The 287,170-nt window shown below is 45.3% G+C and overlaps 15 protein-coding genes across 17 annotated transcripts in view; 6 read left to right on the forward strand and 9 right to left on the reverse strand.

Annotated features, from left to right (window-relative positions):
• The first annotated feature begins 11,155 nt into the window (after nt 1-11,155).
• LOC131290774 (ubiquitin-conjugating enzyme E2 H) lies at nt 11,156-11,829 on the forward strand. Its single transcript, XM_058319949.1, has one exon. The coding sequence runs from the start codon at nt 11,170-11,172 to the stop codon at nt 11,716-11,718; it is 549 nt and encodes a 182-aa protein (XP_058175932.1). The 5' UTR covers nt 11,156-11,169; the 3' UTR covers nt 11,719-11,829.
• A 1,772-nt stretch (nt 11,830-13,601) lies between these two features.
• LOC131291108 (trypsin alpha-3-like) lies at nt 13,602-15,595 on the reverse strand. The gene is made up of 4 exons (XM_058320299.1): nt 15,476-15,595; nt 14,272-14,544; nt 14,072-14,185; nt 13,602-13,985 (listed from the first exon to the last, which is right to left on the reverse strand). Exons 1-4 carry the CDS (start codon nt 15,593-15,595, stop codon nt 13,602-13,604), a joined length of 891 nt encoding a protein of 296 aa, XP_058176282.1.
• Nucleotides 15,596-15,990: 395 nt separating this feature from the next.
• Nucleotides 15,991-17,716, reverse strand: LOC131291109 (trypsin eta-like). Its single transcript, XM_058320300.1, has 4 exons — nt 17,573-17,716; nt 16,683-16,958; nt 16,479-16,592; nt 15,991-16,398 (listed from the first exon to the last, which is right to left on the reverse strand). The coding sequence occupies exons 1-4, from the start codon at nt 17,714-17,716 to the stop codon at nt 15,991-15,993; spliced, it is 942 nt and encodes a 313-aa protein (XP_058176283.1).
• Nucleotides 17,717-23,436: 5,720 nt separating this feature from the next.
• Nucleotides 23,437-33,992, reverse strand: LOC131291110 (mucin-2-like). The gene is made up of 6 exons (XM_058320301.1): nt 33,896-33,992; nt 32,324-32,709; nt 32,085-32,232; nt 31,309-32,006; nt 23,672-31,254; nt 23,437-23,536 (listed from the first exon to the last, which is right to left on the reverse strand). The coding sequence occupies exons 1-6, from the start codon at nt 33,990-33,992 to the stop codon at nt 23,437-23,439; spliced, it is 9,012 nt and encodes a 3,003-aa protein (XP_058176284.1).
• A 71,845-nt stretch (nt 33,993-105,837) lies between these two features.
• Nucleotides 105,838-156,851, reverse strand: LOC131291111 (telomerase-binding protein EST1A). Its single transcript, XM_058320302.1, has 16 exons — nt 155,774-156,851; nt 155,550-155,704; nt 152,903-154,223; nt 152,723-152,833; nt 151,304-151,578; nt 151,089-151,234; nt 127,553-127,773; nt 127,386-127,459; nt 127,221-127,324; nt 126,385-126,500; nt 126,149-126,301; nt 125,777-126,082; nt 108,601-108,751; nt 106,285-106,570; nt 106,061-106,200; nt 105,838-105,973 (listed from the first exon to the last, which is right to left on the reverse strand). Exons 1-16 carry the CDS (start codon nt 156,797-156,799, stop codon nt 105,840-105,842), a joined length of 4,719 nt encoding a protein of 1,572 aa, XP_058176285.1. The 5' UTR covers nt 156,800-156,851; the 3' UTR covers nt 105,838-105,839.
• A 954-nt stretch (nt 156,852-157,805) lies between these two features.
• LOC131290919 (uncharacterized) lies at nt 157,806-158,661 on the reverse strand. The gene is made up of 2 exons (XM_058320107.1): nt 158,190-158,661; nt 157,806-158,110 (listed from the first exon to the last, which is right to left on the reverse strand). The coding sequence occupies exons 1-2, from the start codon at nt 158,607-158,609 to the stop codon at nt 157,868-157,870; spliced, it is 663 nt and encodes a 220-aa protein (XP_058176090.1). The 5' UTR covers nt 158,610-158,661; the 3' UTR covers nt 157,806-157,867.
• A 676-nt stretch (nt 158,662-159,337) lies between these two features.
• On the forward strand, nt 159,338-162,849 carry LOC131291112 (protein FAN-like). Its single transcript, XM_058320303.1, has 7 exons — nt 159,338-159,351; nt 159,412-159,850; nt 159,932-160,117; nt 160,180-161,507; nt 161,597-161,725; nt 161,806-162,272; nt 162,579-162,849. Exons 1-7 carry the CDS (start codon nt 159,338-159,340, stop codon nt 162,674-162,676), a joined length of 2,661 nt encoding a protein of 886 aa, XP_058176286.1. The 3' UTR covers nt 162,677-162,849.
• Nucleotides 162,850-163,268: 419 nt separating this feature from the next.
• LOC131290925 (uncharacterized) lies at nt 163,269-165,890 on the reverse strand. The gene is made up of 7 exons (XM_058320112.1): nt 165,815-165,890; nt 165,361-165,525; nt 164,581-165,284; nt 164,007-164,510; nt 163,789-163,929; nt 163,546-163,710; nt 163,269-163,472 (listed from the first exon to the last, which is right to left on the reverse strand). The coding sequence occupies exons 1-7, from the start codon at nt 165,888-165,890 to the stop codon at nt 163,269-163,271; spliced, it is 1,959 nt and encodes a 652-aa protein (XP_058176095.1).
• A 7,066-nt stretch (nt 165,891-172,956) lies between these two features.
• Nucleotides 172,957-184,146, forward strand: LOC131291113 (doublesex- and mab-3-related transcription factor A2). Its single transcript, XM_058320304.1, has 7 exons — nt 172,957-173,103; nt 173,818-173,919; nt 173,993-174,203; nt 176,262-176,339; nt 183,103-183,535; nt 183,613-183,732; nt 183,834-184,146. The coding sequence occupies exons 1-7, from the start codon at nt 172,957-172,959 to the stop codon at nt 184,144-184,146; spliced, it is 1,404 nt and encodes a 467-aa protein (XP_058176287.1).
• A 15,322-nt stretch (nt 184,147-199,468) lies between these two features.
• LOC131291466 (succinate dehydrogenase [ubiquinone] cytochrome b small subunit, mitochondrial-like) lies at nt 199,469-200,524 on the forward strand. Its single transcript, XM_058320683.1, has 3 exons — nt 199,469-199,633; nt 199,706-199,994; nt 200,059-200,524. Exons 1-3 carry the CDS (start codon nt 199,594-199,596, stop codon nt 200,246-200,248), a joined length of 519 nt encoding a protein of 172 aa, XP_058176666.1. The 5' UTR covers nt 199,469-199,593; the 3' UTR covers nt 200,249-200,524.
• LOC131291465 (phosphatidylglycerophosphatase and protein-tyrosine phosphatase 1) lies at nt 200,387-201,753 on the reverse strand. 2 transcript variants are annotated; one of them, XM_058320680.1, is made up of 3 exons: nt 201,611-201,753; nt 200,820-201,281; nt 200,387-200,746 (listed from the first exon to the last, which is right to left on the reverse strand). In XM_058320680.1, the coding sequence occupies exons 1-3, from the start codon at nt 201,614-201,616 to the stop codon at nt 200,621-200,623; spliced, it is 594 nt and encodes a 197-aa protein (XP_058176663.1). In that variant the 5' UTR covers nt 201,617-201,753; the 3' UTR covers nt 200,387-200,620. The 2 variants fall into 2 exon arrangements, with proteins under 2 accessions (XP_058176663.1, XP_058176665.1); XM_058320682.1 differs by lacking the exon at nt 201,611-201,753 and adding an exon at nt 201,366-201,485.
• Nucleotides 201,754-202,180: 427 nt separating this feature from the next.
• On the forward strand, nt 202,181-203,792 carry LOC131291287 (26S proteasome regulatory subunit 6A-B). Its single transcript, XM_058320480.1, has one exon. The coding sequence runs from the start codon at nt 202,330-202,332 to the stop codon at nt 203,614-203,616; it is 1,287 nt and encodes a 428-aa protein (XP_058176463.1). The 5' UTR covers nt 202,181-202,329; the 3' UTR covers nt 203,617-203,792.
• A 319-nt stretch (nt 203,793-204,111) lies between these two features.
• On the reverse strand, nt 204,112-207,126 carry LOC131291285 (protein sel-1 homolog 1). The gene is made up of 4 exons (XM_058320476.1): nt 205,467-207,126; nt 204,772-205,255; nt 204,497-204,701; nt 204,112-204,428 (listed from the first exon to the last, which is right to left on the reverse strand). Exons 1-4 carry the CDS (start codon nt 206,869-206,871, stop codon nt 204,129-204,131), a joined length of 2,394 nt encoding a protein of 797 aa, XP_058176459.1. The 5' UTR covers nt 206,872-207,126; the 3' UTR covers nt 204,112-204,128.
• Nucleotides 207,127-209,597: 2,471 nt separating this feature from the next.
• On the forward strand, nt 209,598-214,184 carry LOC131291286 (ras-GEF domain-containing family member 1B-like). 2 transcript variants are annotated; one of them, XM_058320477.1, is made up of 4 exons: nt 209,598-210,391; nt 210,546-211,436; nt 213,003-213,406; nt 213,495-214,184. In XM_058320477.1, the coding sequence occupies exons 1-4, from the start codon at nt 209,738-209,740 to the stop codon at nt 213,871-213,873; spliced, it is 2,328 nt and encodes a 775-aa protein (XP_058176460.1). In that variant the 5' UTR covers nt 209,598-209,737; the 3' UTR covers nt 213,874-214,184. The 2 variants fall into 2 exon arrangements, with proteins under 2 accessions (XP_058176460.1, XP_058176461.1); XM_058320478.1 differs by having other exon boundaries at nt 209,598-210,388.
• A 67,930-nt stretch (nt 214,185-282,114) lies between these two features.
• The window catches only part of LOC131291114 (tyramine/octopamine receptor-like), a 10,229-nt gene continuing 5,173 nt past the window's right edge, over nt 282,115-287,170 (reverse strand). The window contains exons 2-5 of the mRNA XM_058320305.1: nt 286,051-286,062; nt 285,822-285,980; nt 282,524-283,202; nt 282,115-282,481 (exon numbers count right to left, since the gene is read on the reverse strand). Of these exons, the coding sequence (XP_058176288.1) occupies nt 282,117-282,481; nt 282,524-283,202; nt 285,822-285,980; nt 286,051-286,062 (1,215 nt within the window). The 3' untranslated portion in view covers nt 282,115-282,116. The remainder of the gene's footprint in view (nt 282,482-282,523; nt 283,203-285,821; nt 285,981-286,050; nt 286,063-287,170) is intronic.

The raw sequence follows: 287,170 nt of genomic DNA on the forward strand, positions 1-287,170 counted from the left end.
ACTGCAGTGCGAGCGAGACCGAGTGTTACAAACAAAAATAAAACCCGCGAGTTGGAGTAAAAAAAACCGTCCGGTCTGCATAAACGCACGGTCATAGCGACCACACACTAGAGCACGACCTCTGCTGCTCACGCCTTAGTTCGCCCTAGTTGACAGTTGTCAAGTGCAATTGCTGTTCTTCGAGCCGGTTACGTTGGCATGGTCCAGCGCAAAGGAGATAAATGTTCTGAGCCGCCGAGCAACAGGTCTAGGGTTATAGAATTTAGGGCAAGGTCTTTCATGTCCGGTGATCGAGCGCGCTCCTCAAAAATTCTGATGAAAGCTTGCGAATTGTGTTTATTTCTCGGAGACATGAAATGACCACTTGAGATGTAACCGAACCCGGGTGTTACACACCGCAGCACAGATGTTTCTAAGCAAGCTCCCTACTGGTAAGGGTTTTCAAGAGATATCTCTTATCGGGTAGCTCCCGACACTTAGGTTCATAAGCGGTGGACAGGCGGGGTGATGATTTCGTGGCAGAGTCCAGATCGCGCTACATCCCCTTCACAACCGCTCCCCTGGTCAGGTGTTTTTCCCCAGCTTCTAAGCGTCTTCCGAGGCCTACGCAGGCGAAAGCTTGCCGGCAGTGTGGACTCCTGCCCGCAAGGGGAACAAATAGTCCTAAAACAAACGGTGCGCTCGGTGCGACGTAACGGCAAAAACCGGCTTCCAAAAACCACGCCAGGGAAGGCGATGCGAAGATGCGTTCGCGAACGCTGTACACACTTTCGCACTGGCGTTCGCTGCCGCCCGTGACCTGGCGAGCGACGTTTATGCGCACGGAAAACGATGATGAATTGAAGTCAATTGGAGCTCATCTACGTGGCCACCGGTTACAGCTCTCCGAAGGGACGCCGGCACAAGATACTGCTCTGGGGACGCAACCTGAGATTTACCGGGGAGAGAGAGAGAGAGCGAGAAAGAGATGGTGGCCGGCGGCTTCGGGACCGGTTTTCAGCGCGCGGTTCCCTACCCTGCTTGGAATGCGAACGTCAACCCGCATTCCCGTTTGTCTCCTTGTGCTGCACTCGAAGCCCTTCGCCTAAAAGCTTGCCCAAAAGTGCAGTCACATTTTCGTATGTACCTGGCAACACACGTGTGTGTGTGTGTGTCCGGAAGAAATACAGCAACGCTTAAGAAAGCACCCGCAGGAAGCAGCGAATCTGGAGGATCTGGAGACCGCTTTTGGACAGCAAAAAAAAAGGCACAGGCAAAACTGTTGACGTTCACCTTTTGGACTGGCGTTGGGGAGCAGCAAAACGGTTGCAAACTTCTTTTCACTTTATCGCCCAGCCAACGTCCAACATACCATGTGCAGGGGGACCAACCTGCAACGACATTTCACATCAGTAGGTTTCATGCTTCGCCTTATCGCCTTAACGTGGCTTCCAGAAATAGAGAGAAGGCAGAGAAAGTTGACCCGCATTTTAACGGATGCTAATTCAATTGATGCAAAAATGGGATGGCTCTCGGATCTCAGCGCGGGGATTGATTTATCTTTCACACCATCACAAATCAATTAAGAAATAAGGCAAGCGCTAGAGTTAAAGAGGAACTATACACGGTGTCCAATATAATCTCATATTAATTCAAACATAAATAATTCATAACACGATATCAGGTTTTCTTCGGCTTTTTTTTTTAAATGAAAGCTACATTTTTGTAGATTATTTACAGGATATGATTTACTTCAAACAATTCTTTTTACTATGGATAAACTTTTTTTCATAACCGACACGCACTTCCATCACTATTTAATCGCAATTTCGAAGCGTTGTGGCATTGAACTGAGCCAAAGCGGTCATGTGTTGCATGCTTCTGTTTCATAAAATATGTGACTACTCAAAATAAATGATTGGCTCGAGATCTGGTGAACTGGGAGGCCAGTCAAATTTGTTTCTTTTCAGATATGGATCAAACTAGTTGATGTTTGTCTTCTCGACGTGCTACAAAAAAAACCATTATAGAACATAGAGTATTTGACCTTACCGTTTTTGGTACAACAAGCGGTAGTTTTAGCAATTTTAGGAACCATGGAATTTTTCTGTTAATATACGGAAGCTCCTTGGACCTATGAGATCACAAACTGTCTTGTTGAACTATCAACCTGGGACTGCTACAGGACTAATAGCGTTTTTCCCCCCATCATCCATGGGCTTTCCCATCCTTTATTAAATATGCACAATAAATGACAGTTACTAAACAACCATATTTATGTCTCGTGTAAACACAGAAGTATTTTTTTTTTAAATATGTAAAAATGTATGAAAGGTGAGGTCAGCTCCACGGCTCCAAGAAAAGAGTGTATGAGAACATATTGGACGTCGTGTAAGTGTTGCTTGATTCGAAACTGTTTTCAAATTTAACATTTCATCACGCACCATTTTGGAATTACGCTAAGTTGAATAATATTGTAAAACGTAGTCTTTAAGATTACAAGAAACCCTAATAGCTACAGGGTGAGAACTAATCCCCGCTGGATGTCGTGGGTTCGAATCTCGAGGCTGGAAACCCCGGGTGGTAGGAAAGACTGACGACCGGTTTAGGATACACCATCCATCGGTTGGTCACAGTCACTCTTCTCGAATTAGAGGTCATGGTCCAATAAGGGGATGTAGTGCGATTTAAGAGAAGAATCATCTTTCCATCCAGTTATTTACAGCAAGATAACTAATCAGTTGGAATATTGAAAACAATATCCATCTGGTGTATTCGATCGTAAACATGAAAGATGACGAACAGATTTTTACATCAAATGCGCAGTTTTTTAATGCATCTGGTGCACCGGCGTTTTTCCTGGGAACGCTTCGATTGTTCTTGCTCATCGAAGCGGGATGCCCTTCCGTGGTGCATTGGTTTCGCGGGCGTTTTAGGGTGAGGCGTCGATCGTTTCGCAGAACCAGGTGTTCTTTTTTTTCTGCCTTTAAAGAGCAAGGCCACGGTAGAGCCGGTGTTACCGATGTTGCGACGCGGAAATGCTGTTGTCGCCTGATCTTGGTCGTGTAACTCGAAGGGTCGGTTCCAGTTGAGCAGAGACAGCGTCAAATAGTGTCGCATATGGTTTATTACTCCCCCTCCCGGAATGATGGCAAAGATGAAGCTGAATTGGAAATACGATGACGAGCTGGTACGCATCGCAGGTAATCCTAGATGTCGCTGCCTTCAACAGTGTCCGAATGCCATCGTCATTAGGATCGTTGGCGTACGAGTTCATTGAAGAACGGAGTGTTCAGTTTCCCACCGCCGGGTCTCTTGCCGCGCGCGAGAATCACATCACACCCCGTCACAACAGCATCCTCCTCCCTCTCTTGAGCCACCCTTTGGCCGATAATTTTAATAAGTCCCCACCCGCCTGTGACAACCGCGTGGGAAATGGCGATGCCGATGTGAATTCAATATCTGTTACGAGCGATGCATGTACGATGCAACTGGTACAACTAGCCACTGTTGATCGTAGCGCTTTCTCGACCTTCTGTGATGCATTTGCCTATACAACTATAGACGGTAGGAGATAGAATTGGCACGATTGGACGCGGTGCAGCTGTGCACAGTAGATAAATAAATTCTTCAGACTCATTTTCAAGAATTCCACCTGACTCAAGTCTTGCCTATGTGCTGAATGTGTCTAATCGGCGTCAATTGCGGATTGATTTTTTTGTGGCAAGACTATTCTGGGAAATATGCAGCCCGTCTGCATACCAGAGAGGTACTGATAGTGAATAGTGTACGACTGTGACTCACCTGTCTACAGCCTTGGGGCCTACGTTCCTACGAACGACGACAACCGGGTAGCGGCAGGACTTTCTACGGACGCACAATCACACGTTTCCGGCCGCCTGTTTCCCTCATTCTGGCTGATCGTGGTGGATGATGCCGGTTGATAGCAGAACTTCTCTGATAGGAGTCAGGGTCGCGGACTTGACTGATTGCTGGTCACGAAACTACACACCCACGATCACCGACCCACGCACACACACTATGCTTGTGTCTGTTTTTCACTTACTTTCGGTACCTAGAAGGCGCACGCAACATAAAACGCAACTGGAAAATACCGCTATTTCTTAAAGATTCAAATAATTAGTTCCGGCGAAATTAGGAAACTATCGGGCAGAAACGCAGTGTTCCCGTAACCGTATCTCGCAGTGTACCTGTGCCGACGATCGGCGTTGCGTAGGCTCCAGGATTTAATAGTGTACGTTATCGGCGACCCGGTCTTACTCGGTTGTATTATTTTTACGCCGATAACGGACAATCCAACATAATCGATTGACGTGAATTGAAGCTGTGTACATTTAGAGAAAAGACTGGCTGGTTGGAGATCATTTTGAGGTACGTTTTGCTGCGTTTTCATACGGCGCATAACATAAATGTTCCCGATGCCATAAAGGGTAATTACTGCTAGAATGTATGGGCCCAAAGAATGTTGAGCCTTAAAAAGATAATGGAGACTAGGATGAAAGTTTAAGGACAAAGTATGCAAATCCAGCGTAAGGTAAACCAGCGTTTTTATCGTTGCGTTTGTTGCACCAACACCGATTGCTTTTTTTCCGACAGTTTCCAAACATCGCTATCCTTAGGTTTATCAGTAAACGATCGCGTCTTCAGTTTTGCACCGTTTCGAATATGTCCTTTTGAAAGCACACATACACATATACCCACACACACACAGGCATGGTAGAAAAGCGCGCTTTCAAATGTAGCGTCCACCCACACACACACACCCTGGTACCGATCAACGCCGTCAGCAGAATCCTTGCGCGAGGATCACAACACTCGATCGCGTCGTTTCGCTGTAAAAATAAAAGAACGCAGCACACAAGTCACGGGTCTTGTGCAAGGATCAGACACTTTCCCCGTCCATTCGTTTTTCGCTTGCCTCGGAGGAAAACTGCGCAGTGAAAGTACCGAAATTACGCACCGGTAAGACTGGCAAGGAAGCTGGCGAACACACACGATGAAACTTATGACAGCGTACCAAGCGTGAAAAAGGCGTGCACACAGCGCGAGCGTCGAAATGCAACTAAAGACCGTCCTGCCAAACGCAGCTGCTTCCAGCAAGCACCGCACCGAGATGCACCGAACTGACAGCACCCGTGCTTGCTTAGGCATGGTTAGGCAGCGGTGTCAGCGTTCATTGAAATTATTAATTGGCTATTTAAATTGGGGAACAAACTGCAGTTTCCATGGAAGCAAAATGGTTCACAAAAGTACATTTTAACCAGTCAACCAGAATTTATTTAGACCCTAGTGTAGCGCATTTTGACAAATAGTCGACTGAAAAAACAAAGCATTGTTTATAGTCCGGGTACTGTGGTTTACTTTTTAAACAATCGTCATATTGTAATCTCGTGAATAATACAAAAGGTCAGTTCCAAAGTAAATAAAACAAAGCCATAAAACAGTAGCTAATAAATTCAAATACACCAGATTGTAGCTTTAAAATTGTTTCGAAGACACCTAACTCTGACGCCTATGTTAAAATTGAATAAACATTGAATAGAATAGTCAATAAATGCGGTTGACAGCAAATCTTCTTTTAGTCAACCGTATATAATTAAATGTGCAGTCATCCTTCGTAGGGACTAGGTGGTTGTAACCACAGCCTAAGCGGTTTGCTTCAAGCTTTGAGAAAGCTATGAACGTTAGCTTTCACTCGTGCTGTCAATTTGGGTGTGCTTTCAGCGCGAACATTGGTGCCGTAAACTGATTCTTTTAAACGATTTAGTAATTCAGTTATTTATTTTATCTTCCTTTTAGCTATGATGCTACACAGATTTCTGCACAGATTTCTTTTTTAATACCTTAAAAACTATCATCCACTTTCAAGCAACGAAGCTTTTCGGTGCCAAGTTCGTAACTTGACATTTGAAAAAGCTTTCCGATTGGTTCGATGTACGTTATTACGTTGTCTCAAAATGTTTGCTTCTATAAATGTGAATGGCGCCCCACTCAACAAGGGTATGAGGCGTACAAAATTTGTTCATTTTTACAACGCAAATTTATCAAACAAGCGAAATTCACCAAGGAAGCGAATTCGGTTAGCAGAGTTACATGACGTTTGGCTTTCAAGGGACTGAACCGGCGATGTAAACGCGCGCGTCGTAACGCAAATCGACCGATCCGTAACGCCAGTCGTAGTATGCGTGAGCTGTGTGCAGCTGCGATGAATTGTAATCTATTTTCATTTCGTACGTTCAATAGGTCGGCTGCGTCGCGATACGGTTGCACGAAAGAAAGGTGGTTTCTCTGGCCCCCTTCGAGAAACCATCTGTGTGTGTCCAGCAACGCAAGGTCGAGTGTTTTTCGAACTATATTCTAGGAAGTGCTAGATTTTCCTAGTGAGTGCACTGATTCGGGCAGCGAGATACGTTCATCTATCAAAGCCTTGCGACAGGAGCAACCATCAGCCTGTGCTGCAGCCAGCGGTCGGAGGAAGTTATAAAATAGACTCCAAGGAACAAAGCATCAAACAAAACTAAAAAAAGAGCAGGAGCACTGCAACGTAGGAGTAGCCTGGCCTGTGCGAAAGGTAAGCCCGAACCTTTGTTATCCCTCCTGAACCCCACGGACTGGAAGGCAATTGTAATGTGCTTTACCACGAATGAAACATGCATGAGAAATGGCAGCGAGGACTCGGACATTGCAACGCCACTAACGATGTTTTCCGTCAGCTCAAAACCGCACCATCCTCTGGTCGAAGGGAAGAAGGTTCTTTGCTACAATTCGATTGGCAATGGCCAAAAGCAAACGATAAACCAAAATCATCCCCCACATCTCCTTACTAGATAGTTCAGATAGTTCAGGCGAGAAAAAACCATTGCTGCCATTATGCGTGTGTGTGTATCTGTGAGCGAGTGTGTGCATGCGTGTGTGCAACAGCTATCTAGGGGGGTAAAATGTTTTCCCATTTTCGACGTGTTTTCTGCCGTATAAACATCGCGAATCACCCGTACCGTATTTTGCGTGCAGCACCCTCGGGAAAAGGGTGCGATACTGCGTCTTGGGTTTTAAGCGATTTGTGTCCGAGAGTACCCCTCCCGGGGTGGCTGCTCTCTGGCAACACCATCGCCCGTTGCGGATTCCTTTGTGCGTGTGTTCCTATTACGTTGCACGTTCAAAGCTCGTCCAGTAAGACGAGCGCTCCAGCCCACCAGTTGGGTTAAATTTGGCTCTAAGCACGAACCACGAACGCAAGCCATTACATTTCCGAGCGAAGAATGTCGAAAATGAAGGATTTTTCCTCGCCATCATAAACAACCCACCAGCCAGATAGCGAAACGGTTCCGGAAGTGTATTATGGAACAATGCAAGGCCTTGAATGTAATGTCTCTTCTTTTTTTCTTTTTGTAGTGTTTCTCGATTCGAAACAAGAAAATTTCATACACCGTTTCCCGCTGGCTCATACAAAAGCATTCCGGAGTTGCTTCAGCGGAAAACAGACAAATTCACTAGGGTTGGCAGTGTAGCCGTCAAAACCAGGCACAACAACGGTGGTGGTGTGGTATGTTTTGGGACGAAACTGTTTAGAAAATCAATCCCATCGTTATCATAGATCGAACGCTTTGTTGTGCCTCAAAGGTTAAACAATATGATTCGCCAAAAACCTTGAGAAAAAAAGGCTGCAACGGGAAGAATGTGATGCGTCAGATGCGAAGCCGATGCTTAGCAATCAGCTGGCGCACAAGGAACCAGCAGTTGCTTCCCGACGAATGCACAGGCACGAATTGAAACCGCTTGTTTCAACAAGCCCTCGAAACGGTGTCCCGGTGAGGTATGTCGAAGATGCGGTCACGATCGATGCTTGCTCTCTGCGCTCGGGGAGGTGTAATCGGCAGCCACCCTCGAAACACCCTTGAAACCACCTTGCAGGATAGAGATGCATCACCGTTTCGAGCCGAAGCGTTGATTTCGTTGCGTGATTCGCGAAGGACCGCTGAGGCTGGGGAAAGAGGGCGATGCCAGAAGGGAAGCAGGAAGGTTGTAAAGCGATCACTCTGTACAGCCTTTGCTGGACCAATGTTCCTTATCCACGAGGTGACACTTTCCTTCGTCTGTCGTGTGGGGGAAATTTTATAAAACCATCATAGTAATTAACCCCTTCGCAAACTTTCTTCCAGCATTCTCCATTACATCGTTTATGATGGATGTGCATGTGCTAAGTCACACTCCCCGCTACATTAAAAAAAAACTAAACTACCCCCAGTCGAAGGCATTGCGATTAGCGAAGACGATATGCCCGTTCCAACCGATTGCAATTGATTGCAAGGTATACATTTGTTTAAATTAAATTAAAGTCACCGTCGGATGCGAAAGTGACTGCACCGATGCGTCCCGTGCAAACAAACAAACAAACACCAAGAACGGTCAACCTGCTTCTTCAGCCCGGAACAGCGACACCCACAAAACACCCACAGGGAGACGTGGGTGATTGGGTTTCACTTCCCTGGCGGTTAGCCAGCGGCGAGCGGCGATCAGCTCTACGGGTTTTACTTCGTACTTGCTTTTTTTTTGTACGTCGGATTCGTCCGCCTTGTTTTGCAACAACATTCTGCGATTCTAGGGCAGCACGCGAGATCGAGCACGGGCCTAGGGGGGTGGGAGAATAAAATAAAACAGCAAAAGCGGACCATCCCACAGTCCGGCATGGCGCTTGTCCACCGTTTTGTTTGTTTACGACAAAGAAAGCAACGCAACCAACGTCGCGCCCGTTCGCGGAAAACGACTGCAGCTTTGCGGAGTGAAGCTGTAGGTGAAGATTTCCATCCAGCGACCACTACGTTTGACCGAGCCGCCACGTTACGCTGGAGATTAGCTTCAGGCACCAGTCGCCGTACCGTTCGACGAAACGAAACACCGTTTAAAGTCGATGATTGTCGTGTGATGCTTGTTCTTAAATTAAGGTTGGCTAAGGAAACGTTCTCTCGTCACTTGAGCGGTTGAAAATAGGTACGCGTTTTTAATTAAAGCTGTGTCAAGCAAGTGCTTGTAATAAATTCGACCGAATCACGTTAAGCTCAAGGATTGTTAGGTAGATAAATGTTGTTGACTTCTACGGTAAAGGAAAGCTCGAAAGAATGTGTCAAGCGTTAATTTGAAAACATGGATTCTCCAAGGTTAAATTCCTAGGTGTTAGGTATGGCAGCATGACAATATCATCTAACAATTTGTGCACCATGCAACACATTTTGTTCCTCTTTTTTGGAGCATTTGCTGTAACTGTAGTCGACTGCAATCATGTTCATGTTGATTTTAGTAATTTACTGGCATATTTATGTAGTTTTTCTTGGGTCTTTTGGACCCTGCCGAGAAGTAGGTCCAGCATCGTCGGTTCGTGATGTAGCAAACGGACATTTTGACATCTTTTACCTCCGCCCTTCTTCCGTATCTCGCGAAACTCCATTGTGGCCCGTTGTTCGACGGTCTGGTTCAAACGTGGCTGTATGTGTGTGTGTGTTGTGTTGGGCTCATCTTGGCAACCTTCTCAGTCCGTTGGGCGTGCAAACAAACTCTCGAGGGCGGATGTCGTCAAAGCTCGCCCTTCTTCGCCCCGGGTTTGGTTATCAAAGGACAGGCAATAGGGCGTGCGGTGGTTGGGGAGGGGGTGTCTGCTTTTTTCGTTTAGCTTTCCTTCTCGGGGAGCATATCGGAGCCGATGTTGTGGCCCAACGGTCTGCTCGGTTTCATAACGCTCTTTGTTGCACTTCCTTTGTTGGCTGTTTTTTGGTCGATCAAATTCGAAAACATCAGCTTCGCATGTGCAAACACCAACAACTGTAGTATAAAATGACGTCGCTCGGAAAAGTGTATGTAAACGAGAAAGGTAGGGATAGCGGGAGTGGGCGGAAACCAACAAAAACCATTCGAAAGCAACCAGCTAGAAGAAGGAGAAAAGCTCCAAAATAGTTTTCCTCTCGGGAAATGCTTCTGGCGTACGCGCACTCGCGCAACCAGCTGGAGCTGCCCGTCTCTTTTGACCACCACGATATGTGTCCACTCACACACCATCAGTGGTTCCGCGTTGTGTATGTGTATCGCGTGCGAGGTCACTATCGGATGGAGCTGATATGTTAGTTTTTCCAACCCCCCAACCCCCATCCCGTGGTGTGGGGTGCTGTTTCCGCTGCTACGTTCGCTGCCTGCACGACAATTTTCTCGTTTCCATCGACGATGGCGACGCTTCGCAACAGCTGATTGCGCAGGCGAAGGTCTACACACGAGCGGGATCGCACAACACACTGTCCCTGTTCAACGACGGACAGCTTATGCCACCAGAAGCATAGCCCCATATGCGGATATGTGGTTGTGTGCTTTGTTTATGTTTGGTTCCCCCCAACCCTCCCCACCCACAATGCTGCACGAGTCCGCGCGTTGCATCACCAACAAACGATTCACCTTCAAAGGCGTTTTGCTTTGGTGCGATTATTTAGGTTTCGAATAATGTGTTTTACATATCATTTCATCAACGATCGTTCATTTTAGTTTCCTTTTACCATCACCACGAATATATTAATGTTTCGTAGGCCTCATCCCTTGTGAATCGTCCGTTTCTTACAAACAGGTTTTGAACCTCACGGTACCACTTATTTTATCATGAATTATTGGTTCAATCGATACCTTCGATTTCTTCAAAGCTAAGCAACAAGCGATAAAAGTCATTGTATAAAAAATCACCCATATCTAAAACAATTGAAACTATTTGTTTTGTATGCTTGACGATTGGAGCAGCGAGTTAAATTCAAGAGCGACTGTTATAAAATCAAGTTAATTGGAAAAGAAGCACACGCAAAAGATGCAGACCACGTTACTTAGCATAGAAAGCTGTTCTTTTTTCTCAAAATGGCTCCTGGTTTGTGGCAAAATACGTTGGCAAAATATCAGACGAAATGTTTGAAACATAGTCTACTAAGTGGCGTAAGGATTTACTGATTTTTTTAAATGTTATTTGATAAAAAAAAGCCTACGGCAAGGTATATAAAAATAAGCATATTGCATAGTCCCGCTAACCATAATTTCGATTGTCTTTTTTGCAGGTCACTGCCAAGCCACACACGGCAGTCGAAGGGAAGCCGTTTATTTACATTTGAACAATCCGTTGGGTGGTGGGGAAGCGCGCGTCATCCTGCAGCAATGTCGTCGCCCAGCGCAGGCAAGCGCCGTATGGACACGGACGTGATCAAGCTGATCGAAAGCAAGCACGAGGTGACCATCCTCGGCGGGTTGAACGAGTTCTGCGTGAAGTTCTTCGGCCCTAACGCGACCCCGTACGAGGGCGGCGTGTGGAAGGTGCGGGTCCATCTGCCCGAGCACTACCCGTTCAAGTCGCCCAGCATCGGGTTCATCAACAAAATCTACCACCCGAACATCGACGAGGTGTCCGGGACGGTGTGCCTGGACGTGATCAACCAGGCGTGGACGGCGCTGTACGATCTGTCCAACATCTTCGAGTCCTTCCTGCCACAGCTGCTCACCTACCCGAATCCGGTCGATCCGCTGAACGGGGACGCGGCCGCCATGTACCTCCACAAGCCGGAGGAGTACCGGAAGAAGGTGGCCGACTACGTGCGCCGGTACGCGACAGAGGAGGCGCTCCGGGAGCAGGAGCCGGTCGAGAGCTCCGACAGCGAGAGCAGCATGTCGGACTTTAGCGAGGACGAGGCGCAGGACATGGAGTTATAACAACGGCTACCTTTACTACGCGTTTTCGACAGCATTAACCAATCGAACTCGGTCCAACTGCATGCACCGCCGCTACCGCCGCCGCCGCCGCTGCAGCCATCATCGCGGGCGTCGCACTATCACCACCATCACCACCACCACCACCATCGTAATCACCGTCACCAGCAGCAGCGGCGACGGCGGCAGCAGCTGCAGCAGCACGTGGTACCGCCAGGCAAGCAGCGACGGTGCTACCGCCTTCGCACTGCGCTGTGAGCCAACCAACCAACAGCCAGCCAGCGCCAGCAGTCTTCGACCAAGGCCAGCACCAATCTCCTCCAAATTAACCGTGTCTTCTTTCGCTACCCACTAATTTCCATAGCAACATCCGGCCGACGTACGAAATGTTTACCCCATGCTCCACGTGAGAGCTTCAAATTGTTCTTGCGTGCTACAAAATTTTCAGTAAGCAATGTTTTTTTTGGCAACAGGCAGACCGAGGCAAGCTGCTGGCGTAGGCTATATTTCGCACTCACACACACACGCTGTTTGGGCCGAGTTCACCTTCTCCCTATCCTCCCCGGGTTGATATACGAATGCAATACGTCGTTCAAAACTAATAACGTTTTATATTATTATTTTTTGTTTAGCGTTTATAAGAGTCTTTTACTTCTAGCTGCTGGGTTTGTCCTAGCAGACGTAGAATAGGTAGTATAAGGAGAAGCAATAATGCACTGTTACAGCGAGAGTTTATGAGGAACAATAGGGAAATGAGATACGGAGGCAAAACCTTAGAACACAAACGAACGCCAAATGAGGAAATTCATGCACGCGCAATATCAACGAAAGCCATAGCCGCCAACAGACACCTAGCGTCGGCGTTAGTCGTCCTTTCTGCGACAGGCAGGATCACCCCCACCCAGGGGATTTCACCCCGGGGAAAAACCGGGGTGTTTTGCTAGAGCAAAGCAGTAGTAAGCGAGTGACAAAAGAACGTCTCAGAGCGGAGTAAAGAGAAGCGCGGACATTGCTACTCATGCCAAGGGGGTTTTTTGTTTTGTTTCGCAGTCTGTCAACTTTCTCACTCTCCCTTCCCCGTCGCTGTCCTCGATCGATCGAGCGAAATATATGTACAGGTTTAATCATCGTGATCCGCAAAACCGTTTACGAATGGATAGGCGTGTTTTTTCTCTTAATATCTTGTTTGCTTTTTAATTTACAATTAGTCTTTTTTTTTGTTCGTTTGCATCGTGTGTGTTATAATTAAGTCGTTAGGTCGTCGTCGCCGTTGAACGCAATTCATAGTTGCCACACGCGGAAAAGTTTCACTCTCCTGGCGCGTTCGAATCGGTTCATCCGCGCGGGAACGAATCTTTCGGGAATAGTTGAACATGAGCGTGAGCAGAAACGAAACAAGATTTTGCGATGCACTTCTACTGGAAGAAACCTAATCTTGAAACACAAAAACACAGAATTTTCATTATTATATCAGATAGAGCTATTATGAGTATGGAATAATATCGCTACAATTAGTAGGGAAGGAGGAAGATTATATACACGGTAGCAATCGACAGGATACAAAAGTTAAACGAGTCATAATAACGAGAATTCCCCGATATGGTGATGATGCATTAAAAAAATTATGAATTTAGTGATCGTGTGAAGGGTTGAAGAAGCGAAAGATGTACTCACATAAAGAAGGGATGAGAACAATATATATATATAAATAAATTAATAAATATATATATATACATTATATAGCAGGAAGATAGCTCCTCAGCAGTGTTTGTAATTTCCAGATAAAATTCAATAAATAATTGAAAATTAATTACCCTATTTTGCTCAGACTTTGAGGTGACGAAACTATTTGGGGAGTGGATATAATTAATTTTATTGCTTGTAAATCATTTTAGGTATGCTGGCAGCAGTAGCAGTAAGGCAGCCAGAATCGAAACGCTAGATATTTGCGGTAGAGAAGTTCGGCCCGCCACCGTAGGCGCAGCGTTCACGGTGATCCACTCGTTGTAGAAGGCAACGTCGGCGTACACGCCGGGAAAGTCTTGCAGACCGCACTCGAAGCCGAACGAAACCGTACCTACTAGCAGGCCGTCGCACACCAGCGGTCCGCCCGAGTCACCCTGGCAGCTGTCCTTGCCCCCCTCAAGCTGGCCAGCGCACAGCATACCGGGCATGATTTCACCATTGTAGCTATTCGTCGCGTTGCAAACGGTCGTGTCGATGATGGTAATGTTGACCGCCATCAGATTCGCCGTTGAGCCCGGCACACCCTGAACAAACGAGAAGAGCGCAAGCATGTGGAAATGGTTGTGGATGGGGATTTTGTGGCCCTTTGGTGCGCATGTTTGAAACCTACCGAAACGGTGGTGCCCCAGCCTGTCACCTGGCACGCGGTACCGACCTCCGGCGTCTGCGTAACCCTGGTGATCGGCTGCAGCGTGGGATGGGCCGACGGAACCGCGGTGGTAAGCTAGAGGGCGGATTAAACACACCGTACACACATCAATCATCCACTTTGTTTAATGAAAACCCATAACCCGTTGCAGGTTGACTTACGTGCAGCAGCGCGATATCGTTCGTGAACAGCTCCTCATCGTACTTCTCGTGGACGATCAGCTTCGCGATGTCGCTGATGAACGTATTGTCCGTTTGCACCAAACGCTCGGTGTGCCCACCGACGACGACGAATAGGCTCGCCGGGAATGTAAACCCGTCGTCCACCAGGCAGTGTGCAGCGGTCAGCACGAGAGACTGCTTGATCAAACTGCCGCCGCAAATATGACCCCGGCCGAAACCCCTGTCTTCGTATGCCTTTAGCCGTAGGGAAACCTTTTACCGGGGAAAGGGCGAACAACGTTTTGTAAAATAGTAAACGAAAGCCGTGATGATTTTAGACAAGGCAGAACAGAATGATTTTAGACAAGGTTAAAAATAAGCGCCACCATCCATTGCCTATTATGGTTCATGTAATTTAACACCTACTTGACAATTCTGCTCTCAATTTCTGCAGATAAAAGAACACAGTATTGACCTATACGGATATTCCACGTTATAAGTTAAAAATCAGTTTTGTTATACTTGATATTATATGTAATTATAAATTGTCTAAACCAGCCGATTACGGGCAATTCAGGGCCTTTTTGTAACAAGTGGTGAACTACAACTTCAGACATACTTTAACAAGTAGAAACAGATGGAATAATTTCTCTTAGCGCTAATTGTATGCAATTTGAATGTATCTACTTAAACATACTAATAACATTTAAAACCATAGGTTAGACTATCCAAGGCACCGAAAATGGAACGCTGCCATAATTGAGCTGCATGTTTAAACATTGATTTGAGATACGTTGAATCATACGAATGTCGAATGTAAAAACGAATGAATCATACAAAGAATCCGGTCACCATTTGATCGCGTTTGTTTTCAACACTTAAGATTTAATAGATAACCGGAGCACGTGTGTTTTTTAAAAAGAATTTGGCACGTAGCAACGATTTAGATTGGAAAACTTGAAACTAGAACTATGCGGGCCGATTGTGAAATGTTTATTGAATAGTGTCTTTCGGGCGTATGATTTTAAGGATATAGATGCACACATATTTACGCGTGTCACACAATTGTTGCACAGATAAGCTCTAGTAGAGCATCTCAGGAGTTAAAATCGTTGCACAATTTAAAACACTGCGCAGGTGCAATCGCAATCGAAACACAAACACTTGATGAAACTCCGGCTCGTCACCGTTGGCACCTTCCTACCTGATGGCGGGTGCTGTCGGCCGGTGCCACAAATCCCCCGATAATACGCGAACCACTGTTGGTGTCAGCTGCCGCCCGGATTGCGGGCAGCACTAGAATGGCGACGATGGCCAGCGCCATTGCTTGGCAGGCTTTTGGGACGTACATGTTTATTTTCCTTCTACGGGTGGATCGCGACTGGATCGTGCAGTGAACCGGGGCGCTGTAGTTATACTCCCGGCTAAACCAAGGCTTCGATTATGCGCCGACACTTGAAAGCTATCTCGTGCAGCGTAAGGATGGGATTGGGGACACGTGCCCGATTGATTGGTTGTTTGTTTTGCGGTTGGACGATTGAGTGTGGTCATCATGTGGATGCAACCGGAAGCGTAGGACACACATCGACGGTTGGTTTGCTCTTGTCATCAGTGTGTGGGAAACCCCCTGATCCACTCGGCAGCGGAGAGCGGAGTGAGTAGAGAGCACGAAAAAATACATGAACTCGACTGGTTATGGCAGTGCATTCACGGCTTCGTTTATTGCTGTGAAAACTGCTGGTGCAACGTAAATCCGACGACGGTGAGCAGGAGAGACAGGCTGCCCGTCAGCAGCGGCGGACCACGGCCGTTCCCTCCCGGGGGACGCGGCGTGACGGCGCTGTGATTCAGCCCGACCCAGGTGCGGTAGTAGGCCACATCCGCGTACACACCCGGGTACCGGGCCCGTGCACACTCGACTCCATGCGACACCACGCCGACCAGCAGCCCGTTGCAGACGAGCGGGCCACCCGAGTCGCCCTGGCATGCGTCCAAGCCGCCGTTCATGTCACCGGCACACAGCATGCCATTTCCGATCGAACCGGCGTAGCTGCTCAACGCGTTGCAGGTCGCCTTCGCTATGATGGATATGTTGACCGCCAGCAGCACATCACTCGAGGGTCCATTCTGCGAATGTGCAATGAACAAATTGTGGTCTAATATAGTACACTGCGATCCCATTGAAGCCTCCCTGCCAAGCTACTTACGTAGTAGGTGCTCCCCCAGCCGCTCGTTTGGCAGCGCGTATTATTAGCTGGGACCTGCGTGGTCATCGCAATCGGCTGCAGTGTCGGATGCCCGCTCGGGACATTCGAAGCTAGCTGTGGACCGGAAAAAAATAAGAAAAAAGAAGCGTTACTCCCTCGGAACGTCGGGACCACGTTTGCAACTGCGTATCATATCTGACGCACCATCAGCAGGCCTACGTCATTGAGGAATCCGCGCGAGACGTAGTTAGCGTGCACCACGACCTGCCTCACGTCCCGCACGACCGTGTTCGCCGTCTGGACGGTTCGGTTGATTCCACCACCGACGACGCGGAAGTAGGTGGCGGCACGCGCCCGATCAAAGTCATCCACCAGACAATGCGCAGCAGTGAGCACCGTGCCCAAGTTTATCAGGCTTCCACCGCAGATGTGTCCCCGGCCGAACTGGATCTGGTCGGCCGATCGCGCCCGTACCGAAACCTGCGTGTAAACGATAAAAGAAAAGGGTTATTATAGCTTTAACGATCATTAACCGAAGCGGTTGCATGCTCAGACTGTTTTTCATTTATGCCGAAGCCACTCAAAGCAGACGCTGGTTCGAGTGTTGGTGACACTTTAATCCTATCCCATCGAATCCTCATCGCAGGTGATTGCTCCTGTTTGTTCAAGCTTATCACTCGCAAATCGTTTATCGATTGTTCACGTGGCTTAGAGAGTGCTCGATTATTGTTCGACCCCATTGAGACTTTTGCTATTTCAAATCCGAAGCTTCGCATGTGTTTGCTCTTTCCATGTTCAAATGAAGATCATTCTTCGCAAGTTTAATAAAACATTGTACTTCACTTCTAATGGTTTTGGCAAGGTTTAGCGAATTGAAACAGCACTGTACAAAAGGCACGGTGGAGCGTGCAGGCGATGAGGAGCAAGCAATTACAACGCGCCGTGAGTGAACACTTGTAATGCCCACTTGTATCCCATCATACGGTGTCACAGGGTACAAGCGCCACTGCACAAGCAATTAACTGGTTCCTTTTTTTGGTTTTTACTTCGGGTTGCACAGAAGCCGTTGCGCCACGCCTCTCAACCCGCATTACCTGGTGTTTGGTGGATGATCCGTCGACCGCTACTCCACCCACGATGCGAGATTCGGACGCCAAGCAGGGTGTCTGCAGTGTCACGGCAAGGGCGAGCACGATGAGGATCGGAAAAACTTGACCGCACCGTCTGTGTGATGCCATTTTCGCGATGGTTGATGGTTGGCACGCTGCAATGTACGTCTTTGTCCAAAGCTGATGGAACCGAAATGTTGGCGAACGCGAACGGGATCAGGGCCAATTGCCCTCGGTGACGGCTTGCAATGGCAGTTTGGGGCTACGATATCGATGTGCTGCTCAATCCTTATCGCTTTGTATCGCGCGAAGCCGTTATCAACCCATGATTGCCTGCTTTAGGTGATGGACGAGACCTTCCACTCTGTCACCTGCGTATGGGAGAGGCGTGAGTCACCGATTGTAGACAATTGGGGCCCGTTGGGTTTGGTTATCGAATTTGTCTTAGTCATTCTAAAACAAGGGGAAAAAACGAGGTAAATTGAATAGCCCTTAATAGTCAATTCTTACCGATATCTATCCATCATCTAATAATCGCAACAGCAGTGGATAAACGTTAACCGATAGCAACTGATAAGTTGCATGACTATAGACTCTATAGAGACAGCAATGGACAGCACTATCTTAAGCTTTGTAAAACCGCACATCCGCTAAACCCCTATGACATCCATTAACGGTCACTTGTGTGAGGCAGAACTGTAGATTAAATTTTGTTTCATATATTTTCACAACAGATCGCAACTAGCAACGTTACTTCGGTAACGCTTGAACAGCATCACATTTGAATAAATCTGATCTTCCTCACGGAATTGCAGCACTTCAATTCGTTACCAAAATAACATTTATTCGCAGTCGTTTGCAGTGGCACTAGGGATAATTCTTAATTTAATTTGCGTACATTCTAATTTCACCTCTGTTTGTTATTTTCTTCGGTTCATTTGTTTGATTGCATGTTAAAAACTCCAGCGGCGTGTGTGGTATGGTGAGCTTTGCGGAAGTGTAGTCTAGTTGCCAAATTCAGTCACATCATTTTCATAGGAAGCGTGACCAGAGTCATCTTGTTGGTTGACTTTGCTCGCGGATTTGGCAGTTTTGTTTCCACGCTTCAGCACCTGCGGTGTCTCCGGAATGGTGAACTTCGGTAGCTGCGCCTTCCTCTTGAGCTCCCGTTTAGCGCCCGGTTGGGTTGCATTTTGCTCTGCTTTACCAACCGGATGCTTAAGCACCTGCGGCGTGACAGGGATGGTGAATTTTGGTGTTTGTGGCTTTTTCTTTGGTGACGCAAAACTGGGCAAAGGTTGTGCCTTGAAAGCGAACTGTTCGTTTTGCTTCAATATTCTTTCCTTGCGCTTGATTGCATAAACTTGAGCAAACGCATAATTGCGTTCCCAAACATCTTTGCTGCCGCAGGGATGATGGTTATCCTCCGGAGACGGTTTGTTTTCGTCATTGGTTCCAGATGCTGCAGAGCTCGAGCCTGTGATTGCGAGATTCAATGAGCACGAGATTAATTGCACAGCGCAATGCGATGCTTTCTTCACAATACATTCAATAAAATCTCGCTTACCCTTCGGATTTGTGCGGGAATTGTTTTTGTTCATGGCCGAAATCGCGTTAGTAAAATCAAACGACAATGAACGACGCTAAACAACGTCAAGCTACAAGATTCTGTTTGAGCGGTTCGAATCAAATTTGAAACGTCAACAAATGACAGATGACAGCTGCGTGTGCCTAGTGAGTGAGTTAACGTAGGGTAAAAGCGAGGGTAATGGCCGTTAAATTAAATTAACCGCTATTGTTTTTTTTACCATTAGAGCTGTTCAGTTGTGGAAGACACAATTCCCACAAAGGAAGAGAAACCAAAACCACTGTCCAGCCTCGAAGTGGTCTAACCGATGGAGTTTTACGCCAATGCCAGCCTGAGCGAGTGGACACCGAATTTTAAAAAGTTGGACTTCTACCGGTGGATATTGCGGGCGATGCAAAGATTAAATGAAAAAAACAGGGGAAAATGGGATGAATACAACAATCGATAGCGATGTGAACGCTTAACTTGCTGTACACCGAATGGCATCAGGGAGAAGAAATCTCAAAAATATTTCTTTTTAAATTAAATTGGTAAAAGAGTAAATGAGGCCCCGGGCTAGATTCTCCTCTTCCTACTGGTTCACATTAAGCACCTGAAGCTATGCAAAACACGATGCATGCATTCTTTTCGAATATTTGATCGCGAATGGTTCGCTTAAAAGAACATAACGGTGTAAACTAATCACGCAGTGGAGGTTGAATGCGGGTTAATATACTTTTACATGTTAAGTTATATTGTAAATTATACCACACATGATGGACTGCATGAAACAATGAGTTTAGCCGAAGAAATGATTTGGAAACGGCCGAGCGCATTGCATACCTTACGGCGTCGATGAAACATGCTTTAGCTATTTGTTCCATCAATTTCTTGCAGTACAAATTTCAAAACGTAACGGCTGTGAGATGCTGTCTCCACATAGTTCGCTACCCCTTCTAGGGAGCTGTGATTTCGGATAATGGGAACATTGTTGCGGTACAGTACGGGTTAGCTTTTACATAAAAATTGTATTTCAGTATAAAAGGACACTTAAAAATATCCTGAATTATTTGTTCATTTTTTCCATGTGGTTCACCTTGTCCGCTTTAATTTGCTTTCGTTCGATACTAACTGCAACTTTCCCTACACGTCTTCACTGTGTGTATGTGTTTGTGTTTTTTGTTTTCTTTTGCTTTCTGCTGCGCTTCTCATTTTTGTTTAATGTTTTTTTTCATCGTTTATTTTACGGTAATTGAGCAGTTGCGTTTTCGTTTTCATTTTCCTTTTATTTATGCACTTTCTCCGCGATTACCTAAGGTGTGGCCAGATGTTGGTGCACTTCTACGTCCAAAAATTCACTTCGGTTCGCTACCAATAATAATAATTCTTATTATTATCATAATTATAGTAATAATAAAAATAATAAAAATAATGTTAATAAACTACGATTTATTTTCGCCCTCAGTAAGGGTTGAACCTGAGCAAGACGACATCGGTCGCCAGGCGCGTCACCTCGTGCGCGCCTGAACGAGCTGTTTTCCTCCAAAGCGCTGCCGCTGCTTTGTTCGTGATGTTCGACCCACCGGTTCGACTTTTCTCTGCAATCGTTTGGCATTCCACCATGCGTTTCCATCATTTCCTTGATGTTCCAGCGGACGCCGAAGCAGTGTGAGAATGTAAATGCAAACTGTTTTCTTGTCGTGACGGTCGGGACCGGGGGATTGTGACCCGATCTGGCCAAAAAACGTTCAGGACCAAATCGGGTTTCGCAGTGGCAGTGGAAAACAGCTCGGGCGAGCGTACTCGTAGTCGCTTCGGTTCAACTACAACTAATGTCTTGATAATAATTGCATGCTTGTTCTACTGTCTTGAGGTACTTTCCTTTCCTTTCGTTTCCTTTCGTTTTCCTCCATTCCTTGCTTCCTACACTTTTTGTTTTCTACACCTCCGGTTGTTGGTTTACTCTCCAAAACAAAACAAAAATCTAAGGTGCGCTGTATCTAGCATTTATACAGCAAGCTGCACGGTACTTTTGTAGTATTTTGTCGCGAAATTTGAACAAAAAGATATAGCTAACCAAACCCACCGACGATACAGTAGAACTCCTACTTCGTATGCAATTCCATCCCGAATCGTACGCTCCATCGAATTTTCCAATGATCATCTCCGTTACTTATCTTCCCTTTTCGCTTTCGCGTGTACTCACGCTTCCACACTCTTTCTCTCTCTTTCTCTCTCGGGCGCTCTTTCATTCTCTTTATCTCTTTCTTCAAATTAGGATCTTATCTAGTATATTTACTCCGTTTGCCAACGTTACCTACTCGAATTTGAGGTTGGTTTTACTCCAAACAAATGTTTTTGCATATTGAATATCTTTTTTCGGCCACTTTGCTTCCTAACTACACCTTCATCGTCGTTTACAAATGAAGGTGTAATCGAGTTCCAACGGGAGAAATCGAGAAACAAACAACCGCGTCATATTGCAAGCTTTCACTTTTTTTCTTTTAAATTATGGCAAAATATACAGTGTAAGAAGAAAAAGGATATCCGTGTAATCATAGTAGCTATAATTATGACAATTTCAATAGTATTTATATAGTATAAGCCTAGGCGTTGCCCTCTAGCGGCACACTGGTAGAGCTAGAAAAGCAGCTAAAAAAAAGCAGGGAATCGGATCGCGTTGTTGTGCGAGAGGGCAGGGGTGCCGCCTTCCCGCCTACCTATGAGAGGTATCCAACAACCACCAGCCGGTATACAGGCATCCCCCTTTTGTGCACCATCGTGACACTGGGCCCGGAACCAGCCTGTGCAGGCAGGCCGTAGGAGACCAAACAAAAGAGAAACACATCAGTAAGCACAAAATAAAAAATAAAAAAAGATCCTAGTCCTAGTTGCCCTCAGCAGCGCCGCCAAATGCTCAAGCAATCGAGCGCCCTTTCGGGGCGGTACGACTGCCGGCTACCGCCTCCGTTTGGCATAGGTGAAGGTGGACGCGGTAGTCGGCAGGCGCCCTGAAAGGTTGGCCAACATCCGAATAACGTTCGCTTGCGTCGGACGGTCGGCGCAGCTCCGATCGGTCAATCATCGGGCGGCTCTGCAGAAGGAGCTCCTAGGGTATCGATCTCGAAAACGGCCTGAACGGGTGGCCAGTTTCGCAAAACCAAAAAAAAAAAAACAAAGAAGAGGGTGACGGCCGAAGCGTGGTCTCCGAAGCTCTCTGCGGTGGAAACTTTACTGATCGCTTGCGCTTGGTAACATGCGAGCTTCGTGGAACCAACCAGACGGAAGCGACTTGCCGGCCGGAGCACAGCACAGGAATAGATTACGGCATTGCATTGGAGAGATAGAACGAGCTACACAGTGAGAGAGCAAGAGAGAGAGAGAGAAGAAAAGTAGTGCGTGGCTATTTAATTCCAATCATTTTGTGCACATCTAGTTTCGTACGCTGTTGTGGATAGGTATTTTCGATAGTACTAAATTTCCTCCAAAAATGTCAAGAAATAAACATCTCCGCTAGACAGCTGTTATCTCCGCACTACTGTCGGCATTCTCAGCCCCAGTGTTCACGCGGTCAAAACTAGGTGGAATGAAAATTAATAAAAAAAAAACCTGTATAATGTTCTTGGCAACCTGTTTCGATCACGTCACTTCACGCACTAAAAACAACCCGGTACCGTTCGCTATCGATGTTGACGACGTTGGTCGCACAACACATGACACACCGGCCCATACCCGTGTACTACGCTCGCGGCACTCGCCAGTCCGTTGCCCAGCCAAACACAGGTTATTTAAACGTAACATAGAGCAAAAACCTAAGATGTAAAACACGCATCAGGGAAACGGATTGGTCACGGAACAGGGGGTCTGAGAGGGTTATTGTGTGGGAAAGGGGGCGGGGCGAGGGAAGGGGGGAGGGGGACAGGTGGTAAGGGAGAGGGGGGGAGGAACAAGGATGGATGGACGGACGGTGCTTCCAGGGCGTTTGCGCTGTTCCTCCGCTTGCGTTGATGATCCGCTATCCAATCTCTCCGACATTGCTGCAGCGATCGGTCCACATCGCTCCCAGTGACAATTGCCGGATCCTTGCCGTCCCCGAGCCTTACCGAGTAGTACAGTACAGTTAAAATCTTCTTCCGCTCAGGCCCCGCCGATGGTTTCCGTCTCCTGCTGTTCCGCTCCACGTCCCCTTCTTCTTTTTTTAAAAAACAGTCAACTTCCAGCGGTCCGTTCCGACGTTCGCGATGCTTCGGTCCTGTCGATGTGCTACTGGCCCTTCATCCGCTCATCGTCGTCGGGACGCGGCTACCGCAATCATCTGTTGTAGCATCGGCTCTGGACTGCACGCCTTCGGCTCGCACTGCATCTGGCCGTCACCCCCGCATCTGTAGGAGGAGATCGAACCATAGCAAGAGGAACAAAAGTGAGAGAGAGAGAGAGAGAGAGAGAGAGTGTGTGTAAGTTGCCAATTGTTCGCTATCAGCCCGGGTGGGCTCCATATCACCGCGGTAGCTACTTACGTGCAACGCATGCAGGGTCCGGAGGCGGACGCGACCATCTCGCCGACGTTGTACGGCTTGCCCTGGATCTGACAGCCACGCTTCTGCACCTGGCCCTTGTACGCGTGAGCGGGGAAGTGCGGCGGCAGTGTCGTCGTCGTGGTGGTCGTGCTCGTGGTTACGTTGAGTACGGTCGCCATCGACACCGGACACTCGTACCGCGGGCAGCAGAAGCCGGAGATCGGCTCCTCGTTACAGCCGCTGATCGGTGGCGGACACGACTGCTGCAGGCAGATGATGTCGCTGCGGAAGCAGAAGCAGAAGTCGCACGGATCGTCCCGCGGGATCTGCTGGGCCGACACGTACAGCTTGCCGCCGTACCGGCAGGTGCCGGGTCCGAAGGCGGCCGGATCCTCCTCCTCGCCGTAGTCATCTTCGTACGACGAGGGCGGATAGTGGGGCGGCATGTGGCCGTAGCCGGTGTCGTAATGCTGACCAGGGGCACCGTACGAGGGTCCGACCGTTTCCGGCTGCGATGGCTGCTGTTCGTCCGGTTTGCTGTCACTGGCTAGCGACGGCTCCTGTACCTTCTGCTGCTCGTCATCCTCGTCCACGCTGTCGTCGGGGGTGGTTTCCTGCGGTTTGGCCGACACCTTATCGTCGGCTGGAGGTCCAACCGGTTTCTGCGTGACCTGGGCCGGGGCATCGTCGTCAAATCGTTCGTCCAACATGTCCGCCGAAGCAGCAGGTGCTGCCGTACTCGGTGCTGCAGGCTTCTCCGTTGCTACCGAAGGCGAGGGCTTCTGCGTAGGTGCCAGCGTTGTCTGCTCGGTCGTCGTTGGCGCAGCTGTTGTCGAAGTGCTGGTGCTAGTGACGGCAGGCTCTTCCTCCTTGTCGGCTGCCGGCGTCGACTGCTTCTCATCCTGAGGTGCGTCTGTCGCTGTGCTGGTGACCGCACTGAGTGGCGCTTCCGTCACTTCCGTGTCATCACTAACAGCGTCGCCAGCCGGAGCATCGGTCGTTGGTGCTGCGGTAGAAGACGATGCCTGTTCGGTGACCGAAGGTTCCTCCTGACGCAATGTTGTTGGCTGCTCGGTAACTTGCGAATCCGAATCCGGAGCACGCGTGGAGTGGGTCACTGCTTCGAGTGGGGCCACCGTCGTACTCTGCTCAGCGGGCACATCCTTCACCGTATCGCTTTCAGTCGTTGCCGACGTGCTCGATGGAGCCTTTGTTGGCACCATGATCGGTGCGACCGGTTCGTTGTCCTCCTCCGACGAATCATCGTCCGCGTTCAGATCGTCCGTCTGCGGAACCTCGGGTTCATCCTCCTCCGACGACTGGTCCGACGTTCCCTTGTCATCTTGCGCGACCGATGCGGCGACAGTGGTTACTTCGGGTACCTTATCCTGCTCCTTATCCACCTTCACTGGAGTGTACGAAGGCTCCTCCGGTTCTTGCTCGCCCGAATGGTCCTGCTCCGGTTCCGAGGCGCTTGCCACCGTTGTCGGTGCCTGCGTATCTTCCCTGTCACCCGATCCTTGCTCCAACGCTGGTTTCGGTTGTTCGGATGAGGTATCGGCGTCATCATCGTCGCTTGAGTCAGATGCTACCGGTCCCAGTGTACTTGTCGGTTTCGGTGCAGCGGTGCTACTATCTGTTGCCTGTGGCTGTTTGTCTTGCACATTGGACTCCGTCACGTCATCGCGAACCACGGACGGCGGCGAAGCAGTAGTGGCCTCGCTATCAATCTGTTCCTGCGATTCTTCATCGGTTTCATCATCCGCTACCTTCACCGGAGTACGCAATGTCGTGGCAGAAGTAGGCTCATCATCGCCAGTCTCCTCATCCGATACCTTTACCGGTGTTCGCAGGGTCGTGACAGCAGAGGGATCTTCTTCGCCGGTTTCATCGTCCGATTGCTTAACAGGTGTTCGCACAGTCGTGACAGGCGCAGGTTCGGCATCGCCAGTTTCATCATCTGCAGGCTCCTCATCAGTTTCATCATCGGATTGCTTCACCGGAGCACGCAGAGTCGTGGCAGAAGAGGTCTCTTCATCACCAATTTCATCATACGATACCTTCTCCGGAGCGCGCTGTGTGGTGGTAGCTGAAGGCTCTTCCTCATCACTTTCTTCATCCGATACCTTGACTGGAGTTCGCAGAGTCGTGCCAGCGGCAGGCTCTTCATCACCAGTTTCATCATCCGACACCCTTACTGGAGTTTGGATAGTCGTCGCAGAAGCAGGCTCTTCTTCATCGCCAGGCTCTTCATCGTGAGCTACCGGCTTGTTTGACGCTTCCTCGTCCTCCTCTTCTGGTTTGTCGAATGCGGCTTCTGTCGTTTGGGCATCTAGGCTCGGTTTTGCCGAAGACGGTGCCACCGTTGTGCCTTGCTCCTGGGGATACGTTTCCTTTTCGTCGGCCTCGGGCTTAGCAACTTCGTCCGATTCGGTTTGCGCTTCAGCTGCTTCCACCGGTGCTGCAACCGTGGTCGGCTGCTTACTTTGATCGTCCGAAGCCGTGCTGAATGTCGGCTCCTGCTCCGCATCGTCGGCCTTTCCTGGCAATGTCGTTGTGCCCTCCACCTTTTCGTCACTCGATTCGGTCGACTGTGGCTCGCGTTGTTTCTCATCCTGCTCCGGAACGGCCGCAGTTGGGGCGCGCGTTGGTGCAACATCATCCTCAACTTCGTCGTAAGATGGTGAGTCACGCTCAGGCTCTTTGTGATCCGGCTTTACACTATCTTCCGTGGCATCAAACGCGGTCGTGGTTGGAGTAACATTGTCGGCACTGTCCTGGCTCTTGGCGTCAGTCGTCGTTTCCTCGGAATCGCCGGAGCCGGCATGGGCAAATGGTACCTTGGTGGTTCCAATTTGTTCCTCATCCTTCTCGAGCCCAACCATATCCTGTTCTTGCTGGTCGTCGGCAATACGTTCGGTTACATCGTTTACAGCATCCGTTAGAGGTTTCTTCGCATCGTCCTCGTCTTGGTCATCTTGCGCTGGTGCAATCGTAGTCTGTCGGTCAACTGCTGGAACAACGGTTTGCTTGCTCACAGCGGGTTCGGTAAATTGTTCGCTTCCTGAACCGTCCTCAGCACTGCGCCGTGTGGTCGTATCCTGCTCCAAGTCATCGCTGACCGGGAGTGCCGGTTTTTGCGTGTCTTGCTCTTCGGCACTTCCCTCGTCCTGTTCCGCCAGCGACGGCGATACGGTGGTACCAGCCTCTTCCTGAGCCTTCTTGTCGTCGTAAGCTGATGGTTCCTCGTCACGTTCAGTAGACGATGGCACCGATGTGCTTGGCTTTTCTTCGTATTGCACACTGCTGCTCTCTGGAGGTTGTACTGTCGTTCTGGAAACGATATCATCCTCCGGCTTCAATGGAGTCTGCACTTCGCTTTGCTCTTGTTCGTCCGACTCTGCCTGTTCGGTAGTGGTCACGGCAGGAACAGCGGAAGCTGGCGAAGACGTCGCTAGTTTCGAATGCTCAGTAACCTTGTCTTCATCCATGGCATCCTCATCCGAAACACCTTGCGTCACATCTTGTTGCTTGTGCACAGACGACTCAGTTCGTTCCGTTTGTTCGTCAACAGACGGTGTCGTTACTGGTACAGAGGCGCTTGATCCTTCGAATTGCGGCTGTTGAGTTGCGCTTGGCACTTCCTTCGGTGTTGTTGAGCTGGGGACATTTCCTTGCTGGTCTGACTCTTCAATCTCATCATACACCAGCGTGTTTTCTGGTTTATCCGATCCCCTAACCGGCGTTACCGGTTTCGCCGGCTCCACCGATGGCTTCTCCTGTATGTCAGCGTCAATTTCATTGCTTTCGTCGGCGACCTTCTCTGGTTGTCCCTTGGTAACCGGCGATTCGGGCTGCGGTGTCGTTCGAACCTCCTCGTCACTCTTGGTTGGTGCAATGGGTCCGGAAGTGGTACCTTCCTGCTCCTGCTCCTTTACCTGATCGTCCGCTTCGGGCTGTACCGTGTTCTGTACGACATCGTCGAGAGTTGGCTTGAAGATCGGCGTCTCCTTCTCCTGCGGGAAACGGATGCCACCATCTTGCTCAGCACCACCGATCGGGCTGATCAGGTTGTCGTCATCCTTTTCATCCGCAATTTGCGGCGGCGTTTTGTCTTCGGCCATATCTGCAACCTTCGTTGGCTTCGGGATAGCATCTTCACCAACCTTTGCAGGCAGCTGCACTTGCTGCTCATCCGCTGCCTTGGTTGGCTCCTCGTCATCCAGCGTTGGCTTTACGATCGGCGGAGTGTCTTCATCCTCATCCCCACGGAACACAATGGAACCATCATGTTCCTTCTGTGGTGCCACGGTAGTACTCTTATCCACCTGCTGCGTCGAGTCGTCGCTCTTAGATGGTCCAGCAGTTGTTGGTGCCACTTCGTCCGACCCTTCCGTCTGATCATCGCTCACAACCTTCTCGTCCTGGGCTGGAACGACCTGTTCTGGTCCCTTTGTCGTGCCAGCTTCCATGTCATCCTGCTGAACCTTGCTGGTAGTTGCGTCCATTGCACTAGAGCTCGGGGTCGTTTCCGATACTCCGAAAGTTGTTTTCATTTCCTCTTGGGTCTGTGCCTTCTGCGTCTGTTCCTCATCCAATGCAACCGAAGGTACCGGCGTGCTCGATTGTTCAATCTCGTTCTCCAAATCATCCAGCGTGGTAGGCGCCACCGTTGTTACAACCTGTTTCCGCGTATGATCGTCCACTGTAACCGGCACCGGTTTTTCTTGTTCGGTGACTGTCTCGACCGGTGCGTCGCTCAATTTGGCCGTGGTTGATTCGGGTTCACTGTCACCCGAAGCCTGGTCCTCATCGACAGTTGCCAGTTTTTCCTCCGTACGAATAGTACTGCTTGGAATTTCATCTTGCGCTTCCTGTCCCTTAAGACTGAGATCATCTGAGCTGGATTCTTGTGCTGTAGCAGCGTCAGCTGGCTGTTCGAATGGACGAACTGTAGTCGCTCTGTCATGCTCCTCATCCTTTTCGATGTCCGCTATTGGCTTGAGGGTAGTCGCAAGTGCCTCAGGCACGAATGCTGGTGCTTCCGTCTCCGCATCTTCAGCCACGAATGTACGTTGCGTGGTGGCGCGTTCTTTCTCTTCCTGCTGGTCAACGGAAGCATCCGTGCTCGCTTCCGGTTTGGCAGCTTCCTTAACGGTGCTCTGCTCCGTATCCTTAGCCACCACAGTGGTGCTTTCGACGTCTTCGAATACACTGTCGGTTACTTGAGGCAGTCCGGTATCCTGCTGCTTCTTGTCATCGACTTCCTTCTCAATTACGCCTGCCGGTTTGCGATCGACTGGAATGCGCGCAGTAGTCGTCAACTCTTCCTCATTCTGCTTTTCAAATGTGGCTCCTGTGGTTGTCGATTCATGGCTATCGGCATCCTCCGTAGACTTTTGTGCAACCGTGCTTGAGGTGGTCACCGGTTTGACAGTCGTTGGTGCAGCTGTACTGAGCACAATGACGTCATCGTACTCCGCGGTGGTCGGACGGTTACCATTGAAGTACTTGGTATGGTTCTTTTCCTCGTCGTGTTCCACTCCCGGCTGTTGCAGCAGCGGCTTCAAAACATCGCTGGATAGATCCCAGTCATCATTTTCGGCCTCCGATGGCTTCGCCGACTCATCGTCTTCCTCGTCGTTGTCGCTGTCGGTAGACGACTGCGAATCTACCGCCGAAGCGGTCGATGGAGCTTCCGGCGAGGTGTCCGAACTTTCGGTGGAGCTGCTGCTGACGGTGGCTTCACTTTCCGTGGCAAACGAGTCGCTTTCAGCTGCGGAATCGCTGTCCTTGCTATCGTCACTGTCGTCCGAATCGACCGTGGTCGCTGTTGTCGTGCTCGAGACTTCAGGGCAGTTGTAGCTTGGGCAGCATTCACCCGGAAGGATGGTCTTTGCCGTGCAGTCAGCATTCGGTGGAGGATCGCAGCGTACTGCCTCACAGTGGATGATGCTGTTGGAGCAGCGACATGCCACCTGACACTTGCCATTGGCCGGTACGTTGTCCCCATTGCTGTAGGTGACCCCGTCGATCAGACAGTCTCCCTCGCCAGGGATGGATTCGGGGAACAGCTTATCGGGCGTTTCATCGACTTCGGCTTCGTTCTCATCCACATTCTCGGAATCCACCGGTTGCACTGCAGATTGCACTGGCTTCGCTGTCGTCGGTGAAAGATCCTGCTGATGCTCGTCACCAGAATGCGAGTCTTCATCACTATCGTCCTCGTCACTTTCGTGCGCTTCCTGCTCGACATGGTCTTGCTCGACCTCCTCCTGTTCCTTGGTACCTTGATCGTCTTCGACCGATTCGTGCGGCGCCTGCTCGTCCTTCTCGGGCGTTATGACCGTATTCATTTCCACCGGTTCATCAAAATCGTTCGCCACCTTAACCGGGTGCTGTGCTTGCTGTTCGTCATCCTCACTCTTGTGATCGTCGGCAGCAGCCGCATACTCGGTGGTGGTCGAATCATCCAGCACGTGCGAGTCAGCCTCGAGCGGCAGGTTCGGCAGAATCTCATCCTTCGGCGGGGCCAGCGTCTGCTCCGTGGTGGATACCTTCTCCTCCGATATCGGTGCCGGTGGCAGCTCGGTCACAATAACTGCCGGTGGCAGTTCGACGAAGTCCTCAGGCGTCTGCGGCACATCGTCAGCCTTGTGCGCGGGTTCCTTCTTCTCCGTGGTTGCATCGAGCTTGGTCACCTGTTCGCGAGGCGCTGTGGTAGTTGGTTCGGCTTCCTTCTCGGCCGATACGGTGCTGGCAGGCTCGTCGTCGCTTGGCACTGGTGCTCCTGTGACGTCACTAGATTGATCGGGCCGTTCACCGCCAGCTTGAGCTGGAGTCGTAGCAACCTGCTGATCGTCGTTCTCTTCCTGCTCCTGCTCGTCCTGGCTTGGGCTGGGCTTATCCGATTCTTCCTCGTCGTGGCTAGCACCGATTTCGTTTTCCTTCTCGTCACTGGTCGGAACCAGCGCCGGTAGGCTCGTTGTGAGCTCAGGCTCTTTAGGTGCCGCACCCTGTGTAGACGATTCCGACGACGAACTCTGATCGTCGAAATGAATGTTTGTCGGCGTTGTCGGCTCCTCGTCGTCGCTGATCTTTACGTCCAGGTCCAGCTTGGTGTCTTGCTCATTGTCCTCGTCGCTGGCAACCGGATCGACGTGTTGCTGCTCCGAAGAACCTTCATCCTGCTCGAAAGGTTCGGTTTTATCAGTCGTGTCGGCCTGAACCGTCGACGACGAGACAGCAACAGACGGTGCCACTGTGGTGCCCTCATCAGCCAGTTCGGTTTTGACGGTCGTCTCAGCGCGCACAGTGAACGCAGCGTCCCCAACAGAGGGAGCCACCGTGGTGCTATCGTTCGCCGTTTCCGCCCTATCAGTCGTCTCCGGTCGCTCGGTGGCAGCCGAAGTGGCACCAGCAGGTGTCACCGTTGTGCCTTCCTCTGCCGTTTCTTGCTTATCAGCCGTCTCGGGTTGGACAGTAGCGGATGCGGTGCTTACGGTGGTTCCGACTTCCGGTTTGTCTTCGTCATGGTCATGCGGGCCGACGTGGCCAGGAATGTGGTCCTGTTCAACGTCGTCCTTAGCCGGCTGTTCAGTAGTCGCTGGAAGTTCGTCATCGGTCTTCTTGGGTACCTCAGCGTCGTCCTTAGCCGGCTGTCCAGTAGTTGCTGGGAGTTCGTCGTCGATCTTGTTGGGCACCTGCACATCTTCTTCCTCACTGTCATCCTCCTGGGTGTCCTCGAACTGTGGCACAACGTGCTGCTGCTCCTGCTGATCGTTGTCGTCATCCTCCTTCTCTTCTGAGGCATCGTCCACGGGCTTGTGCGTCGTAGCCTTGCTTGCATCCGCTGGCGATGTGGTCGTCGGTGCTGGCGCCGATGCTTCCTGATCGTCCGATGGTTCGTGATCATCGCCCAACTTTTGCTGCTCCTCTTGCACGTCATCGGCGATTGTTGTCGCGACTGTCGGCCCCGACGTCGTCGGTACCGGTGTCGATGCTGTCGTTGGTGCGGCAGCACCACCGTCGCACATATATTTGTCCGGACAGCACTGGCCGGCTGCCGGTGGAAGTGCCACACAGTTTTTACCCTCATTCTCTAGCGGTGTGCCACACTCCTGCACGGCGCATACGATGTCCCCGCGCATGCAGTAACAGTGTTCGCACGGCTTATCCGTCATGATGAGCGCTCCATCGGCGTAAGTCTCTCCGTTATGCACGCAATCCGTCGACACCGAGGGCGACACCGTCGTGGTGAGGATGAAGCCGGGCGTCGGGCGCACAGTCGTGGTGAACTCGTCGTCCAACATCGGAGTAGTGTCCTTGTCGTGATCTGTGTGGGATATGCAAGGGTATCACGCAGAATGAATATATGGCGGGTTCAAAACAACACCGTGCCCTGTCCACCTACCGCAATCGTATCTCACTGGACAGCAAACTCCCTTGTTGTAGATCGGCTGGCAGCCATCGATGTGCAGTGTGCACTCCTGCATCACGCAGGTCGTCATGTTACGAATGCAATAGCACAGCTCGCATGGTTTCTGAGGATTTGATGGCACCTGCACGGCAAAGAAACACGATCAGACACGATTCCTACAACATATACCCAGGAATCGTCCTAGCTCCTGGAATGCCCCTGAAGGTACTTACTTGAGCTCCCTCCGGATAGAAGCGTCCACTGATCGAGCAACCGTACTGGTCGAGGGCACCAACTTCGCTCGTTGCCGCTCCACCGAGCGCCGTCGATGGGCTGGCCGTCGTTTGATGATCCAGCAGCTGAACCTCTACCGCCGGGCAGGTGATCACCGGGCAGCACTGGTCCTCCCGCTTCTCGATGGTGCAGTCCTGGCCGATCGCCTTCGTGAACGGACAGACTCGCAGATAGCACATCAGCATGCGGTCGTGACAGGTGCAGTTCAGGCACGGTTCGTTCGTCATGATGCGGTCGCCCTCGCCGTAATGGTTGTAGTTGTAGTAGCACCCGGTCGATTCGCCATAGGTCTCCATCTCGGTCTGATCACTCTCGTATACCGGGGCTGCAAAAGGAATGAGCAACGTGCCGAGAGGCATATTTTAGAACCCTCGAAGCAATTGCAAACCACACCAACCGTCATTGCTAATCCATGAATGGTTGAAAGCAATCCTACACTGGTACGACTCTGGTCGGCTGTAAAGCTAGCGAGTAGAGCCGTAGAAGCGGAGGGGAATGGCAAAGCGGAGGCGCTGCTTCTCTTCAAAAACACTTCCATCAGTCTACGCCATTACCGTATTAGCCGAACGTTGTCTAGCGTAGTAGGAAAACAGTGCATCCATGAAGCGATAATGATCGAGCGTAGGAGGAGGGAAATAGCATACGGACGCACAGGCTAACAAAACCTCAAACCACCAGAACGTACGAAGGTAGCGCACGGTTATGATGCCCGGCGATGATGGCGTATAGCCAGCGAACTGATTGAAGTGGAGTAAACAGATTCATGTTGACGGCGCGGATAGCGGATGTCCGATGAAACAATCGACCCAACGCTCGGCTCGATGGCAGCCTGCCGGGGTGCGTTTCTTGGCCAGGGTTAGGCTGGCACAGTGCGCTGCACGCGTGGCAACAATGGATGCTGGCAATTGTCTTCAATCAACTCACCGCTCATATCGGAGCACGAGCGGCTCAGGCGGCGGCCCCCGGGGGAGGGAAGCTCACCTGATCTGGTTCCTGCTGCCGTGCACTACTCCGCCCGAGAAACGATGACAGTTTGCAGCGAAACGGCCACCATAAACAAAACAACAAAGCAAGGCCCTGAGAGCTAAAGACACCCAGACCCAGTTCGGCCCGGAAGTCGCGCGAGGCTGATCTTCGTGAAGTGCACCGAGGTTCCACGCGAAGCAGTATCTCATGGGCGCATCTCAAATTGGCAAATTATGTAGTACATGCCGCACATCTACTAGCCAACGGTAGTCTTACATTTAACCACCAGTTGACGACGGAAGAAGTCAAAACCTACTGATAACAATTTGCCTGAAGGGTATCGGACACCTTCGACAATAAACTTGACCTTGGTGCACGAGACCACCAGGCTTTATGTGGCTTTCACCGCGGGAATGTGGTTAAAGAATGGCGAACGAGAGTGAGCACCGTGTCGTGCGACTGTTGTAACCTCTTTCCTCCAACACTTATTCTTACATATATCATGATGTGTTTAGGGTAATTGAAAAAAGGAAGACCAGACTTACCGCCATTGATCGCAGGTAGTACTAAAGCTAACGCTACAAGTAAAAATGCCATCGTAAGTCGGTCGAGCCGGAAATGGCTCGGACTCCTGATAATCATACTGAACGCTGGTGACTACTCTCTGCTGTCGTTCGGTCGCGTTGCTGCGTTCTGGAAGAAAGATGGAAAGGAAAGAAGTTTGGTGGGTTAGATCACTTGAGGTGAGGTGACGGGGGGAGACTAAAGTAATGGGAGAAACAAAATACACTGGAAGACTGGACGTGGTATGTTTATTTATAGTCGCGAAACGGCCTGTGGGATGCCTGTGTCCCATAGGCGATCACTGGAGCCGCTCGTTATTTATGTCACACGATCGAACAGCCTCGCTGAAAGCGTACGGTACAAACTGGTTTGAGATATAGCGCCCGAGTGCGACGGACACGCCGCTAACTCATCCTGGGCAGTTTGGTGTGAAAATCCCGCAAGCTGTACCTCGTTCCGGTGCGTCTAGATTCCAGCATTCCTTTTTACGTCACGCTTGAGCTCTCGCCAACAGGAGGGGGAGGGCGACCGGGGTAATGGGTGAGGATGTACCGTGGCAATTGGTGCGTTCGGGCGTTGATTTGTTCGTGCTACCCTGCGTGGTGTCATTGCCGATGGATGGAACAGCCCGCGAGTGTAGTAATTATCGCCCTCCTATTACCAGTCTTCTCCATTATTTTTTTTATTCTTCGGTTACCACCCGGCCACCTTCTTGCACACCATGCAGATACCAAACGAGTCATCTTCGACGCTGTTCGGCACTGGTCCGCCAAGAGTCATTGCGCTCGAAGGCTAGGCCTCGGCATCGGCTTCCGGTGGAATTAAGCCGTTGCGGTGAAGAAGAACCTCCGCAAGATCAAGTATCGCGCTCATACCAGTTGATAGCGTCGTTTACAGCGAACACTGTCTTCTGGCAAATGTGGGCAAATGTGGCTCCGGGCAAGCAGAATCGCTAGTGGAGAGATATTTATACCCATCGTAAACGATACTGCATTATTGCAAGGAGGAGGAGAAGCCGTTAGGTGCAGTGGTACTAACTCGGGACTAGTTCCTGTACTCCTGAGGCTCGTGTGTTTCTGCGTGCACTAGTGGACTTGCACCGCAGGATAAGCAGATTTATGACGACCGAAGGGTCACACTATCTTCAGGTACCGTTGCGTCCATTCACCACCCTCCCCCCTTCTAGTCCCTGCCTCAGATCCTCATGTTTTCTAACTTCCACACTCGAGTTGTTGACATTTCTGCCCCATTCCAACGGGTTTGCCTCCGCCCAATCCTTCGCCTCGGGCCAGCTGCGATGCGTGCACAGGAAAACTTCCCTTTATTTCTCTCTCACTCCCCTTTTCCTCCTTTGTGCACACACACATACGCACACAACACCGACACGGGGCTGTGTCCGGCCTGCACCGGTAACTAAATGCTCTGCATTAACGGCACTTTGGTGCGGCCCGTTTGCCGGCCACTGATCTCGTCGGTATGTACTGATCCGACCCCCGAGGCGGGACGGAGATTTCGGAGCACGACGGCGGGTGTGTGTGTGTGTGTGTGTTTGGCTTGTGTGCTTCCAAGCACTTAAGCAGCCTCCGGTGGCCTACTTCGAACGGGAAACCAGCGATGAGCTCGCAAATGGCGCAGAGCTCGGTGTTCAAGTGGACCGATTCGATCGATCATTTCAGCTATAGCTTTCCAGTTGGCGTCCCTAACTGCCCTAACATCGGTGGGACAAGACGCTTGTGTAGGAGAAGGCAGGAGCCGTGACCCCCGGTGACCGGAAGGCGTGCTGCAGGGCATTGGATACAGGTTTGACAATTATCGCGATTACTCCATCGCCTTACCCAAAAGTTGCTGGAGAGCTCAGGCCAAAGGCAAAAGGCACCGCTCGACCTGGAGAGGCGTCGGTCCATCCCCAAAAAGTCGAAAGAACTGGGGAACTGGGCACCACCACAAAGGTAATTAAATCCGAAGCGTAACAACATCGCCAGCCATCGAGTGTTCGCCAAAAAAAACATGGGAGACAAGGCAACGACGCGAATCTTCCTGGAGTTGGGTTTGCGTCACCGTGCGCTTGTGCGGCAGATATAAAAATGTGAAGCCCAACTGCGAAACCCTTCCGCTTCCATCGGACGAAGCTAAATAACGATCATTGATCGTACGTCGGGGTATTCCGTCATCCAGATCCTCGTTCGGCCACTTTTGAGGTTTTTGGAGGAATGTTTACTATGTGAACACGTCTAGGTGTGATGTTTTTTTTTGTTGTTTTTGATTACTGTTGTTGTTCCCAACATTCATTTGGTTGGACGAAACAGTCAGAGGGAGGTGTTTTTTCTTTCTTCTGCTCAATAACTCGCCGTTCGTTCTTCTTCCTCCATTCATCGTTTTCGGTGTAATTTGAATGAAGCTAGGAAAACGGATGATGAGGATCGGTGCTGTTTGTGGTGTATTTAATCTCGTCTGCTAATTGGTTTCTACAAATTGGCGCCGGATGGATGAAACATGGAGAGAGAAAAAAAGGTACGGCTTTCGGCATGGCGGGTGTGTGTGTGTGTGTGTGTATGAGTGTGTGGTTATTACCGGATCTGGTTGCGTCTAGCTTAGCCTCATCTGGCCGTCTGGCGTGACGGTAACGAGAATCAATCATCGCTTGGGTACCCAACGCCAACGGTGGGAACCAACAAGGATCATTACGGAATCGGCAGAATTTGAGAACTTACTGATACTTGGAATAAATTTTCAATAAAGGTCATCGTTCGCGCACTTTAACAGAAGACTTATTACACGAGGTGCCGTGCGTAGGAAACAATTATAGTTCCACGCAGCCAGAAGGTGATGGAGAGAGAGCTTAGGGCCAAGGCCGCCATTTCTGAAGATCTTCCGGCTAATCTTTGCGAGGCTCCAACGCAAGAGGAAAAGAGGGGGGAGGAAAAGAAAACCTAACCAAACAAAACGGGAACAAAATCCACCATCATCCGATTGTAGAAGTACTTCTTCGGTGGTCGGGCTAAATATAAACGCGCCCGGCCTATGATTGCACACAAACCGGGATATTCGCGGGTAACAACGCACCAACAAATGGAGATTAGACGTGGCGCGGATGGGAAAGAAGGTCGCGAAACGTCCGTGCCTCATCATGCATCATCAGAATCGGGTTTGTGCGAGGTTTGCATATCACAAGAACCCTACACCGAGAATGACGCAAGGCTCAAGGTTACCGGTGCTAGCAACTGCCCGGATAGTGCCGCATAGTGCTTGCGGCGGTGGTTCAAGAGCCTAGAGTTCGAGTGGCCCCCTGGACGTGGCAAGCCTGGCGTTCTCGTGCAAGCCTGGACGTGGAGCCTGAATCGAGCTGAACTTATCAGCAGCAAATCTATCGTTGCACGTCCAGTGCCCATTGTAACGCCAAAGGCCCAAGCCACCTACGCGCTAGATCCTGAGAGCAGCAGGCGGCCAATTAAGAGGTAGACGCGTGCGATTTACTGGAAGCCTGTCGACGGGCGAGGGCTATTTTCGTCGTCGTTAATTTTTCGAGGCAAAATAGATGCAGCATTATTCGCGGCTCCGGGGCACGTACCACCCGGGAGGAGGGGTGGAAGGTGGAGCAAACATATAGGTGATAATCGTATCGCTGCCCCGCTGCCTAACGCGAGCAGCAGCAGCGCGCACAGACGGACCGTGGTCTCCAGGTCCAAAGATTCAGCCGAAAATTAGCCCATCTCGGGAGGAAGCGGTACTGCTCCACGATGATACCCACTGGGGGGGTCTGATGGGGAAAAGGGGAATGGCTGAGGTGGGGGCAGACGGTCGTGTAATCCGGTAATCATCTAATCACCTTTATTGCTTCCGTTCTTTCAGCTCTGCCCCGGGAGGTTAGGTCTCTTCGCCTTTTCTTCGTGGCTTCGATATATGCTACGCTATGAATATATGATGCGATGCGGAGACCAATAAAACTGGCGCGTCCGTGCATGCGTTGTACGTATGCACACCGCGAGTCGGTGCGTGTCGCTCTATGCCTCTCTTGTTCTTTTCTCCGGTTTTTGCACCCCGATAGTGCAAACCGATGCTTATGGAACTAATACCGGGAGTTTGAAGAGGCAGACGCAGCTCGGGTTTGAAGAGGCGGCGTGGTGGATGTTGTTGTCTATCTCCCCTACCTACAACTCTTCCCGATTTCCCAAACCACCGACTCCATCCATATATTTACCGTCCTCTATATAGCTGGGGGTCGCGTAGGCCGTGGGCGGATGTGCACACGTATCTGTGCGCCCGCTTCCGAGTTGTGTCAGCGAAACGAAAGTGATGCTGCTGCTGCATGTATGCGGTGTCCGATATTTACACCGCCAAGGCGACCAACAACCTCATTCCGATCAACGAGCGCAAGATATCGATTCGTTGCCCCGCAGCCTATACAGCTGCCGGACGTTAGAGCGGACCCTGCCGGAAGCGGACCGTACGAATTCCGCTCCGTTCCGCAAAATTGAGACCGGTCGCCAAATGAGATTCGGCTATTAAAATTAGGTCGACCACCACCTCCACCCACCCGCACTCCAGCGCTAGCGGCCTCCCCTCCATAGTGGGATTCCGTTTAATTTAAAATGCCATCCCGAAAATTGCGTCCCGTCGCCTCTCCCAGGCCTTACCGGATTACGGCTCGCTTCGGTCCGGAGAACACATCGGTCCCCCCCCCTCCCCCGATGAAAGCACTCCAATTAATCCGGACTTCAAGATAAGGGTAGGCATTTTGCCTACTTTCTGCTTGCCAATTCCACGTCCACGGCCTGCCGCGTCGTGCAAATGAACGATAACGATCAGGCAAGCGTCAGCAGGGTTCCGGCTCTCGTAAACCCCCCCTCCCCCCCCCCCCCCCCTCGTGTCCACCGCGGAGGGATTTCGCTCCTTCCTGCGCGGGAAAGTAGGACAACGGGACGAATCTTTACCGAACGGGAAAAACAAAACAACCGATAGTGCAAAACCCGACTCGAGAACGCAAGCGTCGATCAAGATAGGAGTGATAAAGTGGCCCATCGCTTCTGGTGACTCCAGGGTAATAAAACGTAAGGCGAAGTAAAGGTCCTGTCAATTCTTGTGCGGTTGTTTTGTAATATTTCTCCTTCCTAGCCCATTTGATCGACATACTTGTTCTTCTGATCTATAGAAGCGTATAACAAAGTCGGTGTTATTTAATAGCCTAAGCTTATCAGTCCTGCTGTAGTCTGTTACCAAAACCTCACTACTCTCCCAACAAGCGTATTAGCCAATTTTGCGTTATTCAATAACTTGCGTCTTGTAAGTCCTGATGTAGTGTGTCACTTAAGTCTCGGTACTCAGTACCAATTTTATGCTATTTAATTCCCTGAGCTTGTAAAACATTGTTGTTGACTGTTGCCTAAGTTCCAGTACTTCCATAACAAGTGTATTAACAAATTCTGTGTTGTTCACTGAACCACGCTTGTGAGTCCTGTTGAAGTCTGTTACCTAAGTCTCAGTACTTCTTGAACAGGCGTATTGTCCATTTTATGTCATTCAATGACCTTCGCTCGTAAGTCCTCAGTACTCCTCTTGCTAGTGTATGACAAATTCTGTGTTATTCAATAGCTAACGCCTTGTGACTGATTGCAGTAAGATTAGCTTGGTCGCAGTGAAAACTTCACGTTGCTGTACGTGTATAATAATTATACACACACTTCCCGATGGCCAAAATTAATTTGAACGTGGGGACCAAACGAATCCTTTCCCAGGGAATATATTCCCGATCGGTTCCCTTCTGCGGGTTGATGGATAGATGCTAGAGACCCACGCTGGCGGCAGTTCTAGTTGGCTGTTGGGAGGTTCACAAGTTCTGCCGGCGTAGTTGCGGAATAGTACCTCCATCGCAAAAAGATTAATGCGAAAAGGTTAATGGCACCCGAGAATCGATGAAGCTAAGGTTCTCCGAAACCGAAATGACGCCGAGATGGGATTCTAATGATGATGATGACCCACGTAACCTATAGGGCGCTCATAAATGACACCGCGTAAACCTAGGGAAAAGCAGCCGAAGTTGATCAAAAAGGCTAAGAAGTTGCCGTGTGTGTATGTTCGAGGTCTGCACAGGTTGCTCCGGCCAACATATACTCGCGAAGCGGATGTATAGAATTGTGTTACCGGGAAGGGGGGTAGCAACTTCTCGGAGGTTTCTGCTTACCAGGGGTCCCACGGTCGACTCCCCCGTACCGAAAAGGCCCGCTGGAGCTGTAAGTAGCGTTTGTCGCGCGCAAAAGCGTGCGGAATGCGAAAGTCCAGTAACGAGGAGCTCGAAAGCCACTCTTCCTGATGGTCGTTGTTCGATTCTTTCGGCATTCCACGACCACTCCAGAGACTTCGCCCAATGGCGAACGCCGATGGCGGGGCGAGAGAGGCATGAGAAAAATCATGCCAAATCGTTTTCGGACCGCTCGCCGGCGAGTGGTGGTGATTTCGCCAAACACCACCAAGATGGCGATGGGTCGGTAAAAGGGTTCAGGTTGGTTTTGCTGTTCTTTGTTGCGGTACGTCTTCGATTGGTACGAGAGGATACATTTAAATGAAATTACTCCAACAGTTAGACCCGGGAGTTGAGTAGGGAAATGTTGAGGTCGCCGCTGCCATATTAGCTGCCATCGCCCTCAGCTCAGCTTAGTTTCCCACTGACCTGCTGTTCGCACGTCATCGCTTGCCATCGCTCTCCGGGTTTCCTGGGAGCTGGGAATGACCCCCAGGGGGCGCGCGCTTGTGCGTTTGACCGAGGTCTGCCCGGTCCCGGGAAGGAGGTCACCTGGCTGGCTTTCTCCTCGCGCGGCGTCGGCGGCCAGCAGACCACTTAGGGCAGATGACGGCCTTTGTGCCGTGTGCTGGCTCACCACCAACACCACCTTCCGGTGTGCGCTTCCTTGGCCCGCTTTCCCACGCGGGTGGCGCTGGTGCCTTGCTGTGCCCGTTTATGGCGATGGCTCCGCTACTGCCGACGGGTTCCCGGAGGCTGGTCCCCATTCCGCCTGATCGTGACTTCCCGTCCAGCTCCGGCACACTATTTACTTTCCTTACCTTGCCAATCGAGCAAGGAGGTACAGGCGGAGAGGTGGTGGAGGCGGGACGAACTGCCATTAATGGCAAAATTGACCGAAGCCTACGGAGCGCGCATCGATATCTGTCGTCCCCCGTGTGTATCCAACTGCGACAGAACAGAAAACCGTACGTCAAAGCCAAACGCGAATAGCACACACGGCCGACATATATAAAGCCTATCCGACGCTGTTTGCTCTTGCAAGCCTTTTTCTTCAGCAGCAGCAGCAGCAGATGAGGATGAGTGGATAACGTATGGCCGGGCCGCGCTAGAAAATGGTACGGGATGGTGGCCGAAGAACGAACGCAGAAGTAAGGCAATAATACAACACAGAAAGCTACTTACGCCTAGCGAGCGTGAAAGAGCCAAAAAGAGAGTGGGATTGAGGGGGGAGGGAGGGCGAGGAGGGAGAAGATCAACATGAATATTTTTCACAGTTCTTTTGCTCCGGCCCGGTCCCTGTCCCGCGTGTGGTTTTTCCCTTTGTTGAGGCTGCCCAGTACACGTCCACCAGTATTCTTCCAGAGGCCTACATATATGCGCACACACAGCGGTGCGCGCGGAGGTCCGCTCCGTGGCGATCTGGCACATAACCTAATTTTCACTGTACCCCCCCCTTTTAGCCGTGCTTTTCTCCCCGAGCCCTGGGCAGCGGGGCCTGATGGCAGGTGATGCGGGGAGGTTCGGTGTGTCCGCAGGAGGAGAAAAACGTGTGGAATGTGACGCGCGCTACGCTACGCGGGTAGGATCAGCGGAGGTGGTTCCCCGACACCGGACGGCCCTCTAGTAAGTGGCCGAGTGCAACTGAGCGCTGAACCTCTGTTGGGACCTCTGCGCTATTGGAGGGAATTGGTTTGGCCTACCGAGAATGCCCAAAGCAGATAATGTCAGATAGCCAGCCAGAAGACCCAGCGTAGGATTGGTTCGCTCGATCGATTGGATCGGAGCGGAGAGCACAGGATACCAGCGCCGCATATGGCAGCGCGCGTCGCCGGTATAACGGTACCCGCGGCGAATGTCGGCGTTGAAGTAGGCCGAGCTCCGGAGCTCCGGAGAGTGCCGTCCAGTCCGGTACGGCACCGGCGAGAAGGTGAAATTCCGTACGAGACCTTCTCTTCTTGTTCTTCCGCCGTCGCACTGAAGCTGGGAGTTGGACGTTGACCACAATGCTGGGACACACACACGTACCGCGGTTCCCATCGCCATCTAGCCCATACGCTAGGCGGGCTCCATCGTTGACTAATAACCTGACTGACATTCGGAAACCTCTCGAAGTGAACCAGGGCCAATGGCAGCGTAGGAAGGCTGAGCGCGGGGGGACCTGACATTATCGTCGTTCCGATATTCGTTTTCAGACTCCTTTTCCCTGCACGCTTCTCATTAGAAAACTTTCATCTCGCGAATGGGCCGAGCTACGAGCGAGCCTTAGGCACAGCTAACGACCTGAACGTTGTTAAGCTAGATGGCAAAACAAACATATATGATACACACACACACACAAATCGTTCTACAGGTAGAGCACTGGTTCCAATCGAAGTATTGACTGTAAAAGAACATGCAGGAGGAAGTGAGGGGAGTTTACTTTCTTCTCAGTCGTCAGTCGAGGGGGCAGGTGACACATCTTCACGTTGCCGTAGGTGAATGGTTCCTTTATGACGTTGTTCTACATTTTCATTCCCCGTACGGACAGGTCGTTGGGATGTGTCACGAGCGGCACGCAAAGTGTCTGCGTAGGTTCGTCACCCGGTCACCGGTGGAGGTGTCAACCAAAACACGCGTAACCTGTTTGATAAAATCTTCGTATCGTTTCCATGTCCGACGCCGGTTTGTAGGCGATGACGATCTACTGCTGTATTCTGGTTTGGTGAACTGAAACTTGTAGATTTTGTTTACAAGCATGGACAGACCTGATGCAGCAGCGATGGTTATCTCATATCAACCTACGTTACACTTGTTGAACAACTGCTTGTTAGCAGCATAGAAAATACCTGATCTTACACCGTTTAAAGCGTATCGTCAAACCTATGCACCGCTTCCCTTAACATCGGTAACGGTTTCTTAAACCATTTCAATGGAGTCTACGGCTCATGCGATATCATTAGCGCTTGGTTAAACCTGCTAATTAGCCTTATCTTGACGACGCCACCCTTTCGACCGTATCCGAAGGAGAACCTCCCTTTGGCCACGACAAACGACTTAACGAACGTGGCGCGAAATTGCAACGACCTTAACATACTATACGGCTCCCTCGCCTGTCCCGGTCTCTCATCCACGTTGCGCTTTCCATCTCCGAACATCCAGTTGGGGGTGGGTGTGCTTGATCGTTAGATATCACATCATGAGCCGGGAGAGATGTGATCATCTAATCTTCCCCTATGAAGCCGAACCACGCCGGCAGGGAAGGGTTGAGCGGCAGCACAATTCAGCACCTCTTAGCCGACCTCTTTGAAACCACATCCGAGGTCTCCGGGCTGGCGACGACCTGGTCCAGAAGGGGTGTGAGAAGATCACTTTTCCGACGTGGACCTTGCCGTTTTGCGTTCGTTTCCGTTTCTCTAGGAGACGATGTGTGTGTGTGTGTCCCCGTCCATGCGGGGATGATTTTTAATAAATAAATTGCTTCGCTGGTCGCGCCGTCGGCTCACACACCACGCACGCAGGAATTTGTCGACTTAGGTGTTGTGCCTCGGGTTCGGGAGCTGAGGTTGAGTGCCTGCCGGTGTTTTTTTTCTGGTGTCTTTTTGTCTACTTCGTACTCATCAACGGACGACACCGTTCGGGAATGACGCAGATCCAGTATATTTTGTCCCCACAGACTCACACCGTGACTCGGATGTCGCAGTATGGTACCGGGTGTCGGTTCTACGCTTGACCTAGAAACCTAATGTCCCGTTCCCAGCTTCCGGCGATGGAATCCAAACGACCAATCGCGGGGCGGCAGGACCGATAAAATAGCCGTGCAGCCTACGCATCGGTTGGTGCCTTTCACCTGAAGGTTCCTGAGGGGGAAGAACACGCTGCGGCTATTGCTCCCTAACGCCGACATTCTTCGACATCGAGATTATATCATAGAAAGTGAAGCGTTGCGCGAAGCAGAGAGAGAGAGAGAAGAAAAAGGGAAGGTGGGCAACCTAACGGTGATTGCAGTGTTGCTTGGCCGAGCGCATCCTCGATACAGCAGAGGTTTCTGAGGGCTTCGCTGAGGCCTTGGGATCTTCTGGTACCTGCCCTTTTTATAGGGGTCTCTAGTGAGATCAAGATACTGGGGTTCATTATCGTATCGCCACACGCGACGGGTTGGACAGCTGGAACAGGTGGATTTTAGCTTCTCGGTTAAAGCCCCCCCTCCCCCCTCTCTCTCTTCAAGCCTGTATGTACCTCGTATCTCTGTTCCAAGAATCACTCATCAGCAACGACACCTGTTTGCGCCCATCTGAGCTAATGATGGGAATCCAACGCTGGGCAACTCCATGTCAACCGATTAAGACCATCTGATTGGACACCTTCCCAGGCTTCCCCTCTTCCTATTCTCCCCCCCTGTGATTTGCTACAGAATTGCGCCTCAGCACCTCAAGGGTGATCAAGGGCTGATCGATTTAATTCGATCGATTCGGGACCGGGCATGGCGCCTAACGGTTGCTAACGGATCGGTTTTCAATTTCCGGTTATCATCCGCATCCCCAGCCCCTCCTCTTTCTCCCCCTCCGTTCGGTCTCTCACGAGCTCTCTGCAATGGACCACAAAAAAATAACAGCCACAACAGGGACGGAGAACAAGGCAGCCCCTTGCTGGAATGCGCCCGGAACGGGAGATCCGGATCCCGCTGGCCACCACCACCACCAAAACCACCACCGTTTTCATGTTGGGATGCTAATTTTCCATTTTTATTGCGAGTGCCGTTGTCCGCTTCATTCCTCCAAAAGCAAACATGTAGAACCTCTCGGTGGTTGTCACGTTTTGTGGTGTGGTTGTTTTCGGAAAAAAAACGGTGTCGCGTTTCCTTTCGTTCCCTTCTTGGTCTTCCCCCTCCTCTGGGGGAAAATTCACCAAAACCAAACGGAAAAACGGCTCCATTAAATCGCCGTTCGATTGAGGTTCGGAGCGAATTTCGGTGTCGCGTTTTCGATTCCATGATCTCTTCCGGCAGTTGCATCGGATCGTGGGGCTTCCGGTTCGTTTGGAGGCGTCAAAAAAAAAAAAAAAATCAGAAAAAATAAACGTCACGGTCCGAGTGAAGCGACGAGAAACCGAACCCTGTGGTGAAGAAGTCTCGCCCCGCATTCGTTCAGCTTTGTTTGTAAATATCGCTATATATAAATGAGAAGCAGCGCACGGTCAAGGCACCTTGAGTCGTGTTCCTTTTCTGCTTGGCGATGATCGTCGGCGACAAAGCCAGCACCGTCGTACCGCGGTTTTCCCTAGCAGCATACAATGACGGAGGCGGTGGGAAAAATTGCTTCAGTGAGCCCGAAATGTTCAAGGTTCATCCGTTCGTGTTGGAAATAGTTTGTCTAAAAAACTTCTTCGATGAGTGATGGTGCTTGTCGGCTGTGGGGAGAGGTGTGTATCATTGTTCGTCATCCTAATCTCCACTCAGAACGCTCCGCCGAGGGTGTGTGGGGTGGCGACCGGTGCAGATTTCGCTGCTGACCTTTGGTTTATGGCTTTTGCGCTTCATACTTTTCCGGGGCTCAACCTTGCCAAACCTTCTCACGGGCTTACCATTCCCCTAGAAGGACCAACCTGCCCGGAGGTTGGTCCGGACCACAAACGCACCAGTGCTCGAGTTCATTGTCGCTGGGCACACACACACACACACAAACACGACCCGTTAGGCGTAAGTCGAGCGTTCCGAAATGGAAAATGTTTATTCTATTTTCGCGGGAGCTCCACACAAGGAGCAGGTCTCGGGAAAAGTAAAAACAAAACAAGAAGTAAATAAATAAAAAAGGGAACAAGGGAGCAGCGCCCGGAACCCTTTCCCGCCCCCCTCCCCCTCTCCCCCGAAACTGTAAAGCAGCTCGACGGAAAAGCGAGGCACAAAACCGGACCAAATTGGTCAAAGATCGTAGAAGACTCGCGCCTCGCTGCGCACAGATCTACAGGGGGTTGAAGGGAGAGGGGGGGGGAGGGGGCACCGTATTTCAATGACCCCCGGAGCGAGCCCCACTTTTGGGGCGGGTGGGAAAATGTGTGCTGAAAAACGCCGGAACCGGTTCGTAGCCAGCGGTAGCGATGAAATCTTTCGTTCCGAGGCCCCCCGAAAAAAAAGGCGCAGGGGGGGGGGGGGGGGGGGGGGCGAGTGTACGCGCCTGCAGATGCCCGCCACTGGCTTCCAGCGTCGCAACTGACCCTCCCCTCTCCCCTCCATTCGCCATCTTTCCCATTTTCCTGCCTAAGAGAGAGAGGGAGAGTAAGAGGGATAGAAAGTCGCAAGCGACGGCGAAAATACAAAATTCAAAAAAACAAAAAAAAAAAAAACAGGAACACGCACACACTGCCGAAATTTCCCATCTTCATCCCCCCTCGCCTCACCCCTTTCCCAACCATGAGCACAAGAAAACAGGAAAAAATCCAGGTGAATGATCCGTTAAAACCACTTCACACATTTGATTAGCAAGTTTCCGCCTTTTGCCCACACGCCCTACCGTTCCCTCCCCCCCTATTCCTTCCCATTTGGGGACCAGAAATAGGAAGAAAGAAAAGAAAGAAAGAAAAACAACTGGGAGTCGCGCGCTGGACCCGGGGAGAATTCGTTCGACCCCCAACATGAAATCTCCGAAACGAAAGAACGAACGAAACGCTGGGATTTGTGTAAAAGAGCGTGTGTGTGTGTGTGTGTGCCTTTTTTCCTTTTTCCTTCATTTCTCCTCTTTCGCTTTTCGGTTCGTCGTTCGGCGCTCTCCGTTTCCTTTTCGGCCTCGCTGCGAGAGATGATGATGACTTCTTCCTTTCGCGGGAAAGGAAAAAGGGAAAATGCGAAGAAACGGGGCAACAACAAAAAAAAAAGGAAAAAAAGGCACGGAAACAAAAAGCGGAGATAAAGAGAGTCCGCACCAAAAAAAAAAAAAAAAAATAAACGGGGCAAGGGTGGTGAAAGGGGAGCCCGATGCTGTACATGTTTTGTGGTATGTGCACTCGCATGTGTACGTATATATGTATCTATATATATATATATAAAATCGTTCTTCTATGTATATTTATAGCGCAAACGGGGAGGGACGGGGGAGAATGGGGGGACCAAAAAGGCAGGGTAAAAGCCAGGAGAAACAAAGGGCGAACCCGAACCCGGATCGCGATCGCAATCGGAATCGATCCGCGGACTTTTCCGGGCGACATCGTACGGCGAGGGAAGGATCTTCTTCTGTTTGTCGCCAGAATTGGCCCAGTATCGGCCTCTCCAATGTGTGTGTGCTTGTGTGCACGATGTGGAGTCTAAAGCAGTTCACCATTAGGCTCGGAACAGCTTTTTTCCCCCCAAGCGACGAACGATAAAGCAGCAGTTGCCGGCGAAAAAACAGGGTTGGAAAGAAAATGTGGTTCAAAGAGAGAGGGAGAAGGGGGCAGCCACCGGGCGACGCAATCGGTTTTTCCTTCCCTATTCGCTCGCAGGGCTCGGAAAGGACGGAGCGAAGTAAAAGCGATGTGGCATTCCGTAAAGGCGATGGTAATTAGCATATTTGCGTCCCTCAGGAGAGGAGTCGGAGCCATCGCCATGAGTGACCGCGACATGAGAGGCCCCCAGACGGCCGGCCCCATTTCGTACCCACTTCTAATTTAATGTTTGTGTGTGTGTATGCATGTGTGTGCTGGGTGAGCATCTTCTTATGTACCTTTTCGAATTGTTTTTTTTTCTGTTTGTTCGGGGTTCGGTGGAGACCGTTCCCGCAAGTTCAACGGTCTATGATCTATAATCTCGGCTCCGACCCCCAAGACATACACATATACACACACACTCCAGGTTAACCAGAATGTGGCCATCATCAATGAAGAAGTCCGGGAGAAGTGCACCTACCTTTGGCGATCCGGTTGTTTTGGCGTTCCTCCTTCTTTATGTCGTTGTTTTCTTTTTTCTATCCCAGCTGCCGCTTTCTTTCAGGTACCGCTTCCCTCTTCCTCTTCTCCTACTGGGGCGTCCTGAGCGAGGGGGGGGGGTCCCGGTTGCGACTCCTCAGACCTTCCCGTCGAAATTGATCGCTGACGCTTCGCCGCTCGCTCGCAGCCTCTCGATGGTAGGGGAGGTGTGCGTACAACACCTCGTTACCTTCTCGGGTACCTTTGCTGGTACCTCCTGGAGGGCCTTCACGCGACACCGCGCGCCACCCGGCTCGATCTCGTCCTTTCTCGCGGCGCGGTTGATTGGAGGGCTGGTGGTGGTGGTGGTGATGTTGGTAGCTCACGTCGTTTCGGGGTGGAGGGGTTGGAGGGGGCCTAGGTTTCACTACCTGTTGGCCAGGTACTGCTGCCGCCTTCTCCCAAAAAAAAACCGCTTGGGAGCTCCGAGCTGCGGATTATCCTGCTCATTCGCCGATCGAATGTGATTGATGTGTATGTGAGAGGGGACGAGGGAGGGGGGTGGGTGGGGGAAAATACGGCACGCGTTTCCACGCATGGTTAGGCGGAGGGAGAAAAGAAAGAAAAAAAAGAAAACAAAATTAACAACCAAATATATTGACCTTTTCCCTCCAAGAACCCCGCACATGGAACGCATTTCACAACGCAGCGAACAACAACCGTTTCCGTTCCTCAAGAAACGAGATCATGAGGTCTGATATTTTTGCGCGTGAAAGTGGACCACTTCACACCACACACTCTACCGGGCAGAGAACCGCGCGTGCACGTGCCGTTTTTTGCATTTTTTTTTTGCGTTTTTGCTTCCGCTGCTCACTCGCATGCAGTCCAGGGTTTTTAGTTTCTCGACCGTTTGTGCTACATTTTGTCGGGTTGATTTGCTTGATTTTGGAATACCGAGAGCTATTCGCGATGCTTCCGCTCCGATTCGGTCGGTTTTCGGGATCCGGCGTTACGCTTTGCCCATACTTCTGGGTACTTCACCACTTCCAAAAAGATGACACTCAGTGAGGCCGCGAGAAAAAAAAACAAAACAACAAAAATAAACCCACCCCGAATGCCTTCCGATGGCAAGGCAGCACGTTTAGGAGCTGAACAAACTTTATTGCAAACGTGCCACGGGTGCGTGAGTACCGCGTAGTCCTTCGGGGGGGAAGTACATCACAGTAAATATACACCTCGTAACACATTCTGGGGTTCGATCGATTGCGATTTTTGCAAAATAAAAATTCGTGTCAGGTTGTGGTTTGGCAGAAAAACAACAAAAAAAAAACAACCCAAAGGGAACAGAACCCCCACTCCAAAAAAACTCCTTTTTGAGGTGCTTTGGGACTGCGTTTTGCTGTACGCAAAACGGGCCATGGCTCGGACGGCCCTACCCCCCGCGGTTGGGAATTTGCGTGCGGGAATCAACGGGAATCGCGTGAATTCCGTCCGCAGGCAGGGGTGATGGAGGGGGGGGGGGGGGGGGGAGAGGTCGTGCAGATTTTGCAGATTTCGAGCTCAGAGTTCCACCGCTCAGTCCACACCGCCTGGCTTCTTCCATTCGTGTGCTGCTTCATGCGCTGGATCACGTTGGGGAGCTCGAGGTTTGATTGAAGAAGTGCTTTTGCGTGTTGGCGAACTGTTTGACTGATCCCACCAGGCACACAACTACTGAACAGGGGTTGCGTACGTGCCCACTTCCGCACGCTCGCTTTAGAGCTACCTGGAGGGAGGGAGGGTGGAGGATGAGCCGTCTCCGGAGGGACTTGAGGAGACCCTTAAATACCGACAAGAACAATCCGCCACGAGCCCGCTTTCGGGTTTTCGGGAAAAACTGAACACACTTGGACTGATGGGGGGAAGGGAAAAAAAAAGATGGAGAAGTCGTCGCCAGTCTACTACCTCTACCGGGTACTGGCGGAGAATTGCACCCCGAACGCGCTAGGGCGACCGCTCCGATGCACAATTTTGGATAGCACTGTTTTGGAATTGGAAAACCAATTGATTCTGGATTTGATCGCACGGAAACAACGGATGCACAATGTCTGGTGAGTTGAGGTGAGGTGTCGCTGACACTGAGAACTTGGGCACGAGCGTACGGGAAGGATCACTGGCCTGCGACGGCACTGGTAGCTAGATATCGCGGTTCTGGAGCTCAACCACCCGAGCCAGAAGTGTTGCGAGTCGGAAAAACGGAATCGCGAAAAACTGGCGGAAAATTTTGCCTTAAAGACACGTGGCACTATAGGCTGCTGGATCTGCAGTGGCATAAAGCCAGGATAAAAAAAATAAAGCAACCAGGAAGGTGCTTGAGGATGGCTTGCCTTGGGCTGAACCTGGAGTTGAAGACCAACCTGGCTGACTAACTTGACCTGTCTTGACTAACTGGACCTGACTGACTGAATGAGGCGCGTTGCGTTGTTGCGTTGACTCGCTGGCCCGTCTGGCCAGATCGGACGCACAGAACAGACTGCACACGCTGGTTCCTGCCGAGGGACTCCGCGGCAAACACCGACCCGACTGCGCTCGGGGGCCACCATCCCGCAACATCCCACCCTTCCCCTACTTCAGCTTCCCCCTCCCCCCTTTGCTGTTACCCCCCCCCCCCCCCCCCCCACCGTTTCCTCTCAGGAAGAGTGACGGCACTAACCTCACTCTATTGCTTCCCCTCGCTTCGCCCCGGAAACTACGCGCGCACACACACACACACGGTCACACACACAAACAGTCACACACACACACACGGTCGCACGACAGAGGTGGTCGTCGACGGTTTTTGCCAACCGCTCGTTTTGGCGTTCACATCAAAACTAATCCGTGCCTCATCTCGGGCGAAGGAAAAACAACGGACCGCCCGGAAGAGACGGTTCTTGCCTTGCCACTAGCGCCTTCTCGCTGCCTCTCGCTTGCTCCCAGCTTTTTGCTTCTTCTTCCCCCCCCCCCCCCCCATTCCGGGTTGACCAGCCTTCTCCTTCTCTGGCCGAAGCTCCAAAGATACCTCGATTCTATATCTCATCCATCTTGCTTCTCCTTCGTTTCGAGCGCCTCGTTCTCGCTCGCACCATCTTCCACCATCTCTTCACCCCCACCACCCCCCTGATACTCGCTTTTCCACCCCCCCCAATCGGGTCGGTGGTTTTTCGGAAACTCGCGGTTTCAGTCGTCGGGCAGCGTCTCTCGGAGCTGGTCTCTTATAAGCTGCATGCAGCAGCATCACACGGCCGTGTGCTTGTCCGGTTCGTCTTCGGACGTCCCCCCTTCCCCCCCCTCCCCCCCCTCCCCGCCTCTCAAATGCACGTGATGCGGCCCCCAAATTGCCCTCGATTATACCGGAGCTCTTCTTCATCATCTGCAGCGACGACATCATCATAATTTCGCTGCCTAGTCCGTTCGCCACTTGCTGGACCATTGCCTCGGTCTCTTTCTCTCACTCTCCCCGTCCCGCTCGCACGCTCTCCCTCCTTCCATCTCTGTTTGGCGTGGTGTGATTTCCGCTCGTCTTCTTCTATTCCCGTTTGCATGCTCGCTCTCTCATTCTCTCTCCCTCTCTCTCTCTGATGCTGCTGTGTCTCTATGGCTACCTGATGATGCCGGGATGCCATCGGTACACACATCCACACACACTCACCTTCTCACTCGCGCGCTCACGACAAACCCATCGCGATTCTCACCCTCCATCTCAAGCTGTCCGCCACTCAGATTTATTACTCTCTCACTCACTCTCTCTCTCACTCTTACTCTTTCTATCTCTCCTATTTGTCTCTCTTTCTCGTTCGCCCTCTGTTTCATCTCACCCGCAATTTGAAGCTCACCTTCAATTTGACCTCATCTCATCTCATATCGTCCAACATCCGAGAGGGTGTCCTTTGGCATCCTTTCCCTTTCCCTCACCCCTCCACCATCACTACCCGCAAAAATGAAGTTGCGGAAAACTCGCGACACCCATGACAAACGAGGGTAAACAAAAAAGAAACCAACAAACAAAGGGGCCGGTCGTTTGCGGTTTTTCCCAACCTTCGCCAGGTTTCGGGGGTTTGTCGCCGGTCTCACACACATATGAGTCACAGGCACAGCATCCCCGGTTTTCTGTTTGCTGTTTGAGAGACGCGTTTTTGTTTACGCTCATTTTCCCCCACCCCCTCTCGTTTCCACCCTCTCAGCGCCAGCGTGTTGTTGAGACGCGTGCCAACGCACGTACCCATTTCTGCGGGGGAAAAACACAAAACGTGAGCCGGAAAATTTCGCCGGCTTCGGTACCGGGAAACCAAAAAAAAAAAAAAACCGGGGCTCTCCAACCCAGGACCAGGTTTTTCCCAAAACGCTCGGGATTTTTCAAGAACGCGAGAAAAGCGTTCGCGTTCTCCTCTCCAGCCACAAATTGGCTTTCCACCCTCCCCGAGTGGAGGGAGTGGGGATGTGGAGGGGTTTGGAAAAATGATACTCTTGCCAAAGCGAGCGCAAAGAAAGCAAGATTGTGGGCCGGTGTTGGGAAATGGAAAATCGCAACGCATCAAAGGATGAGTGGAAAGAGATATAAAGTGATCATTAGAAGCAGAGCGTGAGAGAAGGAGAGAGAGAGAGAGAGAGAGAGGGTGGCTGTGCATGAAATGGAAAGAAGGATTAGGAACGAGGGGAAGGATATTAGCAGCACGATTTTTCCGGGATGCTTTGGGGGAAAACACACAACGTTTTGCGAATGTTGTGACCAAGCGTGCAAAACGCGTGCTCGCCGGGTTTTTACCGCAGTAGGTTAAACGTTGCTCTCTCAATTTTGCACCCCCCCACACACCTTCCCGCTTCTCACACCACCATTGCAAGAACACTTGCTCTCGCACACACCTACACACAGGAAACGAGAACTCGCGAGAAGCGAGCGATGGAAAACCCCGGCGTATCCTTTTTGGATCGGAAAAGTGCCAAAAACCCTTGGCGGCAGCCGGTGCGCGCTACGAAGCCGGCATTTTTCCCAACCAACACTCACCCCCTAACCCCCGCACCCCTATCCCGCACGAGGGTTGCTTTCTAATTCTTTGGCGGGTTGTGTTGTTTTCTTCCTTCCGGAGGCTGGCAATGTTCGAGGCTTTTGGTAAGGTGTCGGAAGTAAATTTCGGATATTCTTTTTCGTGTGTGTAGGCGCGTGCCACTTTTTCTTTTTTTTCTACCCAGGTTAGGTTTTCGTCCGTGTGTGTGTGTGTGTGTTGATCGGCGGTTCTGCTGGCGGTAGTAGAGATGGTTATCCTTTGGTCAGCCAGCTGCCCCAAAGTTTTGGTTTGAGGGAAGCGGTGTCAGGCGGCTTGTTTATGATTGGGTTTTTTTCCTTTCGGCCACCTTCCACGGGAGGGTCTTAAGCACACATACACGCACAATGGTTCGTTTTGCAAACAAAAAAAAAAAACAATAAGGAACTAACCTAGTTGGAACTCGATTCCCTGCGAGTGTGAGTCTTTTAAGAGCAACGGATAAAGGTAAAAACTAGTTTAAAAAAATCGGCACAAGTTCACAGACAGAGTGGGTGGGAAAATCCACCCCCCTTTTTGGTGGAAAGCTACCCCCTTAGATTAATAACACCAGGACATACCTTAAGGGTGACAACAAAACAATTTCTAAGAGAACGACACCACACCGGAAACAAACAACACGTGTCACGGGGGGGTGGGGGTGGGCCAGGACACACACGCACGACAAGACACACGCCGGAACTTCCGGGTGAACCGGGCGAAAAACTGGCCTAGTTCAATTTTTTTTTTTGGTTTGCAAGCCTGGAAGCCGGAAGTGGAGGTTTGGCACGACGACGACGTTTCCCGACACACTTGGTCAACTTCTAGGCAGGATCACACAACTCCCGCAATGTTCCCGCAGGAAAAAAAAAATCCCGCAAACCGGAAGGCCGGAAGGAAGGACGAAGGCAACCTTAATTCGCACACACTCTTCGCTCGGACAAACACCGATCGCACCGTCGTTCACCGTACGCACTTTGCACGCACTTCGCACCGGCATACACGCACACGCTACCCCCTCTCTCTCTCTCTCTCTCTCTCTCCCTCCCTCTATCTGTCACTATCTCTCCCTCTCACACTCACTCTCTCTCTCCCGCACGCTCTCGTCTCGGAAACAGGTGCGTGTTTCGGGACGCTGGCTGTCGCTTCTGGGAGCTCCTGCTCGATCGAGATGTTTCGTTGCACTAATGCCGTTTGCGCTGGCTGCGTCTGCTTAAAAGAGCAGAAACTAACAAACGGCCAGCCACGGTAGCCACCTCCTGAAGGGGGCGGTGGTGGGTGACTGGGAGGGTGGGCGTAGGGCTGTTAAAAGATGCTACACTGCTCCCACCAACTCGGTTTTCCGTTTTGCGGATGGACCGTGTTCGACGACGGCACGAGCGACACGAAAACCGCGACAAACGACCGACCGACGATGGTGCCTCCCCCACTTCACCCAGCACCCCCTCCCCCCACCGCGCCACCCGGTCTCATCTAGCAGCGCATCCTTCCAGGCCGAAGCGAGATCTACCTGTCCGCGAAAAACATACAGCAGAATCGCGGCCCCCCCACCCCCCTCCTCCCCCTCTCACAAGCTAAAACCGAGCGACTCACTACCTCCCTCCCCCCCCCCCCCCCCCTCCCCCTCCCACCACCCTAAGAACCCCCTTTTCTCATTCTCATTCGTGACTCGCGTACGTGTTTCGGGTTCCTCTTCCATTCTATCGCGTTCTGCTTATCAACTCTCGTTCACTCATTCGCTCTCCCTCTTTCCTTCTCTTTCTTTCCCTCTCTCTCTCCCTCTCTCTCTCTCACACACACACCACTTGCTGTCTCTTTCGCGACCGTGCCTGCCCCTTTTGCCGGTGGTGCGATTTTCAACCTTTGTGTGTTCCAGCGGGATCCTGCTGGCTCTCTCTCTCTCACTCTTTCTCTCCCTCTCCCTCTGATGCTGGTAAGGATCACCCATACATCTGTAGACGCGAAAAAGTACCCCATCATCCTCCCTCGAGTGTGGCATCTCGCTCACACACCTGGGGGATAAGTTTACAGTTTTGCGCAAAAACCTGAAGGCTTCGATGGCCTGTGTGTGTGTGTGTGTGTGTTGGTGTGCGGGATGCCGGGAAATGTACGGGAAATATAGGGCCCCCCCCCCTCGGTGACCCTCTCCTGACTGCTGGCCTGGCCGAAAGATGTGTGTGGATTATTATGCTACACGGTATAAACCATGTATATGGCTCGCTTCTATGTGTAGATGTACGTATGTATATTATGTATAGGGCCAGGGGGGGAATGGAATGGCCCGGTTTGTCACCCAGGGAAAACTAAGCGAGACAAAGTGGGTGTGTGAGTGTGTGTGTACGTGAGAGAGAGATGGATAGAGGGTGAGAGATGGCACACGACTCAAGGAAAATCCTTAATCCTTGCCCTTCCCTGCAGCTGCCGGTGACGATGCGATTTTGCAGCACAGCCTCCCCCCACCTTCTCCACCCCACCCCACCCCGGGGCCTTTGCGTGTCCTTGCGCATGCTTGTGTGCCAGTGTCATCGCATCTTTCACGCGGAGCGAATGGAAAAACTCATCCATCACCGGGAGTCAGCGCCGCGCTGCGGTTGATTTGGTCGAAGCTGAAGCGAGATGCACCTGGAGTGGAACCGGTCAGGGTTCGGTCCTCCTTACAGAGACACACACACACACACACACACACACACACACACCCTGCCCAAGGGATGTTGTGTCCCCTTGGGCCCGGAATCGATGGGTGGTGATGCGGCGCAATCCTGCTCAACGACATTCGTAGTGGCGCGTGCTGGCCCTGTTCCGCTGGCCGAAGGGTACACGATGGGAAGGTGCGAGATATGATACGACGGCCCTGAACCATGTACGTGTTATCTGCTATTTTTAGTCGCGCGACTTGGATCTATTTTAAGACTGACATGCCTTAGACGAGCGAAGAGCGGAGGAACAGGGAAGCGCATACCGAACCGATGCCTTTGCCTATCGCCACCGTTTCGGGTAGTCCGGACGTTGGTATGCCTTAACATACGCTATACGGCAACCAAAAAGCACTCACCTTCCTGATCTTTATACTATGCGTTACTCAAAAGTCCTCACAGTTTTCTTCGTCTGCTTTTGCTAAAATGATTTACTCTGGACTGGAATAGAAACACTCACTGAACTCTAACTGCTACTCCGTTGACACTTCTAACTCAAATGAGACTCGCTTGGCGATCGTCAGTTTATATACCCTGGTTTCGACTGATATCGCGATCGATGTTATGTCTACGCTTCGAGAATGTGACCAGGACAGGATGTTAGACATCAGGATCGCTGACATCTGAGAATCAACAACAAGTATTCAAGTGGAGATGTTTCACTTTCCCCCTTTGCCGAATTGTTATGTCTGCAAAGCGACACCAACATCCGCGAGTTTGCATTCTGATGCTCGGTGCTTTGTCGTCTATCTACGACGATGCAACCAAGGGGGGTTCTGCGATATCGGAAATGTCGATGCTCAAGAGGTTGGGGTATCGCTTGAGCTTCTGTCTTTTAGCGGATGGCAAATGCAAGAGCTTATCAAATTCAAGAGATATTGGATGCATTCCTACGAGGTGTCATATTCATGATACTTCCTCCGGGAAGGCATTACTTAGAACGATGTTATACTTTCCCTATCTGCCATGTTGTTGTGTTTTGTCTCAGATTTTCGATCATACGTCTAAGCTTAGTTTGCAAGAGGACAGGAACTACTTCAAGAGTTTCTCGCATGCGCTACATTCTCAGGTTACTAAGATTAATCATAACTAAGATGCCGGGTGCGTAAATCTCGGGTAGTTGTGTTTACATTCGTGTCTATCAAACCGATTACCGATGTAAGGTGATAGAGATTATATGATGTTTGATCGGATGTATTAGAAATGTCACAAAAACGAAGCATACACATTCTACGGTAATGAAGTATAAAGCAATATTATTAAGAAGCAAGAAACATTTCAATCAGAGTCGACTTTCTCCAGACTCGAGTGCATTACTGATTCTCGATGCACTGAAGAGCAAAGAAAACGAAACAAAACTGAAGCCTACATCAAATCTTAAACCAACAAAATGCAATTGTTCACAAGAGCCTCGATGGGCTCTAATCACAGTAGAAATTATGTATTTCCCTATCGCCATAATTTCTAAACTAACCCACCAGCTATTACCTTTTAGATATTACACAATGCGTTGCTCGTAAGTCCTCACTCCTTTCTTCTTCTGCTTCTGCTAAACTAGGTTCTTGGTTCCACTGGACTGGAATAGAAACACTAACTGAACTCTAACTGCTACTCCGTTGACACTTCTAACTCAAATGAGGCTCGCTTGGCGATCGTCAGTTTATATACCCTGGTTTCGACTGATATCGCGATCGATGTTATGTCTACGCTTCGAGAATGAGACCATGGCAGGATGTTAGATATCAGGATAGCTGACATCTGCGTATCAACAACAAGTATTCAAGTGAAGATGTTTCACTTTCCCCCTTTGCCGAATTGTTATGTCTGCAAAGCGACACCAACATCCGCGAGTTTGCATTCTGATGCTCGGTGCTTTGTCGTCCATCTACGACGATCCAACCAAGGGGGGGCTCTGCGATATCGGAAATGTCGATGCTCAAGATCTTGGGGTATCGCTTGAGCTTCTGTCTTTCAGCGGATGGCACAAGCAAGAGCTTATCAAATTCAAGAGATATTGGATGCATTCCTACGAGGTGTCATATTCAAGATACTTCCTCCGGGAAGTCATAACTTAGAACGATGTTATACTTTTCCTATCTGCCATATTGTTGTGTTTTGTCTCAGATTTTCGATCATACGTTGGGGTATCGCTTGAACTTCTGTCTTTCAACGGATGATTCAACGGATAGCAAAAGCAAGAGCTTATCAAATTCAAGAGATATTGGATGCATTCTTAAGAGGTGTCTTATTCAAGATACTTCCTCCGGGAAGTCATAACTAAGAACGTTGTTATACTTTCTCTATCAGCCATGTTGTAGTGTTTTGTCTCAGATTTTCGATCATACGTTGGGATATCGCTTGAACTTCTGTCTTTCAACGGATGAATCAACGGATAGCAAAAGAGCTTATCAAATTCAAGAGATATTGGATTCATTCCTAAAAGGTGTCTTATTCAAGATTCTTCCTCCGGGAAGTCATAACTAAGAACGATGTTATACTTTCCCTATCTGCCATGTAGTAGTGTTTTGTCTCAGATTTTCGATCATGCGTCTAAGCTTAGTTTGCAAGAGAACAGGAACTACTTCAAGAGTTTCTCGCATGCGCAACTTCCTCACGTTACTCGAGTTAGTCATAACTAAGATGCTCCATTTTTCTCAACAATCGCCGATAATTTATAATTACCGGGTGCGTAAATCACCTGTACTTGTGTTTACATTCGTATCTATCATACCGATCACCGATCTAAGTTGATAGAGATTATATGATGTTTGCTCGGATGTACTAGAAATGTCACAAAAACGAAGCATACACATTCTACGGTAAAGAAGTATAAAGCAATATTATTGAGAAGCAAGAAACATTTTAATCAGAGTCGACTTTCTCCAGACTCGAGTGCATTACTGATTCTCGATGCACTGAAGAGCAAAGAAAACGAAACAAAACTGAAGCCTACATCAAATCTTAAACCAACAAAATGCAATTGTTCACAAGAGCCTCGATGGGCTCTAATCACAGTAGAAATTATGTATTTCCCTATCGCCATAATTTCTAAAGTAACACACCTGCTATTACCTTTTAGATATTACACAATGCGTTGCTCGTAAGTCCTCACTCCTTTCTTCTTCTGCTTCTGCTAAACTGGGTTCTTGGTTCCACTGGACTGGAATAGAAACACTCACTGAACTCTAACTGCTACTCCGTTGACACTTCTAACTCAAATGAGGCTCGCTTGGCGATCGTCAGTTTATATACCCTGGTTTCGACTGATATCGCGATCGATGTTATGTCTACGCTTCGAGAATGAGACCATGGCAGGATGTTAGATATCAGGATAGCTGACATCTGCGTATCAACAACAAGTATTCAAGTGAAGATGTTTCACTTTCCCCCTTTGCCGAATTGTTATGTCTGCAAAGCGACACCAACATCCGCGAGTTTGCATTCTGATGCTCGGTGCTTTGTCGTCCATCTACGACGATCCAACCAAGGGGGGGGTTCTGCGATATCGGAAATGTCGATGCTCAAGATCTTGGGGTATCGCTTGAGCTTCTGTCTTTCAGCGGATGGCAAAAGCAAGAGCTTATCAAATTCAAGAGATATTGGATGCATTCCTAAGAGGTGTCTCATTCAAGATACTTCCTCCGGGAAGTCATAACTAAGAACGATGTTATACTTTCCCTATCTGCCATGTTGTTGTGTTTTGTCTCAGATTTTCAATCATGCGTCTCAGGTTAGTTCGCTGGAGGACAGGAACTACTTCAAGAGTTTTTCGCTTGCGCAACTTCCTCACGTTACTCGAGTTAGTCATAACTAACATGCTCCCTTTTTTTCAACAATCGCCGATAATTTATAATTACCGGGTGCGTAAATCACCTGTACTTGTGTTTAAATTCGTGTCTATCATACCGATCACCGATCCAAGTTGATAGAGATTATATGATGTTTGATCGAATTTACTAGAAATGTCGCAAAAACGAAGCATACACATTCTACGGTAAAGAAGTATAAAGCAATATTATTGAGAAGCAAGAAACATTTTAATCAGAGTCGACTTTCTCCAGACTCGAGTGCATTACTGATTCTCGATGCACTGAAGAGCAAAGAAAACGAAACAAAACTGAAGCCTACATCAAATCTTAAACCAACAAAATGCAATTGTTCACAAGAGCCTCGATGGGCTCTAATCACAGTAGAAATTATGTATTTCCCTATCGCCATAATTTCTAAAGTAACACACCTGCTATTACCTTTTAGATATTACACAATGCGTTGCTCGTAAGTCCTCACTCCTTTCTTCTTCTGCTTCTGCTAAACTGGGTTCTTGGTTCCACTGGACTGGAATAGAAACACTCACTGAACTCTAACTGCTACTCCGTTGACACTTCTAACTCAAATGAGACTCGCTTGGCGATCGTCAGTTTATATACCCTGGTTTCGACTGATATCGCGATCGATGTTATGTCTACGTTTCGAGAATGAGACCATGGCAGGATGTTAGATATCAGGATAGCTGACATCTGCGTATCAACAACAAGTATTCAAGTGGAGATGTTTCACTTTCCCCCTTTGCCGAATTGTTATGTCTGCAAAGCGACACCAACATCCGCGAGTTTGCATTCTGATGCTCGGTGCTTTGTCGTCCATCTACGACGATCCAACCAAGGGGGGGGTTCTGCGATATCGGAAATGTCGATGCTCAAGATCTTGGGGTATCGCTTGAGCTTCTGTCTTTCAGCGGATGGCACAAGCAAGAGCTTATCAAATTCAAGAGATATTGGATGCATTCCTACGAGGTGTCATATTCAAGATACTTCCTCCGGGAAGTCATAACTTAGAACGATGGTATACTTTTCCTATCTGCCATATTGTTGTGTTTTGTCTCAGATTTTCGATCATACGTTGGGATATCGCTTGAACTTCTGTCTTTCAACGGATGAATCAACGGATAGCAAAAGAGCTTATCAAATTCAAGAGATATTGGATTCATTCCTAAAAGGTGTCTTATTCAAGATTCTTCCTCCGGGAAGTCATAACTAAGAACGATGTTATACTTTCCCTATCTGCCATGTAGTAGTGTTTTGTCTCAGATTTTCGATCATGCGTCTAAGCTTAGTTTGCAAGAGAACAGGAACTACTTCAAGAGTTTCTCGCATGCGCAACTTCCTCACGTTACTCGAGTTAGTCATAACTAAGATGCTCCATTTTTCTCAACAATCGCCGATAATTTATAATTCCCGGGTGCGTAAATCACCTGTACTTGTGTTTACATTCGTATCTATCATACCGATCACCGATCTAAGTTGATAGAGATTATATGATGTTTGATCGGATGTACTAGAAATGTCACAAAAACGAAGCATACACATTCTACGGTAAAGAAGTATAAAGCAATATTATTGAGAAGCAAGAAACATTTTAATCAGAGTCGACTTTCTCCAGACTCGAGTGCATTACTGATTCTCGATGCACTGAAGAGCAAAGAAAACGAAACAAAACTGAAGCCTACATCAAATCTTAAACCAACAAAATGCAATTGTTCACAAGAGCCTCGATGGGCTCTAATCACAGTAGAAATTATGTATTTCCCTATCGCCATAATTTCTAAAGTAACACACCTGCTATTACCTTTTAGATATTACACAATGCGTTGCTCGTAAGTCCTCACTCCTTTCTTCTTCTGCTTCTGCTAAACTGGGTTCTTGGTTCCACTGGACTGGAATAGAAACACTCACTGAACTCTAACTGCTACTCCGTTGACACTTCTAACTCAAATGAGGCTCGCTTGGCGATCGTCAGTTTATATACCCTGGTTTCGACTGATATCGCGATCGATGTTATGTCTACGCTTCGAGAATGAGACCATGGCAGGATGTTAGATATCAGGATAGCTGACATCTGCGTATCAACAACAAGTATTCAAGTGAAGATGTTTCACTTTCCCCCTTTGCCGAATTGTTATGTCTGCAAAGCGACACCAACATCCGCGAGTTTGCATTCTGATGCTCGGTGCTTTGTCGTCCATCTACGACGATCCAACCAAGGGGGGGGTTCTGCGATATCGGAAATGTCGATGCTCAAGATCTTGGGGTATCGCTTGAGCTTCTGTCTTTCAGCGGATGGCAAAAGCAAGAGCTTATCAAATTCAAGAGATATTGGATGCATTCCTAAGAGGTGTCTCATTCAAGATACTTCCTCCGGGAAGTCATAACTAAGAACGATGTTATACTTTCCCTATCTGCCATGTTGTTGTGTTTTGTCTCAGATTTTCAATCATGCGTCTCAGGTTAGTTCGCTGGAGGACAGGAACTACTTCAAGAGTTTTTCGCTTGCGCAACTTCCTCACGTTACTCGAGTTAGTCATAACTAACATGCTCCCTTTTTTTCAACAATCGCCGATAATTTATAATTACCGGGTGCGTAAATCACCTGTACTTGTGTTTAAATTCGTGTCTATCATACCGATCACCGATCCAAGTTGATAGAGATTATATGATGTTTGATCGAATTTACTAGAAATGTCGCAAAAACGAAGCATACACATTCTACGGTAAAGAAGTATAAAGCAATATTATTGAGAAGCAAGAAACATTTTAATCAGAGTCGACTTTCTCCAGACTCGAGTGCATTACTGATTCTCGACGCACTGAAGGGAAAAGAAAACGAAACAAAACTGAAGCCTACATCAAATCTTAAACCAACAAAATGTAATTGTTCACAAGAGCCTCGATGGGCTCTAATCACAGTAGAAATTATGTATTTCCCTATCGCCATAATTTCTAAAGTAACACACCTGCTATTACCTTTTAGATATTACACAATGCGTTGCTCGTAAGTCCTCACTCCTTTCTTCTTCTGCTTCTGCTAAACTAGGTTCTTGGTTCCACTGGACTGGAATAGAAACACTCACTGAACTCTAACTGCTACTCCGTTGACACTTCTAACTCAAATGAGACTCGCTTGGCGATCGTCAGTTTATATACCCTGGTTTCGACTGATATCGCGATCGATGTTATGTCTACGCTTCGAGAATGAGACCATGGCAGGATGTTAGATATCAGGATAGCTGACATCTGCGTATCAACAACAAGTATTCAAGTGAAGATGTTTCACTTTCCCCCTTTGCCGAATTGTTATGTCTGCAAAGCGACACCAACATCCGCGAGTTTGCATTCTGATGCTCGGTGCTTTGTCGTCCATCTACGACGATGCAACCAAGGGGGGGTTCTGCGATATCGGAAATGTCGACGCTCAAGAGGTTGGGGTATCGCTTGAGCTTCTGTCTTTCAGCGGATGGCAAAAGCAAGAGCTTATCAAATTCAAGAGATATTGGATGCATTCCTAAGAGGTGTCTCATTCAAGATACTTCCTCCGGGAAGTCATAACTAAGAACGATGTTATACTTTCCCTATCTGCCATGTTGTTGTGTTTTGTCTCAGATTTTCAATCATGCGTCTCAGGTTAGTTCGCTGGAGGACAGGAACTACTTCAAGAGTTTTTCGCTTGCGCAACTTCCTCACGTTACTCGAGTTAGTCATAACTAACATGCTCCCTTTTTTTCAACAATCGCCGATAATTTATAATTACCGGGTGCGTAAATCACCTGTACTTGTGTTTAAATTCGTGTCTATCATACCGATCACCGATCCAAGTTGATAGAGATTATATGATGTTTGATCGAATTTACTAGAAATGTCGCAAAAACGAAGCATACACATTCTACGGTAAAGAAGTATAAAGCAATATTATTAAGAAGCAAGAACCATTTTAATCAGAGTCGACTTTCTCCAGACTCGAGTGCATTACTGATTCTCGACGCACTGAAGGGAAAAGAAAACGAAACAAAACTGAAGCCTACATCAAATCTTAAACCAACAAAATGTAATTGTTCACAAGAGCCTCGATGGGCTCTAATCACAGTAGAAATTATGTATTTCCCTATCGCCATAATTTCTAAAGTAACACACCTGCTATTACCTTTTAGATATTACACAATGCGTTGCTCGTAAGTCCTCACTCCTTTCTTCTTCTGCTTCTGCTAAACTAGGTTCTTGGTTCCACTGGACTGGAATAGAAACACTCACTGAACTCTAACTGCTACTCCGTTGACACTTCTAACTCAAATGAGACTCGCTTGGCGATCGTCAGTTTATATACCCTGGTTTCGACTGATATCGCGATCGATGTTATGTCTACGCTTCGAGAATGAGACCATGGCAGGATGTTAGATATCAGGATAGCTGACATCTGCGTATCAACAACAAGTATTCAAGTGGAGATGTTTCACTTTCCCCCTTTGCCGAATTGTTATGTCTGCAAAGCGACACCAACATCCGCGAGTTTGCATTCTGATGCTCGGTGCTTTGTCGTCCATCTACGACGATCCAACCAAGGGGGGGTTCTGCGATATCGGAAATGTCGATGCTCAAGAGCTTGGGGTATCGCTTGAGCTTCTGTCTTTCAGCGGATGGCAAAAGCAAGAGCTTATCAAATTCAAGAGATATTGGATGCATTCCTACGAGGTGTCATATTCAAGATACTTCCTCCGGGAAGTCATAACTTAGAACGATGTTATACTTTTCCTATCTGCCATATTGTTGTGTTTTGTCTCAGATTTTCGATCATACGTTGGGGTATCGCTTGAACTTCTGTCTTTCAACGGATGATTCAACGGATAGCAAAAGCAAGAGCTTATCAAATTCAAGAGATATTGGATGCATTCTTAAGAGGTGTCTTATTCAAGATACTTCCTCCGGGAAGTCATAACTAAGAACGTTGTTATACTTTCTCTATCAGCCATGTTGTAGTGTTTTGTCTCAGATTTTCGATCATACGTTGGGATATCGCTTGAACTTCTGTCTTTCAACGGATGAATCAACGGATAGCAAAAGAGCTTATCAAATTCAAGAGATATTGGATTCATTCCTAAAAGGTGTCTTATTCAAGATTCTTCCTCCGGGAAGTCATAACTAAGAACGATGTTATACTTTCCCTATCTGCCATGTAGTAGTGTTTTGTCTCAGATTTTCGATCATGCGTCTAAGCTTAGTTTGCAAGAGAACAGGAACTACTTCAAGAGTTTCTCGCATGCGCAACTTCCTCACGTTACTCGAGTTAGTCATAACTAAGATGCTCCATTTTTCTCAACAATCGCCGATAATTTTTAATTACCGGGTGCGTAAATCACCTGTACTTGTGTTTACATTCGTATCTATCATACCGATCACCGATCTAAGTTGATAGAGATTATATGATGTTTGCTCGGATGTACTAGAAATGTCACAAAAACGAAGCATACACATTCTACGGTAAAGAAGTATAAAGCAATGTTATTGAGAAGCAAGAAACATTTTAATCAGAGTCGACTTTCTCCAGACTCGAGTGCATTACTGATTCTCGACGCACTGAAGGGAAAAGAAAACGAAACAAAACTGAAGCCTACATCAAATCTTAAACCAACAAAATGTAATTGTTCACAAGAGCCTCGATGGGCTCTAATCACAGTAGAAATTATGTATTTCCCTATCGCCATAATTTCTAAAGTAACACACCTGCTATTACCTTTTAGATATTACACAATGCGTTGCTCGTAAGTCCTCACTCCTTTCTTCTTCTGCTTCTGCTAAACTGGGTTCTTGGTTTCACTGGACTGGAATAGAAACACTCACTGAACTCTAACTGCTACTCCGTTGACACTTCTAACTCAAATGAGGCTCGCTTGGCGATCGTCAGTTTATATACCCTGGTTTCGACTGATATCGCGATCGATGTTATGTCTACGCTTCGAGAATGAGACCGTGGCAGGATGTTAGATATCAGGATAGCTGACATCTGCGTATCAACAACAAGTATTCAAGTGAAGATGTTTCACTTTCCCCCTTTGCCGAATTGTTATGTCTGCAAAGCGACACCAACATCCGCGAGTTTGCATTCTGATGCTCGGTGCTTTGTCGTCCATCTACGACGATGCAACCAAGGGGGGGTTCTGCGATATCGGAAATGTCGACGCTCAAGAGGTTGGGGTATCGCTTGAGCTTCTGTCTTTCAGCGGATGGCAAAAGCAAGAGCTTATCAAATTCAAGAGATATTGGATGCATTCCTAAGAGGTGTCTCATTCAAGATACTTCCTCCGGGAAGTCATAACTAAGAACGATGTTATACTTTCCCTATCTGCCATGTTGTTGTGTTTTGTCTCAGATTTTCAATCATGCGTCTCAGGTTAGTTCGCTGGAGGACAGGAACTACTTCAAGAGTTTTTCGCTTGCGCAACTTCCTCACGTTACTCGAGTTAGTCATAACTAACATGCTCCCTTTTTTTCAACAATCGCCGATAATTTATAATTACCGGGTGCGTAAATCACCTGTACTTGTGTTTAAATTCGTGTCTATCATACCGATCACCGATCCAAGTTGATAGAGATTATATGATGTTTGATCGAATTTACTAGAAATGTCGCAAAAACGAAGCATACACATTCTACGGTAAAGAAGTATAAAGCAATATTATTAAGAAGCAAGAACCATTTTAATCAGAGTCGACTTTCTCCAGACTCGAGTGCATTACTGATTCTCGACGCACTGAAGGGAAAAGAAAACGAAACAAAACTGAAGCCTACATCAAATCTTAAACCAACAAAATGTAATTGTTCACAAGAGCCTCGATGGGCTCTAATCACAGTAGAAATTATGTATTTCCCTATCGCGATAACTTCTAAACTAACCTACCAGTTATTACCTTTCAGATATTACACAATGCGTTGCTCGTAAGTCCTCACTCCTTTCTTCGTCTGCTTCTGCTAAACTGGGTTCTTGGTTTCACTGGACTGGAATAGAAACACTCACTGAACTCTAATTGTTACTTCGTTGACACTTCTAGCTCAACTGATGAGCCTCAGTTTGGCGATCGTCAGTTTATATACCCCAGCCTCAACTGATATCGCGATCGATGTTATGTCTACGCTACGAGAATGAGACCATGGCAGGATGTTAGATATCAGGATCGCTGACATCTGAGAATTAACAACAAGTATTCAAGTGGAGATGTTTCACTTTCCCCCTTTGCCGAATTGTTATGTCTGCAAAGCGACACCAACATCCGCGAGTTTGCATTCTGATGCTCGGTGCTTTGTCGTCTATCTACGACGATGCAACGAAGGGGGTGTTCTGCGATATCGGAAATGTCGATGCTCAAGAGGTTGGGGTATCGCTTGAGCTTCTGTCTTTCAGCGGATGGCAAAAGCAAGAGCTTATCAAATTCAAGAGATATTGGATGCATTCCTACGAGGTGTCATATTCAAGATACTTCCTCCGGGAAGTCATAACTAAGAACGATGTTATACTTTCCCAATCTGCCATGTTGTAGTGTTTTGTCTCAGATTTTCGATCATACGCCTAAGCTATGTTTATAAGAGGACAGGAACTACTTCAAGAGTTTCTCGCATGCGCTACTTCCTCAGGTTATTTAGATTACTCATAACTAAGATGCCGGTTGAGTAAATCTCGGGTACTTGTGTTTACATTCGTGTATATCAAACAGATCACCGATGTAAGGTGATAGAGATTATTTGATGTTTGATCGGATGTACTAGAATTATCATAAAAACGAAGCACACACATTCTACGGTAAAGAAGTATAAAGAAATGATATTAAGAATCAAGGAACATTTAAATCAGAGTCGACTTTCTCCAGACTCGAGTGCATTACTGATTCTCCATGCACTGAAGGGAAAAGAAAACGAAACAAAACTGAAGCCTGAAGCCAAATCTTAAACAGACAAAATGCAATTGTTCACATGAGCCTCGATGGGCTCTAATCACTGCAGAAAAGGTGTCCTTATCACCATAACTTCGGATGCTGGATGTTTGTATGCTTTTGGATGCGTTTAAACTCACCCACAAGCTATTATATCTTGGATATTACGTAATGCGTTGCTCGTAAGACCTTGCTACTTTTTTCTTCTGCTTCTGCTAAACTTGAAGTTTTGGGTTCACTAGATTGGAATAGAAACACTCACTGAACTCTCACTGCTACTACGTTGACACTTTTAACTCAACTGAGGAGCGTCAGTTTGACAATCAGCAGTTTATATACTCTGGCTTCAACTGATATCGCGATCGATGTTATTTTTACGCTACGAGAATGAGACCATGGCAGGATGTTAGATATCAGGATCGCTGACATTTGAGAATCAACAATGAGTATTCAAGTGGAGATGTTTCACTTTCCCCCTTTGCCGAATCGTTATGTCTACGATGCAACGACAACATCCGCGTGTTTGCATTCCGATGGCGCTTTGCCGTCCATCTACGACGATACAATCAAGGGGGGGTTCTGCGATATCGGAAATGTCGATACTCGAGAGTTTGAGGTATCGCTTGAACTGCTGTCTTTCCAAGAAGCCTAAGGAGGACGTTCTGCGATACGATACAAACATGCCTACATTATGATAATGATGTTGTATCTCTGATTTTCGATTATTTATCAAGGGTTAATTGTTCGGAGGACAGGAGCAACTGCAAGAGTACCTGGAATTCGTCGAAGCCAGGCGGCATGCCTTTGATTCTATTTATGTTTCTTGTACGCGCTACTTCATCAGGTTCCTCAAGAGAGCAATGAGATGCTTAACTGTCATTTCATTCATCATTTCGTCAACCAGAAGATAGCGAGCCGGTAGTACTGCCGAGTGGACGAAATGATTATTTGCACTCTTACGATTGGAGCACCATAATGTTCAGCTTTAGAGATACCGAGTTCGTGGTTCCTTGGTACTCGTTCCCGGATCGGTAAAAACGTACAAGCATAGCGTACTAGTTTGTCTCCGACATGCCGTTTTAATCTTTATCCTAGGTCATGTATGTGGTGTGATAACAAGGATTAAAGCGAAAAATGGTGACTGCACGAATACTCCACTGTCGAAGTACTACCCTAATACTATTTTGGTTCTCAGTTGGCAAAAGGGAAAAGGAACAAAAATGGACCAAAGGCCAGTAGAAATGCTGATCGCGTAACGGTGAAATCGCACACAAGAACCGAAAAAAATGCAATCGTTCACACGGAACCTTGACGGGCTCTCCTATGCACTGCAGCAATGATTGAGCTTGTGCACATTCTGCCGGGCTGTCGAGGAGCACGTCACGGCGAAAAGACGTGGAAAAAGAGCAGAATACATGTCACTTCATCATTCAACATGTCACGCATGGGCTGCGTGAGGCGCCACCAGAATGGGGTGGTCCGCACAACCCTCCCCTCAAATCCGTCCCGCCCGCCGGCATGGTGGAGGAGCATGATTTGCATGAACCCCGGGAGGAATGTTGCCTGGAGGAAACGTCGCTTCGGCTTTCTTTCGGAGGTCGTGGCCCGAGATTGACGTTAAGAACGCGCTCAATAGCGCTGCCTTTCGGGAGATAATCGAGGGCGGCCTTGCGCAGATTATAAGCCCGCGAAGGTGCTTGTGCAGGGTGGATGAGAAAAAAAGGGTGACCTTCACCTGTGAGCCCAACCCAAGTGGGGAACCTTTCCTTACGGTAGAGGAAGTCAACAGGATGGACGCGCCGATGGATTGCCGTCGAATTGGAAGATTGGCAATCAGTCGATCAACTTCCTGCTGCAATGTCGCGGAAGTTGGCGGCAAGCAATAGGCATAATGGCCTGCTGGTTCGGCGTGGCCTTCGCGTAGACTTGCCTTGGACTTGTACGTCATCCCTAGAGTCCGCCTTTCGTCCGCTCTGGCGCTGGCCTGCGAGGGCTGACAGCTCGGTGATCCACGGACGGGCCATTGTCATGAATCTTGCGGGGAGTATACCACCGTCATAGGCATGCGGGACTCGCATCCAGGCCCGGCTACCGGTGCATCTGTTTTCGCATGGCCTCATTTCTTGGACGGGACGCCAGAAAATCCGACGAGGAGTGAAGAAACAGCACTGAAATCCCGCACGTCCAATCGCTCGGACCAACTCCACCTTCGCAACACTCCACGCGTACGCATGCCGTTCGCTCTGGGCACGTTTTCCCACGGGAGCCTTTTCGATGGTGTGGCAATTCCCTCGCACATCGCCTTGGTGCACCGGATTGAACGGTAAGCTCGGGCAGTCGTCGCCCTGCTTCGCTTCTGCACTAATTTCGGCCCTTCCGCGGCGTTCGACCAAGCCAAGCCTGTAATCTTCATCAGGTGCCCGTTAATATTAAAGGCTTCATCAGGAGCATCATCCCATCCCCGTGTGTTCGCTCGCCCCGGCATCATGTTCGTATTTAAACAAGGGTCGCTTCTCCCACCGTCGACGCTGTTTAATGGCACGAAATTAACCTCCGTGGCGCTTCGTGTTCGTGTTTGCAATTTAGTTTCAAACTTCCACACCAGGGAGCTAGGGGAGGTGGTGGCTCGAGAGGTTGTTGTCGAGAAACCTGTACGTCCCGAGGGAGCGGCGTTCGTGCGCCAGCGAAAGTGGCAACAGCGAATCTTTGGGATAGTATCTTCCCATATCCGCAGGGGTGATTCGATTGAGCTGAGACGACTGCCGACCTGCTATGATTATCCTGGTACCTGCCCTTCCCTGGGACCCAGCGAACTCCAGCTCCAGAAGTGAGTACTTTAAAGAAGGCATAGAGGGGTTCAATGTCCACACGGGACCACATAGAGGTGCAGAGGTGAGTTCCAGCAACGTTACGGAGTTGGACGACCCGGAGCCCGCGAACATTCCGATCAGGTGGTGGCGCGCTCGGGCGTCTCGCTCGCACTAACGGGAATGTCCAGCTTCCAGTACCCAGTTTCTTTCTTCCCGTAGTTCGCTCATACGAATGTGTTGCTTGTGCGTCCATCCTCACGTCATCCTCCAGCCGATCGAGCATTCCACCGACCGCGGAGCGATCGGTGTAGGTAGGCTAAGACCCCCTGCAACTCTAAGCGGTCCCGTTCATTTCCCCCCCTCCTCACTGGCGGGAGTTTTCCCTTCTATCGCTCGGTTCGGTATTTCGACATTGACTTTTCCTTCGCTCCGGTGGCTATCGCTCCCCGCTCGTTATCCGTACCACCTTTGCGCGCCTTCTGCGACATTGTTGTGTTGTCGAAAATCCGCGCCTGCTCAGGTGTGGCGAAGCGCTTGGACTCTGGTGCGCGCCACCACCGGGTTGACAGGGTTTTGTTGTCCCTGTCTTCTGGCGTGCGTGTTCAGCGGCACGGGGCACTGTATGAAGGCCAATCAAGATGACGCTAGGTTATTTTTTGTGGTCTGCTTTCTTCCCTGTTTTTTCTGCCTTTTCCCCCCGACGTCCGAACGGAGATCGAGGTCACGCATTAGCGCGTGCTCGCACACGATCGTAAGTTTCAGGGTTTTGCGCCGCCGTGATTCCCTCCTCCCCGCCCACGAGGAGTCATCTGAAACTCCGGCTTTTTGGAGAAGCACAAAACTGACCGCTGGTGCAGGAATTTCCCTGGGTAAACACGTTTGCACGACCGTCGATTATCGGCGGCAGCCAAAAGCAGGTCGGCTGCTGCGTGAGTCAACGAGCCGCCCTTGGTCATGGGAATATCCCGGGCGCATTAATCCAGTCAGGTGTGGTTTTTCGGGACGGACATTCATTCGCCGGGGAGCGGAGTAACGCCTCGTTTTGCGCAAAGGTATTCGCCACACTGGGAATGATTTGAAATTCCATTCCTCCACACCACAGTGCGAAAAGAAAACAAACGTCACCGGGTCTTGGCGAGACGTCAACTAGAACTTACTCGGGGGGACATGAACCCATCCATCCGAGTAGTATGTCGTTTTGGACGTAAGATTTTATTTCGGCGAAGAATCGGCAGAGGTCACGCAATACACATTACGCAACGTTGACGTGGGAAAATTGCACCCGCTATATGAGCCGAGTGGAGCGGGAGCAACGTTAAACACCAAAGTCGTGCAAATACCTCTCGAAAAAGGGTTGGGATGGAAGCCCAACCCGCCAACGACCGGCGCGAAGCAAACGAACGGTGGTTGAAATTTTGCGTCAGGGCAAAGAAAAACAAAGAGGTCCACCCAAGATGAGGTCCATTCCCTTCCATGTACGCGTGCGTGCGTGTGTGTGTGTGTGTTTGTGCCACGCAGTAGAGACCACCGCGAATCCCCCTCTCCGGGCAGCATAGCACGCGAGCCTTCCCCCACCTCTGCATGTGAGTGAGATTCGCAAAAGATCGCGGAAACCAAAGAACCGAAGACTACCTGGCTGGTCAATGGGAGGAAGGGCAGGTTCGCGATGCGGGGATGAAAATGTGTGGATGAGTGTGCGAGAAAGGAAAACAGTACAGCAAGCAAGCGCACATACACACTCACACACGCACACACGCTCGCAGGCAGTTCGCGTCTACACAAGGCACGGTGGAATAATTATAACGGCATCCTGCGATTTGGCCGCTGCCTGACCAGTTCCTCGGCCTGTTCGCCTCGGCCGTGACCGTGGCCGCGAGCGTGGACTCGACCGCTCCATCGCCCGTGACCTCGAGGCGGATCACGTCGATCGCCCAAGGGCGGTGGGGCGGCGTTGAACCGAGCGGGTCCGCGCAGACCTTGGCTGGAATGACAACCGAAGCTCTGCGTGAACGCACGAAAAGGCAGGAGCATTGGCGCAGAGACTCGCTGCGATGTCGGACTGGAAGGTTGGAATATGCCACGTACCAGCGCTCGAGCACCTCTGCTTTCCTTCCCACTTCCCATTCTAGAGCTTTTCGCGGTGATTTATGCGCTCTTTCGGCGAATGTCACCGGGGAAATCAAGGAATTCGGATATTCGGAACTCTAAGAACGTCGTGACAGTTGATCTGACTACTAGAGGTGACTAAAACAATAAACGACAGAACATTGAAGAAGTAAAGGGTAATGGAGGACAGCGAATAGGTAAAGAGATGCTCTAAATTATATATCCCCTCCTTGTCCGACCCGCTCGACCTGCCCCCTCCCTGTGCACTTCGCTGATTTTCCCTGTCGACGGGGGTTGGACAGGCTCGCGGGCACGATGGGCGCCAGCGATTGCTTTGTCGATGCTTGCCCCCATCCCCTTCCCCCCCCCCCCCCCCCCCTCCCTTCCTCCTCTTTTCCCATTCATACTCACATGGTTCATGTCAAGGAACCTCGAGCGCTTCAGGGGGAGGAGATGGGCTTTAATCAATATTGCGTAATAACCCTTTCTCATTAACTACCCCTGCGGGCACTGCCCTTCTGTGCCCCAATACCCGTTCCCCACCCTGGTATTTACCCCTCGATCTCTTCCTCTTTTATTCTGCGGTAAGATGGACCACCGCCAACGGTCCAAGCCAGTCCTCACGAGTCCCTCGCTGCTACCTGCCTGCTTAGTCGCGATATCTAGTTTTTCGATTTCTCCCGCGGGGTACTGTTGTTTTTTTTCTTCCCGTAGAGACGGAAGCCACTTTTAGCCTCGCCCTTTTGCGGGGAGGACGAATGGATAGTGGGGGTCTCGTTCTATTTCAGGCCCTTCCCTTTACGACGCGTGGAGTCATCTTCACCATTTCGTACGGAATGTTCCCGTTTGCGCCCGTATGCTTGCGGACCAGCCCATCATCATCATCATCATCATCATCAGCAGCATCGTCAGCAGCATCAACATCCCACTCAATTCGATTGCCATCGATAACTGACCCTTTGGGCTTGCGACCATCGACTAAAAATAGCTTGGCTTCCACCGCTCCTCCTTGCTCCAAAACGCCAGCCTCCCGCGGATTTCCCGTGGCACATAACCCGTTTCCCTCGTACATCCGTTCGCTGCTCTCGGGCCGCCGCTCCCTCCCTCGCCCGTTCTAGTGTGATTTCTTTCTTTCGCCCTTCCCTTGGTGCTTTCTCGGCGCGCTTCTTAGCGGCCCTAGCGCTGAATTGCATATAGCGATGCCCGCAACGTTGTCCCCTCGGCTTCCTTCCCAGTGCCCGCTGTTGACGTTCGGTGTGCCGTAATTATAACGCGCCGGTTGCTAACCATCGGGAGGTGTGGGTAAAATGCAGCGGCCCTTATTTCACTGAATCAAGCTATTTAAAATAAAATGAAGTATTAAAATAGGTTTGTTCGCGTATCGAGTGGATCCTAGTTAAATTTTACGACTTTACAATAAGATTTAACAGAGAAAACAGAATAGGAACCCCGGTACGGTAGTTTACGCTAAAGCAGGTGTTAAAACATTCAGGTGGTGGAGACACAAATTGCTCATTAGAGGGATCAATATGGCGTATGTGGGGCAGTTAATGTTAGGCAAAACAGTATGTTAGGATATTGAGTGTGGCACTGTTCTGTCTGTGTGTGTCTTGAGTGTGGCAATACACAAATAATTAATTTTACATATTTTGTATTAAAAAACACTATGTTAACACTGTGCAGGATGTATAAAATGACACTTTTTATACATTTAATAACCATGTTTGAAAAGGATAAATGCGCGTTTTGATTTTAGTAATAAGTGTAAATTAATGTAAATATTTTTATTTGAAATGAACGTATTTTAAGCTAACAAAACAAAATATTACATCAAATTTGCTGATCGACTGTGAACTTCAAGAATTTTGATAGAATCTGGTAGCAACAAATTAACTTGATTAATCAATCGTTTTGAGTTGTTCAGCCTTGCTCAAAAATCGAGCGAATGTTATAGAAAGACAAAGAAAGTGCGGAGGTGTAAGGGCAAAACACCAGAAAAATATCAACTACCGAGCTGTGTGCGTGCGCTTAGAGCACCTCTGCACTTCCCAGCGGGCCATGGCTATCAACAATGATAGCCTGCGATATTGTATGAAGATACAGCTTGGCCTGCAGGTAAACAAGACCAAAATAAGCGTGGCAGCTTCTATTCTCGGCGCGTAGGAAACTGGAGCAACTGCCTGTTGCGCTAGAGGTCCTTCGATGGGCGTTAGAGCATCCAGTGCGAACTGCAGAGGCTGCGACGAGTGCGTTACGTCGATAATTACGTGACGAATATAGCGGGCGGGAATTGAGTTCCGATCCGATCCGGCCGAGGGGTGGAATGAAGCGGATCGCATAGATCGGGTTCGATCCGATCCGATCGATTTCCCGTTACTCGCCGGTACTGCGGGTGCCCTTCAGAAGTTCGTTACAATGGGTGCCAAGCCAACAGTGCACCCCGCACCAACCCCTTCCTTGCCCGAACGGTCCCGAACGGACGTTGACACTGCGTAGCCTCTCCCTCTCCCTCACGAGGGTGAGGGAAGAAAAACTGCGCGCCTAAAATGGCACCAGTTTGGAAAGTCCGAAACGTCACGCTCAAATCGCGGGCTCGCGGGACCATCATGCATTGCCGGTTTTCTTTCCCTTTTTTTTGAGGGTCGACAAATAAAACAAAGCAAACGTTCTCTAGAAAGGTTTTTTCGGGGGTTTGTTTTTTTTTTGGCAAGACCTCAGAAACCTTTCGCCCCCAAGGAAAGTCCCGGAAACCGTTAGCGATCGCGGGGCAAAGGATCGGGCAGTATATAAATATGTACAGTATGCCCCATAAAAAAATGCGAAAATGGGTACCTTAGATTCAAACTTTTATTTTCATACAAAATTAATAAAAGAAAATTATTATTTAAGCTAAGGAATCTCGTTTTTAAGCACTTAATGATTATATTACTCAATAGGTTTACCATTTTTCTAGATAACCTTCTCCAGGCAGGGACAGAATCGAGAGCATACCTTCTCAATGTATGAGTCAGTTTTCTAGACTCCTTCCTTGTCAATTGAAGCTGTCAGGGATCCAACAATAGGGCTAGATCGTTCACAGACCTAAGCCTGATGTTGTTTAATCCAAAGGATTCAAGTCCAGGCTGATGGGAGGTCAAATATAATTGCCCAAAACGCCATATTTTTTTCAGCCACGGTTGAGTCCTTTTTGAGGTACGTCAATATTGGGAACTGATGTGTTTTTGTACTCCAAACTTGGCTTTTATCCATGGCAGGACGTGGTCCTACAAAATGTTCATATTAACCTCGGTACTGCATTTTATTCCAGCTTTCATAAATGCAGGAGCATTTTCAAGCTATTGGGCGCAACTGTTCCAAAATCTATGACTCCAGCCGAATGTTTGGTTGTAAACATGATGTTCAGATTCTCTGGAACATCCTCAATCTTCTTCGGCGATATAAACCTGTTTGTCGGTGTGTTAGATACGAACATTTTTTCATCAGAGAATTCGATGACGGTATTCTTTTATTTAAATGTTGACTCCAAACGTTTCGCGAACTCCAGCCTTGGTTGTTTGATTCGGTCTGGTGCAAGATGACGGTTTACTCTGACTCTGGACGAACATTTCAAGTCATGTTTGATCAACCGACGCATCAATCATTTGAAATACCAGCTTCCTTAGCCAATTTCTGGCTTTGCCTGACTTAACCTCTCATTGATTTCATTACCTACGGAGTGTGAGTGCACCGTGGATGGCAAATTCCTGGCTTCCGGGAACGTGATCTATCAAGGAGTTATCGTTGGATAGCCAGGTGGCATCTCGAAATCGGTACAATCTCCGGGCTTTTGGGCGAACAGCAAACTAGTCACAATTTCCTTAACGTACATTTTTCTCAAATTTATTCCTCGTGAACCTCTCTTTTGACTACATCATCTCAGAGTATACTACCAGATGATTATACATATACTTAACCATGGTAAAAATAACGTTTAAAGCTACCCAAAAATAAGGAACGAAAATGTTCGCCTGTTTTTATGGGACATACTGTAAATGTATCTTGCTCTGAACTAATAACCCCGGCCCGAGGCCAAGGTCGCGGACGTGGGGGGAGGGCAGGGCAGCAGGAGATATTTTATTTCGGTTAATTTTACCGGCCAAAAAGGCTGACTAGCGAGTGCCTTTCGCGCGTGGAATGTTAATAGGAGATTCGAAAGGATTCGGCCAGTTTTCCACCGGCGCCGGTGGCGGTGTGCACCGAAATGTGTCACCGGCCACAAACTCCGGCCAGCACATTGCGCAACGTTGCGGCGCAAAATGGTGGCAGGCCGCGCATAGAGCAAAAAACCCCCACCCCCGAAACCGTCGAAGGTTTTTCGACCGATCGTTTCCCGTTTCCGGTTTGCGTACGGACGCCCCGCTTAAAAAGCGTCCGAACGCAAATGGGTTTGTGGCCAGAAGGGAAAGCCAGGGAGGTTTAGCAACGCAACGCCATTGCTTTCACCGGACCGCAGCCCCGGGGATGGACTCGGCCGGCCGGCTGGCCGGTGATGGTGACGGTTTTGGTTTTCCTCTTCCTCGTGTGCTTTGCTTCGGTTCAGTTTCTTGTGTTGCCAGTTGTGTTTTTTTTGTTGTTTTGTTTTGTTGTTTCCAACCGGGCAGATGTTTCGAATGCATTCCCGGTCGCCGCCGAAACATAGCGGTACATTTCTCTCTCCCGGAATCTGGAACCTCGCCGGTGGTTTTTGGATCTCGACTCGCCGGGCCTATCGAAAGCGAATCGATGGCGTCTCTCGGCTCGCTCCCCAAAATCGGGGAAGGATGGCAGTACGAATTTGCCGTTCCAAATTTAACCCCCGCTACGTTCCCCGGGTAACGTTTCTTGTTCCTCCTCTCCGCAACGCCTGATTAGCCCACGCCCCAACGACGTGGGCAGCCACAAACAAAACCCCGCTGCAAAGCCGACGTTGTTTTGCACTCCAATCGTCAAGATGGAGCTTCCCCTGCTTTCAACAACCCCGCACAAAAGGGAAGGAAAACAACAAACGATTAAAAGTACCCTCCGCGGGAAGAGGGATCATATCAATTTCTGCTAATTGATTGCAGGCTCCGCTGCGTTGCAACGCATCGCCCGGAGAGCCTTTCTGGAGTAGGTTTGCTGTTGTTGTTGATTCGCCAGCGGATGTTTATTGATGTTTATCCTTTCTGTTTTGCTTCGCTGCATCGGTAAAACCATCACCGCGGGCGAGTCAAAGGATACCCAAATGTTTTGCAAATGCTGTCACAATTGAATTGTTTTTTTCGTGCTTCTATCCACCGGACACTAGAACGACCGGCGATGTAGAAAGGTTGCAGATTTAATAAAGATATAATAAAGATAGGAAAAGTACACTATACTGTCATTAATGTTCAGTTGTTGAACAAATAGAGGTGGATCTACCATGTACATCAATATTCTTTCCATCTAATTTTTCCTTATAATGCTCTCAATTTACAGGCCACCAGTCTGCATTGTTACCCATTTAAATTGTTTTCCTCATCGCTGTTTAAGTTGAATTGAATTGATGTATTACTTTAAGAGCGATTTAAAATGCCCTGGGCTTGAAAAATGAATTATGACACAATAACTATTTACACACATAAAAATAATATCTGGTAGAAGTAAACTACATTTGTATTTACTTAAAAAAGGAAATTGAGCCGAAATTAAATTGAGGAACGAAAGAAATTTTATTAACTTGTTCAGATTGCTTAATTCAAAGTGATTATATTCCGATAATGAAGTTTCTTTATTTGATTTCCTAAAACATGCAAATTGTGCGAAAGGAATTGTAAGTTACCTTTCACATTAAACTTCCGATGCTTAGTTTATAAGAAGTGCAAAACAACCTTTGCGAACGTAAGTCGGTCGCAAAACTTTACATACCTGACGATAATTATTTGTGATTGAGCACATCACCGCTCTGCTGTTTGTTTACAATTAAACACTCAAATTAACACTGAAGAGGATCTCATTTGATTTGATTTTGTTTTGCAACCAACAACAAAGTTGAAGAAAACTATCTCTGTAGAAAAAAATATAAAAATATGAGCTGTAAAATCTCACAGGAGAGAGGAAACATGATGAATTATTTTCTGTAACCTTTAACTAGTTTTGTGCAATGAAAATAAAATAAATTAGCAAACAAAGTAACGAAATTCTACAAAACAAAATACAAAAGCTTAATTTACATAAACATCTGATGGAAAATACGTATTTAGTAAGATGTACCAATGGTTATAGCCACGAAGATCTGCAAAGAGTAATAAAAAAGCAACAATTCGACAAGAATGCCGCATTTGAGAGCTATCATTTGTCATACAGCCGAGCGTTCCTGGTCGTTCGAGTGTTAGATTCAGCTTCGTGCGGGCGGGCACGCAGAAAACAAGGGAAGAGAAGAAGTCCCAGAAGCGGTCTTTCTCCCGCTTGCCGTCCGGTTCGACGTTCGGTGAGCCGCGACGGTTCTGTTTCAGCTGCAAACCGTTCAGACCCAATCAGGGACGCATGTGGATTATTTCGGTGTGGATGGATTTCGCTTGTACGATGCTGATTTTTCGCTTGCTGCTGCCGCTTCCTGCTGTACATTACTTTCCAAATTTTTCGCTGAAGTCGCCATTGCCCGCCAGAGCGTTCCCGGACAAGGGCATATGGCGCCAGGAGAGGTTAACTCAGTCACGCCGTCTAATGACGATCGCGCTGTGTGTGTATGTGTGTGTGTGTGTGTGTGTGTGGGTGGGCACATACAAACACACGTACCGTGGCCGATATGCACCGGTCTGCCAGACCTTAACCTACTTTCGCCGGCGGGCAATATCCGAGGATAGGCCGGCCTTAAAGATGCGGCATGTTTTAACCCACTGTAGGACGGTGTATAGCAGCAGCAGCAGCAGCATTCCCGCACTTCGTAGGGTATGCACGTGTGACACACAAAAGGCGGTCCAACAGCAACCCCGATATGCTGTTTCAATCCCCTGCCAATGTTCCCCAGTTTCGTTCTACTCGTTATCCTCCGTCCTCTGGTCGATGTGAGGACGATTTCGTTTCGAAGACGTAGACCACTGTTGGTACAAGGCATTGTAAACTACACACACACACACACACACACAGGCTGCGGAAGTGTGTCGAGTGTCGAGTTTTCTCGCTTGCATACGGGAGGGAAAATGGTTGCCAGGCCGGGGTAAAGCCACACCGGTTTCATCTCCGATGACGCGCGAGTCGGTCAACCATGACGTGTGACTTATGCGCGGATGCAAACCAGCCCAAGGAATGTCACATTATTGACCATCGGCATCGGCATGTGCTGTGCCCCGTGTGCATATGGGCACGGTGGCGAAAGTTTACACCGTACACCCGGGGGGTAGCTGGCAGTGTGGGTAGCTGAGCTGGGGTGGTGTTATCTCGTTGACCCTGCCCGAAGAATGCGAGCCTTTTGCTGCAACTGCGCGGTTGTTGGGTTTTCAAAGCGAGGGCTAGCGGGACTTTCTGCCTACCCACAGCCACAGCATACTGGTTTGCAAGCGATGCTGGCGATGGTGACGATAGTGAACACCTTTGGACCTAAAGCTGTCATACAGTTCCGGGGGTTCTTGGCCCTATATAACGCGTACGCGTGGGTCAAGAACCAGAGAGACGATTTCTGCACTACTCCACCTTATGTTACTCATCAGTCGGCGCAGAGTTGGTGCAAGGAATTTGGAAAGCAGCTCGATACCAGACGCACTGCAATCACCTCAACCTGATTGCATTCCGGGTGCGGGCTTTGCTCTGTTTGTCGATCGACCAGCGCGAACGATGGCCCTCGTTATGCTCATTATACGTCCCAGCAAAGTGGTTATTTTCGGTCAAAAACCGGCAGTTAAAGACGGTGGAGAATGTTGGCTGCCCATCGGCTCCTTTTCGTCTTTGTTTGGCGAGGTCTTGTTTTTCTGCCGTGTAGCATCACGTCCTCGTCGAGCTGTTTGCGATTGCATTCGGTTCCGAGGCTGGCAGAAGTTCGCCGTTTTGGTCTTTTATTTCTCCTCTTTAAGATTCTTAAGAGAGCCTTACCATTCTTGCGCCAAGTGGTGGTACAAAAACAGATCCGCTCGGCTTCTAAACGGCTCATGCGGATAAGTGGACTTCACCAGCTTGGAGAACCGGGGGAGCTCCAGCGCCGGGGCAAAAGGGCTAGGGTAGGGTGCAGGGTAGCAGGGATCGGCTTACTCAGCGCATCATCATCATCATCATCATCACCCTTTGATGGTGCCCCGTCGTGCGCGGGGAAGATTTGTGTGCGCGCGCATCTCCGCCGCTGTTCGGAGATGATCGGAGCGAATTTCTGTAGCGACAGGCAGCGCCGTTCCGTTTACGTCGGATTCTAAAAATAGGCTCCGGCTTGTACGCTGTCCGTCTCCGCGTTCTCACGCGCCAAATTATTGATTCACCGGCATCCGAGCATTCTCCCCCCCATCCCGTTCAACCTCTTCCCGCTAGCTCACCCTTCCGCCATCGTGAGCGGCAGAGGTCACGGCATGTCCATCCGCGAGGCAGTGGTGGTGCTCATCCTGCGCCGCGACGACGCTTCCCATGCCGGCAGGCGAAGGCTTCCCTGACGTCACGCGAGGAGCCTTCGGACGTGGACGTACACGGACGGACCGAGCCCGAGGGGGCCTAGGGCAAGCAGCCGTGACTTTACACGATCGGATGCGGATGCGATCGAACATATTTGGACGATGATGGAGCGACAGAATCCCCCTATCCGTCCACGCCAAAACCGAAAGCTCTCAGCTACGTGGTGCTCGCGAACGTTCTCGGTGCACTGGTACGCGCAGCTTGCAACCAACCGAACGTGATCACACTTTCTCTCCACATCGCTCGCTCCCAATCATTCACCTTTTATTGGCACTCAAACGCTTCCCTAGCAGATGCGCTATCCAGCGGTATAAGCGTCCCAAACCTCGGGAGTCGGGAGTTGAAATCCCGCAAAATCAATAACGCGCTTTAGAACGCACGCGACAATGGACGACACAACACAGCTGCCTGCACATTCCCACGACGAAAGTGTGCGCGTGCGGCATACTTTTGTGATATTCCAAGCGAACAAACAAACGTAAAAAAGGGCTGTTGTACATCCACACACGCTCTCATCAGCGAGCGAAGAGCGATATTTGGAGTTTACTTTCGTTCGTGAAAGCAGCGGTGTGTTGTCCGCTGGCCTCAGAGTTTTGAATAGTTTATGCGCGTCCTATAACGACACTCCTCGGCCTGTCAATCGACGACGTGACTGAATCTGAGTCTACACCACCTTTCCCACATCCCTCTCCGGCTCTCCCGCAATTGGGGTCACCACCGTGTGGTGACAGTGTGTGAGAGACCTCCTTCGGAGGGGTCCTTGCTGCTACAGTGGGAAGTTTATTTGGTTCGTAAACCTTCGACCAGCTAAAGAACACGTTCAGGCGAGTGACGTGCGCGCGCTGCTGCACTATGCCTGTATGTATTTATGTGCCCCCGGTCCGGTGTCCGGAGCGGAAACCGAACGTGCGGAGCCTGACGCTTGAAGAAATGGGATGAAATGGAAGGAAACAACATTTTCGGCCCCCTTCCCCTTCTCGCCCCGTCTCCTCTGGTCTGATGGTCTAATGGGGTCAGTGGTTCCAGCGATCGCCGCTGCAGTGGCCCGGTGCAGAAGAAATAGGTAGCGATGTGTCTCTCCAGCCTTAGCCGCTTCCGCGTTCACGACGCGATCAACGTCAACTATGTCACACGGCGTCCGTTGGTGGAGCTCACAAAACGCAAACAAGAACAGGTAGAAGAGGAAGAGACTGAAACCCCGGGCGCAAACAATCGTCACCGTCCTTTAGGGTATTTTGGGGCGTTTTTTGGCGGACGGTTGTTTCTGCAGGTGTGTGCTTCACTGGGCCAAGGCTGTTTCGGATGGTGCGGGCTGATGAATTGGGGCTTGGGCCTCCGAAACCGCGAGCCTGGGAAAACACCAGGGTGTAATGGCGTCGGTCGCTGTCGCACGAGGTTTAATGAAGCGTGCAACTAACCACATAGGTTTGAGGTCGTTTGCAGGCTAGCGGTTAAAAATAGATTTATCTTGCTCCGGAGCGCAGAGACCCTTCCGGCGCTGCGTCTAGACCGAAGGTCTGCAGCCTAGGGCCGGTCAGCTTCGATGAGGTGGTGGTGCGCATCTGCCTTCTCGCTTATGCAGATCTTGCGCGGTTGTTGTCGTCGTGACTTCCTGCCTCTCCGCCCCCCTCCCATCCACCCAGCGCTTTGACACCAAACACCGTGGTTCCTCCTATACCCCGTTATACGTTCTCTGGATGGCGGCGGCAATTGCCTGCCATCGATTCCGGAGCAGGCGGCGCCGGCCAGACCATCAAGGAGACCAATCGGTATTTAAATTACCCATTAATGCCCCTCCACCGCCAACGGTTCCCAAGGGTTTCGTCGCCTTTTTTGTTGTTGTTTTGTTTTTGCTAAGCGTAAGGAGGCTTGACAGCTCCAGCTTCAGGTAGGGAGTAAGGCAATTTATTGATAGCAAAGCAAGCAAAACAACGACATCGGAGCCCTGCAGCACCACAAGGGAGGCTCCTACTACCGTCGTTAGATGGTGCGTGGAGGAGTGGTTTAGTTGTCAATTGAAGTCCAGGACGCCTGCGTGTGTCGTGGCGCGCGGGCTGAGGCCATAATTTGCCGTCGAGCTTACTCATTACACATCACCTGTCTGATGGATGGCGGACGTGATGAGCAGCCGGCGACGAAGAAGACCAGTCCCCGCGAGTATTCTACAGCCCGTGCCGGATGACGATCGAACTGTCAAGATTCTGAGCTCTCCGCTTCGGAGAAACGAGCTAGCGTCCAGGGTAAACCTTGTGAAGGCCGCAAACGGGAGGCCAAAGGTGCAGGGACGGAGTGATGCGCCCGCGAATAGTTCCTGAACCCGCGCACTTGTAGGCCCGTTGAGCAAGAGATTAAAATAAACAACCGAGCCACACACGGCAAACACGGCGTCGATTTTTGGCAGGCCGAAAAACCCGAACCGAGGGTCGAGCGTGCCTCGAGCATTACGTAATGGAACCCGATTTCCACGCCACTGCGCACCCCGATGAGGTCATTCTTGATTGTTTTCCCTCACAACCTGCACGTTGTTGCTGTTCGTCGAACTGCTGCCCTCCGTTACGTTCGATGAACATCGACGCGACGGGAGTGACGTTTCTCGACAGCGACCTTCAACCTGACTCCCATCGTCCCGGCCCAAAACAGACGGCCCTCGGGTCCCTCACCCTCTCGTGGCGCTGAGCGGAAGTTAAGTCGGAGCCGCGAATGAATGAACGCTTGCTGAACCACTGCTTCCTGCTTATGGGGAAGGGAAGGAATTCATCTTACGGATTTTTCGGGTAGTTAGTTTGTTTTCGTTGTGCCTTCCTTCCTTTGCCGGTTCCCGCGTTCTGATGCGGCGGATAGAACCACCAACCGGACAACCGTTCGTGACCGGAACGGTCAAGGACGCACGGATGATCATTCAGGTCGCTAGTCTGACACATTCTATACCGAGCGTGTGTGTGTGTGTGTTTGGATTAATTTGTTTACGATTTTTCAATCCGATGTTTCGTACGCGTCCGAATTCCACGAGTTGGACTAATTAAGAAGACGGAACGGAACGGTGTAAACATCCTGATGCGGCGATGGGCAACCCCTCCTCATCTGATCACCGTAGTTGAAAGGCCTGCTTCGGCACTCGGTAGCCCTTGCCCATGCCTTGTGACCCTACTCACCACGTATCGATCGATCCGCTGATTGACATGCCCTTGCGCGAGAATCTGCTTTGCACATCCGCCCGGAGTGCAGGGTTGCGATTGGGGTCAGCCGGGTCGGTCGCCTGATGCCTTTTCAAGGTAGGACGGCGATTTGGTGATTTGACACACGGTGCTTAGAGCGGGTTTATCACCTGAAACCCAAGAGGCTTGTTCTTTCTATATGAGGAACCTCAGAATTGCGACCCCTAAAGGAACTAGCGTAGCTCTGGAGTTCCAGTTTCGCTCGGTGAAGCTGAACAGAGTGGAACAACTGCAACCGTAAGCACGCCACTTCGGATCGGATGAGCTGCAGCTACTCGCGTCGAATCCTCACTTCCTGCGTTACTTCCCAAAACAATACTCTTTCCCGCTGTTTACCTGTTTAGCTTGGGCTTTGGGTTGCGGTTCGGTGCTTGTTTCCCTGTCTTACCTTCCTTCGCGTCGTTTCCTTTAATTAATTTCCCTCCATTCGCCGTGCCGTGGTGTGTTGCGGGCGCTTCCGGAGCGACTGCTTCCGCGGTGTGCTGGCCCAAAAACCTGGAAAGATGAAATTCGCTCTTATTTGTGGCTCATCCACGTCGACGCTCGCTGCCTATGTCTACCCGGCTACTCTGGTGTGGTTTTGCTGGATTCTCCAGCGAGGGTGACTGTCCCAGTTCGATACCATCCCCCCATCGCGAGGTCCGTGATCCCGGCGGCATGCCGTCATCGTCTCATACGTCCGTACAATCGAATAATCGTGACCGTGATCGTGCGATCGTGGTGGAGGCTGCAGTGCACAAATCAACTGTTTGAGGTCCGATTCCGGGACACCGATTCGCATAGTCACCGACCGCAGCGCAAACAGGTTCAGCATACAGCTACTTTGTCTCCCGAGGACGCGCACCCTGAGTCACGCCAGCTGCCCGTCAAGATCTCGAGGCCGAGGCCGGGCAAGGGGTTCGGGTGTCTAGGGATTAAGGGTTTTTTTTTCTCTGACGTTTAATTTATCGCTGTGTCAGTCCACCTTGGTAGACATTCGAGGTTCACTCTCACAGTCTGCGAGGGTGACGCATCGCAGGTGCACGCTACCTGTACATCCGGTACCATTCTGAACAGCTCAATTAACAAGATTGATTCTCCAAAATAATTTTGAGGGAATACCAGCTGGCCAATGACCTAATGACCTACGGGGAATAATACCGATAGGTGGCCCCTTATCGGGTTGCATGAGTTCTACGAAATCTGGAGTGTGGAAGCACACCCTTACGGGGCACGCCACGGTGACGCCTGGCTGTGATGTAATGAGGCTTCACCCGCCCGAGCGTTCCCAGCTGTGTCTGCGGTTGCTGCCTCGGGCTCCAGCTCATCACTATGCATGGCCCGTGCGGTTCCGTTGACATCGTGGTTGCAGCAGCAGCAGCAGCCGAGGACGTGACGTGCATTCCGGAGATGCAAGGCATTCCCGTGGGACCTTGCCCTGGGCTGTTGTGGGAGAGCCCGGTGCGTGGTGTGCGGTTTCTGCAGGCATTTGGAGATTGATTGATTGATTATGCACATTCTGCACATTCGAGAATCTCCTCCCCCTTCCCCCATGCAACCTGAACGCAGGTAGATATGGCTGCTAGACCTATAAATTCTACCTGATCCCGTATCACACCAGTATCACACATCGTCCCACATCCCATCTCAACGCAACGCTATCCCTGGGAAGCTAGACCGTGCCGAGAGGTTTCAGATTGGCGGTCCAGTCTAGCCGGTACTCCTCCTCCTCCTCCTCCTCCACAGCGAATACCTGGTAGAACAGGTGGAACATGGCGAATGCTTTCACAAGACCGTTGGCGGGACCTTGAGCTAGCTGACGACGTGCCACACGGTGGTGTGCTGATCCTGATGGTGTGCCACACTGCAGTGGCGTCATCCGCGCTAACTCCAACCCGCTCCCACCACCAACACCGTGTGCAGAACAAAAGACGTCACCAGATTAGTCCTCCATCCCATTTTGACGGTTTCGGCCGGAGTTAGTACTCCGCTCACACCTCGCACCATCGCACGGGTTTTGGCTGCGTGCTGCTGTTTGGTTATTCGGATTTGGTTGCGGACCCGCCTCACCCACGACGAAATGCCGACCGCAAAAACCCCGGCAGATGGTCGGCTCAGTTCTGGAAGGTTACACAAATTCCAACATTATGCAGGAGACGGCAGGAGGGTGACGCGTTGCCATTTTTTCAAGGTTCGGTCTAGGCCAAGCGTGCAATAAAAGCCAACCATTCCCTTTCCCGACACCCCCGCTGCGCTCCGGTATCGATTCCCGGGCAAGGGCAAACAAGGGATTTCCCCATCAGTTAATCATGAGAAATTACTGCCGAAGTTATCTGCCGCGCAGAGACTGCGAGGTATCGGACGGCAAAGACGCCGCCTACCACCCGCCTCTTTCTCTCTCTCTCTCAGTGAAGTGTCTGTTCAGTCGCCCTCCCTACCCAGGCGCTGCTCTAATCTCGTTTACCGGCGCACGCCAGCCGATCGATACCTCCTTCTGGCTGGCTTTCACCGACGAAGGGAAACAGTTGGCACGCTGCTGATAACACTATTAGGGAACTTACTTGGCCACGGAGGAGTGGACGAAATAAATTGCTCGCCCAGGGCCCACGGTTCCAGGCGAAGCGAAATAAATTGCCAGGATTAAGACACCCCCTCTTCCCGACGACGTTGCCACTTCCGCAACGGCGAAGAACCTAAGGAGAGCATAAATCAAATTGGGGAATCCCGTTCGTAAGATAATTGAAAAATTGCCGACTGCCAAAGTGCTTTCCTATATACAGCCCCCCTCTTCCTCCGTCTAGCTGTGTAGGCCCCTGCGATATACGCCTAGCAATCGAATGGTGGGCGTTAGGAAATTAAATCTTTCAGCCCTTAAGTATAGAGTTGACACCATTCGGCAGGACATTTCTACCAAAATTTAAGGCTAGCTTTCTGAGCCTCCGGAATTAGATTGCATTCGGGTAAAGCCTAAAAGGGAAAAGAAGTTCAACATGCCGGATGACGTTTGTCTTTCTCTCTCTCTCTCTCCTTCTCGAATTTATGACCTGGTCAATCGCGTTTCCTGCAAACAGCTACAGGAGAATGCAAAAATAAATAGCTGAATAATGAAGCACAATGCGCCTATAAGCCGTTTCTTCTTCCCCGGGATAATCAGGCCAACACAGTCGTGTGTCGCCCGGATCTTCCGCGCGCGGCCATTGAAATTCGGTGCCCCTCCCACTCCTCCAGCGACCGTCCGGAGCTATTCTGCACCGAGACAGAAAGGAGGAGGTGGCGAACATCGACAAACAAGAAAGAAAAAAACTAGAGCCAGAATTTGCGTCGGTCACCAAATGGTAATATGGTGGCTTTTTCGAGGTTTTTGGGGCTAATACTTCAATTTCTGGAATTTTATGGGGGGAGAGCAGGCAAAGCAAAAAAAGCAAAACCATCGCGACGTTTGACCGCCAATGCTGGGTCCTGCCTCCCTCCCTCCCTTCCCCGGTCAGCCCATTTCTGGCCGGAACGTCACCCGTTCGATTTCTGCCGCGTGCGTCTATATGTGCGCGGATCTGGTCCGGGGGTTGATCGCTTGCTGTCTTGTCCCTCCTTCCCCCTTTGCGTCATCCGGCCATTTCGCCACGAATGGTTTTCGAGTTCAAACGAGAGGCAAAAACCAAGTCACCACACCGGACACCGCCGGGTCCGCGGGTCGGTCCAAATTCTCCCGTCGGAGGGAAAAACTGCAAAGAAAAGCAAGCATTGACCTATTAATGCCTTTTTTTTCCTTCCTTTCTTTTCTTCCACACTTTGTGTGTATGTCGTGGGCAGCAGCGCCGCAGTGGCGAAAAATCCGCGAATCAGAGCTGGATGTGTGTGAGAGAGAGAGGGAGGGAGAGAGAATGGTCGCCAAATAAATTAAATTGCACACCGCGCGAAACCATCGTGTCACATGGAAATCGGATTGAACAAGAAGAAAAACAAGGGCCCCGCAGCATACAACAACGTGTGGTGGAGGAGAAGAGAGAGTAAAGAAGAAAGAAGAAGAAGAAGAAGAAGAACAACAGCAAACGCAGAAACAAACGGCCCCATCTACATACCTTCCCCCATCATCGACGAGATGTGAGAAGAATATGAAAGAAAAGCGGTGGCCCAGTTTAGTATACCTTTTTGAAGTATTTTTTTTTATTTTCAAACTTCTTTTTTTTTGTTGTTGCTTTCGTTCCATTGCCTTGCAGGTCGCAAGTTCACAAAATAAAACAAGAAAAACATGCCACACATGGGGAAAAACAACAACAACAACAACAAAAAAAAGAAGGAAAGCAAGAATGAATCGGAATCATCGGAATCGGAATGCCATTCCGGGCACGCAACCGGGTTTTCGGATGACGACACCGTGTGATATGGTGCTTTATGGTTCCCGGGGCGTTTCGGGGGAGGAGAAAGGAAGAGAGAGAGAGAGAGTGAGAGAGTGGGGGAGAAGAGGGAAGAGGTCAATCTTTGCTCCCGTTAGCTTGGAAGTTTTATTTCGTGTCGAATTTTTCTTCAGCTGGCGTTCGTTGCACAGATATGTATTCATTAGCGGAAAAGTAAGTCGTAAAAGTCGGGGCAAAGCTGGCCAAAAGAACAAGCTCTTAAAACGTCCCCCCCCCACTTCCTCCCCTCATCACCCCTTTCGGTGGAGGTCAGTCCTTCTCCCTTTGCGCAGCAGCGACCGCGATTCGATTAGTCGAGACAATTAATTTATGGCTGGACGAGACACGGTGTGCGGCCCCGGATCTGAACGAAAGAAAACACACGTACACACACACACACACACACACACACACGCGGGCCCCAAAATATGTGCCCTAATCCTTCCTGCCCCGTTAATCATGCGCTTCCGTCGTTTATGGCCCCGGGGTTTTCGGGCGCTTTCGGAGGGGGGGGGGGGGGGGGTGGTCGGGGGCCTTCCACAAGGCCAAGGTGAGGATGAGGTGGCAGAAAATAATAAACTACCCCCTCGGATACCCCCCTCAAAAAAAAAAAAAAAAAACCAAAAGCTGCGTCCCAAAACTGTCCAAAATGCCGGCCAGGAAGCGGCGCATCATTTTCCATTCGATTGCTCTTCTCTTTTCGTTGGCGCTTTTCCGAGGCGCGGCCCGCCCAGCGAGCGAAATGGGCGCCCTTTACGTTGAGCTTCCAACCATTGTCGGACAGTTTGAGTGACATTTGCCGTACGCCTAATCGAAGCGGTTGTAAAAGCAATAATAAAGCAAACTTCAAAAGGATGAAGGATGGATCAAAAGGATGAACCAAAAAGGCTGTCCCGTTGAAGAAAAAAAAGGGAAAAAAAGACATTTACATAGGGCGTCGAAATAGCTGATGTGTGCTAAGGAACCATGCCTTTCGTCAAGCAATCTGTCCAGTAATAGTAGAAGTGTTTGTTTGTTTTATTTCCTAATCAAATCAGTGCAGATAAATGACAGCAACTTTCATTCATCGGAAACGTTCATTCGGCATCATTTCAGTTGAGTGAAATGAAGTCTCACAACAAATTAAAGTTAACTGTCAACCGGCAATTATGAGCGGGTAAACAAACTATGCATACTAATTGTAAACTACATATATTGTTTCATCTCTAAAATTATAAATATACAAAACAAAGTTAAAAATAAAATAAAATTAATAACAAAATAAAAATAACAATTAACATTAGAAAATTAGATTTCCTAACTACAATCGCATAAAATGACGCAGTTAATGTCGTTTAAAGATTATTTCAAATAGTTTTATAATGTGAATTCCTACTGTTTCAAAGCTGTCAGTTAAGCAAGTTGTCAAACACATTTAATTGCTGTGAAATACATTTCTAGCCTCACTACGATAAGTGAAACTTTATTTGCGCAACTAAATTTGCTTGTATATTTTGCGTTTACACATGTTAGGTTGGGTTTCACAGAAGTCAAACGTTAAATTACGTCTTTTACCACGGATGAATTCTTAAAACTACCTTTCGAAATTCTGTTTTGCATTCGTTTATTTTCTTCAGGTGTATAGTAACAGTTCGATCAAGCAGGAGTACGTCATCTAATGCATGCAATAATGTCTTCTTGCCCGAAGTATGTGTGTGTGTCTATAGTTTTATGATAAATTCTTTTCGTTCTTCTAAATACTTCAGGCAGAGAGTGTAAAAAGTCTTGCTGTCTGTTTATACGATATTGTTAATTAAAAAACGCAAACTGCACATAAACGAAGTGATGCTTGTGTGAATCATGCACAGCTGCGTATGAGTAATCTTTAGCAGCTCGTTTTATTTCCTTTTTAACGCGCGGGTTCGGCTACAGGATGTAAGAACACATAGAACTAAGCCACAGTAACGTAAACAAAAACATGAACAATACAAATAAAAATCTCAAGGCAAAGCATAAATCATGAAAACTGTTAAAGCACTCTGACTCATCCAGTTTTAAATAAATGAAGTTAAACGTTATCTATTTGCATCACCGTTTTTTAGTTTTTCTATATGATATTAAATTAGTTATGAATTTTCCTTCAATCGTATCGAATATTGTATTAGCTGTATGTAATTTTCTTGACATAAGCACCATCGTTGTTAGAGAAATTCTCTATAAAACATGGTATAATTTGATGAATATGTATGCCTGACAGCTAACACTTAGTACAGCAATATACATTATTGGAAACAAAGCCACGGCTTGAATGGAGACAATCAGCAAAGTTTGAAAAAACCGAGTGATCATGAATATGTTGAATGAATAAATGAAATTAAATGAAATGAAATGAAATGTTGCTTGAATTGCCCATAACTTGCAAATTTTTTGAAATGAATTGGAGAACGAAGCTTCCCAACAGCTTTATGTAGTTTTTAAATGAATTAATGTGTTTAATTTTACTCAGAGGAATTTAAACACGTACTTTCTATTTCAATTTGTTCCATTATAGTTCTTCAGGGGTTTTTAAAGAAGATAATATAAAATCTTACAAACCATCGTTAACTATCTGGGATGTTAGTATTGGTTCATTTTTAAAACAAAAGTTGTTCCCCAAAAACCAATAAAAAATTTGCGGCTGTTTTTATTAAATTTGAATAATTTAGCATAACTTTTTTTGTAAAATGAACTTAAGCTAGCTTATGTTAACTTCTCTTTTCACTTATTTAAAATTTTGTTTCACTTATTTGAAACGGTGAGTAGTAAGTACTGTAATTAAGAATAAAAAATGCTCTTGTGGTTCGTAAGGTTTGTTTTCAAATCATCGTTAACTATCTGTGATGTTAGTTTGGTTAATTTTTAAAACAATTAGACTTGAAAAAAAGTTGTTCCCTAAAAATCAATAAAATGTTTGCGGCTGGTCTTATTAAAATTGAACAATTTAGCATAAGTTTTTTCGTACAATGAACTTAAGCCAGCTTATGTTAACTTCTCTTTTCACTTATTTGAAATATTGTTTCACTCATTTGAAACGGTGAGTAGTAAGAACTCTAACTAAGAATAAAAATGCTGTTGTAGTTCGTAAGGTTTCTTTTCCATGAACACTATTAATTCGCTTGGCTATGTAATGCTCTAGCATGTTTGACATCTCTGTTGTACATGTCGACTGCATTCTGCAATTCGGAAGCTTTAAATTCAATACACAAATTTGTTGAATGTAGATTACTGTTCCCTTTAACAACCGAACGTGACAAATCTGCGTATGTTTGGTACCTACGCTCCAGCACCTGAGCAACGGAGCCTTTGCATTCCACGGTACGGTGGGTTCCTACTAATGGCTAGCGTAAAAAGAGTAGCTAAAGCAGCAGCATAACGTTTTTCTGCTACACTTTCCCGGCGAGAATCAATGGGAAAAGCCGTTATTATTGATGTAGTCTACGAGTGAGATAATGGCTCGGGCAGTTGCTTAGTTACATGCGCGCACACACACACACATACGGAGCGGGGGGATTATTCCACAAAACCATAAACCAAATCGCTGCACCGATTGAATACTGCCCGCTCCAAAACGCGAAGACAATTAAAGGGGTCCCGGGCACAAATAATCCGGGTAGCATGTTCCGGGAAACACCAGCCGGGGAAAAAAGGGGGTTTCCGAAACCGAAAACTGCACTTAAGGGTGCGACCGGACGTGCAACCCTCCTCCCCCGCTCACCCCCACTAGCGTGGGTGGGCAGGAATTTATATCTATTAGCAACCGGCCCACGCTAATTCCTCCCGAGACCAAATGGACACACATGAATTTTCCTTTGCTTTTCCTTTCCACCTTTTTTTTTTGCTTTGGTTTCTCTCTCTCTCACTGTCCCTCATTGTGGAGAGAGGGGGAAAGGCGTGGTGGTCCATTATGCGCACAGCTGAACTGTAATCCCGGCATTGTTCCACCGATTGTTCCTGCCCGGGACGTTTTTCTAACCTCGGGACGGGACGGTGCACACATTTTCCCGATACCATGGAGTCGCATCGAGGACGAGACACACGTCTCTATTTTCCTTATCCTGGTGAAAATAGACGAACGGGTTTGGGGATGTAGTTTTGTTCCGCAAACCGATCTCCGTCGATCTCCGGGTTGTCGGAAAAGCGACGTTAGGGGAAGAAGAAAAAAAGACGCAACGGTTTTCTAGAGGAAAACTACCACTTTTTCCACGCCACGGGGAGCTTAAATGGCGTCCCCTTTCGAATTTTCCAAACGCTGGAGCGCTTTTTCCGAGAACCCCCACCGAGGGACGATTTACACATTTTCCGCAACAGCAGACATCTGAACCCAATCAGGCTACATTTTATTCACACACCCACCGGGACACAGCCACCCCCCACTCCAGCGAGGGTGAGTGTGTGTGTGGAAATGAGCCGACATAATTCCGGGCAATCAACGATGATTGCGAACGAAGAGTTTTCCCGCGTGGTCCCCGAAAAACGGCGCAAACGGTCGCAGCGGTCCGTCCGGGAAAAGTGACACTTTTCCACCGCCTCCCAAATGATGAGGGTAGGGGAAAGTGCCCCATGGAGCGGGGGGCGAATTCGCTAATGAATGAAAACAAATTGTCGTTTGCATGCGAGACGTATATGTCAACATTCGCGTCCCGCAGGACACTATGGGACAGGTAGTGGCGCTTTCCTCGGACACCATACACACACACACATGGAGAGGAAGAGGTGGTAACCCACGCGATTCAATATCATTCGATAAAACCGCAGTCAAAGAGAAGAAGAAAAAAAAGGGCATCATCCCGAATCGGTTTGATTGACGGTATATTCTCTAAGGATTTTGTGTCGAGGAGGGGACGGGAATTGCGCGGGGAGGGATCGAAACACACAGGTACGCCGCATATCGATTTAAATCAAGCGAACCCGGATTTCGGGAACCTTTCCACCCCGTTTTTGTTTTGTTTTGTTCTCCAGACCGCGGCCCCGATTTTTCCCGAATCTATTTTATTTTTCGAACGGAATGGTTGAGTAGAGAGGATGAGAAAAAGGGCGGGAGGGAGGGGGAGTCTAGAAACGGGGCCACACATCCCGGGCGGCCAGATGGGTAATCGGCCTTTCCATAAATCCTTCCCGACGGCCGGAGAGCTCTCTCGCTCCCATCGTAAATCACGCCAATCAGCACATGAACGTATGATTATCATTTTCATTATGAAACCGATATAATAAACGCGTCGTGTTTTTTCTTTCTGCTCCCCCCCCCCCCTTCGCGCTCCGGTTCCATTCCCCCCCCCCCCCCCCCCCCCCCCCCCCCGTGTGTTGTTGCTCCATTTCCATGCAAAGTTGTCTAGATTTATTAATATATTTCGCGGTTGAAATAAATACCATAAATTTGCGCTTCACACAAACCACAATACGCCGCGCCGGAAAGAGCGGACGATTTTTCATCGCACACCGAAATTCCGATCCCGAATCACCCGCGTTTAGTTCCACTCGGTCTCAGGGAAGGAGGGGCTGGGGGGAGGGTTTTGTGTTCTTTTTTATTTTTATTTCATTTTATTTAACTTTTACTGTAACCAGCGCTGGGGTAAGACACACAGCCCACGGGGCGGAACTGGCTTGCTGGCATGCAAAAGATAATAATGTAATCGAAGCCGAGGGTTTCGAGCCTCCTTTTGCGCACCACGTTCCCAGCAGCGACGTATCCTCTTGGTGTGATTCTTCATTTTTTTTTTAGGAAAGAATAAAAGGAAAACGGGAACGAAACGCGAGATCGACGAGCAGATCGCTCAACTTATGATAGTTTTCATACAAGATCTCTCTTCTTTTTTCATCTTACTTTTTGCTGTTGTTGTGTGTTTAAGTGTACTGTCCATTCTGGTGATTACCAACCACTGTGCTGTGAGTCATATGCCATTAAAATTGTAACTTGCGAACGAAAACAGTTCTTTCGTAAACGGGAGAAAGGGATAGCAATTTTAGGAGAATTTTCGATAAACCAGGAAAAATAAACTATCGAAATAATCAGAAGGCTTAATTTGCCTTCTAAGGGCTCCCAGCAGCAACAAGCTGATGGTCCTTCAAATCATACGCCACGTGAGTATTGCGCCATTATTTTGTTTAACTAAATTGCATGAAATTTCAGTTCTGATCTCATCACAAATTTGTAACATACAACTAAAATTAGATTGAACTACAATTTAGCTTAACTTTATCCCATTGATTCATTTTTCGTGCGAAAACATAAACAAATTTTTCCAAAAAAATGTATAACATCAATTTCTATGTTTTAAATGTTTTTTATATAAATTAAATTGATAAGTAATTAGATTTTGTTCTCACTCCTATTACTTCTTAAATAACATTTAAACCGGTTCAACACTGAAAAAGGTGTGTCCTGTAAGAATTTGATGCTCTTCTTGTTTGATGTTTTCTATATTTTCAAATGTGCAGGACGTTTCGGTTACTAATCCATGTTCTTTGGTGTCCCTCAAACTATTCTGAGTATTTTCTTTAATCCTCATCTTTAGTAAATACTGTGTACTAAAATATACAGTGCTGCATTAAAATTTTACTGTTTTCCCGAAACACACAAGCAAGGAAAAAACCAAGGAAAAAAAAAGTTTGATGACCAATTCTTTTGGTTAAAAACATAACGCAAAATATTGGCGAAATATAGTAATAAAAAGCATTTTAACATATTTAACCGTCCGATCAATAACCGGGTACCCGGGTACCCATTTCAGCTTCCATGGGAGAATTTTGTAACTTTTCTTCCGAATCGTTTTACGCCACTTTAGATCCCCAGAAATGAAGGCTTTTTGCACTTAATTTGCAACACCGTGCATAGTACTTAATAACTCAATAATAGTTATAAGTGATTAAACAAAACTTCCTCCATACAATAACCGGGTACCCGGGTACCCATCACATCACTTAGGTATGAATGCTAGGTTTATGGACAATAATATACCGTTTATCCGCGAATGCCTGTAATTTGTCTTCTGAATACATCAAATATAATAAATTGTATTGTCTTTCAGGCCTTTTAGCAATTTTAATTATAAACAATGCTGTTAAAAAACTAAGTCTTACTAAACCGCTTAGTAACTTTTAACTTTTTTATTTAGGACTTAAACCTTAAATACTTTCGAGAGCTATCAGCTGATCGATGAGTAATGGATAAACTCATCATTCGCTGATTTGGCAACAAATGCAGAAGTAGATAGAATATAGTTTTTATACTATAAAACATTTTATTCCACATATACGTATTCGCAAATAAAATTGTGCACTGCTCACATGTACTGCTTTATTGATTTGTTGTTTTCATAATATAATATAATATATAAGATGCAAATCAAGCGACTTTGAATAGATCTTTTGTAGTATATCTACCAAGCATACTGTCCATGGTGTCCACTCCAGCTTTTGACCAGTTAATCAATTATTCCTGTTTTTTTCTATTCTCCATCACCAATTTTCGCTTCCAGGTGCATTGAGGATAGCATGATCACGGTTTTTTTCTTTTTTGGCATGTAGCTGCACATGGTAAATTTTTCATTGAAGCCGAACAAAGTAGATAATTCTTCACGTTGTTTCAAACCTATCATGGAAGGTGGTATAAATGGCTTATTTTTTCCAAAGTACCAACAATGGTTAGGGTCCAGGACAGTAAACATTTGGCTAATGGCAACGAAGTGAAAAAAATCCATTGTTACGTTTCTGACCCTTTATAACAAGCGACTAAATCCTTAACAATTCTCTTCCCAACGTTCTTTCCACGACCAGCATTCGATTACCCAGTGTAAATCTAGCCATTGAGAGGATACGAATTCACAGCGTCACAAATCCACCAGACTTTAATCCCATATTTGGCTGATTTGTAAAGTATGTATTGTGTAAACCTGGTTCGTCCACGGTACGGGAAAAGCTGCTAGCCGACTGCTAAGTACTCCGATGGTTTATAATTTTTTGCCAAATTACTATTTAGTATAGCCCATATATGGCGTATCGGAGCAGCTTTGTCATCTTCAATGCGCTGGGCATGAGTATTCGCATCATCGAATCGGACAAAACGCATTATGATACTAAACTGATTGATGAATATTACTGCACGATATAGTGGATATGACCACGGCTTACACATATCTCCTGCACTATCGGTATTAGAGTAGTTGACGCTAGATAGACGAATAGCCAGGATAGCATACATTTCTTCCAAATCAATTGCTTTCCACTTCAATAGGTACGGTCACACGAGACGAACCTTTGATGGCGAACCTTTCGCACACTATTACAAACGAATGCCAAAAAAAGGTTCGCCGAACCTTATAGCGTTCACACGTAACGAATCTTTGATGTAGTTTCATTGATAGTTGGTAAGAATAAATCAAAGTAAGCATTGTAAACAAATGGGGAAATCGAACGGAACGTCAAAAAGGTTCGCGGCAAAGGTTCGTGCTATCCACCAAAATCGGTGAACCTTTTCTGCTCGAAAAAGGTTCGCGAACTCTGCTCGATTCACTAACACATTCAAGAAAAGGTTCGCCGAGCGTCCAAATTCGAGCAGGGTTCGTCTCGTGTGACCGTACCTAATGGTTTCTTCCTACATTCTTTTGGTTATACGCATCATAGGATGACTAAGCCTTCTTGTTTGAATGGCGTATTATGTATCGATCATTTGTGGAGTGAAAAATAATTTGAAAGTATCGAGAATGGATAGCATTCTAGTAATCTTCGAAGGTCTACTTTTTTGTGACACTCATCAGATTCTTATGAATCAGAAACGAATTCTTCATTCACATACACTCTTGTAAAATGTTAATTTTTATTAATATACGATCATCTTTTCAACTTTTGGAATGAGTAGGTGCCATCCACGAAAACTACTAGGAAATAGCGCCTTACCGTTTGGAGCTTGATGCAACAACATGCGTGGGTAGAACCAACAATCTTTTGTGCTTTAATTTTTAGCCGTTACTCAAAAACCACCTGTTTAACGGTTTGATGGACTACAAATTTGATCAACTTTTATTTTTCCCACCTTTTTGTTCCCGTTTGACATACAACGGATCAGTGAAGTCCTAATTTTCCCGCGTTTCTGTTCTTGCATGACAAATTACGGAATGACAAATCAAAGTGGATATAGTAAACAAATTTGGTCATGTGATAATACCTAGTACTATAGCATTCTTAGCATTTAACATCAACTTCGATTGCCGGTTGAAAATCGACAATGCTTACACAAAAATCGCTCAACTTTGTAGCGCGCTTCTGGTGGGTACCCGGGTACCCGGTTATGAGACGAAGGGTGAAACTTTGGTTAGTGATCGGACGGTTAAACAGTTCCAGTTCGGTAGTGAATCAGAGCGGAGGTTAGCAGTGCACAAGTTTCCTGAAAGGGTTAGCGGAAAAGTAAGGTTACGGCACGACCGCGTGGTCACGCCGAGCTGGAGCTCAGGTCAGAAAAATCCTAGCTGCCGCACATCTCGTGCTGTTTGAGTCAATCAAGCGGACCACGAGTTCTTGTGTCCTGACAACGGAAGGAATTATCCCTCCCGTGGCCGGCGGGTGGACATATGGCTATTATTAGCCGGTCCTAAAGGACGAGCCCCTTCATAGGAGTTCGGACAGAGTCGGTACGCCTCTGATTACGAGTAAGGGAACAAACGTTCGACTTAGCGTAGGAGGATATACCCCGACTCGCATAGCGAAAGAAGAAAGAAGAAGAACATATTTAAAATTTTTAAAAATATGGAACCCCGAGTAACTGCTTACTTTGTTTAATCTTTGTTTAACCTCAGGTACTAACTAACGAATGTTTAAAGAACCTATAAACCGGAGCACTTAATTGTCCAAAAGAATTCATCTTTGTAATCGACCTGAAAGGTAGAAAGAATACAGATTCGTTGCGACAAAACGCATTGAAAATAAAATGTTCGACTAAATATTAGCTGCTGTCTACTTGAACTACAATTTCATTATCATGGTATAAGAAGATGTTTATGATGAAATAATACGAGTAAATGTAAACGCTCAACTATCCCGATATCGAAGAACTGGCTATCACAGATCGACGTCTAAACATCGCTGTCAATGCAAACAGGCGATCAATGATGAAACGTATCGTAGACACAATAATACAACAGCTATACAAAAAGAAACATCTTAGCTTAGACTTCCTCAAGAAAAGATCCAGTGTATCTTTTAGTGTTTGTTTTGATTTACTGACTGACTTGAGTTCATAACATACCCATGCTTAACATTCAACAATGAATTGTTTTGAAGATCAAACAAAATGCCAGCTAAGGAATAAGAAGATATATTAGAAACGACTACCACGAAGAGAAATAATAAAATCGAGTGATCTATCCATAGAAAACTAAATATAAAAAAGGCAGCTATGATTCAGTTGACATTTGCTTTACACGAGAGTAGAAGTAAATATATTAAAACAATATGTTTATTTAAAGTAAAAATCCTTGTGACGCACCGAAATCTATTTCCTATGTTTTTAATTTTGCGAATCAACAACAGAACAAATTTGGTTGACAATGTAATATTTTCGTCTTTCCTCAAAAACCATGTAAAATAAAACAACAACACACGCGATGCTTACGCCTTCGGACTTCTGTCTTGGTTTAGTTGAAATTGAAAGTGGGTTTGAGCCATTGCATTTTAAAGTACAGTGGGGCTTCTCTTCTCTTTCATTCCTTAAAAACATTCTAATTTTTCATAGTTAAATTCCTAAACATTTTTTTTCTGTACGAAAAATAAGAAAAACCACTTCAAACTTGTCAACTTCTTGTAAAATAAGGTTTTCAAAGGACCTTTTGGTTTTGACTTGTGGGGCAAGACGACCCAAAAAAACAGGAGATGGACCAAACCTGCTTGTTGAAAGGTTAGTCCGTTTAACCCAAATTGGTTTGAATTATGTGGTGTAGCTTTCGAAAGACAGTTTGGATGTAAGTTTGTTGCTGATTTCCGTATAATTATTATTTTTTCGTATCTGTTTATGGCTTTTTATACAAACTGACTTCACAAAACCTGTATAATTACATCAACCTTAAAGTTAGCACTTCTAGCAGAGTCAAAGTTTGACGTTTTGTAATCCTGATGATCCATGATACGAAAACACAGTTGAACATCATAAATAATTTACCCAAATTTTGTATTAAGAAGTAATAAATATTAATTATTATGAAACTCACACCAACATAATTTACCATTTTTAGCATTTTGAAAGCTTGGGCATCTTGCACCAACATGAGGACCGTTCATTTTATGTCTTTTATTTAACATTTAGATAATATTAAACCATTTTCTCTTCGGTATTCGTTAAATAACATATTCAACTACCACAAGAATGCCTGGTTGATTAAAAAATATAAATTCAACACTTGCAATACCTTAAATAATAGTAACAATATATTACATTGTTTTAAAGTCAATTTGTTTTGTCTCACATAGGATGTACTAGATACGCTACTTAACATTTTCTATTACTTAATTTATTTTTAAATCGCTTAATTCAGCTACAAACATGCCGGTGCATCGTACCCCACATCTTGCCCCACTTTACCCTACATAGATTACGTTTAATTGGGTACGAAATGCAACAAAATATGGTAGTTGATAGAATTAAAATATCAAAAGAAAATACTGAGCCCAAAAAGTAAAACTCTTCTCATAACCACTTGAACATTTGACAACCAAACCCGGTACAATCATTCTATCATTCTTGTTCACATATTACTAGACCTGACTGAGCTGACGGTTGGTTCAAACGGTTGTTTTTCAGCCCCGTGAAGCATGTTTATTCCGCGTCGGACAACGGGTCGAAGCAAGAGGCTCGACAACTTCGTTTGCGTCGCGACCGGTGGGGTGGGGGAGTCGCCTAGGCAACGGCCGGATTGGAATGGAAATGACGGGGATGGCTCTGTTTTTCGGCCTTAAACTTGAACCGCATCGCGATTAGCTCATTCCTCGGTTTCGAACCTTTTTCTTCCGACCATTTTTTCCTTCTCCTCGAGCGCGTTTTTTTTTTAGCGAGTCCTCGACGAAGGTCATCCGCGCGTGTTTTTTTTTGTCTCTCCATTTTCTAACGACCGACTGATGATGGTTCGTTTTCGGCCGCTTCCGACGGGCGGCCCTTCACGTACACGCGAGTGCGTGTGTGTGTTTGTGTTCGATTCGCGATTTGGATTTTTCTGGTTTTATTGGAACGACGGTCGCGCGCGCAATTTTCCCGCAGGAAATTCCTTTGCTGTTGGGAAGGGGGAGTGGAGGTGGCGGGGGAGGGGGGGGAGGGAGGTGTTGTGGGATAAATTCACACCACGCGCCGACATTTCGCGTACCGATGCGAGCTTCTGGTTTTCCGGCAACAAAACACACTTATTTTTGGGGGTTGGCTTTCGGAAACCAAACAAATCAAAAAAGGAAAACTTCACATTTATTGATTCTAATTCGAAGGAAAATAGGAAAAAAGAAACAGAAACAACACAAAACGTTGGGGTTTCGTGTCGTGTCGTGCAAATTAACACGCGCGCGATAAAAATCGGCTGGTTCCCATTGGCAAAACCAAAAAACCCTCCGAAAACAACACACCAATAAAATGGGGTTTTAGCGGAAAACTGTCCTCCCATTTCGGGTGCAGCGAACTTCGGGAGCAAAAGTGGCCAGGAAGCTGCAAATGGCACGGCGGGGCCATTCTAGGTTGGTACGTTTGATCGCAGTGGAAGGGAAGGGGAAAAAGAAAACACAATCCGGTGAAGACCGTAAGGGTTCGCGGGATGGGTAATGAACCTCCGCGCCGAACGAGAGATCGACACTCGGTGGAGTGGAGGATCATCGCGGCCTTGGAAGGTCGTCATCCTTCCCTTTCCCCTTTTCCCCGCCCCTCCCAAACCCTTGGTTGCACCGAAACGAACGAACGAACGGGGTGTTTTGCGGTGGAGAGAAAAAAAAAGCCCAAGAACATCTCCGCCAACCGTGGGGTGGAGGGGAACGGAATAGAACTTGTGCGCGGGGTGAGCGGAAAACGGATGGAGCAGTTCATCGCATCCCGCGCCTTCCCATTCCGTACGGGAGATTTTGCGGCACCATCCGAGCCGATTCCGAAGATCTCAAACCACCAGAGCAGGGGAAAAGGGAGGCGGGAGGCAAGGGCGGTCAAATGTCGAAGATTCGATTCGATCTGGCATGCGATCCGAGCCCGACCGCCCCCCGGCACCGGGACTGGTTTTTGCAAGCGAGGTAGAGTTCAAGATAAAATTTACGCTTTTAGGGAGGTGTGTAAAGTTTTCCTTTTCACGGCGTTTTTTTTTTTAATATTTTCTCGCGGCCCTGTGCGGGATGGGATGGCAATACGAACATTTTTACCTTCCCAACGTCCGCACACGTTTGTTTTAAGTGCCTGTGTTTGATGAGCTCGGAAGAATGGCGCCATTACCGAGATTAATCAAAAACTGGAATTATCGATGCAAATATTTCAGTTAAATTTAATCTACAGACAAAATGATTTTGAAACAGTCGTAAATGTTACGGATAAAAAAGAATTTGCGGGAAATTTCAACAAAAACCTTACGACATCAAAAACTCAACAAAGAGAAAAATGTATTAGTTGAAAATTAATAATTCGTGAGCTTTCATTGGCTCGAGATTGGTTAAAACACAAAAACAGAACATAAAACAACAAAAAACGAAAATACTCACTTGAATTATGCATAGTCTCGTTCGAGAGATCTTCGATTGACGGTTCTGGTAACGGATACAGCTAGACGGCGAAGCATGAAATAAACAGTAATAAAAAAAGAAACAAATAAATGAACACAAAATGTAATTTTGAAAACAATAAAACGACCGCTAATAAGTAAATAAATATAATAAATCTGTATGAAACGACAATGTAGTTTTGGTGCTGCTACCAAAACATCCACGAAATTTTCAAACTAAAAAAAGCATGAAGAAACATACTTTCTAACTTGAGTGTTTCTTCATCTCATTTCAACCCTCAATGTTTTATTCTTATCATTAACACGAGACACGTCTAATTGCTTAAAAAAAGTAGTTAAATATGCCAAGAAGAGATCTTAAAATATAATTTATAAGTCGGATGGAAATGTTTAACAGTTTTTACAGCTCTACAGAAATTAATAGTTGATAGAACGTATCTTTCCAACAGTGCAAACATAGATTTAAAAACTAACTTTCTTAGAAAACTATGCTTTAATTTTCAATACAAACGGACTCACGTTTGACGAAAGTTTAACAACATCATTTGCAACTTAAATTTACTAATCAACTGTGTAAAATTAAATTTACTTGGTTTGAAAAATAGTTTGAGGTGTAACAATGAACAAGTTTCAAATAATGTCGAAATGGGTTTCAATGCAGACATTAAAACATAAAAATATGATACAAGATTTAAGTAAAAATCCTCCTCCCGTTTGTGGCTTGGTGGTGCCGGGGGTCAGGGTGTCCCGACCCGACGGTCCCGTTAGTGTCGAAGACCGATCGGCAAAGGCAGTTCCACCGGCAGAAGGGCCTTGCAATAATGATAAGAGACGACGAACCTCCTTCCCTGCACCCGGGGGGAGACGGGGGCATCGCATTGCATCGGGCGGGCATGGCATTGGAAATTAACTCTATTTCGAATTGCGCAAGCGAGCGAGCGAGTGGAGGCGACGGGGGTCAGGAGAGCGGTGTTTCGGTTCGGAGCCGAGGTTCGTCGCCTGGCGTCGCTGCGTAGAAGTCTTTCGTTCGAATGGGGCAGAATCGATGGCACTCTGGCCTGCTCGCCGGGCTGGGTTTGGTGGGATTGGTGGAAGGGAAGGAAGACTGGCTAATGATGAGTGACGACGATGGCGGATGATGTAGAAAACGTTAATTTAATGTGTCAGAAGGAAGAGGTAATTGATTCTTCGGATATTTCTACGCGTTTACCATAAAATTGCCAACCGAACGGATGGTGCAGACGAGGGACGGGGGGAGGGGGGGGGGGGGGGGATGAGGCTAGCTTCTTCTGGGTCTCTTGTACCCCATCCCCTCACCCCGATGCCACCATCCATCATCATTTCCTTCTCGCCGATCGCGCTCCATCTCCATCGCCAAGATATCGTATCGGACGATGACGACGAAGACGTTGCTGCTTAGCACTTCCTCTCGCCGGTTTTCTCATTGCTCGCTTCCCCGTCCACCCCGTCCCGAGGCCCCGGTTCCCTCCACCCACCGAAACCTTGCAATCAGAATGACAATGGATGGGTTCACAGCGAGCGCAGGCACACCGCGCAAGCCACTCCGGAGGGTTCATTAGAAGGATGTTTGAGGAAGAAAACCATCTTACACCCCGTTGTAAACCGTTGCTATGTGTTGTTTGAATTTTTCAAATCTTATTTGTCTCGTTGGTGATGGGTTCTCCTGTATTTTTTTCTTTTTTGTTTTCATCCATCCCTTCCGCATCTCTACACACGATTTCAATCGTTTCTATTTCGAACAGCCTCTACCTCCGACGGTTTGGTTTCGAATGCTTGGTGTTTTTTTTTTAATGCTTTTTGGTTTTCAATTTTTGCAATCCAACCACCTCCCCCGTCCTCGGAGGTTTTGCTACATTTACATTCCCGAATCCGTTCCGCTTCGCGCCAAAGGGATGATTTAAACACTGAGAAAACGAAAAAAAAAAAATGGAGGAGGGCGTTCGATAACAGTATTTAAATCGTATAGGAAAGCGGAAAAATTGGTAATTTAATGAACTAACAGTCGTTACAGTTAGAGTCATTGTTAAGTACATTGTTAAGTCCGTTTGAAACAGGAGGGTAAGACAAGTGAACAAACAAACACATGTCCGTACGCATCCTGGCCGTTGCAGGCGGAAGTCGGTGCTTCGCAAAATTTATACCAAAACCCGTCAAACGGTGTGTGCCATCCATCATCCAAACGTTACGCTAGAAACGAACACTGAAAGGGAAACCAAAAAAGAAGAGAACAAAACCGCACCAAGTAGTAGGTAATAAAAACCGTCATCAAAGGCTGACAAGCAGCAGGTTCGGGAACACGTAAGCGAAGCAGCAGAACACTACAAAAAAGAGTTAATTGTTTAAAATAAAACGTAAACAAAATATAAAAATAACAAGGTACAAAAGCATGTTTTTACTACCTTTTTTTTCATTTATATGTATATATTTTTACAATATCTCTTACCATGATGGAAATGTGGACTTTTTTGTTTGCTCATTTAAAAGATAAACAATCATTTGCAACACTGAAACAGGAAACCTCACACATGCCAGAGGTGTGCGTGTGTGTACATGACCTTGGCAATAAAAAAAAGGGATCGCAATAAAATGATACTAAACTATTTTGCGCGCAAATCATCATCGTTCGCGCTCACCACCACTCGCGTGGTGTCTTCACGCCGCGCCTCGTAATATCGTCCCCCTCGTTTGCTCGCGCACTCGTTGGTTTTGTGTGGGTTTTATTTTTTTCCACTTTAATCGAATTTAAAAACTACAACTAACCCACGCTCGGGTAATATACAATTGGTTCTCACAACAAACTGGAAACTTAAAATGACATAGAAACGGTAGTTTAAAAGCACCCACTTGGGGGTGTGTTTGTGTTTTTAAAAGGATAAAGGGTGAAGCTACTTGCCAACAGAACATGAAGCTGAATGACGAAAAATAAAACTTAAAAAAAAGGAGAGTAGGGGAGATTCGACTACGCTAGGTTAAAATAAAAAAAAAAGTTTAACATTATTGGGAGTAAAAGAAAATCGCTGCTAACGTAAAAGTGAATGCCAGTATTTGCCTAGTACGTGATTTTAAACACAATAAGAAATAATAGTAATCTAAAACGCTCGCTAGAGTAAACCGTTCGTACAATATACACATCACCCACAACGGATTGGGGGTTTATAACAATCTCGATCACATTGGCAGCAGCACCACAGCGGGGGAACAACGCGCGTGGTGTGATATATCTTCGCGGCTCCTGTCGCCGGTCGCAACAGAAACACAGTCAAACAGCTTCTTTACCAGCTAGTTAAGTAGCGCCACGGACACCTGGAAACCTTCTGAGAGGTGAGCTGGAGAGAAAGAGATGAGCGAGCCTCGTCTCGGGTGGTGGTTTGTAAGGGTACTCGTTGCTACACCGATATGGCACCGGGTGTACCGGGGCGACTTCCCGCATCCTCGTTCGATGACTGGTGTGTGTGTGTGTGTTGTGTTAGGCACTGAGACCGGCCCACTTGATAAAGTCCGGCAGCTCCCGGACGGGCAGATCGTTCGAGAGGGCTTTCACGCGCAGGTTGCGATCCGTTGTCAGTAGCACGACATCGCGCAGTACGTACCGCGTCCCACCTGCAGGAGGAGAAGGAATGTAACCAAAGCACATGGTAGTATCAACTGTCCGGGGCCCGTTTCGGGAAGGGGAAGAGTGTCCCGTACCTCTCGTTTCTTCGGGCTGGTGCCGGCAGAGGTTCAAGGCCGTCTCGAGGATCCGATCATCGTTCGACTTCAGCTCGCCGACGTCGTCCTCCACCGTGAAGGTGGTCGTCTTCAGGACGGAACCCTTGGTGGTGACACATCTGCGAAACAGGGGAAAAAAGAAGGGAAGGGTCCAAAGTAAGACACTGAAGACGTTGGAGGTAGTGAGTGCACGGGGATCTTACTTCACGGTTGGATTGCGTGATCTGATGAAGAGCAGGGCCTGCTTCGACGCTTCGGCCACCTTCGCCACGTGCAGCAGGTTCGCCGCATCCGCTCCGGGTCCGGTCGGGTCGGTGAAGCCACCGTCGCCCACCACCGGCGTACCCCTGCTGATCGGAAGCGTCGGCTCCTGGGCCACCCCCGCCGCTATCTTCGCCACTATCATCTCGCTGACGACCGAACCGGCCGAGGTTGGGTGTTTGTACGCCGGCCGGATGCCTTTCGATAGTCCCTCCAGCTCGTTGATTACTGCGTGTTGGGCGGAAGGTAATTGATGATGAGTCCTACCTCTAACCCCAACATAAGTTTAAGACTGGCGAAGTTATTCTAAGCGAATCACGAAGTGGTGATATCCAAGTGACCCTTCACGAAAAAGATCAGCCAGCTCTCTTGTCCTTGCGTGCAGCGAATAGCACAACGTTCTAAAGACAGAATCGACTCTCTCCTATTCTTAAAGGTGGTATCTCTCTTATCCAACATATGGATGAGAGTCGAAAACATCATCAATGGATGAACTCGAGGCGATTTCCACGAGATTGCATAAGAGCGACTGATACAGTTCCTACAGAACGATCAACTTCAAATTTCCACTTTTACGCGCGCATGTCTCAAAGAGTGATGAGAATGACGATTCAGCAACGTAATTCAATTCAGAGTGAGTGAGTTGAAATAGAGAATCCATTCTTTAACTGACTCAGTATGAATTGACACAGTACGAATGATTTGACTTAGTGAGAAAGTATTGGATGAAAGAGAATGTATTGGCTCAGGGAGAGTTAATTAACTTAGTGACAATGAATCAACTCAGGGAGAGTGTATTGTCTCCTTCAGAATAATTACCCATCGAAAAACTGCGCAGTTTTCAGCTCGCGAGATATTCAAATCATTCTGAGGGAGCCTAATCACTCGGAGGGAGTATACTCTCCCTGGGTCAATTCTTTCACATTGAGTCAATACATTTTAACTGAACCAACTCATTCTCACTGAGATAATACATTTTTACTCAGCTAATACCTTCTCACTGAGCCATGATTAAATTATTAAACAGAGCCATGAACCAAATGAAATCATTCATTCATTTGCTCACTCACTCACTCTGACTCAGTTTGCACATAACTAGTCTCAAAGATATGTTGTTTCATTTAGTTCTTTTTACTTACAATAAATTTTGCAAAACAAAAACCTCATCATCATCATCTGTGAGATCGTGGTGATAAGTGCGGTGTTTACTAACATTCAATTTTGACAATATACAACATTGGGACGTTAAACATTCTACTGGGTTTCTACCTGCTCAACGTACACGGCACACAAGCGCTTGAACTCGCGGTGTTATACCATTGTACTCCTTTACAAAATAACGAATTCCTGGCAAATACTAAACTGCAAAGTTCGATGTCCTGGGATCACGGGAATGTTGTACCGATGAATGCCTGAACCCCTAACTACTCTTTCTCCAAGGTAGCTCATATCCACTCGGTGCTCTTGTTCCTAAACTGCTGGCGCCGGAAACACCGCAATATATAAACAGAGCACAACTGTCACAGCCTATCTTGACCTTTTTCAGGTCCTCTAGACAGTGTGACGATTCCCTATCTACCTCATCTAACGCGGATGCAGGACACTGCATAAAAACCTGACCATAGCTACCATTGTGGAAGTCCAACACCAGCTGCCTCCTCGGATCCAACCGGCTGCGTAGATCGACTCTTGTCTTATCACAAGATTAATTCACCTTCGATACTATAACCAAGGACTTGGAGAGTTTATGCTCCGCTACTTTAGCGACGTCCTTTTCTTCAATTTTAGCCAGTCCCCTCCTTAGTACTCTTATTTACTGCGGGCTTGGTGACAGCACTTCACACGCCAAAAAAGCAAATAATACTTTGAACTTTTTTGTTCGAAATATTACTAGCCCCACTTTTCGTGGACACTACTGTAGCAAAGCTGCAGTCTTCACCTAAACAGAACACAAATTGATCGTTTGGCCGCTTGGACCAATACAAGTACACCGTCGATAACAAGCGATAAGGACACCGCTCCCGGCAACGTCACTGATAAGCGACGCTGCTGAAAACAAAAACCTACCGCAATCACCGAACGATGTACCGCGATCAAATCAAACTCTACTGAACACTAAACAGGCACTTCGGACACATTCGCACAGCGAAAACAAACGTTAAATCTGCTCTGCAACAACACGCACTGCACCGTCAACACTCACTTACACACTAATTGAATAATTAGAACCACCCGCCCTTCCTCTTGCCCGGACTTACCGATGATCGGAACCATCAGCTGGTAGAGCGAGTGCGCCTTGGCGATCAGCTCGATGGCGGGCAGGTAGTCGACGAAGCAGTTCGTGTCGGGCACCAGCAGCCGCGGCCTTACCTCGATGTTCAGCGCGATGGTGCTCTGCGACAGGATGTTCTAACGTTGGGGAAAGCAAACAACAACTTAGATCGGGTTGATTGACACCAAACGCGAGAGTGGCGTCGTTGCAGAAGGTGACAAATTTGCACGATGACGAGGAAAAGGTGTGAAAAATAGATCCTGCTGTTGTTAAGGGTGATAGCAGCTTGTTTGAGTAGGATTAGTGCCGAACCTCTTAAGATGAGTTACATAAACACACCATTAAAGTAGTGTTGTGCCTTATGAATCTTTAGGCGAGATTCATTCATATGAATCGTTCACCTAAAATTCATTCCGATTGATTCACGAAACTTTATGATTCTTTCATTGATATGGATTAAGTGAAGCTAAACAAAAAAAAGGGGGTATCTACCCCAATTTTTGGCTTTACTTTTCTGTTCTTTTAACACCAAATGATCTATGGGATTCATGAATCTCTAATGAAAGATACGAAGCTAAATTACGGGAAGGATGCAACCGCACATTGCATCGTTACAAGTGGATCAGTTCGATAAACGCACAAATGTTTCGCCTTGACGCCTTCAGGAATGCGTTAAGCAAACTGTTAAAAGCAAGTGCTTACTACGCTTCTACAGATAGAAAGGTGTTAAGTACAAAAACTAATAACGGTTGGTGGTGCAACGGACTCCGTAGGTGAAGAGGGGAAGAATAGAAATGCAATACTCGGTGAGGATTTGGGCGAATCGTCCGGAAGAAGAGATCTGCGCAATGTACTGCGTGTGCACATATTTGCTTAAGGCCGTAAGGTATGCCGATCGTTGTGTTATGGTTTTGTTTTGCGTCACGGAGGAGATGGTCAATGCATTCGATGCAGCTTACGACTTTCATAGGAGGTCCACACCGATCCTAGTAACATTCTAACACTTGATAATTCGTGACTCATGCATCTTAAGGTAGATTTTAGAAAACAGTATCTTATGGCATCGTCATGGATATTTAAATATAAATTGGTTTGAGGTTCAGATTAGTAAATCATGTTATCCAAAAGTCATTCAGATTTGTCAATCAGCATCAGATTCACACAAAGTTGTTTAGTAAAGCTTCTGCTTAGTGTTAAAAGATCGTCAGAGTGATTCGTTCTGTAACAAATGGCTCAAGAAAGTCGACAATCCGAACGAGATAATCCAGTCAGGTTGTGCTACACTTGGCATACATCCCGAATAACCTGTCCGCTCGATCTCTTCTCTCGGCGAACTGTTGCTTTCAGGGCAAAGAAGCGAAAGCACGGATTGCAGCACCGAAGAACTCATCGACCGACCTAAGAATGCAGCCCCAGGCGCATTCTGTATTTGCACAGAAACGGAGCAAACATGCAAACAAATCGGAGCAAACAGATGCGAACAAAAAAGTGCTGCAACTTTTTCCTTGCCTTTCCAAGTGCGCACTTTTCCTTCTTTCGTTCGGTCGCCACTCGCCGACGCTAAGTACCACTTCGGGCAGCACCTGAGCAGCAGCCGATTATTGCTGCAAAACTCGGGAAAAGATGCACGTAACGCGACCAGTGAGCCTTGGTGCAACAATGTTGTGCGCTGCTCGCGAACAAAGAAGACCACTGTGTACATCGCCTTGGGGGAAAGAAAGGGCGAAGGAAAGGATACGCCAAACGGATGATCGTGCGATGGCACGATAAGGCTTTCCCGAGCCCAACCGAGTACTAGGAATTTGGTTAAATCTGTCAAAACTACCGCGCAATCGAAGGAAGCGTGTGCAAAAGTAACTTTTTGCACTTTTTTATTTTCATTTCGTTCAAAACATCAACATCTTTGCCTTGTGTCAGGGCTCCCGAGTCCTAGTGATGTGCGTCCTAAGTAAAACTGAGTGAATTAGTGGGATCTTATTGATCTGATCTGAACACCTTTTCTATTTAACACTAGAATCCAAATTGGGATCCTTATGACTCCAACGCAATATTCGATTTAAAAAACTCAAAAACGGCTGAATCTTTATTTTTATAAATCTCAGTTTCAAAGTCCCGTGAAGAGATGAGGCAATAAACCCTACATTTTTACAGTGCACGTGAAGCATGCTTTTTACAATCTGACTCTAAGTGGAAACGGGACTCGAACACGGGTTTACCAAGAGCGAAGCCGTAGTCTTGCCGAGGAACCATAGCACAAGTTAAAAATTGTGAGGAAATATCGCTACTTGAATGGCAAACGTAGATTTTGAAGAAAAATTTTATTTCGTACTATAAAAGATTTCCCCATTCGGGATTCGAACACCAAACCTCTGATACAAGGCTCGAGCACCACTACCAGTATACCAGTTGTACAAGTGGATAGCATAGGGAAAATACAGGTATATATGGCTATGTGAATAAATTGAACCACCAAGCTGTTAATTTAATAATGGTTATGATAATTTGAAATCTATGTAACAAAATATGATCAGATTTGAAAAAGTAATTTAAATATCTAAAAAAAATTATGAAAAAAATTTTTTACAACCGTCAACAAAAAAGTTTTTCTTAGCCTAGATTCGAACTCCGATCCTCCGGAACAACACCCATGCACTTTGCCCCCTAGACTATTGATGAAAGAAAATTACCGTGTGATATCACAGCTACTTATATGTCTGTAGGCAATCTGAATGTAGCATAGAAAATGAACCAAGAATAAAAACTTTAGTCACATTTTTCCTCCCCGAGCTTCGCCGGGGTTTCGAGCTAGTATTTAATAAAACAAAATAAAGTTTTTCTTAAAATCCAAAGCTACATCTGAAACACAAATTTCAGATTTTTCTGTTCGACCAGTTCCGAGAACCGGTAGAATGCTTTTTGTGGGTCATTTTGACCCCTATCTTTAAAACACTATAACTTCATTATTTTTGAAGATTTACGTTTGTTACTTTTTAGTACATTTGTTGACTGTCTTTTGACGTTTTTGGGTTTTCGATGCATTTCTCATCATTTTGCTACCTCGGTGTAAAGCAAACCCTCAATAGAGGTTTGAATCCCAAGAGAGTGAATGAGTGAAAGTAAAAGAGTCTCTAGTCGTCACAGAGGGATTCGAACCCCTATAGTGAGTAAAAGTATTATTAGCCGCCACAGAGATTTCCCAATCAGGGATTCAAATCTCAAAGTGGAAAAAATGTAAAAGAGTAAATAAATAAAAGCGAACTTGGTTTAGATCCCCGATAGGGATTCCAACTCCTATTTGGGATCTGAATTCCTGTTTAAGATGGAATCGCTGTTTGGGATTCAGGGATTCAAACCTCTGCGGTGCCCAATAATCCCTGATAGGAATTCCAACTCCTGTTTGGGATCCGAATCCCTGTTTAAGATTGAATCGCTGTTTGGGATTTGATTTCGTTACAGCGGATTCAATCCTCTGTGGTGACTAGTAACTCTTTTAATCACTCTAGGGATGCGAGTTAGTAGGGACTAACGAATCAAATATCTGTGGATTCAAAACTAGACTCCTTTACTTACTCAATCACTCATTTGGGATTCGAATCCGTGTTAAGGTGTCTAATAACTCATTTTGAACGATTCAAAGCCACAAAAGATTAACATGAACATTCAAAACTCCCAAAAGAGTTGCTATTCTCATCACTACCATCGTCGCATTCCTTCCACAAGAAAATGCAAAAATCGGCCAGCTTTCTGGCACGTTCGCTTGTCGATTGTTGGCCCCTTCTCCCCGAGGATGCGCAAACAGTGGAAGAGCATAACGATGCTCTGTGCTGAGGGCGTGCACACGAACGTAAGGCAAACACTAACACCGGTAAGAAGCAAAGCGGAAAGGACCTCGGCCGGGAGACGGCTGATCATGTTGCAAACAAACGGTTACTGTTTCCCGGTTCGACAACAACTTCCCGGCTGCCCGCGCGACGTTTGTTGTTTGTTTTTCACACCCGGCCGTGGTGCGCAAGTGGAGAACCGCGAACGCATGAAATTGGTTTGCCTTTCATTAACATATAGATAGCGGCTAGTTTCGCTCGTTGCTTCCTCGAAGGACGCAGAACCCCGGGGGATACGTAATCCGTAGCACACGACGGCCCGGACGGATGCGGGAAAGATTTCGCGGGACATTTTTTGTTTTTTGTTTTGTTGTTTGTACCCCGTGTCGTTAACCCCTCCCTGATTTTCCCAACACACACACGCACGAACACACGAGGTTGGGTGTGTGTGTTTTGATTAACGGCAAACTAGCAACCTATTCGCCAAGGCAGGCCAAAGGCAACCATTCCGACCAGCGAAGGGCGGAACGAGAGGCGAAGGGAAGTTTTCCAGGTACGAAAAAAGAACAGGAAAACCAAAAAGGCCCACAAAACGACCAAGTCCGCCGAAGAACGCCCGAAGAATGAGCGGCGCATGGGCGAACCCGGAGTGGCTGAACTCTTAATTAAATCCGAACGAACCTCGGAACTCCTCCAGCGTCCCAGGATTACGATCTAAATACGCGACCACAACGCGTCTTGCTAATTAAGCCGCGCCCTTCCCCTAACCTGTCCGTCTCCTGCCCTTCCCCAGGGGCAGAACTTGCACCCCGCGGTGTGGCCCCGTGTGCTTATCATACTCCCCGTGCGCCTACAGTTGTGTCCTGCGCCTATCCTCTGCCTTTAGCCAATCGACGGAAGGGGCACTCGAATTGATTTTTATGTTCCTTTTCTTGGGCTTTTTCTTTCTCTGTGTGTGTGTGTGAAACATATATATTTCTGCTGGCGATCGTCGCCGATGCTTGATGATCTTCCTTTGACGATGACGATGGCGATGAGCTGAGGGCTTCTTCGGGGTCGACTAGGTTTGTTACCCATTTTTACGAGCGCGCTCGTCGACATTATTACCTTCCCCCTCCTCTGCATCCCCTTGCTCCCCCCAAAACCGATTTCCGACGATCTCCCAGCCGGATGTGCCGTTTTGGCAGCGATCGCAGCCCAAAAACCTGTCTACGTCATATCCGCCCCACACACTGATAGCCCTGCAAAAGGTTGTCGACGGGGGAGGGGGGAGGGGACTCATTAGATAATGGAGAAATTGGAACCGGGACTCCCGGGAGTTTCCGGAGTTCTGGTTCTTCTCCACCAGATCATGCGTTTTTGGAGCTCTGGAGGGTGCGTAATCAAAGGCGAATTCCAGGAAGCTCAGAGCTACAGTACGTAGCCAAGAGCGACCAAAGGCGGTTACTTTTATTGAGCTCCTCGCTGGTATCTCGAGCCAAATTCTTCCCAAAATCAAGTCCCGTTAAACTGAACTAAACCTTCTCGGGGGGCCGGCATACAGTGACGGTTCGAAAAGTATTCTCATCCAAAGCAATATTTCCTGGAAAATGGCAACTTTTGACCGGTGCAAGTTCAAGAATCGCAGAATGAATGGATCGGTCAATGTGCCGTTTTTCGAAGTCGCCCAACTCTAATTACTGTCGCTTCTCTTGCACAACTAACCTTTACTGTATCAAGATCATCTCTGATCTCTGATTTGCGATCTCCTTAAGGCAAATTCTGAACCATCTTGGTGGTATGGGAACTTCAACTAAGGCAAAACCCTCGAAGGAGGGAAACACATTTAATAAGCATTTTTGTTGTACCGAAGTGGAAGATGAAAGATCAATCCTTTAGATAATATAAATCTTTTACTAACTATGTACCTATTTAAGATACACTAAAAGAGTTATCAGTCGCCGAATCCCAAGTGATTCGATTCCAAAATTTTGTTTGGTACCGCCTTAGAGAAGCCTTGAGCCTTAGGTTCAGTCTAGAGTTGGGTATTTCCGCTTCTGAATCATGAACCATGGGTAACTCAGATTCAGAATTCTGATTATGAATGCCTCTTTGCAACTATTTTGATTCATGTACAGCAAAGAATCATGAAAGATTAATTAAGAACCACGAAGTTTCGCGTTTCGAAAGATACATTAATGTTTTGAGCTTCGACTCTTTAACGATTCAAGAACCAATCCAAATGAATGATGGGTGAAAGGTTCATATAAATAAATCTCGTTAAAACATTCGTAAGAAACGACTCTAGTTTAAGTCCCTACTTCCAAAACTTACACACACATTTTATCAACATTCGTGATTGAAACTAGCGCCTTTTTGGTGTAGATTCGCGGTTGCTGATTCTTGTTGACTAGTTTAGAGGATAAGATTTCAAATTTCTCTACCCTTGTGTTGAAATAAAAATTAAGATTTGATTCGCGATAAGAGTCACTTCCCTTTGGAGATTCATATGCATGGGATACCACAGAAAGACTCACAATGCGGATCAATAAAAGAGATAAATAAGCTTTAACAGCTAGAACAAAAAACCATATCCCTTGAATAAATGACATTCCAGGTTTAAGTCAACCCTCTAACTCACATTTTGGAGACACAAATCTCCGCAATAACTGCTATCGGAAGCCTTTTCCGCTTCAAGAACGGAATAAAGGCACGGAATTGGAATGACATTGAATTAACATTAGCGAAAGAATAGGCATTAGTGCTAAGCTCCCGGTTCCCGGTTGCTGGTTCCTTTATGCTGCTTCCCGAGTCCTTCTTAGCCCCTTTTTGATTAGAACTATAACTGTGCTGCCCTTGTCGAAGCGACCGAAACAGAACCGACTCGGACGACGAACCCTGGTGCTATCCCATGCACCGGACGCTATATAGCTAGCCCTAATGAAGCAGAAACAGTTTTTCAATTCTTATGCAAATGATAAACGGCCAACCGCACACTCCGGACCCCGCCGGAAGCCAGCGAACCGATTTCGCGTGTGAGTGACAATTAGTGCAAACGCTGAATCGAAGCATCGACACACGGCGTGCTGCATATATTCGCACTGACTCACGCCGTCCGCGGGTTTCGGTAGTCGTGCAGCAGCGCCCTTCAAGAATCGCTTCTCGGTCACCCTCATGACCTCTCCCCCCACCTGCATCCATCCATGTTCCACAGAGGAAGCTTTAACACACTAGAATCCAAACAGGGATCATTTTGACCGCAACGCAATTTTCGATTTTAATATCTCGAAAACGGATAAATTTGAGTTCTACTCAACTTTTATAGATACGAAATTTATAATATAAATCCAAAAAAAGAGAGCACGACGAATAAAACACATTAAATGCATTAGATAATTTAAATTAAATACATTTAATACGTAAATAAAGCAGCACTATGAATAAAATACATTAAATGTATTTAAAAAAAAATAAATTAAATACATTTTATACGTAAATAAATCAACATTTAAATAATAAAATAATATTTTAAAAAGTAAACGACCTCAAAGATCGAAAAAATGCCAATTTTCATAGTAACGCATCAAAACGCTCGAAAACGGAATTATAGACAAATACATCCTTTGGAAAGTTGAAGAGTCATCAACTTCAAGGTTGATTTGTGGCGTTGTTTGTCATTTTAAAAATATGAAGTTATTTTTAATAAGTGGCTTACCAAGTTAGCTTTCTAGCGCAAACATTTGAACTTTTAGAACTTACATTTTAAAATGTTGAAAAAAAATAAAAGCTGAGAAGTATTCAAACTTAGTTCAATATGATCAATTTTTGCGGAGTCATGGAAAAGAGCATAAAAAAAATAAAAAGAAGCCGAAAGATAGTCAACAAATATACAAAAAAGCAGCCGTTTACAGATAAGAAAAAAACGTTTCAAGAATAGAAATGTTATAGTGTATTAAAACGAGCGGCCAAAATGACCGCCAAAAAGCATTATCGCAACATTCCAAGGCAATGTGTATTCTAGTGTTAATCTTGCACCTGATTGCGCACTTTACACCAATTTATGTTCATCATCACGACGTGCAGCCGCGAATGAAAAAGCCCAGAGGGAAGGAAGCTGGCGAGGGCGAAGGAAAAAGGGAAAGAAATTAGAGCGCTTTGCCCGAAGGCCGGAAAAAGAGTGTACGCCGGGGCGACCGTAAGGTGGAACTTTTTTGATTCTTTTGTTGTTGTTGTTGCTGTGCGTTTTTTTTTCTACTTTTTGTTTTTTGAGTTTGAACGCGGTTAAGATTGCTCCCTCCTATTCCCCCCGTCGCTCGCCAAGCAAAGCTAAACTGACCATGACGGGAGAGGGCGGAACACTAGATAGATAGAGCGGAGTGCGGAAAGCGTCCACACACACACACGCGGGCACGCATCCAAGATACGGCGAAAACGACGAGCGGGCTCTTCTCGAGACAAAGATTAAGAACCGGGAGGAACGAAACAAAATTAGAAGAAAGAAGAAGAAGAAGAAAAAAAACAATAAAAATGCGATAAATTCTAACGGTTTACCAGACCGGAGAGTCCGGTGGAGTTCTACTTCATCATCACCACACGCAAGGGCAGGGGGGGGGGGGGGGGGGACGAGCGGGTAGAAAGACGCCGGTCCGAAGAAACCGGTAGCCTAGAGCCACGAGAAATAGCCGTAGAGCCGGTGTATGTGAGTGTGTAAATGCGTGGTAAAGAGGAAAAGAGTTGCGAGCCTTTTCCGCGATAGATAACAGTAGGATGGAAATGCTTTCCACAAACAAAGGAGAATTGATTTCGTTCTTTTTTTTCCCCTGTGTGTGTTCGAATAAGCACAGGAGAAGAGAAAAAAAGGCAAGCGATTTTCCCGGCCCAATACACACACACACAGATTCGCCCCGACAGGAGGTAATTGTGTTCTGATGATCGCATCCCCCCCCCATCTTCCATTTTCAATTGGGAGGCAGAAAATGAGATTGGATTTTAGAAAGGGTAATGTTATAAACAACGCGCACGCGGAGGTGGTCCCGGGTCGACGGGAGCGGGGAGCTGGGAGGAGATATGGGTAAACATATTGACAAATGGTGCGCATCGTTTGCGCACGGCACGTTTGCTAATATTAGATTTCGTCCACGATCGCATATTCGAGCCGGGAGGAGGATGCAACCCAGCACTAACAAAAAAACCTTGGCGGATGCAAGTGGTGCAAATATTTAGCCCCGCGCAAAAAGGTGAGCAGACCGCGAGGCCACAAAATATGGCATATGGGCGGCATCTTCCCGAGGGCCCGCCGTCCGAAGGCATCGAAACGAACGAAGCGAAAGAAATAATGGCTGGCAGAAACGGGGAGGCTGGCGCAAATATTTTCCCTCCCTGGCATGCCGCCACCAAAAACCCCTAACGCCCCGCCGCTCTAACTCGTCGTTTGTTTTGTGCGGCCTTGCGCATCATTCGCCTTCCAATCGACGGGATCGGTGTGTTTGCTACGGTTTTAAGCCGGCGGTCGCAAAAATTAAATATGGAATTTTAATGCACTCGTCTTATCGGCCGCCAATACCACTGCAATCTTGCCTTGCCGATGATGGGCGTTGCGCCAATGATGGATCCTTCGTTTTCCATTTTTTGGTTTGTTGTTGTTTTGTTTCAATTTGTTTTTCATCTTAGAATTGCCTAAAATTGCCAACCACACAAGAAAATGCGCTGGAGGTTCGTCACTTATCGTCGACCACACGGAATCTTTCGTTCTGTTCGGTTTCAAGCCGCGTGCTTGAGGTTTAAAAATGGCATATTGTATAGCATTTTATTTAACTTTGTTTAGAAAAACATCACATCAGTTTAGAACTGTTACAAATACAAATCGAGGTTCGTCGCTTATCGTCGCAAATCTTTTGATTTCGTATGTTTCCACATGACACGAGCTGTAATATATCGGCCAAAATATGGTTGTACTTTAGCTAATGAGGAATTAGAAAACTCTATTGTGCTGCATTTTACTCAACTTAGCTTTCTGATTTAAAAAAAGAAAAGAGATCATCTTAAAAAAGCCAAAATAGCAAAAACATCAAAACATTTCGTCCGGGTATGAGAATTCAAGGTTCGTCGCTTATCGTCAACCACATGGAATCTTTCGTTCTGTCCTTTTTCAACCCGCGCGAAAGGTGGATGCTCCGATGCACAAATGGCTCGTAGTTAACTAACAAACCATTGGGAACGCATATTGTTTAGCACTTTACTTATGAACTTAAATAAAAATCATTTTTCTTTTCTAGAAGTATGTTTAAAAAAGTTCAGATCGTTTTAAAGCTGTAAACAAATTCTACAATCATACACGAATCGATGCACCCTCCGCCGTTTGGAGAATGCAAATCACGGTTCGTCGCTTAACGTCGACTCTACGCAAATCTTTTGATTTCGTGTGTTTCCATATGACACGAAATGTAATAAATCGGTAAAAATATGGTTGTACTTGACTAATGAGGATTTAAAAAAACCTTTTGTGTTGTATTTTACTCAACTCAGAAAAAATAAAAAAAATAATTTAAAACCTTGTTTTAAAAACAGAAGAGAGATCATCTTAGAAATGACGAAATAGCCAACACAAAAACTGGAAAACGCATAACATGCTACACTTTACACAAATAAAGTTTATTTGTATTTAACCACAGTAAGTTTTGAAAAAAAAAATCAGAACATACGGGTATTGTAAAAAAAAAAACAGCAAACCACGCACGAACGAAGTTCTCCCGTCCGGAGAACGCATATCGAGGTTCGTCGCTTGTCGTCGACCACAAGGAAATCTTTCGTTCCGGGCAATGTAAAGTATCACTTTACCTAACTCAACTACGCATAAATATACGATTTTTATTTTCTTTAAACTATATTTTAAAGACATCACACAAACAATCAGTTTTCTACGAAATCTCGAAAAGTAAACTTTGATTATTTAATAAGCCGAAGCTTGAAATTTGTTTCCTTTAAAAAAGAATCTGAAAGAAGGTAAGATTCTCTTCTTTTGAAAATGTTTCGCAATCAAACACCTCGGTAAAATCGGGGAAATGAAAACCGTTACGACTAAAATGGAGAGAACTCTCTCGTTTGACGAAGATAAAAAGCTGTTAAGATTAACAAACGCACGTGCTTTGTTCTTCAAAGGAAATTGTTAGAAAAAACGTTACGAACACGACTGAATAGAAACATTGAACCGAAAGTAATGTTTCAATGAAAACAGGTTGGAATATGGAAAAATCCACCCAACCCCAAGGTACATTTTAAAATAGCAAACAAGTGTGTATAAGAGAGCTCCTCCGCACGGCATAGCAACAGGCAAAAGCGTCAGGGTGTCATCCGAAAACCGTCGCCGAAAAGCTAGAGCGCGATTTATTGGCGAATGGGCGGGGAATGGCTACCAGGTCGCGATGTGCGATGTACTAAATTTAGCCGAGCCGCACTTAAAATAAAACAAGGACAAGGTATGTGCGAGGTGAATTAATGGCCACCGAGCGTAATGGCCTCTCCCTCCCTCGGATCCCCTCTCTCCCTCCTAAGAAAGTGAAGAAAGCGGGGTTGACAAGTACGGATCGGAAAACCCCTCCGTACTCCCGAAAAAAAAAAAACGCACGCCAAGGCGGTTCCATTCCTCGCCAAGAGAATCAGAGTTTGAGTTGGAGGAACAAAAAAAAAATAGGAAAGGAGGGAAAAAGGCCAAATAAGGCCTGCCAGGTTCGGCTGTGCGTGTGTGTGTGCATGCGATGAGAATATGAAACGAAGAAGGTACGCCGAAAAGTACGCCAAAGATCAACCCGCAGCAGCAGCAGCGCGTGGAAAAGAAGGAAAGCGAAAGAAAAAGGGAACACGAGAGAACACGAGCGCGAAGCGGCAGGCGGGCAAGGGAAGGCGGGCGAACGGAGTAAACATACATGCGATTTCTTATAACGGGATTATCGGGGAAGCTTTCATATTTGTGTCCTCCGTTTGAATCTGTACTTTCCACTCAGCTCCATTTGTTCGCCTCTTTCTCTCCTTCGACTTTCATCTCGCTCGCCCGAAAGGGAGTTCTCACTGGAAAGGTACGCGGTTCGCACATTCTTTACATAACAGTGCCACATGTGCCTGAACATGTGTGTGTGTGTGAAAGTATGCTCGGGACCGTATATTTATGGTATCCCCCCCTCCCCCCCTCGCCGGTTCTAACGCTGCTGCAGCAACAATGCGCGTCTTCGTCCGTCGGTTCCGCGAATATCTGCGAATAACAAAGTACCATCGGGGAGGACCAGGACCAGGTCCGGTCAAAGTGGCCGAAGTTAGCAAGCCAGCATGCCCTCCCCCCCCCCCCACCCGTTCCGGGTGCAGCGGGTTGTTCGCTCCCCCAAAGAAGTCATGTTTTGCGCGCTCGGTACTTAACAATTACTCTTCCTTTTTTCCTGCCTTTGTTCTTCCCAGAGCCTTTCCTTCAGCCGTGCATCCGAACATAGGGCCCGTCCCAAGGAACTCCTCCACGGCCGACCATGTGTGTGTCATGTGTGTGCAAGCGCAACAGCAACAACGTCGACGGTGACTTTTTCGATCGGGTCTTGCCTTCCTTTTGACGGTCGTCGTCGTCGTCGTCGTCGTCTTGTACGGCCGGCCGAGTTTACAGTACGCCGGTGGGATTTTAATTTCGAGCGGCCCGCTGAGGCCACCGTCCCCCGTCACAGAATTTTAGCACCAACGTGATTCGTTCGCAACCGCGCTCGCACATTGCGCACACGGTCGCCTTCTTCTGTCAACAAATTTGCCTTTTGCGACAGGGCAAACAAACGCGAACTGTCAGCGCGGACTACCGGCTTCTCCAACGCCTAAGTAGCGCATCTTTTCTAGTCTGATTAGAGCGCTTCAGGCATTCCGATTAGAAATCTTCTGGAATTCTGCATGCGATCGGAACGAGGTAGACACGTTCTTTCTGCGTGCGAAAAAAGCTTAAACAAATACATAGTACTTGGAAAGAAGCCTATCCTAAAGAATGTCGAGTTCTAAAAACAAGTATAATAAAACCAGATTAAAGTTGTGAAACTTTAGACTGTTGGCTAGTTTCATGGGAGGGTGGTGTTGAGATAAAGGGTTTGGATCGGTTTAGAACCCCGTGTTTGGGATCCAGATCTAAAAATCTTGGAATCTAGGTCTGTCATTGTCAATCGAGCCCAAGTAGAATCTTGATCAGTCGAATTTAGTCCTAGCAGGGATTGAAGTGTAGCAGAACTAACATTAAAGGCACCAGGGACTACCCGACTCGGGGTCATCGTTCCCGGACTGGTTTTTAGAACCCAGGGTGTTAGATCCAGGTCCAGAATTTGGATTCAGATGCCATGGAATCTAGATCTATCACTAGATCATCGATCCCAAGTCGTATTCAGATCTTTTAGATCCCCAGCTGGGATCAGAGCGTCCTAGGAATAGTATCAGGGGCATCTTGGACTAGGATCAATGTTCCAAGATTGGGATGCACCTCTCATGGTTGTCATTATTATAAAGTAATTTGAGGTTTTCATTGGGATAACGATGTCATGGAATCAAAGTCTGTCGTTACATCCGGATCGACCGGATCTAGTCCTAGCGGATCACAGAGAGAGTATCAGAGGCACCTGGAACTACCCGACTAAATGGCCAACACATTCCTTTTCCTGTGATATCAATCCCTCGAAAGTTACAAAAAGAAAAACTTCATTTGTTCGTGAAGCTAGGAACATAATAATTTTTCTGTGTTAGAATTGATAACATCTTCCTTCAGATAAACCAGAACTACTTAGGAACCGTCCAACTAAGAAGAAAAACTGCTTGAAAAACAAACTATGTACTCGAGTAGCCGAGCGAGTTTTGCTTTTTCTATCGAACAATAATGCAGAAAAACTAGCATGACCACCGACTTTCGAGCAACAGTGCTAGGAACCAAGCTCAACGGCAAAGCATAAGCTGACCGTGCCTACGGTTGGAATTTGTTGTCAAAGTTTATTGCCAAATAAACTAAAAAGCGTAGCAGCGGACTATCTTCAGCTGGAACCTAACATCCGCTCCGCTTTGCGACCAAACGCGGAGGGGCAAGGAAATAAAAGGGGTTGATGATGTGAAACCCTGTATATGCAGTCGGTCTGTTTTACACTCCTCCCCGCGTCACCAACCCTCCCTCTCCCTCTCCCTCGCCCTCGTTCGTGTGGCCGGTGCTAAGAGCCATTCATTTCAAACCGATTAGCATAATTTCAATTCGTATAATGTGTAACAAGTGCTGCCGTAAATACTTAAGCAGCAACAACGGTGTTCTCCGGGGTCGACTCGCTTCCCTACCCCTTCTTTTCTACCGCTTTCTTCCTGCGCCGCTTCTTAATGGGCGATCCACACGGCACTTTTGAGTGCGTCCATGATTTCATGCCCGTAGGAGACGACGCGAAGGGCAGACTTTTCTTCTCCCCCCCCCCCCCCCCCCCACCCTTGGACAGTGTCTAAAAGAAAGAAAGAAAGAAAGGAAGAGAAAGAGAAGAAAACACGACACCATGGCGAAGCAGCTCTTAACGCCGTGGTGGACACAATCTGTCCCCGTGCGTCGATGATGATGATGATGATGCCTAAATTTCTCACGATTTTTCACGAGCGCGAGTGCAGCCAAATTCTCCCTTCCCGGCCCGGAATTACACCATTGCTACTCCGTACCGCATAGGTTTAATCTTATTCGTTTGCAAACAGTCTTAGCGAAAAGATACATAAATTGTTAAAGCAACGAAAGTGGCAAGACTATTTCTAAAACTGATAAAAATAAAAATGAAAATATGCTAAATGACCGAAAAGCAGTAGAAATGATAATTTTTTTTTTTTAAATTAGAATTATAAAGAAAACAGTTGAAAATAGAAATGAATACAAAAGTATAAATTTTTATAATATTTTACCTAACAGCCAACGATTCGTGTTTGTTCCAGTATTCAGCACTAGATACGCTCGAAAGATGAGATGAAATTGCACTTGACAACACGCTTTTTCCCTATGCCAATAATACGAGTTCGTTAAAACAGGCTAACGAAACTGTTAAAAAAGCCTCACTTTTCCGAAACGAGCTGGACTTTAATCGTTCTCGAGTGTGTGTGCGTGTGTGTGTGTGTATAGCATGGCAATGTTTGATCATGCTAAAACTGTCATGCCTTGATCATACCTCACCCCCTCCAGCTCGCCTCGCCCCGCATCAACCGTTCCACCATTATCCAGTCTTATTTCGCATCCCCGCGGATACTTTCCAAACAGTAATTTCGCCTGTTTGCATGCTATCGTTGTTGGTTGTTTTTTTGATGTTTTTTTTTTCTGTTGTTTGCCTGTTTGCAACTCGTCTTCTGTTTCGTGTTTCTTTTTCGCCCGTTGTTTCCTTCTTTGTTTCTCGCGCCGTCCTTTCTTCGGTCGTTCTGTCCGGGCGGGTCATCTCGCGCCTCGCGCTCCGGCGATGCTCGGTCGCGGTCGCGATGTGTTTCTTTCTTCTCTCCCCCAATTCGTCCCGCACCCCGTCCCCGTTCATTTCGATTTTGTCGATTTTGTCTTCTACTTTCCATTTTTTTTTCTACCTTCCCTACGCCGAGGCTCTTCGCAGTACGCAAAGACAAGAGAGAGGTCAAACCGAAGCGAAAACTATTCGCAACGGCAACTTGAATTTTTCCCATCCCGCCGCTCCTGCTCCTCAGCGACGCGCGGGCAGTTTTCCACCCGCCGCATCCCGTGCTTCCAGGAGCTCCCCCCCGGGGTTCGGCCGGCCGCGCATAGTTTGCTCGTTCGTTCACCTAAATTGCGCGCATGTAGCAGATCACACGTTTACGCTACCCGCTACGCCGGCCGACCATCACCACCCGCGGTGGCGGCAGAGCGCAGGGGGAAGGGCTGAGGCAAGGAGGTTGGTGTGTTTTTTTCTCTTCCTTCAACCGAACCGAAAGAAGCACGGGCAAGTGATGAACTTCAAGTATTTCTGATTTCGGCGCGATAGGGAAAAAAGCCCGGAGGGACGACAAACGCAGACGATGGCGACGACGGCGACGGTTTGACGGGTATCTTCTACTTTTAAAACCCGTTCCTTCTTACTTGGTCAGTGGATTTTTAAAAAGGTTTTGATCTATTCCCGTTGATTAGCTCGACCTCAATTCGAAGGGCGAGTTGCCGAGTGCGGAGGGGAGGGGGGAAGTGAATGGGAACAGGGCGGGAGGAGGGAAGTGAAGCTGCAGCGGCACACGGCGTAATCGTGCCCCCGTACAAATTATCGATTTATCTTAATTTTTCCGTACTCGGTTTAAGCAGTTTCCGCATTTTTGATTTACCAAATTTGTCTACCCTTAACAATAAGCGAACCAGAAACCAGAGGGGTAGGGTGAAATGCCTCGAAACCCCCTGCCGGGCGGGACGCACATACCGATCTGGGCAGCCAACCCCTCGCTCCGTTACAGTCCAACATCGCAACCACAGCTTTCGTCCAGCAAAACGTAGCAATTTGAAACAAACGTGATGTCGTAAAAACCGCATAAAAATGGGCTTCTTTTGCAACCCTCCCCGACTTACTTGTGGGGGAGAGGGGGAAGAGGGTACCTGGGGCGAATTAACGAAACGAACGCAGCGACAGCTGCCAGGGAAAAGTGGGAAACGCGAACGAACCACCAAGAATATATGCGAATAGGAAAAAGGGCGAACCAGAACGAAGCGAAACCCTCCTCAAAATGATATTTTGTAATAAAATAAATACACCGTCGTCGACGCCGAACCCTCCCCCCTCCTTGACAGCGCCACCACCACGCGCACACACCCGAAATAAAAAGGGTGATAGCAAGGCGAAGGCCAAAAAACGTATTAACACACTAATAAGCCACCATAATAGCGTATCCTCCAACTCCTTGTGCCCCGCCACGCAAAACCCTTGGCACGGTGGTGGTGGTGGTGGAGGATGGGACGGTGACGGCGGCGGCCAAATCGTGATTAATATTCATAAGTGGGCAACAGCCTCTCAAACTCCCGCCTGCTGGGGGCCTGTTGCGCCCATTTCCATGCCTCGCTGGGCATGCTATAATGAATGATCGCGCCCAGGGAATAGCGCGCCGGCCCGCCGGTTTGTTATTATTATTATTGTCAGGGGGGGCGGGGGAAAAGAATTATGTTGCACAAATTGTGCGTGTGTGTGTGGCAGAAGATTTTTCGCCGGAACCGAAAGGGATTAAAGAACGAGTGCTTGGAAGGCGAACGTCCGCCGCTCGCCGACAATCAACAGTTTCCGTTTGATACTTTTTTCGGGTGGAAATTATCGGAATGTGCGGTCGCTGCAATCACAGAGGCAAAGGTGTTAGGTGCTGAAAGAGAATAAGTCGTCCACCAACCTGCAGCCGCTGGTTGTGCTTCTCCTGCATGCGCTGCTTGCGCTCGAGCTCGTCCTTGCGGCGCAACAGCTTGCGCGTCTCAAGGCTGCGCGAGCTGGTGCAACTGCTGTTGCTGCTGCTTGGTATGCCGCTGTCGGATGACGAGAGGGCGGTACCGGCTCCGCCCGCACCACCGCTGCCATCCTCGACCGACGCGCTGGAGGAGACCTTCGACTGCACCTTGCCGTGCTCCGGCTCGTCACTCAGGACGCTCACATCCAGCTCCTCGTCGCTGAAGCTCTCCAGCAGAATATCCATATCGGCCAGCTAGAAGAAAACCAACCGCATAAGAAGGCTGTACAATCACCCCCTGCCCCTGGCCGTTATGCTTACCTCTTCGATGCGATTCGTTACGACGCTCACGAACCGAACCGGGCCACACTCCCCGTTGGCGGTGGCCGATGTTTCCCGGCTGAGTACGGGAGGGTCGCAGGTGCACAGACACGCGGTGCCGAAGTAGATCAGCTTCTGGATGCGCAATACGTTCTGCAGAATGCGGGAGATGATGGGAACATACACGTTAGCGGGGAGGGCGGTCAATGCGCGCACATAAAGAACGGAGTACCAACCTGAGCCTCCTCCATATCGCGCTCCCGGTGCACAAAGATGGGCTCCAGCGCGTTGTACATCAGGGGCGTGAACCCTGCCAGGGTGATGTCCTCTTGCAGTCGCACTAGTTCGTAATCTGAATTCGGGGTTAGAAGTTTAGACGACCGGTTAGGAAGGTCCACCGGACAACACCACTCTCTTAGGCTGGTGTCAGTACTTTACCGCGTCAGGTTTCGGCAGATGCAAATTTATGAGGTTTGAGATGAAATAGATCTGTCATCAAAATTGGATTTTATAAACCCGGAATTAAGGCAGAAATTAAGAAACGAGTTAAGGAATTAGGAAACACTCCTCTGACAAATCTGACGTCCGATTAAATATCACGCGACAAAGTACTGTCACCCGCGCCTTAACGAAGCGTAATCGTGGGATACGATCTGTCAAAAACCATTTTGATTTGCATACCCTAGCAAGCGTAATCTTTCTGACAGTTCTGACAGAAACAACTGGTCTAAATTGTAAACAAACGAGGCAGTATTTCGTTCGATCGCGCTACCATCAAATGTTTATTGAAATTCAGCTGTTATTTAGCATGCTTTTTGTATTTTCATCAATGAACAACAAAATAGTAGTCGTAGCTACGAAAACATGCTTTAATTTAAAAAAATTGTCTGTCAAAAATTATATAACACACAAACAAAGGAGAGGCGTCCAATTTTCTTTTTGACAAATGGCATCCAGATTACACTTAGCCCGAAAATCGATTCTACACGATAGACCAGTGTAATTCACCATTAATTTAAGTGATTAAGCTTCGTTTACCACCTCCTTTCGGCGGGAAAGCAATTCTACTTACCTTCCTTCTGCTCCAGCGATAGAATCTCCCGATTGGTGTCGAGATTTTTGAGTATGCTGATCAATTCGGCAAAGCTGGACCAAGGATCGTGTGCACTGGAGTTGCTGTAACACACAACGAGGTATGTTAGCGTTGCCTACGGGGAGGGCCTGGGGAAATATTTACCCTATCTTGTAATCCGAGCAGCACGGCGGAGGGTTCCACGTCTCGGTATGGTACATCATCCAATCACACCACACCTAGCAAAAGCGGAGATTGGAAAAGCAAACGGATTTCGGTTATACCTGAACCTCACCTCACCAGCAAAGTCCTCCTCCCTCTGTCGTCCCTACCTTGATGCTCGGGAGTATCGCCTTCGCATCCTCGGGCAGGATGAGTTTGTTCGCTGCCGACGCGGTACCACCACCAGCGAGCTCGCTCGAAGCATCCATCGCTCCCCGTATCAGCTGCACGAGCCGCTCCAGCAGGATGCCGAACATCAGAAACCCGGCGACCAGGGCGCACTCCTGCATTTCGCTCCTTCCGGGCGGACTGGCGGCGGGCGGCGCATTCTCTGATCGAAGAAATTGGGCGTAACAAATAACCATCATTATCAGAGGTTTTTTAATCAGTCAAAATTAGTTTGAAGGCATAGTACAGTCGTTGCCACCTAACTTTGTCGTCAAAGCGGGCGGCAATATCTCTAAGGCATCAGGTTTATGAAAAAGGTCACCAACTTTTGTCGCTAAGGCATCTGTGTTTTAGAAATAGCTCATCAAATTCTGTCTCTAATGTCCTTATTACACGAAGACTTTTACTGTCATCTTTGCTCAGAATTTTATCTGTCAAAATATCAATTCTGTCAGTTCTGTCGCCTCTGTGCAAAAATGCAAAGTTCTACCAAATTGGTTTTGCAGTTATTTGATCATTTTCAAGTTCTAATTTAGCATAATGTCAAACTTAAACAACAAACAAAACCTCTTGCAACTAACAGAGCAAAAAGTAAACAAAGCGCCACTTTGACATAAACATTGCAATCGAAAGCAAAATTTCTGTCAAGCGCAAGTTGACATCTACTTGTGTCTCTAACCGGTTCTCTTACACAATATAGTTGTAACAATAATAAACAGTTATAAATGTATGCTTTAAATCCAACTTGTGCCTTAAATCTAAGTTGTGGGGATATAGACTTATATTCATAGCTGGTAAATGTCATTTGCATTGCTTGTTGGTATGCCAGAGGTTATCACATTTTTCAAAAGTTTCAAAACATTTCATTTGTTAAACATTTTATATTTGTTACTTTCTTGTAAACCATCTTGTTGTATAATTATTGATGCAAACAGTAATCCAAATAATAGACTTTTTTTGCGACAAACATTGAAATTAGGAGACAAAATCAGACGAAAAAGAGACAAAACACCGATGCGTTAGGGACAGAAGTTGTGATGCGTAATTTCACTCCAGCTACGGTGGCAACGACTGTATTGGCCATACAAACGGCCCGGGGTTTTGCGGAGTCGGGATGATTTAAGATCCACACAAGACGGCTTCTCCATGGAAGCTTCTTGGTGAATCTGGCTGACGCAATCTTTCTGCCTCCAAAATGAAGATAAAACACAACACCCAAAAAGGAAAACCGCAAGAAGATGGCTGGAATAATTGTGACCACCAGAGTCGCCCGAGGCTGAGCAGCCGCGTTTTAGGCTTAGTTCATTCCCCTCCCCGCACGATGAGTTAGAGGAGATTAGTGGAAAGGAGGTGGTAAAGTGGAGGAGGCTATCTCAGACCGACAGACAGACGGATAATGCACCAGAGAAGTAGAGAGTGAACAGCGAGCGCGCCACGGATGAATGCATCGTGGACGCGAATTTCTGGGAATGTCTGCCGTCTCTCAGTGGCGATCCTGATGAGAGGAGGGAAGGCCGGGGGTCTAGCAACGATGAACTGCGCGCAAATGAGCCATCCATGCGGAAACCGCGGGTTTGGAAGCGTTTCGAAGGAAATTTGCAATCGACCAAACACACCGCGAATTCCAACGGAATTAGAGATCTCTCGATCATATCCTAATGCAGGGCACTCTGCGGACCCGCCGTGTGTACATTGTGTATAGGGGGGTCTCCACTTTTCGGGGGGATTATAATCCGAGTCCGGGTTTGGCGTTTGAACTGCCCCCGGGAAACAATGAGTGTCCAGTGGGAAACCTGCTCGAGGAAGAAGCGCCTACGACGCTGCATTAAACATCGCACAACATCCACCAACGGCAAAAACCGGCGAGACCCTGGGAAAACAGCGCCTTAAGTAGCGTGAACACCAAATTCACACCGAAAGAATATCGCCTCGAATCACATCCGGAGCGCGCGCGTTCGTCGTCCGTCTTGGTCTAGTGAGCAAGAAATGTTCTTAATTCGTGGAATGAAATCGCACTCGTCCGATCTCCGGCATCGTCATTCGTTTGTTTGTTTATTTGTTTGCTTGTGGCATGTGTGTGTTGTGCGGTTGAGTTTGTTGTTGATTTTCCCTTCTCATAATTATTTGCCAGCGTTCATTTACACCAAATCGAAACCAGTCCAGGCCAGTCCTGGAGGCGCACAATGGGCAAACGATAATTGCCACCGGAATTTGAAACATCTGCCAAGCGGATATGGCCACGGCACAAGGGACACCGACGGCGGTTTCGATCGTGTGCTGGTGCCGTCGCACAGTGGAGCCAATTAGAGGTTCTAGCCGGTCACCTAAGGAGTTGCTTTTTTCTCCAACCGAAACACTGCTGAGAACACTGTCCGATAGATAGAGTTTTGTACCAACTTGAAACTAGCAATATATAAAATAAGAACTCGTGTAATTTATGAAAAATCTTAAAGTTGTTCTACATCACCAAACTGCTTTGTTGAATTTCTGATAAAACCTTTTAAAAAACCTTTTTCATATTTTTGTTTTGCAAATTGACCAAAAACACGGTCTAAATAATTAACAACCGATTCTCCTCAAAAGGGTAAGATACATTTTATCTTACCATTTCAAGACGACTACAGGCGAAAATCAATCACAAATAAACTGCATTCGAACTTCCCAAAGACAGGTATTTCTGACATTCCAACTTCTGAAATTTTCTCACGTCTGCTTCATTAAACTGCCTTTACGTGCATTTGTCGGCTTTTTTTTGCATCCGTTTGGCATCCAGTTTGGTGTTTCGACAGAACCTGTCTGCACCTTTTCGTTCTGCTTGAAAAACATCCAAAAAGCAAAAATTTTTGAACATCGTTTGAATTGGAAATTTATTCAGTTTTCAAACGTATGTCAATCGAAAAGAAACTAATCAAATACCCACGAATGATTTAAAGCACGCGTTGTTGTGTGAAGTTTTCAGTCCAACGTACGCTCTTTTAGTAAAGATAAATGGCATTTCAATTAAGCCCAAACATAGGATAAAAGTATTAGGTAAAACCTTTTAGTTATCTAAGATACAAAGAAAAACAACTTTTCTGGCTTATAGAAAGATTCAGATCTCTAGAGAAATGTAATTCAATCGTTAATCTTAAAGGGATTTTAAACGAATGCAATTTTCACTTAACAGAAACTGTCAAACGGTAATTTCACACACGTGTAACCCAAATTAGCATGTCTAAACGCAAAATAAACAAGCTATTTTAGTTACGCAACTAGAATTTCACTTAACGTAGCCAGGAATAGAAATTTAATTCACAACAGTGAAATTTGTTTGAAACTTGCTCAACTGACAGCTCTAGAAGGAGTCAACAATATAAATCATTTAAAATGATCGTTAAACGAAATAAACAGCGTCATTTTATGCGATTTTAGTTCACAACTCTAAATGCGTATTATTGTTAATTGTAGAGATGAAATAATATAGCTCGTTTACAATTCTGCACAGTTTGTTAACATCATTGCCGGTTGACATTTAACGTTAATTTGTAGTGAGTCGTGTACGCCTGGACTGTGTTCGGAAACATTCAGTATTACACGGGCAATATATAGTATTGCACGGAAAATATTGTCAAATCGCATTTGACAGATATGTTGCTGTCAGAAAATCGATTTGCTTTCGACTGAAATTGTGAAAGTGAATATTTATTTGCTTGTTGCGCTGTTAGTTACAACAGGTTTTTTTTCATTACTCATAGTTGAACAATACGCTAAAATCAACTATGAAACTGATAAAAAATACTACAAAATCGATTTGACAGAACTTTGCGTTTGACAGAATTGACATTTTGACAGTATAATTCTGGGCAAAGATGGCAGTAAATGTCCTAGTCTAATAAGGGTACTAAAGGAAAGTTGCTGTCATCTATCTGCATCTTGAAACTAAACAAGTAAAGTTATCAGCTTACTATCCGAATATGTTCAATCAATTGTCAAACAGTGTGATTCCTTAGATGTCACATTTCGATTAGCTTTCCCATTGATTCTTGAGCATCTCTCTTGGTACCTTTTGTGCCAAATATTTAAGGATGTGGAGTCATTTTCTGAAAAATCCCCGAAGCGACACGCGCCGTTTATTCGAAGCCTTTCAATCAAAGTGAATTCCTTTCTTTACTCTGAAAACAAACACTCAACCGTCCAATGACATTTGTGCAAGTGGAGCCGGGCGTCGCAGTTACGTGCGCTCACGTACCGTGACGAATCGGTGGCAGTGTTTAATTGAACTCGTTCCATTGGCGGCTACCCGGGGTTTGAACTCATAGTTCTTCTTCGTGCAAAGAATTCGATTTTCTTCGAAAGAAAATACGCGGCTTTTCGTCCTAAACAGCCTATCGTCGGGCTCGCGGTCACAAAACAATCAAACGGTAATGGATCCACTCTCCGGCAAGCTTGCTTCTGTTTGCGCAGAATGTGTCGTTGTTGTTTTTTTTTTGTTATTTTACCAGCCGCAAACACCTGGTGATCGACGCCGCTGAGAGAGAGAGATGCTCCTATAAAACTCACAATCGGGAATTTATTTTTATTGGCCGAAAAAATCATCCAAGCCAAATCCGACCGTTCCGAGCGGCGGTCTTATTTGACTCGGGAAAAAAAGGTGCACATAAATCATATCGCTCCTAATAAACCCCTCGGCAACCGGCACGGGACGTAATAACATGTTAATCTCCGTTACCCGAAAGCCGGCGACAGTAAACAGCTTGTCAATCATGTTCCCTTCGGAAGGGTGGCGGGTTCGATAGAGGAAGGGGAAGGGCGATTGGGGGACAGCAAGAGGACCTCCCGGTGGGCTTCCCGACGCTTGTTGGCAGCTCAACAATCTGTCAAACACACCAATAAAATTAGCCTAAATCGCCGACGCCGCAAGCCTTCGATCCGATCAGCGTTTGTTTGTATATTTCTAACCTGTTCCTAGTGGCTCGGGGTGGGTGGGGCGGGGAGGAGTGAGGGAGGGAAACGACAAGGTTGGCCATGTTTTGACACTTTTATTATTTATCTGATGCGACGCTCGGAACCGGATCGAGGCGAGGGACCAGTTTTTCCACCGCAACATCGACGTTTGTGGGCGGCAGGCTTTAAATCTTTCTGTGTCTTGGATTCCACCCACCTCCCCCCTCGGGATATAGGGCAGTGGAGCATATGGTTTTTGGGATCTTTTCCACCATTCTCATAATATATGCAAAACATGATGCTGGCGAGAATGGTTTCGAAGTTGAACCGAAAATGACGCACGGAAGAATATTTCATCCGACCGCTTTTGTTGGATTGTCCCAGAAAAGTTGACCGACACACACACACACACATCGGTCACATGCTGTTTTTGTGGGGCAACATCCTTGCGGGGATCGTGGGATTTATTGTCTCGCCGCCATTTTATTGCCGATGTTCGGGAGGGTTCGTTTGAAGTTGTCGCCGTGTGGATCGTAAATAATTAAGGATCCGCTAAAAATTTATCGCTTATGATCGCTTATCGCAAAAACGCGATTTAAAAAGCTAGGAAATCGGAAAGGAAACATATCGGAACACCAAAACCCCGGGCTCCGTTATGTTGATCTCCGCTTTACGATGCGGGAGAGATGATGGGTTTAGCAGAACCATAGCGCACCAAACCTGATCGAGCAGAAATGCTATTTACAATGGCGGGCCTACACCCGAAACGCAACCTAAATAGGAAGATTATTCTAACGGAGACCGTTAAAAAACTCGATAAGCATCCGGGAGAGGCATCCTTTCGGGCGCAAAATGTGTCACCTTGCATTGTGGTATCGATTGCACGACGAAAGGGTGTAAATGCAAAAGCCGACAGATGGCAAAAACCGGCTCCGAGGCGAAAGGACGTTAATTAAAACCAATAAATCGCGGCCTATTCTCGCCACGGAATTTCCGAGGCGGGAGGAAAGAAGATCGGGAATCAATAAAATTTAAATTAATGTCCATCGGGGCAATGCTGTGCAGGGTTGAAACCGATACCCAACAATGGTCGTCGGCCAACATGAATTAATGGCTTCACATCTGACAAACATCCATCAAAAAGGACGGTGTTATCGCGGTTAAACTGCGCGATTTGTGTTCTTTTCTTGATTTTTGTTTTTTTTTGTACTTTTGTACTTTTGTCCACTTGTTCTCTTGTCATTTCATCATGCAACGGTTTTTTCGCGGCTTATAATAAGCCGAACAACAAAAGCGCGCGCTCGCACACAAAGAGATAACTGTTCCGAGGGAGCAAAAGAACAACAAAAAAAAAAAACAAAACAAAATCTGCCCTTTTTCTCTCGGTTCCTTCACTCCGAAAAAGGTAAGGAAGTGAAAAAAACAGCAACAATAAGAGAAAAACACACACTAAATAAATGCGGAAGATATTATCAGAAGTGAGTAAGGAAAAGGCTAAATGAAGGAATGTACACACTTTGCGCGCAAAGTTGAACAACCAGGCGACGCATTACATTTCCCCTCCCCCTCCCCACCGTCCTTCGTGAACTGTAACTACATGGCGCATTGTACTTTCGCGCTGAATCCGCGGTGGGAAAATTGGCCTTTCCACTGACCATGGCCGTGGCGACAGTGTGTGGAGGTCAACGGACAACGGCTCTTGCGAACCGAACCCGGAGGAGTAGATATGTGCGGAGTACCGCAATTACTAAAACTCCCGTGCGGGAAACAACATCTCAAATAAAACATTGGAAGAAAATAAAAAAAGGGGGAAAAGAACAGTACTAACAACGGGCTAGGGGGAAGGGAGCTTTGACACACACACGCATGACGCTCTAGTTGCGCAATCTGACCCCGACGGAGTGCGGAATTTTCCCTGCGTGTAGGATTTGTTTCCGTTTTCGCTTCACTTTTCCCGCAACGCGCGGCATGAATAATCTGTTTTTTCCCCGGCTACCACCCACTCCTAAGAAGCGGAACGTTGACCGTTAAGTGCAAATTTAATTCTAAATGAATGCAAAGGAAAGGAAAGAAAAACAAAACAAAATGAAAATCAGTGGATCTCATCTTCCAACAATGATGTAAGGACTTGTCGGAGCATAAAGCGGTACTTAAAGTTGATAACGAACTGCACACTTACAACTTTACACATCGCCAACAAACAAGCGAACTTAGGCCGGTGATAACAGCTGACAAAACTTTTCGATCGGGTAGGTCAAAATGAAATAACTTATACCACCTTAAAACAAACGCCCCTTGGATATTATTAAGTTATTAAATCGAAAAGCGGTAACTTTTAACTAAATTAATAATAGATTGAAACGAAAAAATTTATGACAAAATTCGAAAAGAATAAAATAAAGAGATGATATGAACAATCTTACACAATTACAACTAAAATACATACACAAATATTGGAAAATTGAAAGTAGTATGTTAAAATTATTATGGTATTAATCAACGATTGTTAACAGTGCGGTTAAGTGAAATACACCCTAGAGATGTTTGAACATTTGCTTGTTTCCAATGATCTACGAATATTTCGCGGTTCTACATTAAAATGTTACAAAAAATAAAAAAAAACTGACTGAGGTAAAAGCTATATACGATATACCAGCGATAATGTGTCTAAAAGGCAATGAAGTGAATAACCAACAGGTTTTCCTTAAAACAAATGCCACCTCTAGTAAATAAGATGAAAAAATACTGCTATAATACCATCTCGATTTTCATCATCTTACATCAGGATCTTACAAAACAATTGAGAACAAACTGAACAATTGAATGCATCGACAAAATGGATAGCTTTTCTCTCGCATCCCCGACATTTCTCGTTCAAAATGACAGAATTAATGGCAGTTCCACTTATATGTTTTCCTTTCACCAAAATAAAGGTTTTATCACTAAGAGTTTTATTTTACAAAAATTCACTACTGGTCTTATAGCAACTCATTGTTTCATCGCAATATTTGTGGTAAGCTATGATGCTTCATCAATTTCTGTATTTGTTTAAGCTAATTTTTCAAGTTTTCACCAAAAGATTATCGAGAGCAAGCTACAATAATTTAATTATAATTTTTATTTAATAATAAAAATCATCGAAAAGAAAACGAAGGTGGCAACTGAACAGAATAGAGTAAAGGAGATTGGAATGAAAAGCAGACAATTTAATATTCAGAACCGAATAGGTATGATGGAAAATAATTGGTTGCAGTGTCAGTTGTGGGTTTTTTTTTCCTTTAATAACAACGTTTGAATGTTTAAGAATACTTATACCAGTAGTAATAGTCATCCCAGGGTAGAGTTGAAAAATGGTTAGCGTATGTTTGGAAACACAGTGAGGATCGCTCTATGGAGCGAAAATGCAAGACAATCTTTACAAACTTTGAAAATTAGTGGTATCGAATGGTATGGTTCTTTGCAGGGATTACAAGAGAGTTGAAGGGAACATGTTGACGCTCAAAAACTTGCAGGTATGTGCTAAACATTGCCATTTACATTTACTCCATTAAAAAAAAAAAACTTTTGAACGTGTGCCAACTTTTGCCAATGTCAGGAAATTATTACGATCAATCTATCGACAAGCGGTGTTTTCAAAGCGATGAGAATCCGTTTTTTTTTGTTACGATATTTTTAAAATGTTTTGTGGCTTCCCTGCTTCCCGGTTGATGTCATCCAGCTGAAACCCATAAAAAGCTGCAAGCGAAAACACGTAAAACATTCGCGAAATAGGAATGACACAGCACGTGCAACATTGTCTTCTGCAGCTCAAGCAAGTTCAAGATCATCCTCACGGCGGAGTGGCGCTTAATTATTTACCGACAGACACCGTGCGTGCGTGTCTGCGTGTGTGTGTTTATAATTCACCATACATTGTTTAAAACGTTTCATTTTTTTCCTGCTTCGGATTCGAAGGATGAAGCAAACCTGTCAATTCAGCGTTAGTGATCGCACCTATCCGTTTCGCGTTTCTTCAGCATAAACTAGGAACAGACGCATCAAAGCAAAAAAAAAATATGTCTGCTCCCACGGGAAGAGGAAGAAGGCAAAAACAAAGCCAGGCACGCACACACACACGCACGCACTGGCTAGGTCCGATAAAAGATACGCTAACTGCCCATCTTCTCGACTTTCCTCCCTCTCGTGCTGATTTCTTTTTAATTCTTATGTTTTGTTCTTATCTCAATAATTTACAGCGCTCATGGCGCTCTTCTTCACCGTCCATCCCGTCCTCCCCCACCACCACCACCACAGAGCAATTCGCACAGTCAACCGAAGGCCCATTAAGCGTGTAGAAACGTAAAACCACGCCGATCGCTTGCGCAACATGCAGTTAGAGAGCGAAGGCAAGGGCAAGGGGGGCATGGGAATGTGCAAGTGGAAGTGGGGGGAGAGGGGGAAGCAGGCGCCATCGAGACCCCTCCCTTCCATTTCCCACCCACTAGCCACTCGGTCACACGAGAGATCCTTCCTTCCCCATCGGTCAGAGATCCCGTTGCGTTCGGAAGAACAACGCGAAGACGACGACGACAACAACACCATTGCCCTTTCCTGCGGCCGTCGTCAAGGTGGCGTCATCGCTCCCCCTACCTCCCTCCCCCACCCTTTCAGCCCACCGACCCACGTGCCCGGGCAGGCGCAATGGCCGTTAAGAATGTAATTAGCCGTGTTTTATTTGGTATAATTGTCATGTAATGAGCATTTAATTATTTCCACATGAATCTGTGCCGATTCCTAGAACGCGGACTAGAACTGGACGTTGCGGGGCTGCGGCGGGTCCGCGGAGAAGGTAGGAGAAATTGGACGCGTTGCGATGGTTTGACGATACGAAAGTACGATGGCCATCTCGCGCGCGAAGTCTCGGATGTGGTGGTTGTAAAAATTCTACATCATAAATTTCCAAATGCCGCTCCGATGAAGGTGAGGGGGGGGGGGGGAGGGGAGGTGGCATACGTGACGTGAGGGCCGTGCATTGGAACATTTCAACCGGGGGGGGGGGGGGGGGGGACCGGTGAACCTTTCGACAGGATTGATGTACCTTCTGCGAACGTCTAAATGGGAGATTCGGGAAGAATGGTTCTGGAGAGACACAACTCGAATGATTAACACCTTCTTCGGGAGATTAACATTTGTACATTTGAATAAATGCCAAAAAGATTTATAATACTCTTAAAGAAAGGATTAGATACCGAATAACTTTGGATAACAGTATCGAGTACCAAGAAGTGATAGGCTCACTCATTCGCTTCTAAATTTCTCGACACATTTCAAGATTCCTCGACACAAATAGGCACGTTATTCATCTGCGACTATAAGCTGCATATTTAACCGCAAAACGCAATGATTCGAACCAGAACAGTCAAGAATAATGATGGAGATAAAAATCGCCAAATACGGAATATGTAGCAAGCACTCCTGAAACTCTTGAGAGCTACATATTTTGCCGCAGGACTATCTATTGGTCTATTTGAAGTTCAAACCATAGTAAAAAATACAGATAGAGACTTCAAAAGATACGGTTGGGGATACTCTGCAGAATAGTAGCGAGCACTCCTGAAACTCTTGAGGGTTATACCTAGCTCTGCCAAGACTTGATGTTCCGCAACTCACCTCCTCAACTCAACTGACAATCTCATAAATAGCACACAAATTCATGAACTTAAAAAGGAGTTGATTTGATATCCAGATACTCTGAATAATAGTAGCGAACACTAAGTATTGGAAGGAAATGACAACTCCTCAGTTCTGGAATAAAAGGACAATACTCATTCGTATGATTCGTAATTTTTTGCTCGACGTCTCGGCACAATTAGGCACGCTATACTTCTCCGACTATGAGCAACATATTTTGACGCAGGACTAGAGGGTCTATTTGAAGTACGGAACGCCATAAAAAATAGAAATTGGAGATGTACACTCCAAAGGTAAAATTAGAGACACCCAGTAGACTAGTAGCGAGCACTCCTGAAACATCTGACAACGATAGCTCATGTAGGATTTAGAATTGGAGGTCCTCAACTCAAAGCTTTGTTTATACTCACTCGTTTCGTGAGTTTCAAAAATCGGCAGGACACTAAAGCGGCTTTAATTGACATTTAGTCTGCCTTCTCAACCCTGTTTATTAATGGATGTGGGTTTTCGGGGGGATCAACAACAACACTCTGATGAATTTGAGGGACTCAATGTAAGGTACGGAAGTATTTTTGTCCTGATAATAGCTGTATGCCTCTTAACACCTTCCGTGAAATTCTGGATTCGTGAGTTTCTTACATCAAGAATTTTGTTCATTTACGTTGTATGAGATCATATCGATTGTTCGATTGCAATTGAATGTTGTGAGAATGTATGCTCCTTTTCGTCGTCGATCCTTCTTCTGATCCTGAGATCAGGTAGAGATCAGCAAGAGATCTTCCCGACCGATTAGAGGCATGCAAAGTACCATCCCACTTCGATCGACATTGTTGCCGGCATTTAATGGCCACCGGAGCAATGGCACGGAGCACTCATAACCGTATTACCGCAGGTAGAGAGAAGGAAGGGATGTAAAGCTAATATTAAGACAAACCCCTTACGTTATAGCTAGCCGGAGGAGCGAGCAATAATGGGGAAAAATAGTCAGGGAAAAAATCATGCGGGCATCATCCTTTTCAACCCCACCCGTTTCCTCTTCCTCCTCTCCCCCAATTGGGCACCCCGCGGGGTAAGGTTGGACATATAAAAGTAAAGAAACCGTCAACACTCCTTGGCCAATAATTGGCCGGAAAGGGTGTGAAGGAGGGCGGGTGTGGTGTGGTTGCCTCACCCCCAAATCAACCGACCCACCCCTCTCTCTCTCTCTTTCCCCCCGCCCAGCGAAACTAGCGCCGATGGGAGGGAACATAACGATTATGGTGACTTCAATGCTAAGGTAAGCCACAAACTTCTTGATTAAGATTGGTTTCTTCCTCCGTTCCTCCATTCTCGCATCCTGTCTCGCTTGCGCCCCGGCCAAAACCCTACCGGGCGGAAACCGTCTGATGTGCGTGTGTGTATGTGTGTGTGTGTGTGTGTGGAAAATAGCGAAGGCAAGTGCAACGTTCTGTTTACCGTCCTTGAGGGCAACCTTGCAGATTTATAGCACACAACAAACACACAACACAACACCGCGTTTTCCTCGCCATCCACACGCCGCGGGCTTTTGCCCTGGCCCTGGCGTAGGAAAACCCCCATCATGACCTGCAAGTTTGTGTGTGTGCATGTGTGCTTTCAAACGGGATGGCAGACACGTGTGGCGAGAAGAGAAGCTGGCGGAAAAACATAGCAACATCCGTCGATGTTTCGCCGCAAAAACAAAAAAACGTGCGCACATACACACACACACAACTAAAAGGCTAGAGCGCGAACCTCAGCGCGCAGGAAAAGCAATACTATAAATTGACGACGACTGATGGCGCTGGGCACCAAAGGTGGTGTAGCACCAAGGAACCGTTCTCAAGTTGATAACCGACCCCGGTTTCGTTTGACCAATCCTCTATGCGTCCGTGGCAGAAAATAAAAAAAATAAAGAACAAAAAAAATAAAGAACAAAAAAAAATAAACATAGAAAACGGAAAGGTTAAGGACCCTTAGCGGATTCAAATTTGCGGTTACGAATTCCGTGCGTTATTTTATGATAAACACGCTGAAGAAGTAGCGCAGAAAGAAAGAAAGATACCTTCGAGCGGGCTTGACGGATGCCGGAGGAATGACTTAATTGTTCAATCCACTCACAGTCACTTAATTAATTGTTTTGTGTGTATTTTAAACTTCGCATATAAAAACCCCGGGCCGGCCGGCCGTCACGAACATTAAAAAAGCGTAAGACCCGTTCCCTGACCCCGAAACGGCAGCGTCGGGGGAAGTGACAAGATTTAGATGCAACAGGACGAATCGCGGAGCTTGATCGCGATTCAAGAGCTGAGCGCTGAAATAAATAAATAAAAATACAAATAGAAATAAAAACCGGCAACGACCCCACGAGCGGCCGAAAGCCGTATCTTTTTCCATGTTCTTTTTTTTCCGCTCGGGAAGTGTGTAGTTTCATTTGAATAAAATGTATGTTAATGTATGCACATATCGTTCGCGCTAAATGAGATGAGTAGATTTGATTTAGCCCGATAAAGCGCCGCACGAGCGTTACCCCGAGCCTTCTCCTCATTTTAGAACGAGGGGAAAGGAAGCGTGCACACACGTAGGCACACTCGCACGAAAATGAAATACTCACGCAGCCCACCGGTTTCCTCCTTTTCTTGAAGGATTGACTTGAAGGCACACACACACACACACACACGGGCGAGCCGAAACGTATGTTGCCGTTTTACTAGGTCAACGGTCTTTGGATTTCTTTTGCACCAACGTTTGGTTTCCGTGGACTATCGGAAATTCGAAATTCCGCTCGATGATGGTTTGTAAAAAGAAAAGGCGAAAAAAACGCTGGGGGAAAGAAGGACCATGAACGGCCACACACTCGAATCGGGTTCTCTCCTCGAATCTAGAAAGTTCGCCTAACGAACGCTTTTTTGCTTGTTGTTTAATCGTATAAACTATGTTTAAAATATGATAAACAACATGAGTTTTCAAAACATTACACCGAAAAGCAACAAAATGGCAAAACGAAAAGAAACCTTCATAAGTTTACCCTTCAAATGGCAGAGCAAAGGGTTGTGTAAAAATATAGAGGTGGCATATGTTTTTTAGAAATATGTTTATACTAATACCATATTTTAATACTAATTTACAACTCAATTCAATATTTAAAATAATTTATTTCTTGTTTATGCTACGTAGAACGAGAGTTTTGAGTTTTGTGAACAAACTTAGATGAAAGTTCTTATAAATGGAATTGGAATCATTTATCAAATACAAATGATCGGACCAAAACAAGTGTAACGAGTATACACGGATAAAAATATAGACACCTAGCAATATATTTGAAAAGCCAATAAAAAAAATGAATAAGAAAAGATGATGATGAGACCCACCACCCCCAGAACAAAGTGTTGCGTAAAAATATAGAGGTGGTATTTGTTTTTTAAACACCATATTTTAACACTAATTTACAACTCAATTTAATATTCAAAATAATTTATTTCTTGTTTATGTTTTGAAAAAGAGTACCTACAAACGTAGAACGAGTTCAGAGTTTTGTAAAAGTTCTTATAAATGGAATAAAGTAAGCCAAAATAAGTGTAACGAATATACACGGATAAAAATATAGCAATCAAGCAACAGACTTGAGAAGTCACAACAAATTTAATAGGAATAAGATAATGATGAGTTCCACGTCTTACTCCAATGTAAATTTGAAAATGGAAGCATAATTTTCCACAGAAATAAATCGTGGAACTGTTATTACTAATGTTGTCTTAAACATATTTAACTCCCATTTATTTGTTTTTCGCCTACAGGATGAGATTTGAAAAGAGAAAAATAACTTGGACAGAGTGTGAAATAAGTTAAAAATTCGAATAAATTAAAAATTCAATCACGTAGAATAAAAGAACGGACCAGAGATTAAACGGCCGAAATTTCAGACAAACTTAACTCGGTTTAATAAGCATGCAGCAATGGGAAAGAAAACAATATTCGTTTATGCTAATTTCCAGCCCCAAAATGCGTGTAACAAGTACACACGTGCAAATAAATGGCAGTGCGAGAAAGGTTCAAAAGAAGTTCTACAGGTTACAACATTTGCGCAACCAGTTATATAACGTAAGAACAAACAGTGCGGAAAAAGAAAAACCATTGCATCCATCGCTTACGATTACATTCACCGTACGGCCGCGAAGCATGTAATACTACACCGCGGCTATCGTTCTCTTGCCCTTCCTTGCCTCCCCCCCCCCCAACGGTCCCCCTCCCTCACCCATTCAAGGATCCTGTTTATGCATATGCATTATAAATAAATTCAACCCTTCTTGGACTTCGATTCGCATAGGTTGAACGCACCGAAGGAAGGGGGGTGGACGAAGCGGCGGAAAGTGCGGCGCTCTGAAGGTAGGAATTTCCTTACATGGCTGCGTGCCAATTTGTACGGCCCAGGCGGAAAGTGGTGGTGGTGCGAAAGGTCGTTGGAAAAGTAACGCCAACCTAATTTAGCAATACTGTCCAACTTCGTTTACGCAGCACACAGCTTATTATTGCGATGGGTCGGCGGGGTAGATGTGAGTCCGGTGTGTGTGTGTGTGTGTGTGTGTGTGTCTGTAAGGACGAAAGGAAATGGAGTGGAGGGAAGGGAGAAAGAAGACAGCTGAGTTTAAAAATAGCTTACGGACGATCCTCCATCATCGGGGTTTTCTTCTAGACGTTATTTTTCTCCGATGCGGGGCGGAAAACGCCACCGGCAGGAGGCGAGGCGATGCTCAAAGGAACCATATGGACAGGCAGGCGGCGTACATGACACGAGCCACCCGGGAGAGGATCTTTTCCGCCGGAGACAAATCATCGAAGCGCGCCAGGAAAGGAGCAAATTCCTCCGCTTCGGGACAGGCCGGCGTAGGGAAAAACCCGTATGGGGAGGGGGGGGAGGGGGGGGGGTGGAGGAAGAATGGATAACCGTGGTCCGAACATAACTAACAATGACAGTGAAAGATAAAGGCAAAGACCGCGCACCGGACCAAAGAAAGAAAAACAGGTACTACTTTCAAGCCATTTCGCATTTTCCCTCCCGTACGCTCGGGGGGGGTGGAGAGAAAAAAATGGGAAGCGAAGGAAAAGGAGAGAGAGAGAGAGGGGGAACGAGGAAACGTGTCATATGACCCTTTGTGCGGATCGCGCATCTCTGAGTCACCTGGCAGGGCGACCAGGAGCTTCTTCTGGCGCGGTTTTTCCTTCTTTTCGCTCGATCATTCCCCGTTTCCCGAACGCGGAGATAAACATTCTTTAGGTAGTCATGCGCCCGGCACCGATGGAATGCACATCAATCAGAAGTAGTGCCTTCCCCCCCCCCCTCCCCTCTTTCGCGAATAGGAGGTGGTGTCTTTCCAAACAGGAAAGATTCCATCCAGCGAAGTCCTCTCCCTCACGGCGCTTCACACCGGATACATCATTGGGCAACCGCGCCGGTGGAACTATTTTCTATTTAAAGAAAATACAAACACACACACACACACACACAGGCCCAGGCACAAAACCTAATCATATGCAATCCATCCCGTGACGCTAAAAATAAAACACATCGATTGCATTTAACGATGCCTACTCGTATTTCTTCCAGTAATTACTTCTTAACTTCACGTTCCGCAGCACGATCGCCATTCGCGAAGGACGATACAAAATAGCGAGGAAAAAGCGTACACTAACGTGAAGCTTCCTAAAACGATGACGATACCGATACCAAAGGAAAGTAAGATAAGGTCTGATTCATCCATTTCTGCTGTAGTCGCTCTTAAAAAAGGTAAATAAAGTCTTTACATTCTCTGTGTTCATCAATAAATAGAGCTGTGTAATTCAGATTCAGATTCATCGATCGGAATGACTCTTTGTTTTTTAAAGATTCATGAATCTAGTAATCCGAAAGATTTATCAACTGATGAAAAGTGATGAGCAAACTGGATGTAGACAGATTCGAATCCCAAAAGATTCATAAATCCATCTGAATGAATCTCACCAAAAGATTAATAAGGCGCAACACTATCGACAAAGGGTTGCAGGAATCCCAAGGAAAGTTCGTGACCGTCGAACGACAACTCAAAAGTAGTTTCCTGTGTGTAACATGTAAAAACAAAATTGAACAAGGATAGCCTTTAAGATGGTCGAGGATAGAGTTTAGGATACTTTGAAAGATCGGCTATATTGCTATTTATAGAGAGGCTACTTTTTTATATTTGCCCAAAATCCGGTCTGGAATGCAATCCGAGTGAATCGAAACGAATAGAAAAACGAATTCGAACGGTGGGAAACCTAAAAGTCGGTGTTAAAATCATCGTTTCGTTCAAAGACTGCGCTCAAAAAGTAAAAAAACAACATATAAGTTAAGAAAATGTTAACATTCTAAGCAGAGACAAACATTCCTTCAGACATTGAACACATAAATAAAAAGCATCGTTTCGTTCAAAGACTGCGCTCAAAAAGTAAAAAAAACATATAAGTTAAGAAAATGTTAACATTCTAAGAAGAAACCAACATTCCTTTGGACAATAAACACATAAATATAAATCATCGTTTCATCCAAAAAAGCGCTTTATAAGTATAAAAGCACATATAAGTAGGAAAATTTTAACATTTCAAGAAGAGACCAACATTCCTTCGAACAATAAACACATAATGAAAATCATCGTTTCGTCCAAAAAATGCGCTCTAAAATTAAAAAAAAAAACATATAAGTTAACAAAAATTTGAACATTCCAAGAAGAGACCAACATTCCTTCGGACAATAAACACATAAACAAAAATCATCGTTTCATTCAAAAATGCGCTCTTTCGAAGCGTGCCAAAACGTGGGATTTCAGAAGAATCGGATCCAGAACGATGGTTTTCCATTTGCCAGCCGATTGTGTAAGTGCATCTGGGAACTCGCAGAAACCCGCTCCGAAACCGACGCCAGCAAACCGGCCGGATTGTGTAACGATTGCATCGAACGGAGGGGACGAAAGAGAGAGAAAGAGAGAGCTGGAAGGATACACCGTGCGATGGAAAAGGCACGGGAAGAGGGGGATAATAAACCAACCCCTAAAGGGGTACCGGGCCGGCAGGAGGGCCGGAGAAGGAAGACGCCGGTACACTGACCGCGGTCAATAATCGGAAGTTCAAGGACAAAGTAAACGCTGCTCGATTATACTCCAGAAGGAGCTGAGTGAGTGTTTGGGGCGGTTGTTTGGAGGGAGGGGGAGGGGTAAAAAATAATGGTGAAGATGAGCACATACTCGGTAAAGCAGGCGCGGAGAGCTGGGGAAGGACTGGACTGGCGGATGTTCGCCCGAGCGTCCTCATCATCCTTCCATTTCCTTCTTATATGATCGCCAGGTTGAGGTAAAACTTTAAAGAGAAAAACAGATAAGCCAACCACCAGGACGGGAACCGTGCACGGACCTTCCTACCCATTCTACACCCTGTCACTAGACACACACACACACACAAACACACACGATAAAACATTAACAATCGTCTGGAGTCGGAGACAGTATCTATATCCCGGAGCATTCCTATATGCTGCCGTTTGCAAAAAAGAGATAAGCCACCAATCGGCAGGGAAGAGGGAGATCCTTCCCTGAGGGTCTATCTCTATCTTCCCAACATGCATTTACACGCGCACACACACCCATCAAGAGATCTACAGAGGGAAGACGCGCAGCATCTTTATTTTTGTTTTGGAATGCAACACACCAAGCAAGCCTACACACTTGCGCCGAAGCGGTATGGTGTAATCGTTTCCGAGGATGTGATTTAAGAGTAATAGCTCTTTCCCCTCCACTCCCCTTTTCCACCATCTCTCCCACAAGACGGCGTCTTGTGGTGGAGCGTAAAAAAAACGATGGGATCCTCCAATACCTGATTGCCACCTGATTGCACACAGCGCCAAACCGAAGGTTGGCGAAGGTTCCCATGGGCAGGGACGAACGGTGTGCAATGTTTGGAAAAGCGCAAGCCGGGAGGAGGAGGGTTTTGCAAACCGGTTCTACAGAACCGGCCACCGCGGAGACCCTCGCGGAAAGGACACCACACGCGACCATCGCTCATGTTATGCTGGCGATATGATGATGGAAGCCGAGGACGGGTGCTGGTGGTGGTGGTGGTAGGGTAGGGGAATCGATATGCGCCCTTGCGGTAATAGCGTCTTGGTGCATCTTCCTCCGATCACGCAGCTCGCGTGCACACATTTGCGTAAAGGCAATAACAATATTGCGAACGGTTACGAGCCAAACACACACGAACACACCGTGTGTTTCGATGCACCCTTTTTCCCTTCTGCTCGTCCTGGGGTCCTGGGGCCACGGACGCTGATCACGAGGCTGATTGCGAACAAATTCCATAAGTTTGAGGTTTTCTTCCCCATCTCGTGTTCTCTCCATTTCTTTGTTCATCCCTCTACTTGGAACGCTTTTGGCCGGATCTTTCGTGTGTCGTGCGTTTGGGGATGCACCTTAAGACCATGCAGGCTAAAACTGAAGCAGAAAAAAAGGTTAAACTTACTGAAAAGCAAAACAACCACAATTACAGGGTTGCGGATGGGGAAAAATTTCGGCAACACCGAATCAAAAAATTAACCTCAGCATCTAAACACCCCCCAAAAACGGTCCACCCCGGTTCGGTAGGTGCATGCCCGGATCACCCAGTACGATACGGAGGAGGAGGGGTGGAAGGGCGCCTTTCTTCTCCTCTTCGTTTCAACAACCAACACTCACACCCGACGCACTTGCAACGGGTTCGCAAATATTCTTATGGCGCCGAGCCGACAAGCTCCAAGGAGCCGGAGTTGAAAGCGGGTGGAAGAGGGATGGCAGAATGAAGCAAACAACGAATGGTACGGCGGGCTGAGAAAAACCCTACGGGAGAGGTTAAAAGAGGTCGTCGTGTCTCAGGGATCGGGCTCGCGGTTGAAAACGGTCCCCGGTGAGCCAACGCCGGACATGCACTCCGGACGGTTTTTCTTTTCTTTTTTTTTTGCGAAGGGTTCTACGCAGGGGGGGGGGGGGGGGGGGGAGCGACTCGCGGGGCAGAAATTGTGTGGATAAGATTGTGTGGTTTCGAAGATCATGCTCTCCTCCTGCAGCAGTCGACGACGGGTCGACGGGTTCGCTTATTACGCCGTTTCCGTTTCACATCGCCTGCATCCGGTAGCTGCGCGAGAGGCATGGGGAACGCTAGGGGAACGCTAAAGGGAGGGCCAGGTTACCTGAACGATGGTGAGATACGGCGTTGATACGCCAACTGGACCGATGCTACCAGCTTCAAATGACTGTTTGTGCCTTGTGTTTTTCCATCATTTCGGCTGATTTGCTCAAAGGTGTGTAGCAAAAGGAAACCACTTGGGACAAGGGTAAACAAGAGAGCGATTGAAAGAGCGTAATAATACAGCGGGGAAACGATACACAAAGAGGAAACAGGAGGATGGCTGGACGAAAGTTCAAAACAAGAGGCATCAGATCAAGCATACTTCTAGTACATGTTTGGTACGGATTAATGAAACTTCGTGAAATACACTCCAAAATGGGGAAAAACATAATAACAAAGTGTTGATATACAAGATGCGATAACACTGCAACATATAAATGAACATAACTTGCACACCTTAAATGTCTATTAACGAGAAATGAGGATAAAAGATTTAATGAAATCAAAATCAATGACAGATAAAAATAAAACGCGCTTTAAAAACAAATTACCCACAACACGGTAGAAATAAAAAAAAACATCAGCGCGCTATTAAAGAAAAGATCCTGTTTCATACCACTGTGTCTATTAGTCCGGATCGAGGAATCCAACCTTAATTCGAGTGAAATGCAACGCCCGAGTCAATTATGACACTACTAGCTACTTAGTGCGGTGCTATAATGGACGCTGGAAGAAGGGCAAACCCAAAACGGACGGCACAAAGAGAGGCTGAACGATTAAAAACAGTGTCTCGAGGGGCCAGAGACCCGGGAGGGAAAGGGCACATTCCCCAGCAGGACCGACATACGACACCGATCGCCGGATCGGCACGCAGCGGAGTGCAACAGCCTTCCCCTGGGTCTCGGCAGTCGTAAACAATACTATTACACGCAGCATATTCCCTTCGCTTGGTGCTTATCGTGGGGCACTAAAACGTGTGCGTGTGCGGGCTGAGCCAAGTGATCGCCAGGCCACCGGATACGGAACTCGACGGTGGACGCCAGTGCTCCCTCGGTAGGCTCGTAAATTTTAAATTCCAACCCTCGAACGGAGGGTGGAGGAGGTTCGTCGCTTGCATTCCTCGCGAGAGATAAAACGGCAATGCACTCCTCCAATTGCAGATAGGAGTGCTGCCTCAGGCTTCGGTTCGGTGTGAGCCCATCCCGGCGAGGTTGGTTGTTAAATGGGGGGTGCTGAACTGGGGCCACCGCCAGCCCAAAGTAACGGGTGTGGTGAGCGTTCGCCGTGTGCGTCAAACGTTCTTAGGGCGACCTTCGGCGCAATGTCGGAGGGTGTTTTCGGGGGGGGCGCCTAAATCGAAAATTGGGCTCGCACTCCGTTCGGGCTGAACGGCGACGGTGACGCATGACGACATCATCTCCTAATAACCGGAAAAGCAACCGACGAGCGACAGCGCTTAGTAGAACACGCTCGTGTTGTTGGGAAGTTCGGTTTGAGTGTTCTACCTTCTTTTTTGTTTTGTCTGCTTCCAAAGCGCTAAAACAAAATAAAATAATAATCGTGATTATCTTCGTTATTAGGCTGAGTGGAATGTGGTTTGTTGCGAGCGTTTTTTATCCCCCCTTCTCCCCCCTCTCGTCTTGTACGGTTTCGTTACACGCGCGCGCGCGAGCGCAAATATTTTGAAAAAGCAATTCCATCATCTGCCGGTGTTCCTGGTGTAATTGTCTGGCCGTTGCAATGCACGGCGCGGGCTTCATATGTTGATTTCGTTCGTTCTCTTTTCCTTTTTATAATTCAGTTTGTTTTTCCGTTACCTTATTGCTTGTCATTCTCGCGCGCGCGCGCGCGGATACATCTCCGACGAACGTGAAGATGTTTGCGGGCTAAACATTAAAAAAAAAACTCCCCCCAAAGAACCCTAAAAACCACTAACCAAGGACGGCGGTTGACCTCGACGGTGGTTGTTCTGGTTGTTAACGGTTCTGTAGGAATCGTTTTGTTTTTTCGTTTTGTTTCCTCCAGCGAAGAACGTATGATCCATCACAGTGCGTTGATAAATATACGCCGCTTAACTAATTTTCGTTTCAAATCGTTGCGAATACGTCCCGAGTAGAAGCTCTACCGTGCAGAAACGGTAGCACGCAACCGGAACAGGGATTTTTGGCAAAAAAAAAACAAAAATGAAATCCACCCATCGCACAAAATCACACCGGAAAGATGTTGTCTGTCGTGGACATCCTAAACGCTCCGGCCCAAAAACCGTCGCCGTCTAGGCATTTCGTCAGCTCACCACAATTAATGCTATTCATTTCAAAAGTTTTCCAGATTGTTCACTATCGCCATCGAATTATCTCTTCCTCTGGCCGGTTTTTAATGAACGCACGCGCGGGGAGAAAGGAATATGAAAGAAGAAAGAGAATCATGGCCAAAAGTGGCCTTTTTACTCTGGAGCGCGTCGGAAACGAACGTCGGTTTTGCCGTTTGCCAGGGAAGGGCCATTTTTCACACGCTTCCGTTACTATCTGCTACTCTGCTTGGGTTCCGTCCGTCTGGAAGAGTCTCTGGAGGAATATCGCGCTCGGAGCGACCATCATCTCCGCTGGGTGAAGCCCTTGAACAGTCTGTTAAGTTTGTTTTTCACCCGACACAATTGATTCATATCTTGTCCCGTGTTGTTCTTTGGCCTCGCGGATCGAAAAAGAACGTCAAAAAAGTTTCAGGCGTGGTCCGATGGAAATGACTTAGGGGGAAAACATTGGAATAAATCGAAACAAACAACATCGAGGTGATAAAGCACTTGCAAACGGGGGAAAAAAGTGTTGCTGGAGGGTACCGGGCAACAAATAACACCGGATCGGATAGTGACAAAAAGATAACTAACAAAACCTTTCGCGACACTTTCTCCGACACTGACCCAAAAACCTACTTTATACACACAGTACGGCGCGCAGCAACCAAAATGCAAACCCATACATACAGCTGCGCTGAGTGGATATCAAAACAAGAAGGTCGAGCAGGCGAATGAAGCAAATAGACCCACTTTATAGAACGATAGCGCTTAGATTATCTAACTACGATCGAGTAAGCTACGCTTACACTCCAACCACCGCTTTCGAGACGCTACGAGAGCCTCGAAGTGCATTGCGTCTCGAGCGATGGGTCTTGAGAATTGAGGCATGCCCAGGCGAAGCATTTACACAACTTCTGATCGCCAATGTAGGTAGGGTTTTCATCGATGTACAACCACGAAGCTGATTCGTAATCGTAAGTTCGTTTTATGGCCGTGAAGCGATTTTTTCTTTAAAGCCGGGAGCAGGAAATTTTTCGCTCATCTGCATCGATGGTTCGTTCGTACGGCTGTCATCATTGGCTTCATCATTCTTCTTCGGCGGGAGAAACCCATCACCGGTGGGTCCTATTATAAAACTCTCTCAAGGGTCCCCCATCTCATTAATCACGTCTTAACGTTCAAGAACCTGCCTTGATGCAACCACTCGCCTAATTGGCGATCACTTTAAAATTGTTTTAACGCGTCGGCCCGTGTGTCACACTATAAAGAAAACGGCAAATAATAGCGAACCACTCCACACGGCGGGGGGCTGACCAGCGATGAGCCATGAGTCATCGCACCCGGTTCGCAAAAAAAACACGCATAAACCCCCCCGGTTTGAATCATGCTTTCCCGATGCCGTGTAAAGCCACACATTAGCGGGCATCTCCTACCTTTATGCTTCATCATCTCGATGGCGAACATGTTGAGTGACATCAGCTGCAGCAACCGGTGGCTGGTGACGGCGATCGGCGTGTACTGCATCAGGGCGCGGAACTCGAGCAGCATCTGCAGCACGCACTGGCTGAACGATTCCATGCTGCCAAAGATACGAATCAACGCATTACTCTCCTGTCGCATGCGAGGCATTACTCCCTCGTCGCCTTACCCAGTCTTGGTGATCAGTTTCCCCAGCACGTGCAGGAAGCTGATGATGAAGCGTTTGTTCAGCTCGATCGAGCAGAGGCCACGCAGCTCCTCCGCGTCGCTCGAGTCTCCGGCTGGGCCACCAACGAGCGGATCGAGCGGGGCGGTGCGATGTACCCGCGAGCCGCCCTCCGGATGGATCCAGGTCTCACGCCGCAGGTTGCCATCGAAGCGGCGCTCTTTTTCCTTCAGCCGAGCCCGCAGCTTATCCTCACGCTTTCGCTGATTGCTTTCGTACTGCGGAACGATAACGGTGAGTTATTGAATAAAATAGAATTTCAAACAGACACACACACACACTCACACACACGTAGCTGATGTTAGGCAGAATAATGAATTGATGGTGAACTAAGGAAAACTAAATACTATAGGAATTTCTATTGGTCAAACATCCCAAATGAGCACAACATCAAACTATTATCCACACTCACCAGTAACTTATACTTTTAGGTGTTCGTTACGACATGGTTAGCATTATCGATCGGACGGAAGAGAGAAATAATGGTAAGAAAAATGAATGGATCTATAGGAAGCTGCACACCTTAACCTCTACCAGTCGATGAAACAGTTGATTCCGGTTCCATATCAATTGTAAATAACTTTTGTTCTTTAACACCACGCGAACAATTACACAATATTATTTTTAGCGGATCCTTTTAAGAAAACCTAGCATAATAAGCTAGTGCTAAGAAACAAGTTCATATATACGGTGTCCAATTTATTCCCATATAAATTTGAACATCAATCCTTTCATAGCACTAAATCGAATTTTCATGGCATATTTTTCAGTTGAAAAGAATAACTTTATAGATCAATCACAGCATATGTTTTGTGATTATGTCGCCATAAATTTGTTTTCCAGTTTTAATCGTTTTTGAAAACCGTTTCATATACGGTTTACGCTTTCCGTAGACATTTTCTATCCAATTTGAAGAATTGTAGCATTAAACTGGACGAAAGAGAACAGATTTTACTTATTTATATTTGATAGCATATATGGCCAAACTTGATTCATTGTAATGAATTGGGAGAACTGGGATACCAATGATTATTAACTAAAAAGCAAGTAAAATTTGTCCGCTATCAGCTATCCATCTAATTTGCAATGTTAAAACACTTTATCATCTTTCTTTAACTTGTTTTCTATGTGTTTTTTTTAATGTTTTCCATGGTTCCTACGATTGAATTATAATAATCAAACAAAACTTTCAATTAGTTGTGTGAACATAGTAGAAATTTGGGAATATATAGAACACCGTGTGTATGACAGATTTATATATTCTCTATGCTTCGCTTCTCTGTCTTCTTTACGCAAATGCTTTGGCTTCGAAAATGTATTAGCATAGGCATTGAATGTACGTTGGATAAGTTATCGAAATACCTTTTTCTTCGTCTCGTTGAACAAATCCATCAAACTTTCACGTGCAGATTCGAAAGGGTTGGATGACATCAGGCTCCGCATGTAGAAGTAAACTGCATCGATCTTCCGTTTCTAAAATCACCCGGAAAAAAATATGATAAGTATCTTTGTGCCTTTTCCTAGAACCTTTTAGTCACTTACCGCGTACACCGAGAGCAGCGCTAGCTGGTTATAAGGGCGGCCGTGCTTCGGCTGGATCTGTTGGGCCTTCACGTACCACTGCTTCGATTTGCGGAAGTTGTTCCCCTCACTGATCTGCTCCCGGTAGCGCGCCAGGTCGCCGAGGAAGAGGCAAATTTTCTGCGCTGATACGAGGGCAAGCGTATACTTCAGTCCTTTGACATTTGACGCCGCATTGACACCGACGAACTGCTCCAGGTTGAAACCGTACGTGCGCTCGAGCAGACCGAGCAGCTGTTCGAAGTACGCGACCCCGTTTTCCACCACCTCAAGCGCGCTCTTCTGCAGGAAGTCCTTCTCCTCCGCGTTCGGGGCATCGTTCAGCAGTTTGCGCAGCTGCTCGACGACGTTGTAGTAAAGCAACCGCCAGAAGTGATGCTCCAGGTTGACGTCCTGGGCGAAGCGCATCTCTTGTAGAAGAAACGTCTGCAGCAGTCGCTGTAGCTCCTGGCGCAGCTCAAGATACCGCTGCCAGTCGGCGAACAGTTGCCCACCGTTGAGCAAATCCTGAAGGCACGCATCTGCCTCGGCCACCTGATAGACGAGGTCGCGTTGACGCAACAATTTCGCCTGGCGCGAATTGGGATCGTACCACGCTGGACCCTCCGCCGCTTGATGTCGCGCACGGGTCGTATCATCACCAGGCCTCACCGGCACCTCTCTACTCGCATTCATACGCGGTGTTTTCAGATTTGTCCGTAGCAGTGGCTGTTCGACGACGATCGGTCGTGACGGATTTTTCGGATCGAACAGCAGCTTCGGTTCGCTTGGAACATCACCCGCACCGATCCTCTGCCCAACGCCTCGAGACGGTGCGTCCGGTGCGCTAGTGGACGCCTTGGGTGGAAGCACCAACACACCTGGTGTTCTTTGGATGCTGACGGAGTTTTCGAACTGTTTCGTCATTTCAGCGATCGCGTGGACGGTTTTATCCGCAGCTGCGTGATGCAACGGTGGATGAATTTCTCCAATGCTACGCCAACTACCTCCACCTTCGTGCAGGGGATCGGCATTCCTGCCACGGTCCATGCTAGCCTCCCGGCTACGGTTTATATAACGATCGCGTGAATGTTGCCGGAAGCGTCCGGCTCCTCCGTAGTATCTATCACGGCTCGCATCGCGGTGTCCTTGGTCCCTGCCAGGGCGAGAATAGATGCGATCGGCACTATTTTCCCGACTTGCATTGGAAGACTGCGAGTTGCATCGGCTACGATTCGATCCCCGATGTGGATGGTACGGCATCTTGAACTCGTCGTAGTAATCGTTTCTGGACCCCGAATTGCTGCAATAAATGAGGAAACAATTAGCAACTGAATTAACTTGATACGGTAATGGATAAAAAGATTTTTTTAAATAACTATTCAAAAGCAACAACAGAAAACGGAATATTAACATTTAAAAAAACCTACAATATAAATGCTAAGTACCACGAAAACACACTTACGAATTTCGTTTCGATTTTTTCCTGTTTGTATTCCTTTCGTATGCGATGGGTAAGATAATGAAGGCAAAACAGAGATAATGTTAACAATAATCAGGGATAGACGATATCCGTCCAGATACAAAAAAGGTAGTCAACAAAAATAAAAACGATGGCGCATATCTTCTTGATCAATATAGACTACCTCCAAATTTTTTAGTAATATGCAATACAATTCTATATCATACACGCTTTTGCACCACAAAAACGATGACTAACCTCAAAACAAGTGATTTAGTTACGAAACTTTTTAAACAAAGTACAGTTAAGGTACAAGCAAAACATAAGAGAAACGCAAATAGGTATATTTTATTTCTTTACCGAAAATATGATGAAAACCATAAATAACGACGATGTTTTCAAAACAGATTTTCCATATTATACAAAGATTTGTACAAGTGCAGGCAGCTAGAGTACATTCAAAATCTTTCTCAAGATTGCAACGATTATGACGTCATGAGGGTAGTCTTTTTAGATATTTAGCGTTGATGTTAAAGAACTGCAAAAGATGAACTACGTACTTTTCGATAACTCTTTTGTGAGTTTTATTATAAAAAGGCTATTCGCTTGATAACTTTTCCCCTGCTTGTTTGAAGTTATGCGGCAAAATCTATGGAAAATCTCAGTTTGGTATGAAAACACGGAAAAATAATCTTTGAAAAAAGAATATAAAATTTCTTTGCAGTGCGTTCTCCGACAATGCAAAACGCGCGAAATAAATTCTTCACAAGGATGGATGTTAAAAAGGAACAAAATACCAACAGACCAAACACTTATACAACATAGTCACAAAAACACGCGCTAACTTAAATCGCACAAAAAACACCAATTCCTATCCTAGCCACCACCCAATAAATTTAACAAATGTATTTTTAAATCTTCAACATATATCAAAATCCACGGCATTTGTTTGATCAGTACTGCAGATTGTTTTTACTGTGGCAACGCACTTTTTTGTACTTCTTTTACACTTTCAAGCATGTATCTAGAGTTTGAAAAACGTATCAAACAAAATTTTGATTGTTTTCACTTTTAATGTACAATTAAATTTCGTGAATAATATATAATTAACTCTTTTGCGGTAGTTTATATGTACACCTAAAATTTATCGATAGGAAAACGGTATACCTTCGATTTCGATGTCTATTTCGGTTGCTACCAGAGAAGTTTGTCGTTTGCTTCCCAGCGTTTGGTGGAAGTGGCAGATCAACATCCCCGCCGTGTCTACCCGTTATAGACATCACAGGCATTTGATGCGGGATAGGTTCTTCCTGGGCCCAGTCCTGGATATTAGAAAATAATCGAATTAAATATATTGTATCAAGTTGTAGCGAATGCACAAGAAAACTTACACATATTTCTCCAAAAGCAGAGCCACCATTGATCGATTCCCTTCGGTCATCAAATGCTTGAGTAGATGATCCTGAGTAATTATCATTGTTCGAGTTTTCCTGTCCGCGAGAGCTCCCGGACGAATAGTGACGGAATTTGCTGCCACCGCTGTAAGTGCGGTCACGGTCATTCCGCTCGCAGCTAGAATTTCTACTGTCCGCTCGACCGGATTGATGTTCGCGGGGGCGATCGCCGGCATTCGGCCATGGGGGATATCGTTCATTCGAACCGACATCGGAAGAACGACTCCGCGTATGCGAATGATATTCCTCCACCATCGGTCGGCTGCCCATAGTATTGCTTGGATACGGCCCTGGTCCACCTCCTCCTCCACCGCCACTGCCCGAGTAACGGATGCGGCCCCTAGAGTGTCGATTCGATCCTCTTATTGGAAGCGTCTGCGCCCGCTGCTGCTCGGCGCGCATTTTTTCCAAGTAATCCGGAGGAAGGCCATGCTCCTGGAGCGTTTTCTTTTGCAACCGAGGTGGCAGATTTTCCAGGTGTGATAACGACGGAATCGGTGGTTTCTTTTTCGAACCGCGTGCATCGCGATTCATCTGATCCGAACGAACGTTTCGCATGCCACCGGCCGTTTGAGCGTTGGACGACATGCTGCTGGGCGGTGGTTCGGATTCTAGCCGAATTGTGTGGTTGCCACTCGCAGGGGGGTAGGCATGGACCTCTAATCGCCGATTGATGCTTCCACCTTCGGGCGGCCCACGTGCCTCCCGGAAACCGTATTCTTGACCGTGGTAAGATTCGGTGGACGGTGAGCGTCGCCGGTTGGAGTTGCGACCACCGGCTGAGCCTCGTTGAATCAGTCTATTAACCGGCGGAGGTGACGGATCCGAATGCGGGTTGGCGTTCAACGAGCGGTTGCTGTCCGTTCGCTGCGTTTTACGCAGTGGTCCACTGCCAGGGCTGTAGAGCTGCTGTTCTCGTTTGGCGCTGGCACTTCGCATCTCTACTCGAGCGGAACGGGACATCGTGCTGAGGGTGGTTGTTTACCATTCAGCAACCAAATGAGTCGTTTTATTGTGTTTCCTTAAAAATGAAGATGAAGATAAACCTCAATTCACATGCCAATAAGCGAAAAAACACCCATAAACCAAGAACAAAGTGCCCTTAAGCTAACATTGGCACTTTGACCGATTTGTGGTTTGTTATTGTTTTGCATGCTACAAGCAACAATGATATGCCCGCGCAAACCGCATCACACAGCAATGCCGTAGTCCTTTGTGGTGTTCAGGAAGTGTTTTCCATGTTACCTGTAAATCGCACTTACCACCTGCACCGACGGATCAGATCTTAAGCCTACCAAGGCAGCGGGGTTTCCTCTAAAGACTCCCAACGCACAGCGCACACCAAATCTCAATGTGAAACTTTGCTGACTCAATTTGTTTGACTCGCTACAGCCTACTACGCTTATTCTCTACCGCTTATCTGTCTTCTGTCACTATTGCACTAAAATTATCGCTCCGCAACGCTGCAATTGAACGTGAAATCCGATCGCCGCATTGAGAACGGTGCATCTATCCTTTCAGCGTTAAAGCCGTAATTACCTGGCTACCGTGTTCTGTTTGACCACACCGACACTTGCTACAGCGAACGAAGCAAACATCGCCGACACGGATTAGTTAGGTACCTGCTCGCACGATTCGAAGCTTGAATTTAGCGCTTTGTGCGCTTGAATGGAGGGATAAAATTGGAAATGACTGTGACAGCCATTCTGTGCGTTTCCCGAATCTGACAGCCGTGATCAACACCATTTTGACAGCTATCACAGGCTCCAGAGATGGAAAATGCATTTCCCTCTGAATGCAGGGATAATAAATATGCTTTTCAATCCCTTGAAGATGTTTCATTTGCAACAATCCATCGAAATCCGAGTCACATTTATAGCCAACAAATTGTACTATTCACCGCTCTTCCATGAAACAGTCGACAGTAGGAGAAGAAATGGTTGTCCAAAAGGACAAATAACGACCGTCGTTATGACTAACTTATACCCCAACTATTTGGGTTTTATTTCTATACAACAATCTACAAATGGATCAATCGGTAGGCAATAAACCTTCGCTTTCGAGCTTTCGTTCTACTGCGAGTAGGTGAAGGTTAACCTTGTGTACAGCCTCGAATTCCTTACCGGTTAGGAATATGGAAAGCGTCAAATTAAATGCTAACATCAAGGTAAGTGGTAGAGTAATGGGACCGGAAAGTTTACGGAACAGTTTCAAAACTTCCTTCGGTTTCTCCGTGATGGATGGCAGTCGGTAAGTGAAATGTCGGGTGGCGAACTGAAACGAAGGGAAAACAGATGTTGATGAAACAAACGATGTCTCGATTTCAGCACCCGAATGGGTTTGCTGGACCTACCATAAACGATGACAATGGGACCAGAAGCATGGGATAGCCGACAGCGAAGCAACTTTGAAATACCGCCGCACGCGTCTGTAGGCACACCGGGCATGCTTGTTTGTGCAACACTGCATCCGGAAGCACAAACGTGCTGTGGAACATCGTCGCCATAATAGCGGGCAGCGCAACGGACGGTAAATAACTCGATAACCGCCCATACTTCCCTAGCTTCAGGACCCGCCTGAAGTAGTTGTTGATGTAAAAGCTGGAGAACACCGTGGTCGCACCGAGAACGCCGGGTGTGTACACGATCGGCCACACTTCGGACTTGTTCTCCCAGTTTTGCACCAGCTTGAGAAAGTATTTGACCGCCTCGTCCTCGTTGAGCCGGACCGCATCCTGAGGGATTTCCGATACCTTTTTATGTAACAGTGCCATTGCGGCTACCGGACTAGGAGCTGCAAGTGCGTGCAAGCACTTGATTCGTATTTTGACTTTTTTTTGAGAATTCCCTTTAATTGGCTTGTTTATTTACTTTCTAATGCCTGTTATAACTACCTTGGCATGAGCTGTCAAATGCGCATCGGACACCGACCTGTTTTATTCGACCTTGTGCAAGGCTATAAACGATGACTAATTTGTAAAATAAAAATGTAAGTTATAAATAACGATTCAAATAAAAAGCTCAGTGCATTATCCACAAGGCGTTTAAATTCAGCAGTTGATACTATTGTTTTCATTTTTTCCAAATTACCTGTTGAACATACTACCAATTGTTTCGGCCAGTTTTGTTTGGTTTCGTCTGATGTAGACGATTTTTACAACTGAGTAACGTCAGAGCCAAGAAATACGTGTAGCAGGTTGGGCTGCCTGAACTTAAAATTTTTCTTTATTTGGCTTTTGAAAATACTAAAAATGTACCAAAATATCTATGCGAATTGTTGATTGTTACACTTAATTCTTTTATGAAAATAAAATGACTAAACCTAGTCGCTATGGATCTTCTAACGAATTGATGATAAACGTAAAGAAAAGATGTAAACAAAATGGTCCATTACTCATCAGCCGGATGACATAAACCGTTGTTTTCGTCGTGTTCGCTGCAATTCCGGTCGGAGTAGTTATTTTCAATATTTCTAATTCGTGTATAGCCGTGTAATTTCAGTATGGAAGCAGCAAGGTATGGCCGAATATTATAAATACTTGAAAAAAGATACATCCTAATGGTGGTTGGTTGCAGGTTTTCACTATTACTGCTGGAGCCGGGAGAGATCTACTTCGAAGACTTTTCCGTTGATATGGTGAAACAAGAGCAGGCCATGGAGCTGGACGAAGAGATTCGCATGAGCGGTCGGCTGAAAATGTGCTCAAAGTCTTTGGTGTTCGAGGCAAAAAACAGTGGCTTACTGCCGTTGGTTAAAATCATGTACAAAGACTGCATAAGCATAAGCCGGCACGAGAACAACAAAAGTGGCAATTCCGATATTTCGCAGCTGTTGATTCGGTGCCGACAGTACATAGAAATGTTGAGCGAGAACACCATTCAACCATATCATTTCGTACAACGAGAGTGTCGATTTCTTTTCAATTTCCACTTCGCAAAGCTAGATGAATGTCTCCAACAAATTTGCCAACTGAACCGTGCCTCAACGCTGCCTTCATATGAACAAAACAGTATGGTAAATGAATGATATCTTTTGTAAACGAAAGTGTCTTAACATTTATGTATTTTTCTTCCTCTTTTTACTTTTCGAAAACAGATTGCTACAATTGTCTACTCGAGGCATAGCCGAGTAAAATTTAATCCACTCTGGTTAAACAGTTTATACGAACGAACGGTTGCCGAATTTCACGTAGAAGAAATCAATCCTCTCATCGTTAATCCTGGGCGACTGCTTTTGACTAATTCCTTTATTTATTTGCAATCGTACAACAACATTCACACGGTAGGTGAAGGTGTAAAGCAAATCGAATGGAATGAACTAAGCTACTAATAATTGCTTTTCAGAATCCTGTGCTTAAAATCAGCATTAAATCAGTCACCAGTCTTTCCAAGCATCGTTATCTTCTCCGGCAAATAGGGCTTAAAATCCAGTGGGATACAAAGGAATCGAACGTCGAAGAGCAATGTCTTTATCTAGCGTTCCGCAATGAAACCGATCGAGACAGTTGCTTTCGTAGCATAACGGGTCAGACTGATTACGCCGTACATGACCAGAGCCCTGAAAGCATGACACTAAAGTGGCAAAACGGGCTCGTATCGAATTATGATTATTTGCTGTATCTAAACGGATTAGCCGACCGTTCATTTCAAGATTTGACCCAGTACCCGGTGTTTCCGTGGATCATAACAGACTACACATCGGCCGAGCTGAAACTCAACGATAGTGTCGTGTATCGCGACCTGAGGAAGCCGGTCGGAGCGCTGAACAACGAACGTTTGGAAAGACTACGCATGAGGTTCGACGAGATGGGTGAACCAAAATTCCTCTACGGGTCGCATTACTCCACACCGGGATTTGTACTGTACTACCTCGTGCGAAAGCATCCGGATCTAATGCTCTGCCTGCAGAACGGCAAGTTCGATCATCCGGATCGAATGTTCAACTGCGTGGCGGACGCGTTTCATAATTGCATGCACAACATGTCCGACTTTAAAGAGCTTATACCGGAGTTCTACGATACCGGGCGTAAGGGTGATTTTTTGATGAATAGCATGAAAATAGACTTCGGTTGCCGCTTCGATGGTGCACCGGTGAACAACGTTGCTCTACCACCGTGGGCACAGAACTCACCGGAACGTTTCGTGCATCTGCTAAGGGAGGCCCTGGAGTCGGACTATGTTTCCGCCAATTTGAACCACTGGATCGATCTGATATTCGGTTACAAACAGCAAGGAGAGGCAGCACTTGCTGCGGACAACGTTTTCTACCATCTCTGCTACGAAGGATCCGTCGACCTCGGACAGATAAACGACATGGCGGCACGGCACGCAATGGAGGTGCAGATTTCCGAGTTTGGACAAATCCCGAAGCAGCTATTCCGCACTGCTCACGTATCGAAAATGCAGGCCATCCCGAAGGGTGTGCCGGCACAGTCAAGCATGGTGATAAAGAAAACGCAGGAGTACTGTTCACACAAGGATATCATAACTGCGCTGGCGATCGATGGGTCGACGGGTAATATTTTCACCACCAGCAAAGACGGCACCATGACCTGCTACAATCCGGTGGAGAGACGAAAAATTCGAAGCGTGCAGCTTAGCGACCTGCCGATCAGTTCCGTGCAGCTTCCCTCCGACCAGTCGGTTGTTCTTGGAGCCTGGGATAATACCATGTAGGTATCGAACAGCTTGTTTAGTTGGGCGAGCTTTGTTTTGTTTTCATTATATTTATGATGCACTTTATTTTTTCCTTTCAACTCAGCCTAATTTATAATTTCGACTTTGGGAAGGTTTCAAGCACCATCCGGGCACACGACGATGCCGTTTCGTGCCTGTCGTATGTACCGATGCATGGGTTGCTCGTCTCTGGAAGCTGGGACGGTAGTTTGAAGTAAGGCAGTCCCCGTTGTTTTTCTTCACACATTAGTTTTACGAGGGACACTGAGCCATTTTTGTGTTGCTTTTCTGCAGAATTTGGAACAACTACCACAACGATGCCGTGGTCGGGTACATCACGCTGGAGGAAAAGATTGTTTCGATCGACAGTGCGTGTGCTGGTGAGCGCAGCATTCGCGTGGCAGTCGGGCTGCAAAGCGGAGAGCTGTTGCTGTTCGAGTTTGATGCCCGCAAAATAAACGCAACGTCCACCTACACGAAGGACAACCATAAGAATCTACTGACGCACCGGGGCGGTATCTGTGAGGTGAAGTTTAACGCGAAGGGAACGCTTATTGCGTCCTGCGGCGAAGATCGAACCATGTACGTGACGGATGCGGACAGCAGTATGACCATCTGCCGGAAGGCGCTGGACACCGTGGTGCGATGCCTTTGCTGGACGAAAGACTGTAAATATCTGCTCATGGGAGACCAGCGAGGCCAGCTGCACGTGTGGAGCATGCTGCAAGGCATGATCGAGTGCGAGATGAGCATTCATAGTGGTGAGTAGCAAACCTTTCTTTTCATCCTTGTTCCACTAAACTGCACGATGTTATTTTAATACAACATACCTATTTAACACTCAATCATCAATTGCTTTTATGCAACCTTGCGTTTCATGCTTCAATCACTATCCCCCACAATGTAATTTTAACACAACACAGCTATTTAACACTCTGATCCATTGGAAATTAATTGTTTTTAAAAAGTACTGTTGCAATCAGTTGTTTTAGTTGCCTTTAACGTTACATTTAGGAGTAAAATAGTTGACCGAACGATTTCTCATACCTCGTTTTGCTCGTTTTCAGAGAGCGTGTACTGCCTCGGTAGTTTGGACAATAATCAGATAGTGAGCTGCGGCAAGGATGGCAATAACTATTGCATAAAGCTGTGGGAAATCGCATAACCGTAACGATGTGTAGTAATTAAATTGTTTCATTTCAAACCCTAATCTTCTGTTGGAGAAATCCTTTAAAAAAAACTGATATTTTTTAACTATAAGTAACGCAGCTGATGTATGCATACGAAATAAAAAGTGTTCTTGGCTCTAGACCTCTGCAAGCAGGAAATGAATGGGAAACCGTTGCGTTTAATTAGTTGTGTTTTCATAAATATCAAACTTTTTATTAACATGTTTGTAATTTATTACCATTTTAATAAATACCATTCAAATCTTTTGTTTTGTTTTCCGACGGACAAAGAAAAAGGTATCGATCGTTTGACAAGTTACATCAATAATTGGATTGAATAGTAAAGAATTAGTTAAAATAGGCCCACTTGGGAGGCCTTTTTCCAAGGTGTTTGTTTTTCTTAAATCTTCCAATGTTTGTTTTACGTTTTTTTTTTGTGTTGTCTACCGCGCCCCTGTTCGGGTGCGTGTGTGTATTTTCAAATTGGACCAAACAATTTTGTTTTTATTTTTTCGCTCCCAGCATCCGGCTCGTGCGAGCGCGCCCGTGTTCGGGGCTCGTCGCGGTCGAATGGGGGGGCGTTTAAAATCAGGAATCGACCAGCACGTGCCAACGGGTGATCGGCTCCGACCGGGTGCTCGATTCGCGCATCTCGTTCCAGTGGATCATCTCCTCCGGCCCGCTCGAGTTGAGGCCCATGCTAAACCAGCCCACCATTTCGTTGCGTTTCATGTTGCGCTTGGCGTACACGGACACGATGAGGGTGACATCGTTCAGCTGAAAGAGTGCCACCTGCAAACGCCCAGGAGGGAAATGTGTTTTCAGAGAGACGCACAGTAACTTTAACCCGGGTGCGGGTGCTTACCTGAAAAATGAATGTTTCCTTAAACAGCGGGTTGGACTGACCGCGGCGTGTCGATGTCTTGGCGCGCCCAATCTCCTGGCCCATGCTGCTCACCAGACAAAGCTTTACGTACGTATCCGGCACCTTCGGTACCGTGTGGTTCCGGAAGTGGCTACCTTTCACAATCTGAAACGATGGAACCAGGAAGACAAAAGGAGGGGGTGTTAAATAAGGATTAAGGTTTAGAGACTCTGTTAATCCAACCTCAACCGTCAGTCGTCCAGTGATGCCGTTGTATCCCAAACCAAGTAACAGCTCCGGAACACCTCCATGTTGCATGGAGTTCGTTGATCCAGCACTGTCGGATCTCGCGATGCTAAGTAAGTCGCTCGTGGACGTTGTATCCTGGAACGAAAAATGTGTACAACCCCATTAATCTGTTACGTTACCATTTCTTGCAGCGAAAACCGAACGCAACTTACCGCGACCGACGAGCGAGGTTCAATCGGGAGCCACAAGTTGGTCTCCAGTTCCAAGTCAATGTTGGCGAAGCTGACGATCGTCTCGCCGATCAGACGCTCCCGGCGCATCCGCTCGCAGCCGTACACGCGGATGCGCAGCCCCATCGAGTTCACCTCCTCCGGGTTGACGCGGTGCAGCAGGAAGCTCTCCATGAACTGCGGGTTTTCGCCCGAGCGGATTTTGGTTTTGTGCTTTTGGCGCTTCGCCGGAAGCATCAGCAGGCGCACCTGGGTGTGCGTGGCCGTGCCCTTGTCGCCGCGGGAGGCGATCCCTCGGGCCTGCAGTACGTGCACGGTCATCTTGCGCATCGGCGCGTCGTAGAGCAGCGAGATCTCCAGCGTCCCGTTCGAGCTCGGCACGGCCGGCGGCCCTTCGAAGCCGCTGTTCGTCAGCTCACCGTCGGATTTGAGTGACTTCAGGTCGCTCGTATCGAACAGTGGCTCGTTCGAAAATACTAAAATACACTGCCAACAAAGATTGGCCGAGGAAGATAGCTGTTAGATCCAGTGGGCAGAGGTGGATCATTACACTTACATCATTGTTGAGACTAAGCACGTCGTCCAAACTGTCCTGCTGCACCAATGGACCGGCCTCTCCAAACCCGACCATCGGATCATCCTCGACGTACGGCTTCATCTTCCCATTGCTTCGCTGGTCGAGCATGCCGGACAGCTCGCTCTCATTACTCTTACTAACATCACTACGATTGCTGGTCGCTGATTTGCTCTTTTTGCTCTTCACCGGCTGTGCACGCTCGTCGGTTTCCTTCGTAAACTCCGGCAGCAGCAGCTCGCTAATTAACTTCAGATCTCCCGCCCCAGACCAGGTAGACTCCAGCGCAGGGGCACCACCACCACCTCCGGAACAGGGTTCATGTGCCGTCGAGCCACCGATTCGGTCACTGCTGACGTGCGCATCCAGCAGCAGGGGCGCTCCGGGTTCCAGACTCACCTCGGCCGAGCTGTTGGAGCTGCAGTCGTTGCTCGAATGCGGCATCCCAATCTTGCCCCCCTCCGCCATCGCCAGCGGATCCCGCGAGCTGTGCCCGTGCTTGCCGCCGGTGAGGATTTTGTTGAAGCTATTGAAGTGTGGCGCGTAGTGGGCGAGAATGTTCTCGTTGGCGTGGTAGCAGGAGGTGCTGGCGCTGTACGGCTCACTGCACGATTCCAACCGCAGCCGCCGGATCGTCTCATCCTCCGAGTCGGAGCTGTTGTTTCCATCGTAGGCGAACCGATTCCCTGCGTACCAAAATAGTGCCAACCAAATACATAGAATCGCAAAGGGGAGGTCAGCGTCGGCATCGCAGATACTTACGAATCCGATGGAAGGTTTTCTCCGAAATCAGATGTTCCTCGAAGGATAGCGGAAATAGGGGCGATGTTCCAAAGCACCGTATCTTGTTGACGTATAGGAACAAAACCATGATAAGAGCGACAACTCCCAATGCTAAGCCTAACAACGTCGTCAGCTCCATGTGGGCTGTTGGAGAGAAAGGTACAAAGGAATATGTTTAAAACCCAAGAACCACGACATGCGGGATGCGGCTCCCACCAGGAAATGTTCGAGCGCCTAAAGGTATGCAATTGGCATAACAAGGTTATTTTATGGATTAGAATCCCACATTTTTGAAAATTATAACAAACTTTTTCTTCGTTTCAAATCAGGCTCCATACTAAACACCTACACCTGGAACCCGGCTGATTGCACCTGCTGTTTCAAAACACCTAAAAGAAAAAAAGCAGGAAAAGCACGTCCAACAATATGGTACCTTGCAGCCGATCGGCAGCGTCCATCTTAGTCATGTCCTGCAGCGTTTCGCTGTCGTCGCCCGCTAGTCGAACCATTCTGCCGGAGGGTGAATGCACAGCACTCTAGGTCATTCCAAATTCAAATGCGCTCTAGTTGTTTCGAGATGTTTGCGCTCCGCCAGAACGTCCCTGCTGCCATCTGGTCACTGGAAGGAATAGAGCGCACCATGACACCGTACCGATGTTAATTTTTAATGACACATCCTTTTGCTCGACACGACGAACGTGCCACCGTTTCACAGCCTCCTGCCAGAACCGGAACCGGATTCTGCTCCCGATCAGGTACGTACCAACGCTAAACAGTGCTTTCCCCGGGGAAATACGCGATGGATTAGTCTGCGGTGTTGCAAAACATGGACATTATTGGCCGTGGCTCACGTGAACGTCGGTGCAGTACACAAGATTTTCTCTAACTTCGTATTTCTGACGAATTTTGATACACGCCAATTGCGCCGACGCGTAGAAAAACTGACAGCTTGCTGGAGCTGGTGGACTAGAAGTGACAATTGTGGGTTTTATGGCATCCGGTGGCGTGTCGCACGTTCGCCCGTTCACATGTGGACTTTGCTTACACGGTGCTTACACGGTTTTGTCGACGATGAACCACAGTTCCTCAACAAAGTATCCGGACAGTAATCTTGCCTTCCTTTCGCAGTGAGTACATGAGCATGGACAGAATTTAAGCAGAAAATTTGAATAGAAATGTGATTTCTCACTTCCTGTCCTTTGCCTATTTGACAAAATTCTCTATAAGTTTTTGTAACACTCCGGTTTCTTGAGGTATCGTTTGTTATGGTTCCCTAGAAGCCATCATTTGAAGTTGACTAACATTAACAATTTAATGCTCACTGCTCACAATTTGAAATGTTCAGTAAAACTACGGAAACAAGTGCCGACGTCACGACTCTTGTCATTTCTGTTCCACAATTTTGTTCCACAACTTTAAATCCTGATGCATTCACTGGCTGACCTTATATTACATGTTGGATGTACGAGGATAAAACTATAAATTATTACAAAAACTAAAATCCTTCGATACTTCACGATCACGTAAAAAGAAGGTCCGAAAAGTAACAACGAACTGCATAACTACACTTCTAACAGGAGTTTCTAGGTCATCAAAGATTTAATTGGAGTGGCTGTTCTTTTTCTTAAACAACAACTGCAGACCAACAATCAATTTTTAAAATATTAAATAGCATTTCAAATGAAACATTCTATTTACTTTTTTGGTTTAGGTGAAGTATTCACATTGAAAATAAGGTTGACATTAAAATGGTGACTGTACGAATGCTTTATAGAGTAGCTGTACGTTGCGTTCATTTGTTCATCCTTGAGATCTCGTAGCGGTTATACTAACAGAATGCCTAACTGTAGGCAGATTAGGAGCTAACCTTCACATTAAGGATAACGATGTCCTTTAGTAGGCTTAATTACTGAAGCTTAGGTCGTCTATCTTTATTCTTGAACACGATTGCTCTTCATTTAACAAAAAAAAAAAAATCAACAAGTACTCACTCATTCACACTGTAGACAAACGGACTGAAAGAGGCCTCATGATGGTGTCTCTTGAAACCCTCGAGATATTCTTCAAATGTTGTTTCAAGAGCAATTCTTAAACCTAGCACTTCTCATAGTTTATGCGGCCTTATGCGGAGTTAACATAGGTAGTGCATTGGCCATTTTTTCTTTACTCCATTTTCGTATACTTTCCGTTACTAAACTTTCATTCGAGTTAGAGAAACTTTTACGTTCTGTTTATTAACCGCAAAAGTCTCTGCGAAAGACATCGCATTCGACATCGTAAACAATAATCAATATACTTTACTATTAACGCCAGCACCAAATTTAACATTTATCAGATTGGCACCGATTCCAGAAAGCTGATAGAAATGGGTCATTTATCTCACATTTTGGGGACAGCATTTTGCCATCAACACCTGATGCCTGAACACGTCGTTACACAGATCCGCTCCCCCAACCCCTTCCCAATTTGCCAAACAATCTTTGTTCCCGATCTTTCGGTGACATGTTAACACCACTCAAGGGCCGTCGAAATTGTCATGTGAAAAAGTCCGCAAAATGGGCAACGTTGCGCAAAAGTTTGCCGTTCAAATTGTTCAACAGCCCGCATCGGCGAACTTCTTCTATTTGAGCCAACATGTCTTCATGCCAACATGTTCTGTTTGCTCATTAGCACATCATTTGTGATGTCTAAAATAAAAAAAAAATAGTTAGAGGGAAGTATTGCAATTTCTGAAGATCTCTGTAAACACCTTCGATTCTCAAAGAGCTTGAATTTATCAACGATTAACACAAATACAATTATTAACATCCTATCACCCATTATTTTTTAAATGTTTAAAGTGAAATTTTGATTAAATATTTTAGAAACAAGAAATGTGGTGTAAGTTTACACAATGGATTTGTACTTTTACTAGCAATTGCAGTCCAGGGAGTTTAAATCCATGTTGTGTAACAGATAGCAGAGTAGAAGTTTATCAACCCATCGATTTAAGCTATTGTTAACATTCTGTAAGCACTTTAACTAGTTACTTTGATTTTTTATTCGTTTTCTTCTAGTTGCTTTGATTTATTCATCAACGTTTCTGTTTGTATGTTATATTCTTATTATTTTTCGAACTAAAACTGATTGGTAGCTTTGTATAACTTCCTAAGTTTAGTTGTAATTTATTGTAAAGCTTCAAACAATGCTTTCGTAACGCCGGAAAATGCTGTATTTTATCTAATAATCTTTGTTATGACTAAATGCTAGTTTCTTCTCCGAAAACAAACGCCACCGTTCTTTTAATTTAAGTTTATCTATTGGTTCTTTTTTCACATAAAAAATGTTATTTCTTCGCCGGAGATAAAGTTTCAGCCGAGAAGAGAAACTCTTCTTCTCAAGTACTGGCGTTCAGAAATACTTTCGTTGGAAAAACCCGGCCAACGCCCATGTATGAAACATTGGGATAAATGTTGTTATTTAAATTCCTGTCCTTGTATGGCAAATGTCGCCTTTGTGCCATATTAATAACCATTAGCAAACGGAACAGTCTATAGATACAAGTTGTGATGATATATACATCTGAAAAGTGACCTAGCTGAGCGATGTAAGGATGCCAAGGCGGTGGAGGTGCACGCCTGGCGGTGCCGGGGTGTGTGTGTGTGTAGTACGTCAGTAAATACACATCTTCGCTAGTATTGCCAAAAAGATGCTTACCGCGCCCTTTTGCACAATTACTGTTAGTGTACTGTTATTAAACGAACGGATCGCTGAGAGCTTTCAGCCAGAGTGAGGCGAAGGCCAAGATGTCCACATAATATACAATATCGGTCGTTCTTTTTCCCGGCAAAGTTTCCCCCCCCCCCCCCCCCTCCTGCTGGCCCCGGGTTTTCCACGCCCGCTCCTGCACTCGCAGGGAAAACTGTAACAGACTGTACGCCTGGCGGGCTTATGGCGAGCGCGCAACGATTCTCCATTTCTCGGAGGCCACGCCTCTTTGTCGGCCAACATGGTCGGACGTGCACCTAGGGCCGTCTCGCTCTCGCCATGTTGGACCGCAACATGAATGGACGCCACTGAACATAGATCGCATAGAGTAACATTGACCGTTTTTCCGAATAACGATTTCGTTGATCAACGGATTTGTCTATGTGGAGGACGCTGCTTCTGTAGCAGCGTTAGCACTGCTTGTTCATTGCTGTCTTCTAACTTTCGGCTGAGCGAACTTTCCACTCCAGACTTAACGTTAGCGAGCGTCAAGTAACCGCATGACGGACGGTATTTATCATAAATTTATGTATAATTTAGTTTACAAAACCATACAACCCACTAACCGCTAAAACCAATAAAACATTGGCGAACGAGTCGTTACGATGCGCGCAATGGAGGTCGCAACGTTCGGGAAAACTTTTCCGGCAAAGAGTGGAAACATCGGAGACGGTAGCGAGTCGTGTAGCGAGTTATTTATTCACAGTTTTTGTCATCGCTTGCTTCTTCTTCCAACTTTCTATCTTTTTCATATCCGATATTTAACAAGCAGTCTCCCCCCATCCCTCCTCTTTCCACTCTTCCTCTTTCACAGTCAAAGCCCGTCGGTGAAATGCCGGAAAATGCCACTCCTTCTGAGTTTTCTTATCAGCCTTGCACGGTTCGGGGTGGTTCTTCCGCCAACGGTTCGGCATTGGGAAAGATAAAATTTCGATGGAGAAAGTTACATCTATCGCACCGGCGTAGACATGGCTTCTCGCAGCGACACAACATTATTTGCAGAGATGTTAAGCGATTTGGCTTTCCCTTTTTTTTGTTTTCAGCCAAAATGTATATGCAATGTATATGTATTACACAAATTGAGGTTTACAAATATGCTAAACGGAAAGAATAATATCCTTATTGAAACAGTTAAAACAGTTAATTTAGTGATTTCTCGGTTAACACGTTTATTTCAAATCGAATATGTCATTATACATTGTTATATGAAAGACACTGTTTTACTTCAATATGTTCTTCATGTTTTTGGTAATTGAATGTGTTTTGCCTACCGGTACCGGCTCTTATTAATTTCTTCTCTACTTTTTCCCTTATTTAAATCTTTCGCATCCACCCAAATGGGAGTTTTCTTTTGAATATATTTGAAACCTACTTACATCGTCTCAGCATTCAAAATCAATGTCGATTTTTCCTTCTCTTTCATGCATTCGTTGTCTAATCTGTACATTTTTAGTAGTTTTTAAATTTCATTTGTTATCAAGAATCAAGCAAAATCATGTGTAGTGAATGTGTTCTGGACTTTGTTTTCTTCTAGATAATTTTCAATTGATCTTGGTTCAACCTATTTAGGGAAAGTTAAACTGTTCCTTCCATTTAAACCATCGTGATGCATTCTGTACAATTTTGCAGGAGGAGAGGCTTTACTCTTTTATGTTTCAATTATGTTATTGTTACATTCATCGGCTGTGGGTTTCAAGTTGAAAGTTTGCTAATTTTTTTTTTTAAATAGTTATTTCTGATGTTTGAAAACATGTTTTAGATTTGAAGTAAGATTTACAATATGCCGTTAATCCTAAAGAAACGAGAGGTTCGTTTGAACTATTTTTTTTCGGTTTTTCGTTTTATGGATCATTTATCATTGACTGGGATTTCAAATTTAAAACTCATCTATGTTCTTCGTTCAACGATTTATAATCATGAAATTTGAAATCAAACATATCGTTAGGATTATTCTTATATTTGGTGATATTATCATCTCTTAACTATCATTCTTTTCTACCGATCTAAAACAACATAACTCACGCTGTCAATGTTCATAAGACGCTTACGGTTTATCAACCAGACCTTATCTATAAACCATCGAGAAAATAAACAGGCACCTCCACATCTACTCCTTTCTACCGTTCCCTCGGTTTTCCCCGGGCAATGACAAAGTATTCATTAAAATTGCGGCCAAAGGCCGTGCCATTTTTCCGGCCAGTTGTTGTGTCGTAAACTTACATGTTTGGTGCTACCCGAACCGTTAGTCCGAGGCTGGGAAAAAAGAAATAATCAATTCGTTGGAAACTGCTACCGAGCGAGGAGAACAAAAAAAAACCTTGTCAAGCTCGTTAACGGAAAAACTCACGTTCCGGTCCCACATTCCTTTTATCCGGGATCGAATTAAGATGATGATGTGTGTGTGTTTTTTTGTTTTTCCACTATTGAGCCGTGGTGCTCAATCGAGCGTGTTTGAATTATTTCGAACCCGTGCTTCATTGTTTCGGTGGTCGGTTAGGAGCGATGCTGGAGGAAAATTATCATACGTCTCGCGACGTGAGGGCTTTATGCGAACACAGTTATTATCGTCTCGCCCTCCCATTCCCTAAAGCCGGTGTGTGACTATAAATAAGGATTAACGTTCGATCGGCTCGATACATAACAGTGTAGCACCGTGTGTCGCTCAAGAAGTGAGAACGAAAGAAACAAGAAGCAACAAATAAAAAAAGCGAGTAAGCAACGAACCCCGCAAATGGGAAATTGATCACAGATTCCGTACATACACGCCGCGGGGAGGATGGATTTGTCGTGCGATGGATTGAACTTTCGAGCAGCCCCGAGAATGATCCGACCCCTGGAGGACAGGGCCGCCAAAGGTTAGCTTTGGTTGGCTGAGTTGTATAATTGTATTTCATTTATGTACTGAGCGTGTCGCGCGGTTCGGGCCCCGCTCGGTGCCGGTTCCCCCCGCGCGCACAAAAAGTCCGAAGCAAGCGACGAACCCTACGCTCGTCCTTTTCGCACCGCGCGCAAGGACTCACTTTTCCCGGCGAGGACACACCCGCCACGGACCGGGCGCTCGCTCGCTCACTCTTGCACACAAACCACACACAAACACACATACCTCGACCTAGAGCTCACCAATAGGTTGGTTGGGTTTTTTGTTCCGCAACCGTTTCGTGTTTGTGCGGTTCTTCTTCGCTTCTGCTCCGTGCAGCTGCTGAGAAAGGAACACACCTCTTACCATTCACGCGACCCTTCCTTTTAACCCCCCTCTCCATCCCCCTCACCCGCCCCTTTCCTACCCCCTTGGGGCGAAGGCGCAGCAGGGAAGGTAGCGATTGAGCGTTTGTTTATCCGATTTTTAGGCTCTTAGCGCTTAGATACGGGATGGCAATTGTTGAAACAATTTTGAATCAGTTGCTTTTGAATGTTCGACGAGGAATGTGTTACGCGCTCGAGCGGTTCGTTGCCACCGTACACTCGCGCTCGGTCCACCGGTTCGTCGCCTACCGGGTCCGGTTTTTCGGGGGTTGTTTTTTCCCCCATCTAGCGCACCAAGGGTGCGGCAAGAGTTTCCATTTTTCCAGCTAGAGTTCGGTCCAGTGGCAGAGACACTCCGGGTCTACGGTGTTCGTGTGGGCTTTTTGTTTTCTCGCCGCGTTCGTGTCTCGACAGTCGGAAAACATCCTGATCGTGCAAAGGCCACCAAGTGTCCACCAAAGAAGGCGAAGTGTTTAGTTTTTGGGGATCATCTTTGAAATCGCAAGAGGTGTTTGTTGGGTGCGTGTGCGTGTGTGATTGTGACAGAGGCAACAAAAAGAAACAAAATAGAACAGGCCGCACAGGATGAGCTTGCCAAGTGGCGTTGACATGTCCAACCTGATGCAGCAGCATCCGGTGCTCGGCGCGTTGCCACCGGCGTTTTTCCTTCGGGCCGCCTCGGAGCGCTACCAGCGCACGCCAAAGTGTGCCCGATGTCGCAACCATGGAGTGGTAAGTGTGATCCACAGCCCAGCCCAGCCCAGCTCCACTCAGCCCCAGCGTCGGTGCCGAGACCCGGTGCTAAAGCCCGAGAGAAAATCCAAGAAAAACTGTGTCCCCTGATGGTGGAGTAAAAGTTACAAACAAAGCAAAAAAAAAGGGCATGGGGGAAAACATTAAAACAAACACCACTTTGGGTTTTCCGGGGGGGGTAAGAGGAAAAATGCCCGAGCAAGCGTTTTCTCCTTTCCGTACAGTTTCCCTCGAGACCCTCTCCCCCCCCCCCCCCCCCGCGGGGTGGTGGTGGTGGTGGTGGTGGTGGTGTCGCCTAGTTTCGTGGCTTCGTGCGAGCACGCGTTGCAAGGCCGCAATCCGACACCAGGCCGACAACCCAACAATCAACCCAACCGAAATGCGTTCCTTCGTGAGGTACATCAACACACTGAACCTAATTCAATTCCATTCCGTTGCGCTCGCCAGCTCGAAAGGATTTTTTAGTTTCCTTTTCCAAAAGAAAAAAAAAACCCCCCAGCAAGAACTGAGAGAAGAGAGGTGGTTGGCGGAACCTTTGGTGTGAAGGTGCGAGAGGGGAAGGCAGCAAAGGCAGAAGCACGAAACGAAAGCCGCGAAAGGTGTCCATCGGTGCTAATTTTCGGTGTGGTTTTTCTTTTCCTTCTCCCCCCCCCCCCCCCCCCCTTTCTTTTACCCTCCCCCCTCCCCCCGTAGGTGAGCGCCCTGAAGGGCCACAAGCGCTACTGTCGCTGGCGGGACTGCGTGTGTGCGAAGTGTACCTTGATCGCCGAACGGCAGCGGGTGATGGCCGCCCAGGTGAGTGAGATCTCACGTCGACTGCTTTCCGGGCGGACTTTGACTTTCCACTCCCCCCCATTTCCTTTCCCAGGTTGCCCTGCGCCGCCAGCAGGCACAGGAGGAGAACGAGGTGCGGGACCTCGGGCTGCTGTACGGGTCGACGGGGGTGCACGGGGTGAGCCAGACGGGGTCCGGCGAGTCGGGTCCGGTGCCGGCGGTCGGCCAGTTTCACGGCGGCATCCCTTCGCCGCCGAACGACGCGGAAAGCACCACCCATCACAGCTACACGGCCGCTGAACCGGGTAAGTCCACCCAATTTTTCTCACTCGATCAACCAACACTTTACAACAGAGCACTGAATATGCAAAGAAATTCAACTTCCTATCGAATTTGTTCACGATATCACACTTTTTATGTTGATAAAAACGTCTGTTGAAACTGTTCAACGCAATGTTCAATAGCAGGCGATGAACCCGAAAACTTTTATGGGATCATTCGAACAACAGTAGGCGACGAACCCGAATACTTTTTTAAGATCGTCCGGTCGCTTTTTACTATCAATCGTTCTAATATTACCCTTTCTCGCATCGAAAATCGAGGGCCAAAAATGCCATGCTTTACTTTGAATCCACAATAATTACTTCAACGAAAACATGTGTCGGTACCACTGCGAGACAAAATATGAAAACACTGCTTGAAACTGAACTATTTTAGCAAATGAGAGTAAGCCAGAGAAACATTGATAATTTGAGTCAATGATTAACTAGAAATATAATAAAAGAGATTTCATTGAAGTACAACAAAGGAAGAACATGTGGAAAAAGTACTAAATTCAAATAAATAAGTATCAAAATTTACGATGAGACGTAAAACTTTAAAATGCTTTACATTATTTTTATGTTTTTTTTTTCTTTCGGGGAAGAAAATTGATACTCGATTCGACGTTAAAACATCGTTTAAGGTATCTGGCCCGCGGTTTTCGGTTCTTTTTCATCATCTTGTCCATTCCTAGGAACATGTGCCGATCCCTGCTTTAGAACAACATGAAACCGATTTTAGTTTAAATAAACGAGCGCTCTATTAATACCTTTTACATTACACCTTACAGCTTATCTTTTCTTCTTTTGACAAAGTCTTCATTCCTATTAGTAGACATTTTGTCAAAAAAATTTCGAAAAACTAAAGATATGTGAAACCAAAAGCTCGATGGAAAAACTACTCTTACTCAATAAAAATAAATAGAGCCGATGTGCATAGGGAACGCGAGTTCGTCGATCAGTCACACAGGACAGTAAATGTAGAAGAAAACTGTAGACAACAAGAGAAAGTGATGTTGCACTGCATCTTGAGCAAAATTAAATCAAGAATCAACTAACTTGACCAAAAAACCATATACAAGTTCCTCTTTGATGCTAGTTATTGTTTTCGATAAATCTGCCAATTCAGTAAAAAATAACTCTATGCTTTACACGTATTTATTTTGAAATGTTTTGATTCATTTTTCAATGCGTTTATTTAACTGCAGTTCTACGATAACAGACGAACTTTTAAAACATCCTAGAATCTATTTTCACTTTATTTCATCTCAATTTTGTAAAACATGGAGAAAAAAAACAATTTCAAATGTATCCAAAGCTCCATCGAATATGTCTTTGTTCAAATGTAAATTACTGTTCTTACTGAGCAAATTTTCAGTTCAATGTGCACTTTACATTGCACTAATAATTTGCTCATTTACTCAACTGATGTTCGTTTCAGGAAACTAACACTCCTTACAGTATTTGTTACAGTCCTTACACATAATAATGTGCGAACTCGTGTTTTAAAGATGAGAACCAGCGCAAATTGGCAAAAAGTTTAGATAATTGTGTTGTTTAGGCATCAACTAAGGTGATTGTTTCGCCAAAGAAAACTTTCAGTATAATTGGAATTAAGAAACTAAATATTTTTCAATGAATCAATGTTTTTTTTCCATTTTATATATGTGTTAGCAATAACATTCTTTTGAACTGGCTATTCATTTATTAAGTTCACACCATCAGCAAATTGCTCTGTTAATTTTTTCTCATATTGGAGCAAGAGAGATACTCAGGAAGTTGTATGTTCATTCAAGTAAGAAAATAACAAATGACAAATGAACTAGTTTAATAAATTTCTAAATGTACCAAGTAATTCTAATAAAAAATATTAGTAGTTTTATGAAAAATGAGTTCTTTAATCCATCTATTGAAAAACACCAGCTCAGGTAGAACGTAACATAATTGATTAAATTAAACCTACCGGAGAAGTAGTACACAATATATGCAACGGTTAATTGCATTTTCATTCTCTTTCCCACTTTCCCCTCGACCGTACACCAGACACCGACGTGCAGAGGCTGCGAGCGGAACACATGCATTCGGCGTACTCGCCCAACCGAAGCGAACCCGACAGTCCAGGTGAGTCTTTGATAAGGTTTTCCCCATTTTCGCTATCAACATTCAAAGCCATACGAGTGCGGCTTGTTGCGATGTACGGTGGCACAAAGTTACATATCTGTGGTGATTGCAAACCAAACATAATAATTAATAATAAAATGAAAAAAATGCGCGAAGGGAAATAATTAAAATGCGAGTTTTGTCGCGGAAGCCCTAAGAAAACACCCTATTGGAGTTTTGGGGTGAGCAATTGTACGGTTGCTACTTTTCACCGCACAATTCGTTCGCACGAAATGAACATCGGTTCGATCGGTGTGGTTGTTGCGATTTGCATTTGGTAGCCACTTGGAAAGTAAACGGCGAAGTACGCTTCAAGAACCACTCGCGCCCTTTCTGTAACCTGTAACATTTTAATAATCCCTCCCGGGCTTGCACCAGGTAAACAGAGCCAAGTTGACCCCGTGGAACCCCGAGGGGAAAGCGGAACGAAACCACTTGCGCCCCCGGTGGTGTGCGAGGGCTTGAAATACTACACCCGATCAATGAGAAAACAGTAGGAAATTGACTGAATTGACATCCCGATACAGTGTTCGTGTTTCCCGAAGAACCAAGGGGGGAAAAGGAACAAACAAAAAAGGAAGAAGAGAAGGAGAAGGAGGAGGACCAAACCCATCATATCCAGCCAAGGAGCAACAAGAGACACCCTGCTCAAGAAGCCCCTCGGATACAATTGATTTTCCGTTGATCTTTCATTAAATGTGGCTTTATTCGGAGAAAATCTCTGAATCGGAGGATCGGATTGCGTTCGGCGAAGGATCCTTTTCCAACAACAAAAAAAAAACAAGGAAAAAGGAAATAAAGAAGGCAACAACGGGAGGAAAAAAACCGGACCGGAGAAAGGTTCCTTGTGAAATGTCAGTGATCCGTGCGGATGTTGCGAGCTTCCTTTGGGAGGAGGCAATTTCGGAGTTTTGGTTCGGGTTTTTGTCTGTGTTTTCCAATTGTGGGGTTTTGTTTCCAAAAACGAGTGTGTGTGTGAGCGTGTTTTTTTTTCTATTTTGCCCCTCACTGGCACGCTTTTCCCGGCGACCAGGAGGTACTTTCCGGATGGAATTTAATTGAATTTGTTTGTCAACGCTTTTCCGGCCTGGCTTTCTGTTGTTTTTTGTTTTTGGTTTCGGGCAGGTACGCAACATCATCGGTGCTGTGCTTTCTTTTTTGTTTCGATGTGTGTTTGTGGCTTCACGCAATTTTACTAATCCTCCACGCTTTTTTTTGTGTTTTGCGTAAACACCGATCCCAATCACCGCAAAAGTTAACGAGCGCGAGATATCACGGCTGCTCGGTGGAAAATTTGTTTCGCTATTTTACTCGCAAAACCGTTGGTTTGTTCTTCTGTGGTTATTTTCTTGTTTGTTTTTATCTGTGTGTGTAGTTGTGCGAGAAAATCGATCGATATCCGTTTCATCAAATCATAAACACTTTACAACCGGAACCGCGCCTCCCGGGGGGGAAAAAGTCAATTAAATCAATCGTAAACGTACTCGTCCGGGAAAAACGGAGGGTAGCGTGACGGGGTGGTAGGGAGGGAAGCGGAAAATTAATAACGCCAATTGAAGCGCCCATGCCCTGAAGAGGCTTCATTTATAATTTCGCTGGTTTTTTTTTAATCAATCCTTTAAGATCATCCGTACTTGAGAGTGTGCTCGGGATTGCTTGTTTTGTGGTATTCTTTTTTTTTTCTTCTCCCTCCCTATGTGCGCCCTGGGTATGTGTGCGTGTGTGTGTGTAGGAAAATTGAATAAATGTAAACCGGCACCACGCTGCTTCAATGCGTTTCCCATCCACTCCACGTTTACCGGTTGCGTTGTGTGTGTGCGTGTGTATGTTTATTTTTCCTCGGCTCAGCACAATACCCGCTCAAGAGGTATTACATTTCCTTTTTTCCATTTGCGAATGATGGAAACGGACGCAAAAAAAAGGAGACGAAAGGAGAAAAAGGAATCCGAAATGCGAGAAAGATCTGCTGTTAAAAGACAGTTTATCTTAATTTGAAATATCTGTTTCTGCATCTTGAACCATCGTTTTTTTTTCGCCCCGTTCCTTTGCTCCCTTCGTCCCCTCACCATGAAGGATTTTCCACGTATCGGACGCCCACCCGTTTCGGCGTTGGCTTTGCGTCTGCAGGTATTTTGGTAAATGGGATACAATTTAATTTCCACTCGAAACTCAATCAACAAAGGGCATCGATCTTATTAGAACATGTCGGAGACCGCTCTTGAGCTATGATCTTGGGCCCCCCCTTCCTTTTCTCGCCCCCTCCACAAACGCCTCTTCCCGGACCGGGGAATGGTACAATGGAAAATATGTTTTCAATTTCGAAACGATAAACCCTCTTTATGTTGCATAAGCAGATGCACCCTTCCGCCTGTCCCCATTGTGCTCTCTCGCCTTCATTGTGTGTGTGTGTGTGTAAGTCTGTGTAAGTGTGAGAGACAGTGAACGGTAAACGGGCGAGAGATAGAACGGTGGGCATTTTTCGATTTTTGGCGTTTCGGAATTGAAATGCCAACGTTGCGGAGGGATTTTCCCGGGATAAATCATGAGAGCACGATGCGCGAGGGGAAAGGAAGAGGGAGGAACTGGAAAGATAGAGACGGAGGAAAAAAAAGAACCGGATTCAATCGAACCAAGGGTGACCGCACGAGGATTCGAACCAACTTTTCGGTTTCCGGTGTGGTTTCCAATTAAATTTCCGTTTTAACCCCCCGCTCCAGGATTTTTCACCGCGCGGCCTCTTTTGTTATACTTTTGTAGCGTAGCTCCCTTTCCGTTGCCCTTCCCCCGGCACGTGGCGCGTGGCTTCGGTCTGCGGCTTCGACTCCTAAACTGTCCCTCTTAGGACTTAATCTAGCGTGTGCGTGTGCACAATTTTATGGTGATGATTTGATGGAAAATAATTATCTTCATCACCGCGCCGATTCGAGCGTTTCCCCTGCCGGCGAAAACCCTTCTCCCCTCCTCCCTGGGGCCACTTGTCTAACTAACTGCCAGAATTGACCGCCTCCGCAGCTTTTCTCCCGCTTGCACTTCCGTTTCGCAATTGTAAACAAATAAGGGGTTGGCGAGGGCAAAACACAAAACAAAGTATAAAATGCATGTGGGCCCGGGTGATGGAAGGGGGATGGGGTTCGGGAATGAGGGAAACGGGAACCCGAACATACCAACCAAATTAAAATGATCCGTGCAATATGGGTTGCGTTTTTAACACTTTGTGCGTGGAATTTGCCTCCCGGGCGGGAGGGTGGAAAAACAGCCCACGAAGAACACGGGGGTGGGAGGGAGGGATGGAAGACGACGATGTGTCAATACCACTGTTCCACACTGTGTCAAACAAATTTATATCCGACCACACAGTTCATTACGTTGCGGCTCACGGGTGGATTATTGCCGGTGGAAAAATGGGGGAAAACCATCAACGACGCTACAAATCGGAGGGGAGGAACTGGCCGAAGAAAAGTGGTAGGGTTTCGGTTGGTTTCTTCTACCCGCCGCCGTATCTCGAGGGATTAATTTAAGGCAAACAAGTAATCGTTTAGCCTTCCCGTTTCCGGTGTATCTTGATTCTATTAACATATTATGATCTTTATTTAATACATTATTATCTTTTATTACCACTTCTTGCTCCTTTTATTGCTTTAATATATTTTTTAAAACCCTTAATTTCCTTTTCATTTACGGAATTAAGAGCAAAGAGAGCGGTAGACTCCGATGGTTTCATACTTGTGAGCCTTTCCCTGGTTTCATATTTTTGGGGAAAACATGTGGCATAATTCTCAAGTGGAATTAACTGCACCGGCATGTTTCCAACCGAATTACACCATTAAAATAAATGAAGCAATAGAATATGTGCGTTAGCGTCTTGTAATAATGGCTCTAAATTAGGATTTTACAGAGAATAAAGGACAGTACAAATTATGCCGTTAGACTAAGCTGTAACAAGTGTTTAATCAAAATAATGCAAACAAACACTAAATTAACAAGTATTCAAATATTTTCCTTAGAAAATCCATGAAGAATTGACCCATAATTCTGGTAGAGAAAACAAAAGGTAATACATCCTCAACATGGGACAGAATGCACTGCATTAAATATTAGGTAAAGCATGAAGAAAGTTTCCACAACTCAAAAATGATTATTTTTCGGTATTTCATATTGAATGTATCATTGCAACAAAAGACTTAGTTATTTTTAACTGGAAGGATATTTAACTAAATTTCGTGACATTATATACCTTTTGGTATTTAATCACAGATAATAAAAAATAAAAAAATAATTGGTAAATTGGTAAATAATAACGAGCAAGAGCACTGAACCACCAAATGAACCATCTCACTGAATTACCAAACCTGACCGTTTCCTGAAATGAATAGCAGAATGACAAACAGAACTGATAAATGTTGTAAATGAGTTCCAGCGCGCAAAGGAAAGTTTTTCTTTTTTACAAATGTTGTAAAGGAGAATAAAAATCGCGTTTTTTTAAACGCTTAAATTTTGAAAAATTCGGTATAAGTTTTTTATAGAATGCACTTTAAGCAGCTTACATAAACTTCTCCTTAATATTTGTTTTAAAAAGCATTTTCATTCATTATAAACAGTGGACAGCAACGATCGTTTTCCAAATTCTAACATCGTATCAAGTTTACTTAAACATATTGGCAATTCAAAACTATTGTGCAATTTGGTATAGAGTTTAGATTAGTTAAGTAAAAGTGCCTTATTACTACAGCCATTCTGACTGCTGAACAACTGTAATTTTATTTAGAATGCTCTCGTCGATTGACAACTTTGTTTTCCATGAACACTTTTTAATTTATTGTTTCAAAAAATCTGTGTAAAATTCTTGCTCTTCTTCATCGCCATATGTGGCGTGATAATGAAAAGATGGCATCGATTCATAGTCAATTTATAAGAGGTTATAGAGCTGTAGATAAAGAGTGAAATAAAGGACTAAGGTGTTAGTTTTCTGGCAGGTGGCAAATGTCACGAAATTTTGGGTTTTGCTTTACTTTTCAGACTCAACTTTACAGTTCAACACTATGGATAAACCAACGGCAACGTTGAATCTCATTATGAAATGATTTAAAAGAATCTAAAACCCATTGCTACTGTACTTGATCGTGGAAAGTTAATGTTTCCGCCAACGAAGCCAATCGAAACCAGGTGCTGTTTAAGAGATCACGTGGGTTGCGCAAACTTGAGTGGAAATTAAAGGAAGAAAAAAAACCTCACGCTTGTGTGTTCCACGAGCGCGTCACTTTCATTTTGTTTCCACTCGACGCGAGTGAAACAACAATTCACATTTAATGAATCTGTTTGACATTTGTGAGCGGCCTAACGAGGCAGTTAGACGGGACGGGAGGGGAGGGTGGGGGGAAGAAGAATAGTGTTTTCTCGCAGTCCGGCACGGATGGTCGCTTCGCTTTCGGGTAATATTCGTCGTCGAAAAAGAGAATCCAATTTGGGAGAAGCGTCCTCTTGAGCCGGGAGTCCGGAATCACGCAGCCTGGAACCCGAAACCGCGACCGGTGCTCGGTTTACCAAACAGAAGCCGAGCCGTGCCTGGTGGCTGATTGTTATTTTATTTATCTTTGCCTCAGGTTCAGGGGACGGCTTTTTTTTTCCTTCCCGAACGGTTTGCCACTCATCTGTTGCGTTCCTCCCGGACGCTGGACGCTCTACGGAAATGTCTACTTATACCTGTGCGTCGGTTTCGAGTGTTTACTGTTGCAGCTACATCGCGCGTTTGAAACTTTATCGCACACGGTGCCTTCCTCTCACCCGCTCAGCCGCTCAACCGATCTGACGTGATGGGCACCCGAAGTGGGCACATTTTGACATCTTCAAACTTTCCCGTACTGTTGCGTTGCTGGGCGCGGGACGCGGCCGGGGGCTTGGGGAGACCCTAGGGCGAGGGTCCTAGGCTGGGCGGATGGATGGCATACATCTACTATAACATAAATAGCCTACTCGGGGGCAAATATTGAAACTCCACTTCATTGTTTTCGGATAAAACCCATTTTCGGGGTCCCATTCCGGGGAGGATGTCAATATTTGCTCGGAACGGATTTTCAAAAGCCCACAGATTGGGTCGCTGCGGTGCGCGGTCAGGTAGATGATGTTGTAGCCGCACCGGCATACACCGACGGCCTCTTACATCGCGCCAGGTGCGGAAGCCGTTCCGGCCGATCTGTTGTCGGTCGGTTTTGGGCTGCGAGTTGCCGTTTTTAGGCAACTTGTCGCCAACCTGCGCTCGTAGGAGCAGTTTGTTTTCACAATATACCGATCGCTGAAGCCACAGCTGTGGACATAAGGCAATCACTAGCTACCCACTGTTCGAGTTCGTGATGGCGAATGGGGAGACGGGTGAAGAAAACCATTATACATTGTATTCCAATGTTGTTTTATTTGCCTGTCGCTAGCGTCATCAATTGGCCCGCGTTGGTAGTTGGCACACTGCTGCAGAATGTCATCCTGCTCATGGCCACAAACAGGGACTTTCCTCACTGCCCTACATGCTAGTGTACATGAGCGCCCCGAGACTTCTATTAGTATTGCTATACACCGTATTTGTTTTACTGAGCAGCGTTTCGCCAGTCTTTGGAGAATGGCAAAATCAACATCAGATCCTCATTAAAGTTTGAGTTGTTGAGGTTCAATGAGATTTTGGTTCGGGCCCAGGGTAACTAATGTGGCCATCTTTAACTTCTGGACTTCTCCACAGGACCCAAGCGTCAGCGCATATCCACGGAGACGGATCACGACACGGAATCGGAATCGTCCCCGAGCAGCCCGCGGCACAAGTCGTCACTGTTCTCCCTGCCGCTGGACAAGCGTTCGCCGAGCAGAAACGGGCCACCGAGCTCGCCCGAGTCCGACCTGGACGTGGACTCGACGCCCGACGAGTCGATTGCGCCGGAGAACCTAAGCCTCAAGAAGGACTCGACCGGCTACACCAAGCCGGCCACGTTGGTTCCCGTCGGTGTGAACGGAGGTGCCGGCTTTCTGCCTTACGGCCAACAGCAGCAGCAACAGCAGCAACAGCAGCAACAACAACAACAACAACAACAGCCAGTTCCCGGACAGTATCAGCATGCCAGTATCGGTGTCAGTACCTCGCCGGTGTCACAGCGTTCTCCAGTGGACGTGTTGCTACGGTAAGTGTAGGCAGTGTCACGTCACTACAATTAGTATATACTCAAGGGATCTCCTCTATACTCCACGCCTAAAACAGTGTGTTTCCCAACCGACGCCGGAACGAGGTCGAGCTGCTACTCCAGCGCTACAGAGGTGACGTGGTCCAGGCCATGGAGGCGATGCTCTGCGGGGACGACACGCTCCACTCGGCCATCAGGTAAGAACCCCTCCCGGCCGCGGGTACGGGACATCCCATCCTTTCGGCTAGCGAAACCTCTCTGTACCGTGCCACTTATCCCACCCCTCCCGCGTGAAAAGTGTTCCCACACCTTCACCGTCTTTTGCAGTGAAGTCGGCATTCTCGCCACTGATGCCTTCCGGGACGCTGAGTAGTGCGACGATGCGGTACTCGTTTCTGCAGCAGGCGCACACCAAGCGCTTCCTGTCCGCGCCTTACGCCGGCACCGGCTACCTGCCCACCATCCTCCAGGATCCGGACCAGCAGTCGCCGGATCAGCAGGTCGGACCGGGCCAGCAGCCGGGCGTGCTCGGCCCGTCCATCGTCGGCCCGGGCACCGACAACTGCCTCACGCCGGCCAGCAACAGCTCCTGCGTTGACGGATCCGAGTAAAACCGAGGCAACAACAAAACGCGACATCCCTCCCGATCGAGATCGACAACAACAGGCTTACCTTCCCACAAAGAGATCCCATGACCAATTTGTACGCTAGCTAGACCCGCTTCCGCGCGGGGAGCTCTATTGACCGATGACAGCCCGGCAGGTGTTTGTTTACAAAAAAGGCATCCCGCTTCGGCTCTCCCAGGTACTTTGAACAGGCAGCTAGAAGAGGCTTCTACTATTCCACTGAACCCGATCGGGAGGGCGTACAAGCAACTTAATAACACTATATATATGAAATAACAAAACACACCATCACACATACACTAGCATGCTGCTGCAGTTTGCGCCACACTCGAGGACCGGCGGAAATATATTGATAAAGGATAATAAAACTACAATAAGTTTGGTGAAATGAGTGAATAGTGTTGTATAAATATAAACGATTAAAATATATTATAAAGTGACAACATAGTATAAACAACGGTCGTTCTGGTGTTTTTCTTCCCCTATTTGATTTCTCTGCTCCGTGTCTAGCGGAGCGGAAAACGAGACATGTTTCACACGCACGCAAATTGGTAGAAAAAAGGGGGAAAATCCTTTTCCCGGGAGAGAGAAAAAAAAGAATGAAAGAAAGAATAACATGACTTCGCCTGAGCCCTGACAAAACCATCGGCGGGTGACACACAAATTGGTCGTCGCTGCCTGCCGATCGGGATCAAAACATCTTTTCACTTGAAGATAAATAAACAGACTTTCAAAAGCAACCTTCCCGCCGCTTCCCTTCCTCCTCACTACCGTCGAGGAAGGGGAAAAAAACCGGATAGAAAATAATAATGAAAAAAAAGGAAACACCCTTCACATTTGCGGAAAGGGCATCCGAAACCGAATCTCGTTATTGACAGATAATTTTTTGAAGCATCCTTCACCGCCTGCACGCCGCCGCACACTAATCTTCCAGCACCGCGAAACCCTTGCCATCCTTGGTGTGTGAACCCTTAGGTGTAACACTGGGTGAGTGTGCCACACTCGGGGCGCTGGGAAGGGATCACCAAATCGGAACCACCGAAGTGCCGTTTAATGAACACGCACACTTTGGGTCGATAAAAATCGCAGTTTGCAGTCGCCTGGTTTGCGCTTGACAGTTTGGCAGCTGTGGGAAGTTTTGCTAGCAGATTGAAAGTGATAGCATTCTAAGTGAGGCAGTTAAGGTGCAGTTAAGGACAATGAGCTTGGATTGTATAGTTCCATTGTTGTCTTACGGCTTGTTTTACGCTAACGTTTCGAACAAACTTAAATGAATCGTCAACATCCTCCTGCACGAGCAAAAATAAATAAAATCCCCAACTCTAGATCGGGTTCGGTTTCGGGGCGCGCTGAATTTATTAGATACATTTGCAGATGAGTTGTATCGATGAGTAATGGGTGAACCGATATCCGATTGTTCGCTCTTCCCGTACGCACACTCCCTCCGCTGTTTGCTTTGGGGTCTGGCCGGGTATTGAACTGCCGGGTTTGACCATTAACCGCAGACCTGCGCCGGTTGTGAGCTGTTTGCAAAAATGGTTTGTTTGCTGGGCGATTTTTTCTTTTATTCTCTCTTTCCCTTCGATCCACCATCGAACAGTAACCGACGCTGACCCTTTTGGACGGGATGGTTTTTGCGAAAAAATTGCCACTTGAGCCAGGAACGAACAGAAACACATTAAAGGGAAGGAAAGGTAAAATAGACCACCAAACTGAAACGAACAATTTGAAAAAAACAATCAAAACAAACAGTCAGAAAATGTTAAAATTTGTTTTTGACATACTTTCTATGAATTTAACGTTTGCATTAAAAAAAAATAGACAAATTTTCATCAGTGATAAGAAAAAAGTTAGCCAAGCTAATTAAATGAAGTAAATTTTATTGTAAAGTTACATCTTTTAAGGACTTTTAAAAAATATTCCGACGACCAGTAAGCCGGCCTTACGATTCTAAGCCGAAACTTTAGCCATAGCCGACAAAAGCAATCGTGTAACGATGTTTTTCAATTGTTGTGAGGCCATTCGTTACCAAATGCTACTTCGTTTGCACTTTACAATGTTGGAATAGATCCTCCCTTCTGAGTGTTGTAAATGTTTTTTCGATTGGTTGTAGCTGAGAGGCATAAGGAGGGTTTGCTGTGTGGGGTATATCACTTTATCGTACCTTTTATGATGTTTTCTGATAAAGTTGCTTAATTCCTGAAGGCACTGCACGCTATGCACTTCTCCATTAGCCGGAAGTCTTGACAGGAAGAATAGATGGTTTAATACAGTTGACAAACTTGTTCTAAATTTAAAAGAAATGCTACTCTTTATTTTGTTTTAACAGCTGTTTTTAAGCTGCTCGCGTTTTCCAGTTTTTGCATGAAAATTGTTGAAATTTGTCTATTTTTTTACTTTTTGTTAAATTAAATTCCTGAAGGCACTGCACGCTATGCACTTCTCCATTAGCCGGAAGTCTTGACAGGAAGAATAGATGGTTTAATACAGTTGACAAACTTGTTCTAAATTTAAAAGAAATGCTACTCTTTATTTTGTTTTTAACAGCTGTTTTTAAGCTGCTCGCGTTTTCCAGTTTTTGCATGAAAATTGTTGAAATTTGTCTATTTTTTTACTTTTTGTTAAACCAAAGGATGCCATGTTTTGTTTTGTATTTCATAGAAAATTGTGAAGGAAAACAAAGAATGGACCTGAATGCTTGTGGCGGTTTTAATAAAACATGTTTGTAGTGTTAATTTCACTACTCTGTAATAAATATTCACGCTACTTTAAATTGTTTTGTTTAGATGATGTATTTTCCACCCATCTGGGGATATTCCGATGATGCCTCTACATATCGCTATTTAGTTTTCATATTTTGGGATATACTGACGGGAATTGTGCTAATAAATATTCTACTTCGTGTTATGGAAGAAAATGAAAGAAAATTTGCGAATTATTTATTTTTTGTTATTTTTTTTTTAAATTGCACAAGTCACTCATGTTGCACCCAACTTCCCCTATAATATCCTCCAAGACTTCGATCGGAAGCCAAAAATTATTCACCCACTTACAGTTTCCTTCGGTGTTTTATTTTTTTCTTTTTCATTTATAACCGAAGAAAATCCTCACGGTTGGGAAAATCTAAATGGAGTCAAAGGAAGTCAAAGTGAAATCGAAATAACTAAAGAAAGAAAGGACGGGGTTCATACTTTGGCCCTGGAAGAAAAAGGGGTGATGGCGTGTGTGTGTGTGTGTGTCCGGGGTGCACTTTCCCCTAATCTTGTCCAGCCCCCTTGGCCCGGGAAATGATCGTCCCGAGGAGTGCATGCCGGTGATGCCACTGGTGGTTATTACGTTTTTTATCACCTCCCCGCCGCCTCGGGCGTTTGATGTCTTATCGCGATGTCCGAGGAAGGTGGGTGAGGGAGAGCACCAACACAAAATAGAACTCGGCGAAGGAGGACGATTTGAGGTACACGGGCAAAAGTGTTGCAACTGTCACCCGCAGCAAATAAATTTCTATTCAATAGCGGCAAATCGTGGTTCGATGCATGTAACTGGAGTCGCTTCGGTCTCCCTCACGCATACAGTCAGACTTTTCCCATTTTATTGCTTCCACCCACCCCCCACCTTCGGGATGTCCTTCACGCAGGCAAGTAAGAACAAAAGGACGCAACTCGGAGCGCCGAGCTCCGGGAGTTAAGCTGGAATGTGCCCCGGAACGGGTGGTGAAATACTTCGGGTTGTTATGACACCCTTCGGGACGGGGGCGGAGAGGGGACGCCGCTCCCGGCTTGGGAATCAAAAGGAATCCAATTTTGTGACCCACCCGCCCGCCACGTGCACCCTCCTCGGCTACTCGGAGGGTTGGCAAAAGTTAGAGTCGGGCGGTTTTTCGCAGCCCTTATCGTTTTTGGAAACAATTGTCGTTACCATTGTCAACTGAGCGTGGAATGAGATTAATTTCTTCCTCCATTGCCAGGGGGCCCTCTGGGCCGCGTCGTGCAAGGAATCATATATCAAAACCATGCTGGCCCGGCGCTTGGGTGACAAATAAAGATGACCCCCCGGGCTAAAATATGGGTAATTCGGGATCAATAAGCTAATCAGAGCCAGCCGCCAGGTATTTCCCAGGGCCCGGGGAACGGCGGCGTGCCTAAGCCTTTTCGGCGCGGATGTCTGCACGCAGCATGCTGTACAATGTGTTAATAACAAGCGATACAATAGAGCATAGACGGCGCGGATCCCGGATGGGTTTGCGGTGAGTGCTGGTCTGCATTTGAATTTGCACTCTCGACGAAATGAATACAGATATTTGTTTCCAAGAGAGTCGCCTGTCAGCCCTTGGAGGGGCCCCCTCCGAGTCGTAGTGGAATCTAGAACTTAATCAATATCGGAGAAAACAGCACAGGAACGCCGACAATTCTGATGGAAATGTATATCAATAACCGGCTCAACTGTGCATGAACCACAGTCTTCTTATGTATACTCTGTAGCACAAGAAAAGCTAAGCCGTACTCCGACTGCTTGTGCGATTCCTTGAAGGCCCTCCTATTAAGCGAATCTTTCGTATCGAACCGGACAATATAGGGTAAAAGTACCACTTTTGGTCCACTTTTTGGAGCAAAAAAGGAAAATGCATTAATTGTATCGATCAAATAACGATAAACTTGGTGTTGTAATGTAGAGTAACTATCTAAGCATCCAATAAAATTCATATACTTAAGTTTATTTTATGTTTTCACTAAAACATTACCAATTTCCGAACACAATTTTTGTCGCTATTTTGGCCCACATAAAATTTGCTTGTTTTAAGTGTGTTATGGTTTAAATAATCTTTAATATAATTTAGAAACTGTATTTTACTTTTTACGTTGTTAAATAAGCAAGATTCAATGGTTGATTTGATATTTTGATACCCACTTTTTTAATGATGATCGGATTTTCGTTTAGAAAATTTCTGACGATCAGGTGTCAGTGTAAGAATGCAAACAAATTTCGTTTCAGTCGAAACCAGATCTCCTTGCATCTATTTTCGCCCACCTTTACATCGAAATGTAAATTATTTCTCGTACTCTAAAAATTCAAGTAAAGTTTTAACAATTTCTAACAACACTCAAAGCTAAAGAAAAACATTACTTTTGATTGCTTATATCTCAAGGTGGGCATACTATCTGCTTACAGCCTGATTTGTTGGAAAAAGCGACAGTTTCGTAGATTTTACCGATTTTCTCGAAATGATACCATCGCTTTCAAAATTTCTAATTTAACTAGAATAAATCATTATCAACACTGTTACAAAGGTGAGGGATCATTTTTACTTAAAATCAGTGAAATAGTTGATCTTCTTTGTAGTGGGCCAACACTACCGCACCACCCGTAACTTACCTTCTTTGAAAATACTACATTTTGTTTGACATTTACAACACTCATCAGCTTCAAGGCAGTGTAAATAGAATTTTTTAAATTCATCTACAAGAAGAGTAGATCGTGAAATACGTGAAATAAATTATTTGATTTATCTTGCATGTCAAAATTCAAAATTACAACGAGGATTACTTGATTCTACGTTGCAATTTGACAGGAAAAAGGGAATCAAAACAGATTGTTTAGGAAATCATATAAGAATTTGTACAACAAGTGTTTAAGTGCGATATTGCATGAAGATTGGAATCTAAATCTTTATATTCTTGAAGGAAACATAAAGCCTTCTCATCCAGGAGGCTAAATGCGCCATTTGAGACCAAAAGATGTTGGGAACAACTTGGATTCGGAATTAAAGATATTAAAACAATATCGAAGGTGAAAATTCGACTTAATAAATAGCTCTAATTGAACATGAATGTACTTCACTTTAGACGTACATATTACCTCACCTTATCTATCCATAACGAGTCACAAAACCCCTCTATAAATGCGTGCCTGGATTTGGTTGATTACACGCGATACGAGGTTAACAAATTTAGAAAGGCAGCTTAAAATATCAAATAGTCGAATTGACTACTCTTGAAGGTTTCATTGCTGATTTGCTTCAATTAAACGATATCGTTTTAAACAACCTAATTATTGTGTTTACTTGATTTTTTTTATTAAATTTTGTTTGAATACGAAAAGATACATTTCATGAAAGTACATACGTTTATGAAAGTAAAAGTCATCTAATTTACATATTTTAGGTGAGACTTTCGCTGTGTTTGTTTGTGGGTTTAATAGCTTATTTTACGGAAAGGATCGCTAGCCAACTCGTTAACCGATGGGCTCGTATAGATTAACGCGTTCAAGGAGTCTTCTAGAAACCCAATCATGGTTACTTCCGAGACGTGTTGAATAACAAAAACAAGCACGCACAAAGGAGTGAAAAGAGACGAGATTTCGCTGGAACAGTTTCAAGATTTGAACATAATTTCCCCATTTCCCAGGCCTCGAAGTAAACCGAGCTTGCGGTCGACCAGTGAAGTTTGTTGGTTTGCTGGATCGAAAAAGGATCACGCGACGGGGGTGCGCACCGTAAAAACGGACTCAATTAAACAAACAAAACAGGAAAGAAACAAACTGGTACAAGAGCAAAAAAAAGCAGCACACACATTCAGATGGTAAAGGTACAAATTGAATTTAACAATATATTTGGAAAAAACGAAACGGACTTGCGCCAGCGGCACGGCGATGCACCATTTATCCGCCCGGCGATAAATCGGGAAGCCCCGGATTTCGCGGAACGAGATCGAGATGAGCATCCTTCAAACAAAACGGGTACCCGGGGAGCGATCTGCTCGATAAACTTATAGTATTATTATAATGATGGCAGCATAGCTTACACGCACGTACCTGCAGGGCCGCCTGCCTGCGTTAATCGTGAGTATCATCGTCCTTTTTATTATTTTGTAGGATCTATTCATCGCTCCTTTTTATTTCTGTGTAGTGTTCGTTTTCTCTGTTCGTTTTTTTTTAAATATATTTTTGCCCTTTGCATGTGTTTTTTATTCTGCATTTAGCTTCTCTTTAGTTTGGTCTGTCTCGCTCTTTACCTTTACTTGGAACAAAAAAAAAACAACAAGCGAAATATAAAAGAAATAAAGCACTGTTTGTTGGCTTACTGCCTACAGCGAGCTGGAAGGAATAAAAATAAAAGTAAAGAGACGCATTGTAATCCTGGACTTAAAAATGTTATGAATCGAAACCCCTTTTGTGTTGTGTTTGAATGTTGGTTTTTGCTTTTTTTTTGTTTTATTATTCGTAAAATGTTTGTAGAACTACTCGTATTTCGAACGCGTTCGCGTGTAGGCAAATGTGTGGGAAAAGGCAGTGGCTGAAAGAAGCAGCACAGTTTAAATCGTTCGATTCGAAATACTAACCGAATTAACAGAAACCCCCGGCTGCGTTTTCGGTGGAACGTTGTTTTCTTGCCGTTTTCCTGAATAGATCGGATCCAAAAAGGGTTCGTTGGTTATTGTTAAGCTATTATCCATGAGGTTACTCCCAGGTGTCTCTACTTTGGCACCCGGGCTAAGGCTAATTTGAAGTAAATTTATATAAAGTTTAAGTTTTCAAACGAATGAAATCGCCGATTGAATGAAAACACGTTTGCTACATTCTTAAATCAAACTGCTTGAAATTAAAAGCCCAAGCTGAAAAAGAAAAGCTTGACACTTGAAACAATCCGTGATCGACTTCCAATCGTTCCAAGATACTCCATGTAGAGTAAGCAAACTATGCAGCTACTTGTACTTTGTGTAAAAATTTTCTTAAAGTTTAACGTTTAATAAATTATTTTTATATTCTGCCAAAAAAGTATCCTGTTTTATCAAATGCTTATTGATTTTACTAGCGAATAAAAGTAAATTATGAGTGTTAAAATGTGAGAATCATGCAACTAAACTATATGAAATGAGTTTTCACGAAGAAATTATTACCAAAAGTCCTCTTATCGATTTCTGTTTTGTTAAAATAAAAAAAAATGCACTATTGTATATAAAAGAGATTAGTTCGATTTTTTTTTATAAAGAAGAACAAATTCTCGGAATAGTTTGAGGATAATGGACGTAATACAAATATAATATAGAAGTAATGTTTAAAATTTCATAAGCGTTTCCCTTTTCCAACATTGTGCAGAAAAGGCCTACAGTTAACAGATACATTTTTTGTCAATTTTAACTCTCGAAAGTTATAGCTTGAAGAAACTTTTATGAAATAAGGCAAATAACAAAATTTTCAATGGAATTTATGGTTTAATTAAAATTGTAATGTTAAAAATTTAATTAAAATTTATTGGTGGTTCCTTGGGACCCCTAAAAGACTTTATCTGCCTCTGTTTACTACAACTTTCCTTTATTTTGTTAGATGAAATCAATCACACAAAACAATTCCGCACAATCGCTACAAAGGTGTTGATGTTCGACTGTAGAAAAACAAATTCATCTAAGGCCGGCGCACAAAACGCACAATGGTAAGTAGTGAAGCATGTACGGGAGGCTCGCGCAAATACGTTTAAAATCAAAGTGTTGTTAATCGTTTTTTTACAGGCTGCGGTTAGTGGCCCGGGCTACCTCTCACAAATATGTCCTCGTAGCGCACGGGACCTTTTAACGGGCCCTTCCTGGGATCGAACCATTTTGTTTGCGAGTGGAGGAAAGAATAAAACAACGAAACACAGGGAAGAAGGACGCAAACCCCATCCACACATGAATCGTCATTAAAATAAATAACAAACAGTTTATTCGATTTCCACTTGAATGAAGAAAAAAAAACCCAGGGTGGAAAATCCAAGGGGAAAAAAGGGAAGGGGGAAGGGACGGTGCACACAAGATGAAACGCAACCAAAGGCGCTTCAATTACTGCTATTATTACCTGTCCCATTGTGCCCATTGTGTCGGTAACATATTTCACTTCCATTCTCCTCGAGAAAAACTTATGCCACGCAGGATGTGTCCCTCCAGTGTGTGTGTGTGTTTGTTCTCGAATAAATGTTTTATAGTTTCCGAATTCCGGGGCCATTGGCATTATACGTGTGTGTGTGTCTGGTGTATTTTTTTTTTCACTCCACTTATCCAGCGAAAGTGGACAATTAAAACAACATTTAGCCGGAGCATTGAAAAGGGCTGTCAGCGAAGGCCGACCCCCGTTGGCGTTGCGGTCGATTGGCGTGTATTTGGAACGAGCAAGGGAAGAAAAAGGATAACGAGCAAAGGGACCAGCAAATGCGAAAAGAAACGGCGCTGCTGCTGCTGCTGTGCGCTTCTATTTCCACCACCGGCTTGGCCTCGCTCAAATTCCGGGCAATTCTTATTCCATTACTTTTCCTTCGCGCCGAGCCGGGCAGGAAAAACTGTAGCTACCGCCCTTCGCCCGCGGCCGTGGCAAGGAAACAATGGCCAAACGAAACGTTTTATTGCAGCGTCGGGGCAGCATAATGTATGTATCTCGCGCATAAGCGCATATGTTTTGAGGCTGCGGAAGAAGAAGCGGAAGGACCTTCTCGGTAGGTGGAGTTAAGAGCGCGCGCTCGGCGGGAGGCCGGCGTTGCTATGTGCGCCAGAGGTATATGTACGTCCGCTGTATGTAAGGATATAGCTACAGTATACGCTGCTACTCTGTGGAGCTTCGGTGGAGCCACTTGGCAGAGTAAGAAAATGTATTTAAAACACAATCCAATGATCCGTCCGATATTATTTTCTATTCCACCATGTTTGTATCGATGCACAAAACTCGGCTTTACACACAAAATGTTTTTAAGTAAACAAGTTATATTCTCACTAGTCAGTTAGTAGTTAAAAAAAAATATTTAAAAACATCATGTGATCCACAACGTCTTAAGCTCTTCGAATGGCTAAAAAGAAATAAAGATTATCAAAAATCTAGTAAAAATGGTGGCAAATTCATAGAAAGATCTCTCCAAGAGACCATCAAACGAGAGATCAGTTAGTAGAGCGAGTATTTGTCCAGTTTTAATGTACAGTTCATAAAAAGTGGGCAGCAAAGACAAAGGCTCCAAATCTAGCTTATAGTCAACGAACCGGGTCCCTGTAAAATACTGTTAACAAAGTTAAATTTTCGTTTGATTTACATACGTTTATCAAATTCAATGTTATTTAATGCTTTTTACAATACAATCAATGACTTTTGATTGATCGATCGGATGATCGATGTTTGATGATTTAACCATCTTGTCCAACATGAAATGTTAAAAATACTTATTTACTGTACTTTCCACATTAAGTCCCTTACAAAGTGCTCGCTTAAACACGTTACACGTCTTAAAACGTATTTTCTATCTAAAACGTTTCAATTTTGAATGGAAAACTTTTTTTTAATGTACGGCAAATCCTGTTTGATATGCGAATGAAGATCGTTATTTCTTTTCGATTTTCTTTCGAAGTGTTGATGAGAAGCAACTGTTTAGGTTTTTCATCCTTAAACGCATTCTTTTACTCCTAGGCTTGATATATTACAGTTATAAAATACGCGCCTGTTTCCAATCGATTCACTAAACAATTTTGTTTACCGTTTTTATGCTTTGGATTTGCTTTTCGTTTCCAATAAAAACATGTCTTTTGACTCTTATAAAAATTATTCCTAATTTGAAAGAAATTGTCACACGGATTATATACGACACGATCCTACATTATTTCATTATCGATGGATGATAACGACAGGTATTTAGAACGCAAAAATATTTATAAAAAAATCAACTAGTACTCATGACTGATATACTGGTTGTGCAAACCTGGAAAAAATTGTTGCATTATTGTACGACTGACCCAATTTATGTCAGATTTCAAGACAAGGCAGAGAATCGGTAAGAGTTTGAACATGTTGATTAAACTTGTGTGAATAGATTCGATGTGAGTTTAACATTCATTCATAATACTGGCATATTTTTTGTTTTTATTCAATGCTCGTTGGTCGCAAAAGAATGTTGATAAATTAAAAAAAAGAATAGCATGAAGGAAGAATTTAGTAGAATGATCAAAGCCTTCGTGGAAAAAATAAAACATTTCAACAAGATAATGGTACGATTCATACCAGCAAAGAAGAAAGCTGATATCCAGCTTCTTCGCCGAATCGAAATCAAATAGAAAACCTTTTTAGGATTGTAATATAATGCATTTACAAAGAAGAATAGCAAAACTTCAACGTAAGTGGACTCAAAAGTGTTATTTCTGTTTTGCTATTTCCTGGAACAACATTCAAAACTAGCTCAAATACTTACTAGTAGTGCTCCAAATCGAATAATTCAAACTGTAAACAGTGTAACTGATCAATATGTTTTTCGCAAACAATCTCTGCAAAGCTAATCAAATGGTAAGTGGTTGTGTAGAAAGTAGAGCGCATTTTGATTAAATTAATATCACAGATACAACTGTAAACAGTTGAGTTTCATTAAACACAGATTACATTACAGAGCACAGTTGGTTTAGTTTCGATAAAAACTGCAATTCACCGCAGCAAATAGTTTTCTAGCTTCCAATTCGTTGCAAACCCTCCTGCTACGAAACAGGGACTCTTGGGGGGCAAACGGATAATCAGACCTTATGCAATTACTTTCCAGGCATTGCATTAAAACAAGCAACCAAATGAGTTGTTAGGATGCATTCTTACTGCCAAAATGGGCATTTAAATTTTCTTAAACTGCCGTGCGTGTTGCGTGGCTCATGGACTGTTTTTTGGACAAGTTTTTCCTATGCAATAAGATTCCTGTTGTTGCTCCAAGAAGGGGAGAGTTGCAAACGATTCGTTTGATGGCGAAAGAATGTTGGATTCATCGTTGATGATAGCTTCTTTTACAGAGTGCTGGAAAATACAGACAAAATGGTGCAAGAAAAGGAAAGATTTTGACCTACAAAACGCATATCACTAATTTGTACATGAAACATTTGAAAGTGTATTGGGTATATAGTTGCTAACGTCACATTATACTCTTCATGTACGTAAAACGTTGGTCGATTTCGAAACTAAATATTATAAAATTCTTGTAAATAATCCCTTGATCGGACTACATTATTGTTTAAATTACATATTTATCATATGTATGCATAATTATGAAGTGTTAAGAAATGAAATGAATGGCTTGTGAGATTTTCACATAGAGAAAGAAATTACCTAGCTTGAAATATAATTACATTAAACCTCAAAGGACACAAATAAGAACGTGAATTACAATTGCAGATGTTGCCTAGAAATACTGCAACGCTTAACAACGGTTCGCTACGATTGCACGCATGTTACATATCTATTTTCCCCGTAGTGGAAAACAGAAACGGACAAAAGCTACAGAAACCCCGGTGGTTACACGATCGAATCCTTGTGGAGTGACGGTACATAGAGCGACTGAAGTTTGTATAACATTCCATTCTGTGCCGCGTGGTTTTTTGGTTTTGTTTTCCCATTGCTTCTTCCATGATTTGTAAAACATTGCTTCCTTCCACGGCCCCAAAGAGGCGGAATTCTGCGTCAAAGTAGAATAACCGCCACGTTTTTCCGCTTCCCTGCTGCCTGATACATAGGCGCCGGGCCGGAAAATGTTTGCCCGGCCGCTGGAAAGCATGGACACGCCTACCATTCGTGCGCACTCCAGGGGCACAACGGTTTAAATTGTTATTTTTTAACTTTACTCCACCGAGCGACATTTTACTACGCTGCGGCAGACATGGATATACTGTTATTTTTATTTCATAATACGCGTATGTATGCTTTTAAGCTGTTACGTACCGATAAATAATACTTACGCCCGAGTGTCGGAAACCGATCCCGATGCCGTGTAGGTACATATAATTAAGTAATCCTTCTGAAGTAAAATGGGTTTTGTTTGCACAGTGAAAATAGGAAAAAAATAAATTAGAAGCATATCATATATTTTATAAAGCAAACGAATATTTCAACAGTTCCAAGCAGTCAAATTCGAACGTTTGACAATCTACTTCAATAAAAACTTTATGTTTTGTTATCTGTTTCACCGAAGCAGATAATGTTTTTTTAACTATAAAGAAGACTATTATTGTAATTTATTTCTTTCTGAAAACCAATGTTACTTCGAATCGTTTTATCCATGGAAATAATGAGAAAAATTTAATAATATAGCAATATAGTATGTTTTTCAATTGAAACTTTTGTTTGAAACAAGTTCAGAATATACAAAAAAGATACAAACAAATGAATGATAACTTAAATAATACCAATTATTAAAACAGTGATATAGGAAAGAGTAATAAGTTACCTTTTTAAATGAATTAAGTAATTTAACGAAAAATTAACTCAATGCTGTACGTATTCTGCATCCACAATTCACACATGATTAATTATCGATGTTTCATATCGAAATATATATAGGCAAAATTTATTCCAACAAAACTAATTTTAATTTGGCGTTTTAAAGCATATTTCACAAAATTTGTTGACATAGTCTACCTTGTGTTGTAATTGTATATACTAAAGGAAATAGTCTCGATAAACATCTCTAATTAAATCTGTATTGACGGAATGCATGCTACTCCACTATTTGGACTATTTTGCCTCACCATTTGAACGCGTGGTGAAAACAATCTGGGTTTTAATATTAATCTGAGAGTATTGATCTCGCTTTATTTTTTCGGTAATAGAAGAAAGGGAAAAGAATCGATCTGTCGAGGTTTGGATTATTTTTCTTCTATTGCCAGAAATAAAAGTTCTCCGCTTGAGGATGGCACATTGCCTCACTTTAGCTTACTTTAAATGCTTTGCAACCAAAACTTGTTTGGTATCTGTTACGCGTATTCGTTCGGAGGACAGGTAAGAGAAAGCAATTGAGCCGATAACTTAACGTAAAGTAACAAAATTATTCTATTTTTAAGCTTATGATATTGATTGCCTATCCTTTTCTATAAGCTTTAGTGACCTATGATTAAATTAACGAACCGAAGATTAGTAATATGATTAGATTCCTACTTATGAATGTATTTTCAGTTGTGCTATTTTGTTCATTGAGTATAATCTCCTGAATTTTTAAAAATGTCCTTTTTTATTGGAAAAAAATGGAAGTTTGGTATAGTTTGTGTTTGTTTATGTTTCAACAATAAAAGGGCATTCTTCCGCGAGCAAAACAAAAATAAATGAATATTAATATGGTTTAGATAGATATAGGCTATTTCGATGTTCCCTTTTGCATATTTCCTGCTCTTGAAAGATTCTGTCATGAGGCAAGGCAGAACTATTTCATTTTGTGTTGCGAAAAACAATGTGAAGATGATGATTGCAAGCATTTTTTGTTTTGTTCCAAGTCATGTGCTAAAACTTGACCTTACAATGTCGGAGAACCATAGACAAATATATTATGAAACAAAACTTTGCGAGTACAAACACCGTATGTAACAATTAAACGAAGTAATTAGGAATTTCAAATATGTTTTTATAATCCCCGATAAAAGCTACCGACGCCGTTTCATCGGAGTTCTAATTTCCAAAAGAAATGAATGACACTCCAAATGAAATAATGTTGATCTGTCGAAGAAAATTAACGAATTTTTCTGCGAGTAAGTAGGCGACGCTTTTTGACGGTTGACAGTTCAACAATTCGATACATTCAGTAGCATTCGAGTAGGCGAGCAAGATGGAAGGACAACCACCGATAATTCGATATACGATCGAGGAGCTAAAACAATATCAAATCGACATGTACAATTGGATGGCGCGGCAACCTCAGCCAATGCCACCGCCGGTCAGTAGCGCTCGTAATCCACGTGAAACTCAGCCGCCGCCGGCCAACAGCTCACCGGACCCCACTGAAACTATGCCGATGCCACTGGCCAGCAGCAATCCGACTCCAACTGAAACTCTGCAAGACAACGCAGAGTGGCAAGTTGTGGAGAAGAAGAAGAAAAAAAAGAAGAAGAAGAAGGGAAAAACTCCAAAAAATTAAAACTATTCTACTCTCTGGGTAAGTTGACCAAACCATACCGTGGAGAACCCCTTATCCTGCAACCCTATAGCGAAAGAGAGGTTATGGCGTAGCCGGCTTTAATGGAGCCGACAGCGCATTTCAAAAGTTGATTTATATAGGCAGCTTCTCGCTGCCGTAAAACGCGTGTTTTATTTGTTTCAGTGTCCAAATAGATTATTTTTTCTGCGAGAAGTGTACAATTTCCGTAACCTATTAACTTTCATTTCTCTTTCGTTTCAGTTGTACTCCGCTAATATTTAAAAAAAAACGATGACGTCTCGAAATACAATCTAGACGAAAATGTATGAGTATATAAAAATGGAACAGCACCAGAATGAATGAACTACAAAAACACTGTACCCAGTTTCCCAGCAGCGCGCAAGGCAAGAAACGTCAAACCTTTCGTCTGGTAAAAAAACAGTGATAGGTCGCGCCAGGTTTTAGCAAACGAAAGTGTCGTATCGACTAACGAGCATTTGTTTTTCTTTAGATCGCAGCATTGTTTTTTACCTAAGACCGTCGAACACCTGCCGAACAGCGCCATGGCCAACTGCATCCTTCGTCGTGCGTGTAACAAACCAGGTAGGCCGTGAAATAGGTTGTGATAAATCATATTTCCAACTAATCACATGCATTATGTAATTATATTTTTAGCCTTGGTTTTCGCGAGATCGCTCGTCGTAGGAAACGCAACTACAAAGTCTGCACTATTCTCCGGCTCACTGCTAGCTCCGTCGCACAAACAGCAAATATTAACATCCGCAGTGCGTCAGTTCGCCGTGTCACCGGTGCGAAATTCGAGCGGCGGAAGTCATGTTACCCTCTGGAACGTGGAGCGAGCCCTTTCGCTAGCTTTGCTCGGTGTCGTTCCAGTGGGCCTCATGTTCCCCTCGCAAGTCGGTGATACACTGATGGCCGTGAGCATTGTTATGCATCAGCACTGGTAAGCAACAGCAAGCACTGCCGAAGAGAAACCCAGCATTCATGTTCGTTTTCTGCCTTCCTAGGGGCCTCGAAGCGATCGTGACGGACTACGTTAGGCCAATTCTGTTCGGCACCACGGTTCCCAAGCTGGCACACGGTCTACTGCTCGTCGTTTCCGCTGCCACCCTCGGTGGCCTTTTCTACTTTAACTACAACGATATCGGAATCGCCGGCTGCGTGCGGAAAATCTGGACAACCAAGGCGAAAGAGTAAGAAATCGAACGGGTGAGAGGTGCTGGAAAAATATGAATTTGGTTAGCCGACAACCGCTATTCCATCAGCGTGAGCCTCTTTTTGTAGGCATTCTAGACGTCACGATGTTGTCCATATGAGTACAACCAGAGGTAGAGTTATTATTGAATCAATATTTATTTAAAACAATTTCATTAAACTGCGGATGTATCAAAAATACCCGGCGAATTCGAGGCACACACCTTGTAATAAATTAAATTTTGATGCCATCAAGCGCAATGCTAGCACCTTACAATTTACTATCGAAAAGATGACAATGTAAATACCGTTACACCACAACCGTAAAGATTCCAGACTTCGTCAAAGTAAATAATGTATCATGAAACACGCGGTCTAGGAGGAAGAACATTTCGTTGTATGGAATATCCTAAGTGCTTCCCATTGTTTGCTTCGCAATAGCACGTGTGGACGGCATTGGCGCATATGTTCCACTGCTTGCTCTGGACTCCAACCGTTTTTCTACCGGAAAAGAGAATGTAACAATAATTTATTTAAGGTAAAGTTTGCCCTACTGATTTCAGCTTAACGTTACCATTATCAAGTAGCATCCCACGAGAGTAGCACTTCTCGTTCTGCCAGCCTTGCAGTGAACATACACCGTGCCATGCTGACCAGAAGGACCGCTCGTTGCTGAGAGCTGCGCTATTTTGTCGGTTGGAGGTAGAAATCTATTCATAAAATTAACCCCTTGCCATAGCTTTTCCTGGCAGGGTGATTCGAAGATATCGGTCGTGGCCAGCTGCAGGAATTCGACCCCTAAGGTCGCCCATCGGGCCTTATTGTTGGAAAATGCCCATAGTTCGTAGTCTTCGTTCATCGATACCACCGCCTTGATGTTTTCCTTTTGCACCATTTCCTGCGCCATCGAACGGAACGGCAAAGCGCCAAGGATCACGTTTTCATCTATACGGTCGTACCAGTTTCTTGCCGTTATTTTTTCCATCACCACATTGTAGAACAACGAGGGATAGAAGGTGATTCGCGCGAACATTGCCTGTAGGAAAGAAATAATATGGAAATATTTATTATACATTCATACATAGCTAACCGTTCGAACATATTAACAACGACAGCCTACCTGGCCTTGCTGCTGCTTTTTGTTAACATGCAACGTAAACAATATCTCGTTAATATTCTATTGGGACAAAACTGACTAACCGATCTACAAGCAAAACATTCACACACGCAGGCACAAAAGCTAATGGAAAATATTATATTGGACGGTATTGCAAACACATTAAACATAAAACTAGCACACAAAAATACATAACACGCGGCACCATGCAGCTTAGAAAATTAGAGAAAGTATCATCTTTACGGTACCGTCATCCTTAAGCGAGAGAGATGGCTTGTGATATGTTATAACTGCACCCTTAGTTTTTTCTTGCAACTTTACCGCTGATTTCCCGTTCGTAGGTCGTTTAAATAATGCCAAATGATAAACTAAAGATTGCAGTTCTTATTTTCTCCTGCACAACTACCGCTTCATTTTATGGGCAGGGAATTAAATGAAGAAAATGAGTAACGTGAACACCAAACGCACGACGAACCAAAAATTATGCGGCACGAAGTAATCAACGTCACTTGGTTTACACGTTTACACTTGGAGGTTGAGATGAATTATGGATGATTTTAAACTAACGTTCCTAAGCCATGGAGGTAGTTTTAAGATGTTTTTTTTTTTAAAAGTATGAGTGAAAACATGATGAATGCATGTTTAAAGTTTTGCTTTGAATGGTCCAGGGTATTTAAGCTGAACAAGTAACGAAGCACCACGTAAAAACTGCGCCCCACTGTTTTTAACTATTGGTTTATCGATAGCATATCTTCGCCTATGCTGGGCAGCCGCGTCCATGTAAACAGTCTCGGTTTAACGTTTATGCTCTGTCAAACGGCAGAACCTGCATTTATGCTGGTTGGCAGCGTCCAAAAATCATAATAACATTCCTCATTTGGTGCCGGAATAAACAAGAATCCGGGAGCGGTTCTTATTAAAATTGATTCGCTGATTGTTTGTGTCGTTTGTGTATTGTCCAGCAACGATGGCAGGGACGCTGGAGGACCGTGAAATTTGGGACGAATCGGAGGCTCCACTCGGTGAAGAAGTGCTACGAATGCCTACGGACGAGCTCGTCTCGCGGACCCGGCTGATGGACAACGAGATAAAAATCATGAAGAGCGAGGTCGTACGCATCAACCACGAGCTGCAGACGCAGAACGAGAAAATTAAGGACAACACGGAGAAGATCAAGGTCAACAAAACGCTGCCCTACCTGGTGTCGAACGTGATCGAGTTGCTGGATGTGGACCCGCAGGAGGAAGAAGAGGATGGGGCCGTACTGGTACTCGATGCGCAGCACAAGGGTAAATGCGCCGTCATCAAAACCTCCACCCGGCAGACGTACTTTCTACCCGTGATCGGGCTGGTCGATTCGGACACGCTCAAGCCGGGAGACCTCGTCGGGGTGAACAAGGACTCGTACCTGATCCTCGAGACACTGCCGGCAGAGTACGATGCACGCGTCAAAGCGATGGAGGTGGACGAACGACCAACGGAGCAGTACTCGGACATTGGCGGGCTGGACAAACAAATCCAGGAGCTGATCGAAGCAGTCGTCCTACCGATGACGCACAAGGAAAAATTCAAAAATCTTGGTATTCATCCTCCCAAAGGCGTGCTATTGTATGGGCCACCCGGAACGGGGAAAACGCTGCTAGCTCGCGCCTGTGCGGCACAAACGAAATCCACGTTCCTGAAGCTTGCCGGTCCGCAGCTGGTGCAGATGTTCATCGGCGACGGTGCAAAGCTAGTGCGGGATGCGTTCGCGCTCGCCAAGGAAAAGTCTCCCGCCATCATATTCATCGACGAGCTCGATGCCATCGGCACGAAGCGGTTCGATTCGGAAAAGGCGGGCGATCGTGAGGTGCAGCGGACGATGCTGGAGCTGCTGAATCAGCTTGATGGCTTCAGCTCGACCGCCGACATCAAGGTGATTGCTGCGACGAACCGCGTGGACATTCTCGACCCGGCGTTGCTGCGCTCAGGCCGCCTGGATAGGAAGATTGAGTTTCCCCACCCGAACGAGGAGGCTCGGGCACGAATTATGCAAATCCATTCCCGCAAAATGAACGTCAGCCCGGACGTAAACTTCGAGGAGCTTGCACGATCCACGGACGATTTTAATGGCGCACAGTGCAAGGCAGTGTGCGTGGAGGCGGGCATGATTGCTCTGCGCCGTTCCGCCGTTGCCGTCACCCATGAAGACTTTATGGACGCAATCATGGAGGTGCAGTCGAAAAAGAAAGCCAACTTGAACTATTTCGCATAAACGGTGCGCTCTTCTCATCTCAATACACGGTGTTCGATTATTGTACAACAAACGGGTTGAACTACTAGCTACGAAAGTACTCTTACTTTATTTGTAACGCTTATTTAGAGAAGATAACTCATTTTCAATCCCTACTAATAAATAACATAGAACATTTGATCGCCCCCCTTGTCGCAAAACCAGTATCGTATGCCGATTCGTAATGTCTCCATGCTATTATTTAACGCCAAGCCAATCTTCTTTCGTTCCGCGCACACACACACGGTTGATACAATTTTTCACTTATGATAAACGCGCAACGTGGATATATTTTACACGACGTTGTGATAGCATTTTTCCAAACGAAAGATAATATCACATTTATTTACAATTATTTCGGGCCTTCGCGTACTTTTTACTTTAACGACCGTCACCGGCCGTGTCTGCCCATGAATTTTGACTTACTAGGCTATTTCGCCTTTTGCAATGGATAGTCAGTCGTCTTCCGTACAGGGAAGGTCCTCTTAGCGTACCTAGTCTCCGTTTCCGTTTAACGCCGGCTCCGCATTCTGCTCATCGTTTGCGTTGGCACGTGCATGAGGATTCTCGGCCGCATTCACCTCCGGCGCATCTTCGTGGTAGTCGGCTGCAATCACCGGATCGTTATTCATCTCAGGCTGTCGGGGATGGCCACCTGGAGGTGGGGGGGCGGGTGCGACCGGTCTTCTAAAGTACAGCGCAGCGCCGAAAAGGATCGTGATGACGGTGATGAGATACAGATCCCAATTGGATGCGATGTTCTCATCTAGGTTGAAAATTATTTTCAATGGTGTCTGAAAAACCGTAAAGTAAAAAACATTGTAGCTCAAATCCGTTACAACGACTTGCGTCTGGCTGGTACCTCTTTTAAGGATTCTAGCTTGAATAATAGCTGCAGCTTGATGAGTGCTAGCGTAACCGGCACCTTAGCGTCGACGCTCGAGTCCGCCGCCAGGTCGTAGCACCGCTTGGCAAGATGGATGTCTTTCTTCATGCCCAAACCTTGCTCGTGCATGTAGCCGAGATTAAACATGGCCTGCGCGTTGTTTTGCTGCTCCGATGCCATTCTGTGGTATCACATAAACATATAATTAAAAAATCTGCAAGTCTTTTCTTGTTAGGACATTGTTTACGTGCCTGTAGTGCGACGCCGCCATCTCATAGTCGATCAACGTGCCCATGCCGTAGTAGTGATAATCGCCCAGCTTGACTTGCGCCGCCGAATAACCCTGTGCAGCCGCCCGGCCCCAGTACTGCAATGCGCGCACCAACTCTTCGCCGCGGTTCTTAAACAGATTCACCTCTTCCCGATCGAGCAGGAATCCGGCATTGCTTTGCGCTACCTCGTAACCCATTTCCGAAAGCAGCGCATACTGCATGAACGATTCCTCGAAGCGGTACGACCGATAGTCCTGGTATCCCGACATCAACCGATCGGCCCACTTGCCCCGCTCGGCCACGTTTTTGAACAGCTCCACCGCTGTCGGGCAGGACCGGATCATGCCGAGCCCGATTGCGTGCATCTGTCCGAGGTTGTAGAACGCGAGCACGTGGCCGGACTGGGAGGCGAGACTAAAGTATTTAATCGCAAGTTTAAAATCACGTTGCACACCGATACCGCCTGCAAAAAGAAAGGAGGATCCATTTAATTTGAGCTCAATGTACACAAGGAAACAAGCAACATGCGGATAGTAAGCTTAGAATTTAAAAAAACAACCATGTCCTATTTTGCAAATGTTTTTAGATTCGTGTCAATATTCTAATTGTTTTACAATCATAAGGCCCACGATTATATACCTGCATAATATATAGTGTGATGTTAAGCTACTTACTGTAGTACATATTGCCAAGCTGGAGCTGCCCATCGACCCAGCCCTGATCGGCCGCCTTGGCGAAATACTTGAGCGCCTTCAAAGTGTCCTTGCGAACGCCCTTTCCGTGCAGATACATAATACCCAGGCCGCTTTGGCCTACAGGATTGCCAAGGTCAGCCGCTTTTTTGAAGAACTTAAATGCCGTCTCGTTATCCGCCTTTATGTTGTCGCTTCCCTCCAGATAGATTTTACCGAGAAAGGCCATCGCCACTGCGTTCCCTGCGTTCGCCGCCTGGCTAAAGTACTGCAGGGCCCGCTGGTGATCGAGTGGTATACCTCGACCACCCTGATAGTACAGCTGGCCCAGGCCCACCTGCGCCTGGACATCACCCTTGTCGGCGAGCAGCTGGTAGTAGTCGATCAGATCGTTGTCCAATATGCCCGAGCTTGGGCCGGAGTTATCGACCTCGTCCAGCAGCCGTATCCGGTGTACGGCCGATCCTCCCGAGAAGGTCACCTGCGAGGCCACCTTCGTGGCTACCTTGCGATAGTAATCGAGTGCCATTTCGCAACTGTTCGGTACACCGACGCCGGCCCAATACCGATAACCGAGGGCCATCTGGGCCCATGAATTTTCGCCCGAGGCTGCCATGGTGTAGTAGACGAGTGCTTTCGCCTGGCTTACGTTGAAGCCAATGCCGGCCGCATACATGAATCCCAGACCCATCTGCGCATCGGGTAGCCCTTCTTCTGACAGATCAAGAAACGTTTGCTTCGCAGCTTCAATGTCCAGTGGCACCGGATTGCCGAGCAGATGCGCCCACGCTACGTGGCTTCTGGCCAACGAGTTTCCCTTTGCGGCCGCTTCTACCATCAGCTTGTGGCCCAGAATACGATCGACTTTCGTTTTATTCAGCACTCCCATCGCACGCTCGTAGATTTGGTAAGCCTCACTCGCCTCCTCTCCCCTGCCGCCCAGCTCCGTATCGCCGGTTTGCTCCTGCTCCTGGTTGCTTTCGATTTCTCCAATTTCATTCACTATTTTCTGGATCATACGTTTTTGATTTTCGAGAATGTCGTACAGTACATCCGGCACCTTCTTGCTATCCTTTTCCTTGCTGAAATCTGTTATTTGTACCAGCTTAATCGTATCGAAATCAATCTTCTCCGTGACGACATCGTGGTCGGAGTTGCTGTGCTTGTAGTTAACATCGTCTTTCTCCGGTATTTCTATCAGCCCCTCGGCCGACTTCCTCTGGTAGGTCGGGGTGTGCTCGGGCCGTTCCTGGTACTTCTCGCTCTCAGTGTCTTTTTTATTTTGTGCCTGCTTTTTACTACCATCTAGTGCAGCGTCCAAATCTGCAGAAGCAGCGTTGGCGATGAACAGGCACAAGAGCGTAAAATATTTCCAATTTACCCGCATCTTGTTTGAAGAATATTTCAATATTTCAATGCTGCCACTGTATGCTGCCTTTATCCCGAGAGGAATTGGATCAATATATTTTTGTATGACATGCGACGTGGATTTGGTTGATTGGAGGGATTGCACGAAAATTAAACTAGTCTTGCACTAGTAAAGCAAGCACTTCTTGTAAATTGATTTTTTGGACTAGCTGATTTGGTCGAAACCTCTATGCATTTTCATCACAGCGAAATGTCACTCCAAAAGAAGAATGACGTGTCTGTGCGGGGGCCTGTTATTTGGTCAAAATAATATCAACAACAACATGCGTATGTTTGCCAATACGATGCAATAGAAGAATTACATGATTTCACTCACTGAAAATTGCAACGAAACTATTTAACGTACAACTAGGAAAAGTTTATGAGTTTTTTAAAGTCTTATTTCTAATTTAAAATGTATGTAGAATAAGAAAATATTGGGCGAATGTATTTCGCAGCTGTGTATACATCAGCTGAGACGTCAACACGAACGACTGCTCTAGGCCAAGGTTGTTATAGTCTATATTTTGACTGTTCGGGAAATGTTACTTAGCAACCTTGGTAGCTTTCTTGCCAAATTGCGATTTATCTCATTTTTAGACTGAGTTCATTTAAAATTAAAGGTAATTTTTCAGATAAAATCTATTTGAAAAGTGAATAAAAGCAATTCCCGATAATAGCACAAATAACATTGCTAAAATGTAACTAATAAGGCATACAAAATCGATGATATCAACTTCTAAGCAACGCAGTGGAAGTGAACAAAATTTAAAAGTGAAATAGTACTGGTAGGCATGTATGATCCGATGTTTAGAACGCTACTGAAATGCGTACATAATAATCTTGTTTCTTCCGATAAAACATTGCCTATTCAAGCGCTAGCCTTTCAGACATGAAGCATTTCCCCTACACATCATGCATCTTCAGCGTTTGCGCACTAGCTTGGAGGCTTCAATGTAACTTGTCGAACAAAATATAGCAATTTTTCGACTCATATTGCAATCACGAACATAAGAAGAAGACAAACTTTTATAATTATACATTAACAATCTTGTGAACGATTATATTGCAAGTTATCTTATGAAGTAGTTTACTTACACTAACAGCTTTGCTAAGATAGAGAAAGGATAGAATACTCCAATCGTGAAATGTGTGTACTCAATAAGTCATGGCTTCGCCTTTACCGTACAGGACCTAGGGCTTACATAGTAATTTAAAAATTATATTTAAAGTGATTTTAAGCGAGTGTTTCCGTTGCTGGTGGTCTTCTCTTTGGCAACGCCATGAATACCACAACCGTGCCGGCGAATGTGTCCTCTAACACATCAGTTCATCCCAAGAAACCACCCGTTCCCACAAAGCCTCGTACGATACCTCCACCCACGAATCCTTGCTTGGCGTCGGCATCGATTAGCACACCCAAAGGCAACATCAGAACATCCCTGCTAGCGCAACGCCTGGAGGAAACGTTGCGTTTGGGAATTGAGCTCGATGCCGCACCACCAACACGTACAGCAAAAACGAATTGCCAAACCGAGGAGACCGGTAAAACGGTTCCTGGAGAACGAGACTGCAAAGCAAAGAAACAATCATCTGATGAGCACAATTTACAAGCTGCACTTCAAGCAGAAATGCGACGCCAATGTGGTAGTATTAAGGCAAGGTTTTTGTTGGAAAGGAGACTACCTCAGAATGGAAGTGTTGCGAAAGAAAAGGAGCTAATTAATCACGTAAGTTCAACCGTGCCTTTCTTGTGCTGATTAAAAATCATTTGAATATTTCCTAGTTGTCGTTGACAGTGGTAAATTGAATCATTGCTAAACCGTGCTCTTCTGTTTAAATCAAGGGAAGTTGACAAATCTCTACTGCGTAGTATAGTGTTAAGGTATTTACGAAAGCATTATCAGAAAGCATTTTGTATACTAAGGCCATCTTTTTGTAGTCAGATGTTACGGAACATTTCCAAAATGCGATTCAAACACTGTATACTTTTTGCGTTGGTTGCCGTCTGTCAAATTGCCACTGCTGTCATTGCCGAATGTAGAAATGGTATACATTGGTCTACACGGGGAGCATACAAAATGAAATTGTCTACCGTCTATTGGTTTAATATGATAGAAGGAACGATTCATTTCAAATAAATTTGGAATTTGGGTGTAAGAGACTTCTTTGCATTCAATTGGAGTATATTGGCAAGTTTAATAATTTGTGCGTGTTTTACAAACCTCGTAATCATATTTGACAGATAGGGTACAGCAACAGTAGCTCAACATTTGCTTGACCCAACCTTCCCTCCAGGGACCTTTTTGCCAGAGCTGTCAAATAAAAAAAGCAAGAATACATCAGAAAGTAAAAAATAAAACATAATACATGACGCTATCCCTCCAATACAGTTGCTCAACGGGATGGCTTAAAATTTTCGTTTTTCATAATTTATAGTGAAAAGTGAACGCATTTAAAACCATGGGTACCTTCAATACGAAGATACACCGCTCAACGGCTAGAGTATAATGTGCTTCTGATGGTTTACAAAGTATTCTCCAGCAGCCCTGGCTGCTAGATTGTTTTCCATGGCGATCGTGCGAAATAGTGGGTATTGTTAGCATTTAGGCAGAAAGAGAGAGCTTCGAGCAACATAAAAAGTGAAGAGTTTGTTTTGTACAAGCATCAAGTAAAATGCGGACATGTTAGTGGGTGGCATATTTGAGGCTCACAACTAGATGTGTTACAACTGAGACGCACTCAGGCAAGTGCAACAGCGACCAATAACCGGATCGTCCGCCCAGTGGTAGCCAGCGGCCTCGAGGAGATGAGGGAAACTTTTTAATGCGCTACTTACTTCAAACATGTCCAACACAGTCGAAGACGATGGCGTCCAAGGGCAGAACATGTTGGATCGAATAAGCTCACTGCTCAATGGTGGCCCATCGTCCGTGTCGCCATCGGTGACGGGAGCGACGAAAACTTCGCTGGTGCTCGAGGATGTGTCGCAAACCCGCACCGTGCACGAGGAGGAAATTTTGCTCATCAACGGTATACCTGTGCGGCTGCCGGCAGAAAGCTCCGAGCACGGCAGCACCAACCGTGACGGAACGGACGACGATGCCATCTCGATACGGGACGCATTGCGTGCCGGCGAGATACCGTCCATCGCAGTATTAAACCGTATTATAGAGAAGCTGCACAAGACCAATGCCTGCGCCGGGATTGTGGCGGCCGTGGAGACCTCGCTCACCGTCACGAACTGTCGCAAGACGACGGAAAAGTGCGTCGTGCAGCCGGTGGCGAGCGGTACGGATGTCGGTCCGTTCGCGGATCCGTGGGAGGTGACGGAGGAGCGCATGGAGAAGCAGCTGTACAGCAGCCGGACGGTCGAGATGACGGAGGGTTACCGGGCCAATCGAGCGCTGCCCAGTCAGAAGCACTACTGGCCGAGTGGTAGCGTCGACTCGGGCCAATGGACTGAGACAGATGTACATGAGTCAAAGGATCATGCCGTGGTAATGCTCTGAAACAGATTCTCATCCACTAACAAGAAACACTAACATAGTATGGTTTACACATTCTCGTTTCGTTGCGCCATCTAACCGAACAGGCTATCCGCTATTCAACATCACTCAACAACAACTGTACCGATTGTTTGTTTTATTCCAGGAATCCACCACCTACGCAAAAGCAGACGATCTCCTATTGCATTACACCGAGGGAAACCTAATCTCCGGTTCGCTGGACGGATTATTGACGCACTTCACGCCCACCGTTTCGTACATTCCGGACAGATCGTTCATCTTCACCTTCCTGCTCGCTTCGCGCCAGTTCATGCGCCCAGACGAGATCTTGGAGAAGATCATGAAGTCGGCGCTGGCGAACGGAGGCATCGCTAACATGCCGCACCTGCTGGCGGCCTGGATGAACGACTTTCCGTACGATTTTCGAGACGAGCACATGATGCGGCTGGTGCGCAGCTTCACCGAGCAGCAAACCTCCTCGTCGTCACTGTCCGAGAGCGACCGTAAGGGTGCCTCGCGTGAACGCTGCACACTTTCCCGGGCCCTGCGGCGCCTTGCGAACCGGCTGGCGAAGCTGGAAAAGTACGAGGTGGAGAAGAATGCACTGCAGCACCTCAAGTACGACGCGGATGAGTGGAGAACGGCACCGTCGCTGGTGGAGCTGGCCAGCGGTTCACCGGTGCTGATGGCCAACACGCTAACCGCCATCGAAGCGGAACGCTTCTCCTTCATCGGGCTGGAGGAATTTTTCCCCGCATCCTACAGCAGCGGTAGTGGCAGCAGCAGCAGCTCGTCGTCGGGCTCGTGCTGCCGAGCCGGTGGCAGCAATCTGCTCGCCTACGTGCAATGGTACAACCGGCTGACGTACGTCGTCGCCACGGACATTCTGCGCTCGCCGAGAAAACGCCACCGGGCCCGTGCGGTCGAGTTTTGGATCGAAACCGGTCGGGAGTGCTTCAATCGCGGCAACTTCAACAGCCTCATGGCCATCATTGCAACACTGACCGGCGGACCGATTGGGCGACTAAAGAAAACGGTGAGTACGAGCAGCATCTTCGTTAGTAAAAGAACGTTGATCTTTTACAATCATTGTGTTTTTATATCAACTCAAATGAACATAATATTTAGTTGACATTCTAGCAATGGTGATTCAAATTTGCGTAGAGTGTTAAACCATAAGAAACTAGTAGAATAAACGCTTTTAAATGTTCTAATCTAGGGACTACATAATACAGTCAAAGTTTAAGAATGCTTTGACAATCAATAATCTTAAACTTATTATATATCATAAAATTTTTCAATCAATTAAATTGAACATAATTTTTTACTTACCCAGTTACAAACGTATAGAGAAATTATCCATTGTTGAGATTCTTGCAATTGTTTAGAGTGTTTTACTGAATAATAATAGTCTTATAATAAACTATTAGTTTCGATGGTTTTAAATATTATCAACTAACAGCTAAACAATACAGCCAAAGTGAGAATGCAATAATAAATGTAAAATGAGTCTTATCACAATGAACTTAACATTTCACTTGGTTCAAAATATTTACAGCTTCTAAACTAAATACTTCGTATGTTCAAAGTTAAAGTAGTAGTAGTAATAGTAGCAGTAGTTGTAGAAACAGAATATTAGCGTGTAATTTATTTTGTACATAATAAATGTATATGGTTTTTATTTAAACGGGTTGGATCTCATCTTCCCTCATTATTTGTTAATAACATTCGAGCTAGACGATTCCAAATTGACATTACCTTGGTGGCGTTTCAATGGAATTCATTGGGCAAGTTTTGCAATTAAAGAAACCCACATCACGAGCAAAAAACAAACAGTAAAATTAATTATGTCTAGGTTGAATTTTAATATATATCTTAAATCCATCTGATCTGATTTGGATCATGATCGGAGTTAATGTTATTAGCTTTTGTTTGCGAGTATTTTAAATAGGTAATTAAAGATCGAGGAGGGAATGTAAAGATGGAATGTGGGGGTGTTGTTATGTTTTCAGTCATGTGATAAGTTTAAGTTCATAAGATTCCTATTATTATAGTTGGATGAGGATTGGAGTTGTTATTTGTGTTGCTCCTGCGAACTAGATGAGTTCGGTGTCACGAAAGAACATTTAATATCGCCTTTAGATGTTTGTTTCGACTGGTTTGTAGTTTATTTTGTGTGATATTATACACATTATCCAAACAGTGGAGGCATACGTTAAAATTGGTCTGATTAGTCAAGTATAGATATATATATATATATATGATATTGATATGTTGGCCTTTTATCTAGTGTTAATCATTGATGTTTGATATTTTCCCTTCCGTGGAATAAGTGTTGCCAATTTGCAGCTGAATGTGTGGGATTTGATTTAATTTTGTAAAGCGTGTATAAAAATTGCTACACATTTCTCGCGGGAAATAATTTTAATTATATTTTTAATAAAAGAAAAGTAAATGGTTGCAAATAAGCCATTTAATGTTTTATTCAATAATTCTACGCTTTCTTCATTTGATATTTAATTTCAAACAAATAAAATACAAAATGTTTCCATTCATGAGAAGGTAGCTAATGGCATTCTTGGCTTTTTCTTTCTTTCCCTAGTGGACCAAGGTGACCTCATCGTCTTCGTCGCTGCTTTCGGGTATGACATCCTCGAGCATGATCTCCAGTGCCAGCGGGATTGGCAATAGCTCGTCCAGCTGCAGCAGCGCCGCCGGCGGTGGACGCCAACAGCTTGCCATCCTCGAGCACCAGGCCGATCCGACCAACAACTTTGCCACGTACAGGGCGACGCTACAGGCGGCCGCCTGGCGTAGCTGCCCGTCGAGCTCCAGATCGTCGTCGACGTCGTCGTCGAAATCGTCGCAGCAGAACTCGTCCTGCTCGTCCGACGACGGGCAAGGCTCGACCAGCACCCGGAAGGGTTCGGCCGTCGCGGTCCTGCCGTTCTTCAGCTTGCTGCTCAAGGATCTGCACTTTCTCAACGAAACGAGCGGCAGCTCGATGTAGGTCTTTCATCTTCTCATTTGCTGCTCATCAACTTAACCGACCTTTTATTTGTCTTTTTCTCGCTCTTTCATCGGCCCCAAAAAGTCTCGCTAATGGGCACATCAACTTTGACAAATGGCGCCAGCTGGGTGAGCGATTGCTGGAGGTGCGCCGTTGGCAGCGGCAGAGCAGCCTGCAGCGTCGCTGTCGGCTCGGCCGGCGACACAAGTCGACGAGCACGGTGGAGGCGACGGCACTGAGGGACGCAATCGAGCGCGGGCCAACCATCGGCGGGAAGGAGTCGGCCGGTTCGGTGGACTCGTCCAAAGCGGGTTCCGGTCGGGATCAGGTGGACTCGTCGGGCGGGGCGGACGATGGGGAGCGCGGTGCCGCGGCGCTGTCCAAAGTGAGCTACGAGCGGGAGGCAGCGGAGGGTGCGGTCGAGAAGGCACACTGGAAAACACTGCAACAGTATCACGCTTAAGGGTTTAGTTACGTTTCGTTGGTAAGGGAACAAAGAGCAGTATAAGCAGATTAGCGCGTAAGTTGTGTACTATTTATTATTGTTTTCATGATGATTTTTTTGCATTATTTTTATTTATGTTGCAACGCCTGAATATGTGTATTATTTCTTTTCGAAACGAGAGTCACTTAATGATTGTGATTTTAAAGCTTTGGATTTGTTTTTAAACCGATAGGAACTACTTGTTACGAATAATTCATAATTGTACATTTTACAATACGTCCACAATGTCAGCATCTTCTTAACTACTGAAACAACCAGTATCAAAACAACCCGTATAGTCCTCATTGCCAACACAACTGCATTCCGTAGACGAAAAGGGTGGACAGCAAAACCGAACGAACCGATGTTTAGTATTGTAATAAGGGTAATAACTTCCGGCGCAGCGGGCCAAACGGTGTTTCACACCTTTTGCCGCTTGCACAAGTGCATTTTAAGTTAACAAACACCCTTTCTCTCTCTCTCTTTTTCGCTCACACAAACAAACACAAACAGTATCGTGCAAATCTCACTAGGTATTAGGGACGGTTAGTTTTGTTTTTTAACGAGCCAGCACAACCACTACAGCGCGGTTGGGTGGGTTATATTGTTTTAATTTAATTTCTATTTGCAACATTGCCACCGTTTCTTTCACCCCCACTCCCTCCCCGCTCCGTTAGCCGGTGCTTTCAACTAGGCATGTTTTTTTCTTAGGGCAGCGGTTTATGTTTTTTTATAATTCTGTAAGAACGTATTGACACTTACTTTTGCACACGCGAGCCGTATTCATCATCTTTACAAGCTGGTATACTAGAGTAGAGCACAAAGTAAAAAAGGAAAAAACGAAAACCAACAGAGGAAGCAAACCGAATAATCAGATTTCAACATTACTTTAACCGCACATAGCGGAACACAGACTCACACACACACACACACACACACACGTTTTTTACGCATCCTTAAACGAGCATATGTATATCCCCGGATGGAAAAAGGAAGGTGTAGGCGCGCAAAATCGCGATTGCGATTCACTCGACTCATAATGACATAATCATAACAATTAATTTCAAGCCATTCAATATTCTTATGTACGGCGACGTTCAATAAAATAGCGGAAAAAGCTTAAACTAACACTCTACTGCTCGGCTTGTCGTTTTTGTTTCTTGCCTAGTCCCGGGGGGAGTGGAGCATACACCCGTTTGAAGCGTTTTCCCTCATCTGGCCACCACACATGAATGCAATCGTCCATCTCTTCTTACGAAATCTTAATGGGAAAGCTAGAGTTCGGGCTTTCAAATCGTCAAACCGACCGGAGGTGGCGGTGGGGTCGTCGGCGGCCGCAACCCTATGTTGAATTTTAATGAAGGTATCGTGGATTTTGGGCTCCCGCTTATCCTGCTCGGTGTGAGGTTTTCGCCGCTGCTACTGCTGCTGTTGCTGATTAATTATGCGAAAATGTTCGCCAGGTTGTGCGGGCCTTTCGGATGGAACATTCTGGGCCTCGATGGCCGTCTCGAAGCGCCCGGCCTTCGCCGGTGGGTGTGTGCAGCTACGTATTAGGAATGTAGATGAGATGAGATGGCACTCGGTTTTGCTGCCCGAACTTTTGCCCGGGGTGTGGGAGGCCCACCGATAAAAGCGCTTCGGGTGCAAAAGCGATGAAAGCAGAGCAGAAATCATTATTCATAATTAAGTGAGACGCCACCTTGACCGCACGGCGCGCTTGAAAGTGCTAACACGTAACGTTAATAATAAAAACGGAACCCGGTGGGGGAGGGGCCGGGCGTGTGGCGTACGAAAAGGCGTGGAAATATGTGTGGGTTTGCCGACACGGGTACGAGCTATTATTGATGAGTTGCTGCTGCCAGGAGCTTCGCTTTGGTCGATACAAGCCTAGTTCGGTCGATTATGGGATCTCGATGAAGATGATGACGACGATGATGGGAATCGGTACCGATAATAAAGATATTTCCCACCCGTTTGGGGGTGAGATCAAAGCGTGCACCATTTAAATCATCAAATTTACCACCGGATCATCTGCTTCGGGACAGTCCATTTCAGTGATAAACACGGGACAGTTAAGGGTGAATCTTAATCAATGATTTAGATGACAACTTCACTCTACTTCTTCTCTTTTCTTATTCCATCAAACATTCCCTAAAGTGATGCAGGTCGAATGGTAGATCTAGTGGATTTCTGTACCAAAATCAATCAACGATGTTGAATGTAGAATTTTGGATACAGTTTCCTACCCTCCAATGTTGTGTTATTTCTTTCTCAGCTTCAAATCTGCATCGATGAACTTCGGTAGGTGTGTGAAACATTCTAGCTTCAACATAAATTTGTGGTTTAGCAATTATTTTCACTTTTTTATTGCTTCTACCACAAACGGAGCTGGTATTTTATCCTTTTTTTTGCGATAACATCGACAGTCTGTCCTTGCATTTGAAAATCGAACAAATCGTATTGAACTTTTCGCTTTGTTTATCGTTTCGATTGACCAGATGCGTATTTCATTTCTGCCATCCCCATTGCCAGATCGATAATATGTTTTTGCTGCGGGTTTTATCTTTTCACTCCATGTTTTATTCAATACGCATATCGCGTTGACAGAGGGAGCCAGGAATCAATTTTTCAAACCTGAACTATGATGTAATTAAAGTAAATTGATCTATGATGAAATCTACCATAAATCTGTACCATTTTCGCTTTGTAATCATCATTCAACTATTGGATAAATAACCACATTTCAGCTTACACTGCGTTTCCACTTACTGTACTGTGCTGAATCGAGAAGTTACGGATGTTTGTAGAGGCGGTCCTTGATGATGAGATGAGTTTCATTTTAACAGCATTAACGTTTAAATGTAATTAATAACAATGTAACTCACTTTTGTTTCATTCAAATGTTTTTTATTTGACTTATTTCATGTACTATCATCATTATTGAAGAAAATCCATGATATCATTCTATTAAGAAATTGAAGAAATAGAAAATGCATTCTATTAAGAAAATTAACAAGTGATTATTTTTTAAACTTTTTTATAAAAAAACTTTTTAGTCGTTTTACAACTGGAAAGTTCTTCTAAATGAAATGTTAAACAAGAAAATGGTTCATACATTTTCAAGCATTATTTCTATGTTTTGAAGTGTGCAGAATACTACTTTTGCTTATCCACGTATGTCTATTATGCTTATGAGAAGGTGACGTTTTCTTCATCACAACTTAATTCTGATAATTTAGATGCATTATTCTCACATTCTTTATATCCTTTCTTTTCAAAGTAAATCCACAAACTCGTCAAACATTTTAGGAAACATGTTACTTTTCGGCAAAATAATTCCAGCATTGATATAAAAAAAAAAGTGTAATGGGTCCTCTAGAGGTTGCTTAATTTGCTTACCCTATGATCATTATTATTTTTCTGTTGAAATTTTATAGGAATTTTAGTTTTTTTATTCATATGATTACCTTGGCTTACAGGCTTTACACTGTAATCATAGTAGATTAGGAATCACAGCAGTTTAATTGCGAACTTTACTTTCGCTTTGGCATTCTAATAGTTAAGCACGTCGTGCCGACATAGCCTGGTTATCGTTTGCTCTGAGGGGTACTCGACCTATGGTTGCAGCTCCTCCAGCTCGTGGTGCATTTTGTGCTCCTCTTGGTAGGATTAGCTTGTGATCCGCCTCGCACAAATGCCAGACTCGTGTATGTCTTCAAAAATAAACTGAACGGAGTATAGATAGCCGAACGAGATAGTACTCTCCGTGAGTAGAGTATAGTATTCACGCCTGTAGAGGACAACTGGATTACCAAGCGCTTTTTTGACCTCCGGAGTTCGTGGAGAGGGTTAGACTCCTCTGAATTTGTACGGATTTTGTAGCTTACGCTGATGTTCCGAAGTGCCGAACAAGGCGAGGAAGCAGAGCTCTTCAACTACCTCAAGTTCGTCGTCCTTGAATGATACACTAGTTAAAATCGGAGTTTCAACGTGAACTACACTACAGGTAGAAGAATATATCTTCAATATTTACTTGCATAAAACCTTCGCTATGGCGTTACCATTGGGTCTTGTCTATAATGTCATCTTTAAGTCGCTGAAGATCCTCAAAACTTCTGGTGTATCTCTCGCGGCGTCGGTGATGTGTGTAATTCTCTAACAAACCTATGTTTGATACCTTCAGCCAACGCCAGTAGTAAGAGGTACCTGCAGAAGAATCGTAGGTGTGCAAAATTAAAAAAAAAAACAAACCAAAATGGCCCCCATTCCTCTATAGCTGGGAGGAAGCATGAAAAAGTGGCCTAAGGCGGCACGAATTCGGGTGTCGCCAGCTGTTACCGGCCCGTGGGAACACTTGTGGCCGTTAAGTGCCAGCGTCGTTAGCCAGTTGGTCCGCCGAAGGACACTTTTGTCCAGCAAGAAAAATAGAAATGACGCAGCAGAGAGAGGGTAGGAGAGAGTATCGAGTTCCCAGAAAACGAGAAGTTGACCAACCGAAGTCCAAAAAAAGAAGGTGCTATTTTATGAATCGTTTGAGTAGGTTTTCTTCCCGAGCACAGATTGCTTGGGGAACGTTTTTTGCGTGCGTTCAGCTTGGATCGCTTCATTGAAACCAATGTGGGCTGATGATAATGTTTTGGAGAAAGCTTGACTTTTTTAGTCCCAAGTCCTCGGAATATTGATGGAGCTGAGAGCTGCTGCAGCAGCCGGTGCACTGTCTTCGATCTGGAACCGTTTGTTCGAACACTCTTTTTTCGATTTTGCCCACTCGGGAGTTCAATTCGAGAGCTCTGGGTTTGATCGCCACGCTGGGCGCTAGGGAACTGTCGGAATATTCTGCTTACGCTGGTACTTTCAAGGAGTTGGCGGTGCCGAGGTTGTGCGCTTAAGCGCTTGCCACGCCAAACGCCAATTAGCTGGGTTGCGGTGGTGTAATGCGAACCCCAGCGGGTACCGGGCGGTATTTTATAAGTGTTTCGTTACGATTTGTTGCTCAACCAGGGCGCCGCGGTGTGGGCGTGGGAAGTTTTCTTTTTCCCCCACCCCCCTTTTTTCCTCCCGATTTGTCCGACGAAGGCCAGCCTTGCGGAGCCCTTTTTTGCCGTTCCGGTGTGCGTTTATCGCATGCAGCTTCCTCGGTCGAGTTGGTCGACCACCGTGGCGTAGCGGGGAAAACTTCTCCCCAAGCATGAATGGAGAGAGAGAGAAAGAGGAAAACCCTGGACGAAGAAGGAACAGGAAATAAATAAATAAGAAGCGGCTGGCTGTAGCGGAGGGGAAAATTATCTCGCTGCTTTGCGTGCGACGGATGGCCGCGATCTTTCCTTCACTTCCGCCCGCCTTCCATTAGCTCTTTCTCTTCCTCAGCTCTTTAACAACCCTCTCTACCTCGTCCACTTCGGTTAGCGTTTAGCGAGGCAAAAGGATTTACGGCAATTAGTAAAGTTAATTTAACTCACTCAATTTCTTCACCCTCTCAAAGAGGTTCTAATGGGGGAAGGGGGGGAGGCTCCTCCTGTGTCCAGTCCGTGCCACCCCCGCGCTGGCGTGTCGTTGAAGTTGAAACCCAACGAAGCTCGGCTCGGAGCCAGCAAACCGCAAGTCCCGAAAACCAGCCGGAAAACCACGGCACTCGCGTTGACCGTGGCTCGGAAGTTTTCCCCTCCAACCGGCTCGCCCGCCTTTCCCCCTCTTTTCCCCGGCACGGCCGAACAAATTTGCAAACTTCTTCACGTCAAAAACCCGGCAAATTGAAGCCGGGGCCCTCCCCCCGGGTAATTAACCGCCGGGGTTTGGGAGGGGCGAGGAAAAATTAGGACCGAAAACACACCGCGAAGAAAATTGTACACAGCGAAAGAAAATGAAAACCAAACTGCTCCCCCCTCCCTCACGAATTAAGTTCTACAACCCCGTCCCTTTCGAAGTGCGTACTGATTGGGAAATAATTGAATAATTAATTATCACAATAATGTGCGCTCAAGCGCGTTCGGTTTGTGGTCGTTCCGCTAGCAAATCAAGCGGCACCGGAAGCCGCATTCGTAGGGGGGGTTGGAATACAGCTGGAGATACCTGTCCGGCCAGCACAACGGGTCGTGGTTATGGTCCGGTGGGCTTTCCCGTTCGATTCCCTGTCTAATTTTCTTCCCCAAACAAGTGTTTGCAAATCACTTTACAGCTCGCGACGGCTGGCTAACGAGAGTTTATTGATTTGACGAACGAAACGGTTCGGTTCAATTCCTTGCTATTCCGGCACTTGAATACTTTTGTGTTTTATAACGTTTGAAATTTATTTTAACTATCATTTCCATTTTCCATTTTGTAAAATAGAAGGACAACATTAAAAAGGTGGACTGACGACGTCTAAAGGATCCTTATTTGTATCAACTTATTTGTAACAACTATCATTTTCCATAACATCATAGCAAAGTTTTCATAGGTAAAAGCCGGATTTGCAAAGCCTTATTTCTTCATGCGAATGGACCAATAACTTTTCAAGAGAATCATTTTCGACGAAAATTATAAAAACCAAACTAACAAGTAATTAATTTGTTACTTTTTAATTGTCTAGTTTCTTAGGCGATTTAAAATTTACAATTGTGAAATGTTTGACCAATAATGCTAAACTAAATTCCTATGTTTGAAAATATGCAGGGCATTACTTTTTTTCCATGTTCATTGTTCTTAAACTATTCTGATAATTTGTTCGCTTCTTTAATCAATTCTTTGCTCTGATCTATTTAATTTGCGTAACTGCATCAATCACATATTCAAACCAAAAAACCACGGCACCTGTTCTAAATCAGAACACAATTCAGATAAGTTGGATCGTTTCTGACATTTTCATATCCTTGATTTACTTTCATTCAAAAGTAAACTCAGAACAACGTCACACATTTGATAAAGCAAGCAACTTCGATGCAAAATAATAAAAATAATTCCAACATGAAAATTAGAAAAAAAATCGAACCAAATGATGGGTCACTCGAAAGCTCACCATGTAGGCATTCCAAAATTATGATGGAGGCGCCTAGTCGATGGTAAACCCGTGTTCGCGGGAAAACAGATCATACGCTTCCGGGGAATTATACAGGAAATTTATTGTAAATGATTGTGTGGTTGTTTTTAAGATTTAAACACAGCTGAAACAACACAATACATGATGATTTAAGAATAGAAACAACTGATGGAACGTTTTAAAGCTATTTCTCATAAGTTCTTTAGCCAAACTTTTGTTGATTAAATTCACGTCACGTGTTATTTGTTGTTTGAAACTAGAGCTGGTAAGTGTGTCATTGTTATTACTTTGAGCAAGAAATGCTGCTCATTTATTATGTCATGTTGAGAACAAAAGCCCTTTACCTACTTTTGAACTATCCCACAACAAATGATATGGAGAAAGAAGAGCGTTTTCTGCATTCCAAAATAAATAAAAACTATGTTCATACTTCGGTATGCACTTTTCACCAATACCAGCTCCGCTACGAATGTGATGAGTGTTTTTATTTTATAATGCGGGAAACTGTTCCCGTTGAGTGGGGTGTGCGAGCTAGTGTATGTGTGTATATGTTTTCGACATAAATCCTGCTTGTTGGTAATTATTAAACTTTCCCTTTTTTGCCTTTTTAATTTTGTAACGCCCTGGTTGTTTCCATCGGAAAAAACGCTACTGTTTTTGTGATCAGCCAACTTCACCGTGTGGAGTGTTTGTTGGAGAACGGGGGTTGGGGAGGTGGGGGGATGTTCGTAATGTAGTGAATATTTATGGCCACCCGATGAATGTTGCAAAATTGGCTTAATCCCGTGTCACTGAACCTGACCTCAACATTAATCAACGATCAGCGAAAAGTGTGCGGCGTCCGAAACGGGGGCGGGCGAGGGGGGGGGGGGGGGGGAAAACAGCCAGCGGAATGAAGAAAACAAGAAAAATAAGTGTGAGAAAACAAAAGCAAACGGAACAATGAAAACCATCCCGCCCCCCTCCCCCCACGGAATGTCCTGCTTCGGGGTTCGTCATGTTTGCGTCCGTCCGGGTATGATGGTGCCGTTCGCACGCAAACCAGGAACCCCATTACCGTCTCCCCCCCTCCCCCCCCCCCCCCCCCCCGCCCGGTGCGTCCCTACCGCCCGGCGAACGTTAATGCATTCGGTTCGGTAATGAATCTTTGATGGGGCTCAACAGATGGGTCCCCGGGAGCTGATTGATGCTTTAATAGAATTTGTGTTTCATAATTAAAGCACGCGACATGGCGCAGAAAACGCAGTCGAAAACTAAATTGACTGACGGAAGCCGAAAGCGAACGGGGTTGGCTGGGCGCGAGCTGAGGATTGGACGATCTACAGTCGCTCCACCAAGTGTGCGTACACTCCCGGTGGTGAGCGTTTGTTCGTTGTTTGTTACGTCAAATTCTTGTTGCTGTAAATTTTGAAAACATTTCTAGAGGTAGACTTTGTAGTGAATAATTCAATTGTAATTTTAGCAAATTACTAGAAAGGATCCGTCTATTTGTTCCGACTTTCCGACCCCTGTGTTAGATGATGAGGGTTTTTTGCCCTTTAAATAATTCTTTGACTTTGTAGTGAAATAAAATAAAATGTAGCATTAAAGCTAGCTAACTCAATTCCTTGATCAAGCAATGTATACCTTCAAAGAAGAAATCAATGTATTAACAAACAAAACGAAATTGCTGGATTGTTTACAATTGAGTAGACCAGGGGTCGGCAAATCCAGCCCGCCAACTGATTTTATCCGGCCCGTTCTAACATTTTAGTGCCTCATCTCAATTCTTACCGAATTTATTAACGATGTCAAGTTTGGTTTTTTTTTCTCTAAATGTAGACTAAAATTGTTAGAAGTGTTGTTAAAGGAGTTATTCAATACCTGGTAACTTTTTCTTATTTTTTTAGTTAGACTTTTTCTATCGTATTTGTACAATTTAAAAAAGCAATATTCATCAAAACAAAAGTTATATGTCGATTATGACTTAACGAAAATAAGTATGAAAATGTTTTAATAAGTTTAAGGATAAAATTTTAAATATGGCTTTTTGTGTAACTTTACCATTTAGAAAGTTGATATTAGTATTACTTTGTAAACATTTAATCATCGTTTAAGGTATATAGTCCACTCTTTTGGAATCTTTTTAATCATCTGGCCCTTAATTGGAATTTTAAGAGTTACTATTGAAGTATTCTAACTATGTGTGATGTTATATGAAAGGTACTAATACATGTAGTTACTCATTTTATTTCGAAACAAACAATATTTGTTTTGGTTTTGGGTTATTTTGGAGTTTAGGAAAAAGAACCCATTTTTTATATTTTTTTAGCATGTCTGTCCTGTGTGTTATTTTGCGGGAACTTTTTAGCATAATATATTTTAGCCGTTTAAGAAAATGAGTGCTCTAATCTTAACTTCATAAACGGGAAGAACCTAATTAGAAAGAGTACAACCTCCACCGAAACATTACCAGGAAAAACAGAATTCAAAAATAAAATAAGCGTAAATTGTTCAATGCACCCGTCTGTACAAACACTTTACTGCGCCACTGTAAATATAAGTTTTTTTACCCTCCAGTTGTTGTATTTCAATTTAAAATTTCACTTCGGATGCGATTGGCAAATCTATTTTGCAAAATTGAACTCAGCGGCACTCATTAGCGCGGGCGTGGAAAACAAGGGGGAGTGGTGGCAGGGTGGATAATTAGAAGGCGCACACGCGTTTTTTTCTGTTCCCGCGGCCCAATTTTAATCGCTCGCTCACGTTTCCGAGTGAAAAGCGGGAGGTTTTCACCGAGCGACGAATAAAATTGATCGGGAAAATTTAAAATCAAAGCCGAGATAAAACTCGCACATCGACACATTCGAAGGAGGGGGAGTGGGGACAATTTTCCAACGGGGGACATTTTGCTTTTTTCCTTTATTTTTTTTGGTTCGATGTGCATCGAGCGTCCAGACAAACTCGGACCCAAACTGCTGTTCACGCTCTAGATAACAGTGTCAGTTTGTTGAAATGTCGGAAACGCTCGGAACTTACGCAAGTGAAAGTTTATTATTTTCCATTGCACGGATGTGCCTGGGATGTCGCTTTATGTGTATGTATGTGTGTATGTGAGGAAATCTCACCGGGTGGTGGGATGGGTTGAAGTTCGAAATAAGCTGCCCAGATGCGATAGAGAGAGAGAGAGTGCCCAAGACGGTTGCGACCCGAGAAAAAGGCGAGGTGCACTTTTCCAAGATCCCCTCAACCCCCCCAAGGGGGTGCAAGAGACGTGGGATTAGTGGTGATTTTTCATCCGCATGGTGAAAAGTTCCAAATACCCCGTTCCACCTCGGTGGACTGTGACCGAAAGTGTTCGATTGCATTAGTTTAGTTGGGGTGTACTACTTTTTCCCGTTTCTGTTTTTTTTTTCCAAGTGCCGCAATTTCGATCGCAATTTCTAGCTTGACCTTAGGAAGGAGGAGGAGGCAAGGCGGGGTACAGGGACGAGAACGAGAGGTTATTTTTTATCCTCACTGATTTAGATAGCATGCAGCTTGCTAGGAGTATGTTTTATGATATCGCTTATTTCATGTACGTCTATAGATGTGGCAAATGCACAGTAGGCCTTATACCTACACACATCTCGGCAAAATAAAATAGCACTTTCCCATTTTCTCTAGCGCGGTGTGTATTAGTGTACTCAAGTGCGAATTGTTTTTCTTATAGAAAATATAAATGCGAGTGGATGTCATATTTTGAAAGATAATGCTAGAATTAATCGGGGAAGTTTTCCTCGGACAATAGGAAAGCCTTTAATTTTAAAATGTTCACTTCAAAATATTTGTTTGGCCTGTTGTTGTAGCATGGTATACTGTAAAGGATAAAAGTTAGGCAAAAAGCACCGGAATGACACAAAAACAGGAATGGATTTAAGAAACAAAGGTAGATTCATAGGTGTAAAATAAATATTAAAAAAAGCAAAATATTTTCACTAAGTTCCTGTAGTGAGTGAGGTATTGCACGTTTAATTATAAATGTGTGTTTCGTTTACCATGAAATTTAATACAATGATTTAGCAGCAACGTTGCGTACGCAGTGCATTTGGTCTAAAATTGCATTTAAATGATTCAAAAAACAAAAAAAAAACCAAACATGCCACACAATACATATGTTTGTAAATCGTATATGAACTTGAAATATTCGTACTTCTATGCAATATGATTGGATCCTAAATGAAGCTAGCATAATGCCTATACGTAAAAATGTGGAGGCGCTAACCGTATAGTGTTCAAAATGTATCTGTTTAGTCGTATATTTTTCTAATTCGGCATCATATACAACTTACGATTCAATTCATACATCTTTATATGACTTCGTGTTGTGGGGGATGGGATGTGTGCAGATTGCAAAAGTTTAGTTAACTAATTAAATAAATAACTAACAAAATTTTGCTTGAATTAATTTTTGCTACCCCAATTTCTCCTACTGCCAACTTTGTTGTTTTTTTAAAGTAGAAGAACGAGTTAAACGACGGTGTTGTTTGTTTATGCTAGAAGAACGAGTTAAAACTAGAAGAACGTGTTTTAAACTAGAAAAACAGCACAGAAGAAGACAAGGGTTGGATATGAGCTTTGCAACGGAAGAAATCAACAGATAGAGTTTCGGAGTATACTTTTCACAATCAAAACAAACGATCGCAATGATGCGAAATAGAGAGAAAACTGGTTTATCGTTTCTAGGGTTTCTTTTTCCAGTTTGGTGAAAGTTGGTTCAGATGAAGCTAGAAGGCCGAGAGGAAAGGCAGTCTGTGGGTCTCATAAGTTTTCTTTGGATTTATCCTACCATGGAGCCCAACGTGCACGTGAGGCCGCAGGGAGATGAAGCTGGGTATCGAAATTTAATCAAAAGAAGTCAACATTGAATCTTTCATCTTTCACCGAACTTGGTTGCATCGGATCCGTCGCCCTACTTCTCCGCAGTCTCCCTTTTTCCCGCCCATCCGCCTGGAAAACTCTTGGTGTACCGCTCGCCTACGTGGTGGGGGAAAATTTCCCGACCCGAAATTGGCGAAACCGGCACCCAGCGCTTGCTTTCCTTAGCGTTCTGGTGGTGGTAGTGGTTGCTGAGTGGCACACACACACTGATACACCGCTTGGATCAATCGTAGGCAAACTGAATTAGTGCAAAATCATAAACTTGTCCTCGCATCCGTGTCCTTGGTGGCTACTGTTCGCAGCGGAGATAATTCGTTTCATGTGGAATTTGTGCACCGATTTGTGCGATGGTGGAAATACCGAAAATTTAGTTCACGGTTTGCTTTCTCCCTTCCCCTTTTGCGAAGGAAAACTTTTTCCGACACTCGAGCCGTTAAAAGGCATCCACTCTCTGGCGCCACTGCACCAAATTGACTGACGAAACTATGGCAAGTGCAGCGTCCAGTCAATGCTCATGTTTTTCCCATTCTTACCCCTCCCTTCCTCCCCCGCGTTGGTTTTTTTTTCTATTTCTCCTTTCCCCCAGCGAATGTCATAATTGTTTGTTTGCCGAACACTAGCTTGAAGGGGCAAACTCCGGAAAAGCCAGTGGATTGATGATCGCACGGTGTGTGTGTGTGTATGTGTGTGGGGTTTGGAAAAATCGGTGACTGCTGGCAGTGATGTAGTGGGCACTATGGATTTACCCCCTCCCCTCACCGTCACATCGTCAATCGGATTTTTCTTTCACCGAACAACTCATCATGAAGCTTTTCTTACTTCGTTTTAGGCAAAAGGACGCTTTTAGGGGAGAGAAATGGGAGAAAGGGAGAGGAAAAGGATAAACGAAAAGAGAAGGATGGACCATACTGGCCTGAGGGGAAGGCATGGCAAGCCGAGGCTGCAAAGAACTATCATAAAATGTAAGCATTTAATTGAAATGTCGAAACTTTTTTATCAGCCCTTCTTCTGCGGCGCCCCTTCCCCCGTTTTCCCACTTGCTCTATCCAATTCACACAGACACCCACTTAGACACACACACACACACACACACACATAGACTATTTTTCATCCCTTATCTCGTACAATTGGGTGCGTCGGTAAACGTTCATCTTCGTTCCTGTCGGAGCACTGTCGCTTTGTGTGTGTGTGCCTTTACATTTTCCGTCCCATTTTCACCCCATGTACTTCCCTCTCCCCCATTTCTCCCACCCACCCGGAGGGGTAACAGTTTGGAATGTGCTGGATATTTTATTCTTCCTCCTTCGGGCAGCAACGAGCATCGGGATCGGACTCTCGTCTCCGCAGGGACGAACAGGGCAGGGGTGGGCGGTTGGCAGGTTGTCCAACAGTTTACTGTTAGCACCACGCGGGTCCGCGGGCTCTTCGGGGCTACCCGGCTCGCATTTGGCTCGCAGCCAAGCGGTTTTACCGTCTTTCCGCTTTTTTCGTTTTTCCGGGTTGCAATCCGAACAAATGGATTGCGGTCTCAAGGCCCCGCGGGGGGGGGAACCGAGGGGGTGGTAGGAAGGGGAAGGAATGGGTCGGGTGATATGATCTGCCCGCCTTGTGGCCACGCGGGCGATCATCGCCGGGCCGCGTCGGATGAAGACAGATAAATTGATTGCATTAGATGCTAATTGCTTGGCCATGATCTTCGCCATGCGGACTCCATTTCGGGTACAATGTTTTCCCGGAAAACCCATCCCGCCGTCCTCGTCGGTTTGTCCGTTAGGTGTGTGTGTGGTTTTTGTTTTCGTACTGGAAACACACAGATTGATACGGTTTGGCTTAAACATTGTTGCACCACGGGGTTTATTTCGGAACGATCGAACTTTCGCGTCTTCTGTCCTCAGACAGAAACTCTTGCTCCCATAAAAGGTTCTATAAAAAGTTGTTTTATATCATCTGTTTTGATATTGTAGACCCTTGAAGCAATAGAATATTTGAAAATGAGTTTTACACATAAAACATAACAACATCGAAACATAAAATACTGGAAATTTATAAAATCTCACAGAAACACACCACTTCAGCATCCAAGCAGAACACAATATTAAAGTAAGGAAGACCTTTAAACTACTAATATATTTGCTATATTAATTACTTTCAATCGTTAGTAAAAATTCAGTGCTATATCATAAGCAAAACTACTCATTAAAAAATAATTAATAATTCTACGATGAAATCATCTTGATGTTCCGCATTTCTCAGTATTCCAAAACTCTTAATGACTTGAGTGTTTTCAAGTTGCATAACAGACTGGATTATAGTGATTGCCTTTTTGTAAGGATTTGCAGAATATGTATGCAAAATCCTTGATGGCATGAAGTTATTTTGAGCCAAACTATGAACGGTAGTGAAAACGAAACAGATCAATCCGGGTTTTGAAAATCAAAATGAAACCTTTGCAGTGAGAATTAATCACGCCACTATAATTAAAGAGCAAACGGAAACAACTGAGGGATGAAAAATGTAAGAAAGAACAGCAAACCGAAACATAAAATACCGAAAATTTACAAAATTGCGCCGAAACACAACGAAACAGAATAATAAAAAATCGAGAAGTCTTTCCCAGAGTATTTAAAAATGGATAGCTTATATTAAAAAAGAGAAGTAAACTATCAATCAATTTGGTAACTTTTAAAAATTGATAAAATTTTAAACACCGAAATAAATTTACTTTTTGATGGAAATTTCATTTCATTTCATTTTCATTTTATTTATTTTTCACAATGTTTGCCACGCGGGCTATAAAAAGTTTCTTAAATCTATAGTTGGCGGGGGATGAGCGGCATCCTTTCTTGTGGATCGGGACAACCCAAGCCGATTTCCACAGCCCAGGAACCTCTCCTTCGTGGAGGCGGCGCGAAAAAAGACGCGCCAGGATGGGAGCTAGGGAAGCCCCTCATCCCGCGTAAAACAGACGCAGGAATGCCGTCAGGGCCAGGAGAGAAGGAATTCTTTAGGCTAGTGCACCACAAACATCACCCTCGCTTAACCTCCACCAGGAAGCAAGTGAGGACGTCAAGGGGGGTATGAGCAAGACCCGTGGTGCCAGGGGCAGCCGGCTGAGCCGGGTCAACGAAAACGCTCGAGAAGTGCTTTGCGAAAAGTTTGCAAACAGCGCTGCGCTCGAAAAACAACGAAGAAGGCAACGAGTCGTCCAGCCAAGTGTCCGTAGCGATGATGACGTCATGCAGCGAGCCGGAGACTGCCAGACAAAAGTCGCAGGATTTGGTGCGTAGCCCTCTCACGTTCTGATAAAATACCTGTAACGATGCGCGAGCCAGCGGATCGGCCGGAGCAGAGGAGGTGAGCAGGACAGCGGCATCGGGCAAGCGCAAGGCATCAAGCGATCGAAATCCAACGATTGACAGGGCGACGGATGAAGGACGGGTGGAAGCAGCAGGTGAGCAGGCGACAGATGGCGATCGGGTGATAGCAGTTGCTTCGAGCGAGCAGGTGTAAACCGGAGCATCAAATGACGAGCTGACAATAGCTGATGATAGGATACCATCCGGCGGGAGGGCGGCAACGGTTGGAGTGCGGAAATTAAGCTACGCGCTTTCGGCCGAAGGTGATACCGGACTATTTGGCAATCGGCAGTCGCTCCGTGTCCGCTTTCTAGGTGAGGCCAGTGTTGATCCGCAGGCGGCGTGGTGAGCGTTATATCTTCCACTGGAGTGGATACCGGAGTAAACTCACGTTGTTCGCGACGCGTCCTATCGTCGATGAATTCACGAAAGATCAGCGTAGGCGGCCAAGTGCTTGGTGATAGGGCGGTACGCTGCATTGATGCAGGCCAGCCCGACTTTGAAGGACACAAAGTTGAGAGTGCTGCAGTTGGTGTCACGCTTTATCGGTTTGCGCACTATATCGTTAACTGCACTCAGTGATAGTCAGCTACACACCATGGCTGAAATGTCATCTTCCGTGACGGACGGCGGGTGATAAAAAACAAGAACATTTGCACGTTCAGTGGAACACTTTTAGGATCATGCGCATCCGAGGCTCCAGTGCCGCGACGGAGGGGAGGCGGTGATGGGGGAGCTGAACGCCGGTAGGTTTGGTGATGTTTACATGTGCCAGTGAGCTGCGATTTGAGGCATCATTGCTCGCGTGAGTATTTGAGAAAGCGCGAGACATGAGTTGTGAGGGCGCATCAGTGAGAACGCGACCCAAAGTGAGAGAGCTTACGTCCTTACGCGTATCGGCAACCGAGAGCGCCGGTTTGTTTATGGCGTCCTCCACCATTTCGAGGCGGCTGGATGCGGGATATTTTTCCTGGCCCAACCGATCCTTTAATGATGGCATCGTTTTTAGCTAACTGCGTTAACACAGCGTTCGAAAGACCCGTACATTTACGGTGAAAGTTCCCCTCACAGCGCCCCAGCGCACACACCACAGGGCTGTTGTCAATCTCCAAAGCGCACCAAAAGCACAGGACAGCAAAATCGCGTTCGGACGGAAAAACGGCACGTCGACTCGTGGAGTGTAACGTGAATATCGCGAAATCGCACCGAGAACAGTGAAGGACCGAGCCAGGAAAGAAGTGGCTTAAGTGACCCGCGCAGTAAGGAGCGTCCGACCGTCTTGACAGCGAGCTGTTGACTGCTCGAAGAAATACCAGAGTTTGTTCGTCGATTAAAATTAGAAGGCAAGTACACTGTAAATATTCATATTACGACATATTCATATTGTTTCTCGTTTGGTTTTTACTGTTTTATATTTTGGTTTGCTCCTTTGGTGGAAGTGAGAAAACTTCCTCACAACTACACTGCGTGTTTAGAAAAACATGATGTACGAACGTACTTAATTTTTCACAACTTGTAACTGTTTCAATTGTCGAAAAGTTGACAAGGGTTTCCCTTGGTGCTGGAAAGCGGTCACGGGAGGGGGTGAATTTCCATACACCAGCCGAACGATTAGCCTGTCGGTCTATCGACAGTCGCTTCTTCGACTTCGACGCGGCGGCACCATTTATCATCTCTATCGACGCCCCGTATTTTCCATCGCATTTTTCCGACGACCGTGTTGCACGGCCTCACGCCGAGTACGGAGTAACGAATGGTGGGGGGTTTTCCCGCTCATAAATCAATGCGCACTCGCAATCGACTCATTGGCGGGCAATTTTTGTGCTTCCACCCGAGAAAAGTCGAAGATTTCGAGCGCGCGCGGTCGAAAATTGGCATTTTGCGCTTCGGGTGGGGAGATTTATCGCAGCTACCTACGCGAAGGTGGAGATTTTCGGCATGGGGGTCGTGGGCTTCCCCCTAGGCACCAGGTGTGGCAATGGGGTCGGGGGAAAACAAATTGTCAAAAAGAAAATAATAGCAGATTTCGAGAAGGAAAGGTACGAAGGAACGGCTCAACCGACTCTCGCCCGGGAATTGATTTCTATTCGATTCCGAAAGCCGAAGACAGACGGGCTCTAAATGGGGTCCCACGGTTGGCCTCTCCCCCCTCTTCCTCCCCCATCTACTCTCCCTTGCCTGAGAGAGCGGTGTAATGTGACAGAAACAGTGAAATGCTCCTCGGACAGATGCTACCGATGTCGGCTGTCGAATAAATGAGGTCGGCGATAAATCTTTCATCGCTGGCGCTGCCACAATTCATCTACCATCCCTCTCCCCCGACCTGACAAGGGTCGGAAAGGTTTAGAGGCGAGTTTATCATTTCGCTTCCCCCTCCCGCCGACTGCGGCCGATTTTCAAATGATTTTTCATCGGAATTTTCGGGCAACCTTCGCAAAAGGTAAGGCGCGCGTTTTTTTTTCGGTTGTTTGTTTGATTTCCCCCTCCCTCCCCCCCTCCCTTGTGTGTGTTTTTTCTTCTTTCGCTTTCCTCCCAGGGCAGGGCTTCGCAGGTTTGGATTTGGATTTTCGGAACCCGGGTATGGGAAATGATTGATAGAGTCTCCGACGTTCGTTCGCCCTCCGTAAACCAGATTTTCTTTTTTTTCTTTTTTTTCTATTCCCGCACCGAATTATGAACATCTATTTCGGCCCGTTGCGATGGATGTGAGTTTTCCTTTTGCGAGACCCGAGCATTTTCCTTAAGATTCGGTGGGACGCATCTGTGCGCTCGCAAACGGTGTGGGCGAGGGTGTGGGGGAAATATTAACCCCCCACCCTCCCACCCCCGGGCCATTTTCCAGCACGCTCTGGAAACTTCTCTCGAAATCACGAAATCTCAAGCTCGAGTTGATAGTAATAGTGGCTGTAGCGCGGCATTAAATGTAACCCGTTTTCACACAGTGCATCGAGAGGGGAAAGAAGGAGGGGGGCAGGTGGTGGAAAATCGCGCACAACTGGCGCTTGATGGGTATGGTGAAGTGGAATATCACCGACGGGCGCATTCTGCATTCCGGTTCCGTTCGATTTCGGGTTGATTTCAGCAGCGCGTTCGGTTACATTGCGCCCCATTTTCCGGTGTGCTTTTCCCACTGTGGGGGGTAGGGGTGATGGGAGGAAGGTGTGGACGAGCCTTTCGGCTGCAATAAAATTCACCATCAATCATGGTTTACTTGCAGTCGGGTTTTGCCCGGAAAACTCCTATTTCCTGCCCAAACGCGCGCGGCGGGCGGAAAATAGAACACGGGGGAGGGGTTGGTGGAGATGGTGTTACTTTTACAACGCTCTGCAGCGTTTTCCCAGCTGCAGCGGGAGCTGCTTAGCGCCAAAAGGTTGTCGTGAATGATTCGTTCGTCACACAAGACTCGCGCGAAATGTGTATTAAAGGCAGCTTCACGAGAAAGACGGACTGGCTGTGTGTGTGTGTGAATAAGTACCGGAAATCCAAGAACGAAAATGGAATAATCTAGTGCATTTCCATCGTGTCGGAAGCTGCAATGCAGTTGCGAATTCGTCCGGGGAAAAAGGGGAAAAAATTGGCAGAATCGATGATCAAATTCTGGTTACGTTTTTTCTAAAGGTTTTCCCCGCAACCACCCCGCCCCTCCCTCTCCTAATATTTTTTAACCACCCTTAATTTTTAAGGCCCCTCCTCCTCGAGCTGAAAAGTCTCGTTCTGGGGGATGCATTCCGCCAGGAAGGAAGGCGGGAAATAAAATAGTTTCCTTCGACGATCGACTTTTGTTATTTCCTTTCGTGGAAAACCCGGTAAGGGAAGGAGCATCATAGCCATTCGTTCCGTTACACACGCGTTACAGAGGGAAAGGATTGGCATTCCTCATTCGGGAACGACTGGAAAAAAGCGGGAGAAGTGGGAGCCTGGAGGTTGCATCGTTGCAACCTGAAAATGGAATTTGCGACAGCTTCACACGAGCGCTCATTAAGGTGTGTTAGTGGGGTTTGGTTTTTATTTTCCTTATTCTCCTCCGTGCGGTTCGGTTTATTGGCTTACTGAACATTAATGGACGAAGCTTGGAAGCCAGGTTGCAAAATCACACTCCTGACTGTGAACTTTTTAAAAAAGCTATGCTTCACTCTGTTTTCCTCGTCACGAAAAAAAGGAAAAAGTTAACTACTGGCAATATTCATTATTTAACCAGTGCACTACGATTAGAAATACAAGAATAGAATTACGGAAATCTTCTAAAAATGTATTACATTATTCTCCATAGCTGGAAAACTTGAGGTTTTTGGACAGCTACCACTTGCAAATGGAAGAATCAACATCGGATAATCAATTGATTCTTTATTTCTTTATCTTTAAATGGATATTTTACAAGTATTTTGTCACACGTTTTCTAAACAAATCTCAAAACGGAAGCAATGTGTTTCCAAAGAGAAATAACCATAAGAGTTGATTAAATTAACAATTGGGTTAAACAAATGAAAGTTAACAACGAAAGGAAGAACGAAAGTATGTAACAAACGGCAAACTTGAACGATATACATGAGAAAGATTAATTTGCACACTTTGCTAAATGTAACTTGCTCAAAAAACACCTTTTCGGTTGTGCTACGAAAAGCTTACCTTTATGGTGGCAGCTAGAGAGACACCATGCGTCTCCATCATGAATATTTTAGTCCTTTCATTGGCTGGTCATTGTTTTTATACTTGAATACTTCTTATTCACTTTTTCTACCATTTACGAGTGTTCAATTACCGCGTTTAAAACATTGGAAACTTATTTTAAACCGGTATTTATTTACTTCATCCCGCTGTTTGTTTTATCACGCTATTTATTGCCCAATGTGTAGTGTAGCGACAATTGCATACTTTACGGCAGAAAATCGAAACTTACGTCAATGGCGTGTTCCTTTTTTTATCGCTCTTTTTGTAATTTTGTTGTCGAATGTTGATCGAAATTTATTCGAATCGAAAATCACACAACAAACACACACCACCCATACACACACACACATATAGAACGAGCAACGTCTTCGTGTTTACTGACCATCCTTTGAGTTGAACGACAATTCGGTTTTAGAAGTTTCTGTACGCTCTATAAAAGCTATTCCCGTTCGCACCAAACACCTCAGCCGAGTACCGCCATATGACAGTATGACATAAACAGTTTCAAGGTGTGTGTGTGTGTGTGCCTTGTGGAACCGGCGTGGCACTTAACTATACATTTTTGATGAACTCTTCGACTAGCTGCCTGATGGAAAAGAGGTTAAAGTTAAATTGATGCTGCTCGAGCAAAGGGTTAGCGATGGATGTACGTGTTTTTTTCCCGGATACGTGTGTGTGTGTGAGACAAAGAGGGAAGGACAGGGAGATCTATTGTGGCTACCAGCGTTCGAAAAGGCTTGTAATGGCTAGTGGATGTTAATAAGGGCGCCAAAGTTTAACTATAAACGACTCGGACTTCTCCAAAGGGTTTAGTTTTTCCATTTTCCGCAACGCGCCACCTGAAGGGTAGCGAGAGCGAGGCTTTTCTCTACGACAGGAGGAACACGAACGCGCGTCACACGCGATTTCGCCCCGCAAGACAGCGTCACGCTCGAGGGAAAGTCGAACACTTTCGCAAAAAGGGAAAAAGGAAAGAAAATTGTGAAAGTGAAACTTTTTCCTCCTAGGGGCCCCCCATTTTCGGACCAAAAGCTGATGATGCGGTGAATAATGGCGCGTGAGAAAATGCCGGCGAAAACAACACCCCACATGAAGGAGGTTGACGCCATACGCCAACTTTAAGCACAACGGGGTGGGAAAAATAAAATGCCGGCGTGTGTGGAAAATGTCTGCGCGAGAACTTGCCCAACAACCTTGGGTGGTGGGAAAATTTTGATAACACGATTGTCATTACCGTTTTCATTACGCTAACGCCCAGCGTTTTCCCATCCATCATCAGGAACCCGTTAAAAATATCCCGTGACCCGCCTTTTCGCACCTCGCACGTCACACTGTTCGGCAGGTGGGAGGTTGTTTTTCTCTTCCTCCCCCCCTCCCCTTGATCCAGACCCGGCCACGCTGCCCATTTCCCAACGGAGCCAGGTGAACGTGCGAAGAAGCGCTGGGAGAAAAACAATATCGTGTCAAAACAGACCTACAGACGACGGAGGAACCTGGTAGGGGTTTTCCGGACGCACGGGAGGGCACGGGAAACGTAATATCCTTATTGGGATGTGCCGTCGGTCTGAGGACACACCGGTGGAACCTTCCGCCCGAAAATGGCACCCAGCATTTGGGATATTTCGGGCGTGACTTCGGTCTTTTTGTCACCGGAACGTGCGAGCGGCTCGGATTATCTGTGCGTACCCTGCCAACATTATGCAAATGCCATGAGTGTGTGTGTGTGTTGTGGTGGAGAATGTGCGGTGCCGGTCCTTGCGGCACTCTTTACTCGGGTGCCCTCCAAGGACCTCTTTGAAGATGTGCATGATTTTAACGATTTCGAGGCGTTGACTTTCGGAAGTTTTCGATGCGTGACGTAAACGATAGTTTCGTTTTCCGTTCTACTTACGATCGTGTCATCTTCTTCGGCGCTCAGGGGATATTTAGGTTAGAGAAATGTTTTTTTCCCTTTTTTTCTGACGATGGGGTAGTTAAACTACGGGTTGAGTATTATTTTTATACAAAAGGGTGAAGGATTTCGAACAAGTTGTTTGTTTCCACATGACTAGTTATTTTAATTAATGATTTGAACACATGGTACATCATGTTTTTCTCACAATCTTTTAAGATTTGAAATGTGCATCAGGCTCAATCGTTCATAAGGTTCACACGAATTTATTGCAATAACATGTTCGCTCTGGTCGTTGTTTAAAAAGTTAAATATTTGCATTTATTATGAATAAATTATTTCGAAGCCCAGAAAGTTATCAGAAGTTTATAGTAATATTGATTGAGCAGAAAGTTCATAATAATATTAATCAAAATCTTTATTGTTTTCTTTACACTTAAATCGCAGAGAGTTTTTTGTGAATTTATTATTTTTCGCATAAAAAAAAAATGAAATGGAAAGGTATTTTATCAAACAAGGTTTGATTGTTTTTATTAAACGATAAGAGATGTGTGCATATTTTCATTTATTTAATCTAAAAATACAAATTTATCTAGTCTTCTTTTTTGTCTCTCTTTTTTTTAAATTAACCAACATATTTGTATTTTAAAATTTTCGCTTCAAATCGCTTGTTCTAAAAAGATCTCAGTCTAACTAGTATCAATTCATTTGATGCTGCGTTGGAACACATGAAAAAGGGTTGAAAACCTTTTTAACATTTATTCAATATGTTTGTAGTTTTAACTTTATATGTATAAATGTGAGTTTTATGGGTAGCGGACTTTTACTACCCCTATTTAGTGCTGTTACACTAGTCTTTATTCATTGAACATAAAAATACATATGTTTTGAGTCTTTTCCTCAAAATCAACTAACTTATTTGAAATTTAAAATTCTCGGTTCAAATTACTTGTTTTTAGAAGTTCCCAATTTAACTTTCGTTGATTGATTTAATTGATTTGAAACATGTTTTTATGTCTATGTTATTAATTTTACTTTTTGTTTTGTGTTTGTTGTTACCGTTTCAGTAGCGTACTTTTACTATCACTGTTTAGTGCTGTGTTTTTCACAGCGTCTTATATTTGTTATCACTTTGTATCGTCATATTTTTCAGTTGATTTACTCCTCCTAAAATCATAGGCTGATCGTGATTCTCTTTTATTAGTGATTAGTCTTTTTAGTGTATTTTATTTATGGTTGTATCTAACTCTTAACTCTTCTTTGAATTGCCGTAAATGTAGCTTAAGCTGTCAATTCGTAATCAATTTTTCCCTAGGTACCTTGTGATGCAAATGATGTCCTGCTATCTTCTGGTGGCCTGGTGGTTGGATTTCTATTTCCCTGTGCACTTTTGCGAACAATTACATCTGAAGAAGGCGAGGTCGTTATAGATTTTCTCTGATCTTGCTTAAATACAGCATGCAGAAGGCATTCATCATCGTTCGTCCAAAAGGGGTTCCCTTGCACTTCCACCGGCACACTCGTGGAGAACATGTCATGGAGCGTGTCGGAGGTCCTTCGTGTCTGCTGGGTGCGAGGGTCGGGAAATGAAGGAAAATGGCGACGACCGACGGTGAAGGCGCACCGGGAGCATATTTACATATTTCACCAACCGCAGAGTAAAACCTTCCGAAGCCGGGTTCATATGTTTCATGTCATGTTCCGGCAACGAGATGGGTTTGGTGTTCATCTCCCCACCCTTCCACCGCCCTCCCCCTCCCCTTCCCCCGCGTTGAACCACCTCGGCACCGCAAAACGGGGCTATTTGAAGCGAACGGTTCGTCGTACGGGACGAACTACTAGAGGCTGCTGTTTGCTTAGGTTGCTAACATGAAAAATGAAGGCATTTTAAATTTCCCCCTCCCACCCCTCCCCCACCCTTTTCCTACCTCTTTCTTCTCTTGCCGGGTACTTTGATGCTGACCTTCCCGGTATTGAGTTTCACTGTTCGCTACTTTGTTTTGCACCCTTCTTCGTGTGAATGTGTGTATGTGTGTGTGTGTGTGTGCCATGTTTACAAAATATTCACCACTGATAACGGCGCAGCATCCGAGGCCTCCGAGCCTGCGCTGCCGTTGATAAGCGTAGGAACCTTCCAACAGTTGTCCTTCACTCGCTCAAACAAATGCGTTGTATTAGAAAGTTACCGCCAGGCGAACGCCGTGCACCTTATTCTTCCTTTTACAACGAGCTTCCCAGTTCGCCTGGCTTCACGAAATCGGACGATTTATGGTCTCGCGAGAGCTCCTTCTGGCGTCCGAGGCGCGAATTGCACATCTGGAAGATTGATCGTTGTTGGCTGCCGCTGCCCTCGGAAGACTCGGTGTGTCCTCCATTTATTTGCTCCCTCGGTGAAGGCCAATCCTTCTAAATTTAGTTCCAAGTCGGTTCGAAGGAAACCTTCAAGCCTTCCAGTTTTGCAGCCGGCGAGTTCAAAAAAGACCCAGTCGGTAGTCTGTTTTTACGCAACATGGTGTAAGTGCGGTTGTGACATATTTCAGCAGGTGAAAACCATAATAAATAACGTAGGAATTAGAATTAAGGAATGGTGTTAAACCACACGCAAAACTGAAATATTATAGAGACCAATTATGTTAAATGTGTCTGTTAATTAAGTTACTCAGGTACTCATAAAATAGGTACGTGCTTAAATGTTCTAATATTTTCTCTGTTGATGAGGCAGGGCTACTATATTTACATTCAATATGAAAACAAGTAAATTAATACATATAGTTTAGCTTAAAATATGCAGGTGTAATTGATAGCACTCTTTCCTCTAAAAAAACTAAATTCAAAAAATAAAAATTAATGTCTAATAATAACCAAACATAACTTTACATGTGGATATCATTTTAGAAAATAAAAAACTTAAATAATAAAACTTATTAGCTTACAACTATAAACATAAAGATGCATTTAAATTTAAACAGAATAGAACATAAATTTCATGAAAAGACTTAAAGTCTAAAAAGAATATACTATAAAATACAAACAAGTTTGAAATAACAGGACGAAAATTTGTGTTTCGATAAATTTATACATTAAAAAGCTGAAATAGTTATGAAGTCTTCTCTTTGTTTCACATATCAAAGGACTGCATTTTTCAAAAACAAATCATATATTTTAGACTTCAGAAGCAGTTGTGATAATATAGAGCGCGGCACAAATGAGAAATGATGATCTTCGAAACACTCAAAAATTATGGAAAATCTCTCACGCTAAAGTACAAATTAACCCCTTTACATTGTAGTGTTTTGTAGAACGCAACAAACCAACGACAAGCAAATCGAAGAGTAACAGTATCATCTCAAAGTACAAATTCATAGAATATCTATAGTATACATTTACATTTTTGTGCACCTGGGCTAACTGAAAACAATTGAATTATTTTTATTTCAAAAGTTTTGATAAGTGATTTGAGATGATATGCTTTCAATAATATTTCACTGTTTGTTTCCGTCCTGTGGTTTGCTCCATTATTCCGTACGCGTTTGTTTTGATGTGTTACTATGTCAGTTTACGGCGTCATTTGTAATCACAAAAATAAATTAGATTTTCTAAAAGATGTCTTAATGTATTTGATTTATAGCGCACATTTTTTTTTAGTTTATTTCATTAATTTCAAAGATATAAAAGTTGAAAGATCTCAAATTCTCTCTTTTTTGCCTTTACCTAGGTATGATGGAGATGAGCATACAGAAATAAAAAAAACACTAAAACATTGTAAAGAAATATAATAAAAACAAGTCATTGGCAGATTAGAAAAATCTTCTTAAATATAAACGTTATAGATACTTAAAAAGAGTGGTCAAAATGACCGCTGAAAAGTAATATGGGAGTCCTCAAATTTGTGTTTCAAATAGCTTTGAATTTAAAGAAAAGTCTCAGCTTTTGGAAAAACATTTAACTATTTCAAAAATATTAGAACCGTTAATTAATCACGTAAAAGAGTTTAGAACATCTATCGGTTTATACACAAACTAATGGACTTAAATTGCTTTGTTACATTTTTCTTTCTCTCTGTTTGCCCTCTCATTTGATCCGTGTTGATCTTTGGCTGCGGGAAAACAAGTGTGAAATATGTTTACCTGTTCCTTTGCTTTGAACTTACCGGATACCACACCCTTTTCGTGGACGAAAAATATAAAGAAAAAAATCGTCTTAACAAATGGAAGGAAATAAAGCTGGCTTCTCGAAATTTCGTAATAAGACGTACTCGACGTGCGACGCTTCAAGTGCCAACATCCTCCGGTTTGTGGAGTCATGTGGAGCGAAAAGGCGGGGCCCCGGCATTAATCATGTTTTACGAGCCAAGTCAAGTTGCTGTAATCTGCTTTTCATTGCACCCCGAGGATCGTACATTCCCGCACCACTCCGGGGACTCCGGAGTCGGGCTGTGGAGCTCGAGAAAAACCGCCAGATTGAATCCGGGCGTCATCGCGACGCGCGCGCGAGAGCAGCGATTAACCTTCGTAATTAAATTTCTCCCATAATCTTATTGCCTGGCGGACGCGCGCGCGCGCGCGCTTTTCCCCATGAAAGGGGCAACGACAGAAGTGAAAACAACGGGACGAAAAACACAAAAACCAAAAAAAATAAAAAATGGAGCGACACAGGGTATCAGCGCACGGAACAGATAATGGAGCGAAGAAAAGGTAGCAAACAGCCAACTCCGCGGCCAACGTTGACGTGGATGTATGATGTGTTCTGCGCCGCGGGACGCTCGGAAGGTGTCTGGAGTAAAGCAGTCCCGGGACGAAACCACGGGAAAACAGACGGTAGGGAGGGGAGGGGGACAGCTTTCAAAGTGACCATAAATCTTCCCGCTTTACAACGGCTGGAGCATCGGCATAGGGAGCACGCTCGGGTCGGGCCAATGATGCAGCCGCTTTTCACTTCTCGGCTTCACGCTTTTGATTGCGCGATGCGAAAATATGTCTCGCCGGAATGGAAAATCATCCGCGGCGGGGCGGGGGGCGAGGGACGATGCGAAAAAAGGGGTGCCAAATTATACTATTATCCTCTCGGCCTCGTGCAACCCTAAGGATGGCGACGTTCTGCCGTAGCGTATCATTATTTCCCACTAACTTAATCGCGCAATCACGAGCGAAATGGCGATTGGTTCACTTCCCGCAAGGAAAAGTGGCACTTCCCCGGTGCGAAAGGATTTTCCGCCCTCAAAAGGGCAGAGATGATTGAAGATCTGAGGGACGTTCCGAACAGAGTGCTATCAGCCAATAATGTGAGAAAAATGGTGTGATAATTTGTTTTATAAGTTGTACTTAATGGGACGCCCTGAACAGTGAGTGACGAAGCTCCATACAAAACCCGGTCGCGGTTGTTCGCCTAATTGTTTGATTGTTTTTTTATTGATAAATTACTTGCCTCTTGGGATATCACAACACAGCTTAAAACCATCACAATTATAATAAAAATAAGGCAGATTGTTGAAATAGTCGGAACGGAGTCAAGTAGTTTTGATCGGATCAACCAACTCATGACCGAGATTGGGAAGGAACTCAGTAGTACCTGAAAGCAATCCAACTATGGACCGAGCCTGAGCATTCTAAAGCAGAATGTGGATATTCATAACAGATTATTGAGGTCATCTTGATTGTTGACGCGAAAACGTCGGGACCTGTCAGTTTTCTGCATGCTGTCCCATACAAAAGGTAAACAACACTTTGGAAATCCTACAAGTTGCCAGGATCTGGCAACTTATCCCATTGGAGTGGAAGAAGCATGTCCGAGTTGCTTACTTTGGCAGTATCCTGGCAATCCAGGTAACCTCATTTAGTCTTCACACTACTCCACTACTTCAACACACATTTTTTAAAGATTAGATATCTATCAGCTCTTCACGGAGACGAAGGACAAACCCCAAAGGTCGAGTTTATCAACTGCTCGAGTTGTTTGTGCAAAAGAAGTCTAGATTTCAAGTTGTCGCCTAAGTCCCGAACTTCAGACATACTTTGAACGGCATGGCCGTTGAGAGTGTACTGTTGCATATGAGAGAGAGCATCGTTGCATATAGGACGAAGATTAGAAGAGCATTAAGCAGTGAAGTTTTTAAGGATAGATTGGAGAGAATGACAGTCCGTGAGACTGAAAATAAAAAGAAGAAATTTAAGACCAACATCAACCATTAGAGTTAGTCTACATCTGCAATCCTTCTATATGTAGGTCTACTTTCGCCCTTCTCTTTGTTGGGACAATCCTAAGACACGGTTGTGATCGAGTTAGTGTCTCTCATCTGTTTTGAAAGGTATCTCGATTGGAAGAGGGTATCAGATGTGTGTGGTTGGCTACCAAACGGTACTAGCAGAATATGCTTTGATGTGATTATAGTGCATAAGAAGAAGTTCTTCGTAGTAGATTCACAGTTCTTCATCAGGTTCTTCAGTGACGTAAAGTAGAAAGTTCGGAGTCCCGGAGGACTCTCTCTAGGTTGAAGAGTATGCATCCCCTCGCATCTGTCTTTCAGTATAGGGGCTTGAGAGTTATAGATCTACTCTTGCTATGAGGTCTACCCTTGCTACTTGGATATGTGACATGAGCTATACTATCTAATCGGTCATTCTATATAGATATACGTCAGGTGTCTTTACAGTCTGGAAGACAATCAAGGCACGGTTTGTGTTCGTGTGGCGCTAGGGATTCCATTGATTGCCACATGCTGGAGATCTGAATCATTGTTGCTTCCCTGATTGAGCATCGGTGACTCGCCCCCGTATCATCAATAGTTAAAGTTCAGAATAAATTTAGGCCTCAGTGTAGGTTCCTGCGACTCGTGTTGTCTGTAAGCTCCTCATCAAACTCTCAGAGAGAGTTACTCAAGAATTCACAATCGCTGAGGTATCCACTATGGTCTACTGTTTACCCTTTTTGGACTCCACCCGTACGGCTTCATACTCCCAGTCTGGGACGTCATGTACACGGTCTGCGGATTTTTCACTGCTCGTAGGCATTCTTGAAGCTTGTGGTTTTTCGTGTCCGAATTTACAGACCATCGATTTAATTCTCCCGCTTTCAGACTCCTGATTCCATTACTTTGCTTAGTATATCTCATAGCGTCCGTAGGTCTTTAACAATTATTGTCTTTCAAGGATGCACCATACATCTGAAGTTGTTGACTGGGTAGACGTTCTGAGGTTTTGCAAAGTTGACGATAGGACGCCTAAGTCTGATGTTGTATTGCTTTAAGAAATGCATCAGACCTGTACCACGTAGCTCCACCCAAATGTCTCCTCAAAATAGCGTATCAAACAGTTGGTTTTCTGTCTTCTCATCAAGAGAAAGTGGAAAAATGAATCAGAGAACAAAAGCTCAGAGTAGAATCGCGATCCGCAGTGTCCATCACGGTTTGATGAGCTACTAAAAGGAAAATTTAGAAGTAAAACCAAACTTTCGCCGCCGGTCTCGGAACAATAGCGGAAAATGTCGTTTCGGCTGGGAAAGCCGCCCTTAAACTTGGCTGCAGGAACGGAGGCAACGAGTGAAGGGATATTGTTGTCATCAGCCACCCTAAATCTTCCTAGGGTTCCCCCCGTTCCTACTTAGCCTCCTTCAATGCCGGCTACGGAAAATGGACTTTTGTCGGTTTTTAATGGAGTCGATAGAGAAGTTTCGCGCTTTCGCCCCTCAAAATCCACTGCGGAATCTCCGCACCGGGCTGCGGTTTAGCAATGGTGCCGAGAAGCTCGCGGTAACAGGGTCGCCCCCCCCCCCCCCCCTACCCCAGTACACAGACGCACCCTGTTCTCGGTTGCTAAATTTCAGTGATAGTATCTTCGGCGGTTCGGAGGCGCTCGTAAAATGCGGTGGTAGAAAAGTGTGCAGAGAAAACCCGCTCAAAGTTAGCGCTCCGGCGAGAATGTTGGGCCCCGTCGGCGGAGGCGCATCAATCGATGCTCGGGGCTGTAAATAGGGGCCGGCTACAGTTGCTGCAGCACCGCAAACTATGCGCAGGTTCTTAAGGAAGCCGTGGTAGTAGGTTTGCGGCTCCTAAAATTCCATCAACCTACATGCTCGAATGTTTTACCCTGCCATAGGGTACAGCTTCTGAAGCTACTGGTAGGAAGGCCATAGTAAGCTTCAACGTTTGGTCTTTGTAGCTAGAAAATTACGAATATCGCTCTGGGTTTACAGATGGGACAAAAAGATTGGATTGTCTCCAGTTCTCTGAGGCTTTGAAAGCATAGGAAAAGAAAGAACAATATTGCGTGAGTTCCAATTGATATAATCATAATAAGAAAACATCCCAAATCTGGATCCATATTGAACAAAATGTCTCCCAATTCACGATATATTGAGTCCCTACAAGGAACACGAGATGTCTTATACTTCGGAAGGTATTTTAAATCAAATAAAAAAGGGAAAACATGTGATCAACATTGCAAATTACGAGAATGACTAAACGGATACTTTGAGGGATACTTACAAGATAATAAAAATATCAAATGAGTGAATCTTTATTTAGATCGGGTTGGAGGTACGTTTGAAGTCAATTTCGGTTGAAATCAAATCGGTTCTACTTCATCATCAAAATGTTTGTGTTTTGTTTTGTATTTTTATTTTATTTTTTTTCATTTGTGACCCGCATTAAAATTAAACTTTAAATTAAATTAGCTCTAATTGTTTCTTTCTTGTATGATAAAGTTATTGTAGTCACATGTTTTTGTTTGTTTTGTTTTGGTTTGATCTTTTCGTATGTTTGAATAAACAATAAAAGTGTGTAATATAACACATGCAAATTATTTTCCTTATCACAGCCGCAAGGTAATAATAAAAGAGCCATTTCAAATATATTGTGTAACCACGAAAGCTTAAACGGTTAATTTTTATATGAAAATTCCTCTATCAAAAATTGATTCTATTTGAACTTAGAAATATTGTAAAATCAAATATGAATCGAAATTCAAGCAGAAACAGTAAAATAAATCAAAGCGGCGACAAAATGAATCGTTATTGCAAGATCTTTTTTCTAATAATTCTCATGTTGATGTTTTAGCATTCTTCATAAGATTGGTAAAGGGGTAATAACAACCGAAAACTGTGTGTTAAAAAAGACTCTGGCTGAGCCACTGTGGAAGGGAATTTCGAAAATTCAGCAATTAACTTCGAAGGCCAAAGTTAGACACAATGCCTCTTTGTTTATGAACAAACCTCTGCAAAAATGACTTCGCAACAGGCGCCAGACGGTCGGTAATCTTCGCCATCGGTAGGGACGGAAAAAGATGTTGTCAATAAATTGCGCCGCACGCGGATAAACCGTACCGATTATTGTTGCTCCGCTATTGAACTGTGTTCGGTGCACCGGAGAAGGTGTTTGCATCGCCAGCGGAATGTTAATTAACGGGCGGAGAAAATATCCCCCCCACCCGCCAAAAGCAGCCGTACGGGGAGGGTGCTGCATGTTACTAGAATACATTGCTTTGGAATCTTGCTTGCGAATGCTTTTTAGGAGTCTTTTTGACTCTTGTTTTTAAAGCTCAATAACTTCACTTTTGTTGATGATTTTTAGAATCTGTAAACAGTTACATTTTGGTATATTTGTTGACTATCTTTTGGCGTTTTTATTATTTTTTGATGTACCTCTTGATCATTCTGCTCGCTCGATGGAAAGCAAAAATGATCGATGTGAATCAAAAATTAATCCTTTTCAACGTTTAGCTTTTAAAAATGTATCATGTAATAAAGCTTATATATTAGGCCACCTTTTAAAAAATAATTTCATATTTTTAAGAAAAAAATTGGCTCGAAGGTGTGGATTTTAAAATTTTCAATAGGTTGTTCCCGTCCTGTTGTTGCTTTCTGTTGTTTCGTACGCGAGTATTGCAAAGTGTTATGCGGGAATAGAAATTGGCGTTATTTTCGATCTTTGATGATAAATTTATGACGTCATTAGTGATTGCAAAAACATGATTTTATTTTTGAAAATGTCCTCAACGTACAACTTTACAGCGCACATTTTTTTTTGCATTTAGGTTAGAGATTTTGAATAAATAAAAGCTGTAAAAAACTCGATTTCGACAGCTTTTGCTTTACATCAAGCTAGCGGAATGATGAAGAAATGCATCGAAATAGCAAAACCGTCAAAAGATAGTCAACAAATATACTAAAAAGTCATAGTTTATGGATATGAAAAATCTTCAAAAATAGTGAAGTTATAGCGAATTGAAAACAGGAGTCAAAATGACCCCGTAAAAGCATTCTAATGATAGTAAAGTTGGTTCTCGGAACTGGTTGAACAGAAAAGCGTGAAATTTTTGTTCTAGATGTAGCTTTGGATTTTGAAGAATGAAAAATGGTGTTGAGGTCAAAATGACCCCTGTTTGGATTCTAGTGTTAACGGACGGAGAAAATATCCCGAACGGTGAGGGTGCTGCATGTTTAACGTGGCGTGATCGAGTACCTGCTCCACCGCACGGTGGATTGCCGTGTCTCAGCACAGTGTTTCTTTTCTTTTTTTTTACAGTTTATCGAGGTTCGAGAGCGTTGCCACAAATCTCGGGCGGCTGGGATTTGCCCGACCGCTGCTTGCGTGACGTGAAGGAAACGCTGCGGAACGTGCGAACGCCCGGCGGCACGAAAACCCCATTCGGTGTGCCAACAACTCGGTCCCGGGCCACATTGGCACGATCCGACGATTTACTTGCATTTGCGATAAAAGCGTTACCGATCGGTTTGTGTGTGTGTGTGTGTGTACACTCCGGTTCACCGCAGGAGGCACCTCATGAGGTTCGCTTAGCTCCCTCGATAGTGCAGGTTGCAGTTTTCTCGCCCCCTCGGAAAATGGTTCCCATTTAGACGCCCACCCCCCACAAAGCCCCCACTTTCCAACCCCTTTCCCAACCCGCTCCACTCGATCAATCAATTCCGGGACCGGGCTAGCGGAAAGGTTAAGCGAAGTCAACCTGAACGGTTTCGCACACATAATCCGGGCTCGAGGATTATGGCAAAGATCTTCCCCCCTTCCTCGCTCCCCACCCTTTTCATTCCACCACCCACTTCCAAGCGTGGAAATCGTTGACTAAACGCTTCCGAAACCTTTATCTCGCTCGAAAAATCGTTCATATCCGCCTCCGAAAACTCCGGCGGGGTGAGAGGGAGGTGGGAGGCGTGTGTGGACGAGTGTGGCGCTATGAAACGCACACTCCGGTTGTTGCGAGCTGGTGTGCGCCTGGGAAAAGTCGATGCAAGCCCGCCGGCACCGACTGCCAGCGGGATAGTTCTGGGTGAAGTGAAGCACTTACTGCAAATTGAATAAGTTAACATGGCCACCGGTACGGTGTGCGATGTAGGGTGACCGAGGGTACTACAGACTACCGAGTTATGGCCTCTCATAAAAATAGGTTATAGGGGAAAACTTTGAAACAGTCAGAACATTTTATGATCTTACGTTTTCAAAAAAAAAAACAAGCTTTAAAATGTTCATAATAAAACTTATAAAATTTACGATTGCTAACTGTAAAATTCAAAATTCAACTTAAAGTTTCTTACCACTGCTTCTTTATACACGGCACATAACTTTGTTAAGCAGGATAATAGCATATGTCCCTGATTTAACTCAAACTCACTTAAAGGTAATTAAATTCAATAAATTATGGTGGAAAAATATGAAAACAAAACAAAACTGTTAATTTTCGTGAGAATTACAAATGAATAACATCACATCTGAATCTGTCAAAACGAAAAATTAGCAAAGCGCAATGCTAGAACTAACAAAGTTGGGATGTTAAGTGCAATACAAAATGAAATCTCTTTCGTTTATTTTGTCGTATCGGGATGAAAGTTTAAGAATGCCTAGAAAAACTCATTTCCTATAGTTTTGCAGAGAAAGAAATTTAAATTAAAGAAATTTTACATAATTTTTTTCCATTTTTCGGTTGATTCTAATGAGTCGCTCTCAAAACAATTCCCAAAATAAAAAGGCCAAAATAATTCTAACTAAAATGCGAAAATAAGCACACTTCCATTATACATTGTATAATGTATGGTCTAAACTGGTAAGTGGTTTGTGTCTGAGGTACAGGAAAACGGAATCTCACATTGGTGGCACAGGTTATGGTTAAAGCCAATGTTAAATGATAGCAATGTTCTTCGATTGATAACTTTCCACCATTTTAGATACACTGGACTAAAAGTTTCTTAGCAGTGTTTTTCAATACTGTAACTTTCTGAAGCAAGCAGCCTAATTTCTCTTAAATTAACTAAAAAATACTATAAGGTAATCAAATACAATCGTATTTGTAGGTAAACCATGATAAGAACTCGGCACAAAAGCAAAAGAATAAGTATGAATAACATGCTTTATGAAGCGGTATGAACTGACGGCGAACTGTCCTTACTAGACACAACGAACAATAAATTGGATATACTCATAAGATTTTTATATTCTCTTAGCAACAGAAAATCAAAGCTCAAATTCTAAAAACAAATTACTAATATATAAAACAATAATACTTCCAATAATACTTCATGCATCTCCAGTATGGTCGCAGTCTTAAATCTTCTTTGGAGGACCCCTACAAATCGTGTTCTGGAGGTCGCTGGAGTGGAACGAATCAACATTCAGTTGACCAACACAAATATATCAACAAGATCTCTCCTATCGATACATTAATTGATTCGTAACTTAGTGTCTGAAGTAAATAAACTAGTTTAAGATTAATATAAGTAGGAATAAATTAGTATGTACAGTGTTTCAAGCTTTCAAGCAACAACCAGTTCATTAAACAATCTTTAATCAGCTCTTTAAGAGATGTAAGTTAATTCTTAGTAGCTGCCATCCGGTTAATCTCTACATATGTAAATATTTTTATCATAATAAAGCTTCATTTTCCTTAAAAAAAATTAAATGTACATAATCGTTCTCTGTTTCTAAAGGGAAGATCCTCGAAAGGTTTGCAGTTTTCTGTAGCTCTGTTTCGATGTCACGCAATGAGCCGTAGATCGCTTTTAAAAGTTGTAAACTAAGTTTGTCATAATTTTACATTGCAAAGGAAGGCTTGCATTACAGCGCATACGAACAAATTTCTTTTACGACCCTCCGTTGCCCTTTTTCCGAGCGCTCGTGCACCGGACTGAGCCTTCGCTTTATACGGGATGTAATAAATTTTGCATACATCCACTCCGAGGCGGGAGGCCATCTCCAAACTTTCATTCGGACTTATCAAACTCGATTTAGAACTCGAGCGCCGGTCGCCGCCCCGTGGCGTGGCCAGTAGGATTAGTTTTTCGTTGCTGAAGTAGGGTCCCCTTTGACTCCGTTACCCACCCCCACCACCACCACCCTGGTTCCGAGATTATCAAAGGCCAGCGCGGGAATAACAAAATAATAGTAATGAGTCGAAAGAAAAAGGGAAATGACATGCAAACGCACCTCGAAGGAAGAAGTGAATAATCGGTTTCCCGCCTTCCGGGGGCAGCGGGGGCACGACACCGTTCCGGTTTTGGTTTCGTTTTCGCCCCGCGCTTTTTCCCTTCATCTCTATGTTTTTTTTTTATGTTGCATCCCTCTCGAGGCGATTTGGCGTGCGGTCGTAAAGACGAGAAAAAAAGGACACAGTCTGCACTTTGCAGTGCAATACGGTTTTTAACGGGGTGGGGAGGCGGGTAGAGGCGACGGATGAGCGAAGGGCGGAAAAAGCTACTCGGGAAATAAAATAAAATGGAACTGCCCTGGGGTTACAATCAGCGATGCGTCCATCCGACATGCAACCCCATTGCCGGACGGGGTTTTTTCTTTTCGGTCCGAGCTCGGAAAAACCGCACACGCCCGAAGGGCAGCAGGTGCAACCACGTCAGCCGGCGACCGGCGGTTGGAAACGTTAAGCGACGGGCTAGCATTTTTTTTTTTTCAGTGTGTTCATGAACATCCAACACTCGTGCACTCCTTTTCTCTCTGCTATTTTCACCCTCCCCGGGGCCATTGCTGTACCACAGTGCAGCTGGTTTTAATCGAGTCCGAAACATGTCCGGACGCTGCTGAAAACCCCAAATAAACGCATCGCTGAACCCCGCTTGACGTTATGCGTTGGAGCATGTGTGTGTGTGTGTGTGTGTGCTGCGTGCTTGTTTGTTGCTTCGCCACCGCACATGCACATGTTATGATTTGTTTTCAATCGACCGACCGACTAACCGATGCACAGTGGAACCTGCGGCGAGGAAACGGGCGTCCATTTTGGTTTGGTTTTCAAATCGCATTGGTTTTCTTCTTCTTCTTGGCATAACGACCTCTTGGTCATGCCTGCCCGTTAAGGGCTTACGAGACTTGTTTCCTGTTGTACGTGGATAGTCAGTCCTCTCGTACAGGGGAGGGTCCAGTCTCGGTTGGGATTCGAACCCACGCATTGGTTTTAGTGATGTCATACAACATTATTGAGCATTTTACAAACAAAGAAAATACATAAAAAAAAGTGCTTTTTGTGGAAAAAATTTACTCCAACGATTGATGATATTACATTGTTTTAAATTCATTTTATTTTATAAACCGTGTTGGTCTTAGTTTTTATGGAAAAACTATTTTTTTATCTATTGGATTGATGAGACTACCACATTGTTTTAGATAATTTTTTTTTTCAAAATGGCTTTTGGTATTTCGACATTCTCGCTTTTTCGGGGTGCTAGGATAAAGAACTTTTCGTAATTTTTCTGACATCTGGCTTTTGGTTAATGTCATGATGTTAAATGTGTGATGTTAAAGCGTATTAGTTTATAACACGGATTGTAAATTTACATTTTTCTGCTAACCTCTTCACAGTCCTGCTAGGTCGAGAAAATGGCTCAAAAATTGTCACACTTTTTTTAATTTATTGTATAGTTTTTGGTCAAAAATCGAAAAAAAACTTATGCTTTCCTGAACTTTTAGCGATTTCATTGATTAAACGATGATCAGTTTACGAGCAACTATACAAGTATTTTGTTCTACCTTATCTGTTATTTGTGATTGTAGTCTACAAAATATTTTGGAATAATAATCAATAATTTGTTCCAATCAACTAAGAATTTGGACAAATAAGCAGGTGTACTCGAAATAAACGCAGCACAACAAAAGAAAGAGATAATACGCCAAAAAATGGCATAGCAGAGCAAATTCTATCCGCTTGGGCAAAACTGTGATGGGGTTTTTAAATGATTAAACATTACACAAAACTTAAATAAAATACAAATCTAGTTTCATTTTCTCATTCATCTTCTCGTTTACTAACTTTTTGATGACTCCGAGTGCTTTGTTCCGAAAACATCTGCGCATCATCACAACTGTGCGATGCGGAATAAAAAAAAAACACATTCCCCCTTCGTTCTGGCCGAGGCTTTCGCGTAAACTAGTTTCGGTACATTAATTACAACCATCGGGCGGCTTTGAGGTCGATGTCTGTGTTGTTTGTGCCGCGCGCCGCAAACGCAATGCAAAAATTAACAAAAAAAAAACAAAACCTCTAAAATCTAGATGCCGCCGGGTGAAAGGATCAGTTTTCCGTAAATTAGCTACCGACCAACCAAACGCCCTCCGGGCAAACCATGTTTATAAAATATTAGATCATTTCGATGGGATATCGATACCGCCTGTTTATGGTGGATCCGGTGCGATAAGCGTTTTGTAAGCGGTTTGATTACAGCAGAGGCGCTGCAATGGACGATGATTGTGTGTTTTTCAATCGTGTGCGTGTTGATTGGTGAAAGTGGTTGTAAATAGTGGGTGATTTTTTAGCAAACTTTCGATGAAAGGTCTGTTTTCCTATGAAAACATTCTATTTTATCTCCTACCCATCGTTGGATTTGTTAAACCTGTAATTTATTTGGTAGGTACTAACAAATTATATGATAAATAGCTTTTCTTTAGTATAGCAATAGCAAAAAAAAAATTCTCTCAGTTATTTAAAAAATTACACTTCAAGGAGTTTTGAGTATTTTGAACCATTTTTTGCTCCGTATTTGTGCAAAGTGGTGGATTCCTTGAAGTATAGTTATTGTGGAAGCAAAGCCAATATGTTATTTTGCCACTGGATTTTCAACGAGGCTTGCGAAACTGGATAATTTTAGAACGATTAATTGTAAAATGCGATCGAAAAAATTAAACAAAAGTGTACGGGTTAGTCACTTGGTATCAAACATCACATTTGACAGTTTCAGGAGACATTTTTGGGAAGAACCAAAGTGTAATATCTGTAAGCATTAAGAGGGATATGAAGGACAGACAGATGTACAGAGAACGAAAAAGAAAGGCAAGTAAGATGTAAGAATGAGCGTTGTAGAAATAATAAAGGGTCAGTTGAGTTAGAACTGTCAGCCGCGTCACATGTAACATGAGGGTACGACATTTGGAACTAATTCCGACATGACAAACGAATTCCATCGCCCCGGTCCCATCAATATCGTATACAAATACGATAAGAATACACTTAGTTTTAGTTTGTTTGTTGTTCTAATTTTTTTTTACTGATTTTACTGCTTTGAGCTTTGACTAGATTAACTGCTAGCTCTGCTCACTCTATTGAAATTTACTGTTTGATAAACTACACCAAACGTCGTTGTCTATCATGGTGTGTAAAAATAAAAACACAACAAATTGAACTGGTTTTCAAATAAATCTCTCATATTTTTCACATAAAATATGAACTCAAATCTAAAAGACGTGAGAAATGTGATTAGTAACCTAAAGCCAAAGTTTGTACCAGCAATAATTTTGGCTTAGATTGTTTATATGCATTGTAGCAGTGGAAGACATTTATCAGAATATGTTTTAACACGTTGACTGACAGCATTGCAATTTTTGACAGCCAACTGTCATTAGTTCTAAAAAGTTTTCACTCCATAAATAAATGAAAATGGAACATAAAAACTATAATACTATTTTTAAAAAATTCTTCGGAAGGCGCTTAGTCTCTGTTTTGCTTACAAAACACCGTCAGTCTGATAAATGTTATAGTTAAATTTTATCAAAAAAGATTTTACTAAAAACAGTGTGCTGAAAACACTTGGCAGTCAACGTGTTAAAGTTAGTCTTGACAAGTTTTGTGTGCGTTCCGTGTAATCAACCTTGCAGGCCCTACTGAAAAAGAATTTAAGTCTATGCGAGTAGAGGAACCACAACGTTGAAGTGAAGAATTAAGTATAAGAAATAGTTATTCCGAAAGTTTTCCCCGATGGTTATGGTTGCGAGAATGGTGAAACTTGGCTGTCAGAGAGGACGTTTTGCTAGCTGCTACGAACGCACGAGATCTTCGTGCAACGGTGTGTTCAAATTAATTTAGCTCAAGACCGTGAGCACGCTCTTCCACGGCCGTCTTAAAGGGGTTAGGCGCGTCCTAAGGCGACACAACGGGGCCAGCGTAAGCAGCCGGAAAAGCCAAACAAGAGCCGGTGCATCGGCCCACACACACACACATCGGTGTGTCTCCCGCAGCAGGTGACGACGCCTGTCATTTGGGAGGCGGAAGTTTCAAGGTGCCCACCGGGGGGGGGGGGGGGGGGGGGGGGGGGGGGGGGGGGGCGTTCCGGGCGCCATCGTTGGCGACGTGACGGAAACGCGTCGCACGCACGCTACGACACATGACACTGGCAGGGATGGGCTGTCAGAGCTCATTAAGGGGGAGTAGACCGGTAGCTTCCGCCAGGGTGACGACATCACTAAGAGGAATAGGGGAAGCGAGCGGGGCGACGTAGACGAACCGAGATGAGATTGCAAACCGTGTACACACCTTTTCCGTGCTTGGAACACCGGGTTTTTGATGCTGATGTTGTTTCGGGTTGGGTCGGGTCCTGGGGAACTACATTATCTTTTACCGTGCCGTTGTTTAAATGTTTAAAACAACGATTGAATAAATTATCGGATTTCATCATAAGTACGTTACGCTACGTTACGCCCTGCCTTTGCCACCTGCCTGTCCCGTAAACGCCCGTAAAGACGTCGACCTGGCGCGGCGCGATAGTATCTCTCGCTGAGATCATCATCCCAGTCGCACCAAAAACCGCTCCTGGAAGCGGTAGTTCAGCTCAAAGAAAATTAAACTACACCAAACACTCCTTCTGTGTGTTGGTTTAGTGGAGCTGACGGTGTGGAAAGGTGTGACCGGATCGCTTCTAACACCGTGTCCGAAGACATAATAAGCTTCCCACCCGTGAGGAAGGAGTCGTGTCGTTGCCGTTGGTGGAAAGCTGTTGTGTAAGCGCTGGGCGGGCAATTTAGCGAGCGAGAGGAACAAATTAAACGAAAACAACACGGAAAATAGCGTTGCGAAAGGGAAACCATCGAAACCGAAAACGAACGCCAGCAATGGATACGGGGGAATATATAATTCGATAAGATAATGAACGGGAATTAGAGGATCATTATGAACCTTTGGTACGCCGCGGGCTCTGGGAGGTGCGTGCTCAGGGTGAGGAGATACGAAGGAGGCGGCAGCTGACTTTTGTTATCAAAGTGACGCACCGACAGAAGGGAGCTCAGCGAAAGAATGGAGCGTTTTCGGAAATCAACGCCAAGATAAGCCCGCGTGAGTCCGCCGTTAGAGATTGCGGAAAATTGAATCCCGGAAAGCGCGTCTCCGACGTAAATACAGTCCAACGCGCTGTCAGGTTTCGCATTCTCCAAAAGAAATCCACCCCGGAGCTAATGAACGGGGTGGTATTGGGTGGCTCGGTGGGCCAGGGCACACTTATCTCCGGGTTGTGCGAGCCTGTAACATCTTGATCGTTGAGTGCCCAGCGTTCGGTACCAACTCCTCCACCCGGTGTGGATCCGGATTTCATCATTACCGATAAGTTTTGGGCCGAGGAGCTGGGGGGGCAGAGAGATGCGGTGGCAGAGTGCTCTCTGGTGAAAATTTGCATATGTACCTACCGAACAGGCACCACCTTTGTGCGCCTTTCAACAGGTATGCCCGAGTACCTGGTGAAGTCGCAGACGATGGCGCAATTAATTATTCATCAGCCGGAGAGCACACTGGAGAGTGTCCCCGACCGATACGGATAGATACGGGTCGCCCGAACAATGATAATGATGATGGGAATAATATCCTAAGCTGCCCGGGGGTTCCCCCGGATACCGGTCCCCCGGACCTGAAACTGCTGATTAACTGCCGCACAGTGGACCGCACCGGCGGGCGAGCGTCGCAGGTGGGCAGGTGACGCGGTAGGGACAATTTATAATTCACTAAAGGTTATTGTAGCGCTTACCTGGTGCGCCGACCGTACGGCATTACGACGTACCGGAGATCGCAACCGATATGATGGACCGATGCCAAACAGCTACTTCGATGAGCATCTTTACGACACGCTTGGACTCGAGCTGGAGCTTACGCTTTCTGTTGTCTTTTGATAGTTTCATCGCACGCCAGCTGGAAACACGATTTGCTACGGGGGCGACTTCTGGTACTACGACCATTTAGAAACCGATGGAGTTTGGGAGAAATCAATATCTGAAGTCGTTGTACTTGCATTCGATACCTCGTTTCTACTGGCATATTGGTTTTTGACAAGGTATTTACCGTAGGAAAGAATGGACCACTTCTCTTTCGTACAGTGTGTAAAATTCCTATAATAGCACCTCCATATTTTTTGAGATTATAATATAGGAACTTTTAAAAGAATGGAGCTTAAGGGAACCTTTTTGATCCCAATAGCTGACAATGTACCAAACGATAATGGTGATTTTCAATAGGATCAGGAGATCAGGAGCTCATAGCGACCATTAGTCTAAAATGGCGCGAAATACCCTTGGCCATTCTACAAAACATGATGTCGAATCATTATTTAAATAGAGTTCTAAAAAATGTCATACATATTCAGCCCTTGTTGAAGATTTTATAGGAGATTACAATGTTGACTGGTATTGGAATGATTGGAATTTCCATCTTTATTAATGATAATATCTTAAAGTAAATAGTAAAGAGCTTCTATCATTTACATTAAGTTTAGAACTTGAAGGAATGGGGGTGGGTTTATACGAATTTCGCGCACTGTATGAAGATCGTTTTGAGTTTGAGGTGGCTACGTCTGTGTAAATGCTCTTCATACAACTTTGTATACACCTTGCACATACTCATCTTGTAGATTAAGTTTGTCATTTCTGTTAGAATAAAACTTACTTTGATCTTCTAATTCTTCGGATTGTGGTTGCTTCGAGAAGCTTCGAGAACAAATTTTGGATACTTAGGTTCATCTGTTCTCTATTGGTCTTGTTCTTCACCACAGAGTATCCTAGATGTTGTAAATTATTCCCGCAGTATCTATGTACTGTTGATATGTCCAAGGATAAGGTAATGCTAACCTTTCTGAGGACTGGATTCTATCTGGAGTAATGCCAGGGGTTCCTGGTCTTTCGGTATCAGGAACAAAATCCCTGAAAGTAATTGAAGAACTTACCTTATTTCCAGAGTAGGCCCTAAAGTATGGGTTGTAGAGGGTTAAAATGTTGTGGAGATGTTGATGGGAGTAAAGGTTTACAAGGAGACAAGCCCTTCATGACACAACCGAGATCTCAAGAGACATTGAGGCAATTATGTCAACGCTATCCACGACGGAGCTTTAGAGAAGACAACTGCGCCTTCAAAATCAACAACAAACTCTGGTGAGCCAACCAGTGTGACGTTGATAGTCATCTATGATCCGAATGGCTGTTACTACTTACTGATTGAAATCTCTAGCTCTAAACAGAGCCTCAGATATCTTCAGTCATTTGTAGATAGATGAAAGATAGTGCCTGGCGTAGAAATAGTGAATCGATGACTTGCTCTGCCTGTCTTCTTAGAATCCTTAATTAAATCCTTACCGATAGATACCTCTTCAAAGGAGTGAATAGATGATATTGCTCTACGTACTTTACACGTAAAATACATATTATACTACAACGCCTTCTCTCATTGTATTGGGTATTTAACTGTACTACGGATTTTTTTAGTAACAACTGGAAAGAATCTTTCGGGAACTAGAAGCTATCAGTTCGAGACCACCTGACGTGTGGTCGTCTATCAAATATACTCGGAGAGTTTGAGGAGTGCTGTTGAAGTGCTATGGCCAGCTAAATCTCTTCAGGGTATTGTCTTCTCTATATGATTCGTCACACCCTAAACGATTTAAGCATTGAGCTTGAAATTCTGAACATTCTGACCATACGAAGCAGAAAAGATTGCAGGTTTTTGACAGCTCCGATAACGAGGTTCGATCCCACACCCTCCTTTGCGACAGTGTGTTGCTTTGCCCAACAACAAAAGGCTGTTCACTTAAAACATGTACACCTATCTGACTTAAGGCAGAAATTCACCACTTCCGCGTATTAGGGTTTGAGTAGGTCGGCATGGTGGTGCTAGCTGAGATCATTAATCACTTCAGGACGCGTCAACAGTCAACCTTCGTGTCGGGGGAACTAATCGAACCTAATGCGGTGAATCCGAGCCGGTTCCGTTTAAGTTCTCAGCGTATCTTAGCGGTCTAAGCCAGTCATTGCTGGGTGAGCACTGTACCTCCAACCTTATCAGACGTTCATTTTTTTACAGATAAAGCCTCACACACAGCGTGCAGCTCGACGACGACACTCAGCTATGTTCGCACGTTCGACGCACCCTTTTTTTTAATACCACCGGGACGGATTCCGGGTTAGAAAATCGTCAAGCATCCCAGTTCCGCATTCTAAAATCTTCTCACGGACGGACGGACGACCGGACTTCGGTCTGCGTGTCTGGCCCGACACAGGATATTGCGTCCATCGTCTCGATGCGGCCGAATTGTTTCGCTTTGCTTTCCTTTTGCGAAGGCCTGGAACTGCCGTAAATTATGTTCATTTATCCTTAAATAATCCTTGGCTGGCGCCGGTTTGCTGGAACCCGGGACCGTTGGAGTCGGATGGTTTTTTGTATGCATCCCGACACCCGCCGGAGTGGATTCGGTTCGATTTTTCCGGGTGTTTTTTTTCCCGACCCCCGATTTTCGGGAGTGACTTTCACTAGGAAGGCTCACGGCTGGGTAAAGGTGCGCTCGCCGGGCTTGCTTCTGAAGGTGACGGCCGAGTGTATCCCCAACTCGACTGGCTTTTCCAACGGGAGAGGCACGGAAGGGGGTTCCCGAGGGTTGCCGTTTGGGTTGCACACGAACACATTAAGCTGGGGGGGGCCCCCGAAATGGGCCCGAAATGAAGACAAACGACCCACGGGGCCCGGCGCGAAAGAGCTGAAGAGCTTTCCAATAGCGCGGGGGAAGTTGTAACAGGATGCCGTGCGGGGGGTGATGCTCCGTATCGAGTGTTTTCCGTTTCCGTGGTGGCGGGAAAAATGGGCATGTAACGAGTGTTTTTCTTTTCCCGAGACAGGAAAGACAGGCCCGACCATGCTTGTGTGTGAGTGTGCGGGGGTGGGGGTTTTTTTTTCGAACGTGCTCCGCGGCTCAAGCTACTGCATGCGTGTTGACATTCCAAGGAGCCATTCAGCCTCAGGTTGTCTTACACGCGGAGGGATTTTGTGGATTTTCCACGAGGCTCATGGGGTTCCTTTTCGAAATTCGGTTAACCTTAAGCTGCTGAGATGATGATGAAAGATGTGTTCGTCGAGTACGGGCTGCGTTGGTGTGAGTGTGTGTGTGTGTGTGTGCTTTGACAGTCACTTGAGTGCCCGAGCTCGGAGCTGTAGCTGTACAATGACTTTCGCTCGGTACAATGGCGTTGGCTTCCTAAATGTTTAAAACTACTATTTCAATGGGGAACTTGTATGGAACTAGAGGACATTATTATCTTTAACGAGAATCGGTGGACATTCCGCAATGTTTTGTTATTGTTTGCATATGTCTTAAGTAAAGCCAACATTCTAACACTTTTACAGGCTTTTACCATCGATTAATAATTAATTATCCGATTCTTTATCATATTTTAGCGCCTGAAAATATGCAATGTATAGTACACACGGGTTTGTGACGAAAATATTTGTGATTCTCGTTCGAATGATAACTTGTGATTTTCTGAGATTTTTATAAAATCAAATTAATCATGTGTGTAACATAACATACAAATCACATTCATTAAATGCCTTCAATTTCTTTGGTCATTCCAGCTCATTTCAATATCATATTAAAAAGCTTGATTAAATTCATGAACAGTTTACATATTTTCATTTTCATTGTCCGTTATGGAACGCAACGATAGCAGGAATGAAGCATAATTTGATTGTTAGAATATTTTCAATCGCGATCAACATTGTTGCTTTCGTTAGCGTTTAGCGAATTCCATTGATATGGGCCTACAAAACCGATTACTCTGTGTACCACTGTTAAACCAAACCGCATTCTACTTATTATTACATTCAACAATATTATATTGTAGCTGGGAAAGTGTTGCTATGAAAACTTTATTGTCGTGCATTCTTTTTGCGCCATTTTTCTTGTCAATTCAATCAGTTCTTCTAAACTGTAATTGCTCTTCTTCTAAACTGTTTAGAACACTTCTTCTAAGCTGTGATTGTTCAATTTAGTTTATTCTAGGGAGTTTCTGAGGGTTGCAATGTTGACAGGTATGATAAGTGCGTGATTGCATGGTAGGTTAAAGACTTAGACTCTCGATTAGTTTTCAATGTGTTTTCGCTCCGCTTGGTAGAAGTTTTTGTTGCACTGGCTGTCACTTTCGCCTGAAGTGTCATATTTTGTTTCATGCCATTGAAAGATTTTTAAAGTAAATCTTACGTCTGGAAACCCTCCGCTTTTTTAATTAATTTTATGTTGTTTTTAATATAAATTACAATTTTTTATCGCCATTCATTAGTTTGTTTGTTAACATTCAGCAATAACATATGAAGTGTAATCTCAATTCGCAAGTATTAACGGTCCTTTCCAGCCTTTTCCCAGAGCATTTCGTATAATTCGTTTCTTTTGAATTCTTTTGAATAACTTTTGAATAAAAAGAAAAATAGTTATTGTTTTATGTTTCTAATCATTTGGTACCAGTATTGGTTTAGTTTTGTTATCTTTGACACATGAGTGAATGGAAACGTCGAACCATAAACATGCAAACATCAAAGAGTTATAATTAAAAAATAAAACATAGGCTAGATTCGATATCATATATTCTTATTGATCCAGTTTGCAACTCCAACGAGCTGTTTGTTATCCGACAGAGTTTTTCAACTCTTTGATTTTTACAGAGCAAGGCACCTATAGAAGAAACAATAAAAAAGTGTAGTTAAAACCAAATATTTTCAACAGTTGTATGTCGTTTCAAAAATATTCAACCGAGGCAGCTAGTTTAATATATAATTGACTTCCCCCTGATTGCGACATCCATTCCGATGTGTCCCTTGGTAAAAAGGGAGGGTACCATAAGTTTTTAGTAACGTGGTACCCCATCATAGTGCGCTCGAATCGGAAAAATCCATTGTCGAGCTCGGGCGCGCTGAAGCGGGATCAATGCGCAACACGTGCAAGATTTTGGCATACCGACTTTTGGGGACAGTTTCCCTTATCCTCCTTCCGTTCCCTCGCCCTCTTCTACCCTCTCGTACGTGTTTCTTAAAAGCAATAACGCAAAATACTCTTACGCTTTTCCGGCTGGGATCGTGCCGGATGGAAACCCACGCATTGTGGCGAACGCTTAAATAACAAGAGAGAGTAAAAAACATGAAAAATTGGTTTGGCGGGAGAGGGGGGGAGGGGGAATGATTCCGACATTTGGGCTTCATTTTTTTTGCATTCGGACCGATTGTGGTTTTGTTTTTTTGCACACTCGCCACAATAATGTTTCTTTTCGTCCGCTTTATAATTACGTGTTTTCTGCGTCCGTCGCAAAGAGGACACGTCTTTCATTTTCCCGCGCAATGCGAAAAATGCAAGCCACCGAGTCGAGTCTTTGAAAACTTTGCCGCGTGTTTATGCTGCTCGGCGGTGGGAAAACTGCCTTCAAATTTCGGCCCGCGGGGGGGAAGTAACAACCGGAGAAGAAAAAGCAATCGGAAAGGATCAGATTGGCAGGAAGGCACGTTTGTCCTCCGATCCTCGGTGGGGGGAGAGGGGGTGGCTGGGAAAATGGTGCAGGGAGGGTGGATGCTTTGCAGGCTAGGCGAGATGGCAGATGGCGCGGCTGAAAGAGCGGGCGGAAAAACCCACCGCGATGCAACAATGGTGACACAAATTTATGCAAATACCTCGATAATTTTTCCATTTTTCTTGCCGAAAGGCGACTCCTGTTTTGCCCGCTTTTCGGTAGGCAAAGGGGGAGGGAGTGCGGTAAGGGGAAGGTTCGACTTCTTCTTGTTTTTCCCCCCTTCTCCCAACCGTGTTCCATTTTGCTTCGGGCTTTCCACTTTCCCGTTTCGGTACGTTGCGAACTGACACAAAGGAATGGTAAAGAAGGCATAAGAAAATAAAATCTACACCCACCTACACACACACACATATACAGCCAGGCAAGATTCAACAGCCTAAGGGGCTTTAAAACGTTTTTAATGTGTGCCCGAAGTTCCTTACGAACGCGCCAAGAAGACACTGGAAAAAGGCGGTGGAAAGCGGGATGGTAGCATTAAAGTGAAGAGAAAATGGTGACACACTCAAACCCACCCCACGGATGGGAGGGAAGCGCGCCCACGAGTATAAGAACACGCCACAGGAAATGTGCGTGTGTACGGGGTCTCGCTTTCTCACACGTTTTTCCTGTTCGTGCGAAAGCGTTTTTTTTTTCTTACTTTGGGTTTCCATTTTGGCACGTTTGGCTTTTATTTCTGATTTTTTTGTTCGGCACACAGTTTTCCCACCGTTGCTCGTTGGGATGGAAATTTGATGGACAATGGTGCACAATACACTTGGGCTTGGGCCTTAATCGGTAAACGATGCCCCGAAAGACACGGCCCGATCAGCGTGGGGAGAGGCCTCGGGAAAGCCCGGACACCGTTGAGAGCTTCTCGAAAGGTTTTTCCTTTTCTTAAAGCTAATAAGCTCACCCGGTGTGTACCCGGTGTGATGCGCCCGGTGCTTGGTGGCGATGTATTCATTAAACACAGACGCATCATTACGTGGATGTTCTAATTGTAGGGCCGACTGCTTGAGTCGACGACTTTTCCCGAATCTGCCCGAGGGCTCCAACAAGCCACCAGCTTTCCTTCACCACTGTGGGAAAAAAAGCGGTGTAGAATCGCAGCGCGAACAGCTTCCTTTTGCATTTGTAACCTCGTGAAGCACGGCTCAGGGGGAGGGTTTTTCCTTTTCACCCAGCCTCCCCATCATTAATGACGCTAACGAGATGACCCAGTTTGCAGCGTGCAGTTTCCGCCTGATGCAGCAGTTTTTCCTCTCGATTGCACCACCGGCGGCGTCTGAATGGACACGCTGGGCGTTCGGTTTTCGGTTAAGCGAACGTCGGTGAATGCATGCACTTTTGCACTCGGTGTTTTCATTCAGCCCACTCTTCTGGTGAGAAATTAGCTAAAAAACAAGGGTTACCGTCTTCGGAGCAAAACTTGTTCCATCCTTACACCCAACCCAGCGTTTGGCAATCTGTTTAATTCAAACCACTCTGCAATCGAAACGATTACCTTTTAAATAATAGTTTGAGCTAATCCACTTTCATTCGAATCGCTTTTCGTTACTTCACTTTTTTTATTGTATTTCATTATGTTGGTGCAAATTATTACCTTTTAAGAAACATTTAAAAAATACTTTTCGTTCATGATCGGTAGTTTCTAGCAGCAGCGGATCATAGGGTAAGCAAACTAAGCACTGACTTGAGGCCAAATTTTCAAACTTTAATGTTAGAATTATTTTGCCAAAAAGTTATATATTAAACTAACGTATATTAAAATGACTAGTTTAAAGATATTATCAATGAACAGATAAATTATCATAATTATTTGGGGATAATGAATATACCTGGATTAGCAGAAGTAGTGTATCACACATGTCAAAATATAGAAATGGTGCTTAGAACTCACTGTTTCGTTTTCAAACATTTCCTACTAATCATTTTTTTCTGTTTAAAACTATTGAAAAGTCATTTAATCAAACAGTAATAAAATGGTAACGTATCAATTTTATCATACCAAATTCTATCATGACATAAGCGCAATAAAAACCATTCGAATCAAACACCATATGTATAACTGTAGGTAAATCTTAGTTTGACTACTTGTTATGATTAAACGTCAACGTATATTAAAGTGTTATAAATATTAAAATAATAAAAAGGTCGAATGTAGTGTATGTTTTTAAGGGCTCCAACAATTAGCTGCTTGGGTCCCCTAGAACGCTTAATACACATCTGGTTACAAGTAACATTTATAAATCCTTATCCTTTTTTTTCCTTTTTATTCCATTTTTGTTTCCTTGTGATTTTTGTTGAATGTTTTAAAATCAAACCTTCCTTTTTCCAAGCTCCTAATTGTTGTTAACTCAAGGTTTGAACATTGCTTTGAATTCTAAATGTGCTTTTTATTTTACTTTTATTTGCTTGTGAAAATTTTCGCCTACGAGTGTCGGTTTTAATAAATATCTCTTCTTTGCTAAATCGGTACTTAAACCAAAAAACTGGTCCTTAAATATTATAGTGAATATTAATCACTTTCAATAAAAAAAATTCAAATGTATTTAACCATTCTCAACAAAAAGCGTATAATTAATTACCCGTTTGAGCACCTATGTAGTATATAGGTTGAGTTACATAAAATTTTTTCCTGTTTGGATATATCTAGTTTTTCTCAAGTTGTTATTTTTCGATCATTGTGAGCTACATTCCGTCGATTTTTAATTTAAATTTCTTTTCTTGTTCTTTATTTTCTGTACAAATATATTTTAAATGTTTATCCCTATGTTTTCAAACATGTAGTTATTATGTTTCAAGATATACACCGATGTAATAAACAATACTGCTTTCAAGTAATATGTTTCTTTTCTGCTGGGCAATTTTGGTTTGCAGTGCAGTGATTTGAGTGGATGACGAACAGTTTCAACTTGCCAACCCCTGCCCTCACCAACAACCAAAGCGGGCGGACTATCCATTAATGGCGCTTCGGTCGGTGAAAAAAAAGGGAACCTACTTTTCATTTAAAGAAGAGAAAAACAGGTTTTAATTTCGCACCACTTGGGTGCGTTGTTGTTGTTCGGGTTTCGAAAACCTTCCGCCACCGTTTCGGTTTCACTCGGTAAATGATGCGTGAAAAGGCCAAGGAAATAAAGCAAGAGGCCTCAAAAAAAGGGGCCCCCCTCACGGGTACACAAACACAGCCGTTTTTGATGGGTGCAATTTTGCAAACGTTCAGCCCCCGAAAAGTGTGTGCGAGCCACACTCGGCGGAGAGTTTGTAAAACTTTCCACCGCCCGATAAATCAGCGCCTCCTGGTCGGGGTGTTTTATTTTTTCATTGTTTAACATATCTGTTCTCTACCGGGTTCGAAGGGGCGCTTGTTTTATTACAATGAGCCTAGTTTTGGTTGTGTGTGTGGGTGTTTTTTTTTGCTTGTTTGCTCCTTCATCCTCCTTAACTACATACATTAGCAGCAGGCAAAGCCAGAAGTGCCCGTTTAAGGTTGCTGTTTTTTAACGATCCTTTGTTTGCATCGCGCTGTTTTCAATCGGATGAGTTTCGGCGGGTGTGTGGAAGTGGTGGTGGAGGGTGTTGGGGGTGGAGTTAGGGGATTTGGTATCGGAAACTATTAGCGGGCGAGAAAGTAAAAACTTTTCCGATGGCAATCTGACGGAAGCACCGGGCCTGGGGCTGGGAAAAGTCGAACCGATTCAGGCTCATAATGGATGAGATGTGGTGGGATCTGCCTCGGGAGGGTAGATTGCCGCTTTGATATTCGTATTAAATATGGTTAGATACTTTTTCCAACAAGAAGGTTATACTTTACAGTCCCCTCTCCTGCTTTCCAGCTGAATCTTGAACGTTTTCCCAGGGTTAATTTCTCTTCCCTTTTTCGCAATATGTTCCTTCTCCTGACGGCCACCGTTTGGTGTTTTAGCTATTTATTTTTGTTTGCTTATGTTTTCAAATCGATTTTCTGCCACATTCTGGCACGAGCCCTAAACGAGGGTGTTGTGTAGGGTAAATAATTGCCTTGAACATTGAGAGTCAATTGAGTTATAAATCAGAAGTGTCAGTTATGATCTTTGATGTTGCATTTAAAGCTGGGAGCTGGGAGTTGTGTTGGTACCATAAGCATCTTTACACCGTACCTTTTACCTACTCGACGCAGGGAAGATGTACAACATGATGCAAACAACCATAAAAGTAATGCATGGATGGTCCAACGTAAGACGTGTAACAGGAGCAAGCAAGCAACATCTATCCCAGGGGTTGGCAAAGTCTAGGCCATAAAAAAATTTTAGTGTTTTATACGAAACCCTTCTCAAGTTTTATCAAATTTATTCATTTTTTTGTTTGTTTTTTTTGGTTTGTTTTTTCCAAAAACTGAAAATTAAAATACCAAAATTCAATACCTCCCATACTTTTTAATAGACTTTTTCTATTGTATTTGCATTATTGATCGTAAAAAATGTAGTTGTTTTGCATCCAAAATGCCTACATTTAAGTAAAACTGTTTTTAAACCCATAAACTAAGACTCGCAATAATGAAAACTTCTCGTAGCTGAGTTATTTTCATTAGTAAGAGTACGCCAATAAAACCAAGATGTTTTAAAAGGATTTCAGTTCAATTGAAGAAATTGAAAAACAACAAATCAAAATGTATTTGTCCAATACGACCAAAACTCATCGACAAGAAGTACGAACATGTTTGAAAAAGTTTTATCTTACATCTCTTTATAATGAAACTTTACTATTTAGAAAGTCGAAACTTTATTTAATAGGGTTTAGTATTACTTTAAAAACATTAAATCATCGGTGAAGATACATGTACCTTGCCTGCGCTTTCGATTTCTTTTCAATCATATGACCGTTTGAAGGAAATGTATGCCGAGTCCTGATCTAACCCATCAGCTTTTTTCTTGTTTTGTCTCGTGATTTCATTGTTGACCTTATCTAAATATTGTGTGATTGAACATCAGTGTAAATATTAAGATTATTTTGTAAACTAAACATTACTTTATCTAGCTGCTTACAAACAGAAAATTAACAAATTGAAAGTTTAGTACCAATCTAAGATTGGAAAATATATGGTAGCGATTGTAAAAAAACAAGTGACGTTTAGAACAAATGAAAATAAGTTTGTACTCCCAAATTTGCCACTTCTGTGTCTATTTCAAGATGGTCAAACACAACTGTACTTGGAAAGTTAATTTTTAAGTATAAATTAATCAATGTTTTATTGTTGCTGCAGTGTAGACCCTCAGTACAACCGCAATTATACTTTTTATTTTCATGTTTTCATGGAAAGAGACAAGTACGAAACGAACTTAGTATCGTTACGACAGAAGCTGATGAGATATTTCAAAATTTTGAACGCTAGAGACAACTCCACCTGCTTTTGAGCTAAAATTTAGTGGCAACGTTTGTAAAATCTACAACCAGGTAGTTCATGGAAGTCAATTGCAGTTTTTCAGTAGTTTAGCTACAAGCGAGGTGATTTTACGCGGAACAGATTCAAGTTTCGAATTGCCAGACAGTTGTCAGGCAACAGAAATCAAACGACTATGTTTGATTCTGGAAACTATCGAACGAAGCACACATAAGGAGGGATCGATAAACTATTAATTTGACGATAAATCCAAGCACACGATAATCCTTGACTGCAATAATGTTGCAGTGCAAATGGAATGAGAACCCTGTGTGAAGGTTGACAGAGTAGAGAACTCATGTGCGTTATATCACATACACTGGTATAGGGTTTAAAAGAAGAAGTACTGCAATTTTTCCGGGTGAAAATGAAATTGTCTGTTTAGTTCGAGTATTGTGACTTTTATTTCCATTTGCCTCAATTTAGTTTCCGGGTGTAATAATTTCTCCCCAAGCACACATTTTCCAAAGCCAGATCGAGCATTTTTCCGTCTAACCATTCGGGTTTCGCCTAGGTACAAGCGAAAAAAGCGCTAGAACAAACAAGCACCATCCAGCAACAAGCCAATAAAGGGAAAAAAGGTTTGGGGTGGAAAACAGTCACGCCAAATTAATGATTTATGGGTTTGCCCGGTATCGCGAACGGAAAACGCGGAAAAAGTCGTCTGGTTTTCCTCCACGCGGCGATAACCTGTCCACCTTCCAGGCGATTGGTTTCTTTCCGCGAACGGTTTTCGATAACGGGCAGCAGCTTCACAGGAACATTTCCTGTGCGTTTGGAAAAGTTAAAGATGGCTGCCCCCCCCCCCCCCCCCCCCCCCCCCCCTCCGACGATGAATGAGGGTTCGGGTGACCAATAGTAAACAAAGTTGCCGGTAAGAGATAACGGTTTGGGGAGACATCACCCACCCTACTCGTTTGATCAATAAATACGCGATGGAAAATTGGTCGATGAAAGATGTCGCACAGGGAGCGAGCTTTTCCGGGTGTCATCGCGATAGAAACATCAATTCCGCTATTTCGCAGATGTGTTTGCAGCAAGCCAGGACAGGTGCGTTGTAAACTCTTTGTCGTGTTTACCCCTGTGCTTCTCCTCGAAGCTTCGGAAAACCGCGATTTCACTTCCATTGTCACCGGCTACTCAATGAAGAGTGAATGCCATTCAAAGAATGATAACACAATCTGCACGGGTTCGCTTCATTCATTCGACTCAAGGTTTTCGCCGATCGCAGTTTGTTGGGAACATTTATGTCAAGCGAGGATTTTTTTTAATTCTCGCATTGTTTTTTACCACCGGAAATCATGTTGTCATGTGGAAGATAAATAAACCATTTCGAAATAAAAACCTTGATTTACTTGTAATGGAGACGCCCGGTCATTGGTGAGAGCGATGGAGGCGCACGGTGCGCTTTGCACAGTGGCCGATCTTTGGGATAAAAGTAAATAGTATGCTTCGCAATGACGTATTCTGTCATTTTTTTGTCTATTATAGAATAAAACTAGAAAAACTCAGAATATTTCGCATGCATTCCTGAGGCCCGTCTGATGTTTGATGAAAATTGATGGAAATTTTAGATAAATTTAATCAACGTAGCTTGATTGGAAAATTTTCAAATGTGATTTGGCTACAAATAAGGTTAAAGCATTTTTAGAAAAAGCGGGTAAAGGCCTTAAACTCCTCACAATCATGCAAGTGTAATGGTAAGGGGAAGATCTTGTATAACCGTCAATTTCCTGTTGGTGAAAGTTCGTCTGATCGTCTAGCTGGTTGCATGTTTTATCAGAAATTGGCATCAATGCGGACTACTTGCAAGGCTCTACATCTCCTAGCTGTAGCCAATGCTTAAAGGCTGGTCAAATCTCGATGCCAAAGGTTCATTATAAATGTAAATTATGCAGAAATAATTCAGCTCATAGTAGTTGGTTCCATGAAAGATTATCACCATGCATAAGTTTAAATATGGGTTAAGCCTCTGATGAGCATATTTTAAATGTGTGCTATTATGAGAGGTTTTATATTTTAAATACTTACGTTCCCTCTTAATTATTTGTGATAGTTTGTTTTCGGTTTTGGAAATATTTTTTTTTATTTTAATTTTTCGATTTCGTTGTGTTAAATACTTTAATACAGAAAACATGTTTTCGCTTTGGTGACGTTCGAGGACCTTTTACCTTTATAGGACCTTTATTTACCATCCTTGTAACTTCCCATAATGTGATTTATCACGGTTTAAAAGATGAAATAAATGAAAGTAAATTTTGTCCTGTTCGTTGCTCCAAGATGTCCACTGTGCAATGATGATGGAGGCGCCCGGCCATTGATGAATGTGCCTAGAAATGCTTTGAAAGGGGATTAGGCTATGCTTATGTTTGTCCCATCCCTCCACCCACCCTCCCACCCTAAATTCGCCCACTTTCTCTCAGCTGGACACAATGAAAAAGAAAGTATTTTAAATTTTCATTTTTTTATATTTCTGAAACGGTACATTTTTAATTCTTCCTCCACGACCTATTCGTAACGCGACTCGTTAAACCAAAAATTTTCTACACTTCTTTGCTTCCTCTCCGAATCGAACTTCTTCCCCCCCACTCCTTCTCCTTCCTCACTAGCCGCGCCACTAGCCGCCGTTCAGGTGTGTCTGTGTGTATGTTGCTACAGCGGCGCAGAGAAGGTTCTGGCCAGCACGGTTTCTTATTTTCTTTTTTGCTCTTTCGTTTTCTCTCTCCCTCTCTTTCTCTTTCGCATTCAGTTTTGTTACTATTGCATCGCATCTCTTTCGCTCCAATTTTCCTTTCATATTTTACTTCCAAATCTTAAGTGGAAAGAGCGAGACGGTGTCCGGAAAGGGGGTACATATATGCAGATATTTATAGATGTATACGTCGGTGTGTTGGTTTTGGTTTTTTGGTTTGACTTGATGATGATGCGGCTGACGGTTCGTTCTATGACTGTGTATTTGCTTTTGATTTCCAATCGTCAAGCGCTTGCCAGCATCGTTTTGTTTTTCTTTTTTAAGTTTTTCATGTCGTAACACTTGTCCAAACCGAACATTGCATGAAGGGTAGGTTTATCGCAGTAATCGAACGTTGGTATAGTGTGTTTGTTTTTATTAAATGTACTTTTCACCGCTTTCGGATCGACAAAACGGAGCTAGCGAAGGGTGCGAAACAAGGTGAATGAGCGAAGCGGAGGGACTGAAAGGTGTAGGAGACTCTGGTTAGATGTTTCAACCTGCCTTGCAATTATGTATGTCCGATTTCCTTGCACTTTCGTCCAACAAATTGTCATTTCCTCCCGGTCACTCCCTTTTGCCCACAGCAACACCGTTTAGTGAGGGGCGCAATATTTGCTAGACGAATGTTAAAATGGTTCCCATTGTGGGAAGAGCTTACGGGCAGCTCTAGCCTTCTGGTTTAGCTGGAGGTGTGATTTAGCCTACCTTGCGCCTCGCTATTGGCTCGGTTTTTGCATATCCTCAGTTTAGGTTCTCTTCCCGAACGCCTTCAGCAAGTACAACAGCTACATGTTAGTGTCAATATAAAACAGCTTTGATTGAATTAATCTGATTTATTTTTTCATCCACTCTTTTCGAGAGAGAATCAATTCGCTGGCTTCCAAACGCATATATCTACGCACCTTATCGATTTTCCAGACCAAGCGCCACGCAAAATAATTGTTGTGTGTGTGTATAGGTGTGGGTGTGTGTGAGTGTACGTGATTGAATATTATGGCGATCTGATAATTGTTTTTGCCCACAGCATAACAGTATTGCTAGACCGTACCATCGGCATTTCTTCGTAAACGACTTGACACGAATAAAAGTTATAACACACGCAGCACATTTCAACACATACACTCGTGCATACAGCTCGTTAATTAGTTGACGACACAGGAAGGGTTTTATTTTGATGGCAGGAGTTTCTCAGCTTCGAAAATTTATCCCACTGATTAGAACTTCTTCTTTTGCTTTTCCACGCAAATGTTCAGCTTCGAGAAAATTAATTGGGTCATGGTATCCATATCCATATCAAACTCCCTCCCCCCCCCCCCCTTCCATACCGTCCCATTCGTAGAAATTATTTAGAATCGTTTGATTTATTTTCAGATGTACAATTTATGAATTTTGATCAACAAATAAATTCATCAAACCTTTCGCTTGGATAATGCATCAAAAAGGTATTCCGTTGTGTACACTGACGATTGTATTAGTAAGCCAGCTAGACTAACTACCGCAGAATGAAGAAAAACAAACAGTTAACTATCTCTGAAACAGTATTTGTTTTACATTCACCGTTTAATGGTCAATTCTAATGGAGACGCCCGGTCTTTTATGAAACCGATGGAGGCGCATGGTGGGGATTGCACAGTAGGCTTTCGTTAGGATATATGTGTCGATCGTCAATTTCCGTTGATGTGTGCATATCACGAAATAGGATTTTCAACCCTGAGAGTAGGCCCCACGGAGTTAAGGAAGTGTGAAGGTTGTCTGAAATGTTGAAAGAATTCCAATTTAGGACCCAAATGGTTATATGCAAGTTCATTTGAACTGATGTCAATGTCGTTTACATCGTTATTGACTCAAATGTTCTGCCTGTGCGTTATGTTCGTTGTTTTCGATTTTGAGAGAGATTTTAGGTTTGAGTTAATTTTTCAAAGAACAACATAAGCAAAACATTGTTCCAATCAATACCATCCACACCGAAACTTACACGTCCGACAACGATTCTTTATGTTTAGGTTTCGTTGCTATATGTTCAAACATATCTCCCTCCCATTGCACGCATCAACGATTGAAGCTTTTAATTATTGTTCGCAGTAAATTTATGATCTACTGTCCGCTAGTCCTAGTGTTGGTCGTCACTACCACATTCATTCAGACCGCGTTACTCCTCGTGATGGTAGGTAGGGAAAGGGGGAGAGGGGGTGCAAAAGCGTGGTGACACCGGGGGCCGTTAATGACCCAAGTTGGTCTATCCAATTATTTATCCTCCCTCGCTGGGCCAAAAAGTCACCGACGTTTCCGGGTTCCGGTTGCGTTACGGACGAATGAAAGTACGACTGTAATAGTGGTCGGTGGTGGTGGTGGTGGTGGTGGTGGTGAGGGTGTTTGGTTTGTTTTCTGCCTGTTGGCACCCAGAACACCGCCGCTCCTCGTTCCCTCGGCTTCATTCTAAAGTTTCCGTTCGAACCCTTTTCAGACACAGGTCTTTCTATCTCTGTCCCGCATTGCTTCATGCCATCGAGGGTACCATTTGGGGATTTTCATATATTGGCATATGGTGCAGAGTGTGTACCGGCGCAACACCCTCCGCTGGAGGGTTGACCGATTGTGCGGAACGTCTTTTTCGCCAGTGGTTTAATTTCTCGGGTGAAAAGCCAGACAGGATCGTCATTAGTGGCCTGCATGCTGTGTGTCTGTGTGTGTGTGTTGCATGGTACGGAAAACGAATGGAACGTAAATCAAAGAAGGTACAGGTCCATTCAAAACACCACCATAAAGTGTTGCGTCTCATTGCGCGGGGGGAAGGGAAATGGAAAACAATGTTGGGTACCCTAAAACTATTCAGTCGAAAGATGGAAAATCTTTTTGCCGGGCTGTGAAGAAAGTTTTCCCGTTTTTCCAATCGAAAATTGAGCCTCTTTTGTGGTAAATTTGGTAACATATGTTCGCTCGAAGTATTGTCCAGCGAGTCCGGTACAAAGTTGTCCCAAATCGTTCCGGACAATTTGCGAACCCCAAGAGCAAATTAATTTCTAATCTTTTGAGCTTCGAAGACCGAATTGGGATGACAGTCAAGTCTGAACTGTAAGAAGAGGGTTGTAATCTAAAACTATTCCGGAAGTCGTGCCGAAGCATGTTGCAGAAACCTTCTCAATCAAATGCAGTTCAAAGTACGAGAACTTCGACTTTCGACTGGTTCAAAGCAGAAGTGTCAGAGATACTCTGACTATAACGGTATTTCAGTACTACATCATCTATATCTCTAAAAATGAATGTTTAAGTTTAGGAAAAATTTTGAAAATTCCCAAGGAAAAGCCGGAAAAATTGAAAATACCTAAAATCGGGTTTTCCATATAAAAAAAGTAAAAAGAAAACGACTGGACTTATACCAACGAAGTTTCCTGGCAATTTGTTTCTTTTGGCCCAACAAAAAAAGCACAAGTTTTCAAGGAAAAGCCAGAAACCAGAAAACTCGAAAAGGGCATTGTTTGTAAAGCTAAACCTCCAAATCAGCTGAGTCAATCTTAACGGTAGCCTCAGATTATTTGTTCGTTGTTATTCAAGGGAGGTTTGAAAAACAGAAGATTTAGAAATTCCCTAAAGAAAAGTTGGAAAATTTAAAAATTTATGAAAAGTAAAAATTTCGATACCATAAAATCAAATCCACAATTTACAACTGAAACTAATAAACTGATTGCTCAATCTTAACCAAAATTGTTTGCCCCGTTGACCAAAAACTGTTTATTGAAAAGGAAAAGTTAAAAAATAACAAAAATAAAAAAATTCGAAAAAAACAGCTCTCCATACTTGTAGATTTTATCACCAAGCTTGTTACGACACATAAACATAACATATAATCATAACATAACTAGCCAGATTTTGCATTTTAAAGTCGTCAGAAATGGAAGTCTCCTTCTGAAAACTTAAAACTTGTTAATACATCTCTTGAAAATCTTTATGCGAAACCGATGTTTCCGTATCCCTAGAGATCAGCACTTAGCCCGTTGACCTACATTGTCCTCCTTAGAGACACCCAGTTTGAGGCATTTCTTTGTACTACACGTTCGCCCGAAATAATCCAACAAACCCACAGAATCGCCGGTGACCTGGCCTGATGCTGCATCAAATGGAAACGTATGACTCACTCACCGAACGGAAGTAATGGTACGCCATTACGAGTGGCACTCCACGACGAGAGTTGTCCACGCTCGGTGGGACGCACTGCGTGATAAAACTAATTTCATCGCCAAAGTGACAGCCATTCTTCTCGACTGAAGGGGACCATCGTCGTCCCGAGTTGGCAAACACACACACACACACACACACTCGGTTGTTTGGTGCGTCAGTTTGGAGCACCTCCGGGAGGTATAACCGGACCGGGGTGGAATCAAAGATGTTGCCATCCACAGCACACACTATCACGGAGAGACAATCTGCCATCAAACTGAAGCAAGATTGATAAGCTTTAGTGAAGCGGGATGTATGTCCTCTTCCTCCGGTGCAGCAGGGGGGAAGAGGGGGTGTTCGAGGGGATAGAAATGAATTGTAACAATTCTTTCCCGGAATCACACAACTGTTGGGTGTTGACAAGAAAAATGGTTCGCCCCGGCATCCATCAGGGGTTGGACGAGCCAACATAACCCGTCCCCGCCTCGGATAATCCATCTTAGGGCTCGGTCGGAACCACTTTTGCCCCCCCCCCCCCCCCCGCCGCACCGGTTGTTGCGGCCATTGCTGGCGGTGTTGGATTTGGGAAGCAGTTGCAGCTTCGTTAGAAGCATCCCTTTTGGTGCCAGGTTCTTTGTCCGATTCGGTGCGACGATACGGAGTTGGTGGGGCTTTTTCGATGTTTCGGTGGAAAGATTGGACGCTTAATCGTGCCGATTGGCGAATGGAAAAAAGATTGTAGTGCAGGTTCATGAGGCAATATGGTGCCGACCTCTCTGTAATCAACTCGCGCTACACTTTTACTGCAACGGAAACGGTAATATTCTACTCGTTTCGAGGTTGCTCGTCGTTGATGAACATTGAAACCATTTTATAAGCATTTCAACTATGTTTCAACTTATAGTTACACTCATATCAGTTGCTGCCCTTAAAGTTTTTCGTCTAGTTCCACACATTTTGTCTCCAAGCCAGCCATTTTCAAACTCAGAAAATCATGTCTTGTTTGAAATTGTGTTTTTTTCTGGATAATTTTATTTTTTGTGTTTTTACACCTCTTGTCTATTCCAATTCATGATTTTGAGTGCATTGCTTAAGTATTCCACAGTAAAATTATACATATAGACGATTTTGTTATTGTTTTAGTCAACGTTTACAGTTTGCTAGTCAATTTTTATTGTACGTTGTAACAACTGAACACACATCATAAGTTAAAAAAAAAAGACTTATTTAAAACTCAAGAGGCAAAAGCTCGTACTTTACAAGTGAAAATAATTAACTACGTGTCAAAATGGTTTCTTTTAGGGCAAATGTTATTTTCATTTTCATATTGGCTTGGAGTAAAAATTAAATGAAAAAATGTTGGGCCAACCAATTTAATGTCAAGTGTTACTGTTACTGTTGCCTTTCCTTTGAAACAGATGCGTGGTACAATGTTTATTTTTAAATTGGTTTGGAGTAAAAATTACTTTAAAACATATACCTAAAATTTTAGAAAAAGTCAAATCTCGAATTCTAGAGACAAAAGGTCGTATTTAACAAGTCACAATTATTAACTACGTGCCAAAAAAGGATTCTTGAAGGCCAAATGATTATTTTTCAACCAGCTTGGAGTCAAAATTATATGAAAAAATATGCTAAACAAATCAATCGTTGCCATAAGTTAATGGCTATGTTGTTTTCCCTTTAGAAAAGATGCGAGGCACCAGAAAGATTAGTAGATCGTACAATACAAGTAAACATTTTAAACTACGTGCCAAAATAGAATCTTTTAGGGCAACAGTGACATTTGTAAAGTGGTATGGAATCAACATAATATTTTTAAAAAATATGCCCAAATTAATAGCAACCACTCTAAAATAAAGTGGATTAACCAAGGGCGTCAAATATCCTTTGCAATTTTTCAATAAAATAGTAGCAAAGGAAAGTCGTTTGGCAAATTTCTTGACCATTTATTAGACGAACACTGCTTAGCTTCTCGAGTTATTGCATCGAGTATGAAACTTTGCCCTTTGTTCGTATCATAAACATTTCACAAACAACTTATTAGGCTGGTGTTTTTTTTCCTTTTGATTCTTTGGTATTAACATGTATTGTGCCAAGCGTAGGGTGCATTACTTCACCACCACCTACCACTAAAAACCACAACAATGTGTATGGAGCATAGTGGAGCGGAACGAAATTGACGCCGAGGGCCAATTGGGATGGAAGTTAAATAATTTAATTCCTTCACTCTTCAGCCCAACTGTTCTCCGCCTCGTGGGAAGGTAGGAAGAGGTAGGGAATGTGGGTTCACAAGTGCACCACGGGGTCCCGCAAATGAGTTACGAGGGAGGACGGGGGGGGGGGGGGGGGGGGGGGGGTTAGAAAACAAGGGAACATTCTCCGAGTGCCTCCGGGCGGCATCGGTATTGGCCGCCCCTTTTTTCCGCTACTTTGAATGGAGAGCGGAAAGGTGATGTTGGCGTGGGGAAGGGAGGAAAAGGGAGTGGTAGGGGGAAAGATGAAAAATGAAATTTTTCATTTGATTCCGGACCGGGACGCAGGCGAATGGCAAGATGAAATAAAGGAAAGTGTGCTTCCATTTTATTCATTTCGTTTCTTACCTCGGAAACCTCGTGCCCTTTGATATAAAAGTTTCGTGGGGCGGAAAAACCGAGCAGGGGCAGGGTGGAACGGGGGAAGGTTTGCAATCGCTCATAGCTTGCCGGTTGCGCTGGTCAATGGTTTTTAGGGGTGGTACAAATAACCATTTCCCACTTTTCATCATGCTGTTTTCCTTCGACTCGAAGCATTTGCGATATTGTTCGGCGTCTTATTCGGCCTCTTACTCGGCATCTGTTCACTCGAGAGGGGGAGCTAGTTTAGGCCGATCACAATTTACCACCACCGTGCCAACCCCCGTCCCTCCACCGCCTCCCAAGTGTCAACATAATTCACATCGGAGCTCATTTCGCTTTCGGTTTGCTGGTAAGTGTTTTTCTTTTCCCCGACTTTTGTTTCGATTTAGTTTTAGACTTGTTGCCACCGCGTGCTGGTTTGTGTCCTGGTAAGGGAGATTTATATATTTTTTTTAGTTGAATGTTTCCTACCACCCCCTCTCATCCCCCCTCACTTCGTATGCCATCGTCAAGGGCGCAAGTATAATTAATTCCGGGAATTTTTTCTCCTTTTCTTTCCACTTTTGCCTTTCTGGTTTGCAACAACCTCTTTCCATTTCCGGCATCACAACATGCTTTGTAATGCTGCTGACAAGTGTGTATGTGTGTGTTGGTGTTCTGCTTGATCTCTTCGCTTGAAAGGACCTCATCGGTCACCGGTCAAGTTCGAAGTTCCTCCCTTCAAGTAGCTCTCGAGTGAAGCCCCACGTTTTGGTGGAAAACGCGAGAAAAATAAAGTCCCCAAATAACACACACACTCACACACACACACACACACACACACACACACGGGTGGAAAAAGAAACAACCTCATCAACGGACAACGACTTGCGAACACGCCACGCTTTCTTTTCGTTTGTATTTCCGGCGATGGCGATCTCGCTTGGGTTTTGCTCGTTAGAGGTTTTCCCTTTTTCGCTTTTCCCCTCAGACAAGCGAGGTTTCTCGGGGCCGGCGGGTGTGCGTGTGCTTTCATTTGCGGTCCGCGTTTGTATGCTCAATCATTCTGCGCCGCCCTTGCGTGCCTTTGTGTACCGGCCAATGTTGTTTTTCCCTTTCTGCGCTGGATGCTGGACACAGATTGTTCGATTGTTTGTTTATTTTGGCGCGCGCGCTGGGAAGAAAGGACCCGGCGACGAAAGTAAGATGTTGGGTACGTTGGAGGGCACGGAAAACCGAAGCGGGGGGGGGTAAAAAAAAGGGGGGACCCGTGTGGTGTTTCCGGAAAAAGACGAAGCGAACGACGTGGAAAGCTTGCTCAGTATGTGGTTCCGTACCGTTGACGTTTCGTACGCCGCGTAGTCCACGACCTTCGCGCGTGTGTATGTGTCTGTATCTGCGTGTGTATGTGTGTCTGCGTGTGCGTGTGTCTTTGCGCGCGCTGTGCGGAAGGTTTGATAAATGATTGTTGTGTTGGTGTATGTTTTTTTTCTCTCGACCTCCAGGAATCGGACCACCGTGCGCGGGGGGGGGCCCGTCATTGCTTAATGCTGCTAAAAATGTAATCAATCAGAAACCTCGTTATGCTTTATTTGCTTCCTTGATAATGAACGTATGAAATGTACGTATTTTTTTCCTACCCCCGTCGGCTGGCCAGTTTTGCTTTCGCTCGTTCGTTTATTATTATTAGCTTGTGTTTTGGTTGCGTTTGCTTTCCCTCTCTCTCTCCCTCGCTCGCTCGCTTTTTTTTTAGTTCTGTTTGACTCTTGGATGCTGGATGCCGATTCGTAACCATCTTAATGCTTACATTCTTTTCGTATTGCGATCGTATTATAGTTAGAGCTTTTGTTCTCTCTTTTTTTGCTTGTGTATGTGAGTGTTTTTGTGGTTTTTGTTTTTTTGCTACTAGACACCGATTGTTTGAGTTTCAATTTTACGCACAAATGTTTTTTTTTTGTTATCGAAACGAAGTATATCTACTTTTATTCTTATGCTTATTCTCTTATCCATTGCTCCTTCGTTACGCACGTGGCTGCGAACGGTTCGTTTTCTTCTTCTTCATCATCATCTTTTTTGTTTGCTTGTTTGTTTTGGAGATTGACCACATAAAACACTGATGTATCTTGGATTCCATAACTTTTTAAAAGTTTGCTCTGTTTAATTATCTAACTTTGCTTTATTTTCATTTAAATAGACACTAATAATGCTCCATCGTCGCCTCGCTTGGGCCAGGGTTTTTTTCACATTTAAATGTTAGTTGGTTGGTTTGTTTTTTTTGTTCTTTTGTTTTGTCGCTTTTACCTTTATCAAGTTTGGGTGTTGTTTTTGTGTTTTAAGAATTATTTTAGAATAATTATCAATCTTGTTTAGCGTTCCAGTTCGCTCGCTTTTACCCTAGTTTATGTGTTTTTTTTTTCATTTAGCCTTGCAGCAGCAGTTACCCAATTTGTTCCAGCTTTTTCCTTCCCGTTTGTTTATATTTTTTTGGCGTTTTAGCTTGTCGCATCGTTCTCGTTCACGCGCTCGTCACAAATTTTCGTTCCCATGCACTCGATACTGCATTCATACTTCGATCGTTCGTTCGTGTGGCGTTCTCCACCCTCGCGAGCGATCTCTTGTTGTTTTGGCAACGATCTTCATTTCCTCCCACTCCTACTCTTCTTTCCTTCGCTTTATAGTTTTTATTTCCGCTTTTCCAACGTAGCAACAAACAATACATTTTGGTTTAAGTTTGGGATTGCCGCTCGGGTATTATTACTAATCATAGGGGGTTTTCGTCTTACATACGAGAGTCGAGAAAATGGTTTTTTCCACTGTGTGGGGGCTGGTCCACAGCCTTCTCCTCTATCTCTTACTCTCTCCCTCTTTTTTCCTCGTCCCGTTTTCCTCCGACCATGCCGACGTACTCGCGCCACACAGCGGAGCTAATTTCACTAGGTTGCTTTCATTTTGTTTTGTGCCATTGATGCCGAACCGGTTCTTGGTGGCGCCCAGGACAATACAAGTTAAAATATGTGTGCGTGTTCCGTGTATTTGTGTGCTTGTATGTATGCGTGTGCGTATGTGTATGTGTTTGTGTTTGTGAGTCACGTTCGACGTGATAATATAGTATTCATCATTACGCTAGAGATGTGTTAAGTTTACTTACGCACTATCGTTATTTTTTAAATCTTATTGTTTGTTGGTTGGTTTTCCTTCCTCCCCTTTTTGACGGAGGGGGTTTGCAGTAAACATTCCATCTCCATGTTTGCAGTTTCACTTCCACTTTCGTGTGCCAGTGCCTGCCCTAGTACGGTAGGATTCTTTTGTTTATTAAATTCATTTTTGGTTCAACATTTATTAAAATATGTTAAAAAATAAAAAATAAACACTTGAACAGTTAGTGCTGCTTGCGCATTCTATCTCTGTCTTAACCTATCGAATATAATTTTCATGATTCCACCACTTTTCTATTATTATTATTTTTTTAATACGCGTACGATCTCGTTCAAAACATGCTCGCACAGGTGGAGGGGTGGGAATTCTTCCCGATTGATGTTTTGTTTCTTCGTTTTATTTTGCTGTGTGTGTGTGTGTATGTATGAGAGTGCTGCGCTGTCACTCTAGTTGTGTGGGTGCTATGTACAGACGTGAGTAGATGAGTTTTGATTTGAATTTGCTAATTATGCGTTGAGTTTTTTCCGCTAATTTACTAATACTCACCGAGCGTTTTTTTCGCTCAATTTTCATAGCTTTCCCGTTGCCCACCCGCTCCCGCAAGGTATTATCATTATCTAAGAGATTGTGCTCGAGTTCGAGTGTCCTGGTGAGCCTGGTCCGGGTGGTGCATTTCCCGTCGAAAACAGTAGGGAAAAACAATGGTGGGGATGGAATTTACAAATGCACGAAACGTTAAGGTGAGACGATTTTACTATATGTGTAAACCTTAGTAGTTCTTTATATTTCTTTTATTGCTTGTTGTTCTTCGCTTTGCTGCGATTTTCCTCAACTCTCGTCCCGTCATTTCATCGTCCCTCCCCTCCCCACCCCCCTATGGGATTGACGAAGTAGTACACTAACGCCCTCTTTCGTGCGACTGAGCATTCTTTCTCATTTAGAATAATAAACAATGTGATTTGATTTTGATTTTCCTTGTGTTTGGTTTGTTTGTTTTTTTTTTATCTAGTAGCAGTTTTGCCCGTTTTGATTTCACCGCACCGTCGGTGGAACCACATTTGATGCCTTCATTTCGGTTCGGTAGAGTACTTTGTTTTTTTTTTGTTTTTGTGAGTTTGTGTAGGTGCCTAATATAGTATTTGTTTTATATAATGCTCTTCGAATAACATACTTTTAACCGGATCTTCCACGTTGATTAATATCGTTAGACTTGACCATGCATATTATCACACCGAGATCTACTAGCACACGCACACACGCAGCCCAATCATTCCCAGGCAAAACCCATGCTGCCTTCACAACACGCACACACACTCGAGCACACACGATTTACCTTTTGTTTTTAAAAATCAAATCACGAAACACGAAAACGAACGCGAGACAAGACAACAAAGTTGACCGAGTTTCGTTTAGATATATAGCCTAACCGCACACGCTCCTCGCACTAAACCACCCATGTTATGTACAGACGGACGCGTTTGACGTTCGATAGGTTGGCACGCTTTGATAACGCGACCGTTCGAACACGGACGAACGAACGATCGGGTAGCGCTGGCCCCTTTTTTTAATACCGGTATTTACCAACTATTAGTCATTAATTTTTACACATTGTTTTACCTTGCCCCCTTTTCCCCACCCGGCACTCACTGCCAAACCTCATCTCCCTCCCCCACCCCCACCCGAAACCCTTCGCGCTACTGCAACGTTCCCGGTTTGGCCGTTTAGTTGGTTGCGGAGAACACAAAGATTCGAATCGATCCGCGACGAACTCAACCCGTGTCTGTAGACGGCAAACAAACGTCATACTAACGGCACCCGTCCAAACATCCAAACCCCCATTTTAAGGTGCATCGTTTGCGAACGGAGAAGTGTGGGTGAACGCTTGCTCTCAACGAGAGTCAGCCAAGCTAAACTGAACAACAAACATGTTAATGGCTCGTTTTTAAAACTTCCAACCGGTTTTATCAAACCTAAACCGAAGCGGCCATCGGTGAACGTGTTCGCGCTTCCCCATGCATCGACCCCTTCGACCTTTTCCTCCTTACAGCTAAGCCCTCTACCCCGTGTCGCATTAAATTTATCAAATCTACCACTGTTTTGGTTTTGTTTTTCGTCGTTCTGCTATAGCTTCTTTGTTATACAATTTATCCCATTTGTTTGCTTCTGTATCGTGTCGGATACAAGTCGTATTATTATTACTCTGCCTCGACGAACCTTTTGGTGTGAGTGTGTGTCTAGTTTCTGTTTTGTTTACCTTTAAGTTGTTGCTTTCAGTGTATGGTGACGGACTGGATGAAGAATGCTGTAACATTTGCACTCGGATAAAGTTAGCTAGTTAGCCTCTCGACCCTCCGACCTGCCTAGTAATGCATATGTTACGTACGTATATGCGCAAGTATATATATATATATATAGCTGTAGAAAGTGGTTGATGCCTTCGTCTTATTCATACCCTACTCATATATCTGTATATGTATATTTATATATGTACGTGTGTGTATATAGATACTATATGCTGGATAAAGAAACACGAAAAACACGTAGACTTCGTACCGCCTCCCACCGTTTTTTCTTCTTCTCTTCTCTTCATTCACGTTGGGTGCATGCAGTCAGTTAGAATTGTTTCTATATTAGTGTCTGCTGTGTTGTGTTCACCTTTGTTAGCTCTTTTCGGCTTAATAGTTTCTCCTTAACGCTAGTAGGTTTGCTTTTATTTCTTTGTTTGCTTTCTTTGCTGCTTACTTCCTGTTTAATCTGTTCGTACCGAGAGAAGGGTTTTGGTGCATGGTGCTTCTCCTTCGTTTTGCATTCGTTTTGGATTGCATTGTGTTTGTTTTTGTTTTTTGTTTACTCTTGTGGTTTTTTGTTTTTATTTTAGTTATTTGTTGTTTGCTGTTTTGGTTGTTTGTCATTTTCGTTCTCCTTTCCCAATACGCATCATTATTATCGCCGACCGATGGGGTTGAACGGATTGGTGGGTAAGTACACACACACACACACACGCACGCGCACTCGCGTAGCAAAATGTTACGCGCAACACACGACCACAGGAGAGACTCGCCACCGACACCCGGTGCGAGGTGGGAGTTTGGGAAAAAGGAGTGCATGCTGGTGGGAGGGGGGGTGGGGGAGGGGTTGGGTGGTGGGGGTGTGGCCTACGGTGGCGCGTGCTATCATCGCATGTAGCCGCCCCGGTAGCCGCCGCCGAGCTGTGCGCCGCCGATTGCCCGCTCCGTAGCCTTCTCGATGCTACGGGAGACGCAGCGATAGCAGCACACGTACGCTAAACATCACTTGAACAGGATGCGCCGGAAGGCGCGCCGGAAGTCCTTGTTGAAGATGGTGTAGATGGCCGGGTTGAGCGCGGAGTTCATGTAGCCGAGCCAGAAGGCGAGCGAGAAGGCGCTCTCCGGGATGCTGCAGTTCGGGCAGATGGGGACGAGGATGTAGAGGAAGAAGAAGGGCAGCCAGCAGGCGATGAAGCTGCCCATGATCAGCCCGAGGATGAGCGTGGCGCGCTTCTCCTTCTTGCGCGCGATGCGCCGCTTCTCCTTCTCCGGGTCGCGCGGCTTCGGCTTCGGCAGGGCCGGTTCCATCTCGCTGCAGGTGCTGTCCGTCTGCTTGCTGGCGATCAGCTGCGAGATGGCCTGCTGCCCTCCGACCGGCGTACACCCGCCCCCGTCGTGCCCCGCCCCACCGCCGCCGCCTCCCGCACCTCCTCCTCCACCGCCGTCGTGGGCACCCGAGCCGAGCATCGGTTGGGTGCAGTTGTTGCCCCGACCACCGCCAGCCTGGCGCGCCTTCGCCTTGCCCTTGCCGAAGATGGGCTGGCAGAGGCGGAACTTGAGCGGCTTCACCACCGCGCACCGGCTGATGACGCCCGAGTCCGAGCTGGACGGGTCGAACTCGCTCACCATGTCCGTGTCGATGCCGACCGAGAGCGCCCGGTTGCGGGCGACGGCCGAAGGTGAGACGGCCAGCTCGGACGAGATGCCGTTGTTGCTGGTCCGCTGCTGCTGCTGCTGCTGCTGCTGTAGGGGCGCCTTCAGCGTGTCCTTGGGCTCGAGCGGCGGATGGCTGGAGGCCGCGGCCACCAGCCCGTGATTGTCCTGTTCGGCCGTGCCCGCCTCGCTCGTCGACATGTCGGACGCGAAGTCGCACGTCACCACCGGGATGGGCATCGGGGAGGCGCCCGACCCCGCCACGAGCCCCCGCGGGGGCGGCTCTATCGTCGCTATCTGGGTCGAGCCGGTGCTCCCGGGGTGGTGGTGCGGGGCCGCCGGGTGCTGGTGCACCGCGGATTGATTGTTATTGTTAGAGGCACTGGGAAGTGATGGCATCGGGACGGTGCCGGCGTTGCGGGTGAAGCTCGTGTCCTGCGCGGAGACGGGGTGGGAATAGAAGCGGACAATTCAAGACTCTGGCGAGGGGACTTTATTAAAATATGAATAAAACAAAGGGTTTGCCATGGAAACTTCGTGATTTGACATAGCCGACAATTTGCGAAACGATATGAAAATGAGATGATAAAAAACTTATAATTTATCAAATTGAGGTAATGTACAGTGTAATCGTATAACGGAACACCGGCATCAGTGGTTGGAATGTTTCCAAGTGGTACTGGAACAGTGCACGCCAGCTCTAGAAGTTTGCAATCTATTATCGGAATCCCACACAACACGAAGTCGTATAGTTGTTGTATCAATTGAATGCCATATTAGTATATTTCGAATCGGAATCGCATTGTGCATAGTAGTAAGTATAGTTTACAGAGGCCTTGGGCCGTGTGGCTTCTTTCGCCTCTTTAAAGCATTGTGCATTGACAATGTACGAACAATAGACAGCTTTTGTTGCATATGACGATTAAGAATGTTACACGATTTTCTTTATGCATACGTATAAATGAACGACTAATGTACAGCTAATACATATCGTAAATCGTATATGATGCTGGCTTAGAAAACTATACGACTGAACATCCACTCCATCGAAAATATACGACTGAAACTCCACTTTTGTACGTATAGGCATTATTTTAGCATCATATACGATTCAATCATATTGCGTTGAAGTACGATTATTTCAAGTTGATATACGATTTACATACATATGTGTTGTGTGGAATGTTCCATACATTGCCTTTAGGTATACAACTCTTTCGTAGAGCATTGCAAAGAGAGATGTGAAGTTCTGTAGGGTTCTGTGGAACCCTTCATATGTCATGTTTCAACAAGTCATCATTGGGTCGGTAAAAAGTTATCGAAATGGTACAGCAAACGCAAAAATTACATAAACATTCAGTTGAATTTTTCTTGATGTTAACTTGTTGAAACATGACATTTGTTCCATAGAACCATACATAAATCTCTAAATCTCTACGCGAGTTCTACAGAGATAAATTGCCTTACCTCCAGGCAATGTATGCAACATTCCGTCATTTGATTGCAGACTTCCAGAGCTGCTATGTACTATTCCAGTACCACTTTGAAACATTCCACCGACTGATTGAAGTGTTCTATTATATGAATCTTTGTTTTTAATTTGTACTTTATTTTGAAGTACAGAGGTTTTGAACTTCTTGGTCATTCGTCTCTTCATTATATGTAGGTACAGTAACTGACAGGATAAAGTGCATACCTACAATTTTTTTTATTATCGCTCAATATGTTTTACTTAATCCAACACTACACACATATTTTGTAACTTGTTTAACAAATTCTTTATGAGATCCACCCTTTCAGACTAATGGAACATTCATACATGTATGACCATCTGTTTAATTTATGTTTGGTTGTGAATATATATGTTACATATTTTATATGATATATATGTCATACATTAAAGTAATTCATGCAAAGTAATTCATGTGAGTACAATTCAAAGTGAAGTGAAGCTTGCCAGCAATAGTTTGGATTAAGAAAAACATACTGATCAAAAAATCTCCAGGCGGGCACTTTGTCCTGCTGGTCACTGTATATGTACGTAAATTGTCTTATCGTTGTTCAATTGAATTGACACAATGTTTCGGTTATCATAAATTCCAAGGTGGCGTTATGTTTACCCTTCAAATCGCTCGTTGCGATTCAACTTTCGGAGTAAGCTTAGAGGCGGCACATCTACTATCTTGACGCTGCCTGTCAAAACCTCGTATTAAAGTTAAACAAAGTACTAGAAAAAAAGGCGAGAAAATTGCCAGCGGGTTCGAGATCTTACAATGTTTTCGACTCCCGGCTCAAGAAATGGTTGTTGCTTCCACTCACAAATGCCAATTTAAACTCACATTCACCATTCAATTCAAAGTTTACTATCTAAATCGAATCAAACACAATATTCAGTTTGACAGCAGATTTGGTAACCGAAATCTAGCGAAATGTGTTCTATTTTATTTTCGTTATTGTTTTAGTGTTGCGACAGAAGTTCTGATGCCTGAGAGGAAGAGATCCGACATGATAAATTTGACGTTTAGCTAGAAAAGTTAGATGTTGAATTGACTGGTGAATGTGTACTTGAAGCTAGAAGCTGGAGACTTGAAACAACAGCCAAATGTCGAAGTGGATCCAAATACAGTTTATCGGTATTAGAAACGACTTCTGCCGAGCCTTTGCAGATACAAAACGACGCGATCTGAGTGTTGTTTACTTTTTAATTATGGCAGAGTGTGTCGAGAAAGCAGAGAAGCCGCGTCGTTATCTCGTAATGATCTCGAATATCTATCAGAAGGCATAGTGGGATACCATGTTTGGAAGCAGATGACAGCTGTTATAATTAATCTAGTAATTCTGTTGGTAAACAGAAGGATGCATTCCCCGGGAGATTCCGAGATTCTGCAAAAATTCTACTGAAGTCCCTTTTTAATTTATTCTTTCTGTTGATACCATACTCTTTGGTACCAGGTGAAGAGGAAGGCAACGCCTGCCAGCTAAACCTTAGCAATTTCATTTCGCAAAGCATATACACATAACTGTACCACCAAGCTAAAATTTTCTGTGGCTTACCTGCTCGCTCGGTGGCTTCAGTGGTTTCTTGCGAATGCCCCGACGGGCGCGCGCCTTGGCCGCGAAGTAGATCCGGATGTAGACAAACACCATGATGCAGCTGGGGATGTAGAACGAACCGAGCGCCGAGTACAGCACGTATCCGATGTCTTCGCTCAGCTGGAATGAAGGTTGCAAGAAGGGAGAAGGAGGTTAGGTGTGTGCGTCGTGCTGGAAACCAAGCTTATACCAAGTTGACCAGCTTTATTTGGAAACGTAAACCGTGGGTATAAATCAGATACAGAGCCAAGGGCGCCAATAGGTGCTGGTTTCTTCAGTCAGTGTCAGTCAAAGGACACTTCTTCTGCGTCTCCAGGACGAGGATCTACTGCTGTACGGCTTTTGAATGCAGAATTGCAAAGCCCTCAACCAGGCAAAGTTTAGAAATGGTACCAGAGAAGTCTTACATAGGACGTAAATGGAAACAACTGCGATGAGCTGATGGATAAACTTACGGCGCTCGTTTCATTACGTTTGCGCTTTCAGAATCTTCCAAGTCCTTCAGTATTCATCCCACAACTCTTTTGAAGTGAATTGAAACAGACACTAAACGGGTGGTTAATCTCAGAGGTCTGCCGTTTGCCGTACCGGGGGGGTTGTCGGTATTGTTGACGTATTTTTAAATGAGCATGAGGTTGAGGGGTTTGCATCGCTCGCAATTGAAGTGGTCCGGTAATGGTTATCCCACACCCACAGGACGTGCCTTGCTTCGGGGCGGGGTCCATGCCGACAACTTGCATGGACGTGCCATGGATGCAGCATTCGGAGACCCTTTTTGCCGGACAATGCCGAGCTGCCTGCCGGGGTTAGGAATTCGAGACGAGTCTAGCATTTGTCATGCGAGCCATGCCCCCGACGGTACCCTGAAGGGGTTCCCCGAAACGGGGATGAGCCGGTGGAATGTCCTGATTGTGGAGTCGCCCTACCGCTTTTAAGGCAGCACTGTCCTCAGCATATGTGCTGTGCATGATTTGACACTGATAAATTCCCACCTCGTCCGAGCGTCATCGGTTGGGAAGCGCCAGCGGACATTTTAGGCCGCAACCATCGTCGTCCGTGTCGCTCATTCCCCTGAAGACACTATCCCCGGACGTCGGTTGTTGTGGTCGCAGCCGGCAACAAGAATCGCTCACTCTCTATTCATTTATTCTACTTTCGTTCGAGTGGAGGCAAATGTCAAAACAACGCATACACTCACATCCCGGGGTCGTTTTGGGAGACGAACCGTCGCTCCTTTCGACACCGTCCGACATTCTCGGACCTCCTCCCGGGGAAGGTTTGCAGGAACGGCAACTCATTTGCCGAAATGT

Source organism: Anopheles ziemanni, chromosome X, assembly GCF_943734765.1.
Source record: "Anopheles ziemanni chromosome X, idAnoZiCoDA_A2_x.2, whole genome shotgun sequence".
NCBI lineage: Eukaryota > Metazoa > Arthropoda > Insecta > Diptera > Culicidae > Anopheles > Anopheles ziemanni.

Bases quoted from the DNA above. Each gene is read 5' to 3' on its own strand.
- LOC131290774 (XM_058319949.1), top strand. From the start codon at position 11,170: ATGTCGTCGCCCAGCGCAGGCAAGCGCCGTATGGACACGGACGTGATC.
- LOC131291108 (XM_058320299.1), bottom strand. From the start codon at position 15,595: ATGGCGCTGGCCATCGTCGCCATTCTAGTGCTGCCCGCAATCCGGGCG. The intron at 14,545-15,475 runs GTAGGAAGGTGC...CCCCGGTAAAAG, and splicing joins CCGACAGCACCCGCCATCAG to GTTTCCCTACGGCTAAAGGC. The intron at 14,186-14,271 runs GTAAGTCAACCT...TCCGCCCTCTAG, and splicing joins ACGATATCGCGCTGCTGCAC to CTTACCACCGCGGTTCCGTC.
- LOC131291109 (XM_058320300.1), bottom strand. From the start codon at position 17,716: ATGGCATCACACAGACGGTGCGGTCAAGTTTTTCCGATCCTCATCGTG. The intron at 16,959-17,572 runs GTAATGCGGGTT...GTTTACACGCAG, and splicing joins GATCATCCACCAAACACCAG to GTTTCGGTACGGGCGCGATC. The intron at 16,399-16,478 runs GTAAGTAGCTTG...GCACATTCGCAG, and splicing joins GCTGGGGGAGCACCTACTAC to AATGGACCCTCGAGTGATGT.
- LOC131291110 (XM_058320301.1), bottom strand. From the start codon at position 33,992: ATGATTATCAGGAGTCCGAGCCATTTCCGGCTCGACCGACTTACGATG. The intron at 32,710-33,895 runs GTAAGTCTGGTC...TTCCTTTTGCAG, and splicing joins ACTACCTGCGATCAATGGCG to CCCCGGTATACGAGAGTGAT. The intron at 31,255-31,308 runs GTACCCAAGAAG...CAGCCGGCTAAG, and splicing joins CGGCTAAGGACGACGCTGAG to GACGACGTTGAACAGGACCA.
- LOC131291111 (XM_058320302.1), bottom strand. From the start codon at position 156,799: ATGTCCCGTTCCGCTCGAGTAGAGATGCGAAGTGCCAGCGCCAAACGA. The intron at 127,774-151,088 runs GTAGGAGATGCC...TTCTTCGATCAG, and splicing joins CGAGATGATGAAGCATAAAG to AGAATGCGCCGCCCGCCGCC. The intron at 127,325-127,385 runs GTAAATATTTCC...TGTGTGTTACAG, and splicing joins TGCTCGGATTACAAGATAGG to CAACTCCAGTGCACACGATC.
- LOC131290919 (XM_058320107.1), bottom strand. From the start codon at position 158,609: ATGGCACTGTTACATAAAAAGGTATCGGAAATCCCTCAGGATGCGGTC. The intron at 158,111-158,189 runs GTAGGTCCAGCA...CCTTCGTTTCAG, and splicing joins TCCCATTGTCATCGTTTATG to TTCGCCACCCGACATTTCAC.
- LOC131291112 (XM_058320303.1), top strand. The intron at 161,508-161,596 runs GTAGGTATCGAA...CTTTCAACTCAG, and splicing joins GGAGCCTGGGATAATACCAT to CCTAATTTATAATTTCGACT. The intron at 161,726-161,805 runs GTAAGGCAGTCC...GCTTTTCTGCAG, and splicing joins AGCTGGGACGGTAGTTTGAA to AATTTGGAACAACTACCACA.
- LOC131290925 (XM_058320112.1), bottom strand. From the start codon at position 165,890: ATGGTTCGACTAGCGGGCGACGACAGCGAAACGCTGCAGGACATGACT. The intron at 165,285-165,360 runs GTAAGTATCTGC...TTTGGTACGCAG, and splicing joins GAAAACCTTCCATCGGATTC to GGAATCGGTTCGCCTACGAT. The intron at 164,511-164,580 runs GTAAGTGTAATG...CTTTGTTGGCAG, and splicing joins TGCTTAGTCTCAACAATGAT to TGTATTTTAGTATTTTCGAA.
- LOC131291113 (XM_058320304.1), top strand. From the start codon at position 172,957: ATGAGCTTGCCAAGTGGCGTTGACATGTCCAACCTGATGCAGCAGCAT. The intron at 173,104-173,817 runs GTAAGTGTGATC...CTCCCCCCGTAG, and splicing joins GATGTCGCAACCATGGAGTG to GTGAGCGCCCTGAAGGGCCA. The intron at 174,204-176,261 runs GTAAGTCCACCC...ACCGTACACCAG, and splicing joins CTACACGGCCGCTGAACCGG to ACACCGACGTGCAGAGGCTG.
- LOC131291466 (XM_058320683.1), top strand. From the start codon at position 199,594: ATGGCCAACTGCATCCTTCGTCGTGCGTGTAACAAACCAG. The intron at 199,634-199,705 runs GTAGGCCGTGAA...TTATATTTTTAG, and splicing joins TCGTGCGTGTAACAAACCAG to CCTTGGTTTTCGCGAGATCG. The intron at 199,995-200,058 runs GTAAGCAACAGC...CTGCCTTCCTAG, and splicing joins ATTGTTATGCATCAGCACTG to GGGCCTCGAAGCGATCGTGA.
- LOC131291465 (XM_058320680.1), bottom strand. The intron at 200,747-200,819 runs GTAACGTTAAGC...CTTTTCCGGTAG, and splicing joins TGGGATGCTACTTGATAATG to AAAAACGGTTGGAGTCCAGA.
- LOC131291287 (XM_058320480.1), top strand. From the start codon at position 202,330: ATGGCAGGGACGCTGGAGGACCGTGAAATTTGGGACGAATCGGAGGCT.
- LOC131291285 (XM_058320476.1), bottom strand. From the start codon at position 206,871: ATGCGGGTAAATTGGAAATATTTTACGCTCTTGTGCCTGTTCATCGCC. The intron at 205,256-205,466 runs GTAAGTAGCTTA...TTCTTTTTGCAG, and splicing joins GCTTGGCAATATGTACTACA to GCGGTATCGGTGTGCAACGT. The intron at 204,702-204,771 runs GCACGTAAACAA...GTGATACCACAG, and splicing joins ATGGCGGCGTCGCACTACAG to AATGGCATCGGAGCAGCAAA.
- LOC131291286 (XM_058320477.1), top strand. From the start codon at position 209,738: ATGTCCAACACAGTCGAAGACGATGGCGTCCAAGGGCAGAACATGTTG. The intron at 210,392-210,545 runs GTAATGCTCTGA...GTTTTATTCCAG, and splicing joins AGTCAAAGGATCATGCCGTG to GAATCCACCACCTACGCAAA. The intron at 213,407-213,494 runs GTAGGTCTTTCA...GGCCCCAAAAAG, and splicing joins GAAACGAGCGGCAGCTCGAT to TCTCGCTAATGGGCACATCA.